The sequence below is a fragment of the Microcaecilia unicolor genome, chromosome 4 (assembly GCF_901765095.1).
Source record: "Microcaecilia unicolor chromosome 4, aMicUni1.1, whole genome shotgun sequence".
Taxonomy (NCBI): domain Eukaryota; kingdom Metazoa; phylum Chordata; class Amphibia; order Gymnophiona; family Siphonopidae; genus Microcaecilia; species Microcaecilia unicolor.
Window position 1 is genome coordinate 100,383,313 of NC_044034.1, and position 288,358 is coordinate 100,671,670.

A 288,358-nucleotide genomic window follows, 5' to 3' on the forward strand; every position below is an offset into this window, starting at 1 on the left:
GGGATGACTTTCCTATGAAGAAAGGCTAAAGAGGCTAGGGTTCTTCAGCTTGGAGAAAAGACAGCTGAGGGGAGATATGATAAGAGGTCTATAAAATGAGTGCAGTGGAACAGGTAGACATGAATTACTTGTTTACTCTTTCCAAAAATACTAGGACTAGGGGGCATGTGATGAAGCTACAAAGTAGTAAATTTAAAATAAATCAGAGAAAATATTTTTTTACTCAACGTGTAATTAAACTCTGGAATTTGTTGCCAGAGGATGTGGTAAAAGCAGTTAGCTTAGTGGGGTTTAAAAAAGGGTTGGATAGTTTCCTAGAAGAAAATCCATAAGCCATTATTAAAATGGACTTGGGGAAAATCCATTGCTTATTTCTAGGATAAGCAGCATAAAATGTACTGTTTTGAGATCTTGCCAGGTACTTGTAACTTAGATTGGCCACTGTTGGAAACAGGATATTGGGCTTGATGGACCTTCAGTCTGTCCCAATATTGCAACACTTGGGATCTTATGCTCTTATGTTTAGTGTGCACTTTCAAAAGTTACCGCAGGATGCATGAGTACATCCCGTGGTACCCCATTTTTTTGCTTCGTTAGGCGCATGTCAGCACCTAATGCAGCTTAGTAAAAGGGCCCCTTAGAGATTTCTCAAATTTGCTGTGAAACCTAATTTGAAAAGGTTTGCACTGTTTTCTTACAAATACAAAGGGTCCCTTTTTATAAGCTGCGGTAGGGCTAACACACGGGTAGTGTGCGCCAAATCAACCCTACCGCAGGGGTAGTGCAGGAAACCTGCGTTAGTTTCGTAGTTGAGGTGTGCTGTCTCCTGCAGTAGAAAATAATTTTCTATTTTCTACCACGGGGGAGTTCCTGGCAGTAATCAGTAGCATAGCCACATTGCCGCGGGCTGCCTGATTACCAGGAGTAGTGTGTGAGCCCTTAACACCAAGTAAATAAGTGGTGTCAAGGGCTTAGGCAGTAAATAGCCATATGCTACTTTTCATTTTCATTCACGGCCATTTACTGCCCCATTTTTAAAAAAGGCCCTTTTCCCTGCCACAGTAAAAAAATAGCCCAACGTGTACCAATTTCACGTGTTTACATTAGCACAGATCACGTTTTACTGCAGCTTAGTAAATGGCCCCTTAGTGAGGCTTTAAATGTTCACGTGCTTTGATGCACCGGTATTTGGTGCAGGCATGTAAAGTGTCTCTCAGTCACTTCCTTTACTAATACTCATCTACAGCAAGTCAATTTTTTCTGTTAAAGCTAAAATAGCTTCAGATGACAGAAGATTTAGTTCCATCTGTATTTAATATTTAGAAACCCTAAATATTCTGTCCTGCTGTCTACATATGGATCACATTCTGGTCATGTTTGGCAGTTCAAATTTTCCTTAATATTGACTTGCTCATACATACCCCTCATACACCCACAAAGTGTTCTTTACACACGGAAATCAGTGTTTGGGAAATACTGTCTTTTTCTCAATGGAAAGTTCACTCTGTAGCATTTTGGTCTGGATGAACACTATTCCTCTGACATGTAGTTTCTAAAGGCTGCCATAACAACATCTACTGCATATGACACTAACGAACAGTAAGGAACAGTTTCTGCTTAAGTATGTGCGTAAGAATGGCACCCTATTTCCACAGCCAACCTGTTTTTCACAGTATCATGAGATATTTGAACATCTTCATCTTAAATTCTACCTCTATTGAGGAGTTTATATGCCAGTAAGGTCTGCATATAGACTCCCAGTGGGTCAGCAGGTTTGAACTGTCTGTTCTGCAAGATCACTTTGATACAGCCAATTCCATCCCTCCTATGGTCTGTTTTTATAATTTGAACTGTTTTCTCTGTTAAAAATATATATATAAAATAGAAAGGTTTTGTCAATAAAGATAGTTGTACTCATTGATAACTGTTCCTTGTTTGTTTGGTTTTTTGTTGTTGAAGCAACCCTTATTTATTTTAATTTAGCTCACACCTTTTTCAACAGTAGCTCAAGGTAAGTTATATTTAGGTACACTAGGTATTTCCCTGTCCCTAGATGGCTTACAATCTAAGGACCCCTTTTACCAAGCTGCGGCAAAAGGGGGCCTGTGCTGATGTTAGCGTGTGCTTTTGACATGTGCCAAGGCCACCTTTTACCACAGCGGGTAAAAGGTAGGTCTTTCTTTTTTCCAGGAAATGGCCATGTGGCAAGTGAAGCACTTGCCACATGGCCATTTCAGGGGGCAGCCCTTACTGCCACCCATTGAGGTGGCGGTAAGGGCTCTTGCTCTAACCCGGCAGTAACCGGGCAGCGTGCAGCAATGCCCGATTACTGCCGGGTACACACCAGCGCTAAAAATATTTTTGTATCGCCAGATATGACGGCGTGCTGGGGGTGCCCGAGTTGAGCTTCCTGCCACTTTGTAAAATGGGCTCTCAGTTTTTGCACCTGAGCCAATGGAGGGTTAAGTGACTTGCCCATGATCACAAGGAGCAACAGTTGAATTTGAACTGGGCTTTCCTGGTTGTCAGTCCAAGGCTCTAACCACTATGCTACTTCTGAGCTAGGAAGTCCCATTTGTATACCTACTGCAGTGTTTCTCAACCACATAAATAACAGTTCTAACTTTGGTAGCTTAGCTATGTGAGTGCTGGCACTGAATATCTGCCAGGACCCATATAGCTTTGGAATAGCGGCTGAAACTATGGTTTATCTCCCCTTTCTCCCACACCTCCCCCCAACAAGATCCTGCCCCCCATCCTGACCACCCCCACCTCAACCCTTTCTCCAGGCACCTTTCCCAATAGTGCACCCCCTCTTAGTACCTTTCCCCAATAGCGCACACCCCCACAATAACAAAACTCCATGGCCTCCCTCACCCACCCACCTGTAGGCTGCCCTTCTCCCTAGAGCCTACCTCCAGCTCCCTGGTGGTCCAGTAGGTTCAGTTGGGTAGGAACAAACTCCACTTGCTCCTGCCCTTACCAGCTCCCAGTAAAAATGGCTGCTGCAAGCTCTAGCAGTAGCACCTCAAGACTACTGCTACAGCTTACAGCAGTCATTTTCTACCAAGAGCCACTAGGGGAAGAAGTGAGTTGAATTTGTTCTTGCCTGACCAACCCCACTGGACCACCAGGGTGCTAGAGGTAGGTTCGGGGGGGGGGGGCTACAGGTAGATGAGTAAGTTGGTGGGTGAGGAGGGTCTGTTATCAGGGAAGTGCTATTGGGAGATGTGCCAGGAGGGGGGCTGCAAGTGGGATCAGAATTGTGAGGGGGGAGGAGAAGAACTTATTCTCTTATGTGGGTCCCAGGCAATACTCAACAGTGACCCACATATGTACATTATGCAGGTCAAAGCTGAATGTATGCTAGGACCCACATAGGTTTCAGCAACAGTCACATGTGTGATGACAGCTGGATATTCAATGCCGGTATCTGGACATGGCACAGCATTGAATATCCAGAGCTAATTTATTCAGCGACAATCACAGTTTAAAAATACACTGACCACTGCTGGCTGAATATTGGCCAGATAAGGTTTATTAACATTAAAAGAAACTATACAGAGATTCAGAATGCAAGCCCTACTTACTCCTCTATATCCTCCTAGAGTCTAAACATCCTTTGCAGAAAGCTTCTATATTAAGTAGCTAAGAGAATGACCACCAAGAGCTAACTTTGTTTTCCTTACAAACACTCTATTGGAAGCTTCCTCTCCCTATTCTCTAGACCCAAAGAAACTCACACTTAAGTGTGATTGATCTGTGTAACATCCAAATCATTGTTTATATAGGACAAAATTATTAATTCGGGCTACCGTTGATGAGTTATTTTACTCAACCCCAATTATTTCCTTACTCACCTTCCCGATCTCTGTGTTCTTCTCAGCAAACTCTTTTTCACCTTTCTCCTCCCTCAGTCACCTGTGCCACAGCTTTTACTTATCCCGGACCTAGACTTTGGCACACCCTTCCTTCTTACTTCAAATTGGAAACCGTACACAACGCTTTCAAGAAGCTTCTTAAATCTTGGCTTTTTAGTCAGGCTTTTCCCACTTAATGCAGGTTATGCTCCACCTTTCTTATGATTTTTCTTTTTTCTATGCTCGTTGAGCATTTTAATGTACATTGCTTAGCTGCCATTTGGCAATTGATGGTATATCAAGTTAAATAAAATTAAATAAATAAAAACTAGGTCTCATTGCATAATATGGAAAATAGCATGAATTATTGTTAAAATACATCTTAATGGTTGCCCATGTTGATAACTATGCCCCATAATGCAGTCAGAACAGTTCAGTGGAATTCTATTAAATATTTCACACTCTGACACTGCTGGGTAATAAACACAGTTATCAAATGAACATAAACTAATGTCCAAACATGCAAATGGATAAAATCAACTATTTTAATAAGCAATGATTCAGATTAAATTAAAAACACAGAGTTTACATGTGCTTTATCAAAAGTCATTAGTCATTATGTACAAAAATACAAAACAGCCTGACATGGTACGGCAAAATGCCTGCATCAGGGGTTCAAAATACAATTGACACAAAGTACCAACAGGGTTACAAATAGTTCCAACAATAGGACAAGGGGATCCTAAGAGACAGAAGGAAAAAAAGGACAAAAAGAAAAGAAATATAAACCATTATTAAAAAACAAACAAACAAAAACATAAAAAAATAACCAAATTAAATAAGGAGAAAACAAACCTTAAGACCCAATCCACCTAGATATCAACTCTCCCTTTGGGTTATGCTATAAACCACGTGTATCAACCAAGTAGAAAAAAAACTGACCCAAAGAGAAATAACTTCAATCAGCCATCTCAAAGGCTTTCTTCATTTAAGCAACCATAGTTGGGAAATCCTCTTAACCACACACCAAATATATATGTGGAGAGAGAGAGAGATTTGGTGTTACGTACTTATATTTCCTTATTCCTGTCCAATTGTTCAAGCTGAAGAAAAGAGCAAATAAGAAGGTTCTCAACACAGGTTTCATGAATATTAAATATCAACAGAATGTTCTACATTGAAGTCCTGTCCAATTATACTATTCTAGGCACTAAATACAGCAGTTCCCCAAGCCCACAAATACAAAGAAAATGAAATAAATGCAATCCAAATTGCAAAATCTCAATCATTCCTACCAAATAGCTCTGATTAAATATAGGGGTATACATTGGACTCCCAAAAATGTTTTTAGTTTGCTGTTATCCATCAAGCAAATTTTTAATTTACTATGTTGTTCATATTCATTTTGGAGTGGATTTTAGAATTTCTTCTGCTCCTAGACGGACTGGTCATTCTCTATGTGGCCATTACTATTACTTGTACCCAATGGATTAATCCTGTGACTTTGAAACGGTATTGTTTGAGAATGTTTACAACATGTTCTTTGTTTGTGATATACATTCTAATTTGTCCCTTTGAGATTACTTATGTGAGTGGGCCATACTCGTGCCATCAGGACTTGGCTTACTGAACATAAAAGCTGTTTACATACCAGCTTGAGGACAGCACCTGTGGTAGCACATTGTCTGGAATTTCAACATGAGTTTCATCAATTCAAGTGGCTTTTTATAGATTCCATACCTGTCTGGCGGGACCTGGCCGATGGAAGCTTGCAGTGCCGGCACAGGCAGCAATAATTGAATCACTAGAGACACCTGTAAGGTACACCAGTGAGAGACGGGGTTCAGCGACCAGCGTGCAGATGCTGGGACGCCACAGAGGAGGAGAGATGTTGATGTGGGGTATGTGAAAAAATCTATAATTTTTTAATATCTCTGGGGGGAGGGGCTGTGGAGTGCCATGTCGTGGAAGGGCCCATCTAAGTTAGCTCTGGGCCCATCCAAAATACTGGGTCTGGCTACACCACTGAGACATTGGAGAGGCCCCACTTGGAATATTGTGTTATCTTGCTAAGGATATTAATAGACTTGAAGCAGTTCAGAGAGAAGCAACAAGACATATGAGGAGAGACTTGAGGACCTACCTGAACATGTATACCCTTGAGGAAAGGGGAGACAGGGGTGATGTGATATACAGGCATTCAAATATTTGAAAGGTATTAATCTATAAACAAACCTTTTCCAGAGATGGGAAGGTGGTAGAAATAGGTTGCAGGGGGGCTGACTTGGGAATATCGTCAGGAAGTACTTTCTCACAGAGAGGATGGTAGATACCTGGAATGCCCTCTCGTAGGAGGTGGTGAAGATGAAAACAGTAATGGAATTAAAAAATGCATGGGATAAACACAAAGGAAACCTGTATAGAAGGCAAGGAACCAAACAAGCTTTGTGGTGATTAGATGGCAACACAAGTAACTTGGGAAACAAAGCCAGTGCTAGACAGATTTCTACGGTCTGTGCCCTGATCATGGCTGGACAGAGTTGGATGGCCTGGAGTGGGGCTTCGATGACAACTTTAGTAGTTGGAGAACAAGGCCAGTGCTGGGAAGATTTCTGTGGTCTGTGCCCCGAAAATGGCAAAGACAAATCAAAATCAAGTGTATATATATATATATATATATATATATATATATATACTATATATATATATATATATATGTAGTATCACATTATACCATATGCTATGAGTTTATTTATCTAGTTGGACAGACTGGATGGACCATACAGATCTTTGTCTGCCATCATCTACTATGTTATTTAAACAAATTCAAATGTATGCACATATTTTAACCTAGAAAACCTGTGTGCCCAAGATAGAAGGTGTAAATGCATACTCATGGGGCCCCCTTTTACTAAGCCGCGTAAGCGTCTACAAACACCCAACACATGCCAAAATGGACTTACTGTCTGACTACTGCGCGGCTCTTTCAGTAATTTCATTTTTGGCGCGCGTCTGCTACACACGTCTGGAAAATATTTTTTATTTTCTTGCACATGTAGCAGATGCGCACCAAGTGGCATCTGACAAGCGTAGGTCATTACCGCCCAAATTCTTTACCGCTATGTCTATGGCTGGCAGTAAGGTCTGAGACCCAAAATGGACGCGTGGCAATTTTGATTTTGCCGCATGTCCATTTTCGGGGGGGGGGGGGGGAAGAGCTTTTTTTACAAGCGCGCTGAAAAATAATTCTGTGCACGCCCAATACCTGCGCCTACAGTACCGCAGGCCACTTTTTACCGCAGCTTAGTAAAAGGACCCCATGGTTTTTCTAGGAAAATTTCTAAAGTGAAAATATGTGCATATTTTTGCTTTGAAAACCCAGCAAAGTCCACATAGTGAAAATGATGGGCAAGCTTTTAATTAATGCAGGCAGTTCTAAAATTGTGCCTATATATGGTGAAACATGCCTAAACGCATGAGATGCTACACTTTTTTTTTAGCAGAGAATAGCACGTGTTTGTAATTTGCTTTACTGTGAATGAACCACTTGCTAACAGACATTCCCAAAAGTTTTTTTTTTTTTTTTAAGCAGCAAGGCAGTAGTGTTGTTTTGATCTGAATAACTCTGCGGGGCCTTTTTTTCCATACATCTTATTCATCAAGATATAAAACAGATCAAATTAGATAATTGTTGTATTTTTCTTTTGAAACGAATGATTTACTGTGCTGGGATGGAAAGTTTTGTGTGGGCTGATGCTAAGGCATTACACAATGAGTCATGTCAAGTTTCCAAAGCACACCGCACCTTATGGGTCGACTCATTGAAACCAGACAGTAGCCTATTAGTAGAGGTACTTTGGAGCACTACACATCCAGAAAACTGCTTGCTTGTCAGCAATAAAGCTAGAGAAATTCTACAAAATCATAAGAATGGACTTTAGAGAGGGTTTATTTGTAATTTCATTCCATGTCACAGTACTAATATTAATACTACTTTCTTTGGTGGGTTGCATTTTTTTAAAAAAACAGCCCCATATCTTTTTTTCATATAACGCTCGTCAGTCAAGAGGCTAAGGGGCCATTTAACTAAGCTGCGTAGGTGCCTATGCACGCACAACACGTGTCAGTTCAGAACTACCGCCCGGCTACCACGTGGCTCAGGCGGTAATTTCATTTTTTTCGTGCAGCCACTGCGCACGCCAGAAAATTTCCAGTGGGTGGCGCTAACCAGGCACTAATTGACGCATCTGCGCTGACGATTACCGCCCAGTTAATGCGTGAGACCTTACCACTAAGTCAGTGGGTGGCGGTAAGGTCTCAGGACCAAAATGGACACGCACCAATTTTCATTTTGCCGCACGTCCATTTTTGGCCAAAAAAAGGGGCCTTTTTTGCAGGTGCCCTGAAAACTGGACCTGAGCATCTATACCAGTGAAGGTCATTTTTCTGCGCATCTTAGTAAAAGGACCCCTAAACTAACCACAAGTTCTAGGCTTTATTGGGGCCCTGTTTATTAAGCCACGTAGGCGCCTACGCGCACTCAATACATGCCAAATTGGAGTTACCACCCAGTTACCGCGTGACCCTCACGGTAATTTCAATTTTGATGCGTGTCCACTATGTTGGATTATTTGTAGTAAATAATTAGCAGATTTTATACACACAGCTTCAGCTTTAGAAATGTTAATTTCTTTTCTTCATCTCTCTCTCATTCACCCCAGAATAATTCACTGCTGAGTCACTTTAAAGTTGAAGTAACAAAACATCTGTTTACTCACAGTTTGTAGTTAGATTATATTCAGACAGGCTTATATATACATAATACTATACATTTGGATTATCAGCTCTTTCCATGTGCTTAGATGGTAATGGATGCTCACACCACCATAGATTCTCTCAGTTTAGGAGAGATCATGAGCTCCATGTGCTGTGTCTAACCCCCACAGGAAGTTGCATGGGTGTGACCTCTCTAGGTAATTCACATCAGAGGTCACAGAGTAATCACAGAGAAAAATTGGTGACAGACAATGCATGTAAAATACAATACATTATTCCAACAAACCCCTTCTCATGCATAACTGTCATGCAATTATTAATTCATACAAAGTCCAAGCTTTATTCGCAGATTCACAAAACGTTCTCTGGGTAACGGTTTGGTCATGATGTCAGCTGTCATCTCACTGGTGTGACAATAGTGTAGACTGATGACCCCTTCTTTCGCCAGCTCTCGCACGTTGTGATATTTCGTTGCGATGTGCTTGGTGCGTGACTGAACCTTGTCATTCTGTGACAGTCTGATGCAGCTCTGATTATCTTCCATTATCTGGATTGGTCTCTGTTCATCTATTCCAAAATCCAGCAAAAGTTTTTCAATCCACATCAGTTCTCTGCATGCTTCTGATACAGCCACATATTCAGCTTCTGTAGAAGACAGACTCACAATACTTTGTTTATGACTGGCCCATGAAATTTGTACATTTCCATACATAAACACATATCCACTTGTGGATTTATAATCAGAATGATCCCCTGCCCAATCTGAATCACAGTAACATATTAGTTTTGGATTACTATTGGCTGAAATCTTTAATTTACAATCAATGGTACCTTTTAAATACCTTACCATCCTTTTAACTGCAGTCCAATCTGATTTGGTAGGTGAGCTGACCCTTCTGCTCAAAATTCCTACTGCATTTGCTATATCAGCCCTGTATGTGGTAGTTAGATATAAAAGCTTACCTATGGCTGATCTATATTGGATGTTATCTGGTAAAGGTTCTCTTACTGTTTCATCCTTCAGAAAATCAGTGATCATGGGAGTGCTTACAACTTGGGCATCTTGCATACCTAAACTTTCAATAAGCTCATTTATTTTCTGCTTCTGGCTTAGAAGATTAGAACCATCATTTTGTTTCTCAATTTCTATACCAAGATAGTATGACACATTACCAAGTTCTTTTATCTCAACATTCAGGTTTAAATATTTTACAATGTCCTTGTACTCTTGCTCACTTTCGCTTGCAATGAGCAGATCATCAACAAAAGCTAAAATGTATGCATATTGTCCATTTCTGCACCTAGTGTACAAGCATTTATCTGCTTCACCTTGCTTAAATCCTAAATTTGTCAATATTTCATGCAATTTGTCATTCCAACATTTTGCACTTTGCTTTAATCCATAAAGACCTTTGTTTAATTTACACACTAGCTGTCTTTGTTTTGTATTTATGAAACCTGTTGGCTGTTCCATGTACAAGTCTTCAGTTATATCTCCATGAAGAAATGCTGTTTTCACATCAATGTGGTTGACTTGCATGCCTTTTGAGACTGCAATGCTCAGAAGTGTTCTAATTGTCGTGTGTTTCACTACAGGTGCAAACACTTCATCAAAATCTTCTCCATATTTTTGAAGATATCCCTTTGCGACTAATCTGGCTTTATACCTTTCCACTTTTCCTTGTGCATTCCTTTTTAACTTGAATACCCATTTGCATCCTATAGCTTTCTTGCCAGGAGGTAATTTTGTAAGAATCCAAGTATTATTTTTATCCAATGCATCAATTTCTTCTTGTGCAGCTTTACGCCATTCAGCAGCTTCTTCTGCTGGCATTTTCTCAATCTCATCCCATGTTAAGGGCTCTTGAGCTTCTGCTGACTTTGTTAGGTAAGACAGTCTTGGGGGTGGAACACCTTTGTTTTCCCTGGATGAGCGTCTGACAACAGGTTGGTCTGACCTTTCCGCATCCTCTAAATCTGAGAGTCCTTCTCCAATTGATTCCCCTTCTCCAACTGTACTGTCTTCTGCAATGATCCTTTCTGTGTCTGCTTCCTCTGCCTGTTCCTCGTTAGATACAGATGAGTTGCTTTCAGACATCTGCCTTGGTATGGCATTTATATACACTGGCATGTCTATTATGGTTCTAGTTTCATATTCTGGATGATAAGGCTCATCTGGGATAATCCAGCCTTTATCAACCCTTTTGTTTTCATCAAAATATGTAACATGTCTTATGCCAACAATGCCAGTTTTCAGATTCAAAATTCTATATCCTTTGTGTCCTGGAGCATAGCCAACTAAAATGCCCCTTTCTGTTGTGGAATCCAGCTTATGCCTTCTTTGCTTTGGTACATGAGCATATGCTGTACTTCCAAATGTTCTTATGTGTGACAGGTTTGGCTTCCTACCATGCCATGTCTCATGTGGTGTGCGCTCAGCGCCTTTGGTTGGCATTCTGTTTTGTAGGTACACTGCTGTGAGAATGGCTTCCCCCCATAGTCTTTTAGGGAGATTGCTATCTGACAGCATACATCTGGTCATTTCTACAAGTGACCTAAATTTTCTCTCTGCAGCAGAATTTTGCTCTGGTGTATAAGCTACTGTTGTGATATGCTGAATGCCTTCTTGTTCTAGAAATGTGCGCATGCTTTGTGAAGTGAACTCACCACCATTGTCGGTCTGAAGAACCTTTGGTTTTCTTTCAAATTTATTGCTCACCATGGCTACGTATTTCTTCAGCATGTCTGTGACTTGACTTTTTTCTTTCAGCAAATAGGCCACACAGTATCTAGAGAAATCATCCAAGAATATTAGCACAAATCTGTTATTTCCCAATGATGGAATATTAAACGGTCCACATAAGTCACTGTGTATTAAGTCCAGTACTTTATTACTTCTATTTCCTGTGTATGCAGGAAATGAGGGTCTCACACCTTTTTGAGTAACACAGTCTATGCATTTCTCCATTTTACCAGTATCTGCACTTATCTGAATGCCAGTGGCTAGTTGCCCACTGTGAAGATCCTGGATCACCTTAAAATCACGATGTCCCAGGCGGCGATGCCAGATTTCCAGACTACATTTACCATCATTCTTCCTTACTTGCGCCATATGTGAGGCTTCACCTGAAATGCTCAGTTTATAAATATCATTATGCATAAAAGCTTCAGCATACACTTCATCATTTTTAGAGATTGTGCACTTACTGTTTTCAAAATGAATCACAAATCCCTTCTTATCTAATGTAGATACACTCAGCATATTGCAAACTGCTTGGGGAATATACAAGACATCACTTACAGGAATTTCTTTAACTTCATTAGACACTTTGCATTTTAAGAATCCAATGCCTTTTGCTTGGATCTCAGTAGTCCCTGCGTTTGCAGTTTGAAGAATACCTTCTTCTGGACACATTTCCTGAAAGAAATCCTTACAATTGGTTAAATGGCATGTGCTCCCCGAATCCAAAATCCAAGTACTTTCATTTGAATTATTATTTACCATAGTCAAAGATTTTTCTGCCATTAGAAAGCTCTTATGTTTATCATTGTCTTTTGTACATGTCCTGCTTGGAAAATTCTTTTGTTCCATTGGCTTAGGTGAGCTAGAGGGGGTGTTTTGTGTTTCCTTACACCATTTAGATACATGTCCCTCCTTTCCACATGAATAGCAAATCAGCTTGCCATTGGGTGGAGTTTTCCCATAGCTCCGCCTTCCTCTGTTCTTTGCCAAGATATTTGTTTCATTTCTCTCTGACTTGCTTTGAGAACACATCTCCTCAGAATCATTAATTATGCATTCCTGCCTCAGTTTTGATGCTGCCTGTTCAAAAGATTGCCCTTCAATGGCTTCATTTACAGACCTAAAAACATCAAACTTCTTTGATAGTGAGGTAAAAAGAAATGCTCTTTTCAATGCATCACACATGGGAATTCCAGAAAGTTCTAACTTTTGAAATGAAGACATAAGATGCATAATGTGATCATTACACTTACTTTTATCCCTTAATTTGGTTTCATTCAACTCTGCTAACCAAATTGGTTGCTGTTTTGCATATGTAGTTGCATACATAGTTCTCAGTTTATATAACATTTCATTTGCTGTATCTTTTTCTTCCAGCAATATGGCTTGTTTCTCTGAGAGAGCTTCCAAAAACATGCACTTCACATAATAGTTTGCATTGTCCCATTCAGCCATATTTTCAGCTGTTCTGTTTTGGTCTAAGCATATATTTAATTTCTTTGCTTGAAGGAGACATATGAATCTTAGTTCCCACTGCTGATAATTAAATTCAGTTAATTTAGGCACCTTGAGAGAGTGGAAAAATGGTGAATTTCCTCCCTCAGCCATTTTCTTAGCCTTCTGTTTGGTGTGTGGGGGGAGAGAGAGACAGACTGAATCTTACTTTTAAAACTTAAGAGAAAAATGTGGCTTTTTTACTGCCTGGTAATATTTCTCTTCTTTTTCAATTCCTGGCCCTGGGCCCATAACCCTTTTGTTGGATTATTTGTAGTAAATAATTAGCAGATTTTATACACACAGCTTCAGCTTTAGAAATGTTAATTTCTTTTCTTCATCTCTCTCTCATTCACCCCAGAATAATTCACTGCTGAGTCACTTTAAAGTTGAAGTAACAAAACATCTGTTTACTCACAGTTTGTAGTTAGATTATATTCAGACAGGCTTATATATACATAATACTATACATTTGGATTATCAGCTCTTTCCATGTGCTTAGATGGTAATGGATGCTCACACCACCATAGATTCTCTCAGCTTAGGAGAGATCATGAGCTCCATGTGCTGTGTCTAACCCCCACAGGAAGTTGCATGGGTGTGACCTCTCTAGGTAATTCACATCAGAGGTCACAGAGTAATCACAGAGAAAAATTGGTGACAGACAATGCATGTAAAATACAATACATTATTCCAACACACTACGCATGTCTGAAAAATATTTTAAAATTTCTGGCTCACATCAGCTACGCATGTCAAGTGGCATTTGACGAGCATAGGGCATTACTGCCCGGTTACCACGTGAGACCTTACCACTAAGTCAATTGCTGGTGGTAAGGTCTCAGACCCAAAATGGCAATTTTCATTTTGAGCACACCCATTTTCAGCAAAAATTTTAAAAAGTCAAGTTTTGTAGGTGCACTGAAAAATAATTCTACGCAAGCCAAAATAACACGTCTACACTACCGCAGGCCATTTTTCAGTGCACCTTAGTAAAAGGACCCCTTAGTGCAGGGCTGTGCTAACCCGGTAAGCAAGGTAAGCATGGCAGGGGGGCGCTTCCCTCTGGGGGGCACCGCCGCACCATGCTCACCTCGCTCGCCCTCCCCCAACATCCCTTTTCTTTTTTTTTCTTTTTAAATTTACCTCCGTGGTGGCGGTTCCGGCAGCGCAGCGTCAGGGAAGGAGGCGGCGCTCCCGACATCTCTAGCCTTCCCTTCGCTGTGTTCCGCCTTCTTCTGACATCAAGGATGACATCAGAAGAAGGCGGAACACAGCGAAGGGAAGGCTAGACGTCGGGAGTGCCGCCTCTTTCCCTGACGCTGCGCTGCCGGAACCGCCGCCACGGAGGTAAATTTAAAAAGGAAAAAAAAAGAAAAGAGATGTTGGGGGAAGAGAAGAGGGTGGGCAGTTGAACAATGGGAGCGGGAGGGCAGGGGAGAAATGACAGCAAGGATGCGAAGGGGGGGCATGGATGCGAAGGGGGGGGGGAGAGAAGAGGGCGGGCCAGGCTGGGACATGGGAGAGAGAGGAGCATGGATGCGAGGGGGGGTCATGGAAGGGAGAGAGGGGAATTGCTGGAAAAGAATGAATGGAGAGGGCAAGGGACAGAGGAGCATGGATGGAAATGGATTGGGAGGGCAGGGCTCAGGGAGAGAGGGGAATTGCTGGAAAGGGATGAATGGAGGGGGCAGGGGACAGAGGAGCATGGATGGGCATGGATTGGGAGGGCAGGGCTCAGGGAGAGAGGGGAATTGCTGGAAAGGGATGAATGGAGGGGGCAGGGGACAGAGGAGCATGGATGAGCATGGATTGGGAGGGCAGGGATCAGGGAGAGAGGGGAATTGCTGGATAGGGATGAATGGAGGGGACAGATGGGCATGGATGGATATGGATTGCAGGGCAGGGCTCAGGGAGAGAGGGGAATTGCTGGATAGGGATGAATGGAGGGGACAGATGGGCATGGATGGATATGGATTGCAGGGCAGGGCTCAGGGAGAGAGGGGAATTGCTGGATAGGGATGAATGGAGGGGGCAGGTGACAGAGGAGCATGGATGGGCATGGATTGGGAGGGCAGGGCTCAGGGAGAGAGGGGAATTGCTGGAAAGGGATGAATGGAGGGGGCAGGGGACAGAGGAGCATGGATGGGCATAGATTGGGAGGGCAGGGCTCAGGGAGAGAGGGGAATTGCTGGAAAAGGATGAATGGAGGGGGCAGGGGACAGAGGAGCATGGATGGGCATGGTTTGGGAGGGCAGGGCTCAGGGAGAGAGGAGAAATTGCTGGACATAGAGGGGAGGGAAGAGAGATGAAGGAGATGAAATGAGGGAAAAGGAAGAGAGGAGAAAAACTGCACATGGATGAAGAAAATAGGCAGAAGCTGAGGACCAGAAATGAAGAAGAAAGGAGGAAAGGAAAGAAATAAATGGAAAGGAAGCCCTGGAAACGGAGTTAAGAGGACAGATAGCAGCAGAATCAGATACTGGGCCAGCATGATCAGAAAAAGAAAGTCACCAGACAACAAAGGTAGAAAAAAAATCATTTTATTTTCATTTAGTGTTTGGAATATGTCCACTTTGAGAATTTACATATGCTATCTTATTTTGCAATGTATAGCAATTTGTTTCTAAGAATATTGCTGACAATTCCTGTCAGTGTGGCAAGTGGTGAGCGATCATTTTCACGGGGGGGGGGGGGGCGCCGCCGCTGCCGCCGCCAACTGATAGTCTGCAGGGGGGGCGCCAACTGATAGGCTGCAGGGGGGCGCCAGAGACCCTAGGCACGGCCCTGCCTTAGTGTGTAGAATATGTAGTATAAATGCTTTCAAACAAAGTGACAGTGTCAGTTTAAATTCTGAAGTAAAAATGTAGCTGAAAAGTTTCATCAAAAAATTATGGATTTTTAGTAGAAAGTACTGCAAGAATTATCCAGAAATTATATGGTCTATGATTTTTCTGAGACAGCATAGATCATCAGTTATGTTTTTCTTATTTGACACAATCCCCTGGAAATCTATAAACTCCTCCTTTTACCCAATTTCGGTATGGATCCCAGATCCGTGCACAAACTAGCTAATAAGCTGTTAATGAATTATTGACATTAATTGGCATTAATTAGGGCTTACACTTAGCTCTGCCTATGCACTATTCTGTAACACTGTGTGCCTAAATTGTCTCATGAGCAACTCAAAAGGTGGCAGGGCCAGGAGAGTGCAGGTCAGGGGTGTCAAGGGCAGGTCAGGGGTGTTCCCAATTTTTAGGTGCACTGCTACAGAACAGAGTCATTTACATGCCCAACTGCCATTGGTTGCGTGCCAGCATTTACACCAGGTTTCAGCAGGGGTAAGTCCTTGCACCCAAAAGTGGGCATGGGAATCCACACTAAGCGCTATTCTATAAAGGTCGCTTAGCACTAAGGGCTAGATTCTACATATGGCACCTGAAAAATCCACGCGGAATAAATCTCCTTCTAAGCGTATTCTATAAGTGGTGCCTAGATGTAGGTGTGGTATATAGAATACTCTTAGTTGATATCTCAATGCCTAGAAATACACTTTCCATTTACTCCAATGAAAATGTGGCATAAATCCCGATGCGTAGATTTAGGCGCAGAGGGCCATATTCTATAACAATGTGTGTAAATTTTGCAACGTCCACAAAATGCCCATTTCCCCACCCATAACCATATCCCTTTTTGGCTCTCCACATTAGAATTTAGACACTGTGCATTACAGAATACACTTAGTTAGTTATGCGCATAAATTCTAATTATTGCCAATTAGTGCTCATTATTGCTTGTTAAGTGCTGTTAAAAATGCTGATTGGCTTGTTAAGCCATTAAATTACACAAGTTGTTATAGAATACGATTGGATTTCAGCACGGATTGCTAGCTGCGATATATGGAATCCCGGGGTAAGCGATGACATGATGTTCAAGATTCTTGAGGAATACTTTTTCATTACTAAGCCATTATGGGTCCATATAGTCCTATGAACATCTCTAGCATTTAGCATGCGCTAATCATTAGCGTGTACTTAAAATGCTAACAAGTCTTTATAAAGACCCCCTATATAAAAATAGTAGGACACTGGGCTTCAGCTAACTCTCTTAGGGGGTCTTTTACAAAGGCGCACTAGCATTTTTAGCATGTGCTATATGCTAGAGACATCCATAGGAATATATGGGCATCTCCAGCGTTTAGCGCACACTTATGTTTAGCATGAGCTAAAAATGCTAGCGTGCCTTTGTAAAAGGGGCTTTTAAACTTAATATGCAGAAAACAAAGTTAGTATAGTTTGATGACCAGTAGAAGCTCTCTTCTGAAATAATAAATCTTTCCTCAGGTACTTTGTTAAAATTAGATAATAAATCAAAAGTACTTGGTATAATTTTAGGGGTCCTTCTACTAAAGTGCGCTGAAAATAATAAGAAACAGCATAAGGAATGTCAAGTCAAATGCAAAGCGCTGATAAGGAAGGCAAAGAGGTACTTTGAAAAAAAGATTACGTTGGAGGCAAAAATACATAGTAAAACATTTTTTAGGTATATTAAAAGCAGGAAGCCGGCAAAAGAATCAGTTGGACTGCTAAATGACCTGGGGGGGGGGGGGGGTAAAAGGGGCGATCAGGGAAGATAAAGCCATAGCAGAGAGATTAAATGAATTCTTTGCTTCGGTCTTCACCAAGGAAGATTTGGAAGAGATACTGGTGCCAGAAATGGTATTCAAAGCTGATGAGTTGGAGAAACTGAATGAAATCTCTATTGACCTAGAGGATGTAATGCGGCAATTTGAAAAACTGAAGCTTAGCAAATCTCCTGGACCTGATGGTATTCATCCCAGAGTACTGAAAGAATTGAAAAATGAACTTGCAGAACTATTGTTAGTAATATGAAATTTAGCCTTAAAATCGAGCGAGGTACCGGAAGATTGGAGGGTGGCCAATGTAACGCTGATTTTTTTTAAAAGGTTCCAGGGGAGATCCGGGAAATTATAGACCAGTGAGTTTTACATCGGTGCCAGGCAAAATGGTAGAGACTATTATAAAGAACAAAATTACAGAGCATATTCAAAAGCATGGATTAATGAGACAAAGCCAACATGGATTTAGTGAAGGGGAATTTTGCCTCAACAATCTATTACATTTCTTTGAAGGGGTGAACAAACATGTGGATAAAGGTGAGCCAGTTGATATTGTGTATCTGGATTTTCAGAAGGTGTTTGACAAAATACCTCATGAAAGACTCCAGAGGAAATTGGAGAGTCATGGGATAGTTGGTAGTGTCCTATTGTGGATTAAAAACTGGTTAAAAGATAGAAAACAGAGAGTTGGGTTAAATGGTCAGTATTCTCAATGTAAAAGGGTAGTTAGTGGGGTTCCCCAGGGGTCTGTGCTGGGACCGCTGCTTTTTAACATATTTAAAATGACCTAGAGATGGGAGTAACTAGTGAGGTAATTAAATTTGCTGACGACACAAAATTATTCAAAGTAGTTAAATCGAGGGAGAATTGTGAAAAATTACGAAGAGGACCTTACAAGACTGGGAGAGTGGGCATCAAAATGCAAATACAAGTGCAATGTGATGCATGTGGGAAAGAGGATCCCGAATTATAGCTACATCATGCAAGGTTCCACGTTAGGAGTCACCAACCAAGAAAGGGATCTAGGTGTCATCGTTGATGATATGTTGAAACCCTCTGCTCAATGTGCTGCTGCGGCTAAGAAAACAAATAGAATGTTAGGTATTATTAAGGAAGGAATGGAAAACAAAAATGAGGATGTTATAATGCCTTTGTATCGCTCCATGGTGTGACCGCACCTCGAATATGGTGTTCAATTCTGGTCACCGCATCTCAAAAAAGATATAGTGGAATTAGGAAAGGTGCAGAGAAGGGCGACAAAAATGATAAAGTGGATAGGACGACTTACCTATGAGGAAAGGCATAAAGCGGCTGGGGCTCTTCAGTTTGGAGAAAAGATGGCTGAGGGGAGATATGATAGAGGTCTATAAAATAATGAGTGGAGTGGAATGGGTATGTTTACACTTTCCAAAAATACCAGGACTAGGGGGCATGCGATGAAGCTACAAAGTAGTAAATTTAAAATGAATTGGAGAAACGTTTTCTTCACTCATCGTGTAATTCAACTCTGGAATTCGTTACCAGAAAATGTGGTAAAGGCGGTTAGCTTAGCAGAGTTTTAAAAAGGTTTGGACGGCATCCTAAAGGAAAAGTTCATATACCATTATTAAATTGGGCTTTGGGAAAATCCACTATTTCTGGGATAAGCAGCATAAAATGTTTCATACTTGTTGGGGGGATCTTGCCAGGTATTTATGACCTGGATTGGCCACTGTTGCAAACAGGATGCTGGGCTTGATGGACATTTGGTCTGTCCCAGTATGGCAATACTTATATACTTATGTACAATGATCTGCGGTAGTGTAGACGCACGCTTTGGGCTCGCGCAAAATCATTTTTTAGCACACCTGTAAAAAAATGCCTTTTAAAATTTTAACGAAAATGAATGTTCAGCAAAATGAAAATTGCAGCGCGTCCATTTTGGGTCTGAGACCTTACCACTAGCCATTTAGTGGTACAGTCTCACGCAGTAACCAGGCGGTAATGACCTACACATGTAAAATGGCAATTACCGCCTGCATAGTAGAGCCATGCCAAAAATGAAATTACCGCAAGGGCCACGCGGTAGCTCAGAATTAGCACGCATTGGGCGTGCGTAGGCACTTACGCGGCTTAGTAAAAGGGCCCCTTAAATTCTAAGCTATCTTATGAACACCAGGTTAACAATGCTTTGGTAAGGAAATTCTTTTTTCATCTAAAGAAATTGAGCGCTATTAGGGCATCCTTAAGCCCTGGTGGATTTCAAAGAATAGCAGAGGCAATTTTGCTCCCATTTTTTGATTACTGTAATTCTTCACATTGCAACATAAATAAACAACAATAGCAGTGGCTCCAACTTTTGCATAATACAGCTTCTAGATTAATCTTTGGATCAGGCATGTTTTGTGAAGTTAGCCCTGTGTTGAATAACTTAGGGGGTCTTTTACTAAGCTGCGGTAATGTTTTTAGCACGCTCTAATTATTAACACGTGCTAAATGCCAGAGATGGCGTCTCTAGCAGTTAGTGCATGCTAATCATTAGTGTGTGCTAAAAACGTTACCTCAGCTTAGAAAAAGACCCCCGTACATTGGCTAAAATTAGAACCTCGAATTCTATCTAAAATAGCATGTCTGGTCTATAATTGTGTTTATGGTGCTAATTCAGTTATGGTAGGAAACTTGCTTATATTCCCACGTCATAAAGGGCATCAAAGAAGTTCTAATAATCTGTCTCTTGATGTCCCTTCTGTAAAAAAGATGCGATTGAAGTCTGTCTGGGAACATTCTTTTGCTTTCCAAGGCACAAAAATATGAAATAGTCTACCTACAACAGTTCACTTAACTATTCCTTACATTTCTTTTTGAAAGGTCTTAAAAACTTAATGTTATATTTTATAAAAATGGCTTAGATGGATTTTTTTATTAACATTATGTTATTGATTTTAATGTAATTCTATCCAGTTGGGATATCTCTTTGCTCTGTGATCTGCCTTGAATCACAAGTTAAAAGCAGAATACAAATCACAGAATAGAATTTGTGTCTTAATAGGTAGCCCTCCCCTGTTTAATGCTGTCTAGTAAGCTACTCAGAATACATCTTAGCTAGGTGCTAGAAATTGTGTAGCTTCGGGAGGGCCTGGGCCACCTACTTGAGCTAAACCTCCCCAGTCCCAACCATGACCTTCTCCACCTCATTCCCACTGCCATCCCCAACACTGCTGCTGCTTCTCCAGACCAGCAACAAAACAACATAAAATAGTCTGCCAGTCTCCGTGTATGTAGCTGCCAGTCACACCAACTCCGACATATAGATATTGCAGCCTTATGACAGCTTTATGTTGTATTGCCATTGCTGATTCTAGGAAGCAACAGTATCTGCGGTGTTGGAGGTTGGGGGGGGAGGAATGGAAGATGCTGAGGGTGTACACAGAAGGGGAGAGAAAAGACACTAGATGGAAAGAGGAGAAAGAGAGAGAGAGAGAGAGAGAGAGCAAAAGATGATATATAGAGGTGTAGAGAAGAGAGGGGAGATGCTGAATGGGAGGGGGGAGAGAAAGGGAGATATTGGATGGAAGGTAGATGCCGGATTGAAAGAGAGGAGAGAGAAAAGAGATAAGATGCTGAATGGAAAGGGGGAAAGAGAGAGAAAAAGGAAAGATGATGGACAGAAAGAGGAGAGAGAGAGGGAAGATGCTGGATGGAAAGGGGTGGGATGCTGAATGAAGGGGAGAGAGAAAGACAAAAGATGCTGGATGGAAAGATGGAAGAGTGAAAGTGAAGATGCTGGATGGAAGAGGATAGTGTTGGTTTTTCTGTCCTCCGACAGCCTCACACTAGTTTATAACGTGATCCTAAAATGTGTGTAATGCTTTTACTGTTATTCTCAGTTCTAAAGACTATCATTGCTGCACTTTCTCACTGCAAAGATACATAAGCAATGCACTGTGGGTAATGTAGTTCACAGGCAGTGCAACCACACTTGCTTGACTGTGTAAGAACTGTTACCACTGGTTGTGAGACTGCCCAGACCTCCTCCCTCTCTCTGCCAAGCTTGGCTCCTTTGTCTTCCTGCTATCATTTCCTGGTCATTCTCACTATCTCTGTCCTGGGAGGTCAGCCAGGTATGACCTTTCCCCCCAATCGAGAGCCGTCCTCTAGGGCCACTCCTTGCTACCCGAGGGCAGGCTCTGTCCCCATTGGTCTCTATCTGCTCCTCCCTGAGCCTGTGTGAAGCCTCAACACCTCTTTGTCCTTTCAGCCATGAGGCATTCCAACACCATCTAGCCAGAGACATGGAGCACGGATCATCTCATTCCAGACAGCTCTGTCCTTCTGAAACTCCCTGTAATGAACCTAGTTTTTTACCTTGAAAATATCTCCCCTCTAATGAGATATTGCACATTCCAGTCACCCAGCTTTGGACCATTTCTACCTATTCAACTATCCTTCCCCCCCCTGCAATATATCTACCTCTTTTCAGATCTCCACCCCCAACAGCTCTCAGATTAAGGAGTCTCTGTGTCCTGGAGCAGCACCTTTGAACATTTATCTGTGAGTAAATTATCTGTGATTTATTCAATTAAAGAGACTTCATAAAAATAATAGAGACTTCGGGTGATTGGTGTGCCAAGGTTATACTCCAAGATATTGGGGCCTTTAGTTATCAAGCCTCAAGAGTCTTGAACAGAGAGAAAGGGACATATTGGATGGAAGGTAGATGCCGGATTGAAAGAGAGGAGAGAGAAAAGAGATAAGATACTGAATGGAAAGGGGGAAAGAGAGAGAAAAAGGAAAGATGATGGACAGAAAGAGGAGAGAGAGAGAGGGAAGATGCTGGATGGAAAGGGATGGGATGCTGAATGAAGGGGAGAGAGAAAGACAAAAGATGCTGGATGGAAAGATGGGAGAGTGAAAGTGAAGATGCTGGATGAAAGAGGATAGCATTGGTGAAAGACTAGGGAAGAAGAAAAAGAATAGGAAAGTCAGAGTGAGAAAAAGAGATGGAAACCTATAGGCAGACATACATTAGTACATAAGTAATGCCACACTGGGAAAAGACCAAGGGTCCATCGAACCCCAGCATCCTGTCCCCGACAGCGGCCAATCCAGGCCAAGGGCACCTGGCAGGCTTCCCAAACATACAAACATTCTATACATGTTATTCCTGGAATTGTGGATTTTTCCCAAGTCCATTTAGTAGTGGTTTATGGACTTTTAAAACTCTGCCAAGCTAACCGCCTTCACCACGTTCTCTGGCAATGAATTCTAGAGTTTAAATATGCGTTGGGTGAAGAAAATGTTTCTCCGATTTGTTTTAAATTTGCTACACTGTAGTTTCATCACATGCCCCCTAGTCCTAGTATTTTTGGAACGCGTGAACAGACGCTTCACATCCATCTATTCCAATCCACTCATTATTTTATATACCTCTATCATGTCTCCCCTCAGATGACACTTCTCCAAGCTGAAAAGCCCTAGCCTTCTTAGTCTTTCTTCATAGGGAAGTCGTCCCATCCCCGCTATCATTTTAGTCGCCCTTCGCTGTACCTTTTCCAATTCTACTATATCTTTCTTGAGATGCGGCGACCAGAATTGAACACACAATACTCAAGGTGTGGTCGCACCATGGAGTGATACAACGGCATTATAACATCCTCACACCTGTTTTCCATACCTTTTCTAATAATACCCAACATTCTATTCGCTTTCCTAGCCGCAGCAGCACACTGAGCAGAAGGTTTCAGTGTATTATCAACGACGACACCAGAAATGCCACTGAAGCCTCTTTACTCCCCCTACAGCTGGAAAATGGAAAAGAGATTCCCCCCCCCCCCCCCCCCCCTCCACACACACACACACACCCTAACACTGCAGGCTTCTCCTGATTTAGATTAATCTGAAAGATGTTTCAGAAGCCTGATTGTAACTTCCTGGTTTGTGGGTAATTTTCTTCTTATTGAGATCCACATTGAATCCTATTCAGGAGATATCATGGAATATAAGACATTAATAGCATAGCATAACAAAACAGAAACCAGAGACTGGAACCAACACAATTAGAAAATGTAAATGGCCAGACAACAAAGGCAGAAAAAAATGTTTTATTAATTCAGAATAAAGTAGTGTGGTAGCCGTGCTAGTAAACATTAGTAATCTAAATTTAAAAAAAAAGAAAAGAAAGTGAGACCTTTTTATTGGACTAATTTTAATACATTCTTGACTAACTTTCAGAGACCAAAACCCCCTTCCTAAGGTCAAGACAGGATAACAGCAGTATACTGTCCTGACCTGAGAAAAAGAGGTTTTGGCCTCTGAAAGCTAGTCAAAAATTGTATTAAGTTAATTCAAGAAAAAAGATATTTTATTTTCCATTTCTTGTTTTGTCTGTATTTCTTAATTTGTAATGTAGTGGTTGGAATATGTGAGGTTTAAAATTTAGGTTTGCTATCTTATATATTTTGCACAGTACAGGGGTACATGTCACTTTCTCTGGTGTTGCACTATATACAGGAACATGCTTCTTGGGGGTTCAGTTTAATTTTTGGTGACATAGTTCTATTTTTAGTCTGTGAATGCTGGGTGAGGGTCTATTTTGCATATGTGAAGAAGCCAAGTTTGCTATTAGCATTGAATATCTGAGTAGGATTGATCTGTACTAATCTGGCTTGTTTAGTTTTCCAATAGGTGATGTTCTAGTGTCCATTGCAATGTTTACAGTGGTATCTTTTCCTAGGTAGAACCTAATTATGTGGCTCCCATAAGTTAGTGCTATTATGTTTGGCGGAATTACTCTGTAGGTCCTGTGTGACATTTGTAGTATTTTGTATTACTTCATAATATAGGCATGCTACTGGATTTTGGATTTGGTTTTAAATCACATTCAGGTACAGAAGGTATTTTCTTGTCCCTATCCTTGGAGGACTTACAATCTAGTCTGTACCTGAGGCAATGGATGGTTAAGGGGTCCTTTTACTAAGATGCGCTGAAAAATGGCCTGTGGTAGTGTAGTTGCATGTTTTGGGCGCACGCAGATCCATTTTTCAGCATGCCTGCAAAAAATGCCTTTTTAAAATTTTGGCTGAAAATGGATGTGTGACAAAAAAAATTGGTGCGCGTCCATTTTGGGTCTGAGACCTTAACACCAGCCATTGACTTAGTGGTAAGGTCTCACGCATTAACTGGGCGGTAATGATCTACACGCGTCAGGAAGAGAGCCTTTTTCAAGTGAAGGAGAGCTCTGGAATGAGGGGGCACATGACGAAGTTAAGAGGGAATAAGCTTAGGAGTAATCTAAGAAAGTACTATTTCACAGAAAGGTTGGTGGAGGCATGGAATGGCCTCCCAGTGGAGGTTGTGGAGTCAAGGACTGTTCCAGAATTTTAAAAGGCATGGGATAAGCATGTAGGATCACTTAGGAAAAAGAAGAGTTAGGGGTTACAGAGGATGGGCAGACTGGATTGGTCATATGGCCTTTATCTGCCATCATGTTTCTATGTTTCTAAATGCCACTTAGTGAGCGTAGTGGATGCGTGCCAGAAAATAAAAATTATTTTTCGGATGTGCGTATCTGATGCACGCCAAAAATGAAATTACTTCAAGAGCCACATGGTAACTCCAATTTGGTAACTCCAAATTGGGGCACGTTGGGTGCACATAGACGCTTACGCGGCTTAGTTAAAGGGTCCCTATGTGACTTGTCCAAGGAAAGGCAGTGGGATTTGAACCCTGGCTTCCCTGGTTCTCAGCCTGCTGCCCTAACCATTAGGTACAACTAATGCAGATAATTCTAAAAATGTTTAGCAACACAATGGTAAACTTAAAGCTAACAGAGTTGAAGCCTGGAGACCATTTGGCATCCTATCAAAATATTGATATATAAATTATTTTGTGGTTGGCAGTAACCACAGGATTTCTATTAGAGTGCTGCTTGAACACCACTGTTCATATGACCAACAAGAACATGCTGGATTGGGGAGCTAGGGCTGACTGACTGGGAGCACAGTGTTAAAGGACCTGCATACATTTGAAGGATACTTCAAATACTATTCTGTTTAATATGTTGTATTATTTTGGTGCATTATTTTGATTTTTGTAGTACATAATTCCCTGAAGTATATTCAGTGTGCATACCATCAATGACAGAGGTACCAGGGGGAGGCTGCTACATAGTGAAATGTTCCTTCCCTACTGTATTCAAAAGTGATCCTGCTGTCCCTTTACTGCTGACATTGGTGCTTCCCTCACCTCACCCTAAGGATTTTAACTAGCCCTACCATATTCTATCCCACTCTACTAGTGCCCCATCCACCTTAGCCTATCCAAACAGTTGAATCACCAACTGCCTATGCTCCTTGCTATGGTCAGGTCGGACCACTAGGCTACCAAGGATGGGGGCTAATCCAGGGAGCAGGGCCGATACAGACCACGGACAACTTTTTTAAAATGTCCCTATGCTTGCCAATGCAATTTTATATTAAAAAGTATTTCTTTATGCAAAACACACATGTACCTATAGAAATGCCTTTTAAAAATACCCTCAAGTGCAAGACAATACATACTCTATTGGAAATTAGATAGAAATCTAGTCATCTGTATAGATTCATCAGTGCATTTGGTTTCTTTGAGCAGCTAAAAATGTTTATACATGCATATCTCTTGTATGTGTATATACCTATGAATTAAAGCACCTACAATTGATTTGTAAGGGTAAAAGTTTTACACATACAATGCATGCATTTAAAATGTTACAAAAATAAACTCAATAAAATCAGGAATAAAATGTGAAAATATAAGCACCAACTGAAACTTTTTTTTTTTACCATGTTTCATCCCAGTATTAAGGTAACTTAAGTTGCTCCAAAAATGGATTTCTTTGGCCCAAATGAAAGAAGAGAAATCCCTGGAAGGCCAGCTAAGCATACAGTATCAGGATCACCACCCAAGTGCCATGTGGGATTCACTTACCACATTCCACTTGTCGCTTGGGGGCCCTTTTACTAAGCTACGTAAGCGTCTATGCGTGCCCAACGCATACCAAAATGGAGTTACTGCCCGGCTACCGCGTGGCTCTTGCGGTAATTTTATTTTTGGCGCGCATCTGATACACTCGTCCAAAAAATATTTTGGACGCGCGTATCAGACACGCACCAAGTGGCATTTGACACGTGTAGGTCATTATTGCCTGGTTACCACGTGAGTCTTTACCACTAGGTCAATGGCTGGTGGTAAGGTCTCAGACCCAAAATGGACACGTAGCAGTTTTGATTTTGCTGCACGTCCATTTTCGGCACCAATTTTTAAAAGGCCTTTTTTACAGGCGTACTGAAAAATAGATCGACGCGCACCCAAAACCCGTACCTACACTACCGCAAGCCATTTTTCAGCACGCCTTTGTAAAAGGATCCCTTGAGATTGAACTGAAAAAAAAGCACATAATTTTGACCAAAATTTCAAATTTAGACAATGAATATGCATTTAATAAATTTTGGCCTGCAAAAAGGAGAATAGGTAAGATTTTAGGACTCGCATATTAAACTTTTAACAGGTACTTTACATACACGTATTATACATGTGTATGTAAGCGTGTACAGATTAGTACTGTGGTTATACATTTTCTAATGCTTTGCAATTTGTATAGAACTGTTTGTGGTAATATAATACAATACAATATGGGTCTTATATGCCACAATCACACAGCAAGGTTGGTTTGATGCAGATTACAAACCTCAAAACTATTAATACAATACTAGGATAGATATTTAAACCTTAAAATTAGAATTTTTTTATTAAGAAACTTAATAAAAAGATAAAACTTAAACTTAAAAAGAAACTTCATATATTTAGATTCATGTCTTATTGCCAATGGTGAAGAATTCCACCTCAAAGCTGCTTGGTATGAAAAAGAGGATGATAGAATCAAATCTTACACATTTGACTGAAGGAAAAATAAGCTTCATTTGATCTGAGCTTCCTAAGGTCCTATTTCTATGAGGATAATTTAATAAAGATACCATATAAACTGCAGCCAAACCATAAATTATCCACACAAAAAAAATAGTCCACAGCTTAAGAACAAATCTAGCTTCCATTGGAAGCCAATGGAGTTTAATCACGAGTGGAGTGGATCTCTCATGTTTATGGGCTCAGTCTGGCGGCCATATTCTGAAATGTCTGTAATCTATTCCTCAGATTTTCTGTAAACCCAAGATATAGGACATTACAATAATCTAACTATGTTATTACTAATGCTTGTACCACTAATCTGAAATGATCAAAAAAGAAGCATCATCGTAATTGATATAATTTTCTGAACCTGTGGAGGGGCATAATCGAAAGGGGTGCCCACGTTTTCCTGAGGACGTCCTCGCAGGACGTCCCGGCGAAGGGGCGGGGAAACCTGTATTATCAAAATAAGATGGACATCCATCTTTCATTTCGATAATACGGTCTGGGACGCCCAGATCGCGAAATTTAGGTCGACCTTAGAGATGGTTGTCCCCGATTTTCGGCAATAATGGAAACCGAGGATGCCCATCTCAGAAACGACCAAATCCAAACCATTTGGTCGTGGGAGGAGCCAGCACTGGTCCCCCTCACATGCCAAGACACCAACCGGGCACCGTAGGGGGCCCTGCAGTGGACTTCAGAAATCGCTCCCAGGTGCATAGCTCCCTTACCTTGTGTGCTGAGCTCCTCAAAACCCACTCCCCAGAACTGTACATCACTACCATAGCCCTTATGGGTGAAGGGGGGGGGCAACTACATGTGGGTACAGTGGGTTTGTGGTGGGTTTTAAAGGGCTCACATTTACCACCACAAGGGTAACATGTAGAGGGGGGATGGGCCTGGGTCCGCCTGCCTGAAGTGCACTGCACCCACTAAAACTGCTCCAGGGACCTGCATACTGTTATCATGGAGCTGGGTATGATATTTGAGGCTGGCAAAAAGGCTGGAAAAAATATTTTTAAAATTGTTTTGAGGGTGGGAGGGGGTTAGTGACCACTGGGAGAGTAAGGGGAGGTCATCCCCGATTCCCTCCAGTGGTCATCTGGTCATTTAGGGCACATTTTTGTGGCTTGGTCGTAAGAAAAAAAGGACCAGGTAAGGTTGTCCAAGTGTTCGTCAGGGACGCCCTTCTTTTTTCCATTATGGGTCGAGGACGCCCATGGGTTAGGCACTCCCCAGTCCCGCCTTCGCTATGCTTCCGACACGCCACCGGCAGGGGCGTATCTGGACTCCGGCGGTAGGGGGGGCCAGAGCCAGAGGGAGGGGGCACATTTTAGCCCCCCCCCCCGCCGCCGAGCCCCCACCGCCACCAATGACTCTCTCCACCCCCCTCCCGCCGCCAACCCTCCCCCGCTGCCGTTCTTACTTTTGCTGGCGGGGGACCCCAACCCCCGCCAGCCGAGGTCTGCTTCCACCTGCCGCAAAAACTTCTTCTTCAGCCGGCGGGGGACCCCAAACCCCCGCCAGCCGCCCCGCGGTGTTTAAAATTCATCTTCGGCCTCCGTGGCCGTGCTGCTGTGATAGGCGCTGTTGAAATCCACTTCGGAGTCTGACGTCGTTCTACGTTGTACGTGCTGCGACGTCAGACTCCGAAGTGGATTTCAACAGCGCCTATCACAGCAGCACGGCCACGGAGGCCGAAGATGAATTTTAAACACCGCGGGGCGGCTGGCGGGGGTTTGGGGTCCCCCGCCGGCTGAAGAAGAAGTTTTTACGGCAGCGGCAGGTGGAAGCAGACCTCGGCTGGCGGGGGTTTGGGTCCCCCGCCAGCAAAAGTAAGAACGGCAGCGGGGAGGGTTGATGGCGGTAGGGGGGTCCAGGGCAAAATCTGCGGGGGCCCAGGCCCCTGAGGCCCCACGCAGATACGCCCCTGGCCACCGGGAACTTCCAATTATTATTTGGTGACGCTGTGAGAAGGACTCCCATCTTGCAATTTGTGTTAAAAGATGGGCGCCCTTCTTTTTCAAAAATAAGCCTGATAGTGATCTATAATATCTTCAATGAGGACTCTATTGGGAAACAAGTACCTATTTCTAATAAACTTTCATTTACGATAATAAAATGTATTATTGTCCCACTGCATTATGCATTTGTCAGTTAACACAGAAATTACCTTGTACTATGTGTCAAGTCACTGCATTAACTGTTAACATGGGCAAAAGTACTTAATTCCCACATTAAGGGGCAAGTCTATAAAAGTTCTCCAAATCTGGCTACCAAACTGCAGGGCACTGAGTGGGAATTCTATAATGGCATCCAAATTCCATTATAGAATAGAGCTTAAGGCTGCATTTGGACATCAACATCTAAGTAGCTAACACGTAAATGTGAGCACCTAAATACTGCACATAAGCGTACAGGAGGGGATTCTATATATGGCGCCTAAAAAATCCACATGGAAAACATTTCCGCCTAAGCATATTCTATAGGCAGTGCCTAGATTTAGGCACAGTATATAGAATAGGCTTAGTTGATATCCTAGCTCCTAAATCTATGCCCCTCCATTTACACTAACGAAAATATGGTGTAAATCCCTGCGCGTAGATTTAGGCACAGAGGGCCATATTCTATAACTGTGCACATAAAATTTGGAACACCCAAGAAATGCCCATTTTCCCGCCTATAACCACACCCTTTTTTGCCTGCGTATATTAGAATTTAGACACAGTTTGTTATTGGCTGTCGGCTCTGCAGCCGCTCCTCTCGCCTCTCACGTTGCTGCGCTCCTCCGGGGTCCTACTCCAGGGGCAGTGATGTGAGAGGCGAGAGGAGCGGCTGCAGAGCCGACAGCCAATGGCTGCCTGCGGTGCCGCGCTTGCTTTTTAAAAACATTTTTGGTTGTTTAATTAGCTTTTTGTTTTTGTAGGGGCCGCTGCTGCTCAACAGGAGAAGCAGCAGTGGCCGGAAATGAGAGCTGGCGCCACGTGTTTCGCGGGAGACTTGGCAGGTCTGTGTTGGGTGGGCAGGCCTGAGGGAAAGTGGCTGGGCCTGTCCAGGCCCGCCCGTGGCTACGCCTGTCCAGGCCCACCCGTGGCTACGCCCCTGCGTTATTGAATATGCATAGCTAGTTATATGCATAAATTCTAATTATTACCAATTAGTGCTCATTATTGCTTAAGACCTGTTAATAATGCTGATTGGCTTGTTAAGCCAATTAAGTTACGTGTGTTTTATAGAATATGCTTGGATTTCAGCGTGGAATGCTAGGAGCACTATATAGAATCCAGGGGATAATTAATAATACTCTATATGTTGTACACATTAATATAAGACCCACCCATGTGTATACCCCTTTGCAATTGTGTGCTATGGGGGAGGGGGCGTGCTGTTTGCAGAATACCACTTGACGCCCAACCAACATTTTTAGGAGTGAAGGAGTAGTCTAATGGTTATGCAGTGGGTTGAGATTCTGGGGAACTGGGTTTGATTTGCACTGCAGCTCCTTTTGACCCTGGGCAAGTCACTTAACCCTCCATTGCCCCAGGAGCAAAAGCTTAGATTGTGAGCCCAACAGGTAGAGAGAAAAATAACCTGTATATAATAAATGTAAACCACTTTGGTTGTACCACAGAAAGGCAGGATATCATATCCATGACCCTTTATGTGCATGAATGTAACATTCAGGCATTTAAGTGCTACCATTCTATAAATCTTAGCACATAAATGGTGCTTACATTTAGGTGTTAAGATAATACAATATGGGGGTCACTGAATAACACACTTTGGTAAAAGGGCCCCTTTAAATTAAAATGATCAGACACTTTAAAAACTGACATTTGCGGCAGGGGGTTGCGGCGGCGGGGAAGTCCAGTGCAGGGGCGTAGCCAGACCTGCCATTTTGGGTGAGCCCAGAGTTAACCTGGGTGGGCCCTTCCCACCCACACCTCCATAAATACATACAATACAGTTTTTTTATAACCTTCCCCTCCACCCTGGCATCTATCTCTCCTTCCCTCTTTCCTTTCATCCTCTCTGCCCCTACTCACATGTCTTCATCTTTCTCCCTCTCCTCTGCCCCAGATCCAGCATCTGATCCTTCCCCCCCCCCCCCCCCCACCTGCCTATGGCCCAGCTTCTGCCCATCTCTCTCTCAATCCCGCCCCGGGGTCTATATCAGAGTTGTTGCCAGCAGCAATTCCTATAGGCAACCTGCGCTAGCCTTGCAGGCTTTCCTCTACTGTGCCCCTGCCAGTGAAGAGACAGGAAGTGACGTCATTGAGAGCAGGACATAGTAGAGATAAGCCTGCAGGGCCGACACAGGCTGCTTATAGGAATCACCACTAGTGAGAGCTCTGAGGTAGACCTGGAGGGATGGGGAGTCAGAGAGAGACAGTCAAATACTGTGCCGTGAGTGGAGAACAGTGAGAGAGGAGCATGAGATGCCACCACTGAGGCGCTTTGGGAGCCATATGGGCCACTAGATGATGAGCCTGAGGCAAGAATGGGTAGGCCTGTGCCCACCCAGGCCCACCCGTAGCTATGCCACTGGTCCAGTGGTGGGAGGGGGGTTGGCGGTGGGGGGAGGTGGTTAAACAGTGCCCCCCCCCCACCTCAGGCTCTGGCCCCCCTCCCGCTGAGGTTTGGCTTCGCCCCTGGGATGAACCACACCAAATCTAATTAACTTTACACTTTGAGCCTACTAATAGGTGGGAAAAGGTGGGATACAAATGTAACAAAATAAATAAATAAATAAAATAAACTCTGGTAAAAGGTGGCTTACGCTAGCATCAGCTTGTGTTTTTGATGCTCATTGAGGTCCCCTTATACCATAGCCTTTTTTGAGGAAAAGAAATGGCCATGCAGTAAGTGAAACACTTACCATGCAGCCATTTCGGGGGGTATGGCCTTACCACCACCCATTGAGATGGCGGTAAGAGCTCCCGCGCTAACCCAACGGTAACCGGGTAGTGATTAGCGCCAGTTAAGTTCCAGTGCTACAAAAATAGGACATTTTTGTAGTGCTGGAAATGGCACACGTTAGGGGTAGGAACTGCCGCTGGGCTCCTGTGGTAGCCTGGCGGTAGTTCTGGATTGGCGCGCTGTAAGCCCACGGTGGGCTTACCACTGCTTAGTGGTAGGTCCTCAAAATGAATTAGCAGAGGCTTAGTTTAACTCGGTACCAGAAATAATTCTTCTGCCTCTCTGTCATTTCTTTCCCCACATACTACCATTGGAATGTATTCTATGTCTCAGTTGCATTTTCAGGAAATTTCATCCGCCAGTCTCACCTGCTTATTCTATCTGCCCTGATGAAGGGAGAGTTAACTTTCAAAAGCTAGTCAAGAAATCTATTAAGTTACTCCAAAGAAAGGTTATCACTTCATATTACTTTGTTTTTGTTTATTGACCTTTATATTTCAGTGCAAACAAGTGGACTATCAAGGTAGCAAAGACTGATGTGTTTTGCCAAAAATGCAATGACCCAGAAAAATAGCATCTCTACGCATTCCCACCTGACTGTGTAAACCACAGTGCTGATATTATTCTGTTCTCATAAGGCGCTGGAAATTAGTACAGCACCTACCATAAAGCAACATCTACAGTGCTGTCGCTTAACATGTTAGGGGGGGGGTTTCCTGGCAATTACCTACTAAATAAATCAACAAACGAAAGAGCTGCTCCAGAGAGCTCAGGAACCACATATTTTAAGGGATGATAGTTACAGTAGGTTAGATACATTACAAAATAAAAGAATCAGTTCGATATTCATCAGGACTTATCTGAATTGGAGCAGCTCATACCCAGAGAAGTCCCGCTCACTTTTAGTAGCATTATCTAAATAATACATACCAATAATTCAATACACTTCTCTCATATCTTATCACTCTTAACGATGGCACAAAAATCTCTATAAACTTATTATCAAACAGATAACTTGCAAAAAAAAACAGAAGAAAAAAGCTTCGTAAAGCAAGAAAAGCTATAAATGTCTAGCTATTCATTTGCTCAAAACTTAGGGTCCCTTTCACTAAGCTGCGTAAGTGTCTACGTGCGCCCAACGCATGTCAAAATGGAGTTACCGCATTGCTACCGCGTGGCTGTTGCGGTGATTTCATTTTACGGCCGCATGTATTGGATGCACATCAAGTGACATTTGGCATGCATAGGTCATTACTGCCTGGTTACCGCGTGAGACTTTACCGCTAGGTCAATGGCTGGCGTTAAGGTCTCAGACCCAAAATGGACACACAGCAATTTTCATTTTGCTGCACATCCATTTTTGGCAAAAATTTTAAAAAGGCCTTTTTTATAGGTTGCTGAAAAATGATTCTGCATGTATCAAAAACCCGCGTCTACACTACCAAAGGCCACTTTTCAGCGCACCTTGGTAAAAGGAGCCCTTGATCATCATCGGCAAAAAGGCTTCTATAAAGTTCATCAAATCATTTTACTCAAAATTTTTAAGAATTTAAAGTATCCAAACTGAAGCCCTTAACTTTGTGCAATGATTATTAAGGGCCCACCTCCAATGACAGTTGACAGCAATTTGTGGTTAAAAACTGCTGTTTGAGAAAGCCTAGTCCAATTTATCTATTAAACAAAGAACAAGCCAGTATCAAATGTGAAAAACATTTTTTTAAAAAACTTTTTAACTTTTACTACATACCTAATCAGCATGAGTGCTCTATTTGAGTGTGTTAAACAGCAAAATGACACCCTGGCTTTAAAAAGATGCTGTCAACATTAAACCCACCAATCAAAACCTTACTTATCTTTATTGACTGGGTGAGCTATCTTTAAGTGAAATGATGCCACTCAGTTGAAAGATTTAAACCCCATGGTTCAATGGAATGCAAAGTATAAATTCATTTCTGCTCACTTTATATAAGTCTTTGCTTACTGCCACTGACAGTCCTTTCTGTTGCCCTGGCACTCTCTGAAAAGCACCAGGACAGTCTAGAGGCAGAGCCTGGCCAGAGCTTCAGGTTACCCAGGGGCCCTTTCACAAAGGCGTGTAACGGCCTACACACATCCAGTGCGTGCCAAATCAGCATTAATGCCCGCCTACAGCGTGTCCCAGGCAATAATGCTGAATTTTGTATGTGCTGAAAACACGTGGTTGTTAATTTTCTACCACTGGGCATTCCCAGCAGTTGGTGCATGCTGAACAGTTACCATGGGAGTAACACTTGAGCCCTTACCACTAAGTTCAATGGGTGGCGTAAAGGACTCAGGCCATAAATAGACGTGCACTGGTTTCATTTTGCTGCATGTCCATTTCCTGGCCCCGAAAATAACCCCCCTTTTTTCCAGACGCGGTGGAGAAATGGTCCAGCGCACGTCCAGTACACGCATCCACACTACCACAGACCACTTTTTGGCATGCCTTTGTACAAGCCCCTCCCCCCCCCCCAGTTAGAGCAATATTTAGGGGTGTAGTTATCAACTGTTAAGATGCTATTTTATGCAATGAGACTTACTAATAACTGGGGTTAACAATAAAATAACACATCTTAACAGTAGCCCATGTTGATCAGTACACACCATAGTCCACTAATTGGCTAATCACCCAGCTATTCAGAACCACTCAGTATCCAGACTAGCACAGGATATCGTGGTATAAAAAAAAACCATGGAAGGAGACATTTAAATCGAACACTGCCCACCACAGCTGAATATCAGGAGTATATTTATGCACCCTTCCTCTCACTCCCCTTCTTACTTTTTTTACAGACTCGGCAGCGCAAACGGTGCAGCGATTGAGAGAGGCTGGCAGCATCGGAGCTTCCCTCTGCAAGTCCTGCCTATGCGGAAACAGGAAGTTGAAACAAAGTAGGCGGGACTCGCAGAGAGAAGCTCCGATGCTGGCAGCCTTTCTTTATCGCTTCGCTGGCAGGCAGTGGAGAAGGAGGATGGGCTGGGGGAAGAAGAATCGCTGGACATGGATGAGAGGGGAGGGCAGGGGAGAGAGGAGATTTGCTGGGCATGGATGGGAGGGGAGGGCAGATAAGAGAGAATTGCTGGACAAGGCGGGAAGCACTGAGAGGGAAGCAATGTGAGAGGAGACGAACCTGCCTGCCTCAGTGAGCTCTGCTGCGCTGCCTTCACTTCCAGTTCACCATGACTTGGAGAGGGGAGGGCAGGGGAGGGAGGCAATATGCTGGACATGGAGGGGAGGGCATGGGAGATAGGAGAATCGTGACTTCGAGTAAAAGATTTTGGAGCGCGGGAGCAGGAACGGAAGGGAGCGGGCAAGTGAGCCGGACCTCAGGAAAAAGGTGCCAGTACGCCGTACCGGCACAAAAAAAGCACTGGGAATATGTCCAATTTAAGAATTTACATCTGCTATCTTATGGGTATACTGGAGCTGTAACAGCTTACAGAAATTATTTATAATGGAGGGAAAAAAATCATGCTATTTTTTTCTCCTATACTAGTATAATATTTTCAATGATGTCTGTTTAGATGCGCCATGGCTGGTATAAGGGGTGTGGCTAATGTGGATGTGGCTATCATAGGGGTGGAGCCATATGTGGTGACCCCGCTCATAATGAGTACTGGCACCTTTTTTCTACAAAAAAAGCACTGACAATATCATAAGGTCACTGGCTTGCATGTGTGTGGGGGAGGACTAAGATGTAATACAGGGAAAGAGAAGTCACAAGAATGCAACCAGAGCTAAGCTAAGAATCTAAGGGCCCCATTTATTAAGCTGTGCTGCATTGTAACCACACTAAACTTGAAATGGTATGTGTGGTATATAGGTGTTATGTTATGTACAGTATCAACCTCCATTACAGATCCTTGCAATGCTCTATTCACCCGCCTCCATTGAGAAAAATGGCCATTTAACCAAATCCTCTGTTTTCTGTCCAATTCCTAATCCACAGAAGGACATTGCTTCCTATCCCATAACTTTTTAATTTTCTAAGGAGTCGCTCATGAGGAACTTTGTTAAAAGCTTTCTGAAAATCTAGATACACTACATCAGTGTTCTCCAAGTCCAGTCCTGGAGTACCCCTTGCCAGTCAGGTTTTCAGGATATCTGCAATGAATATGTATGAACTTGATTTGTATACATTGCCTCTATTATATGCAAATCTCATTCATGCATTTTCATTGTGGATATCATGAAAACCAGACTGGCAAGGGGTACTCCAGACCGGACTTGGGAAACACGGCACTACATCAACTGGCTCACCATTATCCACATGTTTATTCACAACTGAAGCAGATTGGTGAAGCAAGATTTCCCTTGGCTGAACCCATGCTGACTCTGTCCCATTAAACCATGTTTGTCTACCTGTTCTGCAATTTTATTCTTTACTAGTAAAAGAGGCCCGTTTCCAACAGAAAGGAAACGGGCGCTAGCAAGGTTCCAGGGCCCCTCCTCCCTCCTCCTCCCCCCCTCCTCATCCTCTCCCCTCCAACCCCCTCCCGACCCCTCCCCCTCCTCCTCCCAACCCCCTCCTCCTCCCCCCAGGACCCCCCACCCTCTCTCATCTGAGGACCCCCACCCCCTCCCCCTCATCTCAAGTCCCTCTCCCCCTCTCGTCTCAGGACCTCCCCCCTCCCCCTCCCCCCTCTTTCTCATCTCAGGACCCTTCCTCGTTCAGGACCCCCTCTCCAATTTCCGCCGCCCAGAGCCTCCATCCCTCTGTCTCTGTGGCCTCCGAGTGCCCCAGCCCTTCGTACGTGGCAGCTGCTGTTTAAAAAGTTTTACCTCCTGCTCGGCCGGCAACACTCAAGTCCACCAAGTACAGACACCGCTTCAGACAGGCTGTGGTTCGCTGTTCCTGTGGTCCCGCCCTTCCGCAAACAGGAAATGAGGGCGGGACCAGAGGAACAGCGAACCACAGCCTGTCTGAAGCGGCGTCTGTACTTGGTGGACTTGAGTGTTGCTGGCCGAGCAGAAGGTAAAACTTTTTAAACAGCAGCTGCCACGTACGAAGGGCTGGGGCACTCACACATGTCCTCCTTGCACTTGGAGGCCACAGAGACAGAGGGAGGGGGTGACGTACGGGGGGGGGGATGGACTGCTAAACTGGGAGGGGATGGAGATGGTGGTGTGAATTCGTAGCACCAGTGTTTGAGTTGCGTCGCGGTTTCCCAGGCAACACGGTGGCGTCACCGGAAGGCTTCAGACATTACGAAACGGGCTTCCTGGCAGTCAGCTTCAGAACGTTGGAGGTGCAAATTATTATAGTAGATAATAGTTTCCACTGATGTCAGGCTTACCAGTCTGTAATTTCCCGGTTCACCAATGGAACCCTTTTTAAAAATCAGTGTTACATTGGCCATCCTCCAATCTTCACGTATTATGGATGATTTTAACGACAGGTTACAGATCACTAACTGCAGATCAGCAATTTCATGTTTGAGTTTTTTCAGTACCCTGGAGTTTATACCATCCAGTCCAGGTGATTTATCTCTCTTTAACTTGTCAATTTGGCTCAATATGTCTTCCAGGTTCATAGGCATTTCTTTCAGTTTCTCCACATCGTCACCCTTGAAAACCAATTTTGGTACAGGTAGATCTCTTACATTTTCTCCTGTAAAAACCAAAGCAAAGAATTCATTCAATCTGTCCGCTATGGCCTTGTCCTCCCTGAGTGCCCCTTTTGTTCCTTCATGATCTAACAGTTCCACAGATTCCCTCACAGCTTTCTGCTTCTGATGTACCTGAAAAAGGTGTCGCTATGAGTTTTTGTTTCTTTCATATTCTCTTTTAGCCTTCTTTATCAGTGCTTTGCATCTAGCTTGACAGTGCTTGTGTTTCTTCTTATTTTCTTCATTTGGATCCTTTTTCTATTCTTTGAAGGATGTTATTTTGGATCTAATAGCCTCTTTCACCTCACCTTTTAACCATGCAGGCTGCCATTTGCTCTTCTTTCCACCTTTGTTAATACGTGGAATACATCCGATCTGGGCTTCCAAGATATTTTTTTAAACAACGTCCATGCCTGATTTAAAGTCATACATTAATAGAATCAATAAAATAAATCCTCAAATTATAAACTATCAACATACAAAAACTTCAATGCAATAAATTAAAATCAATTCACATATATATTGTAATAGGACCATCTTAAAAGTGTGCACAGACATCCATTACTTAAAACTATAACTCATGAGATTATAAACTACACACAAGTAGCTATCTCCACTATATATGAAAGAAACACGTGATACTTGTGCATGTTTGCCCAAATCCATGGTTTCTTGTAAAAGGATGCACATACCAGTTAAAAGGAAGAATATGCACCTTCCCTTTATAAAATGGTCAAACACTGCTATTCTATATATAGATACAAATTTTTTTAAAGGGATAAATCAATCTTTAAAAGACCAGTATCAAGGGAAAGTGCCAACTTAAAAGTTTACTTACCAAAGGAGCAGAATGCAGTAGTATAACACAACAGCACTTCATTCAGAAATTTTAAAACAAATCAGAGAAAATATTTATTCACTCAATGTATAATTAAACTCTGGAATTTGTTGCCAGAGTATGTGGTAAAAGCAGTTAGTTTAGCGGGATTTAAAAAAAGGTTTGGATAACTTCCTAAAAGAAAAGTCTATAAACCATTATTAAGATGGACTTGGGAAAACTCCACTGCTTATTTCTATGATAAGCAGCATAAAATGTATTATACTGTTTTGGGATCTTGCCGGGTATTTGTAATCTGGATTGGCAACTGTTGGAAACAGGATTCTGGGCTTGATGGACCTTTGGTCTGTCCCAGTAAGGCAATGCTTATGAAGCAGAAAGTACTGTTCCCTGTTTGTTCACTTCCTGTATGGTATAATACTTTTCTCTAACTAAATAAAAATATGTCCAGATTTCAAACATGAGTGAATCTTAAAAGAAGGCAATTGCCCTTCATAACGCTAAAAATTGCTTCAAATTATATAAAAATAGCTGAAAACTTTAACACTGGGAATGCATATGCCTTCCACACATCGCTTATGCGTTCCAATGATGTCATATGTGATGTGTCAAATAGGCATCAAAGAGAACAGTAAAAGAACACTAAAACCAGTGAAAAAGCAAGTAAAATAACTGTTTAAAAAGCATACTTTAAATAGAAGAAAAACAATGGAAATGCTTCACTGAAATGGTTATGCATTGTCCTTTAAATAGTATGCTTTATTATCCATTCTTATTTTGTTTTTAGAAGGGGCAGCCTTTGATTCCCCTTTTTAGTTCTTTAATGGGAGTAGCAGGATTAATATACTGATGAACCTTGAGTTTGCCCATTAAAACATGGTAAGAAAACTTAAAAAGGAAAAAGGTTTCAGCAGGAGAGTTCAGAACATATGTGAACTGGAGTCGTGCTTCCACCATCTTGGATGGCTGGGACTATATTTTTATAGCAATATTAGTTTTAGGAACAAATTTTAATACACAGGACCATGTGGGTGGCTCAGTGTTAGCATGCAAAGGATTTAGATTTCATTCCCAGGCCTGAACTCCATGACAGTGCTGAAATGCCATATGGAGTCCCAAAGTTCTAATCCTAGATCAGATTTTCTACTCTCTAGACTGGTTAAAGCAGAGGATGCAACAGAGGCATTGCTCACATCCCTAGGGGGGAGAGAGTACCAATTATTCTGCAACAGTGACACCTAGTGGCCTTATTTAAGACCCTTGTTTGCCAGGTTCTAGAAGAAGCCTTAGGGCCCTGTTTACTGAAACAAGCTAGAAGCACGCTAGTGTTTTTAGCACATGCTAACCGTGTAGATGCCTATAATATTTCTATGGGCATCTACAGGGTTAGCGCATGATAATTTTTAGAATTCACCAAAAATGCTAGTGCACCTTAGTAAACAGGACCCTTGGTATATTGTCCCCTTCTCCCCCAGTTGAAGTCTGTCACTGTGATGACTGGATGAAGTGAGTGGGAAGGAATGTTTTATGGGAGAAAAAAAGCACTGGAGACCAGCCCCAGTTCCAGTTGGGCTGGAAGCCCAAGTAAACAAAAGAAAACTTTTGCCCCCCCCCCCCCCCCCCCCAACTAAACAAATCAGCTCTGGGACAGTATGCTGTGAGCTAACAGAGAAGTTGTCTTTTGTCTGAACACCATAAGAACTGTGTCAGATGGTGGAAAATGGTAACCAGAGACATAAGAAGGATATCCAACACCACAGACTGGGCATTGAGATTTTTAGCGGTGAATAGGAGAGCAAGTGGACAGTAAAAAACGCACCTCAGTCATTAACTGCTGGTATGACATAAGGATATATGACTATCAAAATAAACACAAAAGAGGAAATTCTTGAAAACCAAAATGGCACTTAAAGATGCTTGAGGTTTCTGTTGAATACTGATGATGCACTTAGAAAAGCCATTATCCTCTCCATGGTTTGTCATGCACAGCTGGTGAGTAATGTCAGACATATCATGGGTAGATGCTTTGGTAAGATATGAATCTCTACACAGTCATTGTGTGTTTGCAAATATCATGTTTCATGTCTAGTTTTAAGCAGATTGTGTTTGCTGTGGAGATACAGCCATCTGCTACTTTAAATAACACTGGAATCCTTGAGTGTAAGATACAAAAATTCAGAGAAAGGGAAAATGTATTCTAGGATTATGATATTCAAGTTATTTAGGACAGGGGCCTACAAAAGATGAGTGGCACCACATTTCAGTTATGCGTTGTAAGGGACATTTTTAACGTTAATGATAGGCCTGTGATAAAGAGATATTCAGGCCAGTCCGTTGCAGTTTGTTCAAATGAATTAACTCATATATCTGTGCTGAAAATGAAAGACTAATATAATTCAATCACACACTTTAAAGCCCCCGTCTGTGAAGTATTTTATCTCTTTTGCACCTATGAGCTATGGAGGCTGGCTAGCTGGCTGGCTGGGTTCACATCAGGCTCTGCAACTTAGATTAAATAATTACATTTTCTGCCTATTTACAACCCAAACTTTTATTGACTGCTGCTCAGCCTGTCTTCAGGCACCAGTCGTCAATCTTACCTTGAACTTCTTCCATTTATTTTGGACAGAGAAAGGAAATTTTATCTTCCCTTCACATTGCAAATAACTCTCCTCATGCCCTATGATCAGAGCTGGATCCTTTTTACATCTAACCCTCCTGGACAACAAAGAAAAAGCCTACAGCAATCTGCATCAACTGGACCATCCAAGGATATCAGAACCAGAAACGTTAAAATTCATACCTGCAATACGTGAGTCAAAACTTTACTTTAACTATATTTATTTCTAAAACTCTGACAGGCAGATGATCAAAAGCAAACGCCGGCGCTAGAGGCTGTTAGCGCCATACTAGCGCCGGCGTTTGCTACCACCCCATGATCAGAGCCCTCGAGCAGGTGAAACAACGCGTTCGAGGGCTCTTTGCGCAAGTAGCATGCAAATGCATGCTTAACGGGGCTTAGCGCATTCATCGCCAATGATCTCCAGCCCTCCCTGAACCTGGGGGATGGGATCGTCCGGGGGACTGGAGGTCCGCTGGACCTCCAGCCCCCTGTTGGCAGGTTTGCTTTGGGGGGGAACGGGGGCCTGCCAGCATGCAACTGCATGCTGGACAGGGATCACCATTCCTCCCCAATGATCTGCAAACCCTAACGCCAGCTCAGAGCTGGCGTAGGGTTTGCCGGGGCCAGCGACCTAAATTTTGGCACACTGACCGCTGATCATTGGCGATGAATGCGCTAAGCCCTGTTGCTCGGGGCAGGGGTAGTCAGGGCCTGGTGGTCCCATGGACCTCCAGCCCCTGTGTTTGATAGGTTTGGGCTTTTGACAGCCCAGACCTGTCAAACAAGTGCGGGAGGATTGTGCTGAGCGCATGCTCGGCACAATTCGCCCGCACTTCTACCCCATGATCAGAGATAATTGCGCTGCTTAAATTTGCATGCATAATTTCTGATCATAGGTTTGATAGCGCCCCACACTATTCCAGCGCTAGTTTAGAGCGCTGTTTGGAACAGCACAGGGCTTTTGATCATCTGCCTGTGAATCTGTTAGATTCCTTAAAACTAAAGGCAAATATCATCAATCCCCTTTACAAAGCTAACCTGCTTATAATCGAACGAGAAAAACGCCCAAGTTCCGACCTATATCGGGAGATGGACGTTTATCTCACAAAAACGAATAAAGCGATATAATCGAAAGCCGATTTTGGGACGTTTTCAACTGCAATCCGTCGCGGATGCGGACAAAGTTGATGGGGGAGTGTCAGAGGTGTGGCGAAGGCGGAACTGGGGCGTGGTTATCTGCCGAACAGAGATGGGCGCATTTCACCGATAATGGGAAAAAAGTATGCGTTTTTAGCTAGAATTTAGGACACTTTTCCTGGACCCTGTTTTTTCACGAATAAGGCCCCAAAAAGTGCCCTAAATGACCAGATGACCACTGGAGGGAATCGGGGATGACCTCCCCTGACTCCCCCAGTGGTCACTAACCCCCTCCCACCACAAAAAATGAAGTTTCTCAACTTTTTATTTTCACCCTCAAATGTCATACCCAGCTCCCTGACAGCAGTATGCAGGTCACTGGAGGAGTTGTTAGGGGGTGCAGTGGACTTCAGGCATGTGGACCCAGGCCCATCCCCCCTACCTGTTACAATTGTGCTGCTTAATGCTTATTAGTCGTCCAACCCCCCCAAACCCACTGTACCCACATGTAGGTGCCCCCCTTCACCCCTTAGGGCTATAGTAATGGTGTAGACTTGTGGGCAGTGGGTTTTGAGGGGGATTTGGGGGGCTCAACACACAAGGGAAGGGTGCTATGCACCTGGGAGCTCTTTTACCTTTTTTTTTTGTTTTGTAAAAGTGCCCCCTAGGGTGCCCGGTTGATGTCCTGGCATGTGAGGGGGACCAGTGCACTACGAATCCTGGCCCCTCCCACGAACAAATGCCTTGGATTTATTCGTTTTTGAGCTGGGCGCTTTCATTTTCCATTATCGCTGAAAAACAAAAACGCCCAGCTCACACATTGTTGAATAAAACATGGGCGTCTATTTTTTCCCAAAATACGGTTCGGTCCGCCCCTTCACGGACCCGTTCTTGGAGATAAACGCCCATGGAGATAGGCGTTTTCGTTAAATTATGCCCCTCTAAGTGTGCAGCCATTGCTTTCCCCTGTTGCTAGAAGCCTTTGATCTCACAGGCCTGATCTGAATTTACAACTTTATCAAGGTCTGCTTCTTTCAGAATATTTAAAGCTTTAACCCTGAATTTGCCAACTAGTAAGAATGTGAACTCCACAGAGTGACAGCAGTGCCATCCAGTGAAATTTTGCCTAACTAATTTCTGACACAAAAAATGTGCATTGGGATCAAACATCAATCAAGTATCCCAGTGGTGTGTGGGCGAGGAAACCATAACCCCCATAAACCAAAGAGAAGGCAAAAGTGCAAGAGATCAAACACCTACATAACAGTACATAAAAGATCACCTCATTGCCACACCAAAACTACCCCCAGACCACCCTTGGGAACTATAGGACTGGTGAATGCCAGATCAGCTGCAAGGAAATCCTAGGTGATCCATGATGCCATAAATGAACAGCACCTTGACATCCTAGGAATAAGTGAAACCTGGCTAGATGAAAGTGAGGGTTTACCACTGGCTGAACTATGCCCAACAGGTTTCAACATCCAACATCAACCAAGACCAGGAAGACGGGCTGGAGGGGTAGCAGTTTTGGTTCGGGATACAATCAAACTGCGCAGAATATCCATCCCCCAGCTACATGAATCTGAAACTCTTTTAATACAACTTGAAGAGGAGAAACCAACCTGGATGCTCATGGTTTACAGAGCACCCCGTAACAACACATTATCTGTGCAAGAACTCCTAGACCTGATTACTCAAGTGACCCTGAATTACCCTAGGCTGGTGATCATGGGAGACTTCAATCTACACATTAAAACCCCAGATAACACCACTGATGCCTTCTTGGACACAATGACAGCACTAGGATTTACACAGGTGATCAATTTTCCAACCCATGAAAAGGGTCACATACTAGACTTGGTATTCTATAAAGGGGTGGATATCCCAGAATTCTGGGATAATAGTATTGAAATAACACCCCTATCATGGTCAGACCATTGTCTAATTAAATTCTCCATAAGTGACCACCTAAAACAAATGGCATCTCCCAGAGTTTGGAAGGAGATCAGAGACAAAAAAAGCTGACCACTGAGAATTTCCTAGAGGCCTTGGACTATCCACATGTGGATGAAAAGACAACTACAGTGTCAGAACAAGTTGACATCTGGAATACACACTTAGCCAAGACCTTAGAGAAAACAGCACCACTAAAAAGGTCTTATGCCCAACTCACAAACGTTCACATTGGTTTTCTCCAGAACTTCGGATCCTTAAACGCGAAGGACAAAAACTGGAAAGGAGATGGCGCAAATCTCGCCTGGATGAAGACAGACTAAACTGTAGGAAGCACATTGCAAAATACCACCAAGCATTAACAGCAACCAAAAAACAGTATTTCTCGCAATGCATTTTAAAACTATGGGGGAAAGGGTATGGAGACTAGCTAATAGTTTGATTTTATTTTTTATCTAACTGTGTTTATCAATATCCTACAATTCCTCTTTTAAACCAAAACTTTAAGTTACCAAGCACAGAGTATAATAATGTCACTTGCCCAGAGAAATGTTCTCTTCTCACAGAACTTCTCAGAAAGATATTTAATTATTGTTTTATTTTCCTATAAACCAAGTTGGTTCAAGTTTTGGTTTGGTTAGAAGGGCATTCTATAAATGGCGCAGAAAAATTGATGCTGGAAAAAATCACCGGGTTGAGTGCCATTTATTGACGAGTGCATAGAGCCAATTCCCACACCAAAAGTTGGGCACCGGTATTTATGCCACCTGAAACCTGGTGCAAATGCCAGCGCCCAACTCCTGGCATCTATGCACAGAAATGAGATTATTCTATAACCTTGCATGCAACTTTTAGTAACACCCCTGCCCCTCCCCTGGCCAGGCCCATTTTGAGTTGCACACTAGGGTGTTTTTAGGCACACAGGGTTATAGTATAGCACACAGGCAGATGCATGGGCAGATCCCAGTTATTGCCATGAATTCATTGCTAGTTAATGGCTCTTTAACTAATTAAGATGCATGCAGATCTTTGATCCATGCTCAGTTTTTGGCACCGAAAACTCAATGTCATGTAAAGAATCCAGGGGGTAGTGTAGTTGTCAAGTTTGCCCACATTAAAGGTTAATAAATAAAAACAAAACAAACAATACAAGGTGATGCCTGTTTACTGGATTCACTTAGTACATTTTTGACTAGCTTTCAGGTTTTAACTCCCAAAAAGCAGTCAAAAATTTCACTTTATATTCTTTTTTTGTTTGTTATGTTTCTATTCAATTACTTAGGGACCCTTTTACTAAGCTGCGGTAAAAGGGGCCCTGAGCTAGCAGCGGGGGCCATTTGTGCCACGCGCTGAGGCCCTTTTTACCTCAGCGGGTATAAAGGCTGAAAAAAGACATGGCTATTCAGTAAGATTGCTTTTACCGCATAGCCGTGTGAAGGGGAGCACTTACCGTTACCCACTGAGGTGGCAGTATGGGCTCCCGTGCTAACCCAGTGATAACTGAGTAGTGCATGGCGCTACCTGACTACCACCAAGAAACCCCCTGCGGAAATACTTTTTGAATATTTCTGCCAGGGGCGTATCTGTAATGGGGCCAGGGGGGCCAGGGCCCCCCTAGATTTGGCCCTGGATCCCCCTACCGACGGCCCTCGCAGCCCCCCCTCCTGCCACCAACCTGCTGTCGCCTACCTTTGCTAGCGGGGGACCCCAACCCCCACCAGCCAAAGCTGTCATCCTTCGTTCGTTTGTTTTCTTCTTTCTGAGTCTGACTCGTCTCTGACGTCCTGCACCATCGCCTACCTTTGCTGGCGGGGGACCCCAGCCCCCGCCAGGCAAGGTCCTCTTCTCGCAAAAGGCTTCTTCTGTTTCTGACGTCCTGCACATTGTACGTGCAGGACGTCAGAAACAGAAGAAAGCCTTTTGTGAGAAGAAGAGGACCTCGGCTGGCAGTGGTTAGCGTACCCCGCCAGCAAAGGCAGGCGACGGCGGGTTGGCGGTGGGAGGGGGGGTCGGGCGGGTCATCGCCAGGGGGGTCCAGGGCCAAATCTACGGGGCCCAGGCCCCCCTTGGCCCTGTGTAGCTACGCCACTGGGGCTTACTGCAGCTTAGTAAAAGGGCTCCTTAACATGGAACCATCCTCAAAATCATATAATTCTCATAAATATGAGTTTCAATGATAGCTGTCAAATACATAGCATGGCTGTGTGTCAATGTGGAATTAAAACCACAGAAAGAATAAAATTCAGACAGTGAACAAGCATACACACACATTTCTGTCCATATAACATGTCTCAGTCACAACCACAGAAATCAATCCAGGGCAAAGTCCATGTCCATCACCATAAATATATCAACCCTACTTACAAACAAGTACTACAGTCTCCTGTGACATTTTTTCACTTTGAAATATGGAATGTACTTTTTGCTTTTGGAAAACTAATGTTTTCAGATGCAGACATTTCATCACAAGTCAAACCGTGACAGAGTGAGTACACAGAGTGAATTCCAAATTGTATAGCTTAAGTGGATTTGGGAATGTACTATTTGGGAATTCTATTTATTTTGTTCTCATCTAATTCAATGGAATGTCGGACAATGTCTTTATGGGAGCAAAGTAACTCTCTGAAAACTTCAAAGAATGGGATCAAAATTGGCATGGAGTTAAAACCCGTGCAAAGACACACTGAGTTTGAAAACTGGCTGCTGTTACAGAAAAATAAAGCTGCCAAAATTTTCCCAACAGGTTTCTATGGGATAAGCAGTTGCAGCAAACAAACAATGATTCACTGTAACATAGAAGGTCCTTTCAAACTACCATCCCTTCTCATCTCCCAATCACAGATGCAAACATACACACGTCAGCCACAACATGAAACAGGTGGGAAATCAGGAGACGAAAGGCAAATTTTGGTTCCAAACAAGGCAACTTTATTGCTAGCAAGTGAACAGCACCGAGTAGCCTCGGGACACTGTGTGTCATAAATCATCTGACGCTTACATTTATACTTCCCTACTGGGCCTGCGCATTTGGCCCCTTACACGTCATACCTGTCATGCGCAGTAAACATTTGTAGTTCTTACAGTACAAAATTGTAGTCCCAGTACGTACACACGTCATAACACTGAAATGATACTGGCAAGAAAAACGAAACTTAGCAGCTTATTCTGTACACACACAATGCTCCTTTCTAGCACAGGAGATAAGGTGCGGCTCAGGAATGCAGGGGGGGTGTCAGCACCCTCCAAGGTCGCCTATTCAGATGGCGTTGCTACGTGCAAGCTGGTCTTGTATAGGCCTTGCAAACTACTGTTACAAGCTATATATCTAATAGCCCTGCATTCTGTCTGTACATTAGTAAACAGCAAACTTGTCTTGTTAGTAAACAGTAAAACTGGATAAGGCACAAATGTCCAGTGCAGTAATAAGGTGTGGCCAAACAGCCAAAAGCAGAGGTAGAGTGCATAAGTAAAAGTCCATCAGTAGGCACAAAACATGAGGTTGTCCTGTTGCTCAGTAGTATTCAGGTAGTACCGGCGTTCCACTCCTTCATTCCCCCCTTTTGATACTTGAACATCCATTCTGGTGGAGAGTATCACCTCCATGAACCCTGAAAAGGAAAGAAAGGACAAGGATAGTTAGCGAGGGAGGCAACAAGCGAGCCCTAAGCCCTTGCGCAGCCGTTGGTTGCTTCGCCGGGGTTGAGACGGAGGGCCCCTAGTGGAATCCCCCCCCCTTTGTAGCCGGTCTTTTGCTGGCACAAGGGTGATGGCCCATTGAGTGACTCAGGGGGTTCAAAGTGCACATCAGCCACAAGGTGCTTCATCGTCAGCTTCATCAGACTGGGGAATGGGGGAGTACATCTGGAGAGCCATAAGTTGGGCAGCAGCACGGCGGTCAGCGATGCTTTCCATGGTGGAGCGGAGACACCTGAAAACTAAGGGGAGAGACAAAGGTATTATTAGGCAAGACAGCAAGAACAGGCCACCCATGACGAGGAGGCCTTGCAGGCTCCCGGAGGTTGGGAGCCAGCTGGTGAGGGAGGAAGTCCAATCCCACGCACTGTTCCAGGTCTGGACGGGGACGTGGGCTAGTTTGACCATCCGGTCAGTTATCTCCCTGATGACATGGCTCTGGTCATCAATCTGTAAGCAGCAATTACTGAGGTTAAACTTGCCACACACCCCGCCCTCCTGGGCTAAGAGGTAGTCAAGAGCCAAGCGATTTTGGTAGACGGCGGTAATGAGCTTAGTGTTCTGTCGAGCTAGGATATTGAGGGCCAGGGCAGAATCGTTAGTGAGGATTTCGAGTACGGCCTGTAGGCGAATAATGCGATTCAGCATGTAGATAGGGGTGCGGTACCCGTAGGTACCATCTTCAGCCCATGTGGCCGGTCCATAGTAGTGAATGATACGTTCAGGCGGCCACTCGTTGTCCTTCCAGTCTCCAATCTGGACTTTGGGCTTGATGATTGGGAAAGACCGTTTTCGTCGGGTAGGGTTATCAGGCCCCTTTTCCACGTATAGGGGGATTCCCAAAGTTTCGCCGACTTGTATGGGCAGAAGGAAAAAACTAGGTCGGACCGTGCCCAAGAGGCAGGTACCGTACCAGCGGGTCGGGAGTTGTTCATAGGCCCTGCGTCCGCAGATATAGTAGTAGCCCGCCGGGGCTACCCACTTGAGGGAGGCGTTCCCTCCGTATGTCCATGTCGTGTTCAAGGTGGGTTCTGTCCAGATAGGCTCCGGGGCGGGCAGGTTGTCCGTTTGCCACCAGGTCGTCCGGCTGCCATTATACTGAAGAACCCCCGTACAAGCAGAGTCTCCCACTGGTACAGAGTAACGCTTCGATGGCGCTCGACTAGCGCAGAGGGTACCTATGATATTTGTTCTCAGGGCCCATTCGTACGGCTTCGGCCGTTGGGGAAAGGTAATGTTAGTGGTGTTGAGTGCATCCCATGTGTGTTGTCGGATCTCTCTCGCTTCCCAGGGCCATTGTTCACCCATGTCGGTGCCTCCACAGACGAAACAGTTGGCAATTCCGAGGGAGAGGGCGATGTTTTCAGCCAAATTGAGGAACATATTTCGGGCTTCTGGGGAAATGGGGAATTTAGTCTCGGTCTGCTCAGCACGAGCAATTTCATCAAATACGTCTTGGTAGCCGACAACAGTAGTCTGGTAGTGCGTAGGAGGCTTCGTTTCGAGACTCTGATATATGGTAATATATGTCAACGGATCCATTCCTCCGCCGTCAATGCCGAGGCCCCACGTTCCTCTCCAGGGCATGTCGTGTCCTCGGATGGGCCAGTCTAGGGACACATAGTTACCAGAACCTCGACGAAATTCGCCCAGGCCGGCGCATCCGGCATATCCTCCTCCCGTATAAGCACATACTCGGTCCCAGCCCGAGGCTCGAGTGTCGCCGGCGCATGGGAGCCACACCCACGGGGAGCAGCATCTCATGTCTGGACTGAAGGGGCAGACATACTTGTGGTCCTTAACGTATGCCTCTCGCCAACTCTGGCTACCACACTTGCGAGACCAAGGGTGCTTGTCCATGGCGGCACAGACGTCGAAGGTGAGGGTTGCTACAGTTTGGATGCCACCGACAAGGATACGAGTAGAATTAATGTAATACAGAATGCCATCTCCCTCGACTCCCGGAGGTCCGGCCACATACGCAGGGAGTCCTACGCTGAGGGTGACATTGTAGTATCTTGGTTTGGTAGGGCTGTGGCAGATAGTGAGATTTCCTTGGAGGCATCTGTGGAACTGTTGGAGGCCATTCGGAGTGATGAGGGCACAAGTCGGGAGAAACTGGCAATCGCCTTCCGGGGGCTGCGTCTGGTGAATGAGGGTAGTGACTAGGTGATATCCTCCCTCTATACGGTGGCGCACGAGGCGCAAACATTCAGTGCAATTCAGGCTCAGGGTGGCAGGATGATAGCTCGGAACTGCACACAGGAGAAGGAAGATGGTCAGCATTATATATGTGGTGGGAGGTATCCGAGCTTTTGCAGCAAGAAGATAATGAGGCCCACGATGAAGGCTGCGATAAGAGAGAGCCAAAACGCAGTGGGTCCAGAAACTGAGTTCCTGTTGCTGGGCAGGCATGAATCTGGTGGTTCACGTCTTTCTTAGAGTCAGCCGTAATGGAGCGTCAGGATGTTGGTGCGCAGTCCAACGCTTCAGGGTGCTGCTAGTGGGAGCAGCAGGCTTCAATCGGGTCCAATGTATCCACACTGGGCTTCCTGCAATTTTAACAGCGGTGGAGGTCGTTAGGAGAACAAGGGAGGGCCCCTTCCATTTTGGCTTTAGGCAGTCAGATTCATCCCACTCTTTTACCCAGACCTCGTCTCCCACCCTGAACCTGTGCGTAGGATTGGTGAGGACCAAGGGAGCTACTCTTTCAGTGTACTGCTGGATGTCTTGCACTACCTGGTGTAAGGCTCTCATCTGTTTCACTAAGGAACTCTCACCCTGTAACTGCAAGGAGTCGGGAAAGGAGGGTAGTGGTGGTGGCCTAGCATACATCATCTCGTAGGGAGTAAGGCCGGTAGCCTTGGGGGTACACCTAAGATGCAGCAAGGCCAGTGGAAGCAGGTCGGGCCACTTGGCTTTTGCTTCTTGGCATAGCTTGGCTAGCTGGTTCTTCAGGGATCGGTTAGCCCTCTCCACTACTCCACTGCTTTGGGGTCTCCAGGCACAATGCAACTTCCAATCGAGACCCAGCCTTGTACTGAGTTGTTGTGTTACTTCACTAGCGAAGGCGGGGCCGTTGTCAGAGTTTATTTGCTTGGGGAGGCCGTATCTGGGTAGGATTTGATGAAGCAGTAGGGAAGTAACTTCTTTAGCCATTTCCGTTCTAGTAGGCTGGCTTCAATCCATCCGGTGTAGGTACACACGGCGACGAGGATAGCTTTGTAGCCGCGCGCCGGGGGCATGTGTGTGAAGTCAATCTGGCACACGTGGAAAGGGCTGGTGCCTCGGAGAACATGTCCTGGCATAGGGCCGGGCCCCGTTCGAGGGTTGTTCCGGGCACAAGTCGCGCATCGGCTGGAAGCGTTTTTGGTCCACAGGGATAGTTTGTTGATGTAGTAGGTCTTCTCAAGTAAGCGCCCCAGGGCGTCCCTTCCCAGGTGGGTGCGGTCGTGAGCCTCCTTGGCCACCGTCCAGGCCAAGGCTTCGGGTATCCATATGCGCCCATCCTGTAGTATCCACCAGCCATTGCGTGACTGTAGACCCTCTTGTTGGGCCCATTCCGTTTCTTGGGGGGTGTAAATAGGGGTCTCCGTAGGGAGCTGGACGACGAGTACGGGGTCAGGAGGGTGAGAGGAGTAGGGGAGCTGACTTGCCCTTTTTGCAGCGTCGTCTGCCCGCTGATTTCCCCGGGCGATAGGGTCCGTTCTTCCAGTGTGGGCCCTGCAGTGCATCACAGCCACCTTCTTCGGCTTCCATACCGACTCGAGTAATTGGCAGATCTCAGCGGCATTTGCAAGTCCTTCCCTTCAGCTGTCAGAAATCCCCTCTCCTTGTACAAGGCTCCGTGCACCTGGAGGGTGAGGAAAGCGTATTTGGAGTCGGTGTAAATGTTGACAACTTTTCCTTCAGCCCACAGGAGGGCTCTGGTGAGGGCGATTAGCTCCGCTTTCTGGGCTGATGTTCCGGGTGTCAGAGCCATAGCCTCGATCACATGGTCCTCAGATACCACCGCATAGCCAGCTCTTCGAATTCCCTCTATCACCTGGCTGCTTCCATCGGTAAAAAGGGTGATGCCCCCTTGCCAGGGTTGATCCTTCAGGTCAGGTCTGCTCGAGTGCACAGTGGCCATTACCTCTTCACAGTCGTGGAGTGGTGGTTCAGGGGCCGGAAGGAGGGTGGCAGGATTGAGGTTGGTCGTGTCCAGGATCCGCACCTCCGGATTTTCGCACAGGAGGGCTTGGTATTTGACCAATCGGGAGTTGGTCATCCATCTGGGTCCGTGGCTCTCGAGTAGGCCGCGGATGGTGTGGGGTGTGGTCACAAAGAGTGTTTGGCCGAATGTGAGTTTATTGGCCTCGTGTATCAGGAGACAAGCAGCCGCAATGCTTCGTAGGCAGCCCGGCCATCCTCGTGCCACGTTGTCCATGCTCTTGGAGAGGTATGCTACAGGGCGTTGCCAGGTACCGACCAGTTGGGTGAGGACTCCAAGTGCCAATCCCTTCTTTTCGTCGATGAACAAGTGGAACGGCTTAGTCACATCTGGCAGTCCGAGCGCTGGTGGGGCCGCAAGGGCATCCTTAAGGTCCTGAAGGGCTTTCAGTTCGCTTTTCTCCCACTGGAGATCCTGGCCCTCGAGTTCAGGCCCCTTCAGCTTGGCATACAAACTGTGGGTCAGGATAGCAAAATTGATGATCCAAATGCGGCAATATCCAGCGGCTCCGAGGAGTGCCCGTAATTCCTTCTTGTTTGCAGGAGTGGGTTGGTTGCGAATAGCTTGGGTTCGGGGGATACCGAGCCTTCGGGTTCCTTCTCGGAGGCGAAACCCCAGATACTCGACTTCGATCTCGCATATCTGCGCCTTCTTGCGACTGGCCCGGTACCCCTGGGCTTCCAGGGTCTTCAAGAGGTAGAGTGTAGCTTCAGCACATTCGGTGTACGTTTCACGGGCCACCAACAGGTCATCCACGTATTGGACGACCGGCCCATACTCGTCCTGATACGTCTTCAGGTCCTGGGCGAGTTGGTCGCCGAAGAGGGTAGGCGAGTTCTTGAACCCCTGGGGAAGACGGGTCCATGTATATTGCTGCTTGGTTCCCGTCTGCAAGTCTTCCCACGTGAAGGCAAACAACTTTTGGCTGTCAACAGCAAGAGGGATGGAGAAGAAGGCGTCCTTCAAATCAATGACACTGTACCACTTGGTCTGAGATGGCACTTGGGCTAGGATGGAGTATGGATTTGGTACGAGGGCAACTATGTCGGCTACCTGGTTGTTGACTTTCCTCAGGTCCTGGACGGGTCTGTACTCGGATGTTCCTGGTTTCTTAACGGGCAACAATGGGGTGTTCCATGCGGATCTGATTGGTTTAAGGACTCCCTGTTGAAGGAGTTTCTGTAGATGTGTATGCATACTATGCCGGGCTGCATAGGGGATGTGGTATTGTCCTTGGTTGACAACTTGAGCATTTGGTTTGAGCTCAATCCAGATGGGGATAGCGTTAACGGCCAGCCCGCCGGGGTTCAATTCTGCCCATACATCAGGCACTTCATCCATTAGGCTCGCCTCTGCTGGGCGAAAGGGGTGTTCTGGTCGTAACGGCAGTCGCCGGGTCCTACAGTTGGGGGAACGTGTAGTCTCCATTCTTCTCTTACTGGACAGATAAGTGTCACTGGCCGATCTTCAAAGCGAGCTTCCACTTCACCCGTAGTCTTGAACTTCAAGGTGGCCTGGAGCTTACAGAGTAGGTCTCGACCAATCAAGGGGACCGGGCATCCAGGGATGTGTATGAACTGATGGGACACCATCGTCCCTCCGATCTGGACTTGGCGCTCTTTGAGGAGGGGGCCGCAAGGGATTTCCCGGAGGCTCCCACATTGGTATAGTTTCTTTCGTGGCTGGGGCTATGGCAGTGGTGATAACAGATCGCTGGGCCCCCGTGTCTAGTAAGGCCTTCATAGATTCTGTCCCCACCCGAATTTCCACCAGAGGGTCAGTGGGGACTCTGCCCTCCCGGTTTCTTCATGCTGTGCTGTCTCGGGTAGCGTCCACAGCCATCTGCCATTCCCTCCGGTCATCCCGTCCTCTCTCTCTTCGGCCCCTTCCACGGCCTCGCCTAGGGGCCCCCGGTGCGGTCGCCGGTCTCCTCCTCTCTCTGCCGGTCCCATGATTCCTCTTCTCTCGGGTTGTCCCGTATCTCCTCTGGACAATCAGCCCACCAGTGTCCTTCTTGTCGGCAATTTGCACACTGGTTACGCCCTATGGGGGACCGCGTTCTTCTTGTTCTCCTGCCCCTCCCCTTTGGTCTAGACCTCATTCGTTCTTCCAGCACCGTGGCCAACACATCTGCCTTCTCCCGCATCCGTCTGGTCGATTCCTTCCGGGCCTCCACCTTCTCCTCCTGGTCGCGATATCCGAATACGCGATCAGCTATAGCTTTCAGTTGGCTTAGGCTCATCCCTTCGAACCCCTCCGTTCTCTGTAGCTTTCGTCGTATATCCGGTGCTGACTGGCTAACAAAACTCATAACCACGGTTGGGAGGTTCTTAGGGTCTTCGGGATTTATCGGGCTGTGCCTTCTGAATGCTTCCATAAGTCGTTCAAGGAAGTCCCCTGGACTCTCGTCCTTTTGTTGGACTACACTGTGGATTTTTCCCATGTTGGTAACCTTCTGCTTCCCCTTCTTTAAGGCGGCCAGGTACGCCTGCTGGTATCGGCGGATAAAGGTTTGGCCTTCGGCGGTTCGGTAGTCCCACGTAGGGGCAGCGATGGGCGCCTCCGTTTCTATTAGGTTCTGTAAATTGGCATGGGCCGGATTCGCATCCCGGATGGCTTGCTCCATATTTTGTTGTAAAAGGCGGCGTTCTTCAGAGGTCAGGATGTGGGCGCTCAACTGCCTAAGGTCCGCCCAAAGTTGGATTATAGCTGTATATAATGCCTTCCCACCAGCTCTATCAGCTGCTCGGGTTTCTGGTCGTAGGACGGCCCATGGAATTTCCAGTTATACAAATCGGCACTTGAGAAGGGAACGTGGCTATAAACTATTGATTCGATGGGCTGGCCCCCCCCTTCCGCCGGGTTAGGGGTATAGGTGGTGGACTGTCGAACTGGGAATAAGTGGGAGGTTCCCCCTTTTCGGTTGGACGGAAGGGCCTGGGCCTGTTGCGGACTCGATTGGGGGAAACCGAGTAATGTTCTTCACAACCCGTTTACTCTTCCGTGTGGTCGCGAGGCCAGGTGACTCAGGTGAGGCTGGGCGGGACGTCTCCCGGCATCCGACTCTGACCCGGAAGTCTCGGCGTCAGCGGGGCCTTCTGCTAGGCCCGTAAGGTCAGGGTACATAGGAGCATAGGGCGGCGGCGCAATGTCGTCTTCGTATGCCTCCGCCGTAGCAAGTATCGGGGCTTTTGGAGGCTTCTTCTCGGCCGAACCCTGAACTTTCCCTGCGGTTTTCTTTGGGGGTTTTTTCCTAGAAAGTGTGTTGGTGGTACTGGGCGTAGTTCCTGCCTTGACTCTGGTAGCAGGGGGCGTGGTCTCAGTGGCTCAGTGCTAGGGGCGGTAGGCCGTATGGGGGCGGTCCCTGCGGCCTTCGGGACGGCAGCGGTTGCCGAGCTTTGGAGAGCGAAGGCATGGGTCGGCAGGGTTCTAAGTTTGGTTTTCCGGCCTTTTCTCTGCTTTACCAACATAAGGGCGGCCTTTTCTACCTTCCGTTGGGCCCAAGCCGGCGGATCCCGGACTACATCCAACCACGCTTCTATGTATGGAATGTCCTCGGGACAGCCTGGGTTTCCCTCAATTATAACAATATTCATGACCGCCGCCACTTTTTCATACTCGAATGACCCTTCCGGGGGCCATCCAGCAATTCCTAGCCCTGGCCACATAAATTGACATCTCTGTATCATCCCGGCCCTGCTACATTTATCTAGGTCGAACACTTCGCTAAAGTGTTCCGTCATTAAATCTAACGGTGAGGACCCACCCCCGCCCATCCTAACCTGAGTGCCAAAGGACAGGTGACGGACAAAAGGGGGAAAGGGGAGGTGGAGGAGTAAGGGGTCTCGTTCCACCAGACACAGAAGGGTCAACACTCGGCCTGACCAGGACGCGGTCGCCCGGCCTGGAACTGCAAGCCCATTCACACACTTTCATACGCCACAAGAAACCCTCCCGTTCGCCGCTCGGTTTCGTCGTCGGAGCCTAGTGAGTTTCGGGACCTAGTCGGATACCAATAGTCCGTATTAGTCACTGGCTAAAAGAGGGTGATCACGCCTCTTCTTCGGTCCTTACTGGGCCGGTCACTACGTAGAGTATACTCGCCTGTCCGCCGGGGGCGCAGGCTGCGCCGTCCGTACGCTTCTCTCTGAAATGGAAAAAGGTGCTTGTCGGAACCACACAGCCCCCTCTACAGTCAGGCGGAGTGGATCGGCCCTCCTCCGGGAGATGGACGCTGAAATCAGCGGTGGCCACTCACCACCTTCTCAGGTGGGGGTCGATGACCCGATCCGACCGCAGTGGGGGAGGGGAAGAATATAATCCGATTCCCCGTTCTACTTCTGTCCCATTCTGGGTCGCCATGAAACGGTGGGAAATCAGGAGAACGAAAGGCAAATTTTGGTTCCAAACAAGGCAACTTTATGCTAGCAAGTGAACAGCACCGAGTAGCCCGGGACACGTGTGTCATAAATCATCTGACGCTTACATTATACTTCCCTACGGGCCTGCGCAATTTGGCCCCTTACACGTCATACCTGTCATGCGCAGTAAACATTTGTAGTTCTTACAGTACAAAATTGTAGTCCCAAGTACGTACACCCGTCATAACACTGAAATGATACTGGCAAGAAAAACGAAACTTAGCAGCTTATTCTGTACACACACAATGCTCCTTTCTAGCACAGGAGATAAGGTGCGGCTCAGGAATGCAGGGGGGGTGTCAGCACCCTCCAAGGTCGCCTATTCAGATGGCGTTGCTACGTGCAAGCTGGTCTTGTATAGGCCTTGCAAACTACTGTTACAAGCTATATATCTAATAGCCCTGCATTCTGTCTGTACATTAGTAAACAGCAAACTTGTCTTGTTAGTAAACAGTAAAACTGGATAAGGCACAAATGTCCAGTGCAGTAATAAGGTGTGGCCAAACAGCCAAAAGCAGAGGTAGAGTGCATAAGTAAAAGTCCATCAGTAGGCACAAAACATGAGGTTGTCCTGTTGCTCAGTAGTATTCAGGTAGTACCGGCGTTCCACTCCTTCAAACAGACATACTTTTATGTGTTCATATTTCATCCACCAACTCTATTTCCTGCTGCCACACCCCTATCCTTGCGGGCTGCTACTTAGATGTCCTTTACTAAGCTGCGATATAAAGTGGTCTTATCACACCCTGATACAGGTTTATCCTGTGTGAGCCGGAATGGTCCCAACTTCTTGGAAATGAGCTTCCGTTCATCCACTTTTTATAATCCTGCTTCAGATCCTACTGAGCAGCAGAAAAGAAAAGCAGACCATCGTGATGAAATAAAGCAAAATTTATTCTGCACAGATACATAAAATCAGCATACAACTTTCCTCCAACTGCCCAACTTGGCCATGTTTTGCCCTCTGAAGGGCTGCGTCAGGGGCTTAACATGAAACCAGCAGCAACAGTCCAATGTTTCCCCTGTCTGGTTAGTGCAGTGCAGCACAGAACATAAGGCTCACAATTAGCTGCAGCCTGAAACACAGGCTGCTCAAAAATGTAATTTACGTATCTGCGCTGAATAAATTTTGATTTATTCCACCATGAGGGTCTGCTTTCCTTTTCTGCTGTTCTGGTTCTTGCAGACCGCTTGCCTGTGTGCTTTTTCAGATCCTACTGATTCACTGAGTTATAGGCCTGTTTCAAATTTATGTTAATTCTCTAAGTTGGCAGAAAGGATGGTCTTTAACAACTGTTACAATGCTTTGACCACAATCACATTCTACATCCCCTGCCAGGTTTTCAGCCAGGATACAGCATTTGCGTTGATAGTTTCACTGGACTTATCAGCTGCCTTTAATAACATGGACCCTGATCCATTGCTTTCTAGACTGGCTGAATTTGGTAACACTTTCAAAGCCCATTAACTATAGTTACCCAAGATCTTGGCATTTTGTGCCTTTTATTATGCAGATGTCATCCTTCTCATTAGATAGATGTTTTTACCCTGATCTGTCTCATTTTCAGGCTGGTCTGGATGCCATTTCTTCTTGGTTGTATGTAAACGATCTACGAACTAACGAACTTCCGCAAACTACTGAAGACCCATCTCTTTAACAAGGCTTACCACAAAGATCAACCAATGTGAATATACATAACTCCTCCACACATAGTTAGAACTGTCTTATAACATCTGCTTGTTATACAACTATCATGTCTTATCATTATCATGTTGCCAAAGATTCTTCTGTAACACTAAATGCCTAATTTCTATTATATTTCCACTATTCATGATGTATTGTAAGCCACATTGAGCCTGTAAAGAGGTGGGAAAATGTGGGATACAAATGCAATAAATAAATAAAATAAATAAATAAATCATTTCATCCTTAACCAACCAAACACAGCTGCCTCTGGGATCATGGGTAGATCTTTTGTCCAATGCTAGCCTCCTGTCTTCATGGCTTGCCAACTGTTCTGGCATCTCAGTTTAACAACCCAATGCACAAAGCTTACCATGCTGTCAACGTTTGCTTTAGACTGGTTGCAGCCAGTCTAAAGCAAACATTATCTACCGAGTAATGCACAAAGGGTTTTTCCATGGCTCTAACATGTGTCGTTAGCAGCCACCAAGAAACCTATGCAAATGTATTACAACGAGCTCCATGGTGTGACTGCACCTCAAATACTGTGTGTAATTCAATTCTGCTCACCGCATCTGAAAAAATAAATAGTGGAATTAGAAAAGGTACGGAGAAGGGCAACGAAAATGATAAAGGCGGTGGGATGACTTCCCTATGAGGAAAGACTAAATCGGCTAGGGCCCTTCAGCTTCGAGAAAAGACGGCTGAGGGGAGATTTGATAGGGGTCTATAAAATAATGAGTGGAGTGGAATGGGTAGACGTGAATCTCTTGTTTACTGTTTCCAAAAATACTAGGACTAGGGGACATGCGATGAAGCTACAAAGTAGTAAATTTAAAATGAATCAGAGAAAATGTTTCTTCACTCAACGTGTAATTAAACTCTGGAACTCATTGACAGAGAATGTAGTGAAAGCAGTTAGCTTTGCGGGGGTTAAAAATATTTGGATAGCTTCCTAAAAGAAATGTCCATAAGCCATTATTAAAATGGACTTGGGGAACATCCACTGCTTATTTGTGTTGTTATTAGATACATTAGGTAGAGTGTTGCTGTGTTGGCAGTATTTCTAGGATAAGCAGCATAAAATGTATTGTACTGTTTTGGGATTTTGCCAGGTACTTCTGGATTGGCCACTGTGATGTTGGGCTTGATGAACCTTCAGTCTGTCCCAGTATGGCAACACTTATGTACTTATGATCTCATTAGTATTCTTTTTTTTATTTTATTTTAAGTATGCACAATAAATCAAGAAAAATTCTTGATATGAAAAGATAGAGGATAATTAAGCAATATTAAAGTCATATTACACAAATCTAATATAATAAAACGCACCGTGAACGTTCTGAAGACAACGTTCTGAAGTCACTCAAACACTCCCTGGCTGTAGGGTTCGTGGATTCATGGTGTGAAGCCAGCCAGCCGTCTCTGCCCCGCCCTCGCGTCAAATGTCATGACGTCGAGGGCGGAAAAAAAAAAACAAACGGATTGCACCCACGCACTGTGCATTTTATTATATTACATTTACCTCCGTGGTGGCGGTTGCGGAAGCACAGCGTCAGGGAAGGAGGCGGCGCTCCCGACGTCTCTAGCCTTCCCTTCGCTGTGTTCCGCCTTCTTCTGACGTCAAGGATGACGTCAGAAGAAGGCGGAACACAGCGAAGGGAAGGCTAGACGTCGGGAACGCCGCCTCCTTCCCTGACGCTGCGCTTCCGCAACCGCCACCACAGAGGTAAATTTAAAAAGAAAAAAAAAAAGGGATGTTGTGGGGAGAGAAGAGGGTGGGCAGTAAAGTTGAACAATGGGAGCGGGAGGGCAGGGGAGAAACGACAGCATGGATGCGAAGGGGGGGGGGCATAGATGCGAAGGGGGGGGGGGAGAAGAGGGCGGGCCAGGCTGGGACATGGGAGAGAGAGGAGCATGGATGCGAGGGGGGGTCATGGAAGGGAGAGAGGGAAATTGCTGGAAAAGGATGAATGGAGGGGGCAGGGGACAGAGGAGCATGGATGGGCATGGATTGGGAGGGCAGGGCTCAGGGAGAGAGGGGAATTGCTGGAAAGGGATGAATGGAGGGGGCAGGGGACAGAGGAGCATGGATGGGCATGGATTGGGAGGGCAGGGCTCAGGGAGAGAGGGGAATTGCTGGATAGGGCTGAATGGAGGGGACAGATGGGCATGGATGGATATGGATTGCAGGGCAGGGCTCAGGGAGAGAGGGGAATTGCTGGATAGGGATGAATGGAGGGGGCAGGTGACAGAGGAGCATGGATGGGCATGGATTGGGAGGGCAGGGCTCAGGGAGAGAGGGGAATTGCTGGATAGGGCTGAATGGAGGGGACAGATGGGCATGGATGGATATGGATTGCAGGGCAGGGCTCAGGGAGAGAGGGGAATTGCTGGATAGGGATGAATGGAGGGGCAGGTGACAGAGGAGCATGGATGGGCATGGATTGGGAGGGCAGGGCTCAGGGAGAGAGGGGAATTGCTGGAAAAGGATGAATGGAGGGGGCAGGGGACAGATGGGCATGGATTGGGAGGGCAGGGCTCACACTCTCTCTCTCATATACAATGTCTTTCTGACTCACACTCTCACACACTCTGTCTCACACTGTATCACATTCACTCTCTATGTGCCACACAGTCACTCACACACTCACTTGGTCTCATACACTCACTCTCACACAGAATCTGTGTCTCACACACACTCTCTCTCTCGCACACACACACACACACTCTCTCTCACACTGTGTCTCACATACACACTTGCACACACTCTCATTCTCACACACACACACTCTCACAAACACACTCACACCCAGACTCACTCTCTCTCTCACACACACACACTCACACTTTCACTCTGTCTCTCACACAGTCACTCTCACATACACTCTCCCAAACATACACACTCTGAGGAAAACCTTGCTAGCGCCCGTTTCATTTGTGTCAGAAACAGGCCTTTTTACTAGTAAACAAATAATTGGCAATATACAGTGGGGGAAATAAGTATTTGATCCCTTGCTGATTTTGTAAGTTTGCCCACTGACAAAGACATGAGCAGCCCATAATTGAAGGGTAGGTTATTGGTAACAGTGAGAGATAGCACATCACAAATTAAATCCGGAAAATCACATTGTGGAAAGTATATGAATTTATTTGCATTCTGCAGAGGGAAATAAGTATTTAATCCCTCTGGCAAACAAGACCTAATACTTGGTGGCAAAACCCTTGTTGGCAAGCACAGCGGTCAGACGTCTTCTGTAGTTGATGATGAGGTTTGCACACATGTCAGGAGGAATTTTGGTTCACTCCTCTTTGCAGATCATCTCTAAATCATTAAGAGTTCTGGGCTGTCGCTTGGCAACTCGCATCTTCAGCTCCCTCCATAAGTTTTCAATGGGATTAAGGTCTGGTGACTGGCTAGGCCACTCCATGACCCTAATGTGCTTCTTCCTGAGCCACTCCTTTGTTGCCTTGGCTGTATGTTTGGGTCATTGTTGTGCTGGAAGACCCAGCCACGACCCATTTTTAAGGCCCTGGCGGAGGGAAGGAGGTTGTCACTCAGAATTGTACGGTACATGGCCCCATCCATTCTCCCATTGATGCGGTGAAGTAGTCCTGTGCCCTTAGCAGAGAAACACCCCCAAAACATAACATTTCCACCTCCATGCTTGACAGTGGGGACGGTGTTCTTTGGGTCATAGGCAGCATTTCTCTTCCTCCAAACACGGCGAGTTGAGTTCATGCCAAAGAGCTCAATTTTTGTCTCATCTGACCACAGCACCTTCTCCCAATCACTCTCGGCATCATCCAGGTGTTCACTGGCAAACTTCAGACGGGCCGTCACATGTGCCTTCCGGAGCAGGGGGACCTTGTGGGCACTGCAGGATTGCAATCCGTTATGTCGTAATGTGTTACCAATGGTTTTCGTGGTGACAGTGGTCCCAGCTGCCTTGAGATCATTGACAAGTTCCCCCCTTGTAGTTGTAGGCTGATTTCTAACCTTCCTCATGATCAAGGATACCCCACGAGGTGAGATTTTGCGTGGAGCCCCAGATCTTTGTCGATTGACAGTCATTTTGTACTTCTTCCATTTTCTTACTATGGCACCAACAGTTGTCTCCTTCTCGCCCAGCGTCTTACTGATGGTTTTGTAGCCCATTCCAGCCTTGTGCAGGTGTATGATCTTGTCCCTGACATCCTTAGACAGCTCCTTGCTCTTGGCCATTTTGTAGAGGTTAGAGTCTGACTGATTCACTGAGTCTGTGGACAGGTGTCTTTCATACAGGTGACCATTGCCGACAGCTGTCTGTCATGCAGGTAACGAGTTGATTTGGAGCATCTACCTGGTCTGTTGTAGGGGCCAGATCTCTTACTGGTTGGTGGGGGATCAAATACTTATTTCCCTCTGCAGAATGCAAATAAATTCATATACTTTCCACAATGTGATTTTCCAGATTTAATTTGTGATGTGCTATCTCTCACTGTTACCAATAACCTACCCTTCAATTATGGGCTGCTCATGTCTTTGTCAGTGGGCAAACTTACAAAATCAGCAAGGGATCAAATACTTATTTCCCCCACTGTATATAACATTTCCTCCAGTCTCTAGTCCACAATTTATAGAAGAAAACAAGGTACTATTCCATGAAATATGATATTCCACTAATTAAAGCAAGAAAATTGAAGAGAAACTCAAAGTGCCCCCTCTATCTTAATTACGGAGTAGGTGATGATATAGCTACTGGCTGTGAAATAGGAGTTATAGCAGTCCTTGAATCTAAGAAGGAACTCAACTGGGTAGGGTCAAAGAAAATATATTTAACTGAGTTTACTTTCAATACACATTTACAAGGAAAATTAAGCCAAAACAAACCACCCAATTGTATAACCTGGGAACGAAGTTTCAAAAATAATTGACGCCTCTTTTGGGTTGCTCTTGCGATATCAGGAAATATTCTAATTTTATAGTTCATAAAGAGTTCATCTCTATAACAAAACAATTGTCTTAGGATCCAGTCATGATCTGGTTCCAGTATAAAAGACACTATTAAAGTTGCTGGTTTAGTACCCATCTCGTCATCTTGGATTATTTGTGTGAGATTCAGTATATTGAATGAAACTTCTGCTCCTTCATCCACTTGATTAGTGCTTTTCTTTTTATATGGTGGTAAATAAAATATCTTAGAAACTGTTGGCTAGGCTTGTTCTGGAATCCTTAGTATTTCAGATAAATACTTTTTAAACGTTATAAGAGGAGCAACAGATACAATTTTTGGAAAGTTTATCAATCTCAGAGTTTTAGCTCTTTGTTGGTTTTTCAGGTTTTCAATTTTGTAATGAAGCAATTTATTTTCTTTAATCAAATTAACCTGGATTTGTTGAAGAGATTTTATATTGTCACTGTTAGTTCCAATTGTTTTCTCAATATTAAATGTTTTTGTTTCCAGAATTGAATTTTTTTTCTAAAGGTATTTTAGTGCTTTGAGTCACCAAAATCAGTTTTTGAAAAATAGAAGTTTCCCAAATAGAGTCTAAGGTTATAGTGGTTGGTTTCGAGGGTAAGAAAGACTTACTAAGTGAAGTAAATTCAGTGGAAATTTCGACCATGGACTGCGTCTCCTCTACAGCTCTCCCCAGTGCCTCTCACTGGTTGACTGAATCCGACGGAATCGGGTTGCAATCTGACCCCGCCGCAGGAAGCACTCCTTGATCGTCAATGCAAGGGGTTTCCTGACCTTGTTGCAGCTCCACCGCCGACATTAGCGGAGGCCTCCGATCATCGGGGCTGAAGGAGATCTCAGCCTCAAGCTGTGGAAACGTGATACCTCACACCATTCCCTCCAGGAGCAAAGCTTCTCTCCCCAAAAAACGCCAAGGCACTGCAGAGCGGTCCATCAGTCCTGAAAGCGTCACAGGTACAGCGGGGCCAACATGCTGTTTGCCCCTCCTTTTAGGCATGAGAACAGGTAATGAGTTCCAAAATTAGGAGATATTGGGAAGAAAGCCGCCTTGCGGCGTTCTCTTCAGATCACCATCTTATTTTCTCCAATCATGATCTCATTAGTATTCTAATGAGTATTCCATATGATGCACAGCTCCAGAGTGCCTAGCTTTAATCAGCTAGATTTTTCAGATGCTCTGGAGCAGTTGGAGAGGAGGGAACCAGGCAGCTGCAAAGGCTGCCTGTTTGTGCTCCCTACCTCTCCTCTCCTGACTCTCCGGTGCTCCACTGTGACTCCCCCAGACCAAAAATCCCTGGTGGTCCAGTGGACTGCCTCCCGATTCTCCCTCACCCAACCCAATCTGGACTGCCCCCCAACCTGACCCGACCCCTCAGGTCGAGGAAGGTCAGGAAGTGGTCTGGGTTGGGTCACAGGGGGTTGGGAGAAGGTCCACTGGACCACCAGGGATTTTGTGCAAGCTGTCAAATGCATTTCACAGCTTCCAGTTGCAAACAGCGATCGATGCACGAAAGGGGATCTATGCATCTCATTTTCCCAGCAGCACTTGTATTTACCGGGTGCCACTGTGCATCGACCCCTAAGTACTTTGGTGTTGTGTTAGATCAGGAAGTAGAATTCCAACCTCAAGCTATAGCACTGATAAAGAAATATTTCTTCGCCTTCAGAAAGTACTGGGAGGTACATTCCTTCCTGAATGAATCATCTCAGACAATTCTTTTCATGCTTTGATAACGACAGTCCTAATGTAGTCTACTTGGGCCTCAATTGTTTCCTCATACAGTGTATTCAATCTGTTCAGAACACAGCTCTTCAGATTTTGTGCCATGCTAAAAAATGTGATCAGTCCTCTCTTTAACCATTTTCACTAACTTTCAATGCAATGTTGTACTCAGTTTAAAATGCTCACTCTCACTTATAAAGTATTACATAATGGAGCTCCTGACTACATTTTGTTTCTTATTATTCAATATACTTCTGCTACACCATTACGCTTACTTAATGGCTGTCGTTTACATGCTCCATTCAACACTTGACAGCACTCGCCACAGTGCCTATTATTGTACAGCACCATTGTTCTGGAATGCTCTTCTGGCGTTGCTCCACCTGGAGCTTTCTATTATAAAAATTTGAGATAGGCCTCAAAACCCATCTGTTTGGTGAGGCTCTTGGCAAGCAGCTTGAGAGCAGTGTGCATAACTAGGACAAGATGGTCCTACCTGCGTTTCTTCTACTGAATGTCTGTCTAATGATTGCTTCTAGAATGATTGCTTTATTTTCTCTCCTCCCTCTTTCCTGTCTAAAGAATAACTTTCCTTTTAATCTTATTTTAGTTTGTAAGCTGCTTTGTTATGCTGTTAGGAAAGGTGGTTTAGTAAATCTAATAAAGCATAAAACAAACTATTTGCTTATTTTCAGGTTTCAATATTTACAATGACTATGTAAGAATGATTATAAATATAAGGTGGTTAATTTTAGAAGACCTCTTTAGTTCACTTTAGTTTACTAAAATCTTGACATATCGTCTGGACTGTCGCACAGATCATGTATAAACAATTCAATAGAAGGATAAAGAACTACAAAAATAGACCGGAGAGGCACAACCAAAAGGCACGATTATATCCAAGAAAAACATTATACCTGAAACCCCAACATCAGCACCCATCAACTGCTCCAAGTCACCGCCCGGACATCAGATGCCAACTCAATAAGAGTTTTCAATGAAACTTTAAATTTGTCAAGGGACTATTCCTTACGGATAGCAGGAGGGAGATCATTCCAAAATTGAGGGGCAATGAAATAAAAAGCTGAGTGGTGCGTTGTCTCAAAATGAGCTTGTTTGGGGTTAGGAAAAACTAATCTATGTGAGTTTAGGGATCTGAGTGCATGGTGAGGAATTTAGGGAATAGTTATTTATTTATTTTTATTTATTGCATTTGTATCCCACATTTTCTCACCTATTTGCAGGCTCAATGTGACTTACATAGTTTAGTTATGATATTGTCATTCCAGGATATCAGATACAATTAGTAATATGTAGAGATTAAGTAAGGGGAAGAAGAAGGAAGTGATTGGGTGGGTAAGTTTAGAAGGTGGACTTTCATAGCTGGATGGATTGGTGAGGTGGATTGTTGGGGCTATGGGTTCTCTTTGTAGGCCTTGTTGAAAAGATATGTTTTCAGAGATTTGCGAAAGTTAGTTATTTCCTCAATTGTTTTTAGGTCTATGGGTAATGCATTCCATAGCTGCATGCTCATGTAGGAAAAGGTAGTGGCATACATCAGCTTGTATTTTAGACCTTTACAGCTGGGGAAGTGCAGATTGAGAAATTTGCGGGACGATTTTGTGGTGTTTCTGGGAGGTAGATCCACAAAGTTAAGTTAAGGATGCCAGGTAGGGAGTGAGGATGAGCCTGTAAAGTAAGCTTTTTGAGCTAGACATAGAGCTTCAGTAAAAAGGGTCCTGCAGTACCAGCGAGGGTAGTTTTTGCCGTGTGCTAGGGCCCTTTTTACTACAGCGGGTAAAAAGCCCCTAAAAAAGTCATGACCATTCGGTAAGATTACTCTTACCGGATGGCCATGCAGGGGGAGCATTTACCGCCATCCATTTAGGTGGTGGTAAGGGCTCCCATGGCAACCTGGCAGATTACCACCAGGTTAGCACCGCGCTAGAAATTATGGAGGTATTTTTCGTAGTAAAAAAAATCAATATAGAGGAGAAAAGAGAAACAATCTGTCCCTAAAATCGAGTGTAATACCGGAAGACTGGAGGGTAGCCAATGTTACTCCGATTTTTAAGAAAGGTTCCAGAGGAGATCCGGGAAATTATAGACCGGTGAGTCTGACGTCGGTGCCGGGCAAGATGGTGGAGGCTATTATTAAGAATAAAATTGCAGAGCATATACAAAAACATGGACTGATGAGACAAAGTCAGCACGGATTTAGTGAAGGGAAGTCTTGCCTCACCAATCTAATGCATTTTTTTTGAGGGGGTAAGCAAACATGTGGACAATGGGGAGCCGGTTGATATTGTATATCTGGATTTTCAGAAGGCGTTTGACAAAGTGCCGCACGAAAGACTCCTGAAGAAATTGCAGAGTCATGGAATCGGAGGTAGGGTATTATTATGGATTAAGAACTGGTTGAAAGATAGGAAGCAGAGAGTAGGATTGCGTGGCCAGTATTCTCAGTGGAGGAGGGTAGTTAGTGGGGTCCCGCAGGGGTCTGTGCTGGGTCCGTTGCTTTTTAATGTATTTATAAATGACCTAGAGATGGGAATAACTAGTGAGGTAATTAAATTCGCCGATGACACAAAATTATTCAGGGTCGTCAAGTCGCAGGAGGAATGTGAACGATTACAGGAGGACCTTGCGAGACTGGGAGAATGGGCGTGCAAGTGGCAGATGAAGTTCAATGTTGACAAGTGCAAAGTGATGCATGTGGGTAAGAGGAACCCGAATTATAGCTACGTCTTGCAAGGTTCCGCGTTAGGAGTTACGGATCAAGAAAGGGATCTGGGTGTCGTCGTCGATGATACGCTGAAACCTTCTGCTCAGTGTGCTGCTGCGGCTAGGAAAGCGAATAGAATGTTGGGTGTTATTAGGAAGGGTATGGAGTCCAGGTGTGCGGATGTTATAATGCCGTTGTATCGCTCCATGGTGCGACCGCACCTGGAGTATTGTGTTCAGTACTGGTCTCCGTATCTCAAAAAAGATATAGTAGAATTGGAAAAGGTACAGCGAAGGGCGACGAAAATGATAGTGGGGATGGGACGACTTTCCTATGAAGAGAGGCTGAGAAGGCTAGGGCTTTTCAGCTTGGAGAAGAGACGGCTGAGGGGAGATATGATAGAAGTGTATAAAATAATGAGTGGAATGGATCGGGTGGATGTGAAGCGACTGTTCACGCTATCCAAAAATACTAGGACTAGAGGGCATGAGTTGAAGCTACAGTGTGGTAAATTTAAAACGAATCGGAGAAAATTTTTCTTCACCCAACGTGTAATTAGACTCTGGAATTCATTGCCGGAGAACGTGGTACGGGCGGTTAGCTTGACGGAGTTTAAAAAGGGGTTAGATAGATTCCTAAAGGACAAGTCCATAGACCGCTATTAAATGGACTGGAAAAATTCCTCATTTTTAGGTATAACTTGTCTGGAATGTTTTTACGTTTGGGGAGCGTGCCAGGTGCCCTTGACCTGGATTGGCCACTGTCGGTGACAGGATGCTGGGCTAGATGGACCTTTGGTCTTTCCCAGTATGGCACTACTTATGTACTTATGTACTTATGTACACAATTCTACATAAAAACTCTTTCCAAAATCAAAATAGCAGGCAGTATTTAAATATCCTACATTGTTTGGTGGAGTACAAAAAAATCCTCAGGGAGAAAAAGCCTCAGAAGCCTGTCCTCCACTTTCGTGTGACGGAAGAAAGTTATGGTAGGATTACTTGGGATGCTGTCACGTCACTGGCATAAAAAAACCCTGGAAAAAATTTGTTAAAGCTTCAAACAAATTAGTTATCGTGGATCTATCCAAACATATGATGACAAAATCAAAAAGACATTCAAACTTAACTTAAGCTGTTACAATATTGCCTGTGGTCTGGTGACGCTTTTAATCTGAAGACGCTATAACAAGCTGATATATTACTAGCGCCTTGACACAGCAATTTTGGGTGAAACTTTGGCCACAGTCAGTGTTGTAACAGCATTACTCCCAATGGCATGAATCAAGAGATTGATTATACAAATATTTTGTGAACGATATTTTTTTCTGTTCTTTCTGTTGTCTCCCTGAGTGGCATTTGATGTATCCTTCAGGGGTTACTCTTTTCTCCTTTTAAAAAAAATGAAGTGTTTTAAACCTATTGTTAATGTTTTTAGAGATTTTTGATTGTTTGACCTTTGATGATGTCACAGTAATGTTTTTAACAGAATCCGAAATCTAAATATCCCTGTCTCTGGTAACATAAAATACTAGTAAAAAAGGCCCGTTTCTGTCATAAATGAAACGGGCGCTAGCAAGGTTTTCCTCGGAGTGTATGTTTGAGAGAGAGAGTGTGTGTGAGAGATGTAGAGAGTGATAGAGAGTGTGTCAGAGACAGTGTATGTGATAGACAGAGAGTGAGTGAGAGTGACAGTGAGTGTGCACCCCTCCCCCCTCCCTTTCTGGTCTTAGGCCCCCCTTCCACCCCCACCTTTCTGGTCTTAGGACCCCCCACCCCCACCTTTCTGGTCTTAGGACCCCCCTCACCCCCTCCCTCCAGCCACCCATGTCCAGCGACCCTCCTCTCCCCCTGCCCCCTTGCAGCCACCCATGTCCAGCAGCGATCCTCCTCTCCCCTGCCCCCCCTGCAGCCACCCATGTCCAGCGACCCTGCTCTCCCCCTGCCCCCCTCCAGTCACCCATGTCCAGCGACCCTGCTCTCTCACCTGCCCCTCCTTCATCCACCCAGGTTGTGTTTAATGAAATCTTCGTGGCAGGCAGGAAAGATCCATGTTCCTGCCTGCCCGCTGCTGGCGCTCCCCCGCTACCAGATCGCTGTTGAAAATGGCTGCTGAGACTTCTGCTGAAGTCTTGGAGGCCGCCCTTGTAGTATTGGCAGCCATTTTGAACAGTGATCCGGCATGGGGGAGCATCAGCGCCAGCAGCGGGCAGGCAGGAACATGGATCTTTCTGCCTGCCACGAAGATTTCGTTAAACACAACCTGGGTGGATGAAGGAGGGGCAGGTGAGAGAGCAGGGTCACTGGACATGGGTGGCTGGAGAGGGGCAGGGGAGAGGAGGGTCGCTGGACATGGGTGGCTGCAGGGGGGGCAGGGGGAGAGGAGGGTTGCCACTGGACATGGGTGGCTGAAAGGGGGCAGGGGGAGAGGAGGGTCGCAGGACATGGGTGGCTGGAGAGGGGCAGGGGAGAGGAGGGTCGCTGGATATGGGTGGCTGCAGGGGGGCAGGGGGGAGGGGAGGGTCGCTGGACATGGGTGGCTGCAGGGGGGGCAGGGGGAGATGTGCTTCAGGTGGGGGGAGGGGGTGTTTGATGTGCTTGGGGGGGTGTTTGATGTGCCGGGGGGCTTGGGTGATGCGCCGAGGGGGGGTTCTGTGTTTCCGCACTTGTAGTTTTTTGATGTGCCGCTCCCTGCCACTTGCTCCGACGTGGCAGGGAGCAGCACACTGACAGCTGATTCCCAGGCAGGGGAAGGAGTAGGGAAACACGCGGAGCGTGTTTCCCTACTCCTCCCCTTGCCTTTCATTCAGCTGTGAGGTACGTCTTCCTGGCTACAGAGCCTAGCTCAATAACTCCAGGAGCCACGGACACAGGCAGTCCCACATTAGAAAGTTGGTGGTGAGAATTATTGTAAAAGATATGATTACTATAGAAACCAGGACTACTGCTACATATACCAAAAAATACTTCAATGTCACAAATATTATAGCCATTCATGAATATATTATATTTTTGTAGAGTACCCTCAGATATTACCCACTCTTTTAAGCAGACAATAGTACTGCTAACTGGTGGTATAGCACTTCCTTCATCGGGTTACTCTTTTAAGGTTTTTTTGTGTTTTTTAGTTTACAAAAACACACACAAGTGCTATTAATATGGTATCTTCCACAATGCTTTATAGTGTTTCAACCTGCACCTGGTGTCATCAAATAAGACAAGAATGGCATAGTTATTCAAATCACAATACACTTATCTTTCTTAGAGATGTCTCGCTGAAAATGAGGGCAAAATTGTAAATGTCCAACCGCCTTCCCCTGAAACCGCCTGACTCCACGGGTTTCGAGCACTTTCTTCAGGGACTAGGGTTAAGGCCATCCTCACTCGTTATTTGTGTAACAAGACACTGTGAGACCCTAATCACAGATGTTATTGTAGCTTATATAGGCGCACCTATTAAAGCTTCACACTGGAAGTGTCTTTTACTGACGTCACTACAACAACAAACTTTATATAAAAAGATTTTACCAAAGCCTATGATCACACAGACATACTAGAAGTTCATACAGATGAAACAAATCAAATAATGGCATTCCATTCAATGCTCTCGTTAAGTCCTTTAGGGTTAATAGTTTGTAAAGTGAAAATCCACCATTGTTCCCGGCGGGCTAAGGCTGCTACCTGATCCGTTCCCTTAAACAACTTGGGAACGTGATCTATGATGAACCATCGTAAATCAGTGAATTTGTGTTGAAATTGCTCACAATGCGTTACAATGGGAGCAGTAACAGTATTTGTCGCCAGTCGGCTCTTGTGTTCAGTTAATTGTGTTTTCATCTGCCTAATAGTGCGTCCCACGTAGTATAAATGGCAAGGACATGTTATTATATATACCACGAAAGATGACAGGCACATGGTGCTATGGTTTAATTTATATGTCTGTTGAGTTACCGTATATGTCCATTCTTTCATGGTTGTAGTCTGGATACAGAATTGGCATTCACCGCAGGGCTGATGTAATCCATCCTCTGTGGAATGGTTTTCCTGAACCATGGTGGTGTGTACAAGGTGATCTCTTATATTGCAACCCCAAGTGTAAGCAATGCATGGTTGTTATGAAAAAATTGAATGGAAAGTGAGTTCTTGCTAATGTTTGTTTATAAGTTGCGCCACTTGGGGGGCCAAGGTGGAAAATCCTAAAATGCAGACCATTTTATTCATTTGTTCTTTAGGTTTATCTGCTAATAGTAACGGCCGTTGGGCTTACCAGGCACGTTTATAAGCTTGTCGTATGCAAGACTCTGAATACCCGCGTGCTTGTAGTTTATCTGACAACTTGATTGCCTGTCGTTTGAATGCACTGTCTGTAGAACATATTCTACGAAGACGTAAAAATTGTCCAATGGGCAAAGACCATTTTAATCTATGGGGATGGTGACTATTGAACATTAACAAAGTATTTCGATCAGTGGGTTTGTAGTATACAGTAGTGTGCAATCCTTTATTTTCTTTATAAATCAAGTGTCAAGAAAGGCAATTTGCTGTACACTCTTAGTCACAGTAAATTTCAAATATGAGTCTCTGCTATTTAAGTACTCCAAAAAATGAAATAGTCGCTGTTCCGTAGAGAGCCAAATGAAAAATACACTTCCGGTGCGAAGCTTTAATAGGGGCGCCTATATAAGCTACAATAACATCTGTTATTAGGGTTTCGCAGTGTCTTCTTGTTACACAAATAAAGAGTGAGGATGGCCTTAACTCTAATCCCTGAAGAAAGTGCTTGAAACCCGCGGAGTCGGGTGATTTCAGGGGAAGGCGGTTGGACATTTACAATTTTGCCCTCATTTTCAGCGAGGCATCTCTAAGAAAGATAAGTGTATTGTGACTTGAATAACTATGCCATTCTTGTCTTACTTGATGACCCCAGGTGCAGGTTGAAACACTATAAAGTATCGTGGAAGATACCATATTAATAGCACTTGTGTGTTTTTTTGTAAACTAAAAAACACAAAAAAACCTTAAAAGAGTAACCCAATGAAAGAAGTGCTATACCATCAGTTAGCAGTACTATTGTCTGCTTAAAAGAGTGGGTAATATTTGAGGGTACTCTACAAAAATATAATATATTCATGAATGGCTATAATATTTGTGACACTGAAGTATTTTTTGGTATAGGTAGCAGTAGTCCTGGTTTCTATAGTAATCATACAGTAATGTATTTGGCACCAAAACTGCGATTTAAGCGGAGGGCTCCATGGCAGAGTGTATTTATAAGTTTTTCCGCTTGACTTGGCACTCTAGTTCATTGAGGACCTGTTTTGAGGTAAGGAATTTAATTTTTCATGATTTTAAAGCCCTTTTTTGTAGCATTTTTGGTCAGGCTGTTTTGGTTCACTGTGTGGTAAAGTAGAGCAGTAATTTGTTTGTTTGTGCCTTAGGCACACCCCTGTGTTTTTAAATGCTGGAGTTATGTGGTTTTAAGGAAGATTTTGTATGTGGTTGGGGAACAGATCATTATTTTTTGTTTTTATTTTTAATTTTAAGTGTGGGTTAATTATGTTTAAAATTTATTTTGATTAGGGTTGGACTGACATAAATGCCCCTTATATAAGGCTTTTTGATTTGCCTTAAAGAAGCCCTTATGAGTGATTTAAAAGCCTATATTGCTAGTAGTATCTTTAAAATAAAAATCTTTTATTGAATATTTGCAATTTCTTTTTAGCCCTACTTTGTTGGCTGAAGTTCCTTGGTGAATACAACTTTATGAGACACTAGAGGCAGCTGCATAGGTAAAAAAATATTTTTGTTATTTTTAGGGGATTTTTTTTTTATTGGGATGCTAGGTGTTTTCCTGGATGTTATAAAGAGTTTTTACCCCCTTTTTTGTTTATTTTTAGGTGGAATTTGATCTTTTAAATTTGCCCCTGAAGAAGGCAGTAGCCGAAACATGTTGGGGTAATGGCCTAATGAAAAGTATTTTTGGATTCAGCATTTCCACTGATTATAAGAACATTTTTGATTTATTAAAGACCTTATAAGGCAATATAACTGGTTTACTGTTGCTTCTGTGTCTTTCAGGCTCATTTTCGAAAGAGGACATCCCATCTTTCGACATAAATCGGAAAATAGACGTCCATCTCCCAGAGACGTCCAAATCGGTATAATCGAAACCCAATTTTGGACGTCTCCAACTGCAGTCCGTCGCAATGACGTCCAAATTTCAAGGGGGCATGTTGGAGGGGTAGGGAAGGTGGGACTTGGACGTCCTCGACCCATAATCGAAAAAAGCAAGGACGTCCCTGACGAACACTTGGACGTTTTCACCCGGATGTGTTTTTTTAATGAATAAGGCACAAAAAGGTGCCTGAAATAACTAGATGACCACCAGAAGGAATCGGGGATGACCTCTCGTTACTCCCCCAGTGGTCACTAACCCCCTCCCACCTTCAAAAAACGTTTAAAAATATTTTGTGCCAGCCTCTATGCCAGCCTCAGATATCATATTCAGGTCCATGACAGCGCATGCAGGTCCCAGGAGCAGTTTTACTGGGTACTGCAGTGCACTTCAGACATGCGGATCCAGGCCCATACCCCCCTACCTGTTACATTTGTGGAGGAAACAGCAAGCCCTCCAAAACCCACCGTACCCACATCTAGGTGCCCCCCTTCCCCCCTAAGAGCTATGGTAGTGGTGTACAGTTGAGAGTAGTGGGTTTTGGGGGGGCTCAGCACACAAGGTAAGGGAGCTATGTTCCTGGGAACATTTTATTAAGTCCACTGTAGTGCCCCCTAGGGTGCCCGGTTGGTGTCCTGGCATGTCAGGGGGACCAGTGCACTAGAAATGCTGGCTCCTCCCATGTCCAAGTGGCTTCTATTTGGATGTTTTTGACATGGACGTCTTTGGTTTTGAAAATCGCCAAAAGTCAGAAACGTCCATGTCTAGGGACGTCCAAATCTAGGGATGTTGAAATTTAGGGACATCCTTGGATTTGGACGTCTCTGACGGTATTTTTGAAACAAAAGATGGACGTCCATCTTGTTTTGAAAATATGGTTTTCCCCGCCCCCGGATTTCGACGTTTTGCAAAGACGTCCAAATCGCAACGTTGACGCTTCTTTCAAAAATGCCCCTCTTTGTGACCTATTCTGATTTGAAAGTCCTTTTGAAAATACCCCTCCACATTTATTAGCTATATTTTATGCTGTTTTGTTTACTTCTCAGTGAACTATAAATAATCTAAAATTTATCCTATATAACAAAACGCACCTCCAACGTTCTGAAGCTGACTGCGTGGACATAAGCCTTGAGGCATTCGTGCTTCTGTCTCTCACTTCCGGGTGCGTCAGCAGCAACAGTGCCCAATCACAACATAGCAGCGCGAGCCAACTCCGTCGTGTAACTGTGCTGATGGGGGACCCCAACCCCCGACAGCCAATGTCCTATTCTCAGCTGTCGCGGCGTTGCTTGCTGAATGATCTGATCATATATTAGATGACGGCAGAAAAAGACCTGCACGGTCCATCCAGTCTGCCCAACAAGACAACTCATATGTGCTACTTTTTGTGTATACCCTACTTTGATTTGTACCTGTGCTCTTCAGGGCACAGACCGTATAAGTCTGCCCAGCACTATCCCTGCCTCCCAACCACCAGCCCCGCCTCCCAACCACCGGCTCTGGCACAGACCATATAAGTCTGCCCAGCACTATCCCCGCCTCCCACCACTGTGCATGCGTCTGACGTCAGATACACGCACAGAAACTTGATCAGACCATTCAGCAAGCAACGCCGGCGTAGACGAGAAGAAGACTTCGCCTTTCGGGGGTTGGGGTCCCCCGTCAGCACAGGTACGTGACGGCAGCAGGGGAGGGTTTTTGGTGGAAAGGGGGGGTTGAGAGGGTCGCAGCAAGGGGGTCCAGGGGTCAGTAACGTGGAGGGGGGGTGTTGAATTCGGAGGGAGGGGGGAGTCTGTAACTCGGTGGGAGGGGAGTGAGGGGGGTCTGGAACTCGGAAGGGAGGGAGGGAGTGTGGGTCTCGGAGGGGACAGAGCGAGACAGCGAGGGAGGGTGGGGGATTACATTGCTAGCGCCCGTTTCATTGCCTACCGCAACGGGCCTTCTTTACTACTCTCTTCATAAAGGTTAATCATTTGCTAATAAAATCCTCAATTAAGCCCTGTGGTGAAAATTTTCCCTTCTATCTTCTCAATTGGCCTAAAGCCTATAAATCAAAACTGAGCCTTGGGAGTGAGAAGGAATTGGCCTAAAGCCTATAAATCAAAAACTGAGCCTCCAGTAGTGAGAAGGAATCACTCCAACAGAGAGCTTTTATGCATCCTGCTGTTTTATTTTCTTCACTAAATACAGAATGTAACAGTTTAACCCACCATCTCCTTTTCCCCCAAGTGTTAAGACACTGTTTCCCAGCAGGTAAAATATAAGTGCTGATTCCTTACCAGTAGTCACAGGTCCTGTCTCAGCACCTCTTCTGGATGAAGTCTTTCAGTATGATAATACAGAATTTAGATTATATCAGTGTGATCTCAAGCGACGCTTGTATTGATTCTGGAATCAGTCTCTATTTTTATTACCATATAGCAGGGGTACCCAGCCTTAACCCTCACCCAGTCAGGTTTTCAGGATTTCCACAATGAATATGCATGAGATGTATTTGTATACAATGGAGGCAGTGCATCCAAATAGATCTTATACATATTCATTGGGGAAATCCTGAAAACCCAACTGGTTTGTGGCCCTAAAGGTCCGTGGTTGGACACCCCTGGCATATAGCATTCTAAAATGCACACACCTCAAAGATTTTTCTATACCATGTACTTCTGTGCGCTGTGCTGTATTCTCTGATCAAGATCAATTTAAAGATTAAATGCAGGAAATGTAATACTAATGCACTCTGAAGACAAAAACATAGCTATTTCCATTCCCACATCCCTTTTCTTTTATCTTCTCATAAAATCAGTCCAGATACAGTGAGCATTCAGACAGTACTCCCTGCTTCCCACCACAGAAGAACCTTTGACTATTCAGGCAGTGTTATCTTTAGCATTTGTCTAACCTCCGTGTATGTGCAGTCTAAGAAGGCTGAAACCAAGAACACTTTGATAACGATACAAAGTCAATCAATTGGTTTCCTGATGGAGACTAGCAGTGTTGTTCTTGCCTCTGCTTGCACTACACACGTTTATTTCAATCAGTCCTTGCGTTTGCAATTCTTACATGTAAGGTCAACTCCAGAGCAATGCAGCTCTGACCACAGAGTCCTGCCCATATGCAACACAAGGAGACAGAGATAAAAATACAATGATTGACATGAAGGCAAGATAAATAGAGCAGAGTGCAGAGAAAGGACAATGGGCAAAGGCATCACAAAACTGGAAAAGGAGTGAGAAGGTGACTACAATGGAAGAAAATATAGGGGAAATTGGTAGAAGAGTAAGAAATAAAGGGATGGAGGAAGGGGCCTTTTTACTAAAATTTGGCCTCAGGCAACAGTCTTGCCATGCGCAAATCTGGAACTACCACGGTAGCCTGGAAGTAGTTCCCACCCCCAGTGTGTGCCATTTCCAGTGCTACAAAAATATTTTCTATTTTTGTAGCAATGGGTTAGCGTGGGAACCCCTTACTGCCACCTCAATGGATGGCGGTAAGTACTCCCCCCGAAATGGCTGTGCAGCAAGTGGTTCATTTCTTGTTCAGGAAAAAAGTCAGCATTTTACCTACTGTGGTAAAAGGGGGCCTCAGCGCACATAGATGCCGTGCTTTATAGAATAGTACCCAGTGAGATGCACGCACACATTTTTAAGACTGCCGATTAACCTCAATAATTGGTTGTTAGCACCCAACCAACAGTTGAGTATGGTCAAGTAACTGCTGGAGAATGCAGTATCCCCAAAGACTATAGTCAAATTATCTATGAAAGAGTTCTCTTTCCTTGGATGAAACATTAGAAACTTTTGGTGTAGCTTAGTCTAGTTCCAAGTTTAACCGTCACACTGAGTTGTTACTCACTTTACTCCTTATTCATGCTATTTATGATATTTTTACCTAAAATGGTATAAAATGTGTCTTTAGTGAACAAATTGAACTTAGGTATCTATCTTAGGTGTTAATGCCTCATGATTTTACAAGGCATCACCACTCATTACACTGGCTTCTGATCAAAGCCAGGGTTGCCTTCAAATTATGTCTTTGCATTCCAAATTATCTGTGGTATGGCCCTGACTATAAGCTCCCTTTCATTGACCTCCCTACATGTAACTCCATCCCTGAATCAAAGAGGATTCCTAATTCTCTCTAATTGTAAAAGGTTGTTTACAAAATAGCCCTTTCTGTACATGATTAGAGTTGCTTTCGAAAAGTTCCTGCAACAAGATAATGGAAGACAGGAATAACCACTTTTATGCAAAATGCTGTTTCAAACTTTTATCCTGCATAACTGCTTATAATTTGATGTTTGTTACACAGTACAACCTTGCAAAATAATTCATAAACTAATTTTTGTAAAGTTTCATATGGCCATATATAGAAGATTTACTCATTTTTCCTTTATCCGAAGTTTTTAACTATAATATATATGTACTAAATTTTCAGGAATGTAAGCCACATTGAACCTGAACTCTGTTTGGGATAATATGGGATACAAATAGCATTATAGATAACAATAAATAAATCCCATACTGTTAAAATTAATTACTAATAATTTGAATGTATATAGAACTCCACATTAAGATATAATGAATCCTATAATTTTTCTTATGACCTACTACCTCAACATCCCTAGTACAAACAAGTTAAGGGACCCTTTTACTAAAATGCACTAAACTTTGCAGGGAACGCAGCTTAATATGGGATTTTCCCACACACTACCTGCAAATTTAGCACCTTTGTTTTTTAGGGCACTTCTTATTTGGTTTTTCCAGGTTTGTGTTAATATTGCCATTAATGTGTGAGACCTGTAAAAACTTAACACAGGAGCACTTAGTATATCCTATTTAAGAGGCACTAAGTGGTCCTGTATTATGGCTACGATAATCATAAAAATAAAAAGGTGGGAATATGAGCCAGGCTATCCAAAAACTGGAACCAAAATGAAATTTAAAATAAACAGCGTTTAATAATTTTCAAACTAATGATAATAAAAGTCTTTAAAAATGACTTTATTATTTATGACTTTTATTATCATTAGTTTGAAAATTATTAAACGCTGTTTATTTTAAATTTCATTTTGGTTCCAGTTTTTGGATAGCCTGGCTCATATTCCCACCTTTTTTATTTCTATTTTACGCTTCGTGGGATCTATTGAGTTCTCCACGCACGTGGATTCTCTTTATATGATAATCATAATGCACTAGCTGGTTAATGCAATGCAAACACACCCATTCCCTGTCCATAAGATGCCCTTTCCCAAAAATATTTTTAGAAACTTCTTAATAAGTGGTTTAGCTTGCGCTAATAGAGTAGATACTGCAGAATTCTGGAGTATGTTTGTCCTGTTCTCACACGATATCCATATGTTAAGAGCTTAGCATTATTTAGTAAAATGGTCACTAACCGCTGGATTCTATATATCGTGCCGAAATTTCCATGGGAAATTGAAGCATATTCTACAGCATTCCGCATAACTTAATTAGTTAACAAGCTAATCAGTGCTGATAATTGAATGTTAACAGGCAATTATCATCACTCATTGGCAGAATTTACGCACACTACCTGCTAACCCCGGATTCTATATAGCACGCATAGAGATCTGCACTGAAATACAAGCAGATTCTAGAATACCACTCAACTTAATTGGCTTAACAAGCTAACTAGCATTGATAACAGCACTAAACAAGCAATAATGAGCACTAATTGGCAATAATTAGAATTTAAGTCCACAACTTGCTAAGCATATTCTGTAACTCAGTGCGCCTAATTTCTAATGTGTGCAGGTAAAAAGAGGCGTGGTTATGGGTGGGGAAATGGGTGTTTCATAGACGTTCCAAAATTTATGTGCATAGTTATAGCAAATGGCCCAGTGTGCATAAATCTACATACTGGGATTTACGTCACATTTTCATGGGTGTAAATGGAGGCACTAAAATATATACTAAGTGTATTCTATATACTGTGCCTAAGTCTAGGTGCCACTTATAGCATATGCTTAGTCGGCATTGATTTCCGTGCTGATTATTTAGGTGCCATATATAGAATCTCCCCCTAAGCGTATTCTGTGAAGTGGTGCATGTAAATTCTAATGCACACTGCCAAAAAGGGGGCATGGTTATGGGCATGGAATGAGCGGGTTGCGGGCATTCTGGAAAGCTACGCACAAGGTTATTTATTTATTTGTCGCATTTGTATCCCACATTTTCCCACCTATTTGCAGGCTCAATGTGGCTTACATCTTGCTGGTCAAGGCGATCGCCTAGACCGGCATGGAAACAAGTACAATTTGAAGTTAGGGTCGGGTAAAACTAATATGTTCAGGTTCCTAGGGATCAGGGATAGGAAGTAGTATGTGGTGTCCAGTGCAGCTTGTGGTTTGCTGTGTTGCAGATTGGAGGAATCTAGGTTGAATTGGTGGGGAATGCTTTCTTGAATAGGTAGGTCTTTAATGATCTCCTGAAGTCTAAGTGGTCATAAATTGATTTCACAGTCTTTGGGAGCAGGGGCGTAGCCATACTTCGGCAGGAGGGGGGTCCAGAGCCTGAGGTGAGGGGGCACATTTTAGCCCCCCCCCCCCGGGCGCTGCCAGCCCCCCCCTTACCATTGCCAACGCCGCCACCACCAACTTTGCCCCCCCCCCACCATTGCCGACACCACCACCACCATTTCTGCCCCCCTCCCGCCGCCAACCCGCCGTCGCCTACCTTTGCTGGCGGGGGACCCCAACCCCCACCAGCCAAGGTCCTTTTCTTTCCGCAAAAGGCTTCCTTCTGTTTCTGACATCCAACGTCAGAAACAGAAGGAAGCCTTTTGCGGAAAGAAGAGGATCTTGGCTGGCAGGGGTTGGGGGTCCCCCACCAGCAAAGGCAGGCAATGGCGGGGGGGGCCCAGAGGGTCGTCTGCAGGGGGGTCCAGGGCCAAATCTACGGGGGCCCAGGCCCCACGTAGCTACGCCACTGTTTGGGAGTATATTCCATAATTGTGTGCTTATATAGTAGAAGTTTGATGCATAGGTTAGTTTGTATTTGAGACCTTTGCAGCTCGGGTAGTGGAGATTTAAGTAGGTGCATGATGCTTTAGTTCTGTTTCTGTCTGGAATGTCAATCAGGTCAACCATGTATCCTGGGGTTTCACCGTAGATAATCTTGTGGACCAAGGTGCAGATTTTGAAGGTGATAGTTCTTTGATAGGGAGCTAGTGCAGTTATAGAATACACATTATCTGCGCCTAACTTGGTGTAAATGGCCATGCCTGGAGTTAGGCACTGTCATGGGTGCTCACTGTGTTCTATATACTGCACCTAAATTAAGGCATATTTTATAGAATGCGCTTAGAAGAATTTAATTTTGGTGCTGAATTTTAAGGCATGATATATAGAATCTAGTCCTACATGTGTGAATCAAGGAATCAGTAGGTCCTGAAGGGATCCACCATGAGTTTCTTTTCTCTAAAAATAAATCCCATTGTTTTGCAGTTTCTTTAGAAAACAAATATTTCCTAATGAATTTGAATAGACCTACCATTATTTGCCATAGGGACATAAGATAAACCTTTTTTAAGAATAGTTTTTAAGGACAGAGTCATAACTTGTGGACCTATCTGAAGAGTGGTTTCCTAGAACATCCTCTCGCTCTCTCTCTCTCATTTAGTTTTGTTTATTTATTAGGATATATTAATTGCCTTTATGAAGAAATTCATCCAAGATGGTGTACACCAGGTGCAGCTTGAACTAAACCCCCATTTTCTATATATGGAGCCCAAATTTGCATGCCAAACTTTGGGTGAGCGCCCAAGTTACACACACAAATTGATTAATGAGCACTTATCTAGCAATAATTTGGCGGTAATAAACAATTATTGCAGTTAATTGGCATTGATTAGGATTTGCATATCCAACTGGCTGCTCACTATTCTATAAGGCTCGGTGCTTAACTCTTATAGTAGGTCTCTGAAAAGGGGACAGGGCAGGGCAGTTCCAAAAAGTTGCACACAGAATTACAGAATACTGCCTTACCGCACTGGAATTTACACCAGGTTTTAGCAGGCGTAAACTTTAGGCATGGGATCCGTGCTAAATGCTATTCTTTATAAGGTGTGTGCCCTTTTTAGGATAGTATTTAGGCCAGATTTGATATAAAGCACCTAAAAAATCCACACGGTAAATATTTCCTCCTGAGTGTATTCTATAAGTGGTATCTAGATTTAGGCGTGATATATAGAATACGCTTAGTTGATATCCCAGTGCCTAAAACTACGTGCCTCCATTTACACCAATGAAAACATGACATAAATCCCTGCATGTAGATTTACACGCACTGGGCCATATTCTATAACTACGTGTGTAAATTTCAGAATGCCCACAAAACGCCCATTTCCCCACCCATAGCCGTACCCCTTTTGAATTGCTCACATTTTAATTTAGGTGCAGTGCATTACAGAATATTCTTAGCGTGTTGTGTGCGTAAATTCTAATTATTGCCAATTAATTATTGCTTGTTTAGTGTTGTTATCAATGCTGATTATCTTGTTAAGGCAATTGAATTATGTGCTTTGTTATAGAATACGGATTTCGGCATGGATCTATAGACGTGCTATATAGAATCCGCCATTTAGTGCTGAATTTTTCAGTGCCCAAGTTTCAGAAGTAAAATCAATGAAGTAAACTTGGAGATGGCATAGTGAATCCTAGTATTAGGATTAACAGGCACCTTTATTGAAGTTATTTTATAAAGAGGGGCACTTTTGATATGATGTCTAAGTCCAACTTTGGACGTTTTGCAAAAAATGTCCAAAATCTGAATAGCAAAGAAGGTCATTCTCAAAAAAAGAAAAACGTCTACCTTTTGTTTTCGAAAATAGAAGGTTTTGTGATTTGGATGCGTTATTTTTTGGTCCATTTTTGAAAAAAATATGTCCAAGTGCAAAACACACAAAATCAAGCCATTGGGATGTAGGAGGAGCCAGCATTGCTAGTACACTGGTCCCCCTGACATCCAAGGAAAGCACCCTAGGGGGCACGGCAGTGGACTTCATAAAATGCTCCCAGGTACACATCTCACCATTGCTCCATTACCTTGTTTGCTGAGCCCCCCCAAAACCCACTACCCCCAACTGTACACCACTATCATAGCCCTTACGTGTGAAGGGGGCACCTATATGGGTACAGTGGGTTTCGGGTGAGTTTTGGAGGACTCACAGTTTGCTCCACATGTGTAACAGATAGAGGGGAGGTAGAAGCCTGGGTCCACCCGTCTGCAGTGCACTGCACCCATCACTAGACTACTCCAGGGACCTGCATGCTGTTCTAATTGACGTAAGTATAACTTCTGAGGCTGGTACAGAAGCTGGCAAGTACTGTTTCTCATCACATTTTGGAGGTGGGGGGGTGGGAGGAGGTTAGTGACCACTGGGGGAATAAGGGGAAGTCATCCCTGATTCCCTCCAGGGGTCATCTGGTTATTTAGGGTACCTGTTTGTGCCTTATTTGTTATAAAAACACAGATCTAGCTCAAAACATCTTAGTTTTAGTCCTGGATGTTTTTGTTTTCTTCCTTTATGGCTGAAAAACATCTAAGTCTCAGGAACGCCCAAGTCCTGCCCTGAACATGCCCCTGATATGCCCCCTTGAGATTTGGACGCACTTCTGATGGACTTCAAAGAAAAAGTCTATAAAATAGGTTTCGAAAATACTGATTTGGACGTTTTTGTGAGAAAAACGTCCAAATGCTGCTTTATGCCACTTTTTAGACGTTTTTCTGTTTTGAAAATGAGCCCAAAAGTCACATAGATGCCTACGTGATTTAATTAAATAAACTTGATAAGTTGTAGAAATTATAACACAGGACCTCCTCCAAGGGGGGCCCGGCCATAAGCATGATGGCACAAATGGCTTTGCCACCGCAATTTGACAAGCAAACCAGAATTAAATTCTCATCTCCCTGCCCATTTCAGTATCTCTCTCATCTTTCCTCCTCCTCCCCTCAGCAGTGTTCCTGCAGGGTACTGGCAGAAGCAAAAAACAAGTAACCTGCCTCCTGCTGGCCTCTGAACTGTTCCCTCTGCTTTGTCCCGCCTCCTCTTCCTGTATCATTGGGGGGCAGAACACAGCAGAGGGAACACTTCAGAGGCAAGTTGCTTCTTTTTTAATGCTGCCTGCAGCCCACAGGAACACTGCTGAGGGGAGGGTGGAAAGATGAGAGAGATATTGAACTGGGTGGTGCCAATGGTGGGTAGATGGGGTTGTGGCTGCAGCAGTGGGCAGGCATGGGTGCATTGTTTGCCCCAGGCCCAGCTTTGTCTCTCGATAGGCCTGTCATAACATAACAATAAAGCTTATATTCGGCTAATAGGAAAAGAAGTTCTAAGCAGATTACAATAGTAAGTAAAAGTAGAACATCTCTAGGAATTACAAATTAGACAAAAAAAATACAAAAATAATGTACCTAACATAAACTTTCTAAATAAAATAGTCTTCATTTTCCTTCGAAAAGTAACTGTAAATCTTTAGGCAAATCTTTCTATATTTACCTAAAGATAGATAAAATGCAACCCCTGGGAGTTGGTTTAAATATACAGAGCTGAAGTGTGCACATAGTTATGTATCTTCTAACCTATGTGCATATTTCATGACTCCAGCCTCAAACATGCCTGCTAGTAGGTCATATAAAAATATAGCATGGACTAGATTCAGTAAATGGCGCTCAAAATTTGGCACCCAAAAATACCGGTGCTAAGCACAGTTCTATAAAGGGTATGCAGAACAAGAATATACAGAATGGTGATGGCCTGGTTCTTAGGCCCAAGGACAATACTGGAGAACACCATGTCATCGTGTTCCTGTCAACCTGGCACCAAGATCCCCTTCCTTGAAGCTGTTATCAGCTAGCTGTTATCTGATGCAGCCCGAGATAGCTGCCGTCAGCTGGCTCCCAGCCAGCCACAGGATGAAGGCTCATTAATCTGTGGTAGCACTTTTCTGCTTTCTTTTGCCCAGCTGGGAAGAGTTTATCTGCTGCCTGAGTTTCTGATTGTGGACCATCATCAATTCCTGACTACTGTGGTTCCAGAGGTCATAGTAACATAGTAAATAACGGCAGATAAAGACCTGCCCAGCTTTTACATGGTATATAATACTTTATATTTATATTATATATATATATATATATATATATATACACACACACACATACATACTCAAGTTTGATTTATCCTTGCCATTCTCAGGGCACAGACCATAGAAATCTGCCCAGCACTGTTCTTGTACTAAAAGTTCTGAAGCTAACATCGAAGCCCCTTAAAATTTACACTCCAGCCCATCCATATCTATTCAGTTACGATCAGGGCGTAGACCATAGAAGTCTGCCCAGCACTGGTTTTTGCTTCCCGATTACCAGCGTTGCCACCCAATCTCCGCTAAGATTCCGTACATCCATTCCTTTTAAACAGGATTCCTTTGTGTTTATTTATTTTTATTTATTTAACACATTTATACTCCACATTTTGCCACTTAGTTGCAGGCTCAATGTGGCTTACACAATACCGTAGAGGCAGGCTCCGGTTCAGTAAAATACAAATACACAATATAGTAGTAGGCATATAAGAAACATAGATAAAAGCAACAAAGAAATAAAGAGGGGGTAGTGATAAAAGTCCAGTACGGTCCATAGTTTTGCTGTGTCGCAGGAAGTAGAAAGTTAATTTGGGTCAGGGGTGTAGGCCTTCTTAAACAAGTTGGTTTTCAGTGACTTCCTGAAGTTGAGATGGTTGTGGATAGATTTCACAGTTTTGGGCAAAGCGTTCCACAGTTGTGTACTTATGTAAGAAAAACTGGATGAATAAATTGATTTGTATCTAAGGCCATTGCAGTCTGGATAATGCAAATTTAAGTAAGTTCAGGATAGACTGGTGCTGTTTCTGGGTGGTAGATTTATAAGGTTCAACATGTATCCAGGAACTTCACCGTAAATAATCCTGTGGACAAGGGTGCAAACCTTGAAGGCAATACGTTCCTTGGTGGGAAGCCAATGCAATTTTTCACAAAGGGGTTTGGCACTTTCATATTTTGATTTTCCGAAGATCAGTCTGGCTGCTGTATTCTGTACGGGCTGAAGTTTCCTAGTTAGTTGTTCTTTACAACCTGCGTAAATTCCGTTGCAGTAATCTAAATGGCTTACTACCATTGATTGTATTAAGTTGTGAAATACATCTTGTGGGAAGAAAGATTTTATACGTTTAAGTTTCCACATTGAGTGGAACATTTTCTTTGTAGTGGAATTTACTTGGCTTTCAAGTGTCAGGTTGCGGTCAATTATGATGCCGAGTAGTTTTAGGCTATCCGAGATATCCCACGCATGTTTGAATTCCATGCTAAAAATGCCAGTGCGCCTTTGTAAAAGACACCCTAAGAGAAGTAAGACAGAGAGAAAAAATCTGCATCCTTGTCCTTTTTTTGTAGTCCTGGTCTCGGGTGCTGACCCACTTCGAGCTAGTCTGTGCCCAAACTGTATGGTGAGGCCAGGGTTACATAAGGATTCACCTTCAAGCAGAATTAGTATGAAATTCAAGCTTGAAGAGAATCAGCAACCTTACCCAGTAGCTGGAAGGATCTCTAAAGAATATTTATTTTATTTATATAAATGAACTTCCTGCTAGGTGTGTTGGGGGGGCGCAATCCTCCATAATGCTGCAGAGTCAACGATGGTATACCAGGGTGGACATTCTAGTACTTAAGGGCTGTCAACAAGTTTGATTTTCTGGATAACTCCAGTGAAAATGCATGACATACAGTAGATTTGCATACAGAGGAGGCAATGAATATAAAACCATCTCATGCATATTCATTAAGATTCATAAAAAAAACTAAGCTGCTTAGTTGCTCACAAGAAACAGAGTGCAGCCTTTCTTGCAAAATATAGGGTATGTGTTGGATCTTTCTTTTTCTCGGTTGATATTACAGGAGTAAAATGCACAGAATGTGAATATTTATTATGGATTAATCTAGGAGACAATTCTATTAGTAAACGTATTTTAGTATCTAATTATTTCCTGCATTTAATGGCATAGGGTCCCTGCAATGTTCTCGGTGCATGGATTCGCTGCGTACCAAGGCCACTTTTACCGCAGAAATGGCATGCGATGAGGATGGCACTACCGCCAGCTCCCGCATGGAGTGGGAGTAGCCTAATGATTAGTTCAGCAGGCTTTGAACCTGGTTACCTGGGTTCAATTCCCGCTGCAACCCTCTGTGACTCTGAGCAAGTCACTTAACCCTCCATTGCCCCATGTGCAAAAACTTAGCTTGTGAGCCCTCTAGGGACAGAGAAAGTACATGCATATAATGTATACAGCACTGTGTACATCTAGTAGCGCTATAGAAATGAGTAGTAGTAGTACTTTGTGAAAAAAAAAAAGGAAATGACTGTGCAGTAAGTACATACTTCCCACAAGGCCATTTCCCTAGGGGAAGCATTTACCCATTTAGGAGGCAGTAGGGGCTCCCATAGTAACGGGCAGTGCACAGCACTGCCCATTACTGCTGGGTAAGCCCCCCGCTAAAAAAATTAAAAATAACTTCTGGGCTTTGTTGCACGCCAATGTGGCACTAAACCAGCACCACTGCCGGCTCCCAGTGGGAGCCAGAAGTAGTGCTGCTTCCAGCACACCATAAATTATTTTTTATTTTTTTCTGCTGGGGGTTTACCTGCTGCTAAATAGGAGGCGGTAAGGGCTCCCCCAGGAAATGGCCCACATGCGAAGTATATGCTTACCGCACAGCCTTTCTTTTTTTTCACAAAAACCAGCTGCAGTGAAAGATGCCTCAGCGCGCAGCACAAGTCCACATGCACGGATACAGCAGGGCTCCTTTTACTGCAGTGTAGTAAACAGCCCCTTAGCTAGGTAGGAAATAATCTATTCATTTTGGCGAGAGATAGTATAAGAGTGAGTTATATAGTAGTGTGGGCTGGGACAAATTGACTTCTTTTTGCCTTCAGTTGTTTATATGAGTGTTTAAATTGTATTTATTGAATATGCCTTTCTGTTTTTATGAAAATATTGGATTATATTGTAACTATTATTTGTAAACTAGGTACCTCTAAATTGCTCTGAGCAGTTTGTAGAAGTGATTAAAAAGTGCATAACAAACAAACTTATTTACCCTTCATAAATACTTTGGTAAATTTATTTTGGAAGAGCCCCAATCTGTTGTGGCTGTGTGGTTTGTATACCAAGAATCAGAAAGATTTTAAGTTTAAGAGTCTTAGAAACTCATCCTTCCCCCTTCCCTCTTCTGCCTGTTGGAAAAAGCCATGAGACCATGGGATGTTTACTAGTCCAAAAACTCACAATAACACTGTTATTGTTTTTTTGTTTTGTTTGCTTTTTTAAAGGTTTTTACATCTTTATCAGTTTCACAAAGAAACAAGAAATGTTCCATAATATAAGAAACTACAAAAATATTACATATAAATCAAGCCCACATCTATGGAAGCATTAGCGAACAAACACAAAAAAATCCACGAAAAACATTTAAATGCTATTTACCTATACACCTATCCCTACCTACTGAGCTCCAGTAGTTGATTCTTTCTCATGCAAAAAATTTTCTAAATGGCCAGGATCCAAAAACACATAATTATTATTCTGAAATGTCAAATATTTGCACAGGAACTTAAAAAAAAGTAGCACTCAATGCAAGCAGATGGGTCCTGTTTACTAAGGTACACTAGCATTTTTAGTGCATGCTAAAAATTAACACGCGCTATGGGTGTCTCTAGCGTTAGCGTGCACTAATTTTTAGTGCGCGCTAAAAACATTAGCATGCCTACAGCATGGCTTAGTAAAGAGGGACCATGGTTTCATGTCAAGAAATCTTTTACACATAACCTGTGTGGCTCTTGTCTCATCAGGAAAAATTCTCACCTTCTGGCCACAATATTACTACTGATACTACTAATCATTTCTTTAGTGGTACTAGAAGTATACAGAGCTGTACACGTTATATGCAGGTACTTTGTCCCTCAAAGGCTCACAATCTAAGGGGGGGGTCTTTTACAAAGCACGGTAGCATTTTTTTGCACACGCTAAATGCTAGAAATGTCTCTAGCATTTAGCGCAGCCTTATTTTTAGCATGCGATAAAACAACTAGTGTGCCTTTGTAAAAGGAACCACTACGTTTTTCTACCTGGGGCAATGGGGGTTAAGTGACCCTGCCCGAGGTCACAAGAGAGTGTGCAGTGGGAATCAAACCCAGGTTGCCAGGCTCAAAACCTGCTACATAGCCATAACTGTCCTCTCTGCAGGACTTCACTTACCTAGGAACCAAATGGTGGAACGCTCACAACCCAAATAAGAAATATACAGGAAAATACTAATTCTGCAAAATCCTCACAATTCGTTCCTATTGCAAACAAAGACACCATATCTCAAACAACTAATATTACCTGAATTGGTTATTACTCTATTTATCATTAATTTTCTCTTGCTTCATGCACAATTTCTCATTCATAACAGATTTTTTAACTGTTAAAACTCCATAACTATCTCAGTATGTTTATGATACTGTATGTAAAATTGGATTCTTACAACAAATTACTTTCTTATGCATTATTCTTTGTTACGTATCCCTCTACTTGTTTATTGTAAGTCAGATTGAACTCAAACTTGTTTGGGATAATGTGGGATATAAATGTCACAAATTTACTCCTCCATCTTTATATTTGTCTGAATCAAACACTTGTCTGATCAGTCAAAAATGTCACTAAAGAGGTGCACGACACGTAAATTCATACTGAGAAGTTTCAAGAAATTTAGGAGGGCAATTAGCACACCGCCAGCAGCTAGCACAGCTAGTAAACAGGGAGTATATATTTTACTAGATAAAATGCAAATAATATTCAAAGCAGTTGTTGCACATTAACTATCAGATTCTATATATCGCACTTAATTTCCACTTGGAAATCGAAGCATATTCTATAACAATGCACGTAACTTAAGTTGGTTAACTACAGCGCAGCTTAGTAAACAAGGCCCTAAGTGTATTCTGTAACATGGTGCGCATAAATTATAAGTTGCATAGTTGAAAAGGGGGTGTGGGCATGGCCAGGGCTTGGGCGTTTCTAAAATCTATACGCTTTGTTATGGAATACACCTGCTCTGCACCTAATTTAGGGCATCAGGATTTACCCCAAGTAAAACTGGTGTAAATGGACCATGGCTAATTTGCTTGCGAGAAGAGGCACTAGGCATATTCTCTACTAACGCGTGGAATTTAAGCCTATTCTATAAAACAATTAGGCATACTTTATTTTTATTTATTTATTCATTTATATCCCACTTTTTTCCACAGGTATGCAGACTCAAAGTGGCTTACAATGTACTGATAAGGCTAAAGCCAGACCAGTTATTTTGCAATTACATGAATTAGGATAGAAGGACATGGATTACTAAGACCGAGTCAGCACGGCTTCTGTGTGAGGAAATCTTGCCTGACCAATTTACTTCAATTCTTTGAAGGAATAAACAAACATGTGGACAAAGGGGAGTCGGTTGATATCGTGTACCTGGATTTTCAAAAGGATTTTGACAAGGTACCTCATGAAAGGCTACAGCGGAAATTGGAGGGTCATGGGATAGGAGGAAAAGTCCTATTGTGGATTAAAAACTGGTTGAAGGATAGGAAACAGAGAGTGGGGTTAAATGGGCAGTATTCACAATGGAGAAGGGTAGTTAGTGGGGTTAGTGGGGTTCCTCAGGGGTCTGTGCTAGGACTGCTGCTTTTAATATATTTATAAATGATTTAGAGATGGGAGTAACTAGCGAGGTAATTAAATTTGCTGATGACACAAAGTTATTCAAAGTCATTAACTTGCGACAGGATTGTGAAAAATTACAGAAGGACCTTATGAGACTGGGCGGCTAGATGGCAGATGACATTTAATGTGAGCAAGTGCAATGTGATGAATGTGGGAAAAAAGAACCCGAATTATAGCTACATCATGCAAGGTTCCATGTTAGGAGTTACGGACCAAGAAGGGATCTGGGTGTCGTCGTCGATAATACAATGAAACCTTCTGCTCATTGTGCTGCTGCGGCTCGGAAATAGAATGTTGGGTATTATTACGAAAGGTATGGAAAACAGGTGTGAGGATGTTATAATGCCGTTATATCGCTCCATGGTGCGACCGCACCTTGAGTATTGTGTTCAATTCTGGTCGCCGCATCTCAAGAAAGATATAGTGGAATTGGAAAAGGTGCAGCGAAGGGCGACTAAAATGATAGCAGGGATGAAACGACTTCCCTATGAAGAAAGACTAAGGAGGCTAGGGTTTTTCAGCTTGGAGAAGAGACGGCTGAGGGGATACATGATAGAGGTATATAAAATAATGAGTGGAGTAGAACAGGTGGATGTGAAGCATCTGTTCACGCTTTCCAAAAATACTAGGAGGCATGCGATGAAACTACAGTGTAGTAAATTTAAAACAAAACGGAGAACATTTTTCTTCACCCAATGCGTAATTAAACTCTGGAATTCGTTGCCGGAGAACGTGGTGAAGGCAGTTAGCTTGGCAGAGTTTAAAAAGGGGTTAGACGGTTTCCTAAAAGACAAGTCCATAAACCACTACTATATGGACTTGGGAAAAATCCACAATTCCAGGAATAACATGTATAGAATGTTTGTACGTTTGGGAAGCTTGCCAGGTGCCCTTGGCCTGGATTGGCCACTGTTGTGGACAGGATGCTGGGCTTGATGGACCCTTGGTCTTTTCCCAGTGTGGCATTACTTATGTACTTATGAACAGTGTAAGAAGAAATAGGGAAAGGATAAGAGGGACCAAAAAAGGGCTATGGACATTATGATGTGGAAAGTCTGATATGGGCATTCAGAGATAGGCTGGTCATTGTTAGATTCAAGATGCTGAGATGGTTCAGAGTTGCTTGTACAACTGTCAGCAAGGCAATCCATGATGGGGAGCAGGTGTAATACCCATCCAGACCAGGAGAAATAAGCATGCCTTGATAAGAACCATTGAAGGCAGGTAGAGTTGAGAAGTGGCCGGACTGGCAGTGTCGAAACCGGCATGTTGCAAGTGATGTTGAAATCCTGCTTCGTAACTGTCCACACCAGCTCCCTAAACGATTGATGCAGCGGACCAGGAGATGAGGTTCAAAAGGCCCAACGGCGCTGCTGTGATGGACAATGGTTGGTGAACGGGCAGGAGCAATAAGAGGCAGGCTGAGTAGCAGGAGACACAAAGTGCAGAAGAAGCAGGAAGTGGCCCGGAGTGATGTAAAGATTACTTTAGAGAATATACCTAGGCGTATTTTTTTTTCTGTGTGGAATTTTCAGGCACCATATATAGAATCTAGCCCTAACTATTGAGATTTTATAGTTCTCTTCTTCAGATAAAGGACTTATATGTCTGCATAGAGAATGACATGGGGATAAAATTTGTCCCCGCAGGTTCTGGCCCCGTCCCCATGGGCTCTGTTCTCATCTGCAGAAACCTCGAACATTTATGATTTTATATTTAATCTTTTATTAAAAAATAAAAAGGAACAATGTGCTTTACAGCTGTTGAGTATAAATTACAAATAGAAAACAATAATAACATAAGCAACTATAATAAACCCTCCCACCATCACCACCCTCTACCCTTCCAACTCCAACAATAGCTGACTTCTAATACTCCAAGGAATCCTAATCCACCCTATTAAAATGTCCAGGGGTACAAAATACAACCTGTTCTGTATGCCCTAGGGGGATAAATATGCTCTATAAAGCACTATTTTGATTTTATAATCTGTGGATAAATAACAAGTCATCAACAATCTCAGGATTCAAGTCTAGCTGTCCTGTCTTCCAAATCCTTCCTGCAATAGAAATGTCTTCTAGAGATGTACTGGTAGCAGAATGTACAGGATCCCCCATGCAAATTTTGCTAGCTGTGGCCGACAAATTTGCTTGTTTTTCCAAAAAATAAAAATATTATAGTCTGCATCAATCAAACATAAATAACAATCCAGTTGATTAACAGGCTTCAAAGTAGAAAGTGACACGGTGACAAAGTTTGTCCCTGTCCTCACGGGCTCTATCCCCATCCCCGTGGGATCTGTCCCTGTCCCCGCCCCTGTGGGATCTGTCCTCCCAAGCTCTGTCCCCATCCCCATGGTTACCGTGGGTCCCCGCGTCATTCTCTATGTCTGCATCAATTTCTCTTGTTAATTTAGAGGTCTAATAACTTGCTTAGGCAATTGCAGGTTTTCCTAAATCTGGGACCGTTTAGCTAAGTAGTTCAATGGAGTAGGGAAAAAAGATGTCAGCGCTCTCCTTTGTTGGATTAAAGATGTTTATATCTTATCTAGTGGAAGAAGCTAAGTGACGGGTTTTTTACACACTTTGGCGGTGCACCCGCTTTTTGTTATTATTGAACCATTCCCATTTTTGTAAATGTAATGTTATGGATTTTGGACTTCACTGTTGAATATAAAAGGTCCTCCATTTTATTGCTAGTGTTTTTTCTCCAGTAGGGAGATTTTCACATTTTGGTTGGTTTCGGAGATTATAATGAACCCTATGATGACGAGTCCGTTAAAGCATAGACCATCCTTGTAGGCACCCTTGACTCTTGAGGTTTCTTTTGTTTAAATTGAATTAATCGCTTATAAAGTCCTTTATCTATACAATTACAGTGAGAGCAATTTTTTCGTATGTAGTTTCTTCAAAAACAAACCATGGAACCAGAAGTCTGTTGAATATAGAATTTATTTGTTGTTGATACACTCATGCATTTGGAAGACTTGACATGGGACCACGTTTCAGCATGTATACCTGACTCAGGAGTCTATGGGGCCCTTTTACTAAAGGGTTGTCATGCGCAACCTTGAACTACCGCTGGCCCAAAGCGGGTGCCAGCAGTAATTCCATCCCCAGCATGTGCCATTTCCAGTGCTAGCGGAAATTTTTAAAATATTTCTGCTGGGGGTTACTGGTGGTAATTGGGCAGCATCGCATGCTGCCCGGTTACTGCTAGGTTAGCGTGGCAGCCCTTATGGGTGAAGGGGGCACCTATATGTGGGTACAGTGGGTTTCTGGTGAGTTTTGGACGGCTCACAGCTTCCTCTAAAAATGTAAGGGGATGTAGAAGCCTAGGTCCACCTGGGAAGTAATATTTTTCATCACATTTTTGGGGGGTGGGAGGAGGTTAATGACCACTGCAGGAACTAAGGGGAGGTCATCCCTGATTCCCTCCAATAGTCATCTGGTTATTTAGGACACCTTTTTGTGCCTTATTCGTTATAAAAACAGGTCTAGCTCAAAATGTCTTAGTTTTAGTCATGGATGTTTTTGTTTTCTTTCATTGTGGCTGAAAAATGTTTAAGTCTCAGGAATGCCCAAGTCCCGCTCTGAACACCCCCTGATACACCCTCTTGAGATTTGGACGCACTTCTGACGGACTTAAAAGAAAAACGTCTAAAATAGGTTTTGAAAATACTGATTTGGACATTTTTGTGAGAAAAACGTCCAAATGCTGCTTTATGCCACTTTTTAGATGTTTTTCTGTTTTGAAAATGAGCCCAATACTGTCCTGTGATGGGATAGAGGGAAGATAATGGAGAGAAGACAGATAGTGGACCATGTGGGAAGAATGGGAAAGATGCTTGGCCATGTTGGGCAGGGAGGGTAAAGAGAAAGAAAAAGATGGACATGGGGAAGGATGGGGACACAGAAGGGTGATAGTGGGCATGGAGGAGCAAAGGGACAGGGAAGGTCAATGCTGGATAGAGAGAAGGTAAGGACACAGAGGACCAATGCTGAACTTGAGGGGGGTGGTTAGGGAGCCTGTGGTCAGGGAAAAGGGTGATGTTGGACATGGGGGGATAGGGACAAGAGGTAGGGATACAGAATGGAGATGTTGGGCAGGGGAAGCGAGATGCTGAATTGGGGGCACAATAGGGAAAGGGACACAGAAGGAAGATGGATAATGGATATGGAAGAAAAAGGGGAGACAGGCTGCACATATAGGGAAGGGAAGAGGGGAGACAGGCTGCACAGGAAGGGAAGGGATGAGAAAAGGGGAGACAGGATACACAAGAAGAGAAGGGAAGAGAAAAAGGGAGACAGGATGCAAATGAAGGGAAGAGGGGAGACAAGATAAATTTGAGGAAGAGGCAGAGAAGTTGAAGAAGCTGAACGTGGAAAAGATCAGTGCCAAAAAGACATAGGGCAGGTGGTGAGATAAGAAATTGCAAATGGAAAGGAGGCCCTGAAAACAGAGTTAAGAGCACAGAGAAAAGCAGAACCAAAGATTGGGAACAAGATGATTAGAATAATGAAATCACCAGACTACAAAGGTAAGAAAAATTTTTATTTTCAGTTTAGTGATTGAATTATGTCAGTGCTGAGAATTTGCATGTCGGTTTTATTTCACACTGTACAGGCGGACACACATTTCTTTATTTCTCTGGTGTAGCATAACATGCAGAGTCTTGTATCTCTGCTTTCAGTTTGTGTCTACATGGTTGTTTGCAATTCCATATTTTGTATCAGGTGAGAGTCATATTCTGCACTTGTAGCTGAGGTAAATGATTCTGCTGGCATGTGGTGTCTGTGTAGGAATCTGTAACAGTTCATCTTGTTTCAATTTCCCAATAGCAGGTATATTGGTGCTCTAATGTATTTCAGTAGCATAATTAACTAAAATAACTACTTCTGAAGGTTACAGGTACAGGAGGGGATGGAATGGATCTTAGAAGGGACAGGCAGGTATGGGTTAGATTCCAGTGCCTTGACTATGTTTGTACCTTGTAAGTGCGCCACGAGATGAAAAAGGTTGAAAATCACTGCTCATGGTGATCATAGTCCAGGCATTCCCCAACTCTAGTTATCCAAGCTGAAATTAACCAACAGCAGGCCCAGGGGGACTCAAGCATGCTCACAGCAAGGAAAGGATTGTACAACATAGATTCAGATAGAAAGAACATGATCTCTGGACACAGATCACATTCCAGGCTCTCATTAGATTTTGCCTGAAGACTGGAAGTCCCAAGAGGTCTATATCAAAACCTCTCCGATGAATACAAAAGAGTTGCCAGTCAAACTGGAGGTTACACAGCTAATAAGGAAGTAACATATCAGATGGGTCTGTATATAGAGCCTCTGAAGTAGAAAGGTACAGACCTGTTTTGAAACATACTGGGTCATGTCCTCTCTTGCCCAAATGGAGACTCAGAACACCAGCAGAGACCCAATACTTTCCAGCCAGAAGAAATCTAGTCCCAGGCTAAGACAAGGTTTGGACTCAGGGCGCTCCCAATATTAGAAGAATCACAGGATGGAGAAAGCATAAAAGATTTTGGAAGCCCAGTGGATCAGGACAGCATTTCTTCCAGGTGGGTCCACTTCGTCTCCGGGAATGGAAACCAGTGAACTTATCGTTTGTTTGTGAAACAAAGGAAAAATTATGTTACCTGATAATTTTCTTTCCTTTAATCATACTAGACCAGTCCAGACTAATGGGGTGTGTCCATCTACCAGTGGAAGGAGACAGAGAAAATAGTTCCAAGTAAACCACCCCTTAAAGGTATCGTGCAGCCTGGAATGTTCACTATTTCGAATAAGAATCAGTCAAAAAGGTATGGAAAAATTTACTTCAAATAAATCATAATAATATACTACATTTTCCACAAATAGAATGATGTAAAGAAGCAGTATACTGTTAGAATATAATACGGAGGAAAAAAGAGCCTCACAGAGCTCCTAGACAATATAACCATCTATTGGAGCTAAAACGGATCTAAATCTGATCCTCTATTCATCACTGGCTCTAAAAAAACCTCCAAAAATACAAAACGAGCACTTATCTTTGATACTAGAAGACTTCAACCACAGTTCTTCTATCGCTCCAAGCCAACGGTGGCCAGCGTTTCAAAAAAACTGCTTCAGGGCTTAGGTAGCGTCAGTCTTTAGAAGAACGCTCTGACGGTAGCACAGGAGACTACCGTCAGAGCGTTCTTCTAAAGACTGACACTACCTAAGCCCTGAAGCAGTTTTTTTGAAACGCTGGCCACCGTTGGCTTGGAGCGATAGAAGAACTGTGGTTGAAGTCTTCTAGTATCAAAGATAAGTGCTCTTTTTGTATTTTTGGAGGTTTTTTTAGAGCCAGTGATGAACAGAGGATCAGATTTAGATCCGTTTTAGCTCCAATAGATGGTTATATTGTCTAGGAGCTCTGTGAGGCTCTTTTTTCCTCCTTATTATATTCTAACAGTATACTGCTTCTTTACACTATTTCGAATAGCCAGACACCGGCAAGGAGCTGCGCTCCAGAGCCTCTCTCTTCATTATGAAGTGTCCCTTTCCTATTTTAGACTGTGCTTAAAGAGTGGCAAAGAAGATAAGCGTGTGTCATTATCTTTTGTATAGTTCTTTGCACAGGCAATGGCAGTGCATGCACCCTTTCTTTTCCATCTGATTGTATATACGTTTATTATACTTAATACCGCTTAACTACATAGTACAAAGCGGTTTACTCTTCCAAAAACACAAACATTAAAAATTACCTATACTAACAAACGCCATAAAAGGAAAGCGATTACAGTTTATTCTTATAGTCTGCAATAACCACCAAGTTCTATGTGGATTACAGTATCAAGACGTCCAGACAATTTCCAGAGAATTACAACTTACAATAAGTTCCGTACAACAGTTAACATAAGAGAAATTTCTTAAATAAAAATGTTTAATTGACAATAGTGAGTTAAAATTCTTAGATGGACTGGCAAAGTATTCCATACTCGAGCTGCTAAAAATGAAAAGGCAGCAGAAAAATTCAATATGGGCCTCCACTGGTAACCAATGTAAATCTATTAATAATGGAGAAACCTGCTCGCTGGCGTACTAAAAATATTAATCTAGCAGCAACATTCTGTATTGTGTTGAGTTTTTCAAGAAATTTCGGGCAACCTATATAATTAATGTTACAGTAATCAAGTTACCCTAGAATTAAACTTTGAACCATCAATTTAAAAGTTTGATGTGTCAGCATATTTCTAATATTCCGCAATTTCTTCCTAAGAAGAAATGTTTTCTTAATCAAAGCATTAATGTGTAACTCTGGAGATAAAGAACTAGACATTGTAACTACAAATTTAAAACTAGAATTACTCAATATCAGAATGTTGTCATTCCAGACATCTGAAGTTTGTCCAATCAGTAAAAATGTAGTTTTCTCTTTGTTTAGCTTTAAACAGTAAGACCTAATCCAATTCTCTAATAAGTCAAAACAACCTGCTACATTGTTTAGATACTACTTCTGCAGACTGTAAAATTGGTAGTAATACTGTGATATCATCGGTTTAGATACTACTTCTGCAGACTGTAAAACTGGAGACTGGGGACTGCAGCGCCGGCGGCCTGGGAGCAGAAGAGGTGACAGTGGTAGCGATTGGGGGGGTGGCGGCGATGGGAGCGCCCTTGCCCCGGGCCAGGCACAGTCACTCGGCGGCCCTGCGACGATGGACGGTCCCAGGGGGCCTGCACAGCAGGAGGCCTCAAGGTAGGTGGAGACCCCTCGATACTTCACTGCTTCCAGTGTCTAAGGGTCTAGTAGCAACCATGCTTACTGACACTTCTGATGCCGGTGCGACCTTCAACATCGATACCGACGCCTCCGACTTCGATGCAGACATCTAGGAACCGGACTTGGCTCCAAAAATCCTCTCTCATTGAGCCTTTCTGGAAAACTTGATCCTTTTCTTCATGTGAAGACAGAGAACACAGTTAACAGGTCTATGGTCGGGCCCAAGACACTGCAGGCACAGTCACTCGGCGGCCCTGCGACGATGGACGGTCCCAGGGGGCCTGCACAGCAGGAGGCCTCAAGGTAGGTGGAGACCCCTCGATACTTCACTGCTTCCAGTGTCTAAGGGTCTAGTAGCAACCATGCTTACTGACACTTCTGATGCCGGTGCGACCTTCAACATCGATACCGACGCCTCCGACTTCGATGCAGACATCTAGGAACCGGACTTGGCTCCAAAAATCCTCTCTCATTGAGCCTTTCTGGAAAACTTGATCCTTTTCTTCATGTGAAGACAGAGAACACAGTTAACAGGTCTATGGTCGGGCCCAAGACACTGCAGACACCAATAATGGGTGCCCTTCCCAGAGACTGTCCAATTGCATTGAGTACAGCGCTTGAAGCCACTGGGAATCTTTGTGTGGACATGGCCGGAAAAACTTTGTCAGCTGAATTGAACAACACGATGGTGCCTAAAAAAGGGGCAAAGGCACAGAAAAGTAAAGGGAAAAACCTCGGCTGAAGTTAAGGCCTAAAAATGGCCTAATGACGTCGAAAAAGAAATAAAACTTAAAACCATGCAAAAAAAAAAAACTCTAAAGAAATTAAAGGGAAGGAAAATGAAGTTCCAACAAGAGGAACACAATGGAAAAATTGAAAAAAATAACCGGAAGGCACAAAAAATAGCTAAGACCGAGTAAATGAGGAGATAAGAAAAAGCACCTTCTCCTAACGCGGAAAAAGAAGAATAGAAGAGACTGCGTTCACACGATGGGCGGGAAGGCACTTGTGCATGAGCAGTGGAGCAGGGCTTGTGCGCCACAAAGCTCTTTTTCTAGCAATGGCAAATGTCGGACTGGGCGACGCGGATTAGCGTCACCCACTTGTGAGAATATAGAAGCGTGCTTGTCCTCCGAGAATAAAAGGTAGATCTTTCTTTTTCTAAAGAAATGGCTGTGCAGCAAGTGAAGCACTTGCTGCGTGGCCATTTCAGGGGGGGGGGGGGGAGAGCGAGCCGGATATGATAGCACGCTGGGGGGCTGTTGCAGTAGCCCGATGGTACTTCCTTTACAGCAAGCAGTAAGCCCACGTTGGGATTACCACCTTTTTGTAAAAGGGGCCCTAAATGATTTTAATCCAGCCTGATTCAAATAAAATCCCATGAAGCTCATTTAAACATTAAATAATGAAGTGGGTAAAGGTGATCCTTGTGAGACACCACAATTTGCTTTCTAACAATCAGATACCTTATTATTATACCTAACACTATATGAACAAAAAAGTCCCCAAACCAATCCAATACACTTCCTCCGAGACCAAAAGAGCTGAGGACTGACAAAAGAATATCATTATCCACTAGGTCAAAGGCACAGGGCAAGTCAAACTGTAGGATTATTGCCCTGTACCCTCGACTCAGCAAGGCTCTTCCCCTGGCCCTTATTGTCCAATAACAGTTTCAGTGCTAAATTGTTTATGAAAACCTGAGTATAATATAGTAATTCATGCTTATCCAAATACTATTGTAACTGAGTAGTTACATACCCTTCCATGGTTTTAATAAAAAGTGGAATCGATGCAACGTCCAAAATTCGTAACATCTTGCAACCCTAATTTTTGATTTTTTGGGATTGGCGTCAAAATTATCCTGCCACCAGACAAAGGAAAGTTTCCACAAGCTAAAACATCAGAAATCTAAACCTTAAGACTTTTCAGAAAAGGGATAGGAGCAACCTTCAAACAGGTAGTTGGGAGAGCAATCTAAAGCACAATAGGTCAAGTTGTATTTATTATTATAATATAGCCTATTCAGGCTGTACCAAAAAATCCATCTATTCAAACAAGCCTACCCAAAAGACCCAGATTAATCTCTTGAACCCATCTACCTTACATATACTGAAGAGAAAATGACATTGACCCAGACTCTATCTCCCACCTTACCTTCCTCTCTCTATCACCTGTCTCTACCTACCTATCCATCCTATTATTATGTTATACTTAATTTCCTACTTTACATAACAAAATTCTGTGTTACCTATTACTATGTAAGCCGCATTGAGCCTGCTTTTAGTGGGAAAGTGCGGGATACAAATATAATAAATAAATAAATAAAATCCTTTTTTTAAAAGGCTTCAGGTGATACAGAACATTGCAGCTAGAATAAAATATATGATCTCCCCTTTGTTGCTGAAGCTTCATTGGCTTCCAGTTGAGGCTCACGTTCAATTTAAGCTTTGTAATTTTATGTTTAAAATATTACATGGTATAGCACAGACATATTTGACATCCACGATTAATTTATCTGATGGTAGGCATTCATACTCCTTGCATAATAAAATGCAACTTTTTTTAATCATCTTTGAAATCAGTCAGATCCCACAAAAAACTTATATCATCTATTTGATACTAAGCTCCTTCTCAATGTAATTTATTAACTACATGTATACGATTCAAGAATTACTTGGACTTTAAGAAATATCTGAAAATGTTTTTATATCAGCAATTCGTTTTTGCAAAAAGACTTCAGCAAATATAATTTTATTTAAATATTCGACAATCTGTTTACCAGGGTAATATCCCAGGAGATTATAGAATTACGTGAGCCACCTAAGATAGGTAATTGCAGAATAGAAGAATGCAATGTAAGGGAAGGGAAAGGGAAATGGGACTTCATATACCACCTTTCTGTGGTTTTTGCAACTACATTCAAATTGGTTTACATATTATAAACAGGTACTTATTTGTACTTGGGGCAATGGAGGGTTATGTGACTTGCCCAGTCACAAGGAGTTGCAGTGGGATGTAGCTGGCGAGGGAACAGCTGTGTGAGAATGCCTGCATATGCTTGGGAAAAATTTCCAGGTCCTTCTATGCCCTGGAAGTGCACGCTAGTACCATCATATGACACCATTAGACAGGCTGATCAATCCTGCATATTGACCAATGCAGTAAATGGTAGCAGAAAAAGATAACTTAGACCAACAAAGTGCCCTGATTCCAATCCACTGCAAAGACGCCAGCTGTAGAAGCCTGGCCCATGGAGTCTGCTCAGTTCCACCTCTGGTGAAATGCCATACACTGTAGCCAGTCTCTGACTTTCCCACCATCTCTTCTGCCACCACAGATCCATTATTTACTCCACTCAGTTACTGTTTGCCTGCCACCTCCAGTCTTGTCTATATCCTTTTTAAGCAAAATCTACAGAACTAGACAGACCATTATCAGTCAAGTCCCATGAATAACTTTTTCCATTACACCCGAGCATCCATCTATCTGTGGCCACCTACTTACCACAGTTTCGCTACCTTGTGGTCATCAGACACTATCCCAAGATCTGTCTGTTGTCTGGTGCAAATTACCATCACTTCACCCCCCCCCCCCCCAATTGTATTTATAACACACCAAATCATGATGGGTCATGACGCGGTACAATCAGCTACAACAAATAATAACACGACTCTTAAAACTCAAAACCAAATAAACAAAAACAGACAGCATGAAACAAATATATGATCTTCAGAATAAATGGGTTTTTAAAGGCCTATGAAAATCACAAATATTGTCTATTGCACGCATTATGGCTGGCAGATGAGGTGCGTAACAAGAAAAGGCTTGGGTACAAGTTATTAGCAAGCCTACCAATAACCAATGATGCCACAGCAAAGGTTGAATGTGAACATTCACACAATGGGTGATTTACTACATGTGGCAAAAGGAGTAAGCATAAAAAAATTAATAAATAGATTTTGTGATTTCAACATAAGGACTTTTGTACTGTATGCATTGTTTATTTATTACATTTGTATCCCACATTTTCCCACCTATTAACATGGTATGTTATACCTTAAATGTATACCAGAGTTTGATTTGTTCTTGCCTTTCTCAGGGCACAGACTGTAGAGGTCTGCCCAGCACTGTTCTTGTACTAAGTTGTGAAGCTAACATCGAAGCCCCTTAAAATTTACACTCCAGCCCATCCCAATCTATTCAGTCACAATCATGGGCGTAGACTGTAGAAGCCAGCCCAGCTCCCGTTTTGTTTCCCAATTACCGGTGTCGCCACCCAATCTCCGCTAAAATTCCATAGAACCATTCCTTCTAAACAGGATTCCTTTGTGTTTATCCATGTTTGAATTCCATTACCGTTTTCATCTCCACCACCTCCCGCAGGAGGGCATTCCACATATCCACCACTCTCTCCGTGAAAAAATACTTTCTGACATTAGTCCTGAGTCTGCCCCCCCTTCAACCTCAATTCATGTCCTCTAGTTTGTGGTTTGCATAGTGCCAGAAAGGCGTTTGCCGTTTCTGGTGTGAACAAATACAATGTGATGTTGTGATAAGATGTCATTTAAATGGCAAAGTCACAGTAATAGTCGTAAGGTGGGATAGTAGCGTTCTGTTCATACATACTTCGGTTTTCTTGTATAGCCAAGGTAAGTTGTTTAGGTTGGATCAGGAGGGTATGCTTTTTTGAACAGGTTGGTTTTTAGTATTTTCCGGAAGTTTAGATGGTCGTAGGTCACTTTTAAGGCTTTTGGTAGTGCGTTCCACAATTGTGTGCTTATATAGAAGCTGGATGCATAGGTAGATTTATATATAAGACCTTTACAGATTGAGTAGTATAGGTTTAGATATGATCGTGTTGAATCGGAGGCGTTTCTGGTTGGTAGGTCGATTAAGTCTGTCATGTACCCAGGCGCTTCGCCATAGAGAATTTTGTGGACCATGGTGCAGATTTTAAAGGCAATGCGTTCTTTGATTGGGAACCAGTGTAGTTTTTTGCAGAGGAGTTTTGCACTTTCAAATCGCGTTTTTCCAAATATGAGCCTGGCTGCCATGTTTTGAGCAGTCTGCAGTTTCTTTAAGGTTTGTCCTTTGCATCCTGCATAGATTCCATTGCAGTAGTCAACGTGGCTTATTACCATTGATTGTATCAAGTTGCGAAAGGTATCCATCGGGAAGTATTGTTTCATGCGTTTGAGCTTCCACATTGAGTGGAACATTTTCTTTGTGGTGGATTTTACTTGGCTGTCCAGTGTAAGGTTGCGGTCTATTATGACGCCGAGAATTTTCAGGCTGTCTGAAATAGGGAGGGTATGACTTGGGGTATCGATGCTTGTGGGGGTTGTCCGTGTTGTAGTGGGATGAGAGGACAAGACAATGTGTTTTTTCTTTATTGAGTTTTAGTTGAAATGCGTTGGCCCATAAGTCCATGATGTTCAAACTTAGCTCGATTTTGTTGGTGATTTCTGTCAAATTTTTTTTGTAAGGAATGTAAATTATGATATCATCTGCATAGATGAAAGGGTTAAGGCCATTGTTGGAAAGGGACTTGGCAAGTGGGATCATCATTAAGTTGAAGAGGGTCGGTGATAATGGTGATCCTTGTGGTACTCTGCAGTCTGCTTTCCACGGTGATGATATGTTTGAGTTTGACTTTACTTGATATGTTCTTGTGGTTAGGAAGCCCTTGATCCAGCTGAGTGTGTTTCCACTAATCCCGAACTTGTCTAGTAGCCTTATTAGTATATTGTGGTTTACCATGTCGAACGCGCTCAACATGTCAAATTGGAGGAGGAGGAGGATGTTCAATTGGCAAACAGTAAAGTTGTGTCAGTGCAGATGTAATATTGCCGTATCTAGTCATGCCCAATATAAGACCACGGCTATCTTGTTTACCTGTATAATAACTCTGCCTTTTCTTGCATTGAATTTTAACTGTCACACACCTGTTCAAGCTTTCTTAGATAACTTTTCAATTCTGTTTTTCTAGGGATGTCCTCTGCAAAAACACAAACTTTTTTTTTCTTAGCATTCCTCAATACTGCTGAAAGATATTGAACAGAATTGGTTCCAGGACAAATTTATTTGATCGATTTGTCTTATTGTTTAATATGTTTTTAATAGCAAGGCTATATTTAGAGAAGTATAAGTGAGATGAAATGTTGTGGGTTTTTAAAGTTATTTTTATTAGTTTTATTGGAAATTGATTTCAGTTAGTATTGATTTTAGTTTTCCTTTTAGATGGTCTGAAAGAGGGTTAGGGGACCTTCTTTTTTGCTATATTTTCTTATTTGATGTAGCACACTTGAAGAAAATCTTTTTTTTTTCTTAAGCAAGGCCTGTATCCAGGCATTGATCCAAATAACAGCTTAACCATACTCTTGGTTGAATATCGCTATGACTTCAGTTTAGGCCTGAATAAATAGCAAGCCTAAACTCGATAGTGGTATCAATGGTCTATGGCAAATATATAGGTTCAGCACTGCTGACTTCTGAAATATTCCACTGCTCACCCTTCTTTCCTCAGAGTCAGTTCCATTTACAACCATTCACTGTTGTCTATCACTCAAATAGTTTCTGATCCAGTCCAGCACCTTCAGGCTCACCCCTAGACTGCTCTGTTTATTAATGAGCCTCTTACCTGAGATAGTATCAAAATTTTGCTTTGCAGAAATCCAATTAAACCATATTCAGTATATCTACTTAATCCAATGGTTCTCAATCAGTGTTACTGCTACTGAGGTGACACCAGAATTTGAATATATATTTGTTGTGTATGACAAGTGAGAAATCAGGACCAATGTGTTGTATATAATTTTTTGATATGTGACTGAATGGTAGGCAAATTCACACTAAACTTACTGTCAATGAAATATTTAGGAATGTTTTCGTTCAGTTGTGTATCACAACAGAAGAAAGGTTGAGAAATACTGACTTCATCTAATTTTCTAGTCATCCACACAAAGCAACACAGAGGGGCACAAGACAGGAATGGCGAGACAGAGTATGCTGAGAAAATGCAGGACCAAATAACAAGCAAACAAGGCAAAAGAACACAGCAATTACCACACCAGAAATGCCAGACAAAAAGATACTGTATAAAAGGCATTGTCTGACCCCCCCACCCACACCTTAAATCAGAATCCTCCTTTCCCTCCTGACCAGTCCTAAAAAATTAGTATGAAAAATACTCCAATAAAATGTTATCAGAGGGCCTCACAAAGAGACCCAACAACCTCATAAAAAATAATAATAATAATTGGAGAATGTTTGCAGACACACAGACAACATATACCTGCCAGTAGAGTGGAAATGAGAATGCAATAATTTATGATCAGCCACAATTCTACAAAAAAGAAGAAAGAAATTGAAATGAAAACCAAATGGGTTACTGTAAAACTTTGTGACTGATTGTAATACACACATATCATTTTTAATGCTCCATCAATTACTACATGTGATATATGACTATTTCTTTATTTTAAGTCACTATTAAAACATGAACAAATTTAGTGCAACGGTGTTCTTAAATCTGGAAACTGAATATATCACCAAAATTATTAAATTACAAATGATATTACAAGACCTTCATGTTGCGGTATTTCAGCAAGTTTACATAAATATTTGGGATTACTTTAAAATTTGAGCAGTATTCAAAATGATCTTGATATGCAAGCAATTCACTACACAGGTGTAAATTACATTAACACTGTACAAATAAACTGAGAGGTACTGTACTATTTCCAGCTAACACAGCAGTCCAGTATTACAGCAAAACAACCATGTTCAACACTTACACTTGCACCTAAAAGAACTGTACATACAAAGGTATAAAATAAAGTGACTACAGTGGCAAAAAAAACATTTATTCTCTTAGATACATGTTTCCTGAAACATTCTTCAACTCTCAACTTAACCAGACGTTTAGATTTAAAAGGATATAGATTCGTTCTTTTTGATACTAAAACAGACTTCTTTTGTGAAGTGGGGGCATATTATAACCTACCAGAGTTAAGGGCCCTTTTACTGTCATGCGCGCCAATCTGAACTACCACTGGGCTACCACAGGAGCTCCGCGGTAGTTCCCACCCCCAGCGCATGCCATTTTTCGGCATTACACTAATTTTTTTAGATTTTTGTTGTGCTGGAACTTAAGCAGTAATATGGCTACCGCCGGGTAAGCAAGGGAGACTTCAATGGGTGGTGGTAAGGGCTCCCCACTGAAATGGCTGTGCGGGTAAGTGGTTCACTCACTGCATGGCCATTTCTTTTCCCCAAAAATGGCCAGCCTTTTACCCGCTGCGGTAAAAAGGGGCCTCAGCATGCATCAAAAACACATGCTGACGCTCGCACAGGCCTTTTACCGCAGCTTAGTAAAAGGAATCCTTAGTAATGATGTACATACATGGGGCAATTTTTAAATGGCGGCGTATGTTCACTGGCAGCTGGTGAATGTTTAGATTTGGAACCCATAGATTTTTAAAACCTATACAGATACTGCTGGACTGAAAATCCTTCTAGCTAGCCCAATGCTACCTGTATAGTGAAAAGGGTAGAGGGAGGATGGAGCAAGGGAATTATCCATATAACAGCGTGTCCATTACTGCAGACGAATACTGCCATGAGTTTAGTTTAGGCCTACAGAACAGCATGCCTAAACTAAACCGACAGCAGTATCAGTGGTCTATGGCAAAAAAACATATTCAGCACTGCTGACTACATGAATAGTGGTGTTGAATCATAAATGCAGAGTGCTCCCTGCCGCTTGGGTGCAATGTGAAGGTCATGCACTTGTAATCTGTGAGGGGGAAAGGAAGCTGCAACTCGTGTGAAGATTCATGCTGGTAGCATTAAGGGTTAGTCTTGGGAAAGAGATTTCCCTGCAGTCTTTATTCACTGAAGAATTCCTTATCTTATGAACATGCTTTCTACGAATGGTGATTCTAAAGCGAGTAAAAATAAAGAGAAATAAATATAAAAAATAGTTTGACAACTCCAACACTGGTACAGGTTCATTTCTGATGTTGCTAAGATTAAATTATTAGGACTTTGAATTTTCTCTGGAATACAAAGTGGACAAAAAAATAGCAAAATGGGATTCTTTTCAAAATTATCATCCTGTGGTCATTAAATTGTTGAGTGCACTTTAACGAATAGGCAACCACTATAGATTTGTACATTTTTTAAAATACGCTGTACACACAAACCTATCTACTTTCAAATTTCAGTAAGGATGTACATATATACATTTTCATTCTGGATTGATTACCAATTTTTTCAGACCACTCTAAAGAAGTTTTAAGTTACCTGGCCAATAGAAATATAGTTTGTGTTTGGCAACCATCATACCCTGTTACTATCCCTATTCAACACGCTCAATAAGGGTTACACATTCCTACTGAGGAATCTATTATGTTTTTTTGTGCATTTTTTTCTTCTAAGGTAGAAATCCAAAAAGAAAAGCCATGCATTTAGGTGACCAGCCTATCTAATGAAAGAAAAGAAACAGGCCTCACTGGAGAATTAGATATTTCAATTGGTGCTTTCAATTCACTGCATTTAAGAAAAAACACATATTTAGAGGAGGTCATTATGTAAAAATATATATATAAATAAATAAAATGCAGTTCTCACAGGTACTTTGGATGAGTGCATTTTTGCAAAGGCAAACATACAAAAAAAAATCTTGCAAACTAAATGGCAGTTATTTTACTGTTTGAGCACAGCTGACACTTTAGTGCCCTGTGACCCATTAATGACTCTGCTATAGCAAAGACATTTTAGTTTTGTATTATTATTATTTTTCAAACGCTTCCTGTACAGATCCACAGAATAATGCTAGAATAAACCAAAATTCTGATAACACTGAAATTGAATTACTACTCTGTGGATTTGAAAAACAAAAATTAGGAGTTATAAAATCTGTTAAACTTGTAAAGTTTCGTTTTACAAACTGACAGCACATGATCAAAGAATAGCATTTATGATGAATCAAGTCATAAGACACTGTGCCCATTAACTTGATAGAATTTAAAGCTTGCAGCATTACCTATGCTGCTCTTAATATCAACTAATTTAGAAGGTGTGGCTCTACAATCTTAGGTCTTAATTGTTGAGCTTTCTTTCTTGTTCTGCTCCAAAACACTTTACTATAACCGCATCACCTCTTTTTTCAATTTCTGCCAAAGTCTAGTTTTAGATTTCATAAGCTACGCATATCAATATAATACCTGCATGGGGTCTTGATAGATGGCAGGAGCTACCAAGTAGAAAGAGCTTTCCAAAACTTTAACACTCATATTTTTCCCAAATAAAACTACAGGCCAAGTAAAAGAAGGTCCTACTAGCTCTACTGTGCATTTTTGTTGCTAGTTCTACAGCTTTAAATTACTCAATGCTATTTGAAACCAACAGTAAAGAGCAGGAAACAGCTAGAAATGGTTAGAAAAGCAAAAAAAACAAACAAACCAGTGTTTCTATGCCTAAACCCTCTTGATTTTAAACAGCATTTGTACAATAAAGATGCATTTTTCAAATTGGCACTTGGTTTCCTTGCACATCTATTAAGATGCAGGTTTAAACTTGGATGCGGAAGGCAGATATTTTCCAAAATAAAATGAACAATTTCAACAAGGATCAATGCACACTTGTTTCTGGACTTTTTAGTACTAATGGTTCAAATCGCTAACATTTTCTTATAGGAAGGATTAACAGCTTCCAGTTTTTTACATTTGCATGGATTTTTCTATTAATGATGAGGTTGTATTGCAAGAGGAGACAATTACACTGTCACAATACTGTATTACAATAGTATTATCTTGTAATTGAAATATATATCAGATCAAGTTTTGTTTTCATCTTAAATGCTGTTTTAGATCATTTTCAAATGATAAAAATCACGTGATCATCAAAAGTAGGAATAACAATATCTTCCTAGTATGCCGTCAAGATTTATAGCAAGAATCTCACACTTTTTAGCTCATAGCCCCTTTTTCTCTTCTCTGCAATACTTTTAGCACACCTTAAAAAATGGTAAAATAAGCCATCTAAAAACATTGCAAAATAGCACACAATGAAAATTACAACAAACCAAGTATCTCATTCTTCCCTGCCCCACAATGATTAAATCTGTATCCCCCCAGCAAGAGGGGGAAGTGGAGGGATGGATGAACAGCAATTGAAAGTGTTTATAACCAAGCTAAGATCCAGATTTAGAGGACAAAAAAATGTAATGCCCGAAGGAAAACTCCCAACATTTAATATGCAGCCTGTTTCGTGCTCCATACAAATGTCTAAGAATCCTTCTGCCCTTAATGAGTTTCTCAGACAATTAAAAGATGGCCACTCCCCCTTTTTCAATTCAGCAAAGCAAGAAGGGATATGATCATGTGATAAAACGTCTCTCTCTATACACACACACACACAAAAACAAACATATAAGTGTCAGCAAAAAGCTACAAGATATTTACTGCTCTCCAAAGAACTTAAAACAATGCCAGTTAAAATTTATGAATTTCACAAGACACATTTTTGCCTTTTAAGTGTCAGTCTTCACAGCTACGAAAGTACATGTTTGCCATCTTGCATGTTTTTTTGTGAATGGCAGATTTTCATGCATTTTCCAAAAGCCAACCAAACAATGGTTTGCGTAGACTTCGTTCTCCATCTGAAGTCTTCTGCATCGTTTCACAGTATTTCAGCACAGCGTGCAAGAGATCGCCAACTTTCCATTCTTTTTCTCGTAATCTTTTTGAAAGCTGAAAGAAAAAAAAATGGAAATGTTAAGCTACAGTAAGGAAAAAATGGAAAACTAACTTGACAACCACAAATACTGTCTTTCAACCAAAGTCAATCTATAAAACCAGCTGTGTATAGTCAAATATTATTCCACAGCTATAACAACAAAACTTCCCCCAACGACCAAACATTTGGCCTTAAACTGGTTTCTATAAATGCTTCTTCTCCAGGGCGTGATGCCTTCGGTGACATGGCCCCACAACCCTGTGGTCTGTGGTTCATGGGGGCTGCAAAAAAAACAGGAAACTCTGAATACAAGGTTAATACGTTTACCACCACACCCCAATAATACACATGCAATATAGACAAGACAACCTTAATAAAGGATGCACATTTTCCTTTCATAAATGTGGTTAGTTGCTCCATCTACTCCACCCTCAATGGAAACACAGTCTCTGCTGTTAGGAATTGTGTTTAAAAAAAAGTAGTAAAGATAAGTTAGTGGAAGGCTATTTACAATGGTTAATGAAATTATAAAAGCTAAAAACATAAAAATAAAAAATGGCTACAACACCCAAAACAATGAAAGTGTGTTACTTTTAGAGTGAGAATATGCTGTGTCCTATGCACACTTCTAAATTGCAGTAGTAGCTGATGGTTTTTTATACTTGAATTGAATTATAATAAAATTTTGGGCCCTGTTTACTAAGCCGCTTTATAGGTGCGCTAACGTTTTTAGCGCGCGTTAATGCTAGAGACACCCATAGGAATATATGGGTGTCTCTAGCATTAGCAAGAATTTTTTTAGCGGGCGCTAAAAACACTAGCGCACCTTAGTAAGCAGGGCCCTTTATTCTTTGCATATTGGGTTTAAGATTATAATTTCCAAATGACTGAAACTTACGACCTTTTCCACTTAACGTATGGTAGCCTGCCTAGCAAAATAAATATGGCCGATTATGTTTACTTGAGAGTTGATATTGATTTCTTCTATCAGTTAACTTTTGGCTTGATTTCTCATGAATGAAGTTATTAGCCAATTTTGTATTTCTATAGACCATTTTCTGGAGTCCCAAATCTTCCATTTACACTATTTTCAGCCATAAGAACATGTCAGCATGACTCCAACTAATTCAAAATAATGAATCTTACAAGTGAGAACATAGTTGGAATGAGGCTGATGAATTATGATGTACCACATTATTCTATTCTAGGGTACTAACACTTTCAATTACACATCAGTTTTCCTGTTCCCTTCTCTAGTTTACTAGTGCCTCCAAGAGTACCACCTCCACAGGCGCTCGATGACCAATGCAGTCTGGAGACAGTCATGCCCTTCCTGGAATTTACGTTAATTCTGCTGCATGCCAGCCTTATTATTTATAAACTGGGCAGAAAATAAAGCAATAAATCACTGGCGTTAATGTGAGTTAGAATGAGTTAGCAGTTGGAGACCACTTTCAGTGCTGCACATCCGTTTTCAAGTTCATTTAAAAGCAACATTTTATAATGGTACTATTTTTAACTAGATTGTTAGTAGGTCAACTATAACAAATATAAAATCTAGGAGGAAACAAAATAGCCTCTACATATGCCAACTTGGAGAAATCAAAGCATACCTCTTTCAATGTGCACTAACTAATCAATGTTTCTAGGTGTGATATAGTTGTTACAAAGGTTTGAGCACCCCTGGACAAATTTTTATGTTTCAATGGATCACTAAGGGGCCCTTTTACTAAAGTTTAGCATGCACAAAGTACCATGTGGCCCACAGGTATAGAATAGGACACACGAAGCTTTAGTAAAAGGGCCCCTAAGAAAACAGAAGCTGTCATAATTCATACAAGGCACAAAGTAGAGGGAATCCAAATGCACACAAGCAAAAGTCAGTAGCCAAAGAAGCACAAGGAGCCTTCAAGAGTGGGGGCGTTATAGATGTGATGCCCCCCACTCTTGATTGCTCCTTGTGCTTTTTGGGCTGCTGGCATATAATTTATACAAGGTAAACGTTAAACACAACAGCTTTCTACAATTTTTAGGGGATAACTACTATTTATATGTAGGTTTTTAAAGATGAAAAATAATAAAATATTGAAGGTGGCAGACAAAGTTTGGACATCCTTCTGGTAAGTGCTTCATAACACGTCCCTTGGCAGAAGCAGCTTCCACACATTTCCTGTAGCCAGCTAACAGTCTTTTCTATTTTTGCTTCAGAAATATTTTCCACTCTTCCTTAAAGAGCTTCTAGCTCAGAAAATATTAATATATGTCTCCTTACATGCACTGTATGTTTGAGATCTCCCCACAGATTTTCAAAAATACTCAAGTCTGGGAACATGGAAAGTCATTCCTAAACATCCATCTTTGTTTCCTGTTTACACCCTGGAAATCTTAGGACTATGCACCTGCATAATTTTGTGCATAATTAACGAGCACCTTCACAATCATATAATTTTCTAAAATGCAAGCAGTCCCCAGATGGAATAGAGTACCTGCGGTAACAAATACTGCTTGATTTCCCTGGCACACAAGCAGGCAGGAGGACATTTCAAACCTGCCAATTTGACCCCCTCATTTAAAATCAGTTTAATAAAAAAATAAGTTTTTACATTTACTTACATTTTTAAATTGAAGTAAAAATCAGACCCACATTAGGCTATTAGGAAGTTATTTATAATATCACAGAGATATTTGAAATTCATGCGATTGGTACAATCTCTGACTAATCGCAGAAGTGTCTGGTCAGTTTGGAGATATTTCTTTCTTTTTATTAAAAACAAACAGTGTTGCTGCTGCATAGTGATGGAATGCTAAGATTATATACTTATACTGGAAGCCCTTGTATTACAACCAAACTAAGGGGTATTGTGAACAAAGAGGGAAGGGGAAGAGGAAAAAGGGAGGGAGTGGAGGAGAGGGCAAAGGGAAGAAAAAGGAAAATACAGGAAAAACACAAAAAGGGGGAAAATAGAACAGAGAAAACCTGAAGATGCTGTGTTAAAATGGTGGGGTCAAAAAGTAGTATATGTGGGATGTGGAATCAAGGCAGCTGAAGAGAACCCTGTACACTTTTTCCTGCACTTCATAGCAGGGCCTAAAGCTGTGCATTTTTCTAGTGACACCAGATTTTGGACACTAAGTACTAGATTCTGTAAATGGAGCTGAAATTTGGGCACCCAAAAAATAAGCACTAATCCCGCCATCCCCCACCCTTTTGCAAAGCTGTGTGGTAATGCAGACAAAGTGCTATTCTATTGGGCACCATTTCTAGAATAGCGCTTAACGCCAGGACCAAGCCCAATTTTGTGCACAATTATTTATACCAACTGAAACTTGGAAGCTGGGGTGCAGAAGGAGCCCCTCGTTCTGCATGATGAGGATTGGAAAACACTCCAATATCCACAATTCTTCGGAGAACAACTCTCGAAGAAGAGGGAACCAGATCTGCTAGACAGATGTGATTAGGATCATCCTTCCTCGATCTTACTCGAGTTTCGGCAAGGTCTTCTCTATGAGACGTATGGGACGATACAAGTACAGAAGATCCTTCCCTCCAATGGAGGAGAAAGGCATCTCTCATGCTAGTCTGCTATGTGAGCTGAGCCTGGAACAAACTGCAGGTCTTTGTTGTTGTGATAAGTGGCAAAAAGATCCACCAAGGGGGTGCCCCACTCTCAAAGATCTTGCGGGCTACGCCCATGTTGAGAGACCACTCGTGAGGTTGCATTACCCTGCTCAGTCTGTCCACCAGGCTGTTCTCCTTGCCAGCCAGGTACGTGCCCGCAGAACCATTGTGTGAAGGATGGCCCACTGCCACATCACCACCGTTTCCCAACACAAGAGGTAGTATTCCATATCACCCCCTCCCTTGTTCACATAGTACATCGCAACCTAGTTGTTGGTTTGAATGAGTGGAATTTTGTTCAGCAGCCAATCTCTGAAAGCCTTTAGAGCATTTCAAATGGCTCTTAGCTCCGGGAGGCTGATGTGCTGTCTCCTCAACAGACCATGCTCCTTTAGTGTGAAGCCCATCCACATGAGCTCCCTGAGGTTGGATGTATCCATGGTCAACACCTTTTGAGGAGGCAAAATTTGGAATGGGAAACCCATGGTCAAATTTAGCCGAATTGTCCACCAGAGTTGGGAGTGAACTAGCTCTGGAGTGACTTGGATGACATCTGCTAGGTTCCCCGTAGCTGGAGACCACTGGGAAGCCAGAGTCCACTGGGCCCCTCTAAAATGGATAAGATCAATGGGAGTGACATGCACTGTGGAGGCCATATGGCCTAGCAATCACCAAGGCATTCACTCTTGCTTGCAGTAGGAAAGTCCGAGTTTGCACTATATCGAGTAGGGCTCCTATGAATTTCAATTTCTGTACAAGTTACAAGTGGGACTTGGGGTAATTTACAATGAACTCTAGTAGCTCTAGCACCCAAATAGTTTTCATGGACGCTTGCAACTTTTCTTGCAACATGCTCTTGATCAGCCAATCATTCAGGCAGGGACACACAGACTCTCAGTCTGCGTAGTGACAAAGCAACTACTGCGAGGCACTTGGTAAAGGCTATGGGAGCTGACAGGAGGCCAAAAGGCAGACAGAATGTAGCACTGGTAGTGGTGTTTCCCTACTCAAAATCTGAAATACTTTCAGTGACTTGGAAACACCAAAATGTGGGTATAGGCATCCTTTAAGTCCAGAAAGCATAGGGGGATGGGACTACATATACCACTTTTCTGTGGTTATAAGCAATGCAGTTTACGTGTTACATAAGGTACTTATTTTGTACCTGGGGGAATGGAGGGTTAAGTGACTTGCTCAGAGTCACAAGGAGCTGCAGCAGGAATTGAACCCAGTTTCCCAGGATCAAAGTCCGCTGCACCAACCACTAGGCTAATCCTCTACTCCATAGCCATTCATGTTCCTAAATCACTGGGAAGAAAGGTGCCCAGGGAAATCGTCCTGAACTTTTCTTTGACCAGGAATTTGTTCAGGGTCCTTAGGTCTAGGATGGGACGATATCCCCGTTTTTTTGGGCACAAGGAAGTACCTGGAATACAATTCCTTCATTTCTTCCCCTGGTGGCACAGGTTCGACCATACTGGCATGTAAAAGGGCAGAGATTTCCTAAGTACTTGTTTATGCTGGTGGGCAATTTGATGATCTTTGTCACAGATGCAGAGCATTACTGAGATGGATTGCCTCTTTGTGGATGCTACCCAATCTGTAATAGGGTAGACACCCCTGATAATGTGGATAACAAGCATAGGCGGTCGGTGGCCCAACTGTTTGGGGAGGCTAAAGGGGGCGGGGTTAGGGGTGGTGCCAGGGGCGGAGCTTACCTCCATAATTGTCTGACAACACACAGAAAAAAATAAGTAAAAATAAAAGTCATAATTAATACCTTTTATTAAATGTAGATATTAGATATGTATCATATGTAAAAGAATAAAGTGGTTGCTCAAAGCATATACTAACCACAATCGTTCAACTGCAAAACACTATGCACAACTTTGTGCAAAAACACACTCAGAACCTTACTGTACCATAAATATTACACTGGGCAGACCCTAATACACCAATATACCACCCATATGGAAAATGCAGACCGTCAACAATATGAAACAAGGGATCCTATCATCACAATTCTCATGTAGAGCCACAAAACACCCTTTTAGGGTGGATAGTGTTCACAATGAGCTACTTTTATTAACGACCATATGTAAAGAGGTAGTGTGTCATGATTTAGGCTCTACACCCTTTCTGATGTTTTGGTGCTACCTCAGTAAGGCCAACACACAATCTCTCCACTGCAAAACACTATACACAAACTTGTGCAAAAACACACTCATAAGCTTACCAAACCATAACAGCACTAATTCCAAGGACAAGACGAGCTACAACCTTATGCGTGGAAAGACAGCACTATAATTACACCGGGCTCTAAAACACCAGTAGGACTGCTAAGTCCCTTCCTTAGGTAATGTTACTGTAAATATACATTTTTAATTAACCTCATTGCTTCTGCTCTAGTGGAAGCAACTACTCACCCAAGACAAGGAAAAGCTTCACTTCTGAAATCAGATTCGGGAGTACAGGATTAAACAGCATAAAGGCAATTAATTTTAGAAAATGCTGGAAAAAGAGAGACAAGCAGGAGAAAGGGTACACAAGATGAAAGTGAAGAGGGGAATGGGAGACACAGAATCAGAAAGAAGAGAGAGGAGAGAACGGAAGACAAGAGAAGCTCCTGAAAAGGAAATAGAGACACCACAGAGTAAAGGCCAGGACAATACAGACAAACCAGAAAGGCCAAAAAAGAGAGAAGTCTGGAAGAAAAGATGAAAACTTCCTGGTGGTTTTTGAACATGGGCCATGGCTTCCAGCAGTGCACATCCTTAGCCGTGCTCAGCTTTTGGCAAATCAGGGTATTATGTCTATTCCCATCCATTATCACCTTATCAGCATAACATCCTTACAGAGATCCATCAGTGAAAATTCTCAAATAAAGTCAGCTTCAAAAAACAAGAGTAGTGAGCATATCATCATTATTCTAATTATACTAATTAGAAACCGTGACTACAAAAGATCCATATGATCACAAAGATTACCTCAAGCCTGATAGATTGATTGATAACTTGAAGTCGGGAGAGGCAAGAGAATCTCGCTCCATGAGGAGTGCACGTGGCGAACTGTGAGCCGGCTTTGACCGCTTGACTAAACTGATTAGCGAGTAGCGAGCCGCTAGATAAACCAATTTTTGGACTCACCCAAGCCACGTGGAAACTGAGTCTCGACCTGACTGTAGTGGCGGATGCTCATGTCTTGTCCAGCGATCTGTTCCCCTCCCCTCCCTTCCCCTCCATGTCCAGCGATTCTTCCTGCCCTCGCCTTAACCGTTTTACTCTCCCTGGCAGCAACGTCTGTGAAGAAAAAGGCACTGCAGGCTCACCTCCGGCTTCATCATTTCCCTTCGCTTCGCTCTTCACACAGTGTCCCGCCTTCGCGGAAACAGGAAATGCATCATTGCGAAGGCGGGACACAGTGTGAAGAGCGAAGCGAAGGGAAAAGCTGAAGCCGGAGGCGAGCCTGCAGTGCCTTTTTCTTCACAGACGTTGCTGCCAGGGAGAGTAAAACGGTTGTACGCGGGGGGGGGGGGAGGGGGGAGGAAGGCTGCCGGTCGGGGAGAGCAGGAAGGAAGAAGGGACGGTGGGCGAGCTCCCTGGATGCTGTGCAAGCCCCGCGTTTGTGAGGGCAGCAGCCAGGGGAAGGTCAAGCCTCTTATATGGGGCGCCTATGATAACAAGGAAGGACTTTGTGAAGTTAGAGGAATGGTCTGGAATTTGTTAGCTTAAATGCTAAAAAATGCAGAGTCACACATTTGGGCTGCAAAATCCCGAGGGAACAGTACAGTTTAATGGATGAAGAACTTAAAAAACAGCTCTTGCGAGCCCATGAGAGCCCGCTCTAGCACACTATTGCATATATTAATATTGCAATTGGCGCACAGCCATTAAAAAGAATTACGGGAGCACTTACTGACACCTATTTTGTAGACATAAGGGTTCATGCGGTAATCCTGCGCTAACTAGTCAGCATGCAGTAATGTAGACATGCTGATTAAGTGCAGGAACACCTACTCTCCACCTCTAGACATGCCCCCTCCAACAAAAATTTTAAAATATTTTTTAGTGTGCAGGTAGCATGCTGTATATTATGAACCATTCTCTACACTTTGGTTCAGGGTATGAAAAAGACAGTAGAACTGACAGGCCAAAGTCTGAAGTAACACTAACTTGAACTCCAGCAATGGAAAGAGTTGAGACACCCTTGCGGTGATGAGAATGAGGAAGGGGGGGGGGGGGGGGGGGGGGGTTGTAGGTGCAAGGCCTGCAAGTATGGATTAGCGTTGTGTGGCAACCTGGTGGTTCAGGTGTTTCGGAGAAATGCAGAACTGGGAAATTCCCCTGAAAGATGACTGTGCTTACTAGGAACAGTAAAGATAATTTAGACTTTCTCAGAAATAATAACCAACATATTAACCTAACCAATTAGTAAAAACCACTATATTATACTATCCAATGGGTATGAACCACTGCATTAAAATATGTATTAACTGTTACCTGTATAAAACTGCATGTACCAGATCTTATCTGGGGGGAATCTCAGACGCAAGCATTGCGGCTATGTTGTGGCTCTGAAGCCCCCCCTATAAGAAATTAAACTTTTATAATTGTACTCTTCTCTTGGTAAGTAATTAACATTTCTAACTTCACCTTCTCATATGTGTGGCCTTGTATTTTGTCTCTCCAAAACTGTTATATTATATATGACTAGTAAAAGAGGCCCGTTTCTGAGCAAATGAAACGGGCGCTAGCAAGGTTTTCGTCGGCAACACCCCCCCCCCCCCCTGACAACCCCTTCGTTGTTGTGGCATTGCTCCACCCTCAACATCATGACGTTTGACACGAGGGCAGGGCCTGTAGCGATTTCCCACCCCACCCCCCCCGCCTCCCTCCCTCCCTGTGAAGCCCTTGGTTGTTCTGCCATTGCTCCGCCCTCGAGGGCAGGGCCCGTAGTGATTTCCCCCCTCCCCCCCGCCTCCCTGCCTGCCAACCCCTTCGTTGTTCTGCCATTGCTCCGCCCTTGAGGGCGGGGCCCGGATCGATTTTGGTGGCTTCACCACCACAAACCTTCGAACCTTTTTGAAGGAAGTCAGGGCTTGGCTTCACTGACGTCACTGTCTTCAGAACGTTGAGGGTGAGTTTTATATATATAGATAGTTTGGAGAGGGGGTGAAAATACTAAACAACACTGGTCTTTCAGCACTCCACATTACTAAGTAGTGGATATTTGGAACACTGGAGTGAAAGTGGAAAGACAGTGACAGTCCTAGAGCGGAAAAGGGGAGCCCATTATTAACAATGTATAGATTTGAAACTTGCTAATGGGCGCGCTCAGGTGTTCTGTGGTAACCTATTTTAGGTTTCTGTAAGCATGTGCTACTGCTCACCGCATCTTAAATGACCCCTAAGTGATGTCTTTTCCTTCAAGAATAATTATTAAAACTTGATCATATTTCTATGACATCGGGTCTTTTGTTGATTGATGGTCTCAATTTAAAAATTGTTTTCATTCATTTTTTATTAACTTTTTATTACTTTTATCAACATTGACAGCATCTGTAAATATATTGATTGTATGTGTTTTGAGTTTAATATTACCATTCAGTTTTTGAGTTTTGACTTTGTTAAAATATCGTTTATGGCTAATATGGTGGCAGCTCTAGTAATGGTACATAAATTGGGTGCCACAAAGAACATTTAATAAAATCCATAGTTATAAGTAAGTGGAGAAAGAAATGTGCCTGAGCAAATATTCATAGAACTGGAACAGTGGCAACCCAGATACACACTTTCCAAAAAGCTTCCTTATAGGGCCTGGCCAGAAAAAGGAGTTATATGAAAACATGCTGTGATTGCTATTGCTCCTCCTCTATAGACACAGACTCAGGTGAAAATTACTTAGGGGTCCTTTTACTAAGCTGCGGTAAGCGCTAGCGTGTGCTTACTGCAGGTTAAAGGGGTTTACAGCAGGAGGTCCTGTGGTAAGTCTGAAAATGAGCACGCGCAAAGCACATGCTAAAAAATATTTTCATTTTTATGGGGGGGGGGGGGAGAACACGTGTCGGGAAGGCAGAGAGTGGGCGTGCCAGCACAGATACGTTTCTCCACTGATTAGTGCAAGAGACCTTATTGCCTACAAAATAGGTGTCAGTAAATGCTCGCTCACTAATTTGTTTTAATGGCTGTGCGCTAATGGCAGCATTAGTTATGTCCATTAATAAAAAATGGAAAATCAGGCTTTTACTGCTGCAGTAGAAAATGGCCTTAGTGTGCGCGGGACAAGGGCGTGCTAAGGCCACTTTTTCCTGCATCTTTGTAAAAGGACCCATTTATCAGTCAATGTGAAAAGAGCTGTGAACCTTTAAAGCTGTTCTAAATTCACTGGTTTTTGACCCTTTCTTAAGGTAAATCCTACTTCAGTCAGTATATTTTATATTAAGCAAATACACAGAATATAACTGTGCTATAAAACTATACAATTAAAAACTTAAGTCAACAGCAAATTATTTGTTCGTACTGCAGTGCATTAATTTTATGTCAGAGAATGCTAGTGATTATTCTAGCAATCACAAGCACTTTGTTTTTCTTCTTCTAGAAAGCAACGCAAACTGTGCGAGTTAGGAAGAAGCTGGTCTCCTGTCATGTCAGCCAAGGAGATAAAAATCCATGGCAGACTTTAAACTTCCAGCATGCTTAAAGGCAACAAGAGTACTCTATATAAATATCAATGCTAATCCAGCAGTTTTTAGCCTTCTTATATTAGGAACCAGTAAAACAAATTTGCAAATGCGCAAATACTTGCAAGTGAAAGCAGGTTACATTTTTTATGTTCTAGGTTCATAGTTCAACTACAATATTTTCTTCATTAGATTCTGGATGATTTCCCATCGTCACAGCAGGACAGTGTTTTTCTTTGCTTAAACAAACTCAACCAAATGCATGATTTGCACATATTTAACAACCTTTGGGAAGACCACAAGTAACAAATGTGTGAGTTTGTACACTACAGTACAAAGTTTAGTGCATCACTTCATGTTGTACTACTTTTTTGGTTGTGGTTGTGGTATCCTGTTATTTTTTTATTAAGAATTATAGTCAATCTGAGGTAAAGCTATATTTATCTATGGAAATAACGTGGATAAATATATAACATGATGTTAACCTGCACATTTTCTTGAACAGTTTAAAGAATGGAGGGCAATCTTACAGAACTGCTTATTATACATGTTGAAAGAAGACTTGAGGTTCACTAAGTTTAATCTTCTGTTAATTGTCTAATAGCTCTCTTTGGGTAGTATGCCAGAAGATGGTAAAAAAACGTTGTGCATCTGTAACCAATTTTATATCAGTGAAAAAAAAAAGGTTCCTTTCCAACCCCCAATTTGGTAATCAGCTCTTGCATTTAGATGGATCATATGCAGTGCTATATATGTTTCCTCTAATTGTTGCCATAACTACCACTGTTCCAAAAATTTACCACCCTTACTATTAAAGTAGTTAGTCTTAGGTGATTGCTCTTTTATTCTGCTGCTTTAGTAAAAAGATCTGCAAAGATCTTTCTTGGATCATTTAATATAGTTGTACAATATGATTAGACCGCCTCTTAGATTTCTTTTTTCTGGTGTGAATAACCTCAGCTTTGCAGATTTGACAATACTTCAGTACAAGTACTCATGTCCCATTTATAGGTTTAATGGCCCTTATTGGTAATTTATTTTAAATATTTCTATATCAGATTCAGAACTGAATGCCATCTCACGTTGTCTCACACACAGTAGGATTTCAACCCCCTCAAATTTATTACATAACGGTTTATACACACGCATTGCTAGTTTATCATCAACTAACATACCTAAGTCTTTATCTTAGGGTGTGCCACATTCAAATAAAATGTACCTGCCTGTTCTTGTGCTCCAAGGGGTGTATTTACGAACTTGCACTAAGGTTTTGCACACCTAATGCACATTAACAGCCAACACTCTCTGTGTTAACTGCTGTAGGCATCCCCAGCATTTTGGGAATGGTAACAATGCAGTTAACATGGAGCAATGGTCATTACTATGAATTAATGGCCACTAACATGAAATGCAGTTAGCTACACCTCCAAGAATTTTATTTAAAACATATAAAACCCAATTTTCTTTAGGTGCTACTGCTGACTCCTTCACCTAAACACAATTCTCCTGCAAGCCACAGAAAAACTACTCTGCTATCTACAGGAGAAACACACTGCCTTCCCAGATCATTCAAAGAGAATGCATTCCAATATTTACACTGTCTGAGCAGTGTTTACATATGTAAATGCCTTATTCATATGTGTAGATCCACAACATGCACAGTTTTGAAGGAAGCGTGTTGTGAGCAGGCCTGAAAGGTGCACGTGTATATGTAATTTGTGACAATACATGTATACTTTACAAATTCTGGACATTGGCATTTAAATCTGCCCCAAGACACACTAAACTCATTTTCAAAGCACATAGACTTACAAAGTTACATTGGTTGCTATGTAACTCTAAGTCTATATGCTTTGAAAATGAACACCTAAGTGTCAGCTAACTGCTTATTTGGACCTGGGATTTACAGAAGTGACTGAGGAGATGTAAGGGTGTAAAAGCCCCTCCACCTTTACACTAACTTATTTTGCAGACTAGTCACTTGTTCACTTTGGGAACTTCAAGCAATTATCACCTGCTGGAGATCAATTAATATTCCATCCAAATTCTTCTGACGTTTTGGGACACTTAACTAGGCTCACCTTCTGCATTGTGGGGATCATTTCAGATGAATGAACTGACGGATATAATAAGGCAGAGAGAAGACATACCATTTGCTACATCACTAATCCAACTTGCTGACAGCAAATTAATTGAGTTGGACATTTCCTCACTTCATAGCTGCTGCTTTGCTGAAACAGAACTCCCAGAAGCAGCAAAATGTGCTGTACGACTCTACAATACAAACCCTGAGCCAGAATAATACAACACCACTCTCTCAATTCTATGAGTACTGAATTTGTATCAGCCATAGCACATGACTTTGCTGAGTCAATACCTGGCTCAAAGCAAACAGAGCCAATCAAAAACAAATAAACAAACTGGGAAAATTACAGACTGCTAGCTTACAAACGATATCACATTCTAGTTAACAGAGCCACGGGGAGGCTATAGGAAATACAATATGCAACAAACAAAATTACTGTTAATACCTTTTCCCTTAGAATTTGGCGATGCCCATGTTCATATCAAACTGGGAAATAACTGGGACAATACATGCAAATGAAAAATGTCCCACCTTCGATGGATGCCAGTGGGAAAAAAAAATCACCTGAATAATCAACTACAGAAATAACAGTAGACTACAAATTAACAAGACACCAATTCCTACTCACTCCTACTGAAGTCATTATCATTCACAAAAGCCAATGGGCTATACACAAAGTTATAGTACAACTGAAAAGCAGAATGAGGACAGCCCTCTACATTGCCTGCTTATGACGTCATAAACTGTACTTGGACAATTCAAGCTGCTCCAGCCTCCAAGCTCCACAGATGCCACAGCCAAAAAATGACATGACTGAAGTCTAATCCACTAGCACCCAAATTCAAAGTCCTCCACTTAATCACAAAATATACAACTAATATTTAGCAGTATTCAATGTCTGCCAATATTTAGCAGTATTCAATGTCTGCCAAAATACTATTCAGCTGTCAGCAGTGATGCTTGTTACACAGCCTCATATATTTTGCTGCTTGATGAAACCTGGACAGTACATGATCAGGTTTTAAACAAAAACACAGAATAAACTATCTACTGTAAAGGAAAGCATATGGAGTGGCTGCCTTCATTAGAACTATGAAGACATCTGTACACATCAACACTGTACTTATAGATCTGCACATGGCCACCGAGAGGGGGGGGCAGGGGGGACAAAATTCCCCGGGCCTGGGCCTCCAAGGGGGGCCCGGCGCCCAGTGGCGTACCAGGGGTGGGACGGTCTGCCCCGGGTGTCAGCTGGTGAGGGGGTGCTCCGTTCCCGCTGCTCCCACGAAAAGGTCGCTGTCGCTGCAGTCCCCGATATGAATTCAGGGGAGGACCGACCTGGTGGTGGACCCAAAACATCTGCCACAACGTAGCAGTGTTCTAGGAAACGTTGTGGCAGATGTTTTGGGTACTGGATTGTCCATTTTATACAGTACGAGTTTTCTACTGACATTAGCGCTGCTTTATACGTGAATATCACCGTGTCTATATCTATGATTTTGTTTGTTGACTAAGAGGTGTTGGGTAGACTCCTGATGCAGGTCTCACAGCCGAAACACGATTCGTGTTGAGTCTTGCTTGCCAACCAATAAAGGTTTTGCTCCACACCATCTGCTTTGGGACTTTCTTGTCGTCTTTGCTGTTTTTGTTCTTGATGCAGTTTTTACCAAATTCACATTTACTGGCAGAGTTTATGAAATTCTATTCAGCTACCACAAGCCTACTTGATGTAAGATCAAAAATGAGTTGTACAATTAAGACTTTAGGGATCTTATAAGACCTATGCATATTTGTAAAAATAAGCCAACCATTTATGACACATATCTTAATATTGCCACACAAAGGTAAGCACTAACACAAACACATAGCCACAACCTAAACACATACATTCACACATATCTCAACATCCAATAGCCCACAGACATACATTCACCTACATACATATATAGTGAGATTGGAAAATATCACATAAATCATACTCCATATGCTTTTCCCACGTGTTCAATAAAGTAGGTTTTTGGGTTTGTTTGTTTTTTTTTTTTTTTTTTTTTTTTTAACTGTCCTACTAGCTGATGCCTCCCCTATGATCTAAAATTGAAATTACGAGACTGGGAGACTGGGTGGCTAAATGGCAGATAATGTTTAATGTGAGCAAGTGCAAGGTGATGCATGTGGGAAAAAAGAACCCGAATTATAGCTACATCATGCAAGGTTCCACGTTAGGAATTACGGACCAAGAAAGGGATCTGGGTGTCGCCGTCGATAAAGCAAATGCTACATACCTGTAGAAGGTATTCTCCGAGGACAGCAGGCTGATTGTTCTCACTGATGGGTGACGTCCACGGCAGCCCCTCCAATCGGAAACTTCACTAGCAAAGTCCTTTGCTAGTCCTCGCGCGCCCGCGCGCACCGCGCATGCGCGGCCGTCTTCCCGCCCGAAACCGGCTCGAGCCGGCCAGTCCAGTATGTAGCAAGACAATACACTTCAAGGGAAGACACAACTCCAAAGGGGAGGCGGGCGGGTTTGTGAGAACAATCAGCCTGCTGTCCTCGGAGAATACCTTCTACAGGTATGTAGCATTCGCTTTCTCCGAGGACAAGCAGGCTGCTTGTTCTCACTGATGGGGTATCCCTAGCCCCCAGGCTCACTCAAAACAACAACCATGGTCAATTGGGCCTCGCAACGGCGAGGCCATAACTGAGATTGACCTAAAAAATTTACCAACTAACTGAGAGTGTAGCCTGGAACAGAACAAACAGGGCCCTCGGGGGGTGGAGTTGGATCCTAAAGCCCAAACAGGTTCTGAAGAACTGACTGCCCGAACCGACTGTCGCGTCGGGTATCCTGCTGTAGGCAGTAATGAGATGTGAATGTGTGGACAGATGACCACGTCGCAGCTTTGCAAATTTCTTCAATGGAGGCTGACTTCAAGTGGGCTACCGACGCAGCCATGGCTCGAACATTATGAGCCGTGACATGACCCTCAAGAGCCAGCCCCGCCTGCGCGTAAGTGAAGGAAATGCAATCTGCTAGCCAATTGGATATGGTGCGTTTTCCTACAGCCACTCCCCTCCTATTGGGATCAAAAGAAACAAACAATTGGGCGGACTGTCTGTGGGGCTGTGTCCGCTCCAGATAGAAGGCCAATGCTCTCTTGCAGTCCAATGTGTGCAGCTGACGCTCAGCAGGGCAGGAATGAGGACGGGGAAAGAATGTTGGCAAGACAATTGACTGGTTCAGATGGAACTCCGACACGACCTTTGGCAGAAACTTAGGGTGAGTGCGGAGGACTACTCTGTTGTGATGAAATTTGGTGTAAGGGGCCTGGGCTACCAGGGCCTGAAGCTCACTGACTCTACGAGCCGAAGTAACTGCCACCAAGAAAATGACCTTCCAGGTCAAGTACTTCGGATGGCAGGAATTCAGTGGCTCAAAAGGAGGTTTCATCAGCTGGGTGAGAACGACATTGAGATCCCATGACACTGTAGGAGGCTTGACAGGGGGCTTTGACAAAAGCAAACCTCTCATGAAGCGAACAACTAAAGGCTGTCCTGAGATCGGCTTACCTTCCACACGGTAATGGTATGCACTAATCGCACTAAGGTGAACCCTTACGGAGTTGGTCTTGAGACCAGACTCAGACAAGTGCAGAAGGTAATCAAGCAGGGTCTGTGTAGGACAAGAGCGAGGATCTAAGGCCTTGCTGTCACACCAGACGGCAAACCTCCTCCAATGGAAGAAGTAACTCCTCTTAGTGGAATCTTTCCTGGAAGCAAGCAAGATGCGGGAGACACCCTCTGACAGACCCAAAGAGGCAAAGTCTACGCCCTCAACATCCAGGCCGTAAGAGCCAGCGACTGGAGGTTGGGATGCAGAAGCGCCCCTTCGTCCTGTGTGATGAGGGTCGGAAAACACTCCAATCTCCACGGTTCTTCGGAGGACAACTCCAGAAGAAGAGGGAACCAGATCTGACGCGGCCAAAAGGGAGCAATCAGAATCATGGTGCCTCGGTCTTGTTTGAGTTTCAACAAAGTCTTCCCCACCAGAGGGATGGGAGGATAAGCATACAGCAGGCCCTCCCCCCAATCCAGGAGGAAGGCATCCGATGCCAGTCTGCCGTGGGCCTGAAGCCTGGAACAGAACTGAGGGACTTTGTGGTTCACTCGAGATGCGAAGAGATCTACCAAGGGGGTGCCCCACGCTTGGAAGACCTGGCGCACCACTCGGGAGTTGAGCGACCACTCGTGAGGTTGCATAATCCTGCTCAACCTGTCGGCCAGACTGTTGTTTACGCCTGCCAGATATGTGGCTTGGAGCACCATGCCTTGACGGCGAGCCCAGAGCCACATGCTGACGGCTTCCTGACACAGGGGGCGAGATCCGGTGCCCCCCTGCTTGTTGACATAGTACATGGCAACCTGGTTGTCTGTCTGAATTTGGATAATTTGGTGGGACAGCCGATCTCTGAAAGCCTTCAGAGCGTTCCAGATCGCTCGTAACTCCAGAAGATTGATCTGCAGATCGCGTTCCTGGAGGGACCAGCTTCCTTGGGTGTGGAGCCCATCGACATGAGCTCCCCATCCCAGGAGGGACGCATCCGTGGTCAGCACTTTTTGTGGCTGAGTAATTTGGAAGGGACGTCCCAGAGTCAAATTGGAGCAAATCGTCCACCAATACAGGGAGTCGAGAAAACTCGTGGACAGGTGGATCACGTCCTCTAGACCTCCGGCGGCCTGATACCACTGAGAGGCCAGGGTCCATTGAGCAGATCTCATGTGAAGGCGGGCCATGGGAGTCACATGAACTGTGGAGGCCATGTGGCCCAGCAATCTCAACATCTGCCGAGCTGTAATCTGCTGGGACGCTCGCAACCGCGAGACGAGGGACAACAAGTTGTTGGCTCTCGTCTCTGGGAGATAGGCGCGAGCCGTCCGAGAATCCAGCAGAGCTCCTATGAATTCGAGTCTCTGCGCTGGGAGAAGGTGGGACTTTGGATAATTTATCACAAACCCCAGTAGTTCCAGTAGGCGAATAGTCATCCGCATGGACTGCAGGGCTCCTGCCTCTGATGTGTTCTTTACCAGCCAATCGTCGAGATATGGGAACACGTGCACCCCCAGCCTGCGGAGTGCCGCTGCTACCACAGCTAGGCACTTTGTGAACACCCTGGGCGCAGAGGCGAGCCCAAAGGGTAGCACACAGTACTGGAAGTGGCGTGTGCCCACCTGAAATCGCAGATACTGTCTGTGAGCTGGCAGTATCGGGATGTGTGTGTAGGCATCCTTCAAGTCCAGAGAGCATAGCCAATCGTTTTGCTGAATCATGGGGAGAAGGGTGCCCAGGGAAAGCATCCTGAACTTTTCTTTTTCGAGATATTTGTTCAGGGCCCTTAGGTCTAGGATGGGACGCATCCCCCCTGTTTTCTTTTCCACAAGGAAGTACCTGGAATAGAATCCCAGCCCTTCTTGCCCGGATGGCACGGGCTCGACCGCATTGGCGCTGAGAAGGGCGGAGAGTTCCTCTGCAAGTACCTTCTTGTGTTGGAAGCTGTAAGACTGAGCTCCCGGTGGACAATTTGGAGGACAATTTGGAGGTTTTGATGTCAAATTGAGGGTGTATCCCTGCCGGACTATTTGCAGAACCCACTGATCGGAGGTTATGAGAGGCCACCTTTGGTGAAAAGCTTTCAACCTCCCTCCGACTGGCAGGTCGCCCGGCACGGACACTTGGATGTCGGCTATGCTCTGCTGGAGCCAGTCAAAAGCTCGCCCCTTGCTTTTGCTGGGGAGCCGCGGGGCCTTGCTGAGTCGCACGCTGCTGACGAGAGCGAGCGCACTGGGGCTTAGCCTGGGCCGCAGGCTGTCGGGAAGGAGGATTGTACCTACGCTTGCCAGAAGAGTAGGGAACAGTCTTCCTTCCCCCGAAAAATCGTCTACCTGTAGAGGTAGAGGCTGAAGGCTGCCGGCGGGCGAATTTGTCGAATGCGGTGTCCCGCTGGTGGAGAGACTCTACCACCTGTTCAACTTTTTCGCCAAAAATATTGTCCGCACGGCAAGGCGAGTCCGCAATCCGCTGCTGGAGTCTATTCTCCAGGTCGGCGGCACGCAGCCATGAGAGCCTGCGCATCACCACACCTTGAGCAGCGGCCCTGGACGCAACATCAAAAGTGTCATAAACTCCTCTGGCCAGGAATTTTCTGCACGCCTTCAGCTGCCTGACCACCTCCTGAAAAGGCTTGGCTTGCTCGGGGGGAAGAGCATCAACCAAGCCCGCCAACTGCCGCACATTGTTCCGCATGTGTATGCTCGTGTAGAGCTGGTAAGACTGAATCTTGGACACGAGCATAGAGGAATGGTAGGCCTTCCTCCCAAAGGAGTCTAAGGTTCTAGCGTCCTTGCCCGGGGGCGCCGAAGCATGTTCCCTAGAACTCTTAGCCTTCTTTAGGGCCAAATCCACAACTCCAGAGTCATGAGGCAACTGAGTGCGCATCAGCTCTGGGTCCCCATGGATCCGGTACTGGGACTCGATCTTCTTGGGAATGTGGGGATTAGTTAAGGGTTTTGTCCAGTTCGCAAGCAATGTCTTTTTTAGGACATGGTGCAAGGGAACAGTGGACGCTTCCTTAGGTGGAGAAGGATAGTCCAGGAGCTCAAACATTTCAGCCCTGGGCTCGTCCTCCACAACCACCGGGAAGGGGATGGCCGTAGACATCTCCCGGACAAAGGAAGCGAAAGACAGGCTCTCAGGAGGAGAAAGCTGCCTTTCAGGAGAGGGAGTGGGATCAGACGGAAGACCCTCAGACTCCTCGTCAGAGAAATATCTGGGGTCTTCCTCTTCCTCCCACGAGGCCTCACCCTCGGTGTCAGACACAAGTTCCCGAACCTGTGTCTGCAACCTCGCCCTGCTCGACTCAGTGGAACCACGTCCACGACGGGGGCGTCGAGAGGAAGACTCCCTCGCCCGCATCGGCGAAGCTCCCTCCGCCGACGTAGTCGGGGAGCCCTCCTGGGAGGTGGCCGCGGTCGGCACCGCACGCGGTACCGACGTCGGGGACCTCAACCTGGGCGATGGGCCAGCCGGCGCCACGCTCGCGGTACCGGAGGCGCAAGCACCGCCGGTACCGGAGGGGTAGGGCGCAACAGCTCTCCCAGAATCTCTGGGAGAACGGCCCGGAGGCTCTCGTTCAGAGTGGCTGCAGAAAAAGGCTGAGAGGTCGATGCAGGCGTCGACGTCAGAACCTGTTCCGGGCGAGGAGGCTGTTCCGGGCTGTCCAGAGTGGAGCGCATCGACACCTCTTGAACAGAGGGTGAGCGGTCCTCTCGGTGCCGATGCCTGCTGGGTGCCGAATCCCTCGGCGACCCAGAGCTCTCGGTGCCGACACGGGGAGGAGACCGGTGTCGATGCTTCTTCGATTTCTTCCGAAGCATGTCACCGGAGCTCCCCGGCACCGACGAGGAGGACGTAGAATCCATCCGTCGCTTCCTCGGGGCCGAGACCGAAGAGGGTCGATCTCGGGGGGGCTGTACCGCAGGAGCCCTCAGGGTAGGAGGAGACCCACCCGAGGGCTCACCGCCATCAGCAGGGGAATGGACAGCCCTCACCTGCACTCCACTCGATGCACCACCGTCCGACGACATCAGGAGACGAGGTCCCGGTACCACCGACGTCGATGCAGCTATCCGATGTCTCGGCGCCGATGCAGAGGCCCGATGCCTCGATGCACTCGATGCAAGGGCGGCCGAGGAAGATGGTCTGGACGCTGACGACGTCGATGCACTCGAAGATCCCGGTGCCGATGCCGACGAAGAGCCCGAGAACAACACGTTCCACTGGGCTAGTCTCGCTACCTGAGTCCGCCTTTGAAGCAGGGAACACAGACTGCAGTTCTGAGGGCGGTGCTCAGCCCCCAGACACTGAAGACACGACGAGTGTCGATCAGTGAGCGAGATAACCCGGGCGCACTGGGTGCACTTCTTGAAGCCGCTGGAAGGCTTCGATGTCATGGGCGGAAAAATCACGCCGGCGAAATCAAAAGCCGAAATGGCGAAAATTGAAGCACCAAAATTTAGAGGGAGAAAAATCTCGACCGAGGCCGAAAGAGGCCTACCCCGACGACGAAAGAAAACTTATCGGGGCAAAAAGCTGGAAGTACGGGGAGGATTGACACGAAACCCGGGGAGGGTTTCCGGAGCACTTCCCGCACTAGAAGAAAGCTTTTCCGAAGAAAAAACACGCTCAAAAAAACTTTGGACGCACGAGGTCGACTTTCCGGGGCTCGACACGGCGAAAAAACGACCGTACCGAGTGCGGACAAAAGAAGACTGGCCGGCTCGAGCCGGTTTCGGGCGGGAAGACGGCCGCGTATGCGCGGTGCGCGCGGGCGCGCGAGGACTAGCAAAGGACTTTGCTAGTGAAGTTTCCGATTGGAGGGGCTGCCGTGGACGTCACCCATCAGTGAGAACAAGCAGCCTGCTTGTCCTCGGAGAATACACTGAAACCTTCTGCTCAGTGTGCTGCTGCGGCTCGGAAAGCGAATAGAATGTTGGGTATTATTAGGAAAGGTATGGAAAACAGGTGTGAGGATGTTATAATGCCGTTGTATCGCTCCATGGTGCGACTGCACCTTGAGTATTGTGTTCAATTCTGGTCGCCGCATCTCAAGAAAGATATAGTAGAATTGGAAAAGGTGCAGCGAAGGGCGACTAAAATGATAGCGGGGATGGGACGACTTCCCTATGAAGAAAGACTAAGGAGGCTAGGGCTTTTCAGCTTGGAGAAGAGACGGCTGAGGGGAGACATGATAGAGGTATATAAAATAATGAGTGGAGTGGAACAGGTGGATGTGAAATGGCTGTTCACGCTTTCCAAAAATACTAGAACTAGGGGGCATGCGATGAAACTACAGTGTAGTAAATTTAAAACAAATCAGAGAAAATTTTTTTTCACCCAACGCGTAATTAAACTCTGGAATTTGTTGCCGGAGAATGTGGTGAAGGCAGTTAGCTTGGCAGAGTTTAAAAAGGGGTTAGACTGTTTCCTAAAGGACAAGTCCATAAACCGCTACTAAATGGACTAGGGAAAAATCCACAATTCTGGGAATAACATGTATAGAATGTTTGTACGTTTGGGAAGCTTGCCAGGTGCCCTTGGCCTGGATTGGCCGCTGTCTTGGACAGGATGCTGGGCTCGATGGACCCTTGGTCTTTTCCCAGTGTGGCATTACTTATGTACTTATGTAAGAATGCTAAAACCCACTACATGACCACAGAATTATATGCAATTTTCTTCTAAAAATTATTAGCACATTTAACAGTAGTTTTACTATAATCCTCTTGGGCAGTGAGCAACCACCCACACTGAGCAGCAGATCATCATTATACAGATTCTCCCTTCTTGCCCTTTAATAGATGCAGTAGGAGACACACCTGTCTGACAGCAGACATAATAGCCTCTGTAACTTAGGCAGCTACATGTAAATGACAACAGACAGCTTGTTATGGGCAGCACTAGAATCTTCTCCTCCCAAATATCAGATAAAAGGAAATGGACCCTTTGTGTCCACAAAGAGGATGGAAAGGAGAGGTAACCAGAGGAATAGGAGAGATGCTATGAAATTAATCAAGACTTCCAGTTTAGCTATCTAGGGCAATGCACTGGATGCATTAGACGACCTGCTGAATGGAAACAAGCTATATCACTCAAACACTACAATTTTAACAAATTGATAGGACCTGGCAGCAAACTGATATAATATCGAAACCATCATGCAGTAAATGTGTAAAAGCCCAGAACTCACAAGAATCAACTCTTTTCTGACAGTTTCATGAAAATGAAGAAGAGACACTTCTGACTCAGATGCAGCAATCCACTGGAGAATTGTCCTTAGCTGTGGGTCCACTATACCCGACTCCATGTCAATGTTCATTATCACTAGCACCTTGTCAACTGGCCTCACACCTAAAAGAAAAGAAAATGATTAAATTGGCTCCAACTCTCTTGAGTAATAGATGTTACCAAAGCACAATAGCCAAGCATCATCACACTCTCTCCCCTCCCTTCCCCCCTTTGGGACTGTGGAAGCAACATTCTCAGCACCTATCAACTAAAGAATCAGGAGCCAGGGCAAGAAACAGGTCTTCCACTTAGTAGACTGCAGTGCTTCTGCTGGGACTGAGGCTTATCACAAACTTAAAACACAGTGATACAGGCAAGGTAATCTCAAATCCATATTACCATTAGTAGGGTTGTTGAGCTCTTCCTCCTTATCTTCTGCTCCATCACTGAAATTTTAAAACACAGAATGGTATATTTTAATATTTAACATTTATAACCCGCCTATTATAATAGTTCAGTACTTCTGGCATACATGTATAGCTAATGCTAGAACACAGGAATGATCAATGACAGAAATATTATGTATGTCTACATAATACTCCAGAAATGATTATGAAAAAAGCTTTGCTTCTCCTAATATTTCATGGAGGTTTCTGATCCAATAGTGAACATTTTATAAATGGATAAATTCTGGATACCAGATATCTATGATTTTCCATAGGTACATACACACATATATCCATATATATATACACACAAAGACATATATATCACACACATCATACATATCAAGAAAGCTTATGAATCTGGAATACAGTTTTACATTTCCCAAATAATTTGATGCAATACCCATCTGTTTAGTTTTCACTACTTAATTTACTAATTCAAAAACCTTCAGAAATTCCTTAGAAGCAAGCTTTTATTTCCAGCACAGATGAAACAATCCTTTGAAGTCTTGAAAGTGCAGTTAAAAGCAAGGCATGCATAGAAAATAAATCATAATTTGTTGATTAAAGGATATTTACATCCCAATATAGCAAAAGCCTATGGAAGTGAGTGTATGCAATAAAATCATATTCAAGGCTACAAACGTTCATGTATATGCATTAAGTCTTCTTTCTCAATTGATCAATTCATGCAATAATTATGAGGAACCTGTTTGCTTAGTTTTCTGGACTACACCAACCTGTCTGATGGTGGAAAGGATATATTCTCCTCATACATTTCCCCTTCTAAACCAAGACTGCTCCAGCTACTGCTGTTACCATTACTGCCAGGGGAAAAAAGAACAGCGCTGAATAGTAGCTCAAGAACATGGACAACCATCCATTGAGGTCCCTAAGAAATGACCCACTATTTTCCAAGCAGGTTCCATTACAATATATAGGATACAAGTCACAGCCGCGAGGCAAACAAACAAAACATATGGCCATGTGACTTTCTAATTTAGCAACAAGTAATAAAAATGAGCTTATATCCTAAACTAAGGTAGCATTTTATAAACATTTTCTTCTGAAAAATAAGGATATTATCTGATACTTAATAATCCTGCAGCAGAAAAAAACTGAAACAAAAAAATAAACCTGTTAACGTTACTTTCAAAAATTATACCTTTGGTCTTCACTCCCAGTTTCTGAGGGCTGCCCACAAGTCAGCTTTCAGGATATCCCTCATGAATATCCACAAGAGATATTTGCATACTATGGAGGTAGTAGGTATGTAAATCTCTTATATGAACGTTCATTAGGAATAACCTAAAAACCTGACTCATTGGTGGTCTTTGAGAACTGGGAGTGAAGACCACAAGGCATTATACCACTAAAGTCTGAAGAGCAAAATACCTAGATCAATGTAAGTTTTTTTTATTTTATTTTAACTCAAATTTCAAAACATACATTCAAGTGTCTACTCGAAAACAGGAATACAGAAAATATTTTTTAAAGAGGAAAACAATCAGGTAAAATACACAACTTTTAGCCCACCAAATAAAGAGGATCAAGGAAATCACATTCGATCAGAAACAAAAAAAAAAAATAATAATTCCTAGCTGGGAAAGAAAATAAGTATAACTAGTAGCAGAGAGTCACAGTACTAGGAGCCAGACATTTCATACCATCTACTTAGGGGTTGCCACCAAAAAAGCAGCTCCACCCCTTTCTAGCCATCAAGAAATCGAATAGCTGAAGGACCTCCATAATTTATATTTATATCTGTTTATTATTATAAAAATAGAAAAATATTTACATTACAACAACATAAACAGAGATATGAGCAAAGAAGAGATCTCACATGAGACATAATAATAATATGTATATTATAGGACTGAAAGGGCAAGCAACATAATCAAACCAATTATCCAGTGATAGGTCTTGTTTCTTATAGCCTCTCACGCCATTAGGTAAAAGTCCTTCAGCTATTAGATTACATTCATATAACTTCTCCCTCCCTATAACACCCCTCTGATGGGAACTGCAAAAAAACTCAAACTATGTGGAAGTTAGGCATTCACCTAAGTAATGCCAAATTACCTGTTTTTGGCCTGCATATATAGATATTTATTTGTTAATTTGTACCCCACATTTTCCCACCTATTTGTAGGCTCGATGTGGCTTACATAGTACCGGAGAGGCATTTGCAGATTCTGGTGTAAGCAAATACAAAGTGATGTTGTGGTAAGATAAAGTTCATGTGGTAAAGCCACATTAGGGAATCGTACAACGTAAGAGTTATGTTATGTCCATTTCGTACTTTAGTTTTGTTGTGTTGCAGAGATCAGGCATTTATGTTGGATTGGTAGGGTATGCCTTTTTAAACAGGTTAGTTTTTAGTTTTTTCTGGAAGTTTAGGTGATCTTACGTAGTTTTCAAGGCTTTTGGTAATGCGTTCCACAGTTGTGTGCTTATGTAGGAGAAGCTGGATGCATAAGTTGATTTGTATTTGAGTCCTTTGCAGCTTGGGTAGTGCAGATTTAGGTACGTCCGTGTTGATTCAGATGTGTTTCTAGTTGGTAGGTCGATCAAGTCGGTCATGTATCCTGGGTCTTCACCGTAGATAGTTTTGTGAACCAGAGTGCAGATTTTGAAAGCAATGCATTCTTTGGTTGGGAGGCAGTGTAGTTTTTCGCAGAGGGGTTTTGTGCTTTCAAATCGCGTTTTACAAATATAAGCCTAGCTGCCGTGTTTTAGAGCAGTCTGAAGTTTCTTTAATGTTTGTTCTTTGCATCCTGCATAAATTCCATTGCAGTAGTCTACATGGCTTAGTACCATTGATTGTATCAGGTTGCAAAATGTTTCCCTCGGGAAGAATTGTTTCACGCGTATCCTAGTTTGTAATGTTATTAGTCCAGCAACCTAGTTTACCTGGTGCCCAGGCAGTTGCCTAGGCATGGTATTGTGTTCCTGTGTATTATATTATTTTAGCTAACATTAGTGTAATAGTAAACTGCATACTTTTTGTTAAACTTAATTACATTCTGAGCTAAGTCAAAGTAAAAGCCAGATGCCTCACATTTCTTTCCATCTGATAAAGGAGAGAGGCCCCTGCCTCAAAACAGTTCTTTCCTACATGGTCAGGGATTTCCCTATTGGCTGAGAGCCAGGCTGGGTTGGTCAGAGATGAGGTATATCCTTGACAGCCTTTGTCTGTTTTGAAGCCCCTTTTTCCCTTTGCCTTTTTTCCTTGACTCTCTGCCTTTTCATTTATTGCACTGACATTTCTTTTGTTGGGACTGTGGCCTTTTTCATGAAAAGGAAGCTCTACAGCTAGGCAGAGCTCTGAAGACAGAAAGGAAGGATTTTTTGAGTTTGCTGTTCCCATATGTCACTGGTTTCTGACTTCTGACTTATATGCTTGTATTCCCGACAACTATGCTCACCTTAATCCTGTGAGATAACTTTTATTAGAATACTATAGATCAATTTGCATACTGTAGATCAATGTAAGTTATTTTACCTATATTAAATGTCTGAGTGTTATCTACACATGTCTCTGGGAAACATGGAGAGACAGTATAGACTGCAAGCAGTAAAGAGCTTACAGCAGGCTGCCTCACGACCTAGAGTGGGCAGACAGGACAGGCTGTAGCTGAGAGCTTGTAGTAGAGGCTGTCTAGCTGGTGGCCATAGAGGTTGTGGGTAAGTTACACGCAGACCTCACAGTGTAGGCAGCTGCCTAGGGGCTCGCATCACCCTCCTCCCCTACCCATATATAACTACCCCCTCCCTTTAACATCCCCCTCCCCACCCCACCCCATTTATCCACCAATCTAATCTACCCAAAAGGAAAGGAAACAACAAAAACAGACAAAAAATGGTGGAGATTTGAGAAAGGACGCTTCCACTTTCTCACTTCCATTCAATTACAATGTGTTAAACACTAAACTTCGGGTCTTAGAAGAAAGACTTAATATAAGGATCCCAAACTAACAGAAACTGCTTTTGGTGTTTATAGAACAAACAAGGTTTTTGTTTCTACATTAACATAATGTGGTGAAACATATTAACCAACCCCAGAATGAAGGCGAGTCTATTACAGTCCAAACCTTAAGACTAGTCTTCTTACCCAATAGGGTCACCTTGCGAATTCGTAAACAGCCTCCCCTGCTCTGCAATCCAAAAACCCCATGCTTATCCAGTAAAAAGCCTGATGCTGAGTGTGGTATTGAGGAACCCAGTACACACTCCAAGTACCGAACAATCAATCTCCAGAACACACACGCAAACAATAATGTGGGCATTACCAAAAAGCATGAAAGAAAGAGTTGGGAGCTTGAGTGCACTTCTGGCAAACAGGTGAATCGGTTCCACCCATTTAAAAATTTGGTTTGAGTGATATAGACATGATGAATCACCCTGAACTGAAATTCCCACAATTCAGGATTGACTATCAAATCTGGTATTCTAGATACTGATTTAAAAATATCCAAATAAGCAGGTGCTCTGTTTAGATCTCCACACCACTTTCCTGTCAATTCTGACTTTCGGAGGCGAGATATCTAGTAGAGCATTATGAAGTTCCGATAATGAAAGTCTATCCTTGCCAATCATTTTTAAAAACTAGGTAAATCTGGAGCTATGTCCCACTCTCAACCCCTGGAAGGAATGCTGCATTGCACCTAAGAGGTAAAAGATCAGATGTAGTGCAATCTACACCCCAATATCTGATCAAATCTTGCCACAATGCTCGCAAGGGTTGTAACAGAAAACTCTATTGTAGATACAATGGAAGGAGCTTCAAAGGTGTATACTGGTATATTGATTTTGACCAATAAAGGAACTGTGTCCCGTTTTTGAAGGCTCCTGGTGCTTTTGTTTCATTTCAATTATCTAATATAATAAAACGCACCGTGAACGTTCTAATGAGGACAACGTTCTGAAAGGGTTCGTGGGGTTCGTGGGTTCGTGGCGTTCGTGTTGTGAAGCCAGCAAGCCGTCTCTGCCCCGCCCTCGCGTCTAAACAAACAAATCCGGAAGCGAAGCGTCAGGGAAGGAGGCGGCGCTGAAGGGAAAGCTAGCAGTGTTGCCAGGTGGGCGGTTTTACCGCCCAATTGGGCGGTTTTCCGCGACCCGCCGCGGGAAATTTTTGCCCGCGGCGGGTTGCGGTTTTTTGGGCTGTTTTTGGGCTTCAGGGCGGTTTTTTCGGCCGCGGGGGGGCGGGGTTAGTGACGTTTTTTGGGCGGGGTTAGTGACGTTTTGGGCGGGGTTAGTGACGTGGGAGGCGGGGCCGATGACGGGGAGGCGGGGCCGGTGACGTGGGAGGCGGGGCCGATGACGGGGAGGCGGGGCCGGTGACGTGGGAGGCGGGGCCGATGACGGGGAGGCGGGGCCGGTGACGGCGGGGGCGGGGTTGATGACGGCGGGGGCGGGGTGATGACGCGGGGGTGGGGGTGTTAGGGGCGGGGTTTGTGTTTGGGCGGGTTTTGGGCTGGTTTTGGGGCTGGATTGGGCTGGCAAAAAATTTTCCACCTGGCAACCCTGAAAGCTAGACGTCGGGAGCGCCGCCTCCTTCCCTGACGCTTCGCTGCACGAACCGCCACGGAGGTAAAGTTAAAAAGAATAAAAAAAAGGGATGCATGGATGCGAAGGGGGGGGGGGGGGGGGGGGGGGGAGAAGAGGGCGGCCCAGGCTGGGACATGGCAGAGAGAGTAGCATGGATGCGAGGGGGGGGGGGTCATGGAAGGGCGAGAGGGGACTTGCTGGAAAAGGATGAATGGAGGCTGCAGGGGACAGAGGAGTATGGATGGGTATGGATTAGGAGGGCAGGGCACAGGGAGAGAGGGGAATTACTGGAAATGGATGAATGGAGGGGGCAGGGGACAGAGGAGTATGGATGGGCATGGATTGGGAGGGCAGGACTCAGGGAGAGAGGGAAATTGCTGGATAGGGAAAAATGGAGGGGCCAGGTGACAGATGAGCATGGATGGGCATGGATTGGAAGGGCAGGACTCAGGGAGAGGGGAATTGCTGGATAGGGATGAATGGAGGGGACAGATGGGCATGGATGGATATGGATTGCAGAGCAGGCCTCAGGCAGAGAGGGCAAATGCTGGATAGGGAAAAATGGAGGGGCCAGGTGACAGAGGAGCATGGATGGGCATGGATTGGAAGGGCAGGACTCAGGGAGAGGGGAATTGCTGGATAGGGATGAATGGAGGGGACAGATGGGCATGGATGGATATGGATTGCAGAGCAGGCCTCAGGCAGAGAAGGCAAATGCTGGATAGGGAAAAATGGATGGGCCAGGTGACAGAGGAGCATGGATGGGCATGGATTGGAAGGGCAGGACTCAGGGAGAGGGGAATTGCTGGATAGGGATGAATGGAGGGGACAGATGGGCATGGATGGATATGGATTGCAGAGCAGGCCTCAGGCAGAGAGGGGAAATGCTGGATAGGGAAAAATGGAGGGGCCAGGTGACAGATGAGCATGGATGGGCATGGATTGGAAGGGCAGGACTCAGGGAGAGGGGAATTGCTGGATAGGGATGAATGGAGGGGACAGATGGGCATGGATGGATATGGATTGCAGAGCAGGCCTCAGGCAGAGAGGGGAAATGCTGGATAGGGAAAAATGGAGGGGCCAGGTGACAGAGGAGCATGGCTGGCCATGGATTGGAAGGGCAGGACTCAGGGAGAGGGGAATTGCTGCATAGGGATGAATGGAGGGGACAGATGGCCATGGATGGATATGGATTGCAGGGCAGGCCTCAGGCAGAGAGGGGAAATGCTGGATAGGGATGAATGGAGGGGGCAGGTGACAGACAAACATGGATGGCCATGGATTGGGAGGGCAGGGCTCAGGGACAGAGGGGAATTGCTGGAAAAGGATGAATGGAGGGGGCAGGGGACAGATGGCCATGGATTGGAAGGGCACGGCTCACACTCTCTCTCTCATATACAATGTCTTTCTGACTCTCACTCTCACACACTGTCTCACACAGTATCACATTCACTCTCTATGTGCCACACAGTCACTCACACACTCGCTTGGTGTCATACACTCACTCTCACAGAGAATCTGTGTCTCACACACACACTCTCTCTGTTGCCCAGACACACACACTCTCTCTCATACACACACTCTCATTCTCACACACACTCTCTCACAAACACACTCACACCCAGACTCACTCTCTCTCTCACACACTCACACTTTCACTCTGACTCTCAAACAGTCACTCTCACATACTCTCCCAAACATACACACTCCAAGGAAAACCTTGCTAGCGCCCGTTTCATTTGTGTCAGAAACGGGCCTTTTTTACTAGTATTTATATAAATCAGGTAATCCCATTCCCCCTCTCCACCAATTACCCAATAACATTTTTAGAGTAGAGTAGTTTTAGGCTTTTTGCCACCCCAACAAAATTTTGATAATGGTCTATAAAAAATACAAAAATCTTTCTTCAGCAATTTAAGGAGCAGCATTTGCAATACATATAAGCCATCTTGGAAATCTAACCATTTTAAACAGATGGATCCTACCATGCAGACTAAGAAGAAGTTGTTGCCAACTTGATAAAGTTTCAGAAGCGGAAGTAAGCAAATGAGTACAATTAAGCAGATATAACTCTGTCATCTGCATCATCAGCTAGATCCCCAGATACCAGAAAGAATGATTTGCCCTTCGTAAAAGAAATTGCCCGATCCACCCCTGCTGAACCTCATCTGAAGAGGCCAGTGCCAGGGACTTCAACCAATTCAAGTTAAACCCTGAAAAGTCTCCATATTCAGCAAAAAGCTCTATCAACCCTGTAAGAGAAATTTAGGGATCAGTGATATGAACTAACAAGTCATCTGCAAATGCAGAAACTTTAAATTCTGACTGTTTGAAACATACCCCGCTTATATCTGGATTTGCTTGAATAATCCCTGATAAGGTATCCAAGGCCAAAACGAAAAGTAAAGGAGACAATGGACACCCCTGGCACGTGCCTCAACAGACAAGAAAGTACTATAAACATATCCCATTGACATACATTATAGTTTTGGGATCCGAGTATGAAACATGCACTACATCCTCAAAAAAACCTTCTACCCCATAAGGCCTAAATACAGCAAGTTTCAATAAACACAGTCGAATGTCTTCTCCACATCGAAACTCATTAGAAAGGGAAGATAAGCCCTAGTTTTGGACCATTTCCAAGGTAGCCAAAATTGACTGTATGTTTTTCGTGGCCATTCTACCCCTGACAAAACCTATATGGGAGCTCTCCACCAGCGAAGGCAACACTTGGGCCAAGCGATTGGCCATAACTTTTGCAAATAATTTTGTCTCAAAATTCAATAAAGACTTAAGTTGGTATGAAATGGGGGGGGGGGGGGGCAGAACTTGGGTCTTTGTCAGATTTTAATAATATCATTTGAGCAGTCTTCAAGGATTCTGGCATCACATTATTATTGACTATATAATTAAATTCAGGAGAGCAGGCCCAATCTTCTCCTGGTGAATTTTGAAAAAATTCAGCCTAGAACCCATCTGGACTGGGCACTTTATTAAAGGCACTTTCCTGTATGGCTAAGGCAAGTTCACCATCTGAGATTGGGGCATTAAGTAATATCTTATGAGCATTCAAGACTTTAGGTAAATTAAGATTTTCCAGAAATAAGGATCCATCTAAAGAGTCCTCGTCCGACGTTGCATATAAGGTCTCGTACAATTGTTTGAAAACTGAATTGATCTCTGAATCTAAATTGTTTATTTGCCCTGTTCTACCCTGCAATTGTTAAATCTTGGAAGGGCCTTTTTTAGATTTAACCAAATAAGCTAACAACTAGAAACTTCTGCTCCCATGAAGAAGTTGGTATTTATAATATGTCAAAGATTTAGCTGCTTGCTGGAGTAGTTCATTTAAATGCTGTTTTAGATGTAAAAGATTACTTTTATAATGTTCAGATTTGTGAAAAACCAACACTTGTTTTTCTAAAATCAAAATTTTTCCCTCATTTTCTTTTGCCTGGATGCATATGCTACGATTTCACCTCTAAGGGAAGCTTTGGCGGTTTCCCCAAAAGAGAACTGGCTGATTAACATGCACTTCATTATGAAATTTATAATTATTCCATTTTTCCAGTAAGAAGAAACAAAAAGATTGATCCCAATAAAGTGCAATGGGAAACTTCCACTGAAAACTATCCTGCCTCAGAGGACCTAGATGCACAGAAATCCAAACGACAGCATGGATCTATTTCCGCTAAAACCAAACTTGAAATAACTTCCGTGAAATGAATATGTAATCAACTCTTGATTGAGTGGAGTCAGCACGAGATAGATGAGTATAATAGTCTCCATGTGTCTTATTAAAATCAATAGTAATGCAAAACAATACTATTTTCTCTTAGTTATCACTTCCAGTGAGCTTTCCAAAAAGGCTGCCACATCCAATACTCCAACACTTACTGGTATTGAGTTCCTAATTCTTAACCAAAAGACAAATATTGTGCTCGGACTATAGGTGGTTCAAATTCAGTTGTAAATTTCAGAATTTCTCAATGATACTGCTTAAGTATTTAAAGAGGAGACACCAGAGGAGAGTAGGGAAAGTTAATAAATCTTAATTATTCCATCATAGTTGGTTAATAAATCTTAATTAGTCCATCATAGTTGGTTATCTAAATGTTCAGTCTTCTGAAGCATAACTCTCTGTTCTTAACAGTACACAGTTTCAATGTTAGGTTCTCAAATCTGTTCTTCCATTTTTACAAACTGTTATTTCTGTTTAAACAATTGCATAACCTCTGCTTCCACTTTAGCCTGGACTACCTCCGAACTATCAGAAAATACCTGAACAGTTTTGCTGGAGAGAAAAGAGTCCAGACCCTTAATGACATCCCACAAGGTGTCAATATTGACAATGGCTGATTTCTGCAACTGTCCAAAATATGCACAGAATCAAAGAGACCCTGCAACTTCAGATGTTTCAATAGTTTAAGGCTGATCCACTCCATCATTCACCTCCACAACTCAAGGAGGAGGACTACTTTGCAGAATTTTCCTTGCCCATCAGAGAAGACAATATTGCATTTTCTCTAATGTAGGCACTGCTATAGCTGATGATCTACTTCCAGCTCTTGGCAGAAGTAATCTCTCTTCCAGGTTAAGCAAAGCCTGGTCTGTATTCAGGTCCATCAAAACACCCAATAGACCACCTGAAGTCAGCGTGGCACATCCCTGGAGAACGATGCCCATGAACCAAAACCTAAACTCTGAGGTTAAGATTGGGTCTTTCCTTTCCTCTTCTCCACTGCAAGAATGCAGTTGTGGTTTGAAGTGCTGCTCACATAGGCACCAGCACAGGAGCCCTCACTCGCCAACATCTGCCTTTCATGCCATCTTGACCTCCCCTAGATCAATGTAATTTAAAAACAGCAGACAAGAGAGTATTTGTTTTTAAAGAAAATATTAAAATGCAGAAAGAAATGTATGCATACGATCTTTTTTTTTTTTTAAAACAAGAAGACTACAAAACATTGTGAATCTGGACAAGTTACTTAACCCTCCATTGCCCGAGGTACAAAATAAGTATCTGTATTTAAAATATAAACCACTTTGACTGTAACCACAGAACAGCAGTATAGCAAATCCCATCCCATTCCCTTACACATAAATACCGAGTGTAAATATCTAAAACTATTGACTCTCTGTCTCCTAATACTAGACCATTAGGGATAAATATTCAAAAGGGTACCTAACTACTAACGTAGTCCACAAAATCCCTGCCAGTTTTCAAACAAGTACCCATACAGGACTAGATTCTGTAAATGGCGCTTAGCACTATTCTGTAAAACGGCACTCAAAGCTAGGTGCCAGGATTCACAACTTTTTAGGCCTGGCCATTTACACCAAATGAAACCAGGTGTAAGTCCCTGTGCCTAAATTAGGCACAGAATCCCCCCTATTCTATAACAATGCACATAACTTGTAGAAATGCCCCTGATCCTACTACAGCTGTGCCCTTTTTGATCTTCATGTAAATTTACACACACAGATTTTATGGTTAAATATTTTTCATTCAGTCATCAACAACCAATTCAATATATAAGGTAGCAATTACTCAGTTAGTACAACAGTACAAAGACAGACAAATGATGACCAAAAGATCAGTTTTCTGTTTCATTCCCCCCCCCCCCCCCCCCCCCCCCGTGCAAGAAGTGTGCTAAAATGCACATGAAAGAATATTACAAGTCTCGATCATGGCCACTCAACATCATACCAGTTCCACAAACACATGTGCTCCCAACCACTAAGAAGAGCAGCTCTGCCCAGGGCCTTCAGTTATGAAACATCCAAATCATTTAAGATGACAGGACGGACTCTCGGTGGCAAGGTCACCAAATCTTCAAAAATCTCTTCTTCACAGCCAGTTCTCTAAGGACTGCAGTCATCTTCTCCGACGTGTGTAGATTTTAATTAATGCCAATTAGCACCAATGATTGTTACGGCTCAGTGATTGCCATTAATTGGTTCATTATCCAATTAAATTGCATATGCAAATCGGGCACGTGCCATTTACAGAAACCAGGGGATAGTCTGTATCTGAAGACTAGATGTTCTGCAGAAAAAAAACAAGTTACTTAGCTGTAGCAGGTATTCTCTGTGGACTGCAGGATGCAAGTACTCAAGGATGAGTGACAGTACAGAAATTCTCCATTTTAGAACAATCTGGAAGCTTCTGAGAAGTACTCCATAGATTTTCTTGTCCAATTGTTAGATTTGGCATTGTTAAATAATTGTTTAATAATAAGATCTGTCTACAGTTATGAGGAGTTACAATGGGCACTTACTGCAAATTTATTCATGGCCAATTTGGAAGAACAATGCATTTATACTAAGAACAATTTTCAAGCAGCCATTTGTTGGCTGAGATATATTGATGGTGTGTTTGTTATATGGATTGAAACTGAGAGTGAACTGAGTCGGGGGGGGGGAGGGGGGTCCGCTGGACCGCCAGCCCCCGTGTCGCTGGCTGGGGGTCAGGGTTCTGCTTATGCAGGGGGGGGTGGTTGTACTGGGAGGCCTGCTAGCATGCAAATGCATGCTAGACAGGGCTCACCATTCCTCCCAATGGTGTGCAAACCCTAATGCCAACTCCGAGCTGGCATAGGGTTTGTTGTGGACAGCGTGCCAATTTTTGGTGCGCTGCTTGCTGATCATTGAGGAGGAATATGTTTAGCAAGAATTTGCATGCTACTTGCACTAAGAGCCCCGTTTAGCGTGCATTTGAATGCTACTTGCGTTCAGAACTCGCTAACGCACTGTTTCACGGACTTGGGGGCTCTGATCATGCGGTGGTAGCAAACGCAGGCGCTAGTATGGCGCTAATAGCCTCTAGCGCCCACGTTTGCGTCTGATCATCTGCCCATGCATTATCTAATTTCTTGATGTACCACCCTTTGAGATACATCAAAGCAATTTCCAGTCGAAAATAAAAACCCATCATTGTAGCAGACATGCATTCTTTTTTTATTATTTATAGATATTAAAAATACTTACAAGAAAACTCTTGTGATGAAAAATGGAACAGATTAAACATTATATCATACAAATAAAGAAAAGAAAATATATTCCTTATCCCATCCATTTCAAGTCCACAAAGTTAGAGAGAAAGCAAGGTACAATTCCATGAAATCAAATATATATATATATATATATATATATATATATATATATAATACATTTTAAGGAATGTGACTAATTTAATTAGAAAAAGAAGATACGCATAATAAGCCTAACTTTATCACGGAGTAGATGTAGATAAAGCTGTTAATGAATGTTTAGGAGTAACAGGCGTCTTAGAATCTAGAAAAGCACTCAGGTGGGATGAGTCCTAGAAAATATATTTAAATCAAGGTAAGATATACACAAAAAGTAGCACATATGAGTTTGTCTTGTTGGGCAGACTGGATGGACCGTGCAGGTCTTTTTCTGCCGTCCTCTACTATGTTACTATCCAGCTTATTTTCGAAAGTGATCGCCGGCCATTTCCCGACATAAATCGGGAGATGGCCGGCGATTTCGGAAAAGCGGTGAAATCGGTATAATGGAAAGCTGCTTTTTTGACAGCATCGCCGCTTTCCTGTCACTTCGCCGGCGAAAGTTCAAGGGGGCGTGTTGGTAGATTAGCGAAGGCGGGACATGGCCGGGCATAGGTGTGGCTGCCAGATGGCCGGCTTTTGCCGATAATGGAAAAAAAAAAGCGGCGTTAAGCAGTATTTCGACGGCTTTACTTGGTCCTTTTATTTTCAGGACCAAGCCTCAAAAGGTGCTCCAACTCACCAGATGACCACTGGAGGGAATGGGGGATGACCTCCCCATACTCCCCCAGTGGTCACCAACCCCCTTCCAAACTAAAAACATGAAACTAAAAACCTTTTTTGCCAGCCTGTATGCCAGCCTCAAATGCCGTACCCACCTCCATGACAGCAGAATGTGTTGTATCCTCCGACAGCCTTTCCCTGGTTGCGATGTGGCTCTCAGGTGAGAGTGACACCTTTTCTGTTAGGTGCCCTGCAGAGTCACATTACCAATGCATTGTGTTGGGTGTAGGGTACTGGGCTCTACTCCCATGGTGCTTTTCCCCCCTGCCAACCAGGTCAGAGTGTGCCCTGTTTTGTTTCCTGTTGTAGTCCATGTGGTAGTGCCATTTTTGTAAGCCAGTTTTAGTTCCCTTTCCTGTGTTACCCACGTTAGAGAACGTAGGTCTTACTTGCATGGTGCTGAAAGAGGGCATTGTACACCCTTGTGCCAGCTCTGACCTACTGCTAATTTTAGTACCAGGGGACTCTTTGCCAGTGAGGCACAACCTCTGATCTGCAGTTAACTGTGAGTAAACATGCTTATTTCACGAAAGGACTTTTTCAGAGAGATTAGTCTTCAGGTGTGAACTGGTGTGCCAAAGTTATACAACAAATAAAAAAGGTGGGAATATAAGCCAGGCTATCCAAAGAATGGAACCAAATAATGTTTAAAAAAACGAAGTTTAATAATTTCCAAGTAAATAATGATATAACAATGCATAAAAAATGACTCGACACAACGTTGTGTTTCGGCCAAACAGGCCTACATCAGGAGTCTATAAACATAAACAAACAATAAACAAATTATTAAACTTCGTTTTTTTAAACATTATTTGGTTCCATTCTTTGGATAGCCTGGCTTATATTCCCACCTTTTTTATTTGTTATTTCACGCATCGTGGGATCTATTGAGTTCTCCACTTTTTGTGGATTTTTAGTGCCAAAGTTATACAGCAGCAATAAGTCCTAGAGGATGTATGCAGGTCCCTGGAGCAATTTTAGTGGGTGCAGTACATTTGTGGGTAGTGAGTTTGAGGGGGGGGGGGTTGGGGGGCTCAGCTCCCAAAGTAAGGGAGCTATGCACGAGGGAGCTTTTCTGAAGTCCACCGCAGTGACCCCTAGGGTGGCTGGTTGGTGCCCTGGCATGTCTGGGGGCCAGTGCACTAAAAATGCTGGCTCCTCCCACGGCCAAATGCCTTGGATTTGGCCGGGGTTTGAGATGGCCGACATAACTTTCCATTATCGCTCAAAAACGAAGCCGGCCATCTCAAACCCGGCCAAATCCAAGGCATTTGGCTGGCCGGAACCGTATTGTCGAAACAAAAGATGGCCGGCCATCTTTTTTGAAAATACGGGTCTGGCCAGCTGTTTGCGGCGCCGCCAAAATACATCGCCGGCCATGTATTTCGCCGGCGCCGTTCGATTATGCCCCTCCATGTTACTCCCAACTGCAAAACCCTAGGACGGAGCTTTAGAAATGCTTCCCTCTTTCGTGTTGTTCTAGTAATGTCAGGAAATATCCTAATTTTATTATTCATAAAAAGTTTATCTCTATGACGAAAAAAACAGTCTAAGCACCCAATCTCGGTCAGGTTCCAAGATGAAAGAGACGATTAAAGTAGCTGGTGTCCCCTTCTCATCTTCTTGAATTATTTGCGTTAAATTCAATATATCAAAGGATGTTTCAGGTCTTTGTTCATTTTGATCCATTCTTACTTTTTGTTCTTTTTTAAATGGTGGTAGATAATAAATTTTTGACACAGGTGGATATGCTTGTTCAGGAATTTTTAAGAACATTTCCAATGGACCCACCGATGAAGTTTTTGGAAAATTAATTAATTTAAGAGTCTTAATTCTTAGTTGATTTTCTAAATTCTCTATTTTTTGATGCAATAAAGTATTTTCCTTTATCAAATTAGCTTGTAACTGCTGACATGATTTTATATTTTAAGTATTTGATATTAAGGTTTTCTCATTGTCAGACTTCCTTTTTTCTAAGTTTGAAATCTTTTCCTCTGGTATTTTAATAGTTTGGGACACCATAGACAGTTTCTGTGAAAAAGAATTTTCTAGTCCTACTAGGGCCTCCCATATGGATTCGAGTGTTATTATTGCAGGTTTAAGAGGTAAAAAGGGCTTTCTAGTCGTCAATAGTTCAAGTATCTCTCCTTCAGACCCTTTCTCTCCTTGAGCTGCTATTACTTCTTCCAGGGCGCCTGTTTCTTCCTTTTTCTTTCCTCCGACGGCATTACTCGGCGATCCTTGGCTGGCAGCGGACTCCTCTGCAGGAAGCATTCTTGGGTCAGTAACGCCGAGTGTCTCCTGCCCCTGCTGCCGCCCCCATACCGGCATCGTCGGAGGTCTCGGTTCCTCAGGACTTAGCATGATATCTGCCTCTAGTTGGAGAGGCGAGGAACCTCCTGTCGCCCCTTCTAGCAGTGAGGTATTTAATCCCGAACTCCCTCTAGGCTCAGTAAAGCGGTCCATCAGCCCCGTAGGTCTTGCAGCTGTTGAAGAGATTACCCACTGCTTTCCTCTCCGCTTCGGCATCGGTTTCAGGTATCCAATATTTATTTAAGGAGAAACGGGTAGAGAGCCGCTTTACAGCGTTCTCTTCAGGACGCCATCTTGTTTTCTCTCCGACATGCATTCTTAATTCTATACTTTAGCAAGCAGTGAAAATTTATATAGGAGAAATGCTAAAGCATACCTAAAACGAAGAGATGAGGTACACCCTTAACACTGGAGACCAATGGGACAAATAAACATAAGTAAAACAAAACTGCCATAGTTCAGCAAGTCCATGTGTACCTAACCCCTGTGTTTAATTTAACATGCTCATTCATTATAAAGTCAAAAATAAATTTTAATTAAAATTTAAACTACAGCAAACCTCCTATTCCAAAGATAGCACTAGGTAAGCTATTAAAAACAAAACTAATGCAGCAACATCCTAGAACTGTAAAATTAGGCACAGTTTTTCACTTCATGTTCTGTTAAAGAAGACTACTATTCTATTAGAGAACAGTTTTTCTATCTTGTGGCTGAATGAAACAAGGAACCACAGATACGATGGCAGATAAAGATTACAAGGCCCCATCTAGTCTGCACATTTTTGCTTTCTGTGAAATGTCAACCATATTCTATCTTTGCCTTGCCCTTGCTTCCCCACAACTAATTATCCTCTGTACCTGGTTCTAGGCATTAACTTCTGTTACTATTTTTACCCCTACCACTTCTGCTAGGAGGCCATACTACACATTCATCACCTTTCAGCCTCACACTCCTCCTCCTCAAAATCATTTCCACTGAAAGCAGCTAACAGCGTTAAATCATTAAAAAACTAAAGTAAAATAAATGAAAGTTTTAGAATACGCGCTGCTAAGGCTATTCAGTCACAAGAATGCTGGTTTAAGGTTAGTTTATTTAATCACTTAGGAGTTCATTTTCAAAACACACAGACTTACAAAGTTACATATGGGCTCATTTTCGAAAGAGAAGGACACCCATCTTTTGACATAAATCGGAAGATGGGCGTTCTTCTCACAGGGTCATCCAAATCGGTATAATCGAAAGCCGATTTTGGACATCCCCAACTGCAGTCCGTCGCAGGGACGGCCAAAGTTCAAGGGGGCATATCGGAGGCGTAGCGAAGGCGGGACATGGGCGTGCCTAACACGTGTGCGTCCTCAACCCATAATCGAAAGAAATAAGGACGAACACTTGGACGACTTTACCTGGTCGTGTTTTCTTACGATCAAGGGGCAAAAAGGTGCCCGAAATGACCAGATGACCACCAGAGAGAATCGGGGATGACCTCCCCTTACTCCCCCCCAGTGGTCACTAACACCCTCAAAAAACATGTTTAAAAATATTTCGTGCCAGCCTCAGATGTCATACTCAGGTCCATCATAGCAGTATGCCGGTACCTGGAACAGTTTTAGTGGGTGCAGTGCACTTCAGGCTGGCGGACCCAGGTCCATCCCCCCCTACCTGTTACGTTTGTGAAGAAAACAGCGATCCCTCCAAAACCCACCACAAACCCATTGTACCCACATCTAGGTGCCCCCATGGGTTGGGGGACTCAGCACTCAAGGTAAGGGAGCTATGTACCTGGGAGCAATTTATGAAGTCCACTGCAGTGCCCCCTAGGGTGCCCGATTGGTGTCCTGGCATGTCAGGGGGACCAGTGCACTACAAATGCTGGCTCCTCCCACGATCAAATGGCTTGCATTTGGTCGTTTCTGAGATGGACGTCCTTGGTTTCCATTATCGACGAAAATCAGAAACGAACAAGTCTAGAGACGAGCATCTCTAAGGACGACCAAATTTCAGGATTTGGGCGTCCCTGACCATATTATCAAAACGAAAGATAGACGTCCATCTTGTTTCAAAAATACGGGTTTCCCCGCCCCTGGATGGGGACGTTTTGCGAGGACGTCCCTTTCTGTTATGCCCCTCATAGTAACCTATGTAACTTTGTAAGTCTATGTGCTTTGAAAATGAGCCTCTATATATACTACCATGAAAGAAGTTTACAATAAGGAACACCAATAAAAAGGGAAGAAAGCGGAACCCTAGGGAGAAAGGAGGCTGTAACAAATGCTGGAATGTAGCCAGGGATGTCATCAGGACAGGCAGCTACTCAGAGATGTCATCTATATGCCCCTGGGGCTTATAAAAAATTTTTGTCAGGCAGACATATGCCTGAAGAACAGTGTCCAAAAGGAAAACACTTATTTGGAACAACGAAAAAGCAGTGAAGGATCTGCTGGTGCCAGTCTCACTGGTTTTTGGCGAACTACCTCATTTTTTCTTTTTCCTGGTCAGTATCCCACTGGGCAAACAGAAAATCAAACAGAAGCAAAGACATCCACTGTTTCCCTATGAACAGCTGAAATTGGACTTACAATAGTTTAAAAAATTAAAAGTCATACTATTAAGGCTAAAGTAAGTAGGCAAACTTTACAAACAATGAAAATAAAAGAAAGCATGTGCTTACTATTCATAGAATCTAATACATTCCCGTCCATGAAAAACTCTTGTCTACAAGACATCTATTTGTAAGGTGAGTTAATTCTGCAGAAAGCACAACCTCAGAGAAAATACAGCATTTGATAGGATTTAGTATTTCCTTAGATATTTAGTACCATCATAATGTACAATAATTGTTCAGATTTACTGAACTTGTACAGTAATCCTCTACAGATTACTCTACAATAGCTATAGCATTTGTGTGTGTGCCTTCACCTCTCATCTACATTCCTTCTACCCAATAAAAGTTCTTATCCAACATGATCCATTTTTAACACTTGGAAATTCACAAAACCCAGATATAATGGCCAAAAAAAGATGCAGTCTTCTACTCCCCTCCTTTCTCTCACCTAGTCCTTCACCTCAAATTGGGGATGTGGTGGTGAGAGCAGCAGTCAGCATAGGGCCAGTTAGTCAGCACATGCTCAGAGTAGAAAAAAGTGCACACAGTCCATACAGGAGGAGGGGCATAGGACCAAGGAAGACTTTGGACAAAACAGTAGCCCAGCAAGGGTTGTTTCTGGCACCCCCTCTTCCCTTTTAGGCTGACAGGGAAAGGGGAGTACGGTACTGGCTGCTCCTGTTTACCCCTTATTGCCTGCCCTGAATGGGGCTAAGAGTACACAGACTGCTGGTTGTTGGAATTCAGCTTCTCTAATTTTCTAACCTCATTTGTGGTCATGACCCATACTATGGGAGCCAGTGAAAACTTCCAAAGAGGGGCATAATCGAAAGGGGTGCCTAAGTTTTGCAGAGGACGTCCTCACAAGACGTCCCGGCGAAGGGGCGGGGAAACCCATATTATCGAAACAAGATGGGCGTCCATCTTTCGTTTTGATAATATGGTCGGGGATGCCCAAATCTTGACATTTAGGTCGTCCCTAGAGATTGTCGTCCTTAGACTTGGTCGTTTCTGATTTTCGGCGATAATGGAAACTAAGGACACCCATCTCAGAAACGACCAAATGCAAGCATTCAGTGCACTGGTCCCCCTGACATGCCAGGACACCAACCGGGCACCCTAGGGGGCACTGCAGTGGACTTTAGAAAAAGCTCCCAGGGACATAGATGTCTTAACTAGTGTGCTAAGCCCCCAAAACCCACTACCCACAACTGTACACCACTACCATAGCCCTTACAGGTGAAGGGGGACATCTACATGTGGGTACAGTGGATTTTGGAGGGCTCACATTTACCACCACAAGTGTATCAGGCAGGGGGGGTGGGCCTGGGTCCGCCTGCCTGAAGTGCACTGCACCCACTAAAACTGTTCCAGGTACCTGCATACTGCTATGATGGACCTTAGTATGACATTTGAGGCTGGCATACAGGCTGGAAGGGGGTTAGTGACCACTGGGGGAGTAAGGGGAGGTCATTCTCGAGTCCCTCCGGTGGTCATCTGGTCAATTCGGGCACCTTTTTGTGCCTTGGTCATAAGAAAAACTGGACTAAGTCAAGTTGTCCAAATGCTCATCAGGGACGCCCTTTTATTTTCCCCATTATGGGTCGAGGACGCCCACGTGTTAGGCACGCCCAAGTCCCGCCTTCACTACGCCTCTGACACGCCCCCAGGTACTTTGGTCATCCCCGCAACAGAAAGCAGTTGGGGACGCCCAAAATCGGCTTTTGATTATGCCGATTTGGGCGACCCTGTGAGAAGGACGCCCATCTTCCGATTTGTGTCGAAAGATGGGCATCCTTCTCTTTCGAAAATAAGCCTGAAAGTCACCAAAAAATATGTCATGTGTTCCCTAGTCTCCTGCGATAATTCCAATGTATGGTGAAAAATTCCATCACGTTCTTTGGCCAGCAGAAGGAACTACAGACATTTTTAAAGTGCACTGACTTGCTTCTATAGCAAGCTTTGCATCATGCTACACTAAGTGTGTACAACTGAGTGCTCTCTGGCTGTTTTTTTTTTTTGTTACATTTGTACCCCGCGCTTTCCCACTCATGGCAGGCTCAATGCGGTGGGCAATGGAAGGTTAAGTGACTTGCCCACAGTCACAAGGAGCTGCCTGTGCCGGGAATCGAACTCAGTTCCTCAGGACCAAAGTCCACCACCCTAACCGCTAGGCCACTCCTCCACTGTTCAACTTCAGTCCTGGAAACACACACGCATTTTGATTTTTATTGGCTTCACAATGAATCTTCATTCAATTAAAATAAGAGTGCATTGATTTGTAAATTGTGGTGTTTCTGAAAACCAGATCCATTTCTGGATCCCAAATTATACTGCAATGATAAGAGTGGATTAATTTGGAGGAGGGGCTGCACTATATATATTAGAAGGAACAGAGTCAAACAAAATAAACATTCTACATAAACAGATAACAGCATGGAATCCTTGAGGATAAAAATTCCATGTGTGAAAGGAAAGAGTATACTGGTAGGGCTGTACTGCAGTCCACCACCAGGACAGAATGAAAAGACAGATAAAGAAAGCTGGCAAATTGGGCAACATAATAACAATGGGTGATTACCCCAATATTGAATGGCTAAATGTTACATCAGGGAGCGCTAGGGAGGTAAAATTCCTTGATGTAATAAAGGACTGCTTCTTGCAGCAACTGGTCCAAGAACCGACAAGAGGAAGAGCCATTTTAGATTCTTAGTGGAATGCAGGACATGGTATGAGAGGTAACGATGTTGGATCTGCTAGCATACTATGATCATAACTTGATAAAATCTGAATTGATGTCTAAGTGAAGTCACTAACGAAATCTACTGTAGCAGCAGTTAATTTTCAAAAGGGTCACTATGACAGTATGAGGAAAATGATTAAAAGAAGGATCAGCTGCAAAGGTTAGGGCTTTAATCAGGCCTGGATGTTGTTTAAAAATACCATCGTGGAAGCCAGATGTATTCCACGTATTAACAAAGGCACAAAAGTAGAAGAATACATCTGGTCTGGGCTTCCACGATGGTATTTTTAAGCAACATCAATGCCCAATTTAAAGTCCTAACCTTTACAGCAGACGACAGCCAGCATAGTTAAAAGGTGAAGAGAAAGAGGCTATTAGAGCCAAAAGAACATCCTTCAAAGAACGGAAAAAGGATGAGAATGAAGGAAATAAGAAGCAACATAAACACCGTCAAGCTAGATGCAAAGCATTGATAAAGAAGGCTAAAGGAGAATATGAAGAAAAACTTGCCGTGGAGACAAAATCTCATAGTAACATCTTTTTCAGGAACATCAGCCTGTGAGGGATTCCATTGGACCATTAGATCATGAAGGAGTAAAAGAGGCACTCAGGGAGGACAAGGCAATAGCGGAGAGATTGAATGAATTCTTTGCTTTGGTCTTTATGGAAGATATAAGAGATCTACCTGTGTGACAATGTGGAGGAACTGAAAGAAATCTTTGAACCTGGAAGATGCACTGAGCTAAATCGATAAGTTACAGAGTGATAAATCACCTAGACCGGATTGTATACAACCCAGGGTACTGAAAGAACTCAAACATGAAAGTGCTGATCTGCTGTTAGTAACATGTAACCTGTCATTAAAATAGTCCATAGTACTTGAAGATTGGAGGGTGGCCAATGTAACGTAAAATGTAAAAGTGTTCCAGGGGTGATCTGAGAAATTATAGACCAGTAAGCCTGACTTCAATGCCAGGCACAATATTGGAAACTATTATAAAGAATAAAATTACAGAACACATAGACAAACATGGTTTAATGGGACATCTATCTGGATTTTCAGAAAGCTCTTGGCAAACTTCCTTATGAGAGTCTCCTGAGAAAATTAAAAGTCATGGAATAGGAGGCAATGTCCTTCTGTGGATTAGGAATTGATTATTGGACAGAAAACAGAGGGTAGGGTTAAATGGTCCTTTTTCCTCAATGGAGGAGGGTGAATAATGGCATGCTGCAAGGATCTGTACTGAGAACAGTACTATGTAATGTATTTATAAAAGATCTGGAAATAGGAACAACAAATGAGGTGATCAAATTTGAACTATTCAGAGTTGTCAAAATATATGTGGATTGTGAAAAACTGCAGGAATTCCTTAGGAAACTGAAAGACAGCATCCAAATGGCAGATGAAATTTAATGTGGACAAATGCAAAGTGACGTACATTGGAAAGAATAATCTGAAATACAGACGAACAGCAACCCTTGTAGCCGTACAAACAAAACAGTCACAACAAGGGTGACCGAAAAAAGGGGGAGGGACAGCAGATGATGTAAAAAAAATTCCACTTTATTAAACATCCAGGACTCGACACGAGCCGTGTTTCGGCCCACAAGGGCCTTCCTCAGGAGTCACTCAAATTGGTTGTATTTTGATCCAACTACAAAACTGTTATGTTCAATGTCTAATTAAAAGGTAAGTTCCTTATAAACTGTATGCAGAATTACTTTAAAAAATGCTTGGACTCGGATGAGTTCACACTGTTAGCAGTGTTTTTAGTTCATGGTAGAAATCAGCTGGCGGTAAACGCTAAGATGTCCATTATATTCAAAAGTTTACTCGTTGGAACCAGAAAATAGATGAACACACATTGTTATCTCATACGTCTGAGATGGCAATTTAGCTTCTGTTTTCATTTATTCAGGCGCCTCTTTTACTAAGGTACGCTAAGCCCTAATTCAGGCTTAACATGCCTAAAAAGGCTCACTGCAGGATGCACTAAAGAGTCCTGTGGTAACTTTTCTGTTTGTGCATGCTAAGCACATATCTATTTTTTTTGCCTTTTTTTTAAGAGGGCGTGTCATGGGCAGAGAATGGGCATTGACACATTAACTACCTAGCACACCGACATTAGCATGTACTAACTGGTTAACATGTCCACAAGTGGGAGCCCTTTGCACCTCTTTAAAAAACAGTAGTAAGAACTCCCACGTTTGTTTTCTGTTCATGCATACTAACATTAAAATGAGCATATAACCTGGAAAAAAAATGAAAAAGGGCTAGAAAGGGGCTTGGTGCACGTGAAAGTCCCACGTTAGGCTATGCTAATGTCACGCCCCTCACCTTGCCGGTAATGGCACTCCCTCCATCAGTGTAGGGCCAGGGTTCCCTTCACAGCATCTCTGCCCTACCTCCTTGCTCCATGGTGGTTGGATCCCCGTGACTGGTGTTCTGGTTGTCCATCTCTCAGCCCTTAACCTATGGGCACTCTGTCCCACCTCCTTGCTCCATGGGGATTGGATCCCCGTGACTGGGGTCCTGGTTGTCCATCTCTCAGCCCTTAACCTATGGGCTCTCTATCCCGCCTCCTTGCTCTATGGGGAATGGATCCCTGTGACTGGTGTCCTGGCTGTCCACCTCTCAGCCTTTAACCTATGGGCTCTCCCTTGCGCCTCCTCTGCTCTTTCCCTTCTGGTTGCCTGGCTGCTTCTCTTACTCTCCTTCTCAGCTGTTTCCAGTGAATGCCTGAAGCCAGCACTATTTCTGTGGAACCCTTCCCTGCCTCAATGCTTAGGCTTCTACTTTGGCAGGTGTTACTTGCTCTGTAGTTTGCTTCTTCTCTACTTTGTCCCTCGTTGCTGACTTTGCCTGTACCTAGATCACTCTCTTGCCTGCTGCCTGCCTGGCCGATACGTTCACCTGCATCTGATTCAGAGGTGGTGCTTCAGGAGAGACTGCTGATTACTTTTTGTTTTCCCTCAGGACAGGGAGTATGTATTAAAAACTGTTTCTGGGTCAGAAAGTCTGGATTTATCCAGACTTAACTAAGGTCACACAAGAAAGAGAAAGAAGTTTCTATTAAAGAGGCACCAAGTAGTTTCACTTGGAGCTAAGTTTGTGCTACGTTTTCCCTGTAAATGTTTTGTGACACTGTCCTTAAATAAATATACTTTCTTTGAACTGGATCAATTAAAAACATTTCTGGAAGCTAGGAAGTTAGAATCTCCTGGGCTTGGAACAGTAGCCGAGTAAGCCTGCATTTAATGGATTTCTGATGCCCTCAATATTTTCTGTACCTTTACTTTTGTACCCTGGCTTCAAGGGTTTATTTTCCTTTGGGTTCCCTCCTCCTATTGTGGAATGTATTGCGCTTATATTTTCTCCTTAATTAGAGTGTTTCCTTCTTTTACAGAATGTGTGTATTTCTGCATATAAGTTATCTTGTTAATTATAAGCATAAATTTCATTAAAAAAAGAGATGCAGTAAAATGGCAGCTTCTACCTTAATAACTACCCTCCTCCCGCCCCTCCCAAGTCTTAAAAACACTTTTTCAATCAGTGCTCAAGATTGATGACAGAATACTGGTTTAAGATGGTTACAACTCTGAAACAAAAAGTAGAAACTTCTATACAAAAAAGGCAGCAAATAAAACTGGATGATTAATTTAAAATGTAACTAAAATCACATGCATCTTAAGAGGTTCTGCTTTACTAACTTCCTTTTCCTTTGCTTTCATAATTAAAAAAAACTCCTTTTGTCTCAAACGATGCTCTCATAAGTCTGTTAAAAGACACTGTTATACTTGATTGGCTTTGAATTACATAATGACTAAACTATAATTTTTTTTATATTCAGGCATACATATTGGCTATCAATGCAAGAGAAAGAAGTATTATAGAACCTGGTTGAAATTTCTTCCATCTATCTTATGATGCATGGCTGAATCCTAATGACTGACAGGATAACAGTTATGAATTTGTGCTGGATGTCAGGAGTAAGAAATTAATTGATAGATAAAAAATTAATTCCTTTAAAAGTCCAGAGAAAAGTCATACTAGAGGATGACTGAATATCTCTAAATATTTTCTGTTTAATTATGGCCCAGATTATCAGGACAAGTTTCTTAGTCTATGAAGAAAATCCTTCATAAAGAAGGTCTTCAGAGACAGAGGTGTGGGGGAGGGGGGGCAGGATGTAATCATCATTTGTCAGCTTATAAATGGAATTTAACCAAGACATCTGATGGTATAGCAAGGAAATGGAAAATTCTATTGTTTATGTTATTCAGCTTTACAGTTTTTTCTCTAAATCATTGTGAATGATACAGGCACCCTCTACTGTTCAAATCCATATTTTTACCATCAACACAAAATAAAGCATACTTTTTATATTTCTTAAGAGTAACTGTGGGTTACAATGCAATACAGTGAAACAAATTCTTTTTAAAAAATGATGTTTTCCAAAATGCAAATTGCTAGAGTTTGTTGGCAACTTCTGCCCTCTATTTACAGATTGCTATTTACCACATATAGGAGCAGCTCACTCAAAAACAGGCTCTTAGAGGGTAAACAGAAGAAAGACCACCTATCAGAGAATTTTCAGATTGAGCGCTATGGAAACTGCAAAAGCAAGCAACTGGTGCTCTTACTAAAAAAAATATTAAGGGCAATGCTGCCTCTTCCATATGCCATAAGGCGTTGCTCTGCCACTGCTGTCTCCTTGTCAAACTTGTCGTGCTTCACCTTTAGCTGCTACCCACTCTGGGTGCTCTCTCTTGCCAGGGCCATATAGGTAAGTCCAGTCACATCATCTCTGCCTCCTACTGCATATTCCCTGCCCAGCATAAGTTAAAGACAAGGGGCATGATTTAATGCATTCTTCTTTAGCAATTTTATCTAAGTAAAAGGACATTTTCCCCTATTTCCTTTCAATTTAAATTTTAGTGACTTTTGACCCTTCCTGTATGTCTCCCTCTTCCTTTCTTGTATATTTGGTCTTCTCTGTATCCTACCTTTTCTCTCTGTCCTCTCCCATTGGTACTTGTTCTTTTCTTCCTCATCTCTCTCTGCTTTCTTGTTTGATCGCTTCCCATTTCTGCTTCTATACCTCTTTTTCTGTCTTTGCGGTTCTTTCCCCCTTCATGCATCTCTTCTCTCCCCTCTTACTTGTTTTCTTCTCTCTGATCTTCTCTGTCCCATCCTTCTATATTCTCTACTGTTCCCTCTCTTCATCTACCTTGTGTCTCCCTCCTTTAATACATCTTTCCCAGTATCTCTCTCCTGGTGCATCTCCACTTATCTCTTCCATCCCTTATTGTGAGTAGTTCCCTCTATTTATGGTCTTCTCTCTCCCTTCCATGTCTCTGTTCTTCTCTCTGCCATCCCTCCCTGTTTTTCCTAGTCTGAGGCTGCTCTTTTCTATCCTCTCTAGATGTCTTTCTGTTCTGTGTACATGGTCAAACAGCTCACAGTCAGCTTTTTAAGGGGGCACCAAGACAGATTGGTGCTGTGACTATGAAAATGCATGGATTAAAGAGTGCTGGCGGGAGGTGGGGGGGGGGGGGGGAGTTATGAAGGGGCTTAGAAAACCTAACAGCAGTGGGGTTTTTTGTTTGTTTGTATTTTTTTTTTAATAAAAAAGTACCAGCAGGGAGTTCCACCTCCTACTCCATGGAAGCAAGTTATGAAATGTTCTGGGTTGGTGACCTTGAATAAAAATCACCGTTAGTGGGTATATCTTGGATTGTATCTCTAGTATTTTCATGTCAGCTCCACAGTTCCACACAAGCCGGTTTTTTTTAGTACAGCTTCTTCTGTGGCTCAAAAAACATTAGGGAAGCTGAGCCAGATTTCATTATAAATTGCTGAAGCAGAAACTCCCTTCTCACCCTCCTTTGCAGGGGAACATTTTTTTTTCTTTCCGTTTACAAAGGAACTGCATTCCCTCACTTTTAGTCCTGCATGAAATGTACATGTAATACCCATTTTTCCAATGTGCAGAGGTGTCTTCACATCTCTGGCTTTTTACAATGTAAAACAATTCAAGTAGTTTACTGTTAACTAGAAACACAGCCTGCAAACCTCACTGTCAGATAAACAAAAGCATGGCGTATTGGTATATTTTTAGTTACCTGTCACTTAGATGAAGAAAGCTGCTACTTTCATCTGGATGCTCATCTTCAAAACTCAGATTAGACCAGCTGCCAGTGCTATCATCACCAACACTTAAGTTCATCTGCTGGCTAACAGGCTCAATAGGTGGAAATCCATCTTTTCCTACACAGCTAAATAAGAGAGGACATAATTACTTTTTATGTACAAGCTGCTGTGTACAGGAAATGTATTTGGAAGGCCTGATTTAAAGACTTTTAAAGAGCATGATTATGATGGCAAATAGTGCCACTTACAACAGAGGACAATCTAAAGCCATCAGTCTCTGATGGCATCATATAATGGTATAAAGTTTGCACCTCTCCAACAAATACTGTCCATGGCATGAGATAACAGCACAAATGCACAATCCCCACAAGTTCCAAGTGGGAGGGACATCTGTCCTACAACATTTGGAGACGTGTAAAAAATCATGTTTGGGATAAAATCTCTGCAGCAAAACCCAGTTACTTAACTGTAGCAAGCAGGATACAATTCTTCACAGCATGGTGAAGTTACCAAAGAAGTCTGCATGGGAACTATGCAGTTCTCCAGTATACTATGTACTAAACATTTTTGAATCATTTCACCACACATGCACAGTACTTGCCACATGCCGCTATTACATGGGACTACCTCAGTCTAGTTATTCAGCTTCACTAGAACGCAACTCCTTAGGGAGATAGGCAGTAAATAGGTCTAGTAAATGAAATGAAATACCTGCCCATCTGTGGTTTCTAAGCTTTAAAATATATCAAAAATCAGTATCAAATTAAACATGCATACATCCAAGCATAAATAAATAAAACCAAAATAAACTTAAAACTACATTTTAAAAATCCATTGAAACCAAATGCGCTTTTAATTTCTCTCTCATCATGAAATAATTTGACTCCATTTGCATCTCCAATAGCAATCATCAATACAACACAGTAGAGCAAGAAACTTGGTAAGGGTGAAACACCTTAAAAGGATAAACGGGGGGGGAAAGACCTCAGAAAGCTGTGGTCACCAGCTCAATAGCCGGTTGAAAAATCATAATCAAAGTCATGCAAACCACAGTTCATAGCTTTAATCATCGGTCATAAAAATCCCCAATCCAACCTGATGTATAGTAACTTTTTAATTTTCTTGTTGCCTTGAATAAACTGATTAAGTGTCTAACATCAATTCAAGAATGGGCTAAACACAACAAACTTTGCCTGAACCCAAGTAAAACCGAGTTTCTCTGGGTACCTAACACAAGTGGCTACATACCTGACATCAAAATCCCTTTTGGGAAGTATGAACTCACCCTCAAATCACAAGTCAGGAACCTTGGAATACAGTTAGACTCAACACTTACTCTGACTCCCCAAATCCAAGCAAATTTCAAGAGCTGCTTCTACTATTTGCGACAGCTACGCTGCCTCTCTCCTTACATCGAGAAGGGAAATCTTATCCCAGTTGTGCATGCCATGATAACATCAAGACTAGATTACTGCAATGCACTATAGTATAGTGCATTGCAGTCATCCAGCACTAAGCATCAGGCCTCCCACCAAGCCTCTCTCCCTCCCTAGCACCCAGCATCAGGCCTCCCTCCCTCCCTCCCACCATGCACCAGGCCTCCCTCCCTCCCTCCCACCCAGCACCAGGCCTCCCTCCCTAGCACCCAGCACCAGGCATCCCTCCCTCCCTCCCACCTAGCAGCAGCCCTCCCTCCCTCCCACCCAGCATCACCTCCTACCCAGCATCCAGCATCAGGCATGCCCTCCCACCCAGCACCAGGGTCCCCCCTCCTCCGAAATTTAGAAGGCATACCTGGTCGGGGTTAAGGCAGCAGCGGCAGCGAAAAGTGTGTTGTTTGCTCGGCGCGCCTTCGGCTTTCCCTTCTGTTGCTCAAGTTCTGGTCCCGTCCTCGTGGAGGGCAGGACCAGAGCTTGAGAGATAGATGGGAAAGCCAAAGGCGCGGCGAGCAAACAACACACTTTTCGCTGCCGCTGCCGACGCCACCTTAACCCCGACCAGGTATGCCTTTTAAATTTCGGAGGAGGGGGGGCTCTGGTGCTCGGGAGGGCGAACGGACGGACCAGCGACGGCGCGCGTGCCCTCTCTGGCACGCGTGCCATATGTTCGCCATCACTGCACTATACAATGGTCTGACTACAAAGGGCCTGCACCAGCTCCAGTTGATAACAATAAGGATTCCGGTCAAATCACAGCACAGAAACAGTACTAATTACCCTAATGACCAAATTCAAACAAATGATTACTACCGGCACCAATATACTCCTCTTACAACTTGACATGTCAAGTGCCTTTGATATGGTTGACCACGGAATCCTATTACACATACTTGAATATTTTGGCATTGGAGGTAATGTCCTAAACTGGTTCAAGGGGTTCCTAACCTTGCGCTCATACCAAGTCACATCAAATTCAACTACATCTACCGCATGGACACCTGAATGTGGAGTACTGCAGGGATCCCCCCTCTCGCCAACTATCTTCAACCTAATTATGATCCCCGTGGCAAAACCTCTATCAAATCACAACCTTAACCCTTACATATATGCAGATGATGTAACGATATATATTCCTTTCAAACAGGACATTAATGAAATCTCCAACGAAATCAACCAAAGTCTATACATCATGAATACCTGGGCAGATGCATTCCGACTAAAACTGAACGCAGAAAGAACTCAAAGGCTCGTACTTACCTCCCAATACAACACGAATAAATTTACCGCTATCAACACAACTAAACTAAATCTGCCAATCTCTGAAACTTTAAAAATCCTTGGAGTCACTACTGACCGCCACCTAACACTAGAGACTCACGCGAATAACACAACCAAAAAGATGTTCTACTCCATGTGGAAACTGAAAAGAATAAGACCATTCTTTCCAAGATCCGTCTTCCGCAGCCTAGTGCAATCACTCGTACTCAGCCACCTGGACTATTGCAACTCACTATACGCAGGCTGCAAAGAACAAATACTGAGGAAACTTCAAACAGCCCACAATACAGCAGCCAGACTCATTTTCAGAAAACCAAAATACGAAAGCGCAAAACCCTTGCGTGAGAAACTACACTGGCTCCCACTCAAGGAACGTATCACCTTTAAGGTATGCACCTTAGTCCACAAAATCATCCACGGTGAAGCCCCTGCATACATGTCTGATTTAATAGACCTGCCACCCAGAAACGCAAAAAGATCATCCAGAACTTTCCTCAATCTCCACTTCCCTAATTGCAAAGGCATAAAATACAAAGTACTGCATGTATCAACCTTCTCCTATATGAGCACGCAAAGCGAATGCTACATACCTGTAGAAGGTATTCTCCGAGGACAGCAGGCTGATTGTTCTCACTGATGGGTGACGTCCACGGCAGCCCCTCCAATCGGAAACTTCACTAGCAAAGTCCTTTGCTAGCCCTCGCGCGCCCGCGCGCACCGCGCATGCGCGGCCGTCTTCCCGCCCGAAACCGGCTCGAGCCGGCCAGTCCAGTATGTAGCAAGACAATACACTTCAAGGGAAGACACAACTCCAAAGGGGAGGCGGGCGGGTTTGTGAGAACAATCAGCCTGCTGTCCTCGGAGAATACCTTCTACAGGTATGTAGCATTCGCTTTCTCCGAGGACAAGCAGGCTGCTTGTTCTCACTGATGGGGTATCCCTAGCCCCCAGGCTCACTCAAAACAACAACATTGGTCAATTGGGCCTCGCAACGGCGAGGACATAACTGAGATTGACCTAAAAAATTTACCAACTAACTGAGAGTGTAGCCTGGAACAGAACAAACAGGGCCCTCGGGGGGTGGAGTTGGATCCTAAAGCCCAAACAGGTTCTGAAGAACTGACTGCCCGAACCGACTGTCACGTCGGGTATCCTGCTGCAGGCAGTAATGAGATGTGAATGTGTGGACAGATGACCACGTCGCAGCTTTGCAAATTTCCTCCATGGTGGCTGACTTCAAGTGGGCTACCGACGCTGCCATGGCTCTAACATTATGAGCCGTGACATGACCCTCAAGAGCCAGCCCAGCCTGGGCGTAAGTGAAGGAAATGCAATCTGCTAGCCAATTGGATATGGTGCGTTTCCCTACAGCCACTCCCCTCTTGTTGGGATCAAAAGAAACAAACAATTGGGCGGACTGTCTGTGGGGCTGTGTCCGCTCCAGATAGAAAGCCAATGCTCTCTTGCAGTCCAATGTGTGCAGCTGACGTTCAGCAGGGCAGGAATGAGGACGGGGAAAGAATGTTGGCAAGACAATTGACTGGTTCAGATGGAACTCCGACACAACCTTTGGCAGAAACTTAGGGTGAGTGCGGAGGACTACTCTGTTGTGATGAAATTTGGTGTAAGGGGCCTGGGCTACCAGGGCCTGAAGCTCACTGACTCTACGAGCCGAGGTAACTGCCACCAAGAAAATGACCTTCCAGGTCAAGTACTTCGGATGGCAGGAATTCAGTGGCTCGAAAGGAGGTTTCATCAGCTGGGTGAGAACGACATTGAGATCCCATGACACTGTAGGAGGCTTGACAGGGGGCTTTGACAAAAGCAAACCTCTCATGAAGCGAACAACTAAAGGCTGTCCTGAGATCGGCTTACCTTCCACTTGGTAATGGTATGCACTGATTGCACTAAGGTGAACCCTTACGGAGTTGGTCTTCAGACCAGACTCAGACAAGTGGAGAAGGTATTCAAGCAGGGTCTGTGTAGGACAAGAGCGAGGATCTAGGGCCTTGCTGTCACACCAGACGGCAAACCTCCTCCAATGAAAGAAGTAACTTCTCTTAGTGGAGTCTTTCCTGGAAGCAAGCAAGATGCGGGAGACACCCTCTGGCAGACCCAAAGAGGCAAAGTCTACGCCCTCAACATCCAGGCCGTGAGAGCCAGGGACTGGAGGTTGGGATGCAGAAGAGCCCCTTCGTCCTGCGTGATGAGGGTCGGAAAACACTCCAATCTCCACGGTTCTTCGGAGGATAACTCCAGAAGAAGAGGGAACCAGATCTGACGCGGCCAAAAGGGAGCAATCAGAATCATGGTGCCTCGGTCTTGCTTGAGTTTCAACAAAGTCTTCCCCACCAGAGGAATGGGAGGATAAGCATACAGCAGACCTTCCCCCCAATCCAGGAGGAAGGCATCCGACGCCAGTCTGCCGTGGGCCTGAAGCCTGGAACAGAACTGAGGGACCTTGTGGTTCACTTGAGATGCGAAGAGATCCACCAGGGGGGTGCCCCACGCCTGGAAGATCTGTCGCACCACACGGGAATTGAGCGACCACTCGTGAGGTTGCATAATCCTGCTCAACCTGTCGGCCAGACTGTTGTTTACGCCTGCCAGATATGTGGCTTGGAGCACCATGCCTTGACGGCGAGCCCAGAGCCACATGCTGACGGCTTCCTGACACAGGGGGCGAGATCCGGTGCCCCCCTGCTTGTTGACATAGTACATGGCAACCTGATTGTCTGTCTGAATTTGGATAATTTGATGGGACAGCCGATCTCTGAAAGCCTTCAGAGCGTTCCAGATCGCTCGCAACTCCAGAAGATTGATCTGTAGATCGCTTTCTTGGAGGGACCACCTTCCTTGGGTGTGAAGCCCATCGACATGAGCTCCCCATCCCAGGAGAGACGCATCCGTGGTCAGCACTTTTTGAGGCTGAGGAATTTGGAAGGGACGTCCCAGAGTCAAATTGGAGCAAATCGTCCACCAATACAGGGATTCGAGAAAACTCGTGGACAGGTGGATCACGTCCTCTAGACCCCCGGCGGCCTGATACCACTGGGAGGCTAGGGTCCATTGAGCAGATCTCATGTGAAGGCGGGCCATGGGAGTCACATGAACTGTGGAAGCCATGTGGCCCAGCAATCTCAACATCTGCCGAGCTGTGATCTGCTGGGACGCTCGCACCCGCGAGACGAGGGACAACAAGTTGTTGGCCCTCGCCTCTGGGAGATAGGCGCGAGCCGTCCGAGAATCCAGCAGGGCTCCGATGAATTCGAGTTTCTGCACTGGGAGAAGATGGGACTTTGGGTAATTTATCACAAACCCCAGTAGCTCCAGGAGGCGAATAGTCATCTGCATGGACTGCAGGGCTCCTGCCTCGGATGTGTTCTTCACCAGCCAATCGTCGAGATATGGGAATACGTGCACTCCCAGCCTGCGAAGCGCCGCTGCTACCACAGCTAGGCACTTTGTGAACACCCTGGGCGCAGAGGCGAGCCCAAAGGGTAGCACACAGTACTGGAAGTGGCGTGCGCCCAGCTGAAATCGCAGATACTGTCTGTGAGCTGGCAGTATCGGGATGTGTGTGTAGGCATCCTTCAAGTCCAGAGAGCATAGCCAATCGTTTTGCTGAATCATGGGGAGAAGGGTGCCCAGGGAAAGCATCCTGAACTTTTCTTTTACGAGATATTTGTTCAGGGCCCTTAGGTCTAGGATGGGACGCATCCCCCCTGTTTTCTTTTCCACAAGGAAGTACCTGGAATAGAACCCCAGCCCTTCTTGCCCGGATGGCACGGGCTCGACCGCATTGGCGCTGAGAAGGGCGGAGAGTTCCTCTGCAAGTACCTGCTTGTGCTGGAAGCTGTAGGACTGAGCTCCCGGTGGACAATTTGGAGGTTGAGAGGCCAAATTGAGGGTGTATCCTTGCCGGACTATTTGGAGAACCCACTGATCGGAGGTTATGAGAGGCCACCTTTGGTGAAAAGCTTTCAACCTCCCTCCGACAGGCAGGTCGCCCGGCACTGACACTTGGATGTCGGCTATGCTCTGCTGGAGCCAGTCAAAAGCTCGCCCCTTGCTTTTGCTGGGGAGCCGCGGGGCCTTGCTGATTCGCACGCTGCTGACGAGAGCGAGCGCGCTGGGGCTTAGCCTGGGCCGCAGGCTGTCGGGAAGGAGGATTGTACCTACGCTTGCCAGAAGTATAGGGAACAGTCTTCCTTCCCCCGAAAAATCGTCTACCTGTAGAGGTAGAAGCTGAAGGCTGCCGGCGGGCGAACTTGTCGAATGCGGTGTCCCGCTGGTGGAGAGACTCTACCACCTGCTCGACTTTTTCGCCAAAAATGTTATCCGCACGGCAAGGCAAGTCCGTAATCCGCTGCTGGATTCTATTCTCCAGGTCGGCGGCACGCAGCCATGAGAGCCTGCGCATCACCACACCTTGAGCAGCGGCCCTGGACGCAACATCAAAAGTGTCATAAACTCCTCTGGCCAGGAATTTTCTGCACGCCTTCAGCTGCCTGACCACCTCCTGAAAAGGCTTGGCTTGCTCAGGGGGAAGAGCATCAACCAAGCCCGCCAACTGCCGCACATTATTCCGCATGTGTATGCTCGTGTAGAGCTGGTAAGACTGGATCTTGGACACGAGCATAGAGGAATGGTAGGCCTTCCTCCCAAAGGAGTCTAAGGTTCTAGCGTCCTTGCCCGGGGGCGCCGAAGCATGTTCCCTAGAACTCTTAGCCTTCTTTAGGGCCAAATCCACAACTCCAGAGTCATGAGGCAACTGAGTGCGCATCAGCTCTGGGTCCCCATGGATCCGGTACTGGGACTCGATCTTCTTGGGAATGTGGGGATTAGTTAATGGCTTGGTCCAGTTCGCAAGCAATGTCTTCTTCAGGACATGGTGCAAGGGAACAGTGGACGCTTCCTTAGGTGGAGAAGGATAGTCCAGGAGCTCAAACATTTCAGCCCTGGGCTCGTCCTCCACAACCACCGGGAAGGGGATGGCCGTAGACATCTCCCGGACAAAGGAGGCAAAAGACAGACTCTCGGGAGGAGAAAGCTGTCTCTCAGGAGAGGGAGTGGGATCAGACGGAAGACCCTCAGACTCCTCGTCAGAGAAATATCTGGGATCTTCCTCTTCCTCCCACGAGGCCTCACCCTCGGTGTCAGACACAAGTTCACGGACCTGTGTCTGCAACCTCGCCCTGCTCGACTCCGTGGAACCCCGTCCACGATGGGGGCGTCGAGAGGTAGACTCCCTCGCCCGCATCGGCGAAGCTCCCTCCGCCGACGTAGTCGGGGAGCCTTCCTGGGAGGTGGCCGCGGTCGGTACCGCATGCGGTACCGACGTCGGGGACCTCAACCTGGGCGATGGGCCAGCCGGCGCCACGCTCGACGGTACCGGTGGCGCAAGCACCGCCGGTACCGGAGGGGTAGGGCGCAACAGCTCTCCCAGAATCTCTGGGAGAACGGCCCGGAGGCTCTCGTTTAGAGCGGCTGCAGAGAAAGGCTGAGAGGTCGATGCAGGCGTCGACGTCAGTACCTGTTCCGGGCGTGGAGGCTGTTCCGGGCTGTCCAGAGCGGAGCGCATCGACACCTCCTGAACAGAGGGTGAGCGGTCCTCTCGGTGCCGATGCCTGCTGGGTGCCGAATCCCTCGGCGACCCAGAGCTCTCGGTGCCGACACGGGGAGGAGACCGGTGTCGATGCTTCTTCGATTTCTTCCGAAGCATGTCACCGGAGCTCCCCGGCACCGACGAGGAGGACGTCGAATCCATCCGTCGCTTCCTCGGGGCCGAGACTGAAGAAGGTCGATCTCGGGGGGGCTGTACCGCAGGAGCCCTCAGGGTAGGCGGAGACCCACCCGAGGGCTCACCGCCACCAGCAGGGGAATGGACAGCCCTCACCTGCACTCCACCCGATGCACCACCGTCCGACGACATCAGCAGACGAGGTCCTGGTACCACCGACGTCGATGCAGCTATCCGATGTCTCGGCGCCGATGCAGAGGCCCGATGCCTCGATGCACTCGATGCAGGGGCGGCCGAGGAAGATGGTCTGGACGCTGACGACGTCGATGCACTCGAAGATCCCGGTGCCGATGCCGACGAAGAGCCCGAGAACAACACGTTCCACTGGGCTAGTCTCGCTACCTGAGTCCGCCTTTGAAGCAGGGAACACAGACTGCAGTTCTGAGGGCGGTGCTCGGCCCCCAGACACTGAAGACACGACGAGTGTCGATCAGTGAGCGAGATAACCCGGGCGCACTGGGTGCACTTCTTGAAGCCGCTGGAAGGCTTCGATGTCATGGGCGGAAAAATCACGCCGGCGAAATCAAAAGCCGAAATGGCGAAATTTGAAGCACCAAATTTAGAGGGAGAAAAATCTCGACCGAGGCCGAAAAGAGGCCTACCCCGACGACGAAAGAAAACTTACCGGGGCAAAAAAGCTGGAAGTACGGGGAGGATTTACACGAAACCCGGCGGGGGGTTTCCGGAGCACTTCCCGACTAGGACAAAGCTTTCCCGAAGGAAAAAAACACGTTCAAAACAAATTGGACGCGCGAGGTCGACTTTCCGGGGCTCGACACGGCGAAAACACGACCGTACCGAGTGCGGACAAAAGAAGACTGGCCGGCTCGAGCCGGTTTCGGGCGGGAAGACGGCCGCGCATGCGCGGTGCGCGCGGGCGCGCGAGGGCTAGCAAAGGACTTTGCTAGTGAAGTTTCCGATTGGAGGGGCTGCCGTGGACGTCACCCATCAGTGAGAACAAGCAGCCTGCTTGTCCTCGGAGAATTCTGGAATACACTACCACGCAACCTGAAAATGATCTACGAATTAACCGACTTCCGCAAACAATTGAAGACTCATCTCTTTGAGAAAATTTATTGCAAGGATCAAAACACATGAAGTCCGCACACACTAATAGAAAAGCATCAATACACTCCCTTCTGAATTTCTCTTACCCCGTATTTTCACCACACTTCAATCTCCACCCACAGATAAAATGTTATACCCTATGTTCTGTTGATATTGTTCTATCGCCTTATCTTTTCCCCATTGTAACATCCCATGGTTTCTATGCCCTAACGATTTTTGACTTGACTTTATCTTCCCATAACTCCTCACAATGTAACCCATAATCGTACTGTAACACACTGTATTTCCATCATTCACAATGTATTGTAAGCCACACTGAGCCTGCAAATAGGTGGGAAAATGTGGGATACAAATGCAATAAATAAATAAATAAATTCAGAATGCAGTAGCAAGACTCATAGAAGGTTGCAAGCAACATGACCACATCACACCATATTTGCAAAAACTTCATTGGCTACCAGTACAATACAGGGCTAATTTAAAACTCTATGTCTGATCTTCAAGGCCCTGAAAGGAAATGGCCCTGAGTACCTGAAGATTAGGATGATCCTCCACACACCACCAAGGACACTAAGGTCCTCTCAAGGTATATCACTAACCACACCCTCTCCAAAAGATATGACATGATGTGATACCTGCAAGCGAGCCTTCTCAGGAGTAGCCCCCACACTCTGGAATGCACTGCCTGAAAGGCTCCGCTTAACACAAGACTATCTCTATTTCAGGAAGCAGGTGAAAGCTTGGCTCTTCAATCAGGCCTTTAATGGAAGAAGTAACTAAAGTGTTAGTCTCACTCACACACAAAAGGACTGACTTTAGCTGCACATACTGCAGCAGGACATGTTTATCCACTCCTACCCTAGCTGAGATAATATTTGGCCATCTCTCTGACCTCATGTGCAACCTTCTCTAAATCAGTCACCTACTTTTTAACTCTTCTTACTCTCTTACCTATCTATATGTTCCATCTTTGCTTACCCTTCACTATCAATTATAATGTTCTATTACATATTGTTTGGTATTGTAAGTAGTATACTATACCACATTTTGTATTGCTATTTGACTATTATGACTGCTGTAATTGCCTATTGCTCATGCTTGATCTATTCTTACTGTACACTGCCTTGAGTGAATTCCTTCAAAAAGGTGGTAAATAAATCCTAATACATAAATAAATCTGGCACTGAATTGTAACATTTAGAAACAAAGGCAACTCCCAAGTGTTGAACCTTATGGTGTACAGGAACTATCATTTCATCTACCATTATCACAGCCATGAATTATTTTAATCTCTCAAATGAACGAATCATTGGGTCAGTCTTCTGCATATTCAACTGCAGCACATTTTCCTTAAACATCGCACCACTTTCCCCGAGACGAGACATTTCCTAATTGATAGGGTGCCAAAAACAGAATATCATCTGTGCATCATCAAAACTCAGTGCCTCATTGCCACAATAATACATCAAGAAGGGTCAAGCTTATGTTTAAATTTATTATTGCATTTGATATATCATTATTTCTAACCAAAGATCAAAGTGGTTTACAAAAAAATAAAATAAAATATTAAGAGAAAGGAATGCCAAATTTTAGATAGGAAAGAACGTAATCGAGACAACAATCAAATCAATCGAAACCAATTTTCTCAATTCTGACGAGAGGCAGAGAAATCTGACTCTAGAGGTACTCCACACAGCAGCTGATACCACTTAGTGAGAGATGTAGAACCTATCATTTTCTTCTTTCTTTCCTGTAGAAAGGATTCAAACCATTTCACCACCACCCCTTCTATCTGGTCCTCAGCTAACTTAGCAAGAAGTAATTTATGAATAACATTATCAAAAGAAACTGACAAATCGATATCATCTCACATTTTTTCTCCCAATCCCATCAAAATTGCATTAATAAATGCAGTAGAGCCAATACAAAAATCAGTGAAACAAATCTATAGAAGACTAACACCAAAAGATTACCGGATTTGTCTATTCACCATCATACTGGAGGAGTAGCCTAGTGGTTAGAGCACCAGTCTTGACATCCAGAGGTGGCTGGTTCAAATCCCACTGCTACTCCTTGTACACAACTTGGTAAACAGGGCCCTTAGATTGTGAGCCCTCCAGGGACAGAGAAATACTCAGTGTACCTGAATGTAACTCACCTTGAGCTACTACTGAAAAAGGTGAATGTAACTCACCTTGAGCTACTACTGAAAAAGGTATGAGCAAAAGTTAAATAAAATAAAAATGAGGAGAAAAAAAACTTCACACCAACTCCATGTCCAGTAGGCTGTACCCTCAAAGTTCATAAAAATTCCTCTTTAGAAAATTGATTTCACTCAAAACTTAAAATATAGTAGGTATTAGAACTGTACCAAATAGCATATTTTATAATTCAGCCAAACACAAATAATGAGAAATGCTATTCAACCAAATACGAATAATGGGAATTGAGTTTTAACATAATAAATAATAAAAGAAGCAACATGAAATCAGAGATCAAGTGTTTATTTCAGTAGGATTTAACACAGTAGAACCCCGGATTATTTGTATTTGAATTTAAATCACTATTTGGTTGAATACGAATAATGAACTCTGAACAAGCGTGCTTTTGAAGACTAAGGGCTCATTTTGAAATTATAAAGACATGCTCTGGAGATCTCGTGATGCTGTGAGCAAGGAAGGATGCTTGCCTGACCAACTCCTGGAACCCCAGCTCCATCCATCCTCATCGTGTGGCCCCATTGCAGTTTTTATGAACTAGGCGTCTTTTTCTTGGATAGTACATGCCCAAAATTTTACTGAAATCAGAAGACACAAAGGCAAAAGGCAAAAAAAAATCCCAAAAAACATTGAGACTGCACCAAACAGCGGAAGGACAAGATGGCCGAGCCGACACCCAGTACAGTGTCTCAGTTTACAGAAGCGGCTTTGATACAGCTAAAAATAGCTGTAGCGATTGGCCCCAGCATAGAGCATTTATCTAACCAGATTTCCAACTCGGAAAACTTAAATGCAGATACAACTCGCCAGACCTCTGAACTAAAGCAGAATGTCTCGTCTCGTGAAGATGGCTCTCATATGCCAGATGCAGAGCTGGAGCGTTTATGGGCACTTTGCACACGTAAGCAAATTGGAAGACCTCATACTTTATTGGCATGCCAGAGATGGTTCCTGACACAGTTTTGTTGGTCTTCACCAGAAAGCTAGTTGGAATCTGAGTAGTTTTACGTGACGGTCTAGGTTCTCTGTTCTTGGAGCATGCTCATCGAGTTGACCCAAAAACCAGCCGTGACCAGAGCCCCCGTTTTATGATTGCAAAGGTATATAATTATCTTGATAAAGATGAACTTCTGAAGCAATATAAAAGTGGGATCCCTTGACTTATGAGAGATCCCCAGTGCACATTTTTCAAGACTACTCGTGTAAAATTGGTGAATTTAAAAGTGTGCTTTATGTTCATTTATCATTCTGTCCTAAAGATCTACTGAGAGGGCCATTGGAAGGCTTTTGATTCAGCAATGGAAGCTAGTGCTTTTATTAATACATTGGATTGTTCCTTCAGACAGACAACTTGAATCTAGAACATTAGTTTTGTCCTGTCTATTGGTACTAATCTGGAGATCACATGATGTCCAGTTTCTTGTTAACTGATAATGTACTTTCTGGTTTCAGTCTGATTATGTACATAATTTTTCTCTCTCTTCACAACTAGAGCTTAAGGCCCTTTGTGGCATCAGTACGTGATTGGGTGGGGAGGGGAGTGTGGGAGTAGGAGGTTTGGTATTTGTTATATGGGGGATGAGACTTTGCTGAAGTACTGAAAGAGATCTTTTGCTTTTGTAGAGGAGTACTGCAGAGCATTTTATTTTTCATTTTATAATTTCAAAATGAGCCCTTAGGGTTTTCGCCCTCTACACTCGACAGAAACGGCACTCTCTAAAGTCTGTAATGACCCGTTCCTTGCCAAATCCAGAGGCCACTACTCCATCCTCATCCTCCTTGATCTATCCGCTGCTTTTGATACTGTCAATCATGATTTACTTCTTGCCACAATGTCCTCATTTGGGTTCCAGGGTTCTGTCCTCTCCTGGTTCTCCTCCTATCTCTCCCACCGCACCTTCAGAGTACACTCTCATGGATCTTCCTCCACCCCATCCTGCTCTCTGTTGGAGTTCCCCAGGGATCTGTCCTTGGACCCCTTCTTTTTTCAATCTACACCTCTTCCCTGGGCTCACTGATCTCATCTCATGGTTTCCAGTATCATCACCCAGCTGTATCTCTCCACACCAGACATCACTGCGGAGACCCAGGCCAAGGTATCGGCCTGCTTATCCGACATTGCTGCATGGATGTCCAACCGCCACCTGAAACTGAACATGTCCAAGACCGAGTTTATCATCTTTCCACCAAAACCCACTTCTCCTCTTCCTCCACTCTCTATCTCAGTTGATGGCACCCTCATCCTCCCCGTTTCATCTGCCCGCAACCTCGGAGTAATCTTCGACTCCTCCCTCTCCTTCTCTGCACATATCCAGCAGATAGCCAAGTCCTGTCGCTTCTTTCTCTTTAACATCAGCAAAATTCACCCTTTCCTCTCTGAGCACACCACCCGTACTCTCGTCCACACTCTCATTACCTCTCGCCTTGACTACTGCAACCTACTCCTTACTGGCCTCCCACTTAGCCATCTATCCCCCCTTCAATCTGTTCAGAACTCTGCTGCACATCTTATATTCCGCCTGAACCGATATACTCATATCATCCCTCTTCTCAGGTCACTTCACTGGCTTCCAATCACATACCGCATACAGTTCAAGCTTCTCCTTCTTACCTACAAATGCACTCAGTCTGCAGCCCCTCATTACCTCTCTACCCTCATTTCCCCTTACGTTCCCGCCCGTAACCTCCGCTCACAGGACAAATCCCTCCTCTCAGTACCCTTCTCCACCACCGCCAACTCCAGGCTCCGCTCATTCTGCCTCGCCTCACCCTATGCTTGGAATCAACTTCCTGAGCCCTTACGCCAAGCCCCCTCCCTACCCATCTTCAAATCCTTGCTCAAAGCCCACCTCTTCAATGTTGCTTTCGGCACCTAACCTTTATACCTTTCAGGAAATCTAGACTGCCCCTATTTGACTGACTGTACATTTGTCCTTTAGATTGTAAGCTCCTTTGAGCAGGGACTGTCCTTCTATGTTAAATTGTACAGCGCTGCGTAACCCTAGTAGCGCTTTAGAAATGTCTAGTAGTAGTAGCACAGTTTTCTGGAAGGTTTGCTAAGTCCCTGGGTGGAGGTTAGGCGCTTAGGGAAACCCCTTAAGGGAGGGAGCATGCCTTTTGCCTTCTTAATATTGATCCAATGTGATTTCCGAGCTTGTGGGTCATGTCCGCCTTGTGTCTTGGAATAAGGGGGGATAACATTCCCTATAAAATGAAGCAAAATCTTGACAGCTTTGAAACCACATGGGGCAGACATTGCTTGCCTGTAGGAAACCCATCTATCCGACTAAGAACATTTGAAAGTTACGGGTGGGAGATGTTACATAGCAACACATTTAAAATAAATAGGAGAAAATGTTTTTTTTCCCACTTATCATATAGTTAAACCATGGAACTCACTGCCAGAGTAAGTGGTCAAAGCAATTAATGTAGCTGGGTTAAAAAAAGGGATATGGACAAAATCATACATCCATAAACCATTATCGAGATAGACCTGGGAAACACCACTGCTTATCCCTGAGATTAAGCAGCATAGAATCTTGCTACTTTTTGGGACTCTACCAAGTACTTGTGAACTGGACTGACCACAATTAGAAACAGGATACTGGATGGACCCTTGGCCTGAAAAGTATGCCAATTCTTATGTATACACTAAAGCACTTATGTACTCCCTTATAGAAAAGCACATGGTGTGTGTATAACTGCACCTGTGTAGTTATAGAATTGCCTTTTAAGTTTTGAGAAAAATCAATTTTCAGAAGTGGAGGCCAGTCTCTCTTGATGTAGTGGGACTCTTTTATACAACTATCCCATTCTCAGAAAAATAAAACAGTGGTACTTTGTTTATCCAATCTGCAGACCAAGCAAGAGAGCAACAACCTTCAAGTCACCACAAAGCTGCCACTGGAGCCCAAAAGCTCTGCCTTACTCTTAGGTCATTCATTTCACCTTGTTATGAGGTATGGTTCAAATGAGGATGGGAGGAAATCTGGATCACGTGACACTGATGGTTCAGGGAACAAAAAAGGAGAGTAAGAAAACCACCCAAAGTGTGTGTGTGTGGGGGGGGGGGGGGGGGGGTAGGGGGGAGGAATCAGTATCCAAAGGTAAAAAAACAAATTAAATAATCAGGCTCTTCCATTTCTTCAAAGATTAAAAAAAAAATTATTGTTCAGACTCAGATCTCTGTTTTGGCGCAAAAACACGTTTCAGGAGTCAACAAATCAATGTTGATGAATACGAATACAAATGTTCAATAAATAACAAAAAAGAGGAAGCAGTCTGAAACTCTAAACACGTGATTTCTCAAAACTCTATGAAGAGTCCAGTGCTCTGGTGAGGTTTTTATTACCAGTGATGAACACCACGCCTCCAGTTAAAGCCACCGAAAATTGAAAGTAAGCGGTAGGGCGTTTTGAGTTCTTTTCCTTGTCCTTTTTAAGAATTATATATCACCAGAGCACTGGACTCTTCAAAGTTTTATGAATACAAATGACCACAGCCTCATGTATACAAAAGTGCAAAAATGTATGTGTAGGCAAAGTCCTTGATAATGTTTATGTGCACAAGTTGATTATTATATACAACAGACTCAAGGTCAAAGCAACAGCACAGTGCCAAAGGTCAGCAGTACTGAAAACAAAAATAAAAACTGAAAAAAATATATTTTTTTAAAATCTTAGAACAAATAGAAGAGTGATTATTGAATTTGTTTTTTTATCCTTGTGTTGGATATTGATTGGTTCCCCCCCCCCCCCCCCCCCACTACTTTCTACTGATGGTTCAGGACCAGAAGTTTCATCCTCTTCCTCACTGGATTCAACTGCAAATGATTCTGATGCATCAGGAACCAGAAGTCCTCTGTAGGGTACTAAGCATATAGCTAATGGAATGTTTGGATAGTGTACAGGGTAAAATTATGTATCATACCTGATAATTTTCTTTCCATTAATCATAGCTGATCAATCCATAGACTGGTGGGTTGTGTCCATCTACCAGCAGGTGGAGATAGAGAGCAAACCTTTGCCTCCCTATATGTGGTCATGTGCTGCCGGAAACTCCTCAGTATGTCGATATCAAAGCTCCATCCGCAGGACTCAGCACTTAGAGAATTACACCCACAAAGGGACACTCTGCCCAGCTCACCACCGCCGAAACGGGGGAGGGGAATTAACCCAGCTCATCCCCACACAAGTGGGGGAGGGGAATCCGTCCAGCTCATCCCCGCGGAGCGGGGGAGGGACACCACCCCGCCGATGCGGGGGGATCTGGCTTATCCTGCAACCGCAACCGCGGGAGGAGCTGACTGACCCTAACACCGCCGAAGCGGGAGGGGTACAAAGCTGCCCTACAGCCGCACGAAGCGGGAGGGAGTGCCGGCAGAATTTAAGTCTCAATCCAGCCCCGTAAAACGGAGGGGAGAGGAATGCAGCAGCTCACTGTAACACAAACTCGTCTCAACTCTTGAAGAATCCAAGTGAAAAAACTTGAACACGAAGTCCTCCTGAAGTAACTGAAGACTAAACTTGAACCTAAAATTCAACCAGAATATAAACAGTACAGATATCTGGGAGGGGCTATGGATTGATCAGCTATGATTAATGGAAAGAAAATTATCAGGTATGATACATAATTTTACCTTCCATATCATCATGCTGATCAATCCATAGACTGGTGGGATGTACCGAAGCAGTACTCCCAGGGCGGGACATTGAAATCCCTGACCTCAACACTGAAGCTCCAAACCGGGCCTCCGCCCGAGCAGCCACAGTCAAGCGGTAATGCTTGGAGAATGTATGGGCTGATGCCCAAGTTGCCGCCTTGCATATCTCTGCCAAGGAGACGGACCCGGCCTCTGCCATCGAGGCCGCCTGAGCTCTAGTGGAGTGAGCCTTCAGCTGGATAGGCGGCACCTTCCCCGCGGCCACATAAGCCGCTGCAATGGCTTCCTTGACCCATCTTGCCACTGTAGGCTTAGCAGCCTGCAGACCCTTACGAGGACCTGCAAACAGGACAAACAGATGATCCGATTTCCGGAAATCCTTGGTCACTTCCAAGTATCTGATGATAACTCGTCTCACATCCAGATATTTGAGAGCAGAGAATTCCTCTGGGTAGTCCTCCCTACGAAAGGAAGGGAGACAGAGCTGCTGATTCACATGGAAGTGAGAAACAATCTTGGGCAGGAAGGAAGGCACTGTGCGAATAGTCACTCCTGCCTCAGTGAACTGCAGAAAAGGCTCTCGACATGAGAGTGCCTGGAGCTCGGAAACTCTTCTGGCTGAAGTGATAGCCACCAAAAAAACTGCTTTCAACGTCAGGTCTTTCAGAGATGCCCTCGACAAGGGTTCAAAAGGCGGCTTCTGCAAGGCTCTTAGTACCAGGTTGAAATTCCACGCAGGCACCACTGAGTGCAGAGGAGGGCGCAGGTGATTAACCCCCTTGAGAAAGCGCACCACATCTGGCTGCGAAGCCAGGGAAGCACCCTTCAGGCGGCCCCTGAAGCAAGCCAGAGCCGCTACCTGGACTTTAAGGGAACTGAGCGACAGGCCTTTCTCCAGACCTTCTTGCAGGAACGCCAACACTGAAGAAATTGGAGCAGTGAAGGGAGAAAGTGAGCCCGCTTCACACCACGCTGCAAAGGTACGCCAAACCCTGGCGTAAGCAGTAGAAGTAGAGCGCTTCCTCGCTCTCAGCATAGTGGCGATGACCTTGTCTGAGAAGCCCTTCTTTCTCAGACGCTGCTGCTCAATAGCCAGGCCGTAAAACCAAAGGGGGAGGGATCCTCCATCACCACGGGACCCTGATGTAACAGGCCCTGCTCCACTGGCAGCCGCAGAGGATCGTCGACTGAGAGCCTGATCAAGTCCGCATACCAGGGACGTCTGGGCCAGTCCGGACCCACCAGGATTATCCGGCCCGGATGCTTTGCCACCCGGTCTAGAACCCTGCCCAACATGGGCCAGGGCGGGAACACATAGAGAAGCTCTTGTGTCGGCCACTGTTGGAGAAGAGCATCTACTCCCAGGGATCGAGGGTCCCGTCCTCTGCTGAAAAAGCGCGGCACTTGGCAATTGGCCGATGACGCCATCAGATCTAGGCTCGGCTGGCCCCAGCGCTTCGTGATGTCCAAGAACGCGTGAGCAGATAGCTGCCACTCTCCGGGCTCCAAGGTATGGCGACTGAGAAAGTCCGCCTTGACATTCATGACTCCGGCAATGTGGGCCGCTGACAGCTGTTCCAGGTTCACTTCCGCCCACTGGCATAGATTCATGGCCTCCTTGGCTAGAGGGGCGCTCTTGGTACCTCCCTGGCGGTTGACATAGGCCACAGCCGTGGCATTGTCCGACAGGACCCGTACTGGCTTCAACGCCAGTACCGGGATGAACTCCAAAAGCGCCAACCGAATGGCTCTGAGTTCCAGGAGGTTGATAGACCACTTTGCCTCTGCAGGAGACCAGAGCCCCTGCGCTGTCCTTCCCAAGCAGTGGGCTCCCCAGCCCGACAAAGAGGCGTCCGTCGTGACGACAATCCACTCCGGGGTCACCAGAGGCATTCCTGCAGACAACTTGTCTGTCTGCGTCCACCAGCTCAGCGCCTTGCGCACTGCTGGGTCCAAGGGAAGGCGCACAGCATAATCCTCCGACATCGGAGTCCAGCGCTGCAGCAGAGAGTGTTGTAGTGGTCTCATATGAGCCCTGGCCCAGGGCACTACTTCCATCGTGGCCGTCATAGAGCCCAACAGCTGCACATAGTCCCAAGCCCGAAGAGGAGAGGCTACTAGGAACTGGTCCACCTGAGCCTGAAGCTTGACAATCCGATTGTCTGGCAGGAACACTCTGCCCACTTGGGTGTCGAATCGAACTCCCAGATACTCCAGGGACTGAGTTGGGCGCAGCTGGCTTTTCTCCCAGTTGATGATCCACCCCAGGGAGCTCAAAAGAGCAACCACCCGGTTCACAGCTTTGCCGCACTCTGCATAAGAGGGGGCTCGGATCAACCAGTCGTCCAGATAAGGATGGACTTGTACTCCTTCCTTCCTCAGGAAGGCCGCGATGACCACCATTACTTTGGAGAAGGTCCGCGGAGCAGTAGCCAACCCGAACGGGAGGCCTCTGAACTGGAAGTGTCGGCCCAGGACTGCAAAACGCAGAAAGCGTTGATGAGGAGGCCAGATGGGAATATGCAAGTACGCTTCCTTGATGTCCAAGGATGCCAGGTACTCCCCTGCCTTCACTGCCGCTATAACAGAGCGGAGAGTCTCCATGCGAAAGTGCCGAACTTTCAAGGCCCGATTGACCCCTTTGAGGTCGAGGATAGGCCGTACAGAACCTCCTTTCTTTGGGACCACAAAGTAAATGGAGTAACGCCCCTTGCCAAGCTGATTTTCTGGCACCGGAACGACCGCACCCAGGCGGATCAGGTTGTCCAAGGTCTGCTGCACTGCCACAGCTTTGACCGGAGACTTGCAGGGGGAGAGTACAAACCTGTCTCTAAAGGGTCGGCAGAACTCTAGCTTGTAGCCGTCTCTGATGACTTCCAGCACCCAAGCGTCTGAAGTTATTGTGGTCCACTCGCCCAGAAACGAGGACAGCCGTCCTCCAATCTGCACTGGGGCGTGGACCAAGGCCCCGTCATTGGGTACGAGACCCTGGGGGAGGACCGGAGGGAGCACCTCCGGGACGGCGGTCTCTGCGAAAGGAACGCTGCTTGGGGGAGAAGTTCCTCTTGAAGGAAGAGGGGGCAGCGGAGCCCGACCTGCCCGGGCGGTACCGACGGGCTTCCTGAAACCGTCCTCTGGAGGTACCGGGGCGAGTACTAGCCCGAGCCCTGACCTCTGGTAACCTCTTGCCCTTAGACGTGCCGAGATCGGTCACGATTTTGTCCAGCTCGACCCCAAAGAGCAGCTTGCCTTTAAAAGGCAATCTAGCCAGGCGGGATTTAGAGGCGTGGTCAGCAGACCAATGCTTCAGCCAAAGCCACCGCCGCGCAGAGATTGTCTGAGCCATGCCTTTAGCTGAGGCCCTCAAGACATCATACAGTAAGTCTGCCAAATAGGCTAAGCCCGATTCCAGGGCCGGCCAATCAGCCCTCAAGGAATGATCCGAGGGGAAAGCCCGCTGCACCATAGTCAGGCACGCCCTGGCCACATAGGAGCCGCAAACTGAGGCCTGCAAACTTAAAGCAGCCGCCTCAAAGGACGACCTTAAGGCCGCCTCCAATCTTCTGTCTTGGGCGTCCTTTAGGGCCGTGCCACCTTCCACCGGCAACGCCGTTTTCTTAGTCACCGCAGTGATTAAAGAATCCACGGTAGGCCACAGATAGGCCTCACGTTCACTTTCAGGCAAAGGATAGAGGCGGGACATAGCCCTAGCCACTTTAAGGCTCGCTTCCGGGACATCCCATTGAGCCGAAATTAAGGTGTGCATGGCATCATGCACGTGGAAGGTTCTAGGCGGGCGCTTCGTCCCCAGCATAATGGCAGAGCCAACAGGGGCTGAGGGAGAGACGTCCTCCGGAGAGGAAATCTTCAAAATGCCCATGGCCTGCACTAACAGGTTGGGCAAATCCTCTGAGCTAAAGAGCCGCGCTGCAGAGGGGTCATCCGCTCCATCCGAGCGGGGATCCGTCTCCTCCAAGGAATCCGCAAAGGACCGTTGGGAGAACTCAGATACGCTGCCCTCATCTACATCGGAGGAGACAAAGTCCTCCAAGGCCTGGGAATCAACCCGAGGGCGTTTACCTCCGGGGGCCTCAACCTCTTTACCAGACGAGGGAGCAGGGGCAGCGTTTTGCATAAGGAAGGCCTGATGCAGCAGCAAAACAAACTCGGGGGAGAAACCCCCCAGACTGTGCACTTCCGCAGCCTGGGCTACAGCCCTAGACGCACCCTCAACCGGCGCTCGCAAGAGCGGGGGAGAGACATGCTGCGCATCCAAGATGGCGTCCGGCGCGACACTCCGCGAAGGAGCCGCGCGGGAAGAACGGCGCTTAACTTTAGCCGCTTTTGTGCCGTCGCCCAAATCAAGGGCGTTCATGGCATTAATGTCTCCCACCTCAAGGGCGGCCCAAGAAGAAGCCGTCCGAGCCGCGTGGCCAGCCAAGATGGCGGAGGCGAGCAGCGGGGGATGGGCGTTTATGGCGGGAAAAACCGCCACACCGGAGGAAGGACCGGGACACTCATCGGTCACGAAACTGTCACCCAACAAGGGCGAATCAGACTTTAAGACCCCCGCATCCCCTCTAGAAGCGCCCAAGCGATCCGGGGAGCGACTCTTTGCGCCCTCGCCCTCCGACGCCATAGGCCACGTGGAGATCAATCGGGGAACCCCCTGCCCGCTATAAAAAGGTAAAAATTACCTGCTTTCCGCTCCGAGCTGTAACGACCTGGTGTCCCAGTGAGTAGCTGCAATAAACGTTTAAATAAACGTCGAAATAAACGCCTTTAAGGACGTTCAAAATTTTTTTTTTTTTTTTCAACGGAGCCAGTGGGAGGGGGGAGAAAAGGAGGGACCTGGCGCCACCAGGTTTGCACTTGCTCAAGAAGAGCCCTCAACCCCAGGCACTCAACAAAACCTAAAAATTAGGCTTGGAGGCCTAGCCAGAGCTGCTGCTGTGTGTGACCACCACCTGCTGAGATAGAGAACATACTGAGGAGTTTCCGGCAGCACATGACCACATATAGGGAGGCAAAAGTTTGCTCTCTATCTCCACCTGCTGGTAGATGGACACAACCCACCAGTCTATGGATTGATCAGCATGATGATATGGAATCTACTTTTTCTTCTCTGACAAACCTTTTCTAACTGAAGGCACCATGCAAACGCAGGGACACCGAGAGACACTGCAGGGCCCGGGGCAGAGCCGGACCACCATGCGCCACCACCGCCGCCCCCCTCCCCCTTTTCCTTTCTGTCTCTGCCTCCGAGGGGGGGCCCGGGACCAGCACCGGCGCCTCTTCCTGTCTGCCTGCTCCTACAGTCTGTCCTCTCCTGCTCCTGTCTGTGCCAGGAGTCGGGACCTGGATGATTGCATTAATGCAATATCATGCTATGAAATCATCCGCGTCCTGGGCGGCACACACAGGAGAGGACAGACCCAGAAGCAGGCAGGCAGGAAGAAGCTTGCTGACGCCAGGCCTGGGCCCCCCCTTGGAGGCCGAGCCCGTGGAATTTTGCCCCCCTCCACTCTCAGCAGCCCTGTGCAATTGCTGGTACAATCTGTCAGCTCTCTCCAAATCATCAACACTGCATAAGACATAGATTTCCTTTTCCAGATCAATCACTGGTGAAGACCTGTTGCACAAGCTTTGCAGTATATGTGCAGTGCCCAATTCTTGTCCTGATCTCCAATTTTGCAGCCAAAATAAAGGTGGTAGGCTTTTTTAACCACAGCTTTTTTGTGATGCAGAAGTCACTTCACCACAAACATAGCAGAAGTTATCTGAATTATTCAAACAAGTTCATGGCATCTTTGTGGCTAAACAGAAATGTATCCCTTTGCAAAACCAAAACACTGACAAGCAAGAGCACAAAACTATGGTGTAAATTCTATATAGGTTGTTAAAAGTTAGGAATAAAAAAAACTGGGCGCTAAGATAGTATTCTACAACAGCACAGTTGCGTGCCAAATCTGTTAAAGAACACTAGCATAACTCCGCAGTTACGCACCAAACTTTAGGCATGATCACTTATGCCAGGTCAATGGGTGGCGTAAATAGTGGCACCTATGTCCCTCCCACCTTAACACCCCCATTGCATTTGTGCATGAGAGAATTTTGACACACTGTTCATAGAATAGGAGTACAAGTCTGTTATGTGCATAACTGCAAATTAGCAGCAATTAGTGCTTGTTAATGCCAATTAATTGAAATTAATTATGTTTACACACACAACTGTATGCCCAATTGCTCATCCAGAGTTAGAGAATGACATGGGGACAAAGTATATCCCCTTCCCTGCAGGCTCTGTCCTCATCTGCAGAAGTCTCAAATACTTACGGTTTTATATATCTTTTTATTAAGGTATAAAAAGGAACAATATACTGTGTAACTGTTGTTTATAAATCACAAATAGAAAACAATAATAACAATGAGCAACTATAATAACCCCACCACCACCACCCAACAACCCAAACAATAACTGACTTCCATTACCCCAAGGAACCCTAATCCACCCTGCTAAAATGTCAAAGGGTACAAAATACAACCAGCTCTGCAAACCCTAGCAGGGGAGAAATATGTGGATGAATAATTAGTCATCAACAATCTCAGGATTCAGTCTAGCTCTCCTATCTTCCACAGTCCTTCATGCAATTGAAAATGTCTTCTCAGAAGATGTGCTGGTAGCAGGAATGCACAGGATGCCCTGTGCAAATTTTGCCAGTTGTGGCCAGCACGTTTGCTTGCTTTTCCAAAAAATGAAAACATAAGTCATCTGCATCACTCAAACATAAATAACTGTCCAACTCATTAACAACCTTCAAAGTAGAGAATGACATGGGGACAAAGTCTGTCCCCCATCCCTGTGGGCTCTGTCCCTGTAAAATCCCCATAGGCTCTCTACCCCGCCCCATCCCCGTGTCATTCTCTATCCAGAGACAGCTATTATTCCAGATACAGATGTGTTCCTCACCAAAACAGAATACGAAGATGTAAAATCACATAGGCAAAAAAAAGCACTATCACACACCAGACAAATAGATTTTAAAAAACGGTTATTGAAATATTAAAGTAAGTAGGATTTTATATATAGTCTCTGCTGCGTTGAGACCTTTTGTTTCCCCAGCAATATTTTCTCTCTCTTACATCAAGGAGTTGATAGGCAGGTGGCAGCCTAACTTTTTTTTTTCCCCTGTATTTTTCTAACTCTCATAACACTAAGTGAGGATAAGGACTAGACAGTATGAGGCTATTCTATAACAAGCCGCCTGGTTTTAGATGGAAAGAATCCTCTCCCAAATCTACCTGGCTAACATAGACTTTTCCACCAGGAACATGTTTAGATGCCACAGCTTAACTGCTTAGGGGCTCTTTTATGAAGGTGCGGTAGGGCAACTGAGCAGGTAGCATGTGGCAAAACAGCCCTACTGCTGAGCATACTCAGGCCCCCTGCAGCAGTTCTGCTTTTGCCGCATGCCATTTCCAGCACTAGAAAATAATCTTTATTTTCTAACACTAGGGGGGGGGGGGGGGGGGATTACTGCATGAGTAGCATGTGACCCTTGTCGCCTACTAAATAGGTGTCGGTAAATGCTCAGGCGATAATGGCCGCACACTAATTTGGAAATTAGCACGTGGCCATTAATGGCATAACAGAAATTCGGACATTTTAGAGCCAAGCTGCCATGTGAAGACTGCCAATGCAAATGCAAGCAAAGCATGAGCCATTGCTTGGCAGGACCCTCCAAATATTCATACGGTCAATCCTGAGTGGCTAGAAGGGATAGCATTAAAATGTAAGTAAGCTTCAAAAAAAATAAAGAAAAAAATGTCATACATACCTTATGTTAGCAGCTTGGCCAATGTTTGTCATAGCTGATGTCATTATTTCTGTAGTAAGACTTTCAGCAAAGCTAATTCCATCTTGTCCAATGCCACTATCTGCAGCCAAGCTGGTATTGCTCAGTTCCCGCTCTGCTTTCTCAATTGCCGCAGTTACTAGCCTTTCAGCAAATATTGCCCTCTGCTCCAGGTCTATGTGAATTTTGGGCATATCAAAGTGAAATACTCTGGGCTTTTGAGAGAGGCTGCCATGCTTTGACTTAGAAAGTTTCTTAAGTCTAGAGGAGGAGTCTTGCCCTGTCAGATAGGGGGACAAAGATCCAGCAGAATATGGCTGTTCTTTTATGCTGCAATACCTGCATTCTGTCTCAGAAAGCTGTGATAACTTCTCAGCATACAAAAATCTATCTATACTTTTTCTTCTGTCAGTAGCTTGAAGACTAACAGTTTCAAAACTCATTTCTAAAGTGTCATCAACTACCTTTCTAGCATACTGATCTATGGTTTGAATAAGGCTCTCATTGTGACTATATTCATTTAAACTGCCCGTGCTATGATACAATTTGTTTCTTTCAGATAAAGGGACAAGAGTTTTAGAAAATGTGGTCTTAACAATATCTCCAGCTACTTCAGTGAAGTTTGATTTCCGATACAGACACGAATCTGTAAGGGATTTTGGCAGGCAAACTGCTGACATTTTTAACTTTTTCCTAACATCACATGTTATGGTATGAGCAAGAGATTCTGCAAAATGAAACAGACCACTACAGTCATTTCTAGGTACACTGCTGTTCTCACAGGCTGGATCCTCACAGTGGTGAGCAATGCCACTCCAGATTTGCCTTTTGGCATCAATTTCCTGGTTGTCCTGTTTATTGAAAAGCCTCAAGGTTTTATACTTGCCATTTCCTTGTAAGTGCCTTACAGGAAATACTCTTTTATTATAGTTCAATTTGATGTTCCTGGCAGCTTGCTGCAGACCTGATTTTATAGATCTGTAGGCAAGCCTGCTGGCATATTGATCCATTATTAAATCACTATTTGCACCTTCTTTTTTCAGGACTCGAATAATATGATCCGCATACTCTTCCGTCACACTCTCGCAACTTGGATATTTAGATATAAGCCCCGTTGGGCATAAACTTGAAGGTAAAGAGAGTACAGATAAGTCTACCTCTCTGGGCCACTGATCTGTCACCGCACAAAGTCTCTCTTTTGGCCTACATTCTTTACCTTTTTTTCTAAAATAAAAACAATCAATGTGACCGTTAACCTTTTTCAGTCTCAACAGTTTACAATGCCTTAGGCTTAACATTTTCTTAGCATCACTGATAACATCCCCAGCCAAATCACCTGCATAATTCCACAGCGACTTTAGAGTTTCTTCAGAGATATTTTTCATACAATTAGCATAGCCCCATCTCTCATTCAAGAATCTCAACACAGAATATTTCTTATCACTGTCCCCTGGTACAACTTTATCATCCAAGTAGAAAGCAGCCATTTCAGTTGCCATTGAAATGATGTTGCTGGCTAAATGATCAGCATAGTTTACTGTTTTTTCAGAGCCTTCGATGGGCTCACTTAATCTTCCAGAATGTTCTTCACCTTTACTACTTTCAACTTCCTCAGAGAGAGACCTCATAAGCTTGAAAATAAACTCTTCCTTTGGGATTGAGTCATGCTCAGTGTCAGATAAGCCTGTAACAGATGGAGTATGAGGTGTGGAAGGTGGGGTGGCAGGGGCAAATTCCTTTGCTAATGCTCCCTTGAGTTTTTTTGTTAACTTCTTCAAATTCCATTCAGAGCTGACTGGATATGGTGTAGTTGGAGGTGCATTAGGTATCACAATGGAATTCATGCCACTGGTGTTTGGTTTATCATCCATTTGCAAAGAATCTCCACAGCTAAACATAGTGGAAGAAAGGCCATTTATATGTCGATTCCAGTTCTCTTGGACAAATGAAGTCATTTGAGTATTTTGGTCGTCACCATTTTGCATGGGTTTATGTAAACATTTTACAGAATAGCTTGATGCATCAGCAAATCCTTCTGCATTTAAACTCCTGAGATTAACATTTGAACCAAAAAGAGTATTTGAGCAAAGCATGTCTACTTCATTTTTATGTTCTTGGGCACACTCTCTTGCTGATGTAAGTGAACACTGAGAAGAGGACACTGGAACGATGGAAAGCTTGAGCTGCATTTGTTGCTCCTGCATGACTGAAGATACAGTATCCTGTTTTTCCAATTCTTGTTTCTTAGTTGCACCAGTTAGTTTTGTATTCCAGTTGATTGCAGCAGGAATATAAATTCTCAACCAACATTACAGGTTGGCATACGTTGGACAACTTTGATTTGGTTTCAGCAGCTGAACATATAATATGTTTTGTCAAATGATCAGCAAACTGATTTTTCGATGTTCCCTCATCTAAAATCTGAGAATGAGGTGCTGCTGGAGGTACTATTTTTCTAGTCAAATAATCTGCATATTCTTCTACTGTTTTTGTCACCCTGGATGACCTTATTACTTCATACGCCTCACTCACAACAATGTCTAACAATGTCCCAGAGTAATTTTGGAGAACCGCATGCCTGTTTGATTCTGTACCATTATTCACACTAAAATCCTTGGCTTTTGGTTCTACGTCACAGTATTTATGCAAATATTGACTATCTTCAACAATCTGCTTATGTTCAGAATTCAGATATATGTTTCTTGGAGAAGACTTTTCTTCCTCATTCTTTCTCGCTACAAAATCTGGATTTTGCATGGAATTGTTACACATATTGAAGCTGTCAGTTGATAATGGAAGAGTCCTTTGCATTGCCTTCTGTACATGAAACATTGTCTGTGGTTGGCAAAGAACCCTTCCTGCTGGAGGCACTGGAATAGAACTGACAATACCAGTAGTAAAGAACAAAGCTTCTTGTATGGTGCATTCTTTTTTTGATTCTTGTAGCAGATTTGGTGCAATTAGCGCTCTCTCTTGAAAATTGGGGAATGTGTTGGAGGTCTGTGTTGACTGAAATGTATTTTCTGCACTTACATACTTTATGTTATCCACAGAAACACTAATTGCTGCTTGTGTTGTAAATGTCACATCAACTTGGGACAATTCAATAAATGCTTCCTGAATCACTGACTCGGACAAATCTTTAGCATATGATTGCACTACTGGGTCTCCAAACTCAAAGCCCTGATACTGAGAAGTAGTGGGGGTAGGTGGATGAGAGAACTGGCATACTTCCATAATCCCTTCAAAAACAAGCTCCTCTGCAAGGTCTGCAGCAAAGCGTGTGACCGTATTGGTGAATATTTGCTTCTTTACATACTGCAACTCTCTAAGAGCGCCTGTCATGGCTTCACCCACCAAAAAATTAGCCAAGCTATTAATGGCATGTTGTTTCAGTAAAAACGCTCGCCTTCTACCAATCTCATAAAAAGCCATCTGAAAAACTGAAGAGGTCAACTTTGCAGCGAGGTGGCACAAAGCACTAGTGCATGAGGAAACTCCCTTTTGTAATTCTTTAAATGCACTGCCAAAGCTTTTTTCAACTAGTTCTGTGGCAAATTTCTGTATGCTGTTTTTAATCATTAATGGTTTGTGTTTGAACTTGGCCTTCCTGTCAGTTTCTTTGCCAAAAGACTTGCGTTTGAGTTTCACTTTCACCTCCTCATTTTTTGATGTAGCCTGACCACAGCAGGAAATGTCTCCTTTATGCTTCTGTAAAGATGTAGTTTGTGAATGAAGGATAGAATCAAGTATTTCAAATGAAACACTATTTGCATAATCTGAAAAAGTATTATAAAAGGTACAATCATTTTGCCTTATTCCTTCTCTGCTACTGCTATCTATTTGATAGAGGTAATCAGCAGCACAGCTGCCCAAAGGGCTGAAAGCAGATGATCTAATGGGGCTGAATAAAGTTCCAGTGTCTTCACTAGATGATTTCACTGGTCGAGGGGAGTCTGGAACATCACAGGCAGTGCTATATGGAGATTCTAGTTTACGAGGAGTTGGTTTTCTTACATTGGCTGGCAGTGTGGGACGATCAAACTTAAAATTCTGAGGATTCATAGTAGAAGTTGAACATGACTTCTCTTGTGCAAACTTTCTCTTCTGAGGTGGATTACCCAAGGTGGGCTCCTTAATAAGCTTACAAGTACTCTCTAGACACTGATCTAGATCATCAAATTGGTCAAAACTATCAAAAAATTCACTTAACTCTGAATCAGAGTCTTCAATACCATCTTTTACTACTGGAATATTAGGTACGTCAAGCTTGGCCTTTAAGCTTTTTTGATAGCTCTCTTCATCTAAGAAAATGATAGGACTTGGACTTGAACATTCAGATTCAGATGATTCAGCAGGAGAAGATGGAAACATTGTCTTGGGTAACATATACGATACTTGATCAGAAGAGCTGCAAGGCCTGTAGAAACTCTTCTGTTTCCAGGAGTCAGAAATTAAAGTTGTGACTGAACTTTTCACAGAGGAAGAAAGTTTCTTAATTCCCATGATGTTTGTCATAGAAGCAGCAGATTTGGCAGAAGATTTTTGACACAGGGAGCTCACAATGATCTTTGAGCCAGTATCTTCTGAACAATGAACCTTGATAGTCTGTGAAGCAGCATCACGCTGGTTTCTTGATGTGCCACAGTTTGAACCTAAAAATAAATGATTCAGTTTTAGAAAACAATAAAAAACAATTACAATAAACTATGATCCTTGTGGACCATAAAAACCTTGGTTTGCAAATTATAATATGCAAATTAACCTGGTTCTTTGAAATCAAGCATGCAAATTTTACTGTGGCTGCCCTGAAATATTATAGACACTTTTGGGAGACAAGTGTTAAGAACTACTGATCTAATGGCAACAGTAAACAAATATATTCATATTTGATTACAACCATGCTCAACTTAGACCACAAGATTTCATATAAAATATATTTCTGGTCTTTTAATTACTATGTTGTATAAATCCCATGTTAGGCTGCTGGTTCATCTCAGAATACTAGACACTGTAGTATAGCAGACTTGGACTGGAGACAGCTGTTCATGAGGGTTGACTAAAGTTGGTAACATCAATGTGCTGTAGTCAATTCCAAGGAAGAAATAAATGTAGCTGGCATTATTACAACAGTCCCCACAAGGCAATTTTGCATGTGGGTGCAATATACATTTACCCAAAGCATAGCAAACTGGATGGGCCAATTTGGTCTTTTTTTTTTTTTTTTAGTCATTTACTAAGCTATATTTCTACAAATGTCTCCACAATTCAAGAGAACAAAAAAACAAACAAAACAACTTACTTGCATTATCACGTACAGCTGAAGGCTCTTCTTCTAAATGCTCAAAAGCAGTGACAAAATCATCCTCAATAGAAGATACTGACTGATTTGTGTCATCATCCTCTCCAAGGGAAGTCCGTGAGTGCTGTTTCTGTACAGAGTGAAGATCCACTGTGTACCTTACACCTGCAGTATATCGACTTAGCAGGCTAAATACAGAATCTAATTTGAGTTTCAGAAACATAGGCGATATTCTCATTACACAGATCACATCAGAAAGATAATTCTGGAAGAAGAAAATGAAAGACAGAAACATTAATATTTGCACTAGTTCCACTCAAAATTAAAACCTGGAATTGTAAAAATGTATATGAGTTAAAAATACAATTACAAGCATAGCCCATTTCCAAAGTCATTTAGTCTATCATAACAGACACAATCTGATGAAGATTCTAAAGTGCAGGAATATTTACATAACATTATTCTCACAAGTCTGAGTAGAAAGCATGAAGAGCACAGGATGAGGAAGAAATTTAGTCTAGAGGTTGCAGCAGCCATTTTGATAATGGAGCCTGCATGAGAAGGAGTGACTGGAGATTGCCCAGACTGCACCATTTGACTACCAATGACTGTAAGGCAGGCTGAGGAGAGGGAGGAGTGGGACCTGCTCCTGTCTGAGGACACAGCACTGTTTCGGTTTCAGCTAGTGAGGGACACACCACTGTTTTGGTTTCAGTTGAAAACACACTGACATTTTCAGCCAAAACAGGACTAAATATGGATTTCAGGCCGGTTTTGGTGACAAAGCCAAAACTCAATCGGCCTCTACCCTGGAAATCTAAATTAATTACAGCAACTCAGATTTTCACTGCTCATTTTGGCATGTTTTTTGACTGACAATAAAGATGGAAAATGCATAGAATCAACAAGAGGCAACAAACACTAATTCTGAAAAGGAGTTTCTATTGCTAGCAGTAAAGTTATATCTTTGGCAATGCAGATGCCCCCTTTCAGGTTTTTTAAAAACCATTTTCCTCATTTTTATCACAGTCTCCCTGTGGCAAATTAAATGCCAGTGCAGTAGATTTTCTTACTGTCCTCCCTTCAGTTTTTAAGTCAAAGAGACAGTGCTTTTACTCTTACTAGGTTTACCCTGGTGTGAGTACTGCTGGATTTCTCAGCTGCTTTTGACATTGTGAACCACAGTACCATGCTAGAATGACTGACAAACAGGTATCAGTGGCACAGTACTTGCCTGGTTCAGATTCTATCAGATAGGAAACAGTACGTTTTGCTCAGTAGCATCTCACTGCCACCATAGGTACTGAGCTGTGGGGCACCACAAGGATCAATACTATCACCTATTTTATTACCTACCTGAAGCCACTAGCCAAGCTGATTTGGTTGATAGACTCAATCTATGCTGATAATGTGCAACTACTCACAACTAACTAAAGCAGACTTACCTACAGCCCTGAACTATCTGTTTGCCTCAGGAGTCTCTTCAATATGGATGTGTTCAACACTCTAGCTGTCATATAGCATCAAATGTCAATGCACCTTAGCATATGCACTAGAATCGCTCAAGCTATCACAGCCACCAAAATTTTTTGCTGTTTCACATACAAACCAATGGCTATGATAGCTTCAGCGATTATACTGCATATGCTAAGGTGCATTGACATTTGATGCTATAAGACAGCTAGAGTGTTGAACACATCCATAGTGAAGAGACTCCTGAGGCAGGCCTGTGTGGCCGAAACACGATTCGAGTCAAGTCCATTGGATGTTTGAATAAAACCTTTATATGACCTGCACATCATCTAGCTCCAAATATTTGGTGTCATCTTTGCTGTGTTTTGCTTGCCTTTTATTGTGCGAGTGACTTTGTTCTTCTGTTTTTGTCGATCTGACTACCTGTTTAACAGCAATCCAAGAACGAGGTAAAAATAACAAAACTTTGCCTGAACTCAAGTAAAACTGCGCTCCTGTGGGTCCTTAACACTGTCACATACCTGACATTAAAATCCCTCTTGGGAGCAATGAACTCCCCCTTACATCAAAGGCTAGAAACCTTGGGGTACAGCTAGACTTAATTATGCTGATCCCCCAAAATCCAACACTGAGAAACTGCCTGTATCATCTGTGACAACTATGCTGTCTCTCTCCATACATCAAGAAACAAGTCTTGTCACAGTAATTCATGCCATGATAATATCAAAGCTGAATTACTGTAATACACTCTACATTGGTCTGATTACAAAGAGTTTGCACCAACTCAAACTGATTCAGAATGCAGCAGCACAACCAATAGAGGGTTGTAAGCAAGGATTAATTTTGGGGTAATGGCTTGGCACACAGTTCCACTACTTCTTTTCAGACTCCAGAGCAGCAAAGCTGTTCTGCTCCAGCCCTAACTCATAGGCAGAAAGAGGAAGGTGAGGGACCAATCTGGAGTGGAGCAGAAAAGCAAAAATGTTAGATTGAGAACAGGAGACAGTATGAGCCTATCTAGCCCATTATATGAGCTGAAGCCAGTAGGCGGAACTTGCTGGCAGAAGGCGGAGAACGCCACCATTTTCGCTCACCCACTACTGAAAACAATAGCAAAAAAATTATTAGAAATAACGGACTAGCTACGCATGAACTATCTATAAAAAGTAAAAAGCTGCTCAGGGAGTACCTTAAAAAGATGGAGGACAAAACAAATTTTTTTAACTTATTTGACAGCTTTTAAAATTTATTTGAAAGCTTAAGTTCCCATATGTAGATATAAATATCAAGAAACAAAAATTGAATATCACTACAACAGCTTAAAAAAATTATTGTAGCTAGTAGAAACAGCAGTTATAAACTCTGCATTTTGTACTCATTTTTCTACACTGTTCTATATAATGCAGATGGCCAAATTTCAGTGAGGATATCCTGTTTCCTGATGGGTACATCTTAACTGTTGTAATCTGCCATGGGAAGCCTGGTGTTATAAGATGGAATATATTGAAATTAAATGGAAGTAAAATTAAACGCTCCTTTCATTGAGCCACATGGAATTACATCTTTATCTGTTTTGTAGAAGGTCACATTTAAGATACACAAATGGATTTTTCTGTTTTGAGCATGTTACAAGGACAAGTGGATTTATAAGTCAAAATAATAAAAATTTGTTTCATGCAGATCTCTCATTTGTTTAAAACATAACTAAATGGGCTGTAGGCCCCAACTGCACTCCATTGGTTTTCTTGTATTTTATTCTTGTGATGACTTATGCTATGCCAAAACTAAAAACTCTTCTCTCTTCCACCTGGTCGATAATAAAAGGAGCTCACTATGAACACTATTCACCCTAAAAGGTTGTTTTGTGACTGTAAATGAGGAATTGCGATATTGCATAAATGTGTGTTTTTGTTCCTAGCCATGCATCCAAAAGTTATATAATTCTTTCAAGAAAGCTAGTTAATTGTTTAACTTAACATAACCACAAAGGCATGGTATGGTTGCATTTTCAATATGGTAATACTAGAGCCCAGCTATGGAACATGTTATTTTGGGTTAGTCTTCACTGGACCAAGCTTGCTTTCCTTGTGCTACCACCATCCAGTTGAATAGGCAGTGCCTTAAAACGGTGGAGGATAAAGCGAATGCTACATACCTGTAGAAGGTATTCTCCGAGGACAGCAGGCTGATTGTTCTCACTGATGGGTGACGTCCACGGCAGCCCCTCCAATCGGAATCTTCACTAGCAAAAGCCTTTGCTAGCCCTCGCGCGCCAATGCGCACCGCGCATGCGCGGCCGTCTTCCCGCCCGAAACCGGCTCGTGCCGGCCAGTCTCATATGTCGCAAGACAAAGACTAGGGAAGACACAACTCCAAAGGGGAGGCGGGCGGGTTTGTGAGAACAATCAGCCTGCTGTCCTCGGATAATACCTTCTACAGGTATGTAGCATTCGCTTTCTCCGAGGACAAGCAGGCTGCTTGTTCTCACTGATGGGGTATCCCTAGCCCCCAGGCTCACTCAAAACAACAACCATGGTCAATTGGGCCTCGCAACGGCGAGGACATAACTGAGATTGACCTAAAAAAAATTACCAACTAACTGAGAGTGCAGCCTGGAACAGAACAAACATGGGCCTAGGGGGGGTGGAGTTGGATTCTAAACCCCGAACAGATTCTGAAGCACTGACTGCCCGAACCGACTGTCGCGTCGGGTATCCTGCTGCAGGCAGTAATGAGATGTGAATGTGTGGACAGATGACCACGTCGCAGCTTTGCAAATCTCTTCAATAGTGGCTGACTTCAAGTGGGCTACCGACGCTGCCATGGCTCTAACATTATGAGCCGTGACATGACCCTCAAGAGCCAGCCCGGCCTGGGCATAAGTGAAGGAAATGCAATCTGCTAGCCAATTGGATATGGTGCGTTTTCCTACAGCCATTCCCCTCCTGTTGGGATCAAAAGAAACAAACAATTGGGCGGACTGTCTGTTGGGCTGTGTCCGCTCCAGATAGAAGGCCAATGCTCTCTTGCAGTCCAATGTGTGCAGCTGACATTCAGCAGGGCAGGAATGAGGACGGGGAAAGAATGTTGGCAAGACAATTGACTGGTTCAGATGGAACTCCGACACAACCTTTGGCAAGAACTTAGGGTGAGTGCGGAGGACTACTCTGTTATGATGAAAATTGGTGTAAGGGGCCTGGGCTACCAGGGCCTGAAGCTCACTGACTCTACGAGCTGAAGTAACTGCCACCAAGAAAATGACCTTCCAGGTCAAGTACTTCAGATGGCAGGAATTCAGTGGCTCAAAAGGAGGTTTCATCAGCTAGGTGAGAACGACATTGAGATCCCATGACACGGTAGGAGGCTTGACAGGGGGCTTTGACAAAAGCAAACCTCTCATGAAGCGAACAACTAAAGGCTGTCCTGAGATCGGCTTACCTTCCACACGGTAATGGTATGCACTGATTGCACTAAGGTAAACCCTTACAGAGTTGGTCTTGAGACCAGACTCAGACAAGTGCAGAAGGTATTCAAGCAGGGTCTGTGTAGGACAAGAGCGAGGATCTAGGGCCTTGCTGTCACACCAGACGGCAAACCTCCTTCATAGAAAGAAGTAACTCCTCTTAGTGGAATCTTTCCTGGAAGCAAGCAAGATACGGGAGACACCCTGTGACAGACCCAAAGAGGCAAAGTCTACGCTCTCAACATCCAGGCCGTGAGAGCCATGGACTGGAGGTTGGGATGCAGAAGCGCCCCTTCGTCCTGTGTGATGAGGGTCGGAAAACACTCCAATCTCCACGGTTCTTCGGAGGACAACTCCAGAAGAAGAGGGAACCAGATCTGACGCGACCAAAAGGGAGCAATCAGAATCATGGTGCCTCGGTCTTGCTTGAGTTTCAACAAAGTCTTCCCCACCAGAGGTATGGGAGGATAAGCATACAGCAGACCCTCCCCCCAATCCAGGAGGAAGGCATCCGATGCCAGTCTGCCGTGGGCCTGAAGCCTGGAACAGAACTGAGGGACTTTGTGATTGGCTCGAGATGCGAAGAGGTCTACCAAGGGGGTGCCCCACACCTGAAAGATCTGTCGCACTACTCGGGAATTGAGCGACCACTCGTGAGGTTGCATAATCCTGCTCAACCTGTCGGCCAGACTGTTGTTTACGCCTGCCAGATATGTGGCTTGGAGCACCATGCCGTGACGGCGAGCCCAGAGCCACATGCTGATGGCTTCCTGACACAGGGGGCGAGATCCGGTGCCCCCCTGCTTGTTGACGTAGTACATGGCAACCTGGTTGTCTGTCTGAATTTGGATAATTTGGTGGGACAGCCGATCTCTGAAAGCCTTCAGAGCGTTCCAGATCGCTCGTAACTCCAGAAGATTGATCTGTAGATCGCGTTCCTGGAGGGACCAGCTTCCTTGGGTGTGAAGCCCATCGACATGAGCTCCCCATCCCAGGAGAGACGCATCCGTGGTCAGCACTTTTTGTGGCTGAGGAATTTGGAAAGGACGTCCCAGAGTCAAATTGGACCAAATTGTCCACCAATACAGGGATTTGAGAAAACTCGTGGACAGGTGGATCACGTCTTCTAGATCCCCAGCAGCCTGGAACCACTGGGAAGCTAGGGTCCATTGGGCAGATCTCATGTGAAGGCGGGCCATGGGAGTCACATGAACTGTGGAGGCCATGTGGCCCAGCAATCTCAACATCTGCCGAGCTGTGATCTGCTGTGACGCTCGCACCCGCGAGACGAGGGACAACAAGTTGTTGGCTCTCGCCTCTGGGAGATAGGCGCGAGCCGTCCGAGAATCCAGCAGAGCTCCTATGAATTTGAGTTTCTGCACTGGAAGAAGATGGGACTTTGGATAATTTATCACAAACCCCAGTAGCTCCAGAAGGCGAATAGTCATCTGCATGGACTGCAGGGCTCCTGCCTCGGATGTGTTCTTCACCAGCCAATCGTCGAGATATGGGAACACGTGCACCCCCAGCCTGCGAAGTGCCGCTGCTACTACAGCCAAGCACTTTGTGAACACCCTGGGTGCAGAGGCGAGCCCAAAGGGTAGCACACAGTACTGGAAGTGACGTGCGCCCAGCTGAAATCGCAGATACTGTCTGTGAGCTGGCAGTATCGGGATGTGTGTGTAGGCATCCTTCAAGTCCAGAGAGCATAGCCAATCGTTTTCCTGAATCATGGGAAGGAGGGTGCCCAGGGAAAGCATCCTGAACTTTTCTTTGACCAGATATTTGTTCAGGGCCCTTAGGTCTAGGATGGGACGCATCCCCCCTGTTTTCTTTTCCACAAGGAAGTACCTGGAATAGAATCCCAGACCTTCTTGCCCGGATGGCACGGGCTCGACCGCATTGGCGCTGAGAAGGGCGGAGAGTTCCTCTGCAAGTACCTGCTTGTGCTGGAAGCTGTAAGACTGAGCTCCCGGTGGACAATTTGGAGGTTTTGAGGCCAAATTGAGGGTGTATCCCTGCCGGACTATTTGGAGAACCCACTGATCAGAGGTTATAAGAGGCCACCTTTGGTGAAAAGCTTTCAACCTCCCTCTTACTGGCAGGTCGCCCGGCACTGACACTTGGATGTCGGCTATGCTCTGCTGGAGCCAGTCAAAAGCTCGTCCCTTGCTTTTGCTGGGGAGCCGAGGGGCCTTGCTGAGGCGCACGCTGCTGACGAAAGCGAGCGCGCTGGGGCTTAGCCTGGGCCGCAGGCTGTCGAGAAGGAGGATTGTACCTACGCTTACCAGAAGAGTAGGGAACATTCTTCCTTCCCCCCAAAAATCTTCTACCTGTAGAGGTAGAGGCTGAAGGCTGCCGGCGGGAGAACTTGTCGAATGCGGTGTCCCGCTGGTGGAGCTGCTCTACCACCTGTTCGACTTTCTCTCCAAAAATATTATCCGCACGGCAAGGCGAGTCCGCAATCCGCTGCTGGATTCGATTCTCCAGGTCGGAGGCATGCAGCCATGAGAGTCTGCGCATCACCACACCTTGAGCAGCGGCCCTGGACGCAACATCAAAGGTGTCATACACCCCTCTGGCCAGGAATTTTCTGCACGCCTTCAGCTGCCTGACCACCTCCTGAAAAGGCTTGGCTTGCTCAGGGGGGAGCGCATCCACCAAGCCCGCCAACTGCCGCACATTGTTCCGCATGTGTATGCTCGTGTAGAGCTGGTTAGGACTGAATTTTGGCCACGAGCATAGAAGAATGGTAGGCCTTCCTCCCAAAGGAGTCCAAGGTTCTAGAGTCCTTGCCCGGGGGCGCCGAAGCATGCTCCCTAGAACTCTTGGCCTTCTTCAGGGCCAAATCCACAACTCCAGAGTCATGAGGCAACTGAGTGCGCATCAGCTCTGGGTCCCCATGGATCCGGTACTGGGACTCGATCTTCTTGGGAATGTGGGGATTAGTTAATGGTTTGGTCCAGTTCGCCAGCAATGTCTTTTTGAGGACATGATGCATGGGTACTGTGGACGCTTCCTTAGGTGGAGAAGGATAGTCCAGGAGCTCAAACATTTCAGCCCTGGGCTCGTCCTCCACAACCACCGGGAAGGGGATGGCCGTAGACATCTCCCGGACAAAGGAAGCGAAAGACAGACTCTCGGGAGGAGAAAGCTGTCTTTCAGGAGAGGGAGTGGGATCAGAAGGAAGACCCTCAGACTCCTCGTCAGAGAAATATCTGATGTCTTCCTCTTCTTCCCACGAGGCCTCACCCTCGGTGTCAGACACAAGTTCACGAACCTGTGTCTGCAACCGTGCCCGGCTCGACTCCGTGGAACCACGGCCACGGTGGGAGCGTCGAGAGGTAGACTCCCTCGCCCGCACCGGCGAAGCTCCCTCCGCCGACGTAGTCGGGGAACCTTCCTGGGAGGCGACCGCGGTCGGCACCGCACGCGGTACCGACGCCGGAGACCTCACCCCGGGCGATGGACCAGCCGGCGCCACGCTCGACGGTACCGGTGGCGCAAGCACCCCCGGTACCGGAGGGGTAGGGCGCAACAGCTCTCCCAGGATCTCTGGGAGAACGGCCCGGAGGCTCTCGTTCAGAGCGGCTGCAGAAAAAGGCATGAAGGTCGATGCAGGCGTCGATGTCAGAGTCTGTTCCGGGCGTGGAGGCTGTTCCGGGCTGTCCAGAGTGGAGCGCATCGACACCTCTTGGACAGAGGGTGAGCGGTCCTCTCGGTGCCGATGCCTGCTGGGTGCCGACTCCCTCAGCGACCCAGAGCTCTCGGTGCCGACGCGGGAAGGGGACCGGTGTCGATGCTTCTTCGACTTCTTGGAGCGAAGCATGTCACCGGAGCTTCCCGGCACCGACGAGGAGGACGTAGAATCCAGCCGTCTCTTCCTCGGGGCCGAGACCGAAGGGGGTCGGTCTCGGGGGGGGCTGTACCGCAGGAGCCCTCAGGGTAGGGGGAGACCCACCCGAAGGCTCACCGCCACCAGCAGGGGAATGGACAGCCCTCACCTGCACTCCAGACGAAGCACCACCGTCCGACGACATCAGCAGACGAGGTCCCGATACCACCGACGTCGATACAGTCGTCCGATGTCTCAGCGCCGATGCAGAGGGCCGATGCCTCGATGCACTCGATGCACTGGCAGCCGAGGATGAAGGTCTGGACGCTGAAGACGTCGATGCACTCGATACCCCCGGTGCCGATGCCGACGAAGAGCCCGAGAACAAAATGTTCCACTGGGCTAACCTCGCTACCTGAGTCCGCTTTTGTAAAAGGGAACACAGACTACAGGCCTGAGGGCGGTGCCCAGCCCCCAGACACTGAAGACACGACGCGTGCCTGTCAGTGAGCGAGATTACCCGGGCGCACTGGGTGCACTTCTTGAAGCCGCTGGAAGGCTTCGATGTCATGGGCGGAAAAATCACGCCGGCGAGATCAAAACTCGAAATGACGAAAATTGGCACCACAAAAATAGGGAGAAGAAAATTTTGACCGAGGCCTAACTGAGGCCTACCCCGACGACGAAAGAAAACTTACCGGGGCAAAAAGCTCGAAATACGGGAAGGAAAAAACCAAAAAGGCTCTTCCCGAACACTTTTTAAACTTTCTGAGAAGAAACGAGTCGAAAACGACGCGCGAGGTCAACTTTCCGGGGCACGAACGGCGAAACATGACCGTACCGAGCGCGGACAAAAGAAGACTGGCCGGCACGAGCCGGTTTCGGGCGGGAAGACGGCCGCGCATGCGCGGTGCGCATCGGCGCGCGAGGGCTAGCAAAGGCTTTTGCTAGTGAAGATTCCGATTGGAGGGGCTGCCGTGGACGTCACCCATCAGTGAGAACAAGCAGCCTGCTTGTCCTTGGAGAAAGAATTTTATTTTATTTAACATGTATATCCCAAATTATCCCAAGCAAACTCGGGTTCAATGTGGCTTACATTTGAAATTACAGTGAGACAGAATAATATAATTTAGTTATATCATGGGAGCAAGTAGATGGATACGTCTGAAACAGATTAGCATATATACCCAGCTGGGTATTTAAAAGTCTGTCCTTTACATGTTCAGAAATCATACCCATAAGTATAGACAGTTATTCAAACATTATCACATGACCACACCACAACAGGCATCCATACACACACTGCAAAAGTAAACAAAAACTTCTACAGAGTACATCCAAAACTCATTTACAACTTCCAGAATTATAGACAGCAGATGTACAGATCAGTAGGATTCAAAGTAGCCCAAAACAAGTAAAGTCAGAAATAACACAGTTTATACCTAACTAGCCGTTATTGGTATGGGGGCTATCCAAGGCCCCCTCACCCCTCCCCTCACCGCTGCAAGGCCCCCTCCCCCCACCTCGCCGCTGCAAGGCCCCCTGCCCTCCCTCCTTCCCTACCAGCTCCAAGGCCCCCCCTCCTTCTGACCTCCCATATCCAGCATCCTCCCTCTTTCACTGCCAGCTCCAAGGCCCTCTGTCCCTCCCCCTCCCAGATCCAAGGCCCCCCCCATCCCTCCCTCCCAGCTCCAAGGCCCCCCTCCTTCTGATACCCCCCATGTCCAGCATTTCTCCTGCCCTCCCCTCCCTCCCTCTGCCCCAAGGTCGCCGCCGCCGCCCGCCACCACCCGGGCCCTCTGTTCGCCACTGAACTTACAGCGCCGAAACCGCAGCAGGCAGATCAGCTGAGCTCCCGTCAGCCTTCCTTCTGTGCCTGTGTCCCGCCCTCGTGTGATGTAACGTCGGCGAGGGCGGGACACAGGCAGGGAAGGAAAGCCGATGGGTGCTCAGCTAATCTGCCTGCTGCGTTTTCAGCGATGTAAGTTCAATAGTGAAGAGAGGGCCCGGGCCGGGTGGAGGGGGGGGGGGGGCGGCGGCAGTGACTCCGGGTGGAGGGAGCGGCAGCGGCAATCTCGGGGGGGGGGGGGGGAGCGGTAGCGACCTCGGCGGTTCCCTTCCTCCCCTTCGCGCAGTTTCCCTCTCTGTCCCGCCCCCTTCATCACGTATTGAGGCGGGGGCGGGACAGAGAGGGAAGTCTCTACTGCGCATTTGCGGGTGAGTACAGTCACACGCAATTTATATGTTTGATTGTTCAACCATCTTTAGGACTCACCTATGGGTTTAAAAAGTAAAACCATGTGCATGTAAGGACTGGATAAAAGAATTTAAACAAAGTTTAAAGCAAATGTCCTTAATATCTAATACTTGGTAGCAATAATGAAACAGTGATAGAATATTCACATAGGAGGCAGCCTGAGTCAACAGATTTATTTTCCACTGAACATAATTAACTTTGTATGAACTTGGCAGCTAATATGTTGGCACAGTTAGACTGCCTCTGAACAGAACATCTGTATGAAGAATGCCCTTCCCTCGTTATTCAATACCCCTCTGTGAAATAGTAGTAATAAAAAATGCAAGTGCATTTTTATAATATACCACTGCATTCCACAAAACAAAAGAAGCAAATTCCCACATGACATCTTTTTCTTTTGATGTAGGCACAGGAAAAAAGATGTTAAATGCTCCCAGGTTTAAGCAAAAGAGATTAAATGACCCCTGGCACAGGTGCTGTGCCCCAAAACATGGCCCATGTTGGGTCAATGATGCAAGACTGATATGTAAGATTTATGCTGTGCAATTAAAGGACTTGTCCTGCTTTTGAAGGCTCCTAGTACTTCTTTTGCTCTTTGGCCTTTACTAGGTGGAAACATCTCTGCACGAATACAGGGAGTCCCTATAACCAGCCCCTCAAAAATCACACGATTTACAATTTAGAACTAATAACTATTCTAACCGATGAAACCAATACTTTCTCTATGTACATCCGTATGCTGCACAAGCCGGCATGTTTGAAAATATAAATGAAATCAAATAAAAATGCTACCAACAATAAAGAATGGCAACATGGATAGAGCAGCTCATAGGTTTGCTTGCTTTGTTTTCGGTGAATGGGCTTGACAGCTGCGCAAAGGAGAGGGAAAGGAAGACCAATCTAATTGGCTTCAGCTTTTAGACGTCATGCTGTCTCCTGTTCTCAATCTAACCTCCTTGCAGAAAACAGTCACTCTGCCCCCTAATTCCAGGCTCTTTTCCTGATGCTCCTGACCCTGGCTTGCCCATTCAATTCACAGATCCACTTCCTTTTTATTTACAAACTAGTAAAAAATGCCCGTTTCAAAAGGAAACGAAACGGGCGCTAGCAAGGCAATTCCCCACCCTCCCTCGCTGTTCCAGACTCTGCCCTCCCTCTTTTCCCCCCCCCCCCTCTTCCGTGACTCTGTCGACCCCCCTTCTCGGCGAAAACCGTCCCCCGCCGCCGTCCACTACCTGTACTGACGGGGGACCCCATCCCCGTCAGCCGAAGTCCTGTGCTGGCCTTCGTGGCGTTGCTTCTTCAATGATTTTGTGTTCAAGTTCCTCTGCGTACGTCTGCCTATTATATCCACCTCTTCATTCAATGTTATATACTTTTTTTGAGAGAGGTTTATAAGTGTGTTTTTGTTTGTTCTTACATCCTGCTTAGCTGCTGACAAGGATAACTTGCAATCTTTCAACACCATCTGCCCTGAGATATTTTTGCCTTTATTGCAACCTTCATATCGGGATGCCCTAACTTCCTAGCTTTGACAGTTTCCTTCAAAATTTATATATGTCTATAAAGATTGATACAGGTCCTTAATTTTTGGCTTGTTCCACAGATGTACACCCCTCTTCACATACTTTGCACTGGGTTATGTACAGTACATTTATATGAAAAAAATATGAATGTGAGCCTTGTATTTTGAATGTCTTTGCCTTAAGGGTAATTGTAGGGTCCTGTGATATGTGATGTCAGTTGCATCATGGTGCCTTGCAGGCCTTGCTCCATTTTCTTCTATTTGGAATTCTGTTTGGAGTTTATTCCTTATAACTTTTTGTTTCAGATCATGTGGTTGCCAAAAGGCTAGAACTAAGGGGACACAGAATATTTTATGTTTCAATCTTTTTTATTGTAACCAACCACAGTAATATAATAAACAGTGACTGTCCAACAGTTCAAACACGTACAGATATGTTCAACTATGAAGTTATACATTTTGTCGAGTTATCTCTTATCTGGTTACAGCATTTATTCATTCCCCCCTCCCCCCAACTTATCAATCTTAACCCTTCCCACCCTTATCTCTCTAATTTAAGGCATAAGAATCTAAGCATCATTTCTCTCGCTTCAATACAGTCAAGATAATCTCTAGAGATTTAACAGATGACTCCGGGCTGCCGGAGTAAGAGTCTGCCACAAGGGTGCCCAGCACCGTTGAAATTTCTTTCCCGCTACCGAGTCTAAGGTAAAATGTTCTTGACGCTCCAGGCGCATTAGATACAACATTCTGACTCTCCATGACTGCTGGGTAGGCGGCTTCCTTGTTATCCACTCCGCCAAAATCACTTGCTTGGCAGAGATGGTTGCTTTTATCACAAATTCCATGTATCCTTTGGGCCTAGGCATGCTTAGTCTAGGGTGTCCGAACAGCAGGGTAGCGTCATATGTCCACTTTCAGCCCCATATCTGAGATACATAAATTATTATGTCTCTCCAAAATTTCTCTACTGCCTTGCATCTCCAGAACATGTGCCCCAGTGTTGCCCCCTCTCTTCCACACTTGGGGCATGAGCCGCAGGGGGACACTCCCAGATGGAAAGCTCTATGGGGGGCAACATACAGTCGCATCACAAATTTGTATTGCACTTCCCACTGACTCGCTGCTTTGGTTAAGCGCCTGATGGATAAAATATGTCTTCACTTGTATATCCGTGATGTCAATCAATAAGTCCTCTTTCCACTGTTCTGCCAGTCGCAAATAATCCACTTCCGCCGCTGTGTCTCGAATGTGTCTATGGTGGTAGGTTAAAGGCACTTCTTGCTGCGCCCCCAGTGAAAATGCTGTCTTTAGCTCTTCTTGCACATCCTCTGCCAGCCATTCCCATGTCAGTGTTCCGATATAATGTTTGAGTTGTAAGTAGTGAAATCTGTCTCGCTCCTCTAGCCCATATTCCCTCTGTAGATCTGGGAACGGCTTTATCTTGCCCTCTAAAGTGAGTACTTGCAGCAGGTATTCCACCCCCTTTTGTCTCCACCTGTGGAATACTGCATACAAGTTTCCAGGTGCAAAGTCTCTGTTTCCACAGATGGACCGGAACGGAGTCACTCTTGCTGAAAATTTGTGTAACTGGCAAATCCAGGCCCATGTCGCTTTAGCCGATGTCATTATCCCTGAGTACTTTAGCACCTCTGGGATGGGGCCTCCTCCCACGTGCAAGTAGTTAGAGAAGTGTATTCGGGGTACTAATTGTGTCTCCAGTATGGTATTAGAAAACTCCTCTGTCCCTCGGTACCAGTCATTTATATGGCGCATCCCACACGCCACTTTTAGATGTCTCACACTTAGTAGTCCAAGACCCCCATATTCCACTGGAATTGTTGAGATGGACAATGGAAGGCACGCTCTCTTCCCCTGCCAGAGGAATCTTTGCGTAATGTTAGTCAATTTTCTCTCGTCTTTCTTTTTCAAGTATAGAGGTATAGTCTGGAATACGTACAACCACTTGGGGATTATGCACATATTGTAGAGGGCGACCCTTCCCATAAGCGTAATGGGCAGTGATCTCCACATGCTCAACTTCTCCTCTGTCTCTATCAATAATCTCCTAACATTCTCTTTATATAAAGCTTCCAAATTTGCAGGTAACTGTATACCTAGGTAGTGATTGGGTTCTGGGTCCATTGCAAAGATCTGGGGCCACTCCACCTGCCCACCTCCCCGGCATTTACTGGAAGTATAAATGATTTGTTGTAATTTAATCTAAACCCAGAGCAAGTGCCATATCTTTTGATCTTTCTCAGCACTGTTGCTAAGGAGCTATTAGGGTCTGTCAGTGTCAGTAGCAGGTCGTCCTGTCAGTGTCAGTAGCAGGTCGTCCGCATATGAAAGTACTTTCAGTGGCCGGCCCTGCATCTCAACTCCTTTTATTTCCTCCTTGTGGAGCAGGTGTTTTAATAATGGTTCTAATGCCAATATGAACAACAGTGGCGAAAGCGGAGAGCCTTGCCTGGTACCTCTACAGATGGGAAACTCTCTCTCTCTCCTGCCATTGACTATAACACTAGCCATGGGTTTTGTATAGAGGACCTGGACCGCTCTCGCAAACCAGCCCGTAATGCCTATAGTTGCCAAGACCTGAAATAGGAACTCCCAATTCACTTGGTCAAAAGCCTTTTCCGCATCCAGGCTAACCACCCAAGCTGGCACCCCTCTCTCTTTACATATTGCCATCGCCAGTAGCAATTTCCATACATTGTGAACTGCTCTTCGTTTTTTTATAAATCCCACCTGCTCGGGTCCAATAATGTTAGGCAAACACAGTGCTAGGCGATCTGCCAAGATTTTTGCTAGGAGTTTTACTTCTACGTTTAATAGTGATATGGGCCTATATGACCCCGGCTGTTCTGTCTGCTTCCCCATTTTGGGAATTAGCGACACTAAAGCTATGTTAGCAAAGGCTGGGAAACAGCCGTCATTAAGCACTTCATCATAGTAACTTAAGAGGTGTACTATTGCTTTGGAAGGGAGCAGTTTGTAATACTCTCCGGAAAGTCCATATGGACCTGGGGCTGATCGAAGTTTCAGCGCCTTTACTGCCTTCTGTAGCTCCTTTATTGTCAGCGGGGCATTTAAATTTCCTAATTGATGGTCTGTCAGTCTTGGAAGCTGAGCCTAATCTAGATATTTTACCATTTCTGCCCCTTGGGGTGTCTGTTGTTTCTTATATAGTGTAGTAAAATACTCTGTGAATAGGTGGCCAATTTCCTCATGATCTCGTATTAAGTTCCCTGTTGTGTCCTGTAAGGTGGTCACTGCCCTGGGGCCTCCCTGCGACTGTATTACTCTAGCTAGTAGCCTTCCTGTTTTATTCCCAAATTTATGTAATCTATACTTATAATACAGCGTTGATCTGCCTTCCTTCTCGTGCAACAGGGAATTTAGTGTAATTTGTATGGATTTGAGGGCGTCCAGTGTGACTGGTGACGGCCGTTGTGCATGTGCTCTCTGGGCTCTCTTAAGTCTTTTCTCTAATAATAAAATGCCTGCGACCCTGTTTTGTTACGTTTACTACAATAGGCGATTATGTCCCCACTCAGGACTGCTTCAGAAGCCGTCCAGAACAAGGCAGGCTGATTATGCACGTTTCGCATTATTTTTTGCATAGTCCTCCCACTTGGCCGCTAGGTATTTTGCAAATTTTGGGTCTGTATACAAGTAGGCTGGGAATCTCCAGCCCCTATGCCCTTCTCGATCTATTTGCGTTTCTAGGTCTACCCACACAAAGGCATGGTCCGAGATTTCCTCAGGGCCTATGTCCACTGTCACCACATGTGTGAACATTGTCCGCTCCACCAATATATAATCTAGCCGGGATTGCGTGCCATGCGCTCTAGACCGATGTGTGTATTCTCGCTCTGTAGGGTGGAGGGCTCTCCAAATGTCCATTAGTTCAAGGTCTCTAATAAAAGATGTCATGGCCTTTGCTCTTTGCCCAGTGTAATGCGTGGAGGTGCTATTTGAGCAATCTATTTGAGGGTCCACCACTAAATTGAAGTCTCCCACTATTACCAATTTCTCTCTCCCTTTGGTAACACATTTGCCTCTTAAATTTCGAAGAAAGGCTGGGTCATAGTTATTTGGTCCGGCATCCATACCTTAATGATAATATATCTCCCGTCCTTCCCAGTAGCTACCTGTGTTGCTTTGTATATTAACCCCTTACGGAACAGTATGGCTACACCTCCTTTCTTCCCTTGCGCTGGTGTCGAGAATACCTCCCCCACCCACATCCTCTGCAATTTACTGTGCTCTAGATCATTTAAGTGTGTTTCCTGTAAGCAGGCAATGTCTGTTTTATGTCTCCGTAGAGCTGTTAGGATTTTTGCCCTCTTAATTGGGGAGCTTACTCCCCCTATATTCCATGTTACAATTCTAATTGTCATGTTGAGTATTTACAATAGCTTGTATCAAACACGTGATGCCTTTCCACTTCTTCCTTCCAAATCTCTTATGCCAAGGTGTGTAGTAACCTAATCGTGCCCCCCCAACCCTTTCCCCCAACTATCCCTCTCCCATAACCATAAACACCCAATTTCCATCCTATAAACCTCGAAGATGGATGTGGAGATCACCTTAGGACGTGAGTCCATGCCCTTCCGCTTACCCGACATTAGTGCTTTTCACTGCTTCCCTGGATTTAAGGATCAGCTTTTCAGGAAGTTTCCATCAAACCAGCCTCCTGTATTGCCGCTGTAGCTGTAGGTACTGTTTGGAATGATTTCCATTGGTCTTTGATTAAAATTCTCAAGGTTGCTGGAAACTTTAGAGTGAATTTTATGCTTTTCTGTGCCAGGGCAGAGCATATCGGATGGAATTTACATCGTTGCTGTTGTACCTCTGCTGAAAAGTCTTGAAATATTAGGATTTTGTTTCCATCATGCATCAAAGATCCTCTGCGCAATCGGAAGCCTTGTAAGATTTCATTTTTATGGCGGAAATTAAAGATTCTTGCCATTACTATTCTTGGTCGTGTCTGTGCTTCTGCCTTGCGCCAACTCTATGGGCCCGCTCTATTACGAGGGGGCCTGTGGTGTCTGAGAGCGTGAGCTCCTTTGCAAGCCAATTCTCGAGCCAGCAGGTCAGATTACGCTCTGGGATAGTCTCTGGTAAACCAACTATTCGGATATTGTTCCTGCGAGAGCGATTTTCTAGCTCTTCCAGTTTCTCATGGCTTTCTTTTAATTGTTTAGTAAGGGTCGCAATATCTGGGCCGTACCCGCGGCTATCATCTTCTAGGGCCGCCATGCGCGTTTCAAGATCTCCCATGCGCGTTCCTACTCCATCCAACCGCGTGGTTAGTTTCTGCTCCATTTCTGCCCATTTCAGGTCCCAGGCTTTTGCCACGGCTGTAGTGATTTGTGCGAGCTGCACCTCGGAGAATCCTCCTGGCTGCAACGCATCATCCTCCACCATATTGTTTTGGCTGGGGCTGCTTGTTTTTGCCTTTTCTGTCTTTTCTTTCTTGGAAGATCGCTGTGCCATCGCCCCTTCCGTCTTCCTCAAGTATCTGTCCATATAACAAATCGATTCGCCAGGCAGTTATTCAAACATTATCACATGACCACACCACAACAGGCATCCATACACACACTGCAAAAGTAAACAAAAACTTCTACAGAGTACACCCAAAACTCATTTACAACTTCCAGAATTATAGACAGCAGATGTACAGATCAGTAGGATTCAAAGTAGCCCAAAACAAGTAAAGTCAGAAATAACACAGTTTATACCTAACCTAACAGGGAAGCGCTATTTATTCAATTATCGGGCATGGATCTCGGAGCCCCAGCAACGTGCTGCCATTCAGCTCATGCCCCCACGTGACCTCTCCGACACAGAATATTTTAATAATTCATCCTTCAGAAACAGGGCTTGAAGATCTTTTATAGTTTTCCTTAAGTTTTCTAGTTCAGGATTGTATGTTATTACAAGGTTCATGTCCTATGGTTCTAGTTTCCTTTTATGATGAAATACCTCCATAAATAAATCAACACAGTCACCACAACAGTAATCTGAGTAAAACAGATCACTTTTTACAATTTTGTCACACGCTCTCCCTACTTTCTCCCTGATGACTCCTTCTCCCTCATAGAAATTAAACTCTAGACAGGAGGTCTTGGTTCTTATGGTCTTCTATCTAACAGGCTTCCTGACAGATATTACCTACCCCCCCCCCCCCTTTCCCTTCCTCAGCAAGACATCCAAGCAAATAATCACCTATAAAGGGGATTTAACTTATATTCATATCATAGACGTAGTTTATTTAAAAGTAAACACCAAGCTTTTGGGGATAGGGATTGTGGATGAGTAGCCTAATGGTTAGTGCAGTGGCCTAAGAACCAGGTTCGACTCCCACTGCAGCTCCCTGTGACTTTTGGCAAGTAACTTTACCTTCTATTGACCCAGGTACAAAATAAGTACCTGTATTTAACATATAAACTGCTTTGATTGGAACAATAGAAAGGTGGTACAGCAAATACTTTTACCCTATATAACTTTTACTCTATATAAACATCCCCTAACAAAAGAAACCTCATAGTGGATGCAATGTTATAGAACAGGTCATTTACACGCGACAGGTTTCAGCAGGCATAGGTGCTATGCCCATAGTTAGGTGCAAGATCTGCACCAAGCTAGTATTCTTTAAAGGGTACTCAGCGCAGAGTGTCCTTTGCAGAATAATAAGTTAGCGTGGATCTTCCTGGCACCTAACTTTGGATTATAGAATTCCTAAAGGACAGTACAGTCAACCCACTCCTTATCCCAACTTTCCTGCAAAGCAGAGTAATTCTTTGGTGTGCTTGATGACTGCAGTACTTTATGTAACCCAGAAATAGATAAACTATAAGGTGAAAAATTATCTTGTTTCCCTGAACCCAGCTGCAATTCTTCCCTATCTAGTGACCTAACACAATGCAGTAGTTGAAGATAAACAAATGTATTCTCCCAACCACATGAAATATTCTGCTCTATTTGGGAATAATAAATCCCATCATTCAAAAGAATAGGTTCCCCTAATGTTATGCCTCCTTCTTCCCAATAGATAAAAACTTTTTTATGCCCAGTTCAAAATCTGTACTAGGTATCTGATCAGTATTCTCAGGATTATGACCATAATCTCCCTTCCTCTCTAAAAGACTTCAGCAAGATATTGTACTTCAAAACATTGGGTAAAATACCCACTTCTCACATGTAAAAGGTTATCAATAGAAATCAAACAAAATTAAACATCGAAAAGAAAATAAGATGATACCTTTTTTATTGGACATAACTTATAATGTCCAATAAAAAAGGTATCATCTTATTTTCTTTTCCATGTTTTATTTTGTTTGATTTCTATTGATAACCTTTAAGAGTGGACTAACACGGCTACCACACCTCTCTACACATGTAAAAGGTAATTTATATGCCAGGGTGGCATAAAAGCTTATTAAAAAAAAATAGAGGAGTATATTCCAGGTTTTCCTTAAGTGTTTTAGAATGAAGATGCAATATTTGGAGATAATTTTAGGGCGATACCACTTTTGAAGGCTTCTGTTAGAATTTTAAGGGGTCTATTCCAGGCCTGCGAGTCAGAGATATTACGGTGGTGCTTATAGTTTGGTTGAATATATTTTTTTTAATGTGAAGGTTTTAAAATCTGTTAGTACAATATAGTGATACATATAGTACTTTCTCTCAAAATATCTTTACTGATGGTCAAATTTACTATTATTTTCAGAGTCAATAAACAGATAATGTTTGTAATACTACATAGTCATGCCAATTAAGAAAAATTCAGATTACCGGAAGCTTAGATCCATCAGATGTTTGCGTGGGTTTCTTGACATCCTTCAGAAAGATTACTTCATTATCACTTAGGCTGCAGAAGTGGAGCGATTTTACAAGATCTGAGAGTTCCACAGAAATAGCTGCTAATTCCTAGGCAAAACCCAGATAATACACAAACCATGATTAATAAACAAGCACTATCTTTTCTTTTAGCTCACTGAGATCTTCAACAAAAAAAATGTTACTTTTCTTAATATGCTTCAGGCACAAGCTTACAGTCTCATTTAGTAATCTGGGTAATGGGTTAACACATATTATTTAATTCAACCCCCCAGTATTTTCAATTGGGCCTATTAAGCACACAAGTCGCAATAACTTGCATTAATGAAAGCCCTCTACAGATGGGGAAATACCAACTGTACCTGAACATAACTCATCTTGAGCTACCAATAAAGGAGACATGCTACAAACAAATAAATAAAATGAAGACGGTCAAGGCAGAAGGATTCAGTTGTATCCAACAAGGTATTCAACTATCTAACTTCCAATGGTCTGTCACTATGAATCACAGTATCTGTAACATATTAGCACATTAAACCATATAAACTGAGTCAAAAATGGAAAACATATAACAATTTGAATCCCTTTAAATCAGTGCTGTGGCTTTGCAAGCTAATGCCTGCTATACTCTGAGGAAAAGATGCTGAATACATGCTGATGCAAAAAGTGCACATGTTCCAAAACACCTACCAAATACTGGTTCACACGGGTAAACTAAAGCTTCATCTTTGCTGCAGTGCACAAAGTACAGGAAATAACAACCCCAACATTAACCACAATGTGAAAATGAAACCAACAGCCCAGCAAATACATTTTCTCTCAGTACTGTTTTCTATTCTCTTTTTATTTACTGTTTATTATGTTCCCTTATGTTATCTTGATTTTATTTTAGTTACATTTGTACCCCGCGCTTTCCCACTCATGGCAGGCTCATGGGGAATTCCATCTTTTCTTCTCAATTATACTCTTGGATTCTACCATCAATAAAAGCTAGATGTATGCAAAACGATTTTGGCTAAAGTTAACTGTTACTTTATAAATGTGTGGCTGTAGCTGGATTGAGAAATATGGGTTAAATGGAGTGGAGGAGTAGCCTAATGGTTAGTGCAGCAGGCTTTGATCCTGGCAACTTGGGTTCAATTTCCACGGCAGCTCCACTTAACCCTCCATTGACCAGGCACAAAAAAAAACAGATTGTGAGCCCTCTAGGGACAGAGAAAGCACCTGCATATAATGTGTACAACGCTGCATACATCTAGTAACGCTATAGATATAATTAGTAGTAGTAGTATGGTATTCATAATTTATAACTGTGTAAGATGACTGTATGACTGGTTGGCAGAGGTGATGGGCTTATGGGTAAAATACCCAGAATTGTTTTAAGCATGGGTACAATGTGAATATAAGATATGTCTAAATGTAGCAAATGTTCTCCACGGACAGCAGAATACCTTGCATTTGTACGATATCATCCAAGACAGTCCACATGGTGAAAAATCTTCCCCAAGTTTAGATGATTCACTGTTCAGGTGCCACACTTCCAACACTGGGTTATCTTGCAAAACCTCTGCAATTCATATTAAGGATGGAGAACATAACACCCATGGAAAGTGGTTGAGTATGGCACAAGTTACATCCTCTTGTGAACAGGAAGCATCTGCTATGGTAAGCAAGTTGGTTTTCTCCCAGGACAAGCAGGACAGCAAGTCCTCATATCTGGACTCCCTAACTACCAGTTACCTTTATCACAAAAAAAAGAGGAAAAGCAAAGGGATGTCCAACAGGCCATTTCCAGTTTTTGTGTATGTGGGTTTTTCTTTTTTTTTTTAAATAAAAATAGCCTGGGGGGGAAAAAAAAACCTACTGGCATGCAAGGAATCATTTCCAAATGGAAACAAGATGAGAATATATGGACTGAAGTCCAAGTCGCAACTTTGCGAATCTCTTCCATAGAAGCCAACCTCAAGTGGGTTATCAATGCAGCCATGGTCCAGACATTATAAGACGATATAGACCCTGTAAATTCAGGCCTGCCTGGGCATAAATGAAGGAGATGTAATCTGCTTGCCAACTGGCAATCCTAGGTTTATTGAGATCAAAAGAAACAAAAAGCTGGGTTGAATTTCTAAATATTTTAGAATGCTAAAGTTTGTTTCTCATCCAAAGTATATAAAACAAGTTCACTACTGTGGGCATGTGGTTTATGGAAGAATGGTAGCAAAATGACCGGTTAAAGTGAAAACCAAATAACGCCTTAGGAATGAATTCAGATGAGTGAGAAGTACCACTCTGTTGTGAAAAACTGCCAGTTACAAACAGCCTCATTTACAAATGCGTATTAATTAGTTAGCATGCCTTAAAGCATATTAGAGCTAATTTTATAAACTTTTGAGGGTAAAACCCTGATTTACCCAAGAATTCTTATAAAACTAGTATAAAAGGCCCGTTTCGGTAGGCAATGAAACGGGCGCTAGCAAGGTAATCCCCCCCCCCCCCCCGCAGCGTCCTTCCTGTCTCCCCTGCCCCCTCTTCAGCCACCCATCTGGTCTCAGGACCCCCTCCCCACCGACCCTCCTCTCCCCCTGCAGCCACCATGTCCAATGACCCTCCTCTCCTTTCCCATGGCCTCCCCTGTAGCCACCCATGTCCAGCGACCCACCTCTCTCCCCTGCCCCCCTGCAGCCACCCATGTCCAACGACCCTCCTCTCCCCCTGCCCCCCCCCCGCAGCGTCCCTTCTGTCTCCCCTGCAGCCACCCATCTAGTCTGAGGACCCCCTCCCCACCTCCCTCTTCCCTGCCCCCCCCTGCAGCCATCCATGTCCAGTGACCCTCCTCTCCCCCTGCAGACACCCATGTCGTGACACTCCCCTCCCCTCTCGGCGCATCACTCAAACCCCTACCCCCCCCCCCCAAGCACATCACCCAAGCCCCTACCCCCCCCCCCTCGGGCACATCAACCCCCTCGCCACCCGCAGCCGCCAATACTAACGCTGTCCGGCCGCTGCTGCGTCTCCTGTTTAGCAGCAGCGGCCGGTACAAAAAGAAAAAAGCCAAAAAAAAAGATTTTGAACCTGAAACACGGCTCCGTAGACAGCCATCTGGCATTGGCTGTCATCTCTGCAGCAGCTCCTCCTCTCCCCTCTGACGTCGCTGCGCTCCTCCGGAGTCTTCCTGCAGGGGCAGTGACGTGGAGGGGAGAGGAGGAGCGGCTGCAGTGACGACAGCCAATGCCAGATGGCTGTCTATGGAGCCGCGTTTCAGGTTAAAAATCTTTTTTTTGGCTTTTTTCTTTTTGTACCGGCCGCTGCTGCTCCACAGGAGAAGCAGCAGCGGCTGGACAGCGTTAGTATTGGCGGCTGCGGGTGGCGAGGGAGTTGATGTGCCCGAGGGGGGGGGTAGGGGCTTGGGTGCTGCGCCGGGGCGGAGGGGCTTGGGTGTTGCGCCAAGGGGGGGGGCACTGACAGCTGTTTCCCAGGCAGGGGGAGGAGTAGGGAAACACGCTAAGCATGTTTCCCTACTCCTCCCCTTGCCTTGGAATCAGCTTTCAGTGACATCACTAACGTCAGTGCATTCTAAACTGCCTAGCAGACCACCTCCGAGGGAGCCACGGTCCCAGGCACATTACAACGTTGGAGGTGAGAATTATTATATAGGATAAGGTCACACCTAGAAGTACATACAGTGTAAGTAGGCACACACGTTCATATGCTCATGCGAGAAGCTTCAGAGGAACAAATGTGGAGTCATAATTGCATGTATTTTAGATAATACATGCCAACATTTATGCTTGCTTCTGAGCTGGCGTAAATGTCAGTGCTAGTATTTTATAAAGAGACACAGACATTAACGTGCATTAACTCATTGAGACAAGTTAGTAACTGCAACTCTTGAATCTGAAACTCCCTAACTGTAAGTCAAAATGATTGGACCAAAAATCAAGACTTTCCAGAACAGGTACTTCAGCTTGCACGAGTCTAATAACTCAAAGGGAGCTTTAATCAACTAATTTAGAACACCACAGAGACGACACAGTGGGTGGATTGATGAGACTTGTTTCTAATGAAGTCTTTCACATAAACTAAATAACTAAAAGTTGTACAGAGACTAGCTTCCCCTTCTACACGGTGATAAGAACCAACTGCATTAGGGTGAAGGTCTTCAAACTGGGTTCTAAAATATGCAGAATGTATTGAAACAGCTTTTGTGTAGGACAGGTAAAGGGATCTAACCTGTTCAGAGAGAAGGATGTTAGAACTTGTTTTAAGAGAAGTGGTCATTCTGGCTTTGAATGAGTGGTTGTAGATTGCGATACGGAGTTAGATGGAAATGAGGATTTAGTCTTCTGTTTCTTGAGAATAAAGGGTAACTGTATACTTTGAAAGTTGATAAAGATAGTATATCGGATCATAGTGGATAGCAGGATGATAGTGAATAGTTTTGCGTTTTGGATGGACTACATATGTGAAAGGAGCTCTAAGGAATTTGTTCTATTATTTTTATTATAGGTTTTTAAATTAAAAGTATTTAAGAAGGGGAATTCCATCACCCCTTGTTTTTTAGGTATGTACACATATTTTGATCATTCACCTCCCTTCTCCATATGTTTTTTTGACAATTATGTTTTGATTATGCATGTTTTGATGAATATTTTATTTGTGATTGATTTTATATGTTATAACATGATGAATTTCCAGTTTTTAACTTTATAATCACATATATTTTGCTATCAGTTTATTTATATTGTTTTTTTAATTATTTATTGTCATGTATTTTTAAGCTAATGTTTGCAATATTTTATGACATACATGAATGTTTGTCATGATTGACACGAGTTATTTTTAATATAATTGTTTGATATTCATAGTTGACTGTACATCTATATTGATGTTATTACTTATTTGAAATTATTTTGAAAATAGGACACATGAATGTTTTATCATGAAAGCTGACATATATGAATTATATTTAATGATTTGATATCTATGTTTTTATTTCTTAGTTTTGACCCCTGACGCAGCCTGAGGGCGAAACGTGGCATCATCGGGTTTGTTTTTAGATTCACACCAATAAATTATTTCATATGTTTATGTTTTCTATTAGTCTACCTTTTTTACTATTATTGTAAGAAATGTATACAGAAGACACTCTCCTCCAATCTAGGAGGCTAGCATCCACAATAAGTCTGCTGCAAGTCTCTTATCCTGGAACATAACTATTCTGTTTGTCCATCAGCACACTGCCTTATCTGCCAGGTAGGTAGCTCTGAGGTTCATCCCATGAACAAAAGAACATAGCATTGCCATATTGGGATAAAGGGTCCATCAAGTCCAGTATCCTGTTTCCTACAGTGGCCAATCCATGTCACAAGTACTTGGCAAGATCCCAAAACAGTAAAACAGATTCCATGCTGCTTATCCTAGAAATAATTTGCACAGTAGAGGATATTGAAAAGTACAAATATGCTGAAACGGGTTGTACTGGGTAAGTCTCATAAGTGCACCACGGCTGGTATCACTTCACTCCCGCGGTGAACCTCTCACCGTGTGTATATTCTAATCATTGACTTTACCCCCAACCTACCAATTCTCAAATTTCTTCTCTCTTTATTAATAACATTATGTAAAAATTGAGGCAATATGTTACTTATCTCATTTTCAAACAGGTGTGCTCTCAAACCCCTATTGTAGTTTTGTCCCTCCTGTGGGGTGAAATAAGTGTTCTTTTGTTTAAGACTGTATTCCGGTCTATTTTGGTGTCCCTTTATTATAGAAATGTGTTTTAAGGCGCATTTTTCTAAAGAATTATTCTAGGTCTGAGTATAGTTGGATCTCATCTAGTTCCCTGGATGGGCAGAATGAGAGCCCTTTGGCTTATTTCACCCCACAGGAGGGACAAAACTACAAGCTGGATAATTACATAGAAAGTTTCAGACATAGGGTGAAATCCCAACTTTCCAACAAACAAAAGAGAATCCTGTACAATCTTACCCACCAGAAAGAGCGGCCATAAGAACCCTACAAACTAACGAACGCATTATCATCAAACCCGCAGACAAAGGAGGCGCAGTGGTAATTATGGACATACAAAAATACATTGAAGAGGGGCACAGACAGCTCTCAGACAATAAATACTACAGGAAACTAACTGAGGACCCCACACAGGATTACACAAAACAGCTGAAAGACCTTATCAAAACATTTCCTACACAAGCGCAACCTCACCTGAAGAAACTCATACCAAACCAGCCTGCTGTGGGCACATTCTACATGCTACCCAAGATCCACAAACCGGGAAACCCTGGCAGACCAAGAGGCATATTTTCAAAGCACTTTGGGAGGCTAAGTTCCATAGGTTTCTATGGAACTTTGGGAGGCTAAGTGCTTTGAAAATGAGCTTGCAATCATATCAGGTATTGGCACACTCACGGAAGAAATATCTGGATTCATAGAGGGAATTCTGAAACCTCTCGTACACAAAACTAACAGCTTCATACAAGACACCACAGACTTTCTGAATAAATTGAAAAATATCAAGCAACTACCACCTAACACCCTTCTGGTCACGATGGATGTAGAATCACTATACAGCAACATTCCACATGTGGATGGCATAGCTGCATGTGGAAGACTCCTAAAAAAATCCACACTGGACCATCAATACTCACCAGAAACTATTACAAAATTAATCAAATTCATTTTAACTCACAACTACTTCCGCTTTAACAATGATATCTATCTACAAATAATGGGCACTGCGATGGGCACCAGGACAGCACCCCAATATGCCAACCTTTTTATGGCTGAGCTGGAAGAGACATTTCTGAATACACACCAGACCAAACCTCTAAAATACTACCGGTACATCGATGACATTTTTATGATTTGGACGGAGGGTGAAGAAACTCTGAAACAATTTTATTCTGCCTTCAATACATACCATCCTACAATCAGATTCAAAATTGACTACTCCCCAGAAAAAGTCAATTTTTTGGACACCACGGTCTCAATCAGTGATGCTGTATACAAACATCTATATACAAGAAACCCACAGACAGATGCAGCTACCTCCACAACTCCAGCTTCCATCCTTCACATACAAAAAGATCCATCATTTACAGCCAAGCCACAAGATACCACCGTATCTGCTCTGACCCAGGGGACAGAGACAGACACCTTAAAAGCCTGACTGCAGCCTTCAAACAGAAAGGCTACAACCCCAAAATAATCTCCAAGAATATTGCCTCCTCCCTCAAAACACCCAGGGAGAATCTGCTACAGTACAAGGAGAACAAATCCACAGACAGAATCCCCCTTGTAGTGACATACAATCCAGAGCTAGAAAAACTGAGGAAAATCATAAGAGATCTACAACCTATACTCCAGGAGGATGAATTACTGAAAGAGATCTTCCCATCCCCACCAGTACTGGCCTTCCAACAGCCACCCAACTTAAAACACAAGCTAATCAGAAGTAAACTTCCATCACAGACTGAAAAGGAACAGAAGGGCACACTTCCCTGTAATTTATCCAGTTGCAAACTATGCCAAAATATTTCACAGGACCCCAAAGTCATCCACAAAGGAAAGATATTCAACATAAAGGGATCTTTCACTTGCTCATCTTCCAATGTGGTATATATCATTCAGTGTAAAAAATGTAACGAAGGATGCTATATTGGAGAAACAGGCCAGATGCTTAAGACAAGATTCAATTTACATAGACATCACATGAACAATACTGGTGCCAGTAGGGTTCCCACGCCTGTTGGTCAACATTTTACAGGACCAGGACACTGTACCAGTGACTTCACAGTGAGAATCCTGAAAGGTAACTTTAAAACCACACAAGAACGTAAGACCTTTGAAGTCAGAATGATTGAATATTTTAACACCCAACAGAAAGGACTTAACAAGGATCTGGGGTTCCTAGCCCATTATAAACCATAAAGCTGTATTTCTATGTTGATCACCCCACCCCTCACCTATCCACACCCATCCTGTTAGAATATCAATGATATGCTTTGATGTCCCCATGCATACCTCCTACCCACCCCCATCCTCCCACCCTGTCAGACTGTCATAGTAATGCTTGAATGTTTTCACTTATATACACTGTCAGCTAGCACATTTGCTTATTTCCGATCTGAGGAAAAAGGGCAACCTTCGAAAGCTAATCAAGAAATGTATTAAGTTATGTCCAATAAAAAAGGTGGTATCTTATTTTCTTTTCCAGGTTTTATTTTGTTTGATTTCTATTGATAACCTTAAGAGTGGACTAACACGGCTACCACACTCCTCTGGTTAGAGTTGAAAATCGGGAGCACTAACTATGATTTATTCTTTAAATCTTTTCATAGCACTAAAAAGAGAATTATCAGCATATTTCATAAAGGAGTTTTTCAAGAATAATAAAGCAAGCATATTATCATCAGATTTAATTTACCTGTACATAAGAAGCATCTGTCTCATCAGCAAAGCCAAGAAACATGATCTGTGAAATATGCATGAGATTTATAAGCTTAAAGGGATCACATTTAAATAATGATATTCCAAAAACATCATAAGCATAATACAACAAATTAGAGTATCATACAAGATTAATTAAAATCATTTTCTATAGCAGAGGCTGCCATGTCATCCAGCAATCATGTCTCGGAATTTCTGTCCATTGAAGATGCAACACATTTATGTTTCCCTAGGCTGTGCCATCAAACTAAAATCAAGTTTGGTGATGGTACAGACTGTTTGGCAAACACACTGAACAGTCTGAATTCAAACAGTGGCTCCCATACCCATCCTAAGGGAACCCAACCAGCAAGTTTTCATGATATCCACAATAAATACACATGAGGGAAATTTGCAAGGGAATAAGCAGCATATGCAGATCTCTCTCAGGAATATTCATTGTAGGTATCCTGAAAACCCAGCTGACTTGGTTTCTCCACAGAACAAGTCTGGAAACCAGTGTTAAAAGAATCATGGTCACAATTTAATCCAGATCATCAAAAACCTCCCCCACAAGAGAACAAAACCAGTTTAATAATTATTAAATTAGGGTTACTTATCTTGAACAGAGCCAAATAAATTGACAAAAATGAAAAACAACAAACATCAAACTACAAAAGGCATAGATAGGATACTAACAAAGTTATACATCTGCAACATACATACACACACACATACACAAACCAGACACACCATAGGCATGGCTCACCATATGCCTCTATTCCATATACACAACTAACTTTTGATAAATTAATTTATCTTTCTCAAAGAAAAATCAAACTACTTCTGAAAAATAATTAGCTGAGTAGACGTCTTGTGCTGACATGCTAACAAAATCCACTTTTCTATCTCTTTAAGAGAATCCTAGACAAGTACATTCACTATTTCAGCAAATTCCCTTTGCCTTTTATAGATTAGTGTTTTCTATGATATGGTTAAATTTAGTCATTCCTGTTAATTTCCTTTTCTTTAGTCGAGCTGTACAATTCTTAACAAGGAAGCGTTATTCCTTCCTGTCAGCAGATTGAGGAAGAGAAACTGAACTTACAAAGCGACATCACTGGTATAACTTCCTGGCGCTCACTGGAAAGATCCGAAATGCCTCTGCCTAAACTGCAGAAGGTCCCATAAAAGTACATCCGTGCCCCCATCAATCACTGCTACTATTACATATCACATTTTATTAATTTGATTTTTTTTTAACCACCACTAGAGAGAAAAACAGAATTCCCCAGAGTCCCAACAACCGCAGTCTTCAAAAGGAGGGTCTAAGAATGGTCCAGCCCCACTAAAGGAAAGGAAATTAACAGGTATGACTAAGTTTCACCTTCCTTAGCATCCGGGCTATACCATGCTGAACAAGAGGGATGTATTCAAGCAAACTCACAGGGTAGGGGAAAATAAGCTCTCCTAAATCACAGCTCTGTCAAAGTACTCTGGCTAGCACATACAATCTGTAATGCTTCACAAAGCTGATAGACCAAAAGGACTCCAGCAGAGAGCAGCAACCCTGCATCACATTGCCCACATAGTGAGCTCCTTAGCCGAGGAGGCTCATATCAGTGGTAACTAGCACCCAAACCGGCAGGTCTAAGCAGAAGCCTGGGACTGTCCCACCTGTCCAGACTGTGACCCCCTCTGGTTGGGAGCAGACTCAGGCAATCAAAATCCTGATAGGCTGGTGCCCAGTGAGAAAATGGTGTCTGAAGGGGATGTATGTGGACCTACTACCAAGGCATCACTTCTAGAGTGGCTGCCATGGAACCGAATAATTGAAGATAATCCAAGTCCCGGTCCGGGGTGTTTCAAGGCCTCAAGACTGAGCTTCTGGGCCTGGAGCTTGAACATGCAGGACGCCTCAGAGTTCCATCTGGGGTTTCACTTCGCCAACCTTATGAAGTGGAAAATGCTTCAAGGGCCACACAAGAACCTCAAGGATAGGGTCCCCCCTCTCGCAGCTTGATTGAAGGGCCCTTAGAGAGTCCCAGGGCCTTCAACACTGAGACAAGGACGTGGAAACCTTTCTGCCAAAACAGCAGAATGACAGGTGAACACTCCTCCACCACCTCCTGAGGAAGGAGGGGCTCCATCTCAGAAAAGGAGCTCAGCGGCAAATGGGAGTCTAGAAGGCCCCCGATGTTCCCCAGAACAGACTCCAACATAACAGGAGCCACAGTCAGTTTCCCCTACGGTGCAAGGCCCCCCTTGAAATGGAGGTGAGGGGGGGCAGCCTCAGCACCAGAGTCTGCATCACCATCAGGACTGAGTACTGGGTCCTATCAGGGTTCAGGGCCCCATTAGGGCACCCCTCTTTCCCTTGATGATCAGGGTCAGGGTTGGTATGGAAGACACCAGACCTGCACCCCCAAGCCTCGGAAAGCTCCTGCTGCAGAAAGACTGCATCAAAATGGCTGCTGTTCTCGCCAATGGTATCAGGACCACGGGTCCCAATGCCACAATGTAAGGACTGTAAGCTGAGGTTTGGGTTTCCCATCCCCCTCTTCCAAGTCTGTTTTTAGGAACAGTCCATCAAAGGAGGGGCACAAAGAACTGGCAGCTGTCTCAGTTGCCAGCTCCCACAGATTTTACAGTGCTTGCCAGCTGGTATGCCCGGCCATGTGGCCGGCGTGCTCAGACTGACTTTGTGGAACTCTTGGCTATCTGCTGTCCCCCTGTAAGCTCTCATGAGCATGCAAAAATGAAGCTAAACCAGGCAAACCAATGCCAGAATTTTTTTTTTGTTTGCCTGGAGCCCAAAAGAAAAGCTTTCAAGGGTGTAAGGGCACAAAAAGGGGAGATGGGGAGCCGCACCCCCTGCAGTAGGGACAAGCAGTACCAAGCCCTACACTTCACCTAGGGGTCACCATCACAAATAGTGACCTGTAATCCTGCAGCACCCGAAGAAAAACCCAGCTGGAACTGCTGCTCCACCTTCTTCTCATATACTTCAGAAAACTGAGACACCCTCCCCCTACACAGGCACAGCAATCTTCTAGGAAAGCACTGTGAGGAGGGTGTTCATGCTACTTCCAGCACCTATCCACCTCCTCTGGCGTGAAAGAACATAACCTTTCCAAAACCTTGGACCTCCTAGGAACCCCATCCGCCAGCATGATGCGGAAAAGCGCCTACAGAGGGGAAAATGCTTCTGGGGCCCTGAGATTCTCTCCACAATAGGGTCCCTTTTGGATTTTTTTTATGCAGCATAAGCTTAAGCAAGCCTTAAAGGCATTTTGGGAAGCTTCACTGTGTAATGGAGAGTCAGCTCTGCAGACTGTTTCCACTATTGCATCCAAAGATTGGGCTTTAGTTTTGTTTTGTTTGTAATGCCAAGTGCTAATAAAACAACTGAATAAATCCAGAAATGCACTTCCTCCACCAAAGCTTGCATCCAGAAAAGTGCCCTGAAATTTGCCTCAGGTATGTGGGCTGAGTTGGCAGTCTGCTCATTAGGCCATTAAGTTTGACCAAGCTGTGTGGCACTCACCTGCACTGATGAGAACTTGGCCAGGGACCAGGAGCAGCAGCCTGAACAACCTACCATCTGTTGGGAGTTACAAAAATACTGGGGGCTTTCCACTGAGCACCAGCAGGTTGTACCAGTAATGTCACTCGAAAAGTTCAATTTCTCTACCTCCATCTGCTGGTAGGAAGGGATAAAGATGGTATAGCCTAAAGATTAAGGAATGTTCATTCCTTATTTTTCATACACAAACATACATCACACACTGTAGGAAACTATAAAGGTCAGGATGTTGGAATGCCAAACCTCAATCACATTTTCTTCATTGCCCTCCTTTAACCACTCTCCTGCTGACACATTACACAGCTCCTTTCTGCTCTGCAGCAGGGCCTTCACAGAATGCAGCACATCCTCACTGAAATTCTGGGAAAAAGAGATACAGATTTCTTGCAAATATATTTTAACAGAATATAATATATAATGTGACGTACTCAACAGCAACATGATCACAAGTTCTAAAAAGTTTGAAAAACAAACAAACAAACATAGCTGTTTGTCTGACTTAATTCTGTGCAAGCCATCCAAAGTAAAACAAGAGTAGACTAAACTTTTGTACTGTATTGAAGTTACCATTACAACGTGAAGAACTATAAACTGTTTTCCCAAATATCAGGACAGTGTTCTCTATTCATTTCCTTGTCAATTTGCTCTTTCAGTACAGACTCCCATCTGGGATGATAACAGAAATTTTGCTAATTAAATACAGACATAAGTAATTAATCCCTCCAAATCACTTTGGGAACAGTGTACTAAAATGTGCTATCAAAAGCACTATTGTGTGCTAAAAGCACTTTTGAAGCACATAATCTAGCAATAATTTTGACATAAAATCCATACTAATAAAATAATGAGATGTAAAACAATACAAAACAGCTCATTACCTGCTAAGCAGCAAAATAGTATCTACATGCAAACTGCTTCTCAAAACCATTAACAGGGAGGTGTAGTTACATTGTTATGATACTGTGCATGAACCTGCACACTTTAGCACAGGGGTGGGCAACCTTTATACAAAGAGGGTTGCATGAATGTCAGAACTATCCCTGGCGGGCCACAACATTATATAATGTCAGAACCAGAAGTAAGAGGAAAACAAGCACTATATAAAGCATTATATGTTCCTATATAATACCGACACATAAACTTCACCAGATACAAGTTTAATGGAACCGTTCAAATCTGTTTATTCTAACTTACACCCTAATTATTGAACATTATATTTTATCCTGTTATCATTATGTTATGTTCTATCTAGTTACCCACTTCTCATTATACATAATTTTCTTATGCACCATAACTGCAACAAGGCTGAAATTATTATTCCGTTAAAATGATTGCCATAATATTCTCATGCACCTTATTTGTTATCTATATTCACATCTCCTTATACCATTAATGTGATTGTTGTTGTATTATATGTAAGCCACATTGAGCCTGCAAATAGGTGGGAAAATATGGGATATAAATGCAGCAAATAAATAAATAAATATAACAAAAATATATGGGATTATAATACATGGCACTATACATTAACAACCTGACTTTGAAATACAGACTCAGACTTATTTCATCATTCACTGCTAAAGCCTGTTGTTTAATGAGCCTTGGCCTTGCATACAGACAACAGTATGCTGCCAAGGGTGCCAATGTACCAGAACAACAACGTTGTTATCAGCACCAATATCATGGCCTGACCCGCCAAGGACTCTTGGAATCTCCCTTGCAGTTGGAGAAGCACTGTGGCTGGCAAAATTGCACAGTTTATGAAAACCCAGCTCACTGTCAAGGTGATACCTTCAACATGGCACCACAAGGGAAACATGACTGGGAATAAAGTTATGTGTGTGTCACTGACAAGGCCAGAAGGCAAATCACTACCCCAGCTGCAGCTTGTGACTTCTGTATAAAAGGAGCTCTTATCTGAGGCAAAGGCTGTCCATCTGACTGACCATCTGAGGAACATTCTGCCATCTGCATCAGGTTGTATAGTTGTTATGTATAGACCTTTTTTTTTTAATACGCTGTGGGTATAGATTAGCTGACGGAATTAGAACTCCATCTAGAATAATGTGTGTTTACTCTGAGCTATTTCTATAAGACTTTCACTGTCTTTATTCTCGCCTTCTTTTCAAAATTTCCTGCTATTGTAAATAAATTAGCATTCATATTTATAATACCCTGGTGTACAGTTAGTTCTGTTATTATTTGGGTGTTGTGAGCTCGGATTTAGAAATAAGAGGGAACATTTGCTTCCAGAACATGGCAGAGTCCTGTTCTTTTTGTAATCTATACTAAGTATAGGTTTCCCCAATAACACCCCAAAAAAGTTGTCATCTGTGTACACCCCACAGCTGGAGGTTCCACCAAAATATAGATCAAGATATGATTAGATCTAGATCAGATATGATAAGGACTATTCACACCCCAGTATTACATTTCTAGGATTTGGAGATTTAAACCCACTTTATCACCTCTGTTCATGCAGTATTAGCACAAGCTAATAGAGGCTTGGATTGCTTCCCAGAGTATGTTACCTTTGCTTACAGAACACTAGGAGCACATTCTATAAACGTTTTGGAAGTTTTCCCAGAAAAGAAGACTATGAAGACAGAGGTTTGTTTTCTAAGGGCCCTGTTTACTAAGGCGCGCTAGCGTTTTTAGCGTGCGCTACAGCGCGGCTTAGTAAACATGGCCCTAAGATAGTGAACAGTCTGAGTGTCACGTTTTCAAAGCTGGAAACTGGGTTTGTGAGCCCTTGGGCCACTGCCGAGGAGCAGCAGGCAAAACCACCCCATGCTAGAGACAGGGCAGACCTCTGACAAACAGTTAGGCTTCACCTGCACCTGGCCACTTTTCACCAAGAGCTGAGCTCCATGCTTCAGGTGGCCGGCAGGACTTACTGGACATGGCAGGACTGGATAACAGCTAGGCAGCACAGGGACAGCAAGGCAGGGAAAGGATAGGCTAAAGGACAGGACTGAAAGCTGCGAGCAGCCACTGAAACAGGGAACAACCACAGCTAGACAGGAGACTGAACTGAAAGCTGCAAGCAGTCACTGAAGCAGGGAACAAACACAGATAAACCCAGAACTAGACAAAGACATACAAACAAGACACAAGACTGGGAAACAAGCAATACAGTAAACAAGTAATACCCTAAACTAAACACAGACTAACTAGAACAGGCAAGACTTCAGGCAAGAACTAGAGCAAGGAAACAAACTCAGACTGAAGTGCAAAAGCGCCAACATACCAGGGCCTTAGACGCAATGCAAAGGCAAGCAGAGAGATTTCAAAATGGCTAATAAGCCCAGCAGCAGCTGAGGCTTCAGCTGCAGCAATCACCAGGCAGCTACGGGTGCTGATCAGGGTCAAACAAGAAGAGTAAGTCTGGCAGCCTGGAAGATCCGGACTGGACTAGGCTGAAGTCTGGAACGGGCAGGAACAGCAAGACAGTCTATAGCAGTTCATAGCAGCCACCGGTTCTGGCCACCAGAGGGCGAGGTGAGCGCAGACGTAACACTGAGGAACTGTTTTTCAAGTTAGAGTTCTGGTCAAACTCCAAGACAGCCCTGTTTTATACGTCCATAATCATGGGTGTCTGTTTACTGCATGAGAACAGTAAACCATGCATTGCAAGTGTTAAAGCGATTCCCTAGAAGGGTAATCAATTATAGTGACTAAAATTAAAACTAATTAGTATCAGTGTGAACTAGAAATATTGAATGATAGCGGCAAGTGTTTCATTTCTGTAAGCAGAGTAAAAGCACATTGATTTCTTTCATTACTATAACACTGCATTTGGTTTCTTACTGTCCTGCTGTAGTTACTTTCACGGCATACATTTATTTGTGTAGAGTAGTCAGTCAGACATAGCTGCTTTCTTTATTGTGTTATAGGGTGTTTCCCTGGTAGTATTAATTAGGGATCTTGTTGTATCAGCCATGTTCATTTCCCCTCAGAAGCATGGTGTGTTTGACATCCAAACTAGCCAAATAAGCCTGAAGGGTGAAATGACCAATGTGCAAGGTCCTATAGGAATACAATCTTTCCTAACAGAAAGATAAGGAGAATCTGTGGAGAAACAAATGTGCTAGAGTGTACTCTGAGCTCCGTGTCGATGGAACTAAGTATGCTATGGCAGGAGGTCAAGAAAATAAAGAGTGAGAAGGATGCTGCCGTGTGTAAGTCCAGCTGATGAGGCAGCAGGATGCCTTAGCTATTTTCAAGGACATTTCAAAGATATGAGTGACCAATGCCTAGCTCTCCAAGGCCAAGTCACTAGAGTGCTGTTAGACCCTGGGACTGGGTGAAATGTGCTGAACAGATGGTGCATGACCTTAGAACACATTGTGGATATGGGGCACCTTGTCAATCAGCATGACAGTGAGCACTGTCAGGAAGGAGAGTGGGAAGCAACTGAAAGAGCAAGAGATCACCAATCATGCAAAACGTCCACCCCAGACTCTTCTTGAACCTAGTTTGGGGATCAAGAATGCCCTAAAAAATCACTGGTGATTACGGAATAAGGAGTTCGTGCACAACTGTTATGTTGGGTGAAACCTCCAACAGTCGTTCCTGCTGGGATCGGACTGTCTTGTGCGGTTGGGAGCATGTATTGTGGAGTAGACTGGAAGGCAGCCCTGGGAGCCTGTCGGAGACTCAGGAAGCCTTCGTGTCTAGTCAGCGTGCGAGGTCGACGTCACAATATCTGGAGGTGTGCAGGATTTCCCTCTAAATCTCCACATTCTCCCTGGTCATCATGCACTTACAAAGTGGCCTTCTTTAACCCATATACACAATTTCAGAAAAAAGTTTGCACGCCTACAGCGTGCTTAGTGAACAGGCCAAGTAGTTTTTCCTAAATAAAGGGGGATTTTTGTCACATATACGCAGCTAGTATTAGGTAGTAGAAAGGTAATTTACTTTCACATCACATTCTATATGTTTGTTGGCACCAACACTTGTTTCAGCAAGGTTGTTATCTGTGTATGCCCCACACAGAGAGGCAGAGAGCTCCATAATCCTTCTGTGATAAAGTAAAAATGTAACTAAAAACAATGGAAACAAACTGCTAGAGTGGCTATTCTGAAAATACTTGTGAAATTCAGTATTTAAAAATAGCCAAAACTCTGGTTAATGACATTTTCTGTATATACTTCCCATGATCTCAGGGGATGCATAAAATTCAATGGCGGGCCAAAGGTTATAGAATAGTGCCTAAGTGCACTTAGAAGTTTATTTTCAAAGCACCATTTTAACCCTGTTTTGGTGCTTAACTTCCGTTAATTGCCATTTGAGTGCCAAAATTTGACGCCTAAACTACTTTTAGCACACTATATAGAATTTACTCTGTACATGTGTGCAACACTTGTCATATAACCATAGATCCGAATCTAATACTTAGTTATTTACTGAAAAATCATTTTTCCTTTTATTTGTTCAATATACACTGGTACCTGAGAAGATTCCAACAGGATATAACATCATTACATAACACCTTCTAATCACCTACTGGTGGCAGCTCCTAAAAGAATCCAAAGAGTGCTACATTGCATCACAATTACTTTGTTCACCTCACATCTGCTTGGAATGAAATTTATTAAAAAAAAAAAAAAAACACACAGCTTTAAACAGACAGGAAACAGTTTCAGGGAAAAGGAGGATTAGCAAGGAATAACTTTCATTACTTCTTTCTTCACGGATATCCTGGGCTTCATATGACTGCTTTTCATCTTGCTATAGGTCTCCATGATGTTAATCAGTTTAATGTTTGACAGTTGCCTTCAACCCAAAATAGCTAAAAACAAACAAAATGACAAAACCATAAAATATAGTCACAAATTCAAACCACCAAAATTTATCTGTATTATTTTATAGATCATATTTGATAGAAAAACAAACGAAAACTATTTTATGAGCTTGAACAACCGTGATATGTCAATACATTTGATCTCAGAAACTGACTCAAACACAAATCAGCTTATAACAAGGCAAAATTTGGTGTGTACACTCTATTGTACCCTCTTCTCCTAAATTCATAAGACCAAAGAGAAAACAAACATCTTCAGCAAGTTGGTCATCTTGCATAAAAGCAAACTTGCATTACAAGCAATTGACCTGGCCCCAGCTGCTCTGCAGCAGAATATGTTTGCAATGCATGTAAATGAGCGCTTAAGGGGTTAAAATGTTCAAACTTCCAAATCAAGGATAACTGAACAGACCGCAAATATATGATTGGGTTTTTCTGCCTAATTTCTTTCATTAAATATATATAATCAATTTATGCAGGTGTATAATACATATACACTGTACATATTGATAAAGGTTGTAGAAGCAAGTAAAGACTTATTTCAGGTGTATCACTGGAATGCAGTAGGAAACTGGTAGGACTGACTACTTTTAAGTTTGACCCCCGTCCATCCCACCTGGTAAAAGGTGCAAGGGAGGCTTTTGTAGCCTATGCCAGATGTATATAACTGAAGGATTTTCATAGATTCTTTCCCAAGTGGCAGTAATTAGTATTTTATTTTTAAACAGGCTTACCCAGTTACAAAACATAAGTACAGACCAGTATCAATACATTTATAGAAAAAAAAGATTCATAGAAAAACATAGCATAAAGACTGCCATGGCAGCCATCTTTGATGATCTAAAAACAGTCTATAGTTTTAGCTCAACTGTAATACTACTATCAAGCTCATTTTCAAAGCACTTAGCCTCCCAAAGTTCCATAGAAACCTATGGAACTTAGCCTCCCAAAGTGCTTTGAAAATATGCCTCTATATCTTTCCAGTGTGTTTAATAATACTGAATCAGATAAAGCCCAGCATCTTTCCTCTGATTCTATTTTAAAAAGTTAAGAGACTTTCTCCAGGAGCTTGTTCAATCCTCTTTTAAATCCTACTATGTTGGTCACTTTGACTATATCCTCTGGCAACAGATTTCATAGCTTAATTATGTACTGGGTGAATAAAATTGTTCTACGATTTATATTCTATCTGCCTGTCATTAGTTTTATTAAGTGGCCTCGTATTTAGTAGTTTCACAGAAAAGACAACCACTTTCTATTTAAACATTCCACCCTGCTCATAATTTTATACATCTTCATAATGGAGAAATTAGGTCTTACCTGATAATTTTCTATTAGTCCTTCCCACTATTCCAGAACCTGTGAGAATAGTTGTATCCATCAACCATCAGATGGAAATAGAGAAGTGAAAACTGAGCTGAGACATCGCTTCTCTTGGAATCCAGTCCAGCTCATTATACATAGACAAGCAGTAAGGAGAAACTCAGACTAAACACAACAACCTTAAACAACTCGCTAACCTAACACTAACCAGACAAGCAAACGTGTCATCTCTATCATCTCTGGACAGCATGTACAGAACAAGAGATATGCAGGAAGCACAATGCAAAGTGACAAGTCATTATTTGAACTATTACTTCAAACTGACTAAACATCTCAGAAACTTCGGGCGGACCTCTGGAAAAGTGGGAAGGACCAATGGAAAGAAAATTATCAGGTTAAGACCTAATTTCTCCTTTCATTACACAGTTTCCCCACTATTACAGAACTTGTGGATGTTTAAAAGCAATCCCTAGAGTGGAAGGGATCCTGGCACCGCTGTCCTGAGGATCAAAACTCCAAACTGGCTTCTGAGCGCGCCACAACATTCACCCTGTAGTACATAACAAAGGTATGTAGCATCAACCACATCGCTGCCTTGCAAATATCCACCAGAGACAATAAGATGGTCTCTGCCCAGGATGCTGTTGTACACCTCATGGAATGAGCTTGCAAGGCCCAAGGAGCCTGCTTTCCCACAAGAAAATAAGCTGATGCAGTTATCTGATCGAAGGCCAGAGGGGAGAGTGTCCATTCCCCCGGCTCCAACTGGTGGCGACTGAGAAAGTCCGCTTGCACATTCTGTGACCCCGCTATATGAGCTGCTGTCAAGAAAAAGAGATGAGTCTCTGCCCAACGGCAGATCAGAGCCATCTCGCGTGCTAGGGGTGCACTCCTGGTGCCCCCCTGACGGTTAACGTGGGCGACTGCCGTCGCATTGTCCAAAAGAACCCGAACTGGGCATCCGCAGAGAAGAGACAGAAACTCCCAAAGGGCGTAACTCCAAGTGGTTGATGGACCATGATTCCTCCGTCAAAGTCCAAACGCCCTGGGCCATCTGTTGCAGGCAATGAGCCCCCACCCCCCCCCCCCCCCCAGCTAGACAGTGACTCATCCGTGGTCACTATCTTCTAGTCCGGGGTTGCCAGAGGAATGCCCGACACCAGATTCTTTTGAATAAACCACCAGTGCATGATTGTGTGAAGACGGGATGAACATGGCACCCGAACCTCGTAATCCTCCGACAGCGGACACCAACGGCTCAGAAGGTGCCACTGGAGGGGGCGCATGTGAGCTCTGGCCCACTTTACCATGTCCAAGATGGAGGCCATGGAGCCCAGAACTTGTACATAGTCCCAAGCCCACGGGTTCGGAGTTTGAAACAGCGCTCGAAACTGAGCCTGTAACCGCTGTGCTTGAGATGAAGAAAGAGAAACTATCCCTGTTCGGGTATCGAAGCACACCCCCAAGTAGTCCAGCGTTTGGGAAGGCATTAGGCTGCACTTCGGGAAGCTGATCATCCAACCAAGCAACTGAAGCAACCCGACCACTTTGTCGGTTGCCCGCCGACTCTCCTCGAAAGAAGACGCCTTGACTTGAATCCCTTCCTTCCTAAGATAGGCTGCCACTACTACCAAGACCTTGGAAAAGGTCCGAGGCGCTGTGGCCAGGCCAAAGGGCATCGCTTTCAATTGAAAATGACGACCGAACACTGCAAAGCGAAGAAAGCACCTGTGCAGAGACCAGATTGAATGTGTAAATAGGCCTCTGAAATCGAGAGAGGTCAAAAACTCCACTGGCTGTACCACTGCGATCACCGATCGGAGGGTTTCCATGCACTTGATATCTAAGATGGATCGCCAAGAACTGCCCTTTTTTGGCACCACAAAATAAATGGAGTATCAACTGCACCCTCTTTCTGCTGGGGGTATGGGCTGGATGGCACCCAGCCGTTGTAAGTTGAGGAGGTGTGTCGAACAGCCCGCATCTTGGCGGGACGTTTGCAAGGAGATTCCAGAAAAGAGTCTACTATCGGACGAGCCAATTCTAACATGTAGCTGTCTCTGATAACCTCCAAGACCCATTCGTCGGATGTTACCCTGGTCCACTCCACCAGGAATAGGGAAAGTCTGCCCCCAATAACCGGCTGGATATGGACCAGGGCCCCATCATTGGACGGACCTGGCTGCAAGCTGGTTTCTGTAACCGGAAAGGAAGGCCCGCCTGTCACATCGAAAGGGCTGAGGCCTCTGAGAAGACCTTGATCTCTGAAAAGAGGCCCCGCAACCTGGATGGTAACGCCGTGTATCCCTAAACTTAGGTCTAGGTCCCGCCGGTCGTACAAACTTGGACCTGTCTTCCGGGAGGCGCTGGCCCTTAGAGTCACCGAGGTCCTTCACAATCTATTCTAAGTCTGTCCCAAACAAAAGCTTTCCCCTAAAAGGAAGCCTTGCTAAACGCGACTTAGAGGCCACGTCTGCAGCCCAATGCTGCAACCACAGCCAGCAACGCGCGGTGACCGCTAGGGAAACCTCCTTCGCCGAAGCCCTCAAAACATCATAAAGAAGATCTGCAAGGAAGGCTAAACTGGACTCCAAAGCCGGCAAAACAGCCACGAGATCTTCTGAAGAGGAGGCTTTCTGTACCCATGATAAGCATGCTCACGCCGCATAGGAGCCACAAACTGAGGCCTGCAGGGAAAGGGCCGCTACGTCAAAGGACAGCTTCAAGCAAGTCTCCAACTTAGGATCCTGAGGGTCCTTGAGCGCCGTGCCACCTTCCACAGGTAGAGTGGTTTTCTTAGTGACCACTGTGATTAAAGAATCCACCGTAGGGACCTTCAGCAAGTCTAAGTCAGGAGCAGGTAGCACGTAAAGACGCGACATAGCTCTAAGCAACCTTAAGCCCACTGTCCGGCATATCCCACTGTGCCGAAATAAGGATCTTCATGGCCTCATGCACATGAAAGGAACGAGGTGGGCATTTGGTGCCAGACATAATAGAGGGCACCGGACCTGTTCCTCCTGACGATTCAGGGGAGAAATGGCCAAAACCTCAAAAGCCCTAACAATCAGGGAGGGAAGCTCTTCCTTGCAAAAAAGGCAGGCAGCCGTCGGATCATCCCCCTTCTCAGAGGGCAGGGTGACCTCCTCTGCCAAATCCAAAGATTCTGAGACAAAACCGGGCCATCTGTGTCAGATAGCTCCTCGGGATCCAAAATCTCCACCCGGGGATGTTTTGGCAGAAAAGACTGAGAGGCTGCAGCAACTGAAGTTTGCTGAGGAAGAGACGGGGCTGCCTGAAGAGAAGCGCCTGACTTCTTCAAAAGAAAGGCATTGTGCATTAATAAAACAAAGTCCAGGGAAAAAGGAATTGCAAGGGACTCCCCTGCTCCCTGTACATCACTTCCATCCATCGGTGCCTGTGCCACAGAAGCGCGCTGCACCTCTTGTCTATCAACCACCATGTGCAGAGCGGGTCGCACCTGAGAGGAAAAAATGGCGCCCACCAACGCGCGCTGCACTAACTGCCCCGAGGAAACTGCCAAAGCTATCCCCTGCGCTTCCGACTCACCGGACACCTGAGGGGGACACCTGTCGTGCTGAACACCCGCTGCGAGCTAATGGCGGCAGGAATCACACTCCCCCAATGCTGCTCTCCGGCCCCCACACCGGGAGCAGTGCTTAGCCACCTCAGAAGGCACTGACATGCTCCACAAACGCCTGCCCCAAAACTGACTCGGCAGAATGTGTAGTTCCTCTGTATGATAAAACAAAAACAAAGTCTCTTAGCTTTTTTTTTAAATCAGGAGAGAAAGGAAACACCCAATCAGGTCAACAGTCCCGGGCGATAGAGGAAAGGTAGGGGGTGACCGGGAGGGACCTGGCACCACCAGGTGGACACCACAAGCTGCAAACAGCCACTCAACCCCTGTCCATGCTAAACTAAGCCCAAAGGATACCAGTGGCCAGATCAAACCAGAGCTACACAGAGAGATGTCCCTCCACCTGCTAGAGAGAATACTGAGGTTCAGCTGGCTGCACAGGTCCATATATAGAAACATCGGAGGTTCTCTCTATCTCCACCTGCTGGTAGAGGGATACAACGCACAAGTCTCTGGATTGATCTGTGGGACGCCATGGAATATATCTTTTTTGAGATATGGCCACCAGAACTGAACGCAATGCTCAAGATGAAGTTGCACCATGGAGCGATACAGAGGCATAATAATATTCTTGGTCTTATTTTGCATCCCTTTCCTAATAATTCCTAGTGTCCTATTTTCTTTATTAGCCACCCTCTTACGCTGGGCAGAAAATTTCAGTGTATTGCCTACAATTACACTTAGATCTTTTTCTAGAGTGCCGACTCCTAAGGTGGACCCCTATTATCAGGTAGCTAAGATTTGGCTTATTCTTCACAATATGTATCACTTTGCATTTGTCCACATTAAATTTCATCTGCCATTTGGATGCCCAGTCTTCCAGTTTCCCAAGGTCTTCCTGCACTGCTTCACAATCCAAATGTGTTTTGACAACTTTGAATAGTTTTTTATCATCTACAAATTTAATCATCTCATTTGTTGTTCTATTTTCCAGATAATTTACAAATATGTCAAATAGCACCGGTTCAAGTACCGACCCCTGCGGCAAACCAGCATTCAACCTCCTTCATTGAGAAAAATGGCAATTTATCCCTACCCTCTGTTTTCTATCCAATAACTAATTCCTAATCCACAGAAGGACATTGCTTCCTATCCCACGACTTTCTAATTTTCTCAGGAGTCTCATGAGGAACTTTATCAAAAGCTTTCTGAAAATCTAGACTACATCAACTGGCTCACCTTTATCCAAATGTTTATTTATGCCTTCAAAGAAATGAAGCAAATTGGCGAGGCAGGACTTCCCTTACACCCGAGTAAAAAAAAAAAAAAAAAGGGCACAGAAATGGGATGGTCACAGATGGAATAGGGTCTTCCTAGCATTTTCATTTTTCACATGCTGTTATAGAATAAAAGAGATATGCATCACGTTTCAGTTGGTGAAATGGCCGTGCCTAAAGTTAGGTGTGAGTCCTGGGTGTAAGATTCTATAAACCAAGCCTAACTTTAAGCATGGCTTACAGAATAGCGCTTTTTTTAGGTGTCATATATAGAATCTAGCCCTTTATTTGTGGGTGCGCCCTCCATTGCCCCAGGTACAAAATAAGTACCTGTATATAATATGTAAACTGCTTTGATTGTAACCACAGAAAGGAGGTATATGAAGTCCCAGCCCTTTCCCTATAATAAAACAAAACTCCATCTGTACATACAGTACTACACTTTCTTTGTAGTAAACATAAGTGAAAGCAATATATTAGCAAGAATTATTCTAGCAGGAAGTCACATGTCAAATCTCACTTTGTAGGAATTAACACATGACATAAAAGCACAAACAGTAAGGAAAAAAAACCCTGTAAAGTAAGATTGACTATACCTTAAAATTAACAAGGGTTTGGTAGCTTCAATTTATTTAAGGGTCTATTTTATTAAAGTGGTACGATTTTGCAGTTACTAGAATTAATTACAAAACCACTAAGCTACCCGTTGAGGCATTCCCAGTCCTCTCTCATTCAGCTGGCACAGTGAATCATTTTCACATAGTAACTACATTGCAGATAATGCTGTTAGCTACACCTATTGAGATGGCCTTAAATATTTTGCATTATTGACTGTGTTACTTGATTAACTGTAAGGCACAGCTCCACCTATTTCCTACCCTTTTCTTTATCAACAGCAGCAGTGAGCATGTGCTAATTAGCAAACAAGAAAGGGTCCAAAAGTACACAGAGTAAAGCAGCACAAAAGGGCCTCCAGAACTGGAACAATGGTACAATCTTTAATAACGTGGACCCGACACGGGCCGTGTTTCGGCGCTCAACAGCGCCTGCCTCAGGGGTCAAATGTGAATATTCTTTCTAGGTCTTTAAGCAGATTGTACAGAGCACTCTAATCCTCCGTGCCAGGCTTCTGAAAAAAACGTTGAAGCCTGGGCTGATGCTCAGAACTCCAGTGCTATATGGAACAGTGCAGGAAAGTATCGCAAAACCAGTGCACAAAAATAACTTCTCAATGCTCAATATTAACAGTGTGCAACTTATATGCATACTTTGCAAGGGGGAGGAACACGTCTGGCACATGTGCTCAAGAGTTTTGAATTAAGCAAAGCTCTTGTGCACATGCCGATTCAAACCGTGAAGTGCAGGCACACATCAGCGCTGTTCTTCTGATCCTTAAATTTTTTTTCCACTTGAAAAGCTTATATTTAAACTCAGAAAACAGGAGCCAATGTGTGCTCAGAGGCTTGAACAGGCTTCTCTGCTCTTTCAAATAAAATAAAAACTAGCAGATTTTTAAAGAAAAATCGTTAAAAATTCTCTCTTCCAACCCCGCAACACGACTTCAGAGTTGGTGGTAAGTTTCCAGCATTTGGACAGGGTTTTTGGTGCTGTTTCCCTGAGCATTGGGAGGAAATAGCTAATGACTTAAGGCCCTGTTTACTAAGCAACGCTATAGGCACACTAGTATTTTTAGCGTGTGCCAACGCTAGAGACACCCATAGGAATATATGGGTCTCTCTAGCATTAGCGCGCACTAAAAATGCTAGCACACCTTAGTAAACAGGACCCTTAATTTGCATCCGTTTGCCTACATTTAAATGCAATTTGTGCTAATCTTTGTCATGCACCATGTTTCCTGCACTAACTACAGCCTTCTGAGCATTCTGCACACATTAACATTGGTGCCAATCACTTCTAGTTCTGGTGTTAGGTTTTGAGCATCGGCCCATTAATAACAAACAAGCTACGATCAGCAAACAGTAATAAGAGATCAGTTTTGCATATAATGTACAGAACTGGGCGAATGGATTATCAGGTTTTTTTTCCTGCAAGTTCTTAATTTAAAATCAGCAGGTGACACATGAAATAGAGGGGGTGTACCAATAAGTTATATCTGCACCAAAATCACTTCCATGTAAGATGACACCTAGCAGCCAGGAAGGTGTCAACGGACCAGCTTTTTGTTTTCCTGTTTGAAATCTAATGCAGAAAAAGGATGTTATCATCAGGGATACGTCAATCTGTTCTCTACAATAATTCGTATCACCGAGCAGCTCTTTAGTACTCGATTAGACAGTGCTGAATGCTGAACTTAATTTACTACAGTAAACATTATAGCTGAATATACTCCACACCTCTTGACTTTAAAAAAAAAAAAGCTAATTTTGTCCTTTTATTGTAAGTCACCTTTATGTGCTGTAGTTCGAAAAGCGGCAAGAATATTTTCTTTTTTTTATAATTTTATTTATTAAATTTTTACATTTATATCCACCAACATAAATGTATTGGAAATATCAGAAATTATGGCAAGAATATTTTCTAATAAATTAAACCATTAACCACACTAACTCTTAATGCTATCAAATTTTCTTTCACCGCATTGATCACATCAGAAACATAGCATTCAAAGAGTAGCTTAATCAGAAAGTACGTACTCATGAACATAAAGAATTAAGCAGCCTCCCAACATGATGTCTTTTCTATGTTCACCAGACTGCAAAAACACCAAATCACATCCATTAGACATGTAACACACGCATTCGCCTGCCCTCACACTCAGACGCCGAACACCCAGTCCTCACAGGCATTTGATAGGGGGACTGGCCTCCCCTTCCCATGATCTGCTCTCTCTCTCTCTCCCACTCTCCTCCTTGTTCGCGATCCAGTACCTCTCTTCCCCGCCCCGTGTCGTCAAGACCATACCTCAGGTCACCCACCAATAATCCCACAGCTTTCCTTCTCCGGTGCCCCATCCCTTGAGACAACTTCTCTCTCTCTCGTTTACTCTGAGACATCCCGCCTTGCCGGAAATAGGAAGTTGCGTCAAAGGAAAGCTGGCCATCAAACAATAGGGTTTACGGGAATCCCGCGGGGATGGAAATCTAACTCCAACCTCCTTGGGTTTGATTGATAACAGTCGGCCTGACGTCAAAGAGTTTAAGCCAATTAGGTAAATACCTGTTTCCTCGCCCCTGCGCAGCCGTCTTTCCACCTACAGTCAAAACAAAGCAAACAAATCTGTGAGCTGCTGCAGCCACGTTATCGTTCTTTATTGTTGGTACCATTTTTATTTGATCTCACTTATATTTTCAAACATGCCAGCTTGTGCAGCATAGGGTTGCACACAGAAGTATAATAACAGAATAATTCTTAATAGTCTGGAGGAGAGAGAGCTCTTTGCTGAAGCCCTGTGAAAACAGTTATATTTGATAACTGCTGGAACAGCTATGTATGTCCTGATCTCCCCAGGTACTTTTTAGGAGGTATGCAAATATTTAGTTAGTTTTCTGATTGATCCATTTTTCAGTTACTTAAACGCATTTGTTTGTTCTGCCTGTCTGGACTGGTAAAGAATCCGCGACAGGTGCAGGCGGACATGAGCTGTGCTGGGGATAGACCCTTTAAGTGGTTGTGGGATAACCCCAGGCGGGTGGCTAGGCGTTTTGTGACAGCGGCTTTGTAAAAGAGGCCTTCAGTATTTTAGCTACTTCCAGCAGAGGCTACAGTTGTTCAGACTAGGGCTCTACTGCATATTCATATTCAGTTCTATTCAGCCCTGAATACCTTATTCGTATTCAGCCAAATAGTGATTTAAATTCAAATATAAATAAATAATCCGGGGCTCTACTGTGCTAAATTCTACTAAAATAAACACTTGACCTCTTATTTCACATTGCTTCTTTTATTACTTGCTATGTTAAGTTCAATGTCCATTATTTGTATTCGTATTCGGCCGAATAATACGTTTCATTATTCGTATTCAGACGAATAGTATGTATTTATCTACATGTGTTATTTTGAATTCTTATATGCATGTAATCACACTGCATCACTAATGTGTAGTGAGTATGTTTTTATTTATTTTTTGATTTTGGGCATGTATGTTTATTATGGGTTGGCAATTAATAAGTTAATAATGTTATTAACACGTTAATATTTTAACATGTTAATAGCGTTTTAACGCCAGCTGATTTTTAAAATGTGAACCCACCCTGCATTTACCTCAACAGCTCATGCTCCAGAATTTCCCTTTTTTCTCGCTGCCTCAAAGTCCTTTTTCTTCCCCTGCATGTCCGAGTTCTGCAGCTACATGAGCTGCACCATGCAGGAAGTTGAGGAAATCTTGCGATTTCAAGTCCTGCAAGACTTCCCCAACTTCTTGCATGGCGTAGAAAGAAAGAAGGGAAAATCCAGAACCCAAGCTGTTGAGGTAAACATGGGGGGGGGGGGGCATGACAGAATCTTGGTGAAGGCTGGGGAGGGGGGCATAAGAGAATCTGGGTGAAGGCTGGGGAGAGGGCATGAGAGAAAGAAACAAAGAGGATGAGAAAGATGATTATGTTCAATGGGAGAAAGCCAGTAGGAAAGAGCGAGAGTAATGCCCAAAATGCATGCCATGATCAATTGCGCGATTAAACGTTTTAATCGCATGTTTGATTGTGATTACAATTTTTTATTGTTGCTCACCCCTGATATTTATGGAACATGATTATTTTTATGCATATTTATTTTTCACATCAACACCAGCTTATGTACAGTATTTTCATTACGTTTATATTATGTTTATACATTCTTTTAATTGTCTTTGGTAGATCCCTGCTGCAGGCATATACATGCCGAAATACAGCCTGTGTTGGGTTGATTTATTAAAGGACTCTTGATTGTTCCACTCTTGAAGGCTTCTTTCTGCTTCTTTTTTGCTGTTGTTGTTTCTGTACTCTTGGACCCTCTCCTCTGCTACCTGATATGCAGAACAAAAACTATTATATCCATTATAAACAATACATAAAGGACAAAAACGTCCATACCTGTAAATGATCACAAAGTTTCAAGAAATCTTTCCCTACAGAATGAATGTAAAGTTTCTTTTAAAAAAAAACCCACACAAACAAAATTTAGGAAATAATTCTTCAAAGAATACTCGGGTCTCACCTTCAATAATGATATCAGAAGGTTCCCTTTTATCATAAGAATATGGCACACCATAACTAAAAATACAGGAGCCCTTTTACTAAGCCATAATAGGCCTACTGCGAGTCTACCGCACACTAAAAAAAGCACTAATGTGGGATACACTGAGGCGTCCTGTGGTAACTTTCCATTCAGGAGATTCTATATATGGCGCCTAAAAAAATCCGCTGAAATCAGTGCCAACTAAGCGTATTCTATAATTGGCACCTAGATGTAGGCACTGATTATAGAATATGCTTAGTTGATATTTCAGTGCTGATATCTGCATGCATCCATTTACGCCAACAAAAACCTGGTGTAAATCTCAGCGTATATATTTAGGTGCACTGGGCCATATTCTATAACTAGGCGCCTACATTTTGGAATGCCCCAAAAATATAAGTTGCTTACCTGTAACGGTAGTTCTCCTTGGACAGATCATCTTGCAGCCACACAATAGAAGTGACTCTCCCCTGACGTCACAGTCCCGGAACTCTAACAAGCATTTTTAAAACAAAATAATGTAGCAACGAATATGCTCGTGCTTCTCACGCTCCACTACACCCTATAAATACCAGGTGTCCCGTGCCCCTGACAGTTTCATATAATAGCTAGCGTCAACTGCAGGGAGGGTAGGGCGGGCTTGTGTGGCTGCAAGATGATCTGTCCAAGGAGAACTACCGTTACAGGTAAGCAACTTATATTTCTCCATGGACAGAATGCATCTTGCAGCCCCACAATAGAAGACTCCCAAGCTACATAGGTAACAGTTTCACACAATAAGAATATTAAAAATTGAATAATTAAAACTGGTACCTGTGGTAGGAGGTGGAGGTAGTTGACGCTTCACACGCTGGTAGACAACACTGCCTGGCCAAAACTTGATTCGGCTGAAGAGGCAGTGTCAATGCAGTAGTGTTTTGCAAAAGTATGAGTCGTTGCCCAAGTTGCTGCTTTACAGATGTCCTGCAGTGGCGTCCTTTGTAAGTGTGCCATAGTGGCAGCCATGGCTCTCAGATGGTGCGCCGTGACCCGGGGAACTTCGTTGGCCACTTCTGGATGATGAGAGTTGGCTAACTGATAGCATAAAGTAATGCATTTCGCAATCCACTGCGACAAGGTGCCTTTGGTAACTGGTTTCGGAGGAGTAGACCCCCAAAGACAGAAATAACTGAGATGGTCGGTTTATAGATTTCGTTCGTGCCAGATAGATGCGAAGAGCTCTCAAGCAGTCTAAAGTGTGCAACCGTTGGTGTTCCTCTGTTCCATGTGGAGGAGGATGAAAGGATGGCAGCACAATAAGTTGATTCATATGAAAAGGAGATACGATCTTGGGGAGAAACTTCGGGTGTGTACGTAAAATTACTTTATCATGCAGTATTTGTGTGTATGGTGGGTAATGTACTAGTGCCTGAATCTCCCCAATTCTACGTGCTGATGTAAGTGTAATGAGAAATAACGTTTTCCAAGTGAGGTACTTGATAGCCATACCATCTAGTGGTTCAAATGGCGATTTCATCAGCGCGTCCAACACCAAGTTAAGATCCCACGCCGGTGGTGGCAGACGAACAGGAGGGTACAGATGTATGATACCCTTAATGAACCTCTTTGACAATGGATGCTGCATAAGCATGCAATTGTCTACAGAGTCATGCAGAACTGACAGCGCTGCCAGGTGAAGTCTAATGGATGTGGCAGAGAGGCCAGTTTTTGCAAGATGAAGGAGATATTCTAATACCCGTGGAATGGATACAGTTTCTGGGTGGAGATCGTGCTTGGAGCACCATGCTGAAAATCGCCGCCATTTTGCGCCATAAGACTTCAACGTCGAATCTTTCCTGGAGGCAAGCAGAACTTGAAGTACCCCCTGTGAAAACATCATGGGCGACGTGGCCCCAGCAACCACGCTGTCAGGTGAAGAGACGGTAGGTCCGGATGTAGAAGGGTACCGTGATTTTGTGTGATCAAATCTTGTTCCAGAGGTAAAAGGAGCAGAGGTTCCTGGATCAGTGTTAGTAGCAAGGGAAACCATGCCTGCCGTGGCCAATGTGGCGCTATCAGAATGAGTGAAGCCGCCTCCAGTTTTGCCTTCTGAAGGACCTTGGAGACGAGAGGAAAAGGAGGGAAGGCGTAAAAAAGACTCTCCGTCCAAGGGATTTGAAACGCATCGTCCGCTACACTGCTCTGACTGGAATACCTCGAGCAGAATTTGGGACATTTGTTGTTGTGAGGGGAGGCAAATAGATCGACCTGAGGATGTCCCCACCTGTTGAACAGGTCTTGCGTAACTGTGTTCTTTAGCGACCACTCGTGAGGCATAAGTTGCCTGCTGAGAGAATCTGCGATCGCATTCTGTACCCCTGGAATGTAAGTTGCTGTGATTGTGGATTCCAAAGTTAGAACAATGTGCCAGAGGTGCTTGGCTTCCTTGCACAGTTGCCGGGAACCCATGCCTCCTTGTTTGTTGATGTAAAACATCACCACCTGATTATCCGTTCGTATTTGAATATGTTGTTTGTAAAGATGCTGTTTGAACGCTTTGCAAGCTAACTTTACCGCTCTTAACTCCAGTAGGTTGATGCTGTACTTGTCTTCTGATAAGGTCCAAAGACCCTGTGTTTTGTAAATCCCACAGTGTGCTCCCCAACCCTGTTTGGAGGCATCGGTTGTTAGGTAACGGGTGGGCTGTCGCTGCCGAAACGGCATTCCCTGGAGAAGATTCGGAGTGCAGGTCCACCACTGAAGAGTATCTTTTAGTTCGACTGGAAGCGGTATGACTACTGACAGTGGTTGCAGCGCTTGAACCCAGTAGGCCTTCAAATGCCACTGTAGATGCCGCATATGCAGCCTGGCTAGAAACACTACAGGTATGGTTGCTGCCATATGCCCCAGTAGTACTAATACAGTTCGAGCTGTGGTACAGGTGCAGGAATTCAACTGAATGATGAGGGACCGGATGTGCAGGGCCCTGTCTAAAGGTAAGTAGGCGAGTGCCCGTGGCGTAACTAGTACTGCTCCTATAAATTGAAGGGACTGTACTGGTTGAAGCTGGGACTTTTTGTAGTTGACGAGGAAACCAAGTTGTTGCAGCACCGAAATCGTGTCCTGAAGGGCCCGAACAGTCTCCTGGATTGATGGTGCAGAAATTAACCAATCGTCCAAATATGGAAAAATTGCTATCCCCCTCTGGCGCAGTACGAGACGATCATGATGACGCATTTCGTGAAAACCCGTGGAGATGAGGAAAGGCCGAAGGGTAGAACTCGATATTGGAAGTGGCGTGATTGTACCTTGAATCGTAGGTATCTCCTGTACGACTGATGGATGGGAATATGCAGATAGGCATCTTGGAGATCCAGGCCTGTTGTTCCAACAACGGAAGGATTATCTGCAGCGTTGTCATACAAAACGTTTCGACTGTGATGTATGAGTTGAGGGGACGTAAGTCGAGGATCGCCCGAAGACCCCCTTGTTTCTTCGGAATGACGAACAGTCTGGAATAGAAACCTGTGTTTATTTGATTGGCTTGCACCGGTTCTATTGCCCTGATCCGGAGAAGGCGGGCAATTTCTTCCTGGAACCATTGACGGTGAGATTGCAGAATGGGTGAGTTGACAATGTGGGAATGGGAAGGTGCGGTTGAAAAATTCAGTCGGTAACCTTGACTGACTATAGACAGGACCCACTTGTCGGTCGTGACAAGGGCCCATTGTGGGGCAAAATATTGTAGTCGGCCCCCCACTGGCCAATTCTGGGGTGCAGGGTCAAAAGGAAGGAAGTCTTTTCGCAGCCCCAGCACTAGCCTGTTTTGGGGGTCTTCGCTTTCGGGTGGGTTTATTATATTGTTGATACCGACTAGGTTTGTTGTTATTCTTGTAATTAGACCCATACCGAGGTGCTGTGTAAGGTTTTCTATAAAAATATCTCTTCTTTGCAGAATTAAAGGAAGAGTTTACCGAGGAACGGTGAGACGAGTATCGTGACTGATGGAAGTTGTCATCTTCTAGGGTTTCTAGTGTTGTGAAATCCTGCTTGATGCCATCAATGATGTCCTTGACCTTGTCAACAAAAAGGTTATCGCCTAAGCAAGGTGCATCTGCCACTCTGATGTGGACATCCTCACGGAGGCCCGAGGCCTTCAGCCAAGCCAACCGGCGAGTGGAAATGCCCACCGCCGCCCCTCTCACGGACGTGTCGTAAGAGTCGTGTGCGGCGCGAATGAGGTTTGTGCCACACTCGTCTAGATGTTGCAGAGACGGTTTTAACTGCGCCTGTAAGGGTGCTGGCATGGTCTCCACTATCTTTGACAGAGTTTCCATGAGAGTAAACTGGTACTCTGAATAGTGGAACATATGCATGCCGATACGAGCGTTCAGCATCGTATTCTGATACATTCGCTTTCCCAATAAGTCCATAAGTTTCATGTCCTTATTGGGTGGAAAATTGGAGTGGTCTCTGGAACTTTTGTTCTTCCGCATTGCCGAACAGACCACAATGGACTGGTGCGACAGCTGTGGCTTTCCAAAGCCAAATCCATCCTGGACTCTATATTTAGTGTCAAGACTCTTTTTCGTTGGAGCTGCTGAATAAGGCGTGGACCATATCACTTTCTGTTGTTCTGCTAAGACATCATGCAGAGGCAGAGCAATTATTTCCTTTGGAGCCTCCTTGTAATGGAGAGTCTGTAACTTCTTGGATCTAGGATCCGGTTGGGATGTGGACTGGATGCCTAACGCTAAGGCTAACCGATGTAGAAAATTTGGGTAGGAAATGTCTTCGGGTTGAGACGTTCGGGATGGCTGTGTTGGGGATGGGTCAGACAGCAATCCTGGTGTGTCTGCACCTAGCTCAGAGTGAGGGTCCGGAGAGGAGGGGTTAGATTGCATTACTGAATTGAGAGAAGAGGAGTCATACTCTGAAACAAGCTCTGCTGCCATGGAAACTGAGGTCGATACAGAGGATGTACGCTTATGTCTAAGCTGAGCCGTAGCCTCTACAGCCGGATGGGCAACTTGTTGCTCATTCTGTAGCAAAACGTTGTGGAGGAAATGAAGCAGATCACGATTGCTGATGGATGGCTGAAAAGAGGGGGTTGCCTTGTGTCCCTCAAGTATGCCAGCTGCCGAGCCCTGTGGAGAGCTGGTCTGGGGCAGTGTATCTGTGAGCACCTGTGGAGAGAGACCAGGAGATGCCCTTGAAATACTGCTGGTTAATTCCGGTGATGCTGGTGCAGAAAACTGACCTGCAGACTTTAATTGTGCACTGCCGGTTAATTCTGGACAGGCTGGTGCAGAAAACTGACAGGCAGACCTTAGCTGTGAAGGGGAGGTACAGAAACGCTGCACAGAAGAGTGGGAGGAGCCATGCTGATGTCTGTAATGGGAGTGAGTGGAGCCCTGTTGAGAATGGGAGGAGCCATGACGTCGGTGCCGAAGGGAGGAGCTTGCGTGCCGAGAAGAGGAGGAAGAGCTCCGTCGATGCCGAGAGTGTCGGTGTCGATGAAAAGCAGGAGAGGAGGGGTCGGTGTGCACTCTCGGTTCCCTGAGCTTTTGGTGCCTTGGAGGGGACACGCTGCTGCTCGGAGACTCGGCACCGACAACTGTGGCAGTGTTTTGTGGTGGCCGAGTTTTGGAGGTAAGGTGCTGCAGAAGCGGGGGGAGGGCACTCTCTAGGGGTTGTTCTCTGTCGGAATGCTTTCGTTTCGCCTGTGCCTTCTTCCCATGTGGTTGGGAAATTGTGGGCTGTTGTTGTTCAGGTGCAGCTCGCAGTTTGAGCTCCCTGATCTTCCTTCTTCGGGGCAACATGCTGGCACAGGCTGCACAATTGGTAGAGAGGTGTGCCTTGCCCAGACAGTGTATACACTGGTCGTGTGGATCGGTCGCGGACATTTTCCCCGTACAAACGCTGCAACGTTTGAATCCTTGTTTTTTTGGAGGCATAATAGGAAAACAGACCGCAGAAAAATCGAACTCATGAAGTATGTTGAAAATGAGAGACTGAGTCGTAGACGGGACTGTTCGACGGCGGAAAAGAAAAAAACTGTCAGGGGCACGGGACACCTGGTATTTATAGGGTGTAGTGGAGCGTGAGAAGTATGAGCATATTCGTTGCTACATTATTTTGTTTTAAAAATGCTTGTTAGAGTTCCGGGACTGTGACGTCAGGGGAGAGTCACTTCTATTGTGGGGCTGCAAGATACATTCTGTCCATGGAGAAATGCCCAGTTCCCGCCCATAACCACGCCTCTTTTTGTCTGTGCTCATTAAAAGTTAGGCGCACTGCATTACAAAATACGCTTGGTGACTTGTGCACCTAAATTCTAATCAGTGTTCATTATTGCTTGTTAAGTGTTGTTATCAGTGCTCATTAGCTTGTTAAGGCAATTAAGTTACGCGCGATGTTATAGAATCTGTGCTGATTTTTTTTTTACTAATTTCAATACAATATACAAGAAAAAAAGATTACTTGAACAGAAAGAACAATGTCACAAATCCTTAAAGGAAAATTATTATAGTTAACATATAAGTAACAAATGTTCTTAAATCCACAAATTATCGGAGGCAAGGCACAATTCAAGGAATCATATTTAAATAATAAAGGAAAAAAAGTGAAGGAAGAACCCCCCAGGTTTTACAATTCGTTTTACAGAGTAGATATTACAGGAGCTTGTAACAGAGGAGGTGAGACCGGGCTTTGTTTAGAGTTCAGAAAAGACACCAAATGCTCACTTTCAAAAAAAACATATTTAACTGACTGCAATTTAATAACACACTTACAAGGAAAATTAAGCCACAAAGTTACCCCTAATTGAAGGACACGTGGGCGAAGTTTTAAAAAGGATTGGTGCCTTTTTTTAGTTTGTCTAGATACATCAGGGAAAGCCTTAATTTTATAGTTTGAAAATAATTCTTGTCTATAGCGAAAAAAAAGTCTTTAGAATCCAATCACAATCTGGTTGAAGAACAAAATCTACTATTAAAGTAGCAGCTTGTACTCCCAAAAATTCATCTTCTATGGTCTGAGACAGATTTAACTCATCAAGTGGTATCTCAGGATTCGTTGTTAATAATTGACCCATAGATTTCTTAACATAGGGTAAAAGATAATAAATTTTTGATACCAGAGGATAAAGTTGCTCTGTTAAGTATCTCTTAAAGGTGATTAAAGGAGCCACAGCTGGCACTTTAGGAAAGTTTATAAATCGCAAAGTTTTCATTCTTTGCTGATTTTCCAGACTTTCTATTTTCCTTTGTAACAATAAGTTCTCTTTGATTAATGAAACTTGTCCATCTTTAATTTTATCAGTATCAGATTTAATTGACTGTTCAAAAGACTATAATTGTTGTATTTTAGTTTCCAGTTCCACAATACCTGAGTAACCATCAACATTGAATTAATCTTATTAGAAAAGGTGTTCTCCAAACTCACCAAAGCGTCCCAAATCGTCTCCAAAGTAATTTTTTCCGACTTTTTTACCATTAAAATACCTGATTGAAGCTGTGTCTTTACTTCAGCTCTTCCACTGCTCGGATCAATCACCTCTTCAATCTCTGCTCGACGATCCCCAGTGGAAAGCTGAGCAACGCTATCCTGTGTTGCTACACTCAGCAAACCATTGGTTAGTGCTGCCCCTGCTCCCAGGTCAGACGACCTCTCCATAGGTTTTGACGATCCAGGACGCCCATTCTGCAGGGCTGCCGGCATCACCAGAGGGCTCCACACGTTTAGGCTCAAAGAGATGTCACCTTCAAGCGGGGAAAGCGGTTCACCTCCTGCCCCTACACCCCGCAGCGAAGAAGTCTGCCCAGCGAAATCGCCTGAGGTTCTGAAGCGATCCATCAGTCCCACCACGGGACTAGCAGAGGGAGCAGGGAATACCCTCTGCTTTCCCCTTCTTTTGGGCATAAGAGGACAAAGGAGAATGAACAAACTGAAACGAAGTTAAGGTGGGTTGGAGGAGCAGCTTCCAATGCTTCCTACAAGGACGCCATCTTGCCAACCTTAGTGCTCATCCATGCTGATTTTAACGCCTAAACCTAAGTGCACTATATAGAATTTGGGGGTCAGTGCGTGCTAATTCCGTACCGTAAAATATTTTTTATTTTCCAGCATGGGAGGCATGCCTGAGGGCAGAGAGTAGGTGTGCCTGCACTAATCAGGTATTGTGGGCACATTACCACATACTACCCGATTAGCATGGGAGTAGCACAGGAACCCTTACCACCAACTAAATAGGTGGCAATAAGGGCTCCTGGCAGTAATGGCCACACGCTAATGGGGAAATTAGCGCGTGGCAATTAAAAAATAAACAAAAAAGCCCATTTTAGAGCCACGGAAAGGCCATTTTAGACATAGAGCACACAGGAAACCCACGTGCTATTCACAGTGCCGTCCACTTTCTAGAGCAGCTTAGTAAAAGGACCCCATAATTAGATGACCATACCATCTGAAAATGATGCTTTCTCCCTGAGGTCAAGACCAAACTAAAACCCTAAGTGCTCCTTTTACAAAGCAGCACTACCAATTAGTGTACACTGAATGCGAAGAAGCCCATGGGAATTGAATAGGCTTATTTGCATTCAGTACGCCACTAATCAGTAATGCCACTTTTTAAAAGGAACCTTAAATAGAGAGGAAGAGACTGACCCCTAAGGTTCTGCTCTAAGTGGATAGCAGAGACCTAGTAGGCTCTTCTAAAATACTGGACTTTGACTTGTGAACCCTTCCTGTTGTTTTCAGAACAAGGGGAGGGCTCTCCTGATCAGTGAAGTAATGGTAGGAGACTCTTTATGGAGGGAAACTGTGACTGCTCTAAAACCTGGGGAGGAGGAGTAGCCTAATGGTTAGTGCAGTGGGCTTTGATCCTGGCAACTTGGGTTCAATTTCCACTGTAGCTCTTTGTGACCTTGGGCAAGTCACTTAGTTTGCAAGCCCCCTAGGGACAGAGAAAGTACCTGTATATAATGTGAACAGGGCTGCATACATCTGCTGAATATTTGCAGCTGGAGATAGCTGGTTATCTCCGCTGAATATTTGCAGGTAGCACATAGGAGGGGATTCTATCTTGGATTTAGGCTTGGTATATAGAATATGTGTAGTTGGTATCTCAGCATCTTAAGCTATGTGCATCCATTTACACCAATGAAAATATTTCACAAATCCCGGCATGTAGATTTGGGCGCACTAAGCCATAGTCTATAATTACACGTGTACATTTTGGAAAGTCCATGAAACACCCATTTCCCTGCCTATAACCACCCCCTCTTTACCTGCGTGCATTGAAATTTAGGTGCAGTACAGAATACGCTTAGCGATTTGTGCAATTAAATTCTAATTATTATCAATTGGTGCTCATTATTGCTTGTTAAGTGCTGTCAACAACTCTGGAAAAACAAAGTTACTTACACAACTAGGTGATGTCGTCCAATGGAACCCAGTGTGGATGCTGCCCATCATACTGTCACTTTAAGAAGTCTTTGGCAGCCTTCCTGTCCAACGTGAGCACAGGACTGATAGTATAATAACATAACTGAAAAAGACAACTCCAAGAGGAGGAGGGAGGATTTGTGAGAGTAATTGTCTTGCTGTCCTTGGAGAACACCTGCTACAGATAAGTAACTTCACTTTCTCCGAGGATAGACAGGCTATAATAGTCTCACAACTGGGAATCCCTAGCTACTAGGCTTTCTGAAAACAACAATGCTAGGAGAATAGGGACTTGCAATGGCAAGGCCTAAGAAACCAATCAACTTGAAACTATATACAGATTGGTTGTGAAGGTGCAACCTGGAACAGAAATAACAGGCCTAGAAAGGTGGAGTTGGATTCTAGACACTAAACAGATTCTGCAGTACTGTGTGACCAAACCGGCTGTCACATCTGGTATTCTGTTCAAGGCAGTAATGAGATATGAACGAGTGGACTGAGGACCACTTTGAAGCCTTGCAGATCTCTTCAATAGAGGCTGACCTCTGACATTGTGAGCCATGACATGACCCTCCAGAGTCAGCCCAGCCTAGGCATATACAAAAGAGATGCAATCTGCCAGCCAATTGGATAATGTTCATTTGCCAGTGGTTGTCCCCATCCTGTTTAGATCAAAAGAAGCAAAAGCTGGGTGGACTATCTATGGGCTTTAGTCCACTTCCGGTAGAAGTCTAAGGCTCGCTTGCAGTCCAAGATATTCAGTGCACTTTCACAAGGGTGGGCACGCAGTTTTGGGAAGAATGTTGGTAGGATGATTGATGGGTTAAAATGGAACTCCAACACCACCATAGCAAGGAACTTAGGATGTACTTAGGCGACCCTCAGGGGGAGGAATGCTGGCTTCGGCCTAACCCCTGGTAAGCCTTTTCCTCAGCTGAGAGGTGCCCAGCTCTACCACTGGCTGCCTTTCAGGTGCTGTTGAGGACTTGCAGCTCATCTGCATATCCTTTCAGCCTTCTCCAGGGTGACTCCCAGGTCCGCTCCGATCCACTCAGGGCCTCCACTCTAGGTGCTGCGCGCCGGGCATTTTTCTCTTTACATCTATTTTTCTCCCAGTTACTCTATCTGTTGCTTAACACCTCAGTCACTACTCATGGCCCCTATATACATTCTTTTCCTTGCCTTGTCCCTTCCTAATCTTTTCCCCCTCCCCCTACCGCTGTCTACTACAGGAACTCACTGCCCATCCATGTCCTCTCCCGTCCTGCTCACTACTACAATACCCTACCCACCCCCGTCCCTCACCACCTCACTATCTCTCCTATCCCCCTCCTCCTTCCTAGCTCTCAACCTTCATCACTTCCTTCCTGTCATTAACCCATCCCCATTCCTCCTAAGTGCATCCCGTCTTCGTCGCCTTCGTCGCCCTACCTGCCCCACCCTCCTCCGCATTCTCTTGCTCCTTCTCCTGCTATCCGCGGGAGACATCAATCCCAATCCAGGTCCCCCACACCTGTCCTCGTCTTATCCATGCAAACGATTCCGGGATGTCTCCAATCTCATCTCTATTCCCCTCCTCCCCCCCATCTTCCCTCCCCTTCTCGTGTGCCCTGTGGAATGCCCGCTCGGTCTGCAACAAACTTTCCTTCACCCACGATCTCTTCATCTCCCGTTCCCTCCAACTGCTCACCCTAACTGAAAACTGGCTCACCCCCGATGACTCTGCCTCAGTCGCGGCCCTGTGCCATGGAGGTTATCTTTTCTCCCACACTTCCCGCCCAGTTGGCCGCGGAGGAGGAGTTGGGTTTCTACTTTCGCCCTCCTGTAGTTTTCAACCCCTCCTCCTACCGCAGTCTCACTGCTTCTCATCCTTTGAAGTTCACTCCATCCGTCTATTCTACCCGCTGCCACTCAGAGTTGCAGTCATTTACCGCCCCCCCCCCGATAAGTCCCTCCCTTCCTTCCTTACCAACTTCGATGCCTGGCTCTCCGTTTTTCTTGAACCCTCATCTCCGTCCCTCATTCTTGGAGACTTTAACATACACGCTGATGACCCATCCGACTCCTACACTTCTCAGTTCCTCACTCTGACATCCTCCTTCAACCTTCAGCTGAGCTCCACCACCCCTACTCACAAAACTGGCCATTGTCTTGACCTCGTCCTCTCCTCTACCTGCTCACCCTCCAATTTCTGCACCTCTGCTCTTCCTCTCTCAGATCATCACCTGATCACCTTCACACTTCATCATCCTCCCCCTCAGTCCTGCCCAACACTAACCACTACTTTCAGGAATTTCCAGGCTGTCGACCCTCCCACCTTATCCTCTTGTATCTCTAATCTCCTCCCTTCCATCATGTCCTCGGAGTCTGTCGACAAGGCTGTCTCTGCTTAAATTGCCACTCTCTCCACTGCTGTGGACACACTTGCACCATCCATCTCCCATCCCACAAGGCGTACTAATCCCCAGCCCTGGCTGACCACTTGCATCCGATACCTTCGCTCCTGTGCCCGATCTGCCGAACGCCTCTGGAGGAAATCTCGCACACATACCGACTTCATTCATTACAAATTCATGCTATCCTCCTTCCAGTCCTCCCTATTCCTTGCCAAACAGGACTATTACACCCAATTGACTAATTCTTTCGGCTCCAACCCTCGTCGTCTCTTCACCACCCTTAACTCCCTCCTCAAAGTGCCCTCTGCTCCCATCCCCCCTCACTCTCTCCTCAATCACTAGCTGACTACTTCCGTGACAAGGTGCAGAAGATCAACCTTGAATTGACTACCAAGCCACCTCCTCCTCTTCACCCTTTAACCCACTCCCTCAACCAACCAACCCAGGCCTCCTTCTCCTCTTTTCCTGATATCACCGAGGAGGAAACCGCCCACCTTCTTTCCTCCTCGAAATGCACCACCTGTTCCTCTGATCCCATCCCCACCAACTTACTAAACACCATCTCTCCTACTGTCACCCCCCCCTCCCATCTGTCATATCCTCAACCTCTCTCTCTCCACTGCAACTGTCCCTGACACCTTCAAACATGCTGTAGTCACACCACTTCTCAAAAAACCATCACTAGACCCTATCTGTCCTTCCAACTACCACCCCATCTCCTCCTACCCTTCCTCTCCAAGATACTTGAATGCACCGTTCATAGCCGTTGCCTTGATTTTCTCTCCTCTCATGCCATCCTTGACCCGCTTCAATCCGGCTTTCGCCCTCTACACTCGACAGAAACGGAAAATCTGTAATTACCTGTTCCTTGCCAAATCCAAAGGTCATTACTCCATCCTCATCCTCCTCGACCTATCCGCCGCTTTTGACACTGTCAATCACAACTTACTTCTTGCCACACTGTCCTCATTTGGATTCCAGGGCTTTGTCCTCTCCTGGTTCTCCTCTTATCTCTCCCACCGCACCTTCAGTGTACATTCTCAAGGATCTTCCTCCACCCCCATCCCGCTCTCTGTTGGAGTTCCTCAGGGATCTGTCCTTGGACCCCTTCTTTTTTCAATCTACACCTCTTCCCTGGGTTCGCTGATCTCATCCCATGGTTTCCAATATCATCTTTATGCTGACGACACCCAGCTTTACCTCTCCACACCGGACATCACTGCGGAAACCCAGGCCAAAGTATCGGCCTGCCTATCTGACATTGCTGCCTGGATGTCCAACCGCCACCTGAAACTGAACATGGCTAAGACCGAGCTTATTGTCTTTCCACCCAAACCCACTTCTCCTCTCCCTCCTCTCTCTATCTCTGTTGATAACACCCTCATCCTCCCCGTCTCATCTGCCCGCAACCTCGGAGTAATCTTCGACTCCTCCCTCTCCTTCTCCGCGCATGTCCAGCAGATAGCCAAGACCTGTCGCTTCTTTATCTATAACATCAGCAAAATTCACCCTTTCCTCTATGAGCATACCACCCGAACACTCGTCCACTCTCTCATTACCTCTCGCCTTGACTACTGCAACCTACTCCTCACTGGCCTCCCACTTAACCATCTATCCCCTCTTCAATCCATTCAGAACTCTGCTGCACGTCTTATCTTCCATCAGGACCGATATGCCCATATCACCCCTCTCCTCAAGTCACTTCACTGGCTTCTGATCAGGTACCGCATACAGTTCAAGCTTCTCCTACTTACCTACAAATGCACTCGATCTGCAGTCCCTCATTACCTCTCTACCCTCATCTCCCCTTATGCTCCTATCCGTAACCTCTGCTCACAGGACAAATCCCTCCTCTCAGTACCCTTCTCCACCACCGCCAATTCCAGACTCCGACGTTTCTGCCTCACCTCACCCTATGCGTGGAATAAACTCCCTGAGCCCATACGCCAAGCCCCCTCACTGCCCATCTTCAAATCCTTACTCAAAACCCACCTCTTCAATGTCGCCTTCGGCACATAACCATTATACCTCCATTCAGGATATCTAGACTGCCCCAACTTTACATTTTGTCCTTTAGATTGTAAGCTCCTTTGAGCAGGGACTATCCTTCTTTGTTAAACTGTACAGCGCTGCGTAACCCTAGTAGCGCTTTAGAAATGTTAAGTAGTAGTAGTAGTAGAACTACTCTGTTATGATGAAATGTTGTATATGGTGGATCCACTGCTAGGGCCTGAACCTTACTGAGCCAGCGAGCTGAAGTGACCATCACCAAAAACAATACCTTCCAGGTCAGGTTCTTCAGATATCAGGAATCAAGTGGCTCAAAAGGAGCTTTCATTAGCTGGGTGAGGATGACGTCGAGGTCTCATTATACAGCTGAAGGTTTGACAGAGAACTTTGTCAACAACAAACCTCGCATGAAGCGAACAACTAGAGGCTGTCCAGAGATGGGCTTACCTCCTACACAGTGATGAAAAGCACTGATTGTGCTAAGGTGAACCCTTACAGAGTTGGATTTCAAACCAGACTTAGAGAGGTGCAGGAGGTACTCAAGTAGGTTTTTTGTAGGGCAAGAGAGAGGATCTATGGCCTTGCTCTGACACCAGATGGCAAACCTCCTCCATTTGAAGGAATAACTTCTCTTAGTGGAATCTTTCCTGGAAGCCAGCAAGATTCTGGAGACACCCTCTGACAGCTGATTGGAGGTTTGGATGGAGAAGAGACCCCTCATTCTGAGTGATAGGGGTTGGAAAACACTCCAATCTCCACTGTTCTTCAAAGGACAACTCCAGAAGGAGAGGGAACCACACCTGCCTTGACCAGAATGGAGCAATGAGGATCATGGTTCCTCGGTCTTGTCTGAGTGTCAGCAAAGTCTTCTCTATCAAAGGAATGGGGGTATACGCATACAGAAGACCTATTCCCCAATGGAGAAGAAAGGCATCTACTACTAGTCTTCTATGTGACCCAAGTCTGGCAGTACTGAGGGATTCTGTTGTTGAGATTGGTGGCAAAAAGATCCACAGAGGGAGTGCCCCACTCTCAGAAGATCTTGTGGGCAATGCCCATGTTCAGAGACCACTTGTACGGTTGCATGACCCTGCTCCTTCTGTCCATCGGAATGTTCTGCTTCCCTACCAGATACGTGGCTAAATATGTGGCTCGGAGCACCATGCTGTGACTGGTGGTCCAAGTCCACATTCCGACTGCTTGCTAAGACAAAGGGGACCAATGCTTGTGCTTCTTAGGCTTGGGCCAACACTGAGCATCATGGTCCCTCGGTACCGATGAGGAGGATGTCGAATCCCTATCAGGTGAATTTTCGAAAGAGAAGGGCGCCCATCTTCCGACACAAATCGGGAGATGGGCATCCTTCTCGCAAGGGTGCCCAAATCGGCATAATCAAAATCCAATTTTGGGCGCCCTCAACTGCTTTCCGTCGCGGGGACGACCAAAGTTCATGGGGGCATGTTGGCAGTGTAGCGAAGGCTTGACTGGGGCGTGCTTAGGAGATGGGCGTCCTTGGCCGATAATGGAAAAAAGAAGGGTGTCCCTGACGAACATTTGGGCAACTTGGTCCATTTTTTTTTTCACGACCAAGCATCAAAAAGGTACCCAAACTGACCAGATGACCACCGGAGGGAATCGGGGATCACCTCCCCTTACTCCCCCAGTGGTCACTAACTCCCTCCCACCCTCAAACAAAATCTTTAAAAATACTTTTTTGCCAGTCTCTATGCCAGCCTCAAATGCCATACTCAGGTCCATCGCAGCAGTATGCAGGTAGCTGGAGCAGTTGTAGTGGGTGCAGTGTACTTCAGGCAGGCAGACCCAGGCCCATCCCCCCTACCTGTTACACTTGTGGTGGTAAATGTGAGCCCTCCAAAACCCACCACAAACCCACTGTACCCACGTGTAGGTGCCCCCCTTCATCCCTAAAGGCTATGGTAGTGGTGTACAATTGTGGGGTTTGGGGGGGGCTCAGCACCCAAGGTAAGGAAGCTATGCACCTGGGACCTTTTTCTGAAGTCCACTGCAGTGCCCTCTAGGGTGCCCGGTTGGTGTCCTGGCATGTCAGGGGGACCAGTGCACTACGAATGCTGACTCCTCCCACGACCAAATGGCTTGGATTTGGTCGTTTTTGAGATGGGCGTCCTCGGTTTCCATTATCGCCGAAAACCGGGGATGACTATCTCAAAAACAACCTAAGGACGACCATCTCTAAGGTCGACCTAAATTTCATGATTTGGGCGTCCCCAACCATATTATCGTTACATGATAAGTCTCAGCAACATTTATTTTTTTAGATAGGCAGATGTTAAGAGAATCACAGCACTCATGGTTGTTTGAAGTATGGTGATGTTTATTTAACACTGTAAAAGTGGGTTTTTATATTATGAGTTACATCACGCTGTGAAATATAAAAAGATGTAAAGAGGGTTTTTATGAACAATGATGGTGGTAACCTTATAAGTTTTTTTTCCATATTTTCCTTATAGGAGATATGAGAGCCACTGAGGTCTTTTCCCTCTTGATAAAAGAAGAACAAATTTTGGTGTATAATGATACATTTTGAATAATTATTCTCTCTCACTACAGGACTCTTAACAGTATCGGTAATATATACAGGGTTTGAGTCTATAAGTTAATAGTATATTGCAAATGACAGTCCATCCCTATAAAGAACTAAAAAAGCAACTACAGCAAACAAGGAAGGGCTGGAAAGAGAGAGAGGGAAACCTTATCCAGTTGTATGAGGTCATGACTAACAAACAATAATTTGTCTAGTAAGAGGAAGAAACCTTGTGAGGATAGATGGCTTCAAAATTTGGCACATTGTCTCCTATCCCAGAGTTCTACTGTGTGTTGTTCCCCTCCCCCCCCCCCCCCCCCCCCCCCCCACCACCACATACCTTTTTGTACTTCCTTCTGAGCAGGGGCGTAGCCAGACTTCGGCGGGAGTGGGGTCCAGAGCCCAAGGTGAGGGGGCACATTTTAGCCCCCCCCCCCCACGGCACCGCCGATCCCTCTGCCACTTTTGACCTCCCCCCCCCCAGTGCCTCCACCCCTCCCCTGTACCTTTCGACCCCTCCCCACACCGCCGCCAACTATCCCATGTCACCGCCATGTACCTTTGCTGGCAGGGGTCCCCAACTCCCCGCCAGCCGAAGTCCCCTTCAGCGCCGGTCTGCAAGTCCGGCACGTTTGGTGATCTGGATTCTGTTTCTGTGAGTCCTGACGTCCGTCTGCGGGAGGAGCTTGCGAGCCAGCAGCCAATGCCTCAGCAGCCAATGCCTTAAGGCTGCCGAGACAGTGCCTGCCAGTGCCGCGCTTTTTTTTTTTTTAAACATTTCTCGCCGTTAGCGCTTCTTCTTTTTTGTAGCGCCGGCCCTGCTGCTCAACAGGAAAAGCAGCAGTGGCCGGCAATGGGGGCTGGCGCTGGCATGCAGGGCGGGCCTCGTCGAAGAAAAGAGGGAAAACATGGAAGGATGGGGAGAAAAAGAGGGAAAACAGATGGAAGGATGGGGAGAAAGAGGGAAAACAGATGGAAGGATGGCAGAGAATGAGGGAAAACATGGAAGGATGGGGAGAATGAGGGGAAACATGGAAGGATGGGGAGAATGAGGGAAAACATGGAAGGATGGGGAGAAAGAGGGAAAACTTGGAAGGATGGGGAGAAAAGAGGGAAAACAGATGGAAGGATGGCAGAGAATGAGGGAAAACATGGAAGGATGGGGAGAAAGAGGGAAAACTTGGAAGGATGGGGAGAAAAGAGGGAAAACAGATGGAAGGATGGCAGAGAATGAGGGAAAACATGGAAGGATGGGGAGAAAGAGGGAAAACATGGAAGGATGGGGAGAAAAGATAGAAAACAGATGGAAGGATGGGGAGAGAAAGAGGGAAAACGGATGGATGGGGAGAGAGACTCTGGATGGAAGGATGGGGAGAGAAAGGGGAGAGACTGGAAGGATGCAGAGAAAGGTGAGAGACTGGAAGGATGTGGAGAGAGAAAAGGGTAGAGTGATACAGAGACACTGGTTAGGGAGAGAGACATTAGATGGAAGGATCAGGAGAGAGGATAGATGGGGAGAGAAAGAGGGAAGACGCTGGATGGAAGGGTAGGGAGAAAGAGGTGACACTGGACGGAAGGATGCAGAAAGAAAGAGGGGAGACTACTGGAAGGATGGGGAGAGAGAGGGGAGACTGGAAGGATGGGGAGAGAAAGAAGAGAGCTGCTGGATGGAAAAGGAGAGTAGTGAAAGACTGGAGAATAAGAGGAAGGGGCATGGGGAGAACAAGGGTGAGAAAAAGATGAAAAGCCATAAGTAGATGAAGGAAATTAAAGAATGGATAGTAAGAATGAATTAAATCAGGACAGAGAGAGAGAGGCAGAAAAATATTGAAGAAAGCAAAGAAAAAGGAGAGAAAAATGAGAAATGGCCAGGAAACCGTGGCAGAAGAGTGTATAATTATACTACAGCAAGAGACCCTCACTGGATCCACCGGAAGGGTGGAAGGCCAGATTTTAGGACTCAGGCTGTAAAAATACCAGCTAGGTTTAAAAATCTATGACTGGCTGCGCAAGGACTTGCTTTTCCTGTAAGTTAATATGTGTCCCCGCTTGAGATCCATCCACTGGAATAGTGGTGGGTCAATTTACATACCTTAAATAGCTAAAACAACTGAAAAAGTACTGACTAGGCCAAACAACAAGAAAGTGATTTAATATTTCAGAATCTGTAAAAAGCAGGTCTGAACAATGAGTCCTGACACAAACTGGTACAACTGTCACTTTAAATCAGATGAACAAAATGGAGTTTATTAGTTTTGTATAGAAGGCTACAGAGGTTATACAGAGTTCTTAAAAGTATTGCGACACAGACAGATGTGGAACTGTTATCTCAACGCTTCCCAAAACATGTTGATAAGACTGTGTGGGAAAGTATCATCTCAGAAATTGAGAGCTAGGTACCTCACCATAGACTTCTATGGAGAGGTTTGTGTATAAAAGAGGGGACAAATTGCCATAGCTTTGGAATTTTCCCCAACGCTTCTGTCAGACGGCAGGGCTCTGTCCGGTCGTACCCAGAATCTGTCTGCTGAATGTACCTGATTAAAGTCTGATGTCTGCATTTGTACCAACTTGAAGACTTGTCTTTGGGTAAGAAATAAAATGTATCTATCTATTTAAACCTATCTCTGTCTTTATTCTATCTTCTCTTTACCTTACATTTAGTTTACAAGGCAGATCACATACACTCAGTCTCTGGAGAAACTTAGACAGATTTTTAATAGGCATTATCTGGGAACATAAATGGCCAGAGTATACCTAGATCCAGGAAGACAGAAAGCAGTAGTCATGGGAATTAGAATTCGATTACAGCCCCTAATGCAAACCCAGAACAGACCTCCTTGTGATTGGGTGACAATGAAGGTGGGAGAAATCAGACAGAGCCTGTTATGTGAAATAGGTATCTGTAGTCCCCCGTGTGATCTGGAGTCAGAAAGAGGTCCAAGAGGGGGAAATTAAAACAGTGGTGACCAGCCGTACGCTGACCGTTCACTCTATCCTCCTTTCTCTTCTTTTGAACGCAAGAGGGGATACTTATATTGTGCGTTCAAATGTTCTATGTTATCTTTCTATCACTTTTTTCTCTTTTTCTTTCACCCTTCAGGGGTATTGGGCACCAATGTTCTGTCTGTCCTCACCCCTACTTTAAATACTCTTTTATTCTTCTGTCTTTTTACTTTCTTCCCTGAATGTCTTCATGCCTTGCACTGACCTAACACACCTGCTTCTCTGCCCTTGTCTATGCTGATCTCTATTTGTGGTCAAACCTTCGTTTCTGTCTTTCTATATTCTGTTCTGTTTTTTCTCACCTTTTTTCTTTCTCCTATTCTGTCCATCCCTTTGATTTGAAAGATGTGCGCAAGACTGTGCTTGTTGTGTGCATGGTGCATAACACCGAATCCAGGCGACTGCGATTTGGGGTTTGCTGTATGTTTATTTCAATGTTCAAAATCTTTGGATTGGTCTTTATGCTAGCATTCTCGCTTAACAATCCTTAGAGATTGGGCATTTTCTGTTTCCCATTCCATCTTGTGTTCTGTCTTAATCCCCCCTCTTCAAATCCCTGTCCCCCTGTTCTTACTATGTATTCTGTTCTTTCTTCTTCTGTCGCCCCCCCCCCAATCCCTTTCCCTGCTCTCCTTCATCCTAACCTTCTCTGCCTACCTCTTCCTATTAATCCCCTGGGTCTAATCCTGCTCCGTTCTTCTCTGTATACTCCCGGATCAGGGGAATTTTCTTTACCCTAGGAGAACAGCACGTTTTCAGATGGCTCCCTTCTAAAATCCTTCTGGTTTCTCTGTTCCTATACCTGACAGCCCCCACCTTTCTACATCTGCTATTGCCTTTACTCTGTGTGTGCGGCACATACTTTTGCTTGTGCTGACACAGTTATCCTCGAGATTTTTTTATTATTATTGCCTCGGGACTGTCCCTCCTACTTCCTACAACTCTCTTCTCTTTTCAGCTGCAAATACTAATTACGGGGTTCAGCTTTGTAGCTGCTTACCGCCGTCCAACTGCTGCTTTCCCCTTATCTCTCTAAGTCTTATCTGCGGTTGTTTTAAACTTCTCTGTCTCTCATGATAACTGCAAGAATTGTATATTCCTTCAGTTCTTTGCCATCCGTATCCACACCTTTGTGCACTACACTTCCCAGCCCTGTTGGATCTTCCAGAACTCCGTCCAGATTCTTCAACGCTTCCACCGCCTCGACCATGTTCGATGAAAGAAACTTTTGAACTGATACTTAATTTGAGAACTACTGTTGCTGTTCATGGACATTATAGATTCATATTATGTTTTATTTTCAGTTTAGCAGTAATCCTATCTAGATATTGAAAAGGTTTTATTTTTATTTTCCTATTATTTTCTTTATTGTTCTTTATTGTTCTAATTGTTTTTCTAAGAGTTTCCCTATTATTTCTATTTAGGTAATTTAAAATTGAAGTTGATCTTGCTCAGATACAAGGGTAACATCAAACCCTAGTACGGGCTAAGATATCATAATGTAGATGTAAACTCTGTTAGTATCAACCAGCTATGCAATTGTTTAACTCTGGTGTAGGCTTACTTACGTTGCATGTCTTTCTGTAGGTTTGACTAAGCTCCAAGTGGGGTAATGGATATATAAATTGCTTCCCATACTTCCAGGTCATTATGCATATGTCAAGATCCATGCATGACCTCTGGTGATATGAATTTTTCTAGGATTGACTCTTTTTGCTGTATGAGGCAACCTCATGCTTACTATCCACTTATTAGTGCTCATGGTTGGATGCCAATGATGAGTACTAGTAAGGTCCAAGAATCCCGACCTATTTAAGGATTCTGAATACCTATAACCTTAAACAGCAATCTGAATACTAACCACATATTTGTTGAGCCCATAACAATGCTTAATCGAAACCACTGTCCCTTCTCAAGACCACTGAGATAGATACATTAGATTATCTCCCCATGTACTAAGTCATAAAAAGACCTGAAAGTATTTATTAGTATGATCCACCTGAAATTGCTATTACCCGTATAGATGAACTCATGGTTTTGTCCCATTCATAAAACCTCTCTCACTACAGGTTTGAGTACACCTCAAGAGGGGTAACATCAAGATTAAGGCCCAAGAGGTTGGGTAATATAAAGGGAATTCCATATGCCCAGAAATATACCACCTAAAAATGAAGTTTTCTGTCTGGCATAATATCTGCTAGCAACCCATAAGAGCAAAACTCCCCCTCTCGTTTAATAGCTTGCCACCTTCTGGAATAGATGATGACACGCTTGACGAGTTTTGTGTCACCCCTCTCCAGAGGGGGTGACAAGTGGGGAATGTATAATTATACTACAGCAAGAGACCCTCACTGGATCCACCGGAAGGGTGGAAGGCCAGATTTTAGGACTCAGGCTGTAAAAATACCAGCTAGGTTTAAAAATCTATGACTGGCTGCGCAAGGACTTGCTTTTCCTGTAAGTTAATATGTGTCCCCGCTTGAGATCCATCCACTGGAATAGTGGTGGGTCAATTTACATACCTTAAATAGCTAAAACAACTGAAAAAGTACTGACTAGGCCAAACAACAAGAAAGTGATTTAATATTTCAGAATCTGTAAAAAGCAGGTCTGAACAATGAGTCCTGACACAAACTGGTACAACTGTCACTTTAAATCAGATGAACAAAATGGAGTTTATTAGTTTTGTATAGAAGGCTACAGAGGTTATACAGAGTTCTTAAAAGTATTGCGACACAGACAGATGTGGAACTGTTATCTCAACGCTTCCCAAAACATGTTGATAAGACTGTGTGGGAAAGTATCATCTCAGAAATTGAGAGCTAGGTACCTCACCATAGACTTCTATGGAGAGGTTTGTGTATAAAAGAGGGGACAAATTGCCATAGCTTTGGAATTTTCCCCAACGCTTCTGTCAGACGGCAGGGCTCTGTCCGGTCGTACCCAGAATCTGTCTGCTGAATGTACCTGATTAAAGTCTGATGTCTGCATTTGTACCAACTTGAAGACTTGTCTTTGGGTAAGAAATAAAATGTATCTATCTATTTAAACCTATCTCTGTCTTTATTCTATCTTCTCTTTACCTTACATTTAGTTTACAAGGCAGATCACATACACTCAGTCTCTGGAGAAACTTAGACAGATTTTTAATAGGCATTATCTGGGAACATAAATGGCCAGAGTATACCTAGATCCAGGAAGACAGAAAGCAGTAGTCATGGGAATTAGAATTCGATTACAGCCCCTAATGCAAACCCAGAACAGACCTCCTTGTGATTGGGTGACAATGAAGGTGGGAGAAATCAGACAGAGCCTGTTATGTGAAATAGGTATCTGTAGTCCCCCGTGTGATCTGGAGTCAGAAAGAGGTCCAAGAGGGGGAAATTAAAACAAGAGTTAAGCGAAAACGAAGGAAAGCAGAATCTAGAGACTGGGAGCGACACAATGAGAAAAAGTAAATGGTCATACAAGAAAGGTAAAGAAAATAATTTTATTTTTAATTTAGGATAAAGTAATATGGTACCTGTGTTAATGAAGTTTCAGAGACCAATACTTCCTTCCTTAGGTCAGGCGAGGATACCGTAACAGCATTATACTGACCTGAGGCAGGAGGTTTTGGCCTCTGAAAGCTCATTGAAAAGGGTGTTAGGCTATTAAATAAATTTTCTGAAATCTGATGCACTGAAAAGCAGCACTTTACCCTGTGTGACAAATGCATCTGATTAGCGTGACTAAATTTTGCTGGGGGAGGGGGGTAGAGAGAAAATTTTGTGCCCACCCACTTTGGGTTCAGGCCCATCCAAAATTGGTAGTCTGGCTGCAACGGTACTGCAGCTCATTATAATAGCCTTTGGATAATTTGCATTCCGTTTTCGTTGCCTGCTACCGTGACAGGAAAAATGCCCTTGGTGCATGCCCCCCCCCCCCCCCCCCCCCGGTAAACTACTTGCGTTTTAAACTGCCTGGAACCAGTTTAAAACGCAAGTTGTGGGCTCGTTAGGTTTTGTGCATCTGGCTCCTAATAAGATGGGAAGATGGGGTAGCCTTTTTTTTTTTTTTTGCCAGCTCATGCTTGTGATACATAATAGGCCACAGTTGCTCTGAAATCTGTGAAAGCTTATGATGTTGGAGCCCTTCAAGGGACTTACTCCAATTGGTCTGAAAGCTTGATTAAAAAAAGAATCAAAACAATTCTAGTTTTGAAACTGGAGCTATTAACCTATCTAAAATGTCATTTTTGTACTGTATATATCCGAGTTGTTTACTGTGTGCTCGCTTAGTCATTTTCTTCTTTTTTTTTCTTTATGAAAACATTTTTATGTGCACCAACATCATGGTTCATGGGGTAGCCAACTGGTACTAGCAGGATCCAACTGCCCAGAAACCAACTGGGGTCAATAAGAGCAAGCTGGTGGTGACTGGCTACCATTCAAGAAGGACACAGGGATGGGGGCAGCCAAATGTTTCAGCAGCAGCCTCAGTGGTTTTGGTGGTTTTTTAAACTGTTGCAGGGTGTGGTGGTAAATGGAGAGTGGGAGGGGCTGAAGAGTGTTGCAACAAGAATAAAAAAAAATCAGCCCTGGATATGAAGTGATATCCTATAGGCAGGCAGACTTCTACAGCTACCACCTTGAATGAGACGGCAGCTCTTTTTCTAGTGTTATATACTTTGTTACCATATAATTAAGCCATAGGAAAGCAGCAAAATAAGTGTTTTGGACCTGTATTATAACTTTCAGTTTGCACCCAACCACACTACCTCAGCCAAGATGTCTTACAGGGTGGCTGATTTTTTTTTATTTCCTTTATCAAAGAAAACAAATAATTAAAATTTAAAAAACAAAGAGGGTATATCCCCCTTAAATATGATATTTATGAAGAATTCACATACTACGGTGTTAATATATTCATACAAACTATACCAAATAAATAGCCACCATGCCTAAAACAATATTACTATCATAGTATGAGTGCAGTTAGATCAATCAAAGAGTAGAGCAGAGAAGGCACTTCCAGGAACCACCAGGAAAACTCATGGAGTGGTAGCAGATAAAGTTTATTTTCAGTCAACCAGAAAGGACTCGACACATCGACTGTGTATCGGCGCCTAAGCGCTTACCTCAGGAGTCTACGAAAATACTACTAATAATAGATATTAAATAAAACAATACGTATGCATATAAAAAATATAACGTATGCATATAAAAATATAAACAAAGAAAACGGCAGCCATTCTTAGGTTTTTGAGATAGGGAGGATAACTTCTGCAGGTTAACCAGTGTATTATGCATGGAAATGGGCTTTTATACAATTCCCCTTCCCTATATACTCTCTACTGCCATTTCGAGGGCAATTCTATAAACTAAGTACTAACATTTACATGCTCATTCCAAGCTAGATTTTATAGATGGCACCTGAAAATTCCACGCGGAAAAACAATACACCTAGGCATATTCTATAAAGTACGTCTATATTTTATAGAATAGGCTTAAATTTCCATGCGGTATATAGAATACAAAGAGCACCTCTCCATTCGACCAAATTTAGTCATGGCCATGCACACCATGTTTTACTTAGTGTAAATCCCGATGCCTATTTTAGAAATGCCCATGCCCACACCTCCTTTTCAATTATGTGACTTTGAATTTAAGCACAGCACATTACAGAATATGCTTACTGCCGGATTCTATATAGCACACCTACAGGCTCATTTTCGAAAGAGAAGGACACCCATCTTTCAACACAAATCGGAAGATGGGCATCCTTCTCCCAGGGTCGTCCAAATCGGTATATTCGAAAGCCGATTTTGGACGTCCCCAACTGCTTTCCATCGCAGGAATGGCCAAAGTTCAAGGGGGCTTACCGGAGGCATAGCAAAGGTGGGACTTGGGCGTGCCTAACACATGAATGTCCTTGACCGATAATGGAAAAAAAAGGGCATCCCTGACGAGCACTTGAACAACTTTACCTGGTCCTGTTTTTCTTATGACCAAGGCACAAAAAGGTGGCTGAAATGACCAGATGACCACCGGAGAGAATCGGGGATGACCTCCCCTTACTCCCCCAGTGGCCACTAACCCCACCCCACCCTCAAAAAACGTCTTTCAAAATATTTTTTGCCAGCCTCTATGCCAGCCACAGATGTCATACTCAGGTCCATCACAGCAGTATGCAGGTACTTGGAGCAGTTTTAGTTGGTGCAGTGTGCTTCAGGTAGGCGGACCCAGGCCCATCCCCCTCCCTACCTGTTACGTTTGTGGAAGAAACAGCGAGCCCTCCAAAACCCACAAGAAACCCACTGTACCCACATCTAGGTGCCCCCCTTCACCCATAAGGGCTATGTAGTAGTGTACAGTTGTAGGTAGTGGGTTTTAGGGGGGTTTGGGGGGGCTCAGCAGACAAGGTAAGGGAGCTATGTTCCTGGGAGCATTTTATGAAGTCCACTGCAGTGCCCCCTAGGGTGCCCGGTTGGTGTCCTGGCATGTGAGGGGGACCAGTGTACTACAAATGCTGGCTCCTCCCATGACCAAATGGCTTGCATTTGGTCGTTACTGAGATGGGCGTCCTTGGTTTCCATTATCACCGAAAATCAGAAACAACCAAGTCTAGGGATGACCATCTCTAAGGACAACCAAAATTTCAAGATTTGATCGTTCCCGACCGTATTATCTAAACAAAAGATGGATGTTCATCTTGTTTCGATAATATGTTTTGCGAGGACCAGTGGCGTAGGAAGGGCGGGGCAGTGGGGACGGTCCGCTCCGGGTGTCAGCGGGTGGGGGGGGGGGGGTGCTCCGGACAGCCCTCGTCTCCTGCCGTCACCCGTCGTTTTTTTTTTAATCCATTGCAGCGACGCGGGCAGTGCTTCGCGTCTGCCCTGCGTGTGCTGTGAAGAGAGAAAATCACCTAGCTGGCCTCGGGCCTTCCCGCGTTGTGTCCCACCCTCTTCTGAGGTAACTTCCTATTTCCTCGAGGACGGGACACAACGCGGGAAGGCCTGACGCCAGCGAGGTGATTTTCTCTCTTCACAGCACACGCAGGGCAGACGCGAAGCGCTGCCTGCGTCGCTGCAATGGATTAAAAAAAACGAAGGGTGATGGCAGGAGACGAGGGCTCTGTTGGCTCTCCACGAGGGGGGACGGGACCGGGTCGGGGGGGGGTCAGATGGGAGAGGGGGAGATCAGAGGGGAGAAGGGGAGTGCTCAGATGGGAGAAAGGGTGGGGTGTTCAGAGGGGAGAAGGGGATTGGGGAGGGTGGGGGAGCCCACCCAGATGGGTGCTCAGAGGGGAGAAGGGGATTGGGAAGGGGTGGGGGAGCCCAGAGGGGTGTTCAGAGGGGAGAAGGGGATTGGGGAGGGTGGGGGAGCCCAGAGGGGAGCTCAGATGAGTGCTCAGAGGGGAGAAGGGGATTGGGAAGGGGTGGGGGAGCTCAGAGGGGTGCTCAGAGGGGAGAAGGGGATTGGGGAGGGGTGGGGTGCTCAGAGGGGAGAAGGGGTCTGAAGCTAGAACTGGGGTCTGACAAGGGGCAAGAGGGAAAATGGGTCCATGCCTGGGGCAGGTGGGAGAATGGGTCTGGGGCTGAAAAGGGGGGATGCAAGGCATGTGGTGGATGAAGGGGGCTGGAACTGGGGGCTGAAAAGGGGATAGGGAGAAGTGGCTGGGGGCTGAAGCTCGGGACTAATGGAAGAAAAGGGCTGGGGACTGGTGGGATAGTGGGTCTGAAAAGGGGGGCAGGTGGGAGATGTGGGCTGGGGCTAGAACTAGGGGCAGGTGGAATAAGGGGGCTGGAACTGGGGGCTGAAAAGAGGGGGCAGAGAGAGAGGGGACAGACCCTGGATGGAAGGGGGGAGTGTGAGGGAGGGCAGACCCTGGATGGATGGGAGACCCTGGATGGATGGGAGAGGGAGGGCAGACGGATTGAAGGGGCAGAGAGAAAGGGCAGATGGTGGGTGGAAGGGGGAGAGAGAAAGAGGGCAGACTGGGGCAAATGGTGGATGGAAGGGGCAGAGATAGAGGGCAGATGTGGATGGAAGGGAGAGAGAGAGGGCAGATGTTGATGGGAGAGAGAGATGGCAAACTGGTGCAGATGGTGGATGGAAGGGGCAGAAATAGAGGGCAGACAGTGGATGGAAGGGGCAGAGAGGGCAGACACTGGAGGGCAGAGAGAGAGAGAGCGAAGACAGATGCTGGATGGAAGGAAGACTGAGAAAAGAAGATGAGGAAAGCAGAAACCAGAGACAACAAACTGTATATAAAATACATATTTTTATTTTTTGCTTTAACATGTAAATAAGGTAATCTTTTTATTGGACTAATTTTAATACATTTTGACTTAACTTTCAGAGAACAAAACCACCTTTCTCAGGTCAGGATAGGATACTGTAACAGCACTATACTGTATTGACCTGAGGAAGGAGATTTTGGCCTCTGGAAGCTAAATGTATTAGGCCAATAAAATGGTATTTTATTTTCTGTATTTGTTTTATTTCTATTTGTTAATTTGTAAAGTGGTGATTGGTATGTGTTAGTTTTTTCAAATTTACATCTGCTTTTTTTTATATTTTGCACAGTACTAGAGGACATTTTCTGTTTCTGTGGTGTTGCATTGTATGCAGAGTCTGGCATCGGGGGTTCAGTTTAATTTTTGTCTAAATAGAAAGTTTATTATTACTTTTTCTATAGTGGATTAGGGTGTATCTGGGTTTGTGAAAAAGACATGGCTTTCGGTTGGCTTTGACTGTGCAGGATCGACGATCTGTACTAATCTGTCTGTTTTCGTTTTATAATAGGTGAATTGATGTTCTAGTGTTCACTGTAGTGTTTAAGATGCTTTCCTTTTCCTTGTGTGACTCGTACAAATTACTGCTTATGGTATGGTATAATTGCTCTATATATAGGTCCTGAGTGTTTTGTATTCTCGGTATGCCTAGTACTGGATTTGGGGGGTGTGTGTTAAAAAAATGACCGGCCCCGGGTGTCAACTACCCTAGCTACGCCACTGGCGAGGACGTCCTCAACAAAATTTGGGCGTCCCTTTCGATTATGCCCCTCCTAGTGTTCTATGCTGAAATCTAAGCATATTCCAAAACAATGCATGTAACTTAATTGGCTTAACAAGCTAATCAGTGTTGATAACAGCACCTAACAAGCAATAATTAGAATTTACATGCTCAACGCATATTCTGTAATGAATTGCACCTAAATTCTAATGTGCACAATTCAGAAAGGGCATGGTAATGGGCGGGGAAATGGGCGTTTCATGGGCATTTGTCACACAAGTCAGGAATAGAGAGCCCTTGGGCCACTGCCGGTGACCGGCAGCAGCAGGCAAACCACCCAAACAAGGATCAAGGCTGAAAACAGACAAGACTGGTACAAGCAGAACTGGAGCTGAAACTGAAGGCAGACAGGGCTGGAACAACAGGAATGGAACAAGCAGGACTGGAGCTGAAGATGAAGGCAGACAGGGCTGGAACAACAGGAATGGAACAAGCAGGACTGGAGCTGAAAATGAAGGTAGGCAGGGTTGGAACAGCAGGGCTCGAACAAGCAGGACTGGAACTGAAACTGAAGGCAGGCAGGGCTGGAACAGCAGGACTCGAACAAGCAGCACTGGAGCTGAAGCTGAAGGCATGCAGGGCTGCAGCAACAGGACTGGAACTGACGCTAAAGGCAGACAGGGCTGGAACAAGCAGTGGTAGAACTGAAGCTGAAGACTTACAGGCAGAGGCATAGCCAGAACAGACCTCAAATTTTGGATGGGCCACTGGGCAAACTGGGTGGGCACATATGATGTCCACATCATGTGCCAACTGAAAACAGTACAGTAAAGGACTGGAACGAGCAGGGTTGGGATTGAAGTTGAAGACTGGAAGGACAGACACAAGCAGGGCTGGAACTGCATCAAACACACACAGACGAAAACTCATCTGCAGACCTCTGTTGCAAAGGCAAAGCCTGAAAGTTCCCAGGTGCTTTATAAAGGCATTTACTGATGATGTCACAAGTAAGAATGAGGCTTGGCTGCAAGAACACCAAATTGAGGCTTGGCTTCAGGAACACCAAAGCAAGGCTGGAATGCTGGAACATCAGAATAGGACTGGAATGATCTCTGGAAAATGATTGGGAAACAAGGAGGAGGCAGTCCACAGCAGCCACAAGGCCTGGTTACTTGAAGGAGAGGCGAGTGTAGACCTGGCCACAACCGTGACAGCATTCCAGCATTTCCATGCATAGTTATAGAATATGGCCCAGAGTGCTTAAATCTATGTGCTAGGATTCACACCATGTTTTTCTTGGTATAAATGGAGGCACATAATTTTAGGTGCTGGGATATCAACTACTTATATTCTATATACTGTGCCTAAATCTAAATGCCGCTTATAGAATACGCTTAGCTGGAAATATTTACCATGAGTATTTGAGGTGCCTAATACAGAATCTGGCCCTTAGTGAGTCGTGCCAATTAGTGCTGATAATTGCTTGTTAACATCCAATTGACAGCGCTGATTGGCTAGTTAACTAATTAAGTTACATACATTGTTATAGAATATGCTTTGATTTCCACATGGAAAGTGAGGCGTGATATATAGAATCCTGGGGTCCATATGTAAAGAATACCAGCATATACATATGTATGCCATCTAAACACTGTTCAGCAAATATCTCTTGTGTTGTTCACTCCTTTCAACAGAAAGTAATGTCTTGAGTTCTTCCCACCAACACTTCCCCACATCCAGGAAAATATGATGGAACTCCAGTAGACTTCTTCTTCCTTTTAACAGGAGGTAACCATGTAGTGTTCTCTCCTTCTTAACAGGAGGCGCTAGGGAGCCTGAACTCTTCCACAAGAAAATAATCCATAGAAAAATTCTTTTTCAAGTGTTTTATTTTTTCAGTGTCAATCTGCACGGCTCCTCTTTAACTCAGGGTGAATAATCATAAGACATCTGTTATTTCGTCCAACATCCCTTATCTGAAGCTACCCTCTTTGTATCACCTGGCGATCCATCTGGGGAATACCCCTTAACAAACAGGCTTCACAGGATATGTAAATTAAACACGCAGAAGACAAATCTTCTCTCAGGGGCTATAGTTTAATTACTCTGAAGGGGTATTCTTCTTGTACCAAACACTTTAACAGGCACTCTTGAACTGAGCCCTGCACTGGGGAACATGTGAGTCAGTTATACAATACTTGGTTAGCTGGCTTCCCAGGATATACAAATTAACCATTCTACATGCAAATCCACTCCAATTAGCTTCTGCTAACCACTCTGTAGGGGTTACTCTTCTTTCAACAAACAATTCATTACACTCTCTTCAACTGAGCCCTCCACTGGGAGTTGAGGGCCTTAGCCACCACCTCTTGGACAGAATTTTACTTCACCTCACCTTTACAATCCTGTCCTCCATTCCTGGCTTTAAATATCAGAATCTTACTTCAAAGCTCACAGAGTTCCTTCCACATTGTGGTCAAATCAAAGTTTATTATCCTTCCCTTTATTCTGGACTTCAGGTAAGTACCTTGTCTTTTTTTAGGGATCCTCCTTTGGGGTCCAAGCCCCAGGGTTTCCAGCCTATCATTATAGATCCTTTCCTTTGGTGTCCAGTCATCAATTGATTGCCATTCTTCTTGGAGAGCTCCTTCTGCTCTCTTATTGGGAAAAGGCATTTTTAAAGGGCTGCTTCTTACCAACCCCACCCTTCTTGGGCTCATCCTATGTTCTGGAAAAGGTACAGAAACAGAACCTTATCCAAATAGGGGGAGGCATTCCTTTACTCTACATAGAGGGAGACCTTCCTGCAGGCAGAGTTTGACATTTCAAAAGTATGGGTATGTGAAAAAGTATTTGCATAAATTAGCAGGTAAAAATGTATGGGGATACTTTTCCTCAAATAATTTTCAAAGTGAAAGTAAAACGGATACTTGGAGAAAAACCTGCAAAGATCTTGGCATTAAAAATGCATGTGTGTACTTTTCACTAATTCGGACATAACACATCCCCCAAATGTACAGGGAAACACAAAATTGATGGGACATAATAAAAAATATTTCCTATTCCAAAAAATGTGTTTGGATTTATGAACTTCAGACTCTCATTGGGTGGTTCTCAATCCAGTGCTCAGGACACACCCAGCATGACAGGTTTCCAGGATATCCACAATGAAGATACATGAGCTTGATTTGCAAATATGGGTATTTCTGTAACTGTGCATCTATATATGGTGCATATTCTAGAAAAGAAAGTAAACATCACACTTGGTAGCACAGAGGATTGCACCTTTTCAAACAGAAGGGCAGAAATGTTCTCCAGAAAGCCTACACCCCTCCAATGAGCACCACTGCGACTACCATCATGTAAAAAGTGCCAAGTGATCTTATTACTGCTCTCTGATTGACTCAGCCTCATACTGTCTCAAACAAAGGTTTTCAGGGTTTTCTTACTTACAGACACCCCCCTGAGGCACCTGGCTGGTTAAATGGTACTTAGCCAGCTAAACGCTAATTTTCAGTGACAGCCGGCCATCTTGGCTGAATATTAGCACTTAGCCGGTCATCTGGCTAGCTGCTATGTCATGTGACATAGCCGGTCATCACCGAAATTAGGCGTCTGGTCGGCTATGGTTGGTGGCCAAATATGGCTGCATCAATAGGTGGAATACCTTTGGTCAGTCTGAATTTAACTGGCAGGCGCTGAATGTCGGCTTGGCCAGTTAAGTTCAAACCAGACAAAAATAAACCGGAATCAGCCCAGCATTGAATATCCAAGCTCAGTGCCGACCACGGGAATTAGCTGGGCTAACTCCCGCAGTCCAAATATTGGGCCCTCAATGTCCAAATTCTCACCCTCACATTGCACTAGAGTCAGTAAATGGTGCCCAAATTTGGGTACCCAAAAAAGTCCAACTTCCATGCTGTTTATAGAATAATGCTTAGAACAGATTTCCACAACAAACTTTGAGTACAAGTATTTGCACCTACTGAAACCTGGTATAAATTCCGGCATGTAAGTTAACGGATCCCTAGAATTCAGTAATACAGCGTACATCTTTAGTGAATGCCCCTGTCCTGCCCATGCCCCCCCCCCCCCATAGCCATGCCCCTTTTTGCACGTTAAAAATTTGCATGTGCATCTTTATAGAATACAGCTTAGCAAGATGCACCTGCAAATCCTAATTACAGCCTGTGACACCCCAAGCAGTGGTTGGGCGTGATCAGTGACATAATTTAGACAGACAAAAAGATGAAACACAAACATAGGTATTTATTTAAAGAGATTGTTAGGCCTGTTACTTCACAGGGCCCAAGACAAAGGGTGGAAAACCCTGTGCAGTCCAGCAACAGAGTCTTAGGCAGGCCTCTGGCAACAGGCCAACCACAGTCCACAATTGTCAGGGTTGCCACACCCCAAACACAGCCCTCAAGCTCTCCGGTTCCTCCCCGAGGTCCAGGTCTGGCTCCTGCCAGATGCAAAACAAACTTGCAGAGTTCAATTCAAAAATTATAATGGGTTACCTCAGCCAGGTCCAGTTATGAAATGGGTGCTTCAGCAACACATTGTGGGAATTCACATCTTTCCTCCCTGGGCTTCCTTAACTTCTGTCTGGCCCTGTGTTTTGAATTTCCGGTTTTGTTACCTTTGGGATTGTTTTTGCCTCCAATTTTCTGATTCTGTGGATGAAGGTGAGTTTCCTCCCAGGTTTTGTACTGCTAGTATGATTTACTGGAGTTTTGGGGCCAATGATTGAAGTTTGCAGTCCTAATATTGTGTATAGATAAGAATCTGCATTATTTTTTTCTGAGCTGTTTTACTTAGCTGTTTTGGCTGAGTTGCTATTTGGGAGTACTACCATCATAAAATCAATTATTTGTTCTTTGTTTAACAGCAGTATAGTTTGTTGTTGTGTTTTCTAGCAAAAAAGGTGCCAGTACTCAAATGCCAGACCACTCTTCAGGGGTGGGGTGATCATTGAAGGACCCGCCCCACAATAGCCAGGCCCCCTGCAACCAGTCACAGAATCTATGAAAAGGCAGAATTGGTGTGTAGAGCCTGAGCTCTTTTACTATAACTTGGGGACCATGAGTCAATTTTAGCAGACAATGAAAAAGGTGCCGGTACTCAGTACCCCCAAGTACCCCCTCAAAAAAAGGGGAGGGGAGCTGAAGGAAAGATCCCTCCTCAGCCACTGCTTTCTAATCACAGCGCTGCCTACCGGGAGAGACCCCAAACTTGCTCTGTTGGTGGCGGGGGGGGGGGGGGGGGGGGTCGGCAGCTGGGGGAGGCGGGCTAAACAGTGTCCCCCCACCTCGGGGGTAATTCACTACCTGTGACCTAAATGCCAAATCATCTCATACTAAGTTTAAAACTGCACTAAAGACTTACTTGTTTGGCCTTGCCTTACCTACTTAAGAATTGTAAGTACAGGGAGTCAGGTGGCAGAGGGAGAGCAAGTGGCTATAGTTCCTTTGTATCATGTAATATTTACTTTATTGAGCACCCTGTCCTTTGTCTTTCTGTCCTGTTCTGTATGATGATTGTGTTCCTTTAAATAGTCTTGTTAACTTAGACTGTAAACCACTTTGATGTGATATACTAAAGGCAATATAATAAATGTGTAGTAATAAATATCCAAATCATTTTCCAGTGGATATCCTGAAAACCTGACTTGCTGACTGTGTCCTGGGTTGAAAACCCTTGGATTAAATGAGGGCTGGAATGAATTATTTCCTTTGAAGACTACTAATTATCAAAATATTGACTTGAAATTTCTGTATTGTTTATTGTTTACAACTTGCTAGTGACTTTTTAATATCTATGATGGCTGTATTATTTTTACATTTTTTATTGCATAGACTTATGGCGTATTTCAACTTTAGTACTGATGCACTGCCACTCTTAATGTCTAGTACTTTGGAGAGTCAGTACATTAATACAGTTGATGAAGGAATTTGCCCACTAAACGCTGCACATTTAAGTCAATGAGATGTTGGGGAAGCAAATTGCAATTGAAAACAATGCTGCTGGAATGACAGCTTGTCTCTTCCTGTTATCATTAAAACCAAGAGGTCATTTATAAACATGACCGCAACAGATTTTTGTTTGTTGTGATTGTGTATTCCTGGCTATGTTTGTACCCTCTAAACCAAGATGAAGAATCTCTATGTACTGTGGGAGTTTTCTCATTTTTGGTCCCTATGACCTAGCAGAAGTGAATGCATAATGGGTTTTCCGTGTTGTCCCTGGAGGTCCGGTTGCCCTGCTCTTTCTCCCCTCTTCTCTTTAAATAAAATATTTTTATAGAGTATTACTGCTTAGGTTAGGTCTTTGCTTGCGGCGTGCCCTGCATGTATTGAGTAATCCTTTGGAATCTTGGCCTTAACCAAGCTTTGAAAAATAACATTGCCTGCTGACCCACAGTTCACAGGGTGTAAGATATTATATTAACTACCCACAGTCAGTAATCTATGCCTGACTACCTTATGGTATGTGGATACCCACTGACCTAAAAGAAAATGGTTCTGAAAATGTAAATAATGTTTTCTCTTCAGATAACTGGCATTGCTCAGTATATGTCTCTTTTCTCTACAACAGAAATTGCAGTACTTTTTCTCTATAACAGAATATGAGCCAACAGGTTGAGGAGGTCATTTTAAAAGCATGCCTATGTGGAACTAGATTCAAATAATCAATAGGCACCAAAATATTTAACTTGAAGGGAGCTCACAATGTAGTCAATCAAAAGATGCTCAGCTTCAGTCTTTTTTCAACATATATTTATCATAGCTTATTGAGTTCAAAATCACAGTATTTATCTATATAAATATTTTTATAAAAGGATCTCTCAGATCAGCGCACCTTCCCCTAATAAGGCTAAATGAGCCTAGCATATGTCTAAAAGGGGCGTAGCGCAATCGTCATCGATCCTTAAATATTCTTCATATCTTTTTTTCTTTTTTAACTTTTTTAGACCATTTATCTCTATTATTTTCAATTATTACATCCAAAATTTTCACCAGGTTAAATAATATTTTCGAGTACTTAACTTATCCGATTTTCTCATATTTGGTATTCAGTTATTTTTAATTTCAAAGACTGGAGACCAGATGTCACACCGACACAGATCCATGTTTCGCGTTATAAAACGCTGTTTCAAGGTAGTCTCCTGTATATAAAGAGATATAATCAGTATATATATATATAATTAGCACTATGTTTCAACCTACAGTTAAGCTTTACTCACCACGCTCTTGTCAAACAGTCTCCATCAAGGATGGCCGACATACACTTACTACGGATTATATATCCGGTAACGTGAACTGACGTAAACTAACGTATAGCGCCACTCCTAAACTTCTGGGCTGCCAGCTGATAGAAATTCAAAAGTCAAAATAGTCACAGAAGCTCCGCTTTCATTGTATATCATTCATATAAGAGTCTGCCAATCAATTTCACGATTTAATCCTGAGGGTTCAATCGTATCCAAGGTGAATATCCAATATTGCTCTTTATAATTTAATATACTTTCAAGATCTCCTCCCTCCCACCCTTCTATAATTTGATCGATAATCCGCCATTGTAGATCTAAGATAGAATGATGATGATCCACCCAATGTTGAACTAGGGGTGCTTCCACTTTTTTATTTAGAATCCTGGATTTATGCTCTGTCAATCTGATTCTTATCGGTCGCATACTTCGCCCCACATAGATCTTCCTACAGGGACATTCAATAGCATATACTACCATCCTTGTGTTGCAATTTGAATCCAATTTCAAAAAAACTTGTTTACCTAAATGGGGATCAGTCCAAAAGGATCCTATTATAGCTGTGGCACACCATTGACAGTGTTCGCATCTAGTCTGCGTAGCCATAGATATCATATTCGTATTTCTATATAATTTCTTCCATGATAACATTTCACCGATATTTTTAGATCGGGTAAAAGCTATCAATGGCTTTTCATCAAAAAGTCCATCCATCTGGATAACATGCCAATGTGTCATAATGATCTGTATAATATATTTAGACATAGACGAAAATGGTAGGATACATACTGGTCGGTTCTGTTCTTCATGATCCTTATAGCCTAATAATAACTCTCTTTGAGAGAAACGCGCCCTCAGATATGCTCTCCGAATAATTTTCGTCGGATATCCCCGAGTTTCAAACTTTTTTGTAAGATCTTGAAAGTATATTAAATTATAAAGAGCAATATTGGATATTCACCTTGGATACGATTGAACCCTCAGGATTAAATCGTGAAATTGATTGGCAGACTCTTATATGAATGATATACAATGAAAGTGGAGCTTCTGTGACTATTTTGACTTTTGAATTTCTATCAGCTGGCAGCCCGGAAGTTTAGGAGTGGCGCTATACGTTAGTTTACGTCAGTTCACGTTACCGGATATATAATCCGTAGTAAGTGTATGTCGGCCATCCTTGATGGAGACTGTTTGACAAGAGCGTGATGAGTAAAGCTTAACTGTAGGTTGAAACATAGTGCTAATTATATATATATACTGATTATATCTCTTTATATACAGGAGACTACCTTGAAACAGCGTTTTATAACGCGAAACATGGATCTGTGTCGGTGTGACATCTGGTCTCCAGTCTTTGAAATTAAAAATAACTGAATACCGAATATGAGAAAATTGGATAAGTTAAGTACTCGAAAATATTATTTAACCTGGTGAAAATTTTGGATGTAATAATTGAAAATAATAGAGATAAATGGTCTAAAAAAGTTAAAAAAGAGTTAAAAAAGAAAAAAAGATATGAAGAATATTTAAGGATCGATGACGATTGCGCTACGCCCCTTTTAGACATATGCTAGGCTCATTTAGCCTTATTAGGGGAAGGTGCGCTGATCTGAGAGATCCTTTTATAAAAATATTTATATAGATAAATACTGTGATTTTGAACTCAGTAAGCTATGATAAATATATGTTGAAAAAAGACTGAAGCTGAGCATCTTTTGATTGACTATGTGGAACTAGAGGCATTTTTATTTATAGATAGGTTACATGGGTAAATGGCTATTTCAGAAACCTCTAGTTCCATGTATCGATATACTAGGATGCAGAGGTTTAAAGGAGGCATGATATGGGCAGGCCAAAAAATGATACATATTGTTTTCGTTTTAAAATGGAAATACATATATATATATATATATTAGGGGTAGGCATAATTTTAAATTTTTTTTAACTAAGATTAAATTTTTTTAATCATGATCCATTTTAACTCTTGGCTGTTGTCCAGCATTGCTTTCTCTCTCCTGCCTATCCTATTTCACCTTGCCATAGTGGAGTAGAGGGAAGGCATAGGTGTCAGTGGCAAGTACCATGTGGGAATTGCTGCTGGAGACCCTATGAAGAGCCAGAAAAATGTTAAGATAAATGTAGGGGGGGGGGGGGGGGATGCTGGACCGGTGTGCTGAGGGGAGGGGTCAGCAGCAGGAGAGGAGAGAAATGGGTGTCTGTGTTAGGAGTAACAGGATTAATAGCAGAAGGGGAAACACTTGGATGAATGTACAGGTGAAGGATGCAGCAGGAGAGGAGAAAGGTAGGTACAGGGCTGTGCTAACACGGTAAGCGAGGTAAGCACCGCAGGGGGGCGCCGACCTCTGGAGGGTGCCTACCGTTTCCTGAGGTCAGCTCACTTGCAAAATGTTTTACCTGAAGCTGTGATTCTCCTCTCTCCCCTGCCCTCCCGTCTTTGACCACAGTGCTCACTGAGGCAGGCAGGCTCTGCTGAAGCTGTTTGAAAGAATACAACCAGTGCTTTTTATGTCTTTGGTGTGGGACCAGCTCCTCATTCAGGGTGAGCTTGAACAACATTCAAATTAAAGAGAACAGCCAGGTTTGGAGGGAGGTGTGCAAGTGAGACTGGGGAGAAATAAAAACTAAATAGTGTAATTGTTAAAATCTGTAAGTGATTCAAAGTTTTTGTTTTTTTTCTCTGAGCTTGTACACCGAGAGGAGGGCATGACTGCAATGATGTTTGCATAATTGTCAGGTAACCCGGTAGCTACAGCTAAAAGCCATTTCATTGGCTGATGGTTCCAACAGTAGTTTCAGAGGAAGTTTAGCTGATGTAGTGTAGTAGAGCTGGTAAGTGAAAATCTGATTGTTTTTTTTGGTGTTTGTTTTTATATAAAATATTCTCCTTGGATAGGGAAGAGTCTGTGATATGTGAAAATATATTTTGCTTTAATGAAATTGCTAAACTTTAGAGTCAGAGACTTATCAATGATCAGAAAAAGAAAGTCACCAGACAACAAAGGTAGAGAAACATCATTTTATTTTCATTTTAGTGTTTGGAATATGTCCACTTTGAGAATTTACATCTGCTATCTTATTTTGCAATGTATAGCAATTTGTTTCTAAGAATATTGCTGACAATTCCTGTCAGTGTGGCAAGTGGTGAGCGATCATTTTCATGGTTAAAAATCATAAAAAACTAGTAAAAAATGCCCATTTCAAAAGGGAAGGAAACGGGTGCTAGCAAGGTCATCCCCCACCCTCCCTCCCTCGCTGTTCCAGACTCTGCCGTTCCTCCGTTTTCACCCCCCCTTTCCGCGACCCAGTCGACCCCCCTTCTCGGCGAAAACCATCCCCCGCCGCCGTCCAGTACCTGTGCTGATGGGGGACCCCAACCCCCATCAGCCGAAGTCCTGTGCTGGCCTTCGAGGCATTGCTTCTTCAATGATTTTGTGTCCAAGTTCCTCTGCGTGCATCTGACTTCAGACGCATGCAGAGGAACTTGAACCGAAGATCATTGACGAAGCAACGGCGCGAAGGCCAGCACAGGACTTCGGCTGACGGGGGTTGGGGTCCCCCGTCAGCACAGGTACTGAACGGCGGCAGGGGACGGTTTTCGACGAGAAGGGGGGTCGACTGGGTCACGGAAGGGGAGTGCAGTGGACTGTAACACAGGGGGAGGAGTAGGGAAACACTCCTCCCCTTGCTTTGGTATCAGCTGTCACTGACGTCAGTGCGTGCCTGCCTAGCAGACCACCTCCGAGGGAGGCATGGTCCCAGGCACATCCTGTTGGAGGTGAGAATTATTATATAGGATTATTTGCGATCAAGTATTTCGCAAGAAAGGCTTGTAAGCCTTGCCATGATTGCTATTGAGAATGATATATGTGCCCAGTTAGATATCAAAGATTTAATTACTAACTTCGTGAGCATGAAAGCACGAAAAGCTAAGTGGTTGTAAACCCTCTATTTGTTCAGCAATCCCACAAGGATGCGCTCCATCTTTCAGCTCCTATTTCCTTTGCATCTTGTGCCACATGGGGGGGGGGGGGGGGCGGCGCCAGAGACCCTAGGCACGGCCCTGGGTAGGTACCTGTATGGGGGGAGGGGGAGCAATGTGCTGTGGTAAGGAAGTGTGTGTATGCAACTTTTCATTATATTCAGCAGGTTTAAAACATTTCTATGCAGCCCAGAGATACGACTAATCATATAAGTAAAATTTGTAATACCACAGTTAATTTTGCTTAAAATTTTTAATTGTTGCCTACCCCTAATTGAATAACATGTTGTGAAGGATAATCAGCCACACTGAACATCTGTTGAAAAGGGCATTTGGGTTAACGTAAAAAAAAAAATCTGGAAAAGCATGTGCACAAAATGCACGCCGTGATTAAGCGCATTAAATGTGCAATTAAAATGTTTAATTGTGAAATTGTGATTAACATTTTTAATCATTGCTCACCCCTATATATAAATCTTTGTGCTGGCTTCTGCATCTGTTCTGAGGCACACACAAAATTTTGTGCTGGCTTCTGCGTCTGTTCTGAGGCACACACAAGTGCCAGCTACCTGAGTGATTCAGAGAATAATTAATCTAACATTTGTGGTGTCTAAAACCACCTGAAAAATTCATTAAAAAGAGTTCTTTCACACAGCTCCTTAACTGCCCCTTTTGTACACATAGAGGTCCTTGTACTAAGGTACGCTGAAAAATTGCCCGCGGTAATGTAAGCGTGTGTTTTGGGTGTAAGCAGAATCACTTTTCAGCGCACCTGCAAAAAAATGCCTTTTTTTAAAATTTTTGACGAAAATGGACGTGTGGCAAAATGAAAATTGCCATGCATCCATTTTGGGTCTGAGACCTTACCACCAGCCATTGGCCTAGTGGTAAAGTCTCATGTGATAACCGGGCGGTAATGACCTACGCGCGTCCGAAAATAAGAATTATTTTTCGGACGTGCACCAAAAATGAAATTACCACAAGTGCCATGCGGGAACTCCATTTTGGCGCACGTTGGGCGTGTGTAGACGCTTACGCGGCTTAGTAAAAGGGCCCCATAACTTTTTAAAATCAGGAACATAAACATATAATCACTGGCAAATAACACATGATCATACATGTAGATGCCAGTTGTCAAGCAATGCCACACTCTTTCTGCACGTATGGGTTTTTAAAATGGATGTTACAGCTGTACATGCCATTCTCCGAGGACAAGCAGGCTGCTTGTTCTCACTGATGGGTGACGTCCACGGCAGCCCCTCCAATCGGAAACTTCTCTAGCAAAGTCCTTTGCTAGTCCTCGCGCGGCCGTCTTCCCGCCCGAAACCGGCTGGAGCCGGCCAGTCTTCTTTTGTCCGCACTCGGTACGGTCGTGTTTTCGCCGTGTCGAGCCCCGGAAAGTCGACCTCGCGTGTCCAAATTTATTTTGACGTGTTTTTTCTTCGGAAAAGTCTTTCAAGTGTCGGGAAGTGCTCCGGAACCCCCCCCCCCCCGGGTTTCGTGTTAATCCTCCCCGTACTTCCAGCTTTTTGCCCGATAAGTTTTCTTTCGTCGTCGGGGTAGGCCTCTTTTCGGCCTCGGTCGAGATTTTCTCCCTTACAAATTTTTTGGTGCTCTTTTTCTGTCATTTCGGACTTTGATTTCGCCGGCGCGATTTTTCCGCCCATGACATCGAAGCCTTCCAGCGGCTTCAAGAAGTGCACCCAGTGCGCCCGGGTTATCTCGCTCACTGATCGACACTCGTCGTGTCTTCAGTGTCTGGGGGCCGAGCACCGCCCTCAGAACTGCAGTCTGTGTTCCCTGCTTCAAAGGCGGACTCAGGTAGCGAGACTAGCCCAGTGGAACGTGTTGTTCTCGGGCTCTTCGTCGGCATCGGCACCGGGATCTTCGAGTGCATCGACGTCGTCAGCGTCCAGACCATCTTCCTCGGCCGCCCCTGCATCGAGTGCATCGAGGCATCGGCGCCGAGACATCGGATAGCTGCATCGACGTCGGTGGTACCGGGACCTCGTCTGCTGATGTCGTCGGACGGTGGTGCATCGTCAGGAGTGCAGGTGAGGGCTGTCCATTCCCCTGCTGGTGGCGGTGAGCCTTCGGGTGGGTCTCCTCCTACCCTGAGGGCTCCTGCGGTACAGCCCCCCCGAGACCGACCTCCTTCGGCCTCGGCCCCAAGGAAGCGACGGCTGGATTCTACGTCCTCCTCGTCGGTGCCGGGGAGCTCCGGTGACATGCTTCGGAAGAAATTGAAGAAGCATCGACACCGGTCGCCTCCCCGCGTCGGCACCGAGAGCTCTGGGTCGCCGAGGGAGTCGGCACCCAGCAGGCATCGGCACCGAGAGGACCGCTCACCCTCTGTTCAAGAGGTGTCGATGCGCTCCACTCTGGACAGCCCGGAACAGCCTCCTCGCCCGGAACAGGTTCTGACGTCGACGCCTGCATCGACCTCTTTGCCTTTCTCTGCAGCCGCTCTGAACGAGAGCCTCCGGGCCGTTCTCCCAGAGATTCTGGGAGAGCTGTTGCGCCCTACCCCTCCGGTACCGGCGGTGCTTGCGCCTCCGGTACCGTCGAGCGTGGCGCCGGCTGGCCCATTGCCCGGGGTGAAGTCCCCGACGTCTGTACCGCGTGCGGTGCCGACTGCGGCCACCTCCCAGGAGGGCTCCCCGACTACGTCGGCGGAGGGAGCTTCGCCGATGCGGGCCAGGGAGTCTACCTCTCGACGCCCCCATCGTGGACGTGGCTCCACTGAGTCGAGCCGGGCGAGGTTGCAGACACAGGTTCGTGAACTTGTGTCTGACACCGAGGGTGAGGCCTCGTGGGAGGAAGAAGAAGACCCCAGATATTTCTCTGATGAGGAGTCTGAGGGTCTTCCTTCTGATCCCTCTCCCTCTCCTGAAAGACAGCTTTCTCCTCCTGAGAGTCTGTCTTTCGCTTCCTTTGTCCGGGAGATGTCTACGGCCATCCCCTTCCCGGTGGTTGTGGAGGACGAGCCCAGGGCTGAAATGTTTGAGCTCCTGGACTATCCTTCTCCACCTAAGGAAGCGTCCACTGTTCCCTTGCACCATGTCCTAAAAAAGACATTGCTTGCGAACTGGACAAAACCTCTAACTAATCCCCACATCCCCAAGAAGATCGAGTCCCAGTACCGGATCCATGGGGACCCAGATCTGATGCGCACCCAGTTGCCTCATGATTCTGGAGTTGTGGATCTGGCCCTAAAGAAGGCTAAGAGTTCTAGGGAGCATGCTTCGGCGCCCCCGGGCAAGGACTCTAGAACCTTAGACTCCTTTGGGAGGAAGGCCTACCATTCCTCTATGCTCGTGGCCAAAATCCAGTCTTACCAGCTCTACACGAGCATACACATGCGGAACAATGTGCGGTAGTTGGCGGGCTTGGTTGATGCTCTTCCCCCTGAGCAAGCCAAGCCTTTTCAGGAGGTGGTCAGGCAGCTGAAGGCGTGCAGAAAATTCCTGGCCAGAGGGGTGTATGACACCTTTGATGTTGCGTCCAGGGCCGCTGCTCAAGGTGTGGTGATGCGCAGGCTCTCATGGCTGCATGCCGCCGACCTGGAGAATAGACTCCAGCAGCGGATTGCGGACTCGCCTTGCCGTGCGGACAACATTTTTGGAGAGAAAGTCGAGCAGGTGGTAGAGTCTCTCCACCAGCGGAACACCGCATTCGACAAGTTCTCCCGCCGGCAGCCTTCAGCATCTACCTCTACAGGTAGAAGATTTTTGGGGGGAAGGAAGACTGTTCCCTATGCTTCTGGTAAGCGTAGGTACAATCCTCCTTCTCGACAGCCTGCGGCCCAGGCTAAGCCCCAGCGCGCTCGCTCTCGTCAGCAGCGTGCGCCTCAGCAGGGCCCCGCGGCTCCCCAGCAAAAGCAAGGGGCGAGCTTTTGACTGGCTCCAGCAGAGCATAGCCGACATCCAAGTGTCAGTGCCGGGCGACCTGCCAGTCGGGGGGAGGTTGAAAGCTTTTCACCAAAGGTGGCCTCTCATAACCTCCGATCAGTGGGTTCTGCAAATAGTCCGGCAAGGATACACCCTCAATTTGGCCTCCAAACCTCCAAATTGTCCGCCGGGAGCTCAATCTTACAGCTTCCAGCACAAGCAGGTACTTGCAGAGGAACTCTCCGCCCTTCTCAGCGCCAATGCGGTCGAGCCCGTGCCATCCGGGCAAGAAGGGCTGGGATTCTATTCCAGGTACTTCCTTGTGGAAAAGAAAACAGGGGGGATGCGTCCCATCCTAGACCTAAGGGCCCTGAACAAATATCTCGTAAAAGAAAAGTTCAGGATGCTTTCCCTGGGCACCCTTCTCCCCATGATTCAGCAAAACGATTGGCTATGCTCTCTGGACTTGAAGGATGCCTACACACACATCCCGATACTGCCAGCTCACAGACAGTATCTGCGATTTCAGTTGGGCACACGCCACTTCCAGTACTGTGTGCTACCCTTTGGGCTCGCCTCTGCGCCCAGGGTGTTCACAAAGTGCCTAGCTGTGGTAGCAGCAGCACTTCGCAGGCTGGGGGTGCACGTGTTCCCATATCTCGACGATTGGCTGGTGAAGAACACATCCGAGGCAGGAGCCCTGCAGTCCATGCAGATGACTATTCGCCTCCTGGAGCTACTGGGGTTTGTGATAAATTATCCAAAGTCCCATCTTCTCCCAGTGCAGAAACTCGAATTCATAGGAGCTCTGCTGGATTCTTGGACGGCTCGCGCCTATCTCCCAGAGACGAGGGCCAACAACTTGTTGTCCCTCGTCTCCCGGGTGCGAGCGTCCCAGCAGATCACAGCTCGGCAGATGTTGAGATTGCTGGGCCACATGGCCTCCACAGTTCATGTGACTCCCATGGCCCGTCTTCACATGAGATCTGCTCAATGGACCCTAGCCTCCCAGTGGTATCAAGCTGCTGGGGGTCTAGAAGACGTGATCCACCTGTCCACGAGTTTTCTCGAATCCCTGTATTGGTGGACAATCTGGTCCAATTTGACTCTGGGACGTCCTTTCCAAATTCCTCAGCCACAAAAAGTGCTGACAACGGATGCGTCTCTCCTGGGATGGGGAGCTCATGTCGATGGGCTTCACACCCAAGGAAGCTGGTCCCTCCAGGAACGCGGTCTACAGATCAATCTCCTGGAGTTGCGAGCGATCTGGAACGCTCTGAAGGCTTTCAGAGATCGGCTGTCCCATCAAATTATCCAAATTCAGACAGACAACCAGGTTGCCATGTACTATGTCAACAAGCAGGGGGGCACCGGATCTCGCCCCCTGTGTCAGGAAGCCGTCAGCATGTGGCTCTGGGCTCGCCGTCTCGGCATGGTGCTCCAAGCCACATATCTGGCAGGCGTAAACAACAGTCTGGCCGACAGACTGAGCCGGATTATGCAACCTCACGAGTGGTCGCTCAACTCCAGAGTGGTGCGCCAGATCTTCCAAGCGTGGGGCACCCCCTTGGTGGATCTCTTCGCATCTCGAGTGAACCACAAAGTCCCTCAGTTCTGTTCCAGGCTTCAGGCCCCCGGCAGACTGGCATCGGATGCCTTCCTCCTGGATTGGGGGGAGGGCCTGCTGTATGCTTATCCTCCCATTCCTCTGGTGGGGAAGACTTTGTTGAAACTCAAGCAAGACCGAGGCACCATGATTCTGATTGCTCCTTTTTGGCCGCGTCAGATCTGGTTCCCTCTTCTTCTGGAGTTATCCTCCGAAGAACCGTGGAGATTGGAGTGTTTTCCGACCCTCATCACGCAGGAAGAAGGGGCTCTTCTGCATCCCAGCCTCCGGTCCCTGGCTCTCACGGCCTGGATGTTGAGAGCGTAGACTTTGCCTCTTTGGGTCTGTCAGAGGGTGTCTCCCGCGTCTTGCTTGCTTCCAGGAAAGATTCCACTAAGAGGAGTTACTTCTTTCTATGGAGGAGGTTTGCCGTCTGGTGTGACAGCAAGGCCCTAGCTCCTCGCTCTTGTCCTACACAGACCCTGCTTGAATACCTTCTGCACTTGTCTGAGTCTGGTCTCAAGACCAACTCTGTAAGAGTTCACCTTAGCGCAATCAGTGCATACCATTACCTTGTGGAAGGTAAGCCGATCTCGGGACAGCCTTTAGTTGTTCGCTTCATGAGAGGTTTGCTTTTGTCAAAGCCCCCTGTCAAGCCTCCTACAGTGTCATGGGATCTCAATGTCGTTCTCACCCAGCTGATGAAACCTCCTTTTGAGCCACTGAACTCCTGCCATCTGAAGTACTTGACCTGGAAGATCATTTTCTTGGTGGCAGTTACTTCAGCTCGTAGAGTCAGTGAGCTTCAGGCCCTGGTAGCCCAGGCCCCTTACACCAAATTTCATCATAACAGAGTAGTCCTCCGCACTCACCCTAAGTTCTTGCCAAAGGTAGTGTCGGAGTTCCATCTGAACCAGTCAGTTGTCTTGCCAACATTCTTTCCCCGTCCTCATTCCTGCCCTGCTGAACGTCAGCTGCACACATTGGACTGCAAGAGAGCATTGGCCTTCTACCTGGAGCGGACACAGCCCCACAGACAGTCCGCCCAATTGTTTGTTTCTTTTGATCCCAATAGGAGGGGAGTGGCTGTAGGGAAACGCACCATATCCAATTGGCTAGCAGATTGCATTTCCTTCACTTACGCCCAGGCGGGGCTGGCTCTTGAGGGTCATGTCACGGCTCATAATGTTAGAGCCATGGCTGCGTCGGTAGCCCACTTGAAGTCAGCCTCCATTGAAGAAATTTGCAAAGCTGCGACGTGGTCATCTGTCCACACATTCACATCTCATTACTGCCTGCAGCAGGATACCCGACGCGACAGTCGGTTCGGGCAGTCAGTTCTTCAGAACCTGTTTGGGCTTTAGGATCCAACTCCACCCCCGAGGGCCCTGTTTGTTCTGTTCCAGGCTGCACTCTCAGTTAGTTGGTAAATTTTTTAGGTCAATCTCAGTTATGTCCTCGCCGTTGCGAGGCCCAATTGACCATGGTTGTTGTTTTGAGTGAGCCTGGGGGCTAGGGATACCCCATCAGTGAGAACAAGCAGCCTGCCTGTCCTCGGAGAAAGCGAATGCTACATACCTGTAGAAGGTATTCTCCGAGGACAGCAGGCTGATTGTTCTCACAAACCCGCCTGCCTCCCCGTTGGAGTTGTGTCTTCCCTTGAAGTGTATTGTCTTGCTACATACTGGACTGGCCGGCTCGAGCCGGTTTCGGGCGGGAAGACGGCCGCGCATGCGCGGTGCGCGCGGGCGCGCGAGGACTAGCAAAGGACTTTGCTAGAGAAGTTTCCGATTGGAGGGGCTGCCGTGGACGTCACCCATCAGTGAGAACAATCAGCCTGCTGTCCTCGGAGAATACCTTCTACAGGTATGTAGCATTCGCTGTGAATACATATGCACTCCCCGCACATCCTTGTTCACATTTTAGAAAAGGAATTATATTGAAGGAGCAAAGTTTCATTTTTAAGTTTACTATGATGGGGTTTATTATATAGAGGGATTGCTCTATGATTGTTTATATTAATTAATCCATTTTAAACGTATTATAATGTTGATATTTATTTACATTTATATGACAATTTTACCAACTGAGGATTCAGCCTGTGAGATCAAGCATTCCACCCTCTCCTCCCTCTCACACAGTGAAAACGCCTTGTGCAGGGTAAGCATGTGCACTAAGCATTTTAAAATGTTGTTTTATTTATTATTTTTTCCAGTCAATATTCAGCTGGCAGTGGTACCAGCACCAAATATTGGCAGTGGTACCAGCACCAAATATTGGCAGTGGTACCAGCTCTGGTCATGTCCAGAATGCAAACAGGTGCGATATTCAGCCCATTACTTAATTACCTGACTGGGTAGTGGGCTGAATAACAGGCCTCTTTTTTTACATGATTCTCCTCTCAACCCCCCCCCCCCCCCCAAGAGTATTACTCCCTATACTGAAATCCCCACCAACAAGATCACACCCAAGATCATCCCACATCCTGGCCCCTCCCCCAAGACTTTACTCCCCCCCATCCTCTCATGAGCAGCGCTCTTCCTGCACCCCCATGAGCTTCTCCCTTACCTCACTGTAGGCCCCCACAGGCTTACTTTAGTGTCCATACTGTTCTGAGGGGGGGGGGGGGGGTTAGGTCAGGCAGGATAAAACCTCAG

General features: G+C 44.4%; 1 protein-coding gene across 1 annotated transcript; it reads right to left on the minus strand.

Moving 5' to 3' along the window:
* Window positions 1-107,024: 107,024 nt before the first annotated feature.
* AKAP11 (A-kinase anchoring protein 11) lies at window positions 107,025-238,370 on the minus strand. The gene is given in 13 exon segments (XM_030200544.1): window positions 107,025-110,461; window positions 132,629-132,789; window positions 133,066-133,112; window positions 133,853-133,936; window positions 160,264-160,416; window positions 185,599-187,904; window positions 187,906-190,271; window positions 190,919-191,183; window positions 211,281-211,415; window positions 219,769-219,816; window positions 223,600-223,716; window positions 229,044-229,153; window positions 238,289-238,370. Coding segments are annotated over 12 exon segments (5,892 nt in total). The 5' UTR covers window positions 229,107-229,153; window positions 238,289-238,370; the 3' UTR covers window positions 107,025-110,314.
* Between the last annotated feature and the right edge of the window lie 49,988 nt (window positions 238,371-288,358).